The sequence below is a fragment of the Pungitius pungitius genome, chromosome 17 (genome assembly GCF_949316345.1).
Source record: "Pungitius pungitius chromosome 17, fPunPun2.1, whole genome shotgun sequence".
Classification (NCBI taxonomy): Eukaryota; Metazoa; Chordata; class Actinopteri; order Perciformes; family Gasterosteidae; genus Pungitius; species Pungitius pungitius.
In genome coordinates, this window is record NC_084916.1 from 15,417,049 (window position 1) to 15,654,372 (window position 237,324).

Below are 237,324 nucleotides of genomic sequence, written 5' to 3' on the forward strand. Positions count from 1 at the left end.
GTGACATGTTTCATACCAAGGTTACTACTTGCCATGTTGTATGTTCTGTTTGTACGGGGAGGACGGTGGACACACTTTAACAAACGACAGCTTTAACTGCATTTTGACACTAATATCAAGAGCTCGTTTTCTTTTTGCCTTTTCATCACTATTTCATTATCATTATTAACCTTCTATATTTTTTTTAACCCTGTCTTGCAACTCTGATGAACATGATGTCGTGGCGTGAAATGAAGTGTCTGTACTTTTGTCCCAAGGTGCCCTTCCTGTGCCCCCTGGAGGGCCACGTCTACCTCAAGATGCAGTGTGAGGTCGGCTCCAAAGTGGAGGAGAAGGGCTTCCTGGTGAGAGCAGGCCGATCAATTAACTAACGCGGGTATTGATTTCCTACGATGCGATTCATGTTGTAATTCGAACCCCCCCCCCCCCCCCTCTCCTCTCCTAGACGATGTTTGAAGATGTGAGCGGGTTTGGAGCCTGGCACAGGAGGTGGTGCGTCCTGTCGGGATACTGCATCTCTTACTGGACCTACCCGGACGATGAGAAGCGCAAGGTAGCCGTACTTATTGAGCTTCTCCATTTTGTCCTCGGGGCTCCTGTTTTATGAAAATTGCAAGACATTTGATGTATTCCACCCTCGTGTGTGTGTGTGTGTGTGCAGGAGGACTTGAGCAAAAAGACATGTAATCGAGGCACGAGGTGCCGCTTGCAGCTTTATAAATAAACATGTTGTATCCACCCAAACGGCATTATGGGATATGGGCAGTTTGTTTTCATGGGGCTGTGGAGAGTGTGTGTGTGTGGGTCTGTGCACTAGAGAAATGGTGGAAGAATTAAATTACACTAAAAAGAATTATACCAGCCACTAGTCATTACAATCTGTTATATTCTCCAGGTAGAATTGTAATGTTGGAGCATTTTGGGCCAAATAAAATGTCCAGGTGCTAGTTTCTACTGCTTCTTAAATGAGGTTCAAATCTATACCTTTTCGGAGGAGAAGCCCCTTCATGCTAGAAGGAGTTCCACCGTTGTCTGCCTTTTTTTTTTTAAACACCTTGTCTTCTTTTTATTCCTTTTGCTTTGTCAGAATCCCATCGGGCGCATCAACCTGGCGAACTGCACCAGCAGGAAGGTGGAACCGGCCAACCGGGAGTTTTGTGCCAGGCCCAACACGTTTGAGCTCATCACAGTCCGGCCCCAAAAAGAGGACGACAAAGAAACTCTAGTCAGCCAGTGCCAGAATACCATGTGTGTCACCAAGTAAGTGCTTCCCTTGCAAACACGGGCACTTTGTACGCATTATTCTTAAAGTGCACGTCAAGGTTTGACCGTATTGCTGACGGTTGGCGGTGATTCTGTGCAGAAACTGGCTGTGTGCAGACACCAAGGACGAGAGGAACCTGTGGATGAGAAAGCTGAACCAGATTGTGGTGGATCTGCGCATGTGGCAACCGGACGCCTGTTACGGGCCGCAGTGATCACACACACACACACACCGCCCTTCTGTCCTTTGGACCGTCTGTCGGTGACGCATGCAAATACAAAGTGCAATACACTAAGAATTAAAAAATATTATCAATAATCAGAGACGTATAAGTTAGAGGAGTAAATTTAAAAGAAAAGCCATTGAGACATTTCAGTATTTTCAGTTGGCACTGTATATTTTTAAATTCATTTCCATACTGGTTTGATATTCTCATGTTTTTGGGCTATGGTTGAGTTACCAGAATTTTATGTTGATGCTAATATTTAGTGTCCTTGACACACGATGCATGGGTTGAAATCATTTGGTCTCGATGCCAAAATCACTGTTTTATAAATGATAGATTGCAGAGGCACCACCGTTTCTACCATATTTTATCCTGCATGACAGAACAATACTGCAACTTCTTGTACTTTTATATATTTGCTTTCATGACGTTTGGCTGTTTTTTTTTTTAACATGTTTCTTTCTCCAGTGTCAGACCCCGACTTTCAATGTAGTCGTAATGTTAGTGACGCGTCTTTGCTTCGGTGTGGAAGGTGGTCTGTTACATGGTCCACGCTAGACTACGACCAATATTTATTCCATGCAAACCGTTCACTAACCTTGTGTTACGGCTGTAAATGGCTCGTCCACACATCCGTACGCTATTTTATTCAGTAGCAGCAGAGTTTCATTTTTGGTGTATGTGTTAAATTTCTTAATTGCTGCAAACAGTGCTTTGAAAACAATACAGAGGGTGTGTGTACCGTGCACTTTTAGTCAGACTTTGGATATATTTATTTTAAGAGGTGGACTCGTCTAAAGCCGATGGAGCGATCACAGATTTATGCAACAGACCTGACGGAACCTTCAACTGTTCTTAGATGCGATTCCAGTGTTTTCCATCATGTTGTGGTCATGGATGGGCCGGTCAGTCTGTTTTGCTCCTGCGTACCTTTTTCATCATGAAGAATATGGGAAGCAGCTTCCAGTGGCTTCTTTGACTGACTTCAGTTCTTTTGTTAGGTTGGTTGCAGGTCTTTGTGGTTGAGAGACTTCAATAAAGGCCTGACCAATGCATGAGGTTTTTATTGTCATTTTATTTAAATGTATTAAATAGAGAAATGTCTTATGTTCTGAGATTTTGGTATTATTGTCTCTTTAAAATAAAGACTGCTATTTTTGATTCTTTAAAACCTTCATAGTATGTCAAAGTAAATGCCATATTTTTAAACTGATGTCAAAGAGTTTACTGTTAAAATTAGGGCCGGGACTTTAGCGCGTTAATTACAATTAATTAATTACAATGTGAAGTAAGATTAATTAATTACACAAAAAATAACACATTAAACATTTTTACGCATTCTTACTTATTTTTTGCACCGCGGAACGTTTCTCACTGGATGAGTTTCCGAGGACCGATAATACTGGAGCACAGCGTTCATGACTTCAGTCAACAACAAACCACAGTATTGGTCTACTTAAAAAAAAAAAAACTAGTTTACAGAAGGTCTACTTACCTATAGGCTACCTGAATTTCTGAAAGTACTATATTTCTAAATATGCTATTTCTACACTTGTCTGCTGGAATTGGTTGAACAAAAATACTTCTCACTGTTCTCAGGTCAAATATTTATGCAATTGCAATGCGATTAATTTTGATTAAGTACAAAGCCTCGAGATTAATATTTTTAATCGAGTCCCGGCCCTAATAATATATACATTATATATCTATATATACATATATATTGACCTTACATATATTTTTTAATCATTTTTTACCTATTTAAAAAAAATCTTTTCTGTGACATTTTTTGACCCTACATATTTTGACTTTTTTCACAATATTTTTTTCCCATGACATGACTGGAATGATCTTAGATGGAGCAACCTACACGTCCCTGTCAATAAAACCAAATGCCCCAAATTTCTGTACTTTAAACCTTATCTGGGTTCAACCCTCAAGGGACATGGTGGCTCTTCCTAAATCCTTTTTTAGTTTTGGGTAACTGACATAAAAAATCATAATGGGATATTGCCCCAGAGATGGATTGGTGCATCTTGGAGGATCAACCATGCTATTCATCCTTCCTGCATTGGTAAAGGCACAAGTGAGTTGAATTTGAATGTAACAGAGAATTGGAGGGTGGATGCACTAAAAAGGGTAAACAAATCTAGGTTGTCCACAGGATGCCCTGAAGTAGACAAACATGTGATTATCTTGAAAAATGCCCTCAGAGGCTGTAATAAGTTTCATGTCAGTGTGACCACTGAATGAGACACATCTGCTCATCTTTACTGACTCATCCGGGCCTTCTCTCCCGTCAAAAAGGTGGAACCTATAGGCTACGTAGCATGGCTAATAAGTGCTAAAAGCTAAAGCAATTAACATCAAATTTAGTCAATTTATCATCATTCGAAAGATTCTTCATCATTCTCGACAATGCCATCATAACCCAAGTGACCGCGCCTTGTGTTTCTGCATAACCCCCAGGGTTCACTTCTCTGAAACAACCAGTGGGGACAATGCCCCCACAACTACCTCCACAGTAGTGCGCTCAAGACTTGGCAGGAGCAGGATTTGAACCCACTGGCGGCACTTACAGAGGCTTTCGGCTCCGTCTTGCACCCCTACACTACCAGTCCTGGTCACATTTTAGCAACTTTGATTCTCCTATTTAACCTTGAGCATGTGAGTTAAACCTCAAAACTCTTTTTAAATGCTATTTCCACATCTGGGCTTGAACCCACAACCTTCAAGTGCAGTGCAGGGGCTTATGTCAGCAGCTCTTCCGATGTCCTACTTCACCACACACTAACCAACCCTTTGTTTGTTGTATTTAACCTTGAGATTGCTACTCAAACCTGAAGTATTTAACCTTGAGATTGCTACTCAAACCTGAAGTAAAGCCAAAGGCTCAAACCCAAGACTGGGCTTGAACCCACAACCTTCAAATGCAGTGCAGGCTTGTGGCAGCAGATCTTCCGCTGTGCTAATTCGCCACACACTAACCAATCCTTTGTTTGTTGTATTTAACCTTGAGATTGCTACTCAAACCTGAAGTAAAGCCAAAGGCTCAAACCCAAGACTGGGCTTGAACCCACAACTGCCAAATGCAGTGCAGGCTTGTGGCAGCAGCTCTTCCGCTGTGCTAATTTACCACACACTAACCAACCCTTTGTTTGTTGTATTTAACCTTGAGATTGCTACTCAAACCTGAAGTAAAGCCAAAGGCTCAAACCCAAGACTGGGCTTGAACCCACAACCTACAGGGTAAGGACAGTAGCTCCTCAGCTCTTGTGCTGCACTACCTCACCATGCACAAATTCAATTTTTGTTTATCGTATTTAACCTTGAGACTGCTACTCAAACCTCAAAACTCTTTCAAAGCAGAAGGGATGTCTGCATGAAGGGGCATGAACCCACAACCTCAGACAGCAGGTTGGAGCCTGCAGCCCTTCAGTTGTTCCCTTGTGCTATTCAAGCACATGCCTCATTGTGTCCGTTTCTCATATTAGACCTTGGGATTGTTTACTAAACCTCAAAACTGTTTCAAAGTTTACAGTTTGAAGCCCTGACTGCAACCAAACCCTCCTTCTGAGAGAGCAGGTTTGAACTGAGGATCCTCCACACTTCAGCCTTCCTGCTATCTCCCTGCACTGTTCCACCACACACCTGTTGATGCTTTTGAATCCAACCTCAATTCTCATAGATTCTCAGGCTGGAATCCACAACACAACACACTTGTCTGCTGGAATTGGTTGAACAAAAATAAAAATCCATGTGAAAAAAAATACTTCTCACTGTTCTCAGGTCAAATATTTATGCAATTAAAATGCGAATTAATTACAAAGCCTCTAATTAATTAGATTAATATTTTTAATTGAGTCCCGGCCCTAGTTAAAATGCTAGTATTGTAAATAATAAATGCCATAAAGATTAAGAGGGTGCACTGAATGAGCAGTCTATTAGGAAGGTTGTGGTAAAGTACAAAAAAAAAAAGATTTAGAAGTGAAATAAAATTCCATTTCATAAAACCTTATAAATATTGAAGTTCATGTTGAAGATGCAACGTGATCCTCTGGTTCAAAAATGAGCCTCCAAAGCAGTCAATAATTTTGATTTGGTAGCTTAGAACCTAGGATTCTATCATCACGGTTGAAGTGTAGCTTTGGATAAAAGTCAGCTGAATGACATTAATGTAACTATGATCCTGCACAACTCATCATTTTGACTTTCCTTTATATCCAATCCTTTCTTTTGCGGCGGAAATGGGCTTCCACACCCATTGCACCCAAGAAATGTTATGATTGAGCATTTTTATGCATTTTAACACTAGAAGCACAAACTAATACCACACATCTAGGAGGAAAATTCAGAACACTACATGAATTAAAAGAATTTTATTTCAAATCGCTCCATCCAGAACACCTGTGGCACCTGTTTGGAGAAAGCAAACATTAGAAACCAGGATTAACACTAAAGAACAGCTGGATGTTAAAGTACCCGCCTGCTACAGGCCCGGAGGCGCTCTGAGCCTCATCCTTATGGCATTCGGATGAACCCTCTGCACCGGTGTGGGCCTGTTGGACGAGGAGTGCCGCTGGGGGGCCACGTACGCCTGCCGAGGCCTCCAGACGCCCACTTTCTTCCGGTGGGCAGGTTCTCTCAGCCGCCGGATGGCGAAGCCGCCGAATCGCTGAGGGATGTCGTGGGCTCCTGTCGGGGAGACGGCTCGACCGGAGGCCCGGAGGACACCAGCACTCACGCTCGCTTTGCTGGGGGCCTTTCTGGTCCTCTCCTCCCGAAGAGGGGACAAATAGGAAGGCAGAGAGGCTACGGGGCCACGACGCGAAGACACCCGGCGGGCGGCGCCGCTGGCGGACGTCTTAGTCCGCGCAGGGATGGCGTTGGGCCCAAAGCGGCCCGACTGGTGTTTGCCAGCAGGTGGCGTACCCCGCCGACCTGACCGAGGCACCTTGCTGTCGGGAGTTTCAGACTCGCTAATCAAACTACCAGCAGCAGCGGAAATGTCAGTTTGCGGCTTTTTCGGCATCTTTTTCGGCCCAGTCGGTTTCTGCGAGCTCGCCGTCGGCCGGTCGGGGTTCGACTCCGAGCGGCCGCGCACCAACCACGCTGAAGCATAGACGCGCTCGGCTGGCCGCGGTGCGGCTTCTCCGAGGCCACTACTGGGAAATCTCCAGCTAGAAGCACTCCCAACTGCAGCGTCTGTGCCCAGGCTGCTGCTGCTGCTCCTCCTCCGGGCCAAGCCCAGGTGACCAGAGGGCTGTACCAGGCCGTTCTGGGGATGGCTGCCACCGAACACACTACTTTGTTGGGAGAAGCCAACACGCGCGTTGCCGTTTTGTCTCGGAGCTGCAAGAGAAAGAGGGAGAAAACAAAAAAAAAAAACCTGCGTAAGGCCACAGCTGATGAATGACACCAAAATCAAGTGTGTTGCTCACCTTTTGTGGCCCACAAACAACACACATGCTCTGCTTGGACGAAGCAAATCAGCAAGATCCTGCACAGAAAACAAGTCAGAAACGGTACAAAAAAACTCAACAAATAGTTGACTACTATCAGCAAAACCTCACCCCAAATGAGCTCCACAAGCCATGTCTGTGTTCAAAGGTAAGCAGAAACCACCAACTGCCCTGAATCTGCATTGAGTGTGTGTGTGTGTGTGTGTGAGGGAGCATTTATTGCAACCTGCAGCCAATCAATGTGTCTCCTTGCATCCAATCAACCAATCAGCAGGCGTACGTGCACCCGCCCCCCCCCCCAGCGGCCCTCCTCACTCAACTAGCCGCCGGTGCAGAGGGTTCATCCGAATGCCACGAGGAGGAGGCTCAGAGCGCCTCCGGGCCCTTTAAACGTGGCTTCTGATGTTTGATCTTTCTCCAAAAAGGTGCAACAGGGATCAAGGGATGAATATTTGATGAAAGTTTTTGTGTCTTGGGGGGGGGGGTTTTAAATGTCCACCATGCGTTCACACGGTTTCTCTCTAAACCGGTTGTGACCTGCCACATGTGAGCAATCTGACTACCAGGGCTCAAAGTACTAGACTTTGATAAACCACGTCCAAATCAGGTTTCACCTTAGTACGCTTAATATTCCTGATCCGAAGAGAACCTTTGAGTAGCCTTCTTTCTTCGGTTTGCCAGGTTTAATTTTAGTGTTGACTAAACAGTTTCAACAGGAATTATAATGGCCCGTCACTCAACTGCAGAGAGAGAATTCAGACTATTTTTGGGGTGCACTAAAGCAGAGTCATTTGGTTTGTTCTATTTAGCCAAGACTTCCAGGCATTGGATTTACTTTGGAACTGAAAGTCTCAGCTACACTGAAGCCAGTTTTATTGTACTTTAGAGAACCTTGGAGTATAAAATCAGTCCATGTACACAAAACTGATACCCTTTTATAACTGAGTAGCTACCAAATACAAGCAGTCACTATTCTGTAGTGATGTACATTGTTAAGACTTAAGAGGAAACATGTCTTTTACACACACTAGATGGCACCAAGCCTACATAAATGTCCACATGGACATCCAGCAGCAAAAGGAGAAGCAAAGACAGGATTAAAAATTAAATAATTTTATTCTTTTTAAAATAGCAAATGTTCACAGGGCAACGGTTGAGAAGAAAAAAAAAAAACCATTTTATGCAAAAGATTATGAAGTACTAATTTTTCCCAGTCTGATCCTCTTCCACACGGTTTTGGGATGAACACGCTGGACCGCTGGCCTGTACGATGCCGATGGTTCCGGGGGGGCCACATAGGCCTCCTGCAGCGTTGAAGGACGCTGGGGGGCCACGTAGTCCTGCTGCAGCGTAGAAAAACGCTGGGGGGCCTGCTGCTGGGTCGAGGGACGCTGGGGGGCCACGTATCCCTGCTGCTGGGTCGAGGGACGCTGGGGGGCCTGTTGCTGGGTCAAGGGACGCTGGGGGGCCACGTAGCCCTGCTGCTGCGCTGATCGACGCCGGGGGGCCACGCAGTCCTGCTGCGGCGCCGAGGGCCACTGGGGGGCTACGTAGTCCTGCTGCTCGGTCAAGGGACGCTGGGGGGCCTGCTGCTGGGTCGAGGGACGCTGGGGGGCCTGCTGCTGGGTCGAGGGACGCTGGGGGGCCTGCTGCTGGGTCGAGGGACGCTGGGGGGCCACGTAGCCCTGCTGCTGGGTCGAGGGACGCTGGGGGGCCTGCTGCTGGGTCGAGGGACGCTGGGGGGCCTGCTGCTGGGTCGAGGGACGCTGGGGGGCCATGTAGTCCTGCTGCTGGGTCGAGGGACGCTGGGGGGCCACGTAGTCCTGCTGCGGCACAGGCAGGCGCCCGGGGGCCGCGCCGGTCGGCTCCCTGTGAATCGCTTTCTCCTGGTCACCGGGTTCCTGCGGCCGTATGATGGCGTGGCCCCCGGGGACGGGGATGGTTCTGGTTCTGGTTGAGGCGATGTACCGAGCAAAGGCCCCCGAGTCGCCGGCCCTGGATGCAGGGAGGTAACGAGCGCCCGGCGCCGGCGTCGTGCCGCTCCACGCCGTCTGACGGTAAATCTTGCCCGAGGCAGCAGGAGCCGTCGCTTCGTTGGGCGCCGTAGACTGGCTCCGACTCGGGGGGCTAAAGGTCGCGTGGGGCGCTGAAGCGGGCGCGTAGCTTTGTTGGGCTTGTCCCGCCTTCAAGTGGACCTCTGGGTGTCGGTTTCCGGCCTCCGGCCCACTCGAGGCGTTTCCACTCCTCTCATTTGTCGGGGACAGCAGGTGGGCCGGGTCAGGTGCGTCGGAGCCCCGGCGTGAAGACGCTCGCGTGGTCGTGCGAGCGGGGGGGCGCTGGGTTAGCCGAGCAGCCTCTACTTCGTCGGCGCCGTCGTCCAACAGGCTGGGCGGGTTGTTGCCGGTGCTCGGGGCGTCCGACCAGGTCTCCCTGCTAACGGGCGCTTGATGGCGCTCGTTAAATGAACCGCCACCAATCAGAGCGGTAGAAAAGCCAAATATTTGCAGTGGCATCTTTTGCGAAATTTCCTGATTCAAATCAGTCATTGGCCAGTTAGGCTTTGGCTCCGAGCGGCTCGGCCCCAACCGGGCTAAGGCGCCGCTTGGTCTCTGAACTGCAAGAGAAATATTTTAAAAAAATTAATTAATTAATAAAAGCATAAATCCACAGCTAAATAATCTCTGAAACCAAGTGCGTGTGTTGCTCACCTTTCGAATCCCACGAACTCACGCGCTCTACTTGAAGTAAGCAAATCAGCAAGAGTCTGCACAGAAAACAAGACGCGTAGTCAGAAACGGTTCAGCACCTCAACCACCTTTGCAAAGAAGCGTCCAAACTCACCCCAAATGAACTCCGCGGGCCATTTCCATGTTCTAACGCGAGCACGCCAGCCAGTACAGGGACTCGACTGTGCTGAAGCTGATCTGTGTGTGTGTGTGTGGGCGGCAGAAAGGAAGCATTTATTGCAACCTGCATTCAATTGCTTCCTAATTAGCAGGTGTCAGCTGTTCCAGTGCTGTTGATTATCTCATTTCCACCCCTTGTGTTTTCCAATCATGTGTTCGTAAAGAAAGAAGTTTGCTATGAAGAGCTTTTTCACACACACTTAACGTAATGAGAGTTAACATTTCTTGGCCACGTTGTTTCTCTGAGGTTTCTCCTGACCTTGAGAAACGCCGTATTAGTCTATTAGTTGTCAACCTTCTCGCTGATGACTTCTGATGCTGAATGGAACCAGGAAGCACCCTGCGGTGATGAAGCAGTCGACCCCAAGTGTGACAAACAGCACGTCAAGACCAGCGCGCTTCCACATTCTGTTTGCAGAATATAAATCGCATACTGAATAAAAATCGTCCCAATCTCCACATCTCATTTCTTTTGAATTGTGTTTGAAACAACCGTGAGGAATGACGAGCAGAATGCACAGTGAGTGTAATACCAGCAGCTTCCTGTACTGTGGCACGCTCCACATGAACACCCCCCCCCACCACACACACGCACACACTCCCTATGAGTCTGGCAGGTGTGAATCTTCTCCCCAGACTGTTCTCGTTCAATCTGTCACGCTGTCCTACTTTCTCCAAGAACGGCACCGCTGCCTCGACGCAGCTTTATTGAAAATGCCGCATGAATCGCATTTGTCCTCTTTTTGGGCACTTGAGCGTTCGGTATATGTTCTCGCGGACGTCCCGTGTGAGTCACCTCGCAAGTAACGCAACGAACAAGCCGTGACACAACATGCAGAACTCCATGTCTGCCTACCGGATTTTGGAGGATGGGGCTGATGGACACCCGCCTCTTTTTTGGCCTCTGCTCCGAAAATGGCACACCCGTGATAAAAAGTGTAGCAACTACTTTGTCTATTTGTACAACGGATGTGTGTGTGTGGGGGTAAAGGGGAACCCGTGTAAGTGCTACAACGTATAAAAATATATCAATATCATGGTACTGGTTCTGACCTGGTTCTGGCTTGTTTCTCATTTGGACTGGCACCCATTCTATATCAGTACCTTTATTACAGGACCTCCTGCAGTGACCCAGGAACGCACTCCGGCCTTTAGTCACACTTCTCAACACCTTCCCAGTGTCAGACCCTACGAGTCGATGGGCCGGTCCTCGGATGTCAGCCACAATGTATCTATTCCCATAAGAGATGGAACGGTGACTGAACTTTACAATGGTTTGTGAAGTTAAAAGACGGTCAGCAGGTGGTGTCTCTGATCGGACCCTTTGGCCTCTCGGACTCGGACCCTTTGGCCTCAGCTCCCCTGTCGGGTGTGTGCCGCCGGCCTCCCTCCCGCTCCGGCATCTGGTCCGGCACGAAGGCATTAATAATGAGCTTGTGTCTCTGCTCCACACCCCACCCCCCCCCTCCCCCGACCCCACCCCCCCCTGTTCCCCGGGAAGGCGAGAGGTCAAACTACCTGCGGAGAGTTCACACCCGACACGATGAGCAGCGTGAGGATCTGTCTCTTTGCACCTCAGTTCCTACCTTAAGTCTGCTCTGTTATTTCTGTTATTTCTGTTCCACTTGAAGGCAGAATAAGCAGCATTTTATATATCTTAGTGTTTAAAGCCTTGGCGTTTGTGTGTTTGTGGGTCAAAGTTGGCCTCCAACATGGACCGGAAATTTTAAAAAAGTTGACATATCACCGCATTTGCCATTATTATAAAAACAGTAAAAGTGACTTGAAGTCATGAAGTCTGTCATGAAACCTGTGACCTGTCAATCACTGGGTAGCCACGCCCTTAAAATATACGTCGCTTTGTTGTCTATTTTATGGACCATTATTTGTTAATTAAAGAAGAATTGAAGCTAGCTATGTTTACAATGTTTAAATCAATGGAGAAGTAGAACCGTGGCTTTAAAATGTCCATTTAATGTCTTTCACTGGACTAAACTAACTAGACTAAATAGTGGAGGAAAACCATAATCCCGCCATGAAAGAAGTCATTGCATACTAACTATTGAAGGGGCTTTCTGTTTAAAAGCACTTCATGTAAAATCCAAGTTTGACATCGACACACACTCATTGTATTTGTCTCGCTCACTGCCGAACCACAAAAGCCAACTCATTGATCCCCTGAGAAGATGATGGAGTGAGCCGAGTGTGATTCTTTAAAACAGATCAAGGTCATTTGTAATCAACCTATTGCTTTTCTCCGAGATGAACACATGAGGGGCTCATTAATAAATCCCCTTCCTCGCCACGACCAATCGATGCGCGCGTCCGCTGTCCATGGCTGCAATTCATCTTTACGCTTTGCTCCGGAGATCGTAAAGCATCGTGACCTTTTCTTTCCAGCTGGGCGAACGAGGAGGCGGTGGAGGGGGGGGGGGCGGGGGTGGGTTAGGGGTCACGGGGGGGGGGGGGGGGGGGTCACAAGCGTCTCTCCAATCGAAGCCAACAAAACAAAAACCTCCCCAAGGGCCGCGCGGACGCAGAGACGCGGAGCTCACCGAGGCGTCAGGGAGGCCGCAAGAGGGGGGAGGTCAGGGAGGGGGGGGGGGGGGGGGGGGGGGGGGTCGGGTCGGGGGGTGTAATGCCTGGCAGAGCCGTGCTGTTGCTGTGTTTACAGTTGCAGTCAGATGGGAGATCAATGGAGGAGCGGTGCTGGAGACCTCGGGGGGGGGGGGGGGGGGGGTGGTGGGGGGGCGCTTTGTTGCACACGAGCTCTTCATTCAGAAGAGACTCTGTGGAGAGCATTTGTTTCCCATTTAGGCAGCGAGAGATTGTACAATGAGATGAAAATCAGTCCCATTTGCACTTTGAGTTTTTACCGAAATGCAATTTAAATTTGTCATCTTTTCTTCACCTGATTGAACTCTTTCGGGACATAATTGTGGTTAATTACTTAACATCTTTTTGGGGGGGGTATTACATTGAAAAGTGCTTAACTTTTCAGTTGATGTTTCAAACAAACACCTGGATCCAGGGTCCTTTGTGAGCTGCTGCCCTTCACGGAGGAGTTAAGGTCGGGGCCACTTGGTTTGGGTCAGAACGGAGAGTTGAGCCGGATGCACCAACTCCTCCTCGCCACCTTCCTCTTGGGGCGAACCCAATCAGTCACGCAGCAGCAGAACAATGGGCCGAACCCCCGCTGGAACCGAGCCGAACAGGGCCGAAAGGAATTCACCGAGCCCCAAAATGAGGATGAGAAAGACACGGGAGACTGGACTGTGGTTTACAGTAAAATCAGAACCTATCAGATGACTTCGTAGTGATGTATGAATGTGAATGATGACACGTGTCCTCAGTTCAGAGAGAGAGAGACAGAGGCGGGTTTGTCGTGTCGTGTCGTCATGCCGCTGACTGTTTGTGCTCTCTCTCTTTTTTTCTTTCAAGGTCTTCAATTCCTTACAGATGTGGTGGTTCACTTCTGAGGGATGTTCCCTAATCATGGCCATTAAAACCCATGCGTCGGTGCCAAGATGTTCCCGGAGGGACATGTTGAAGAATCCGAGTTTGGCCTCTTTGCGCCGGATGGACCCAGATGCTGCGGCAGCATTAAAGGCCTCCTCGAGAGAGAGAAACAGGATGTCACGAACAGAGGAAGGAAAGTCGAAAATAAAAGAGGCGACCATTTAATCTGATGTGTGAAACGCACAGTCTGAAGGAACGCTGTAATTGGAGCCACCTCTCTCTCTCTCTCTCTCTCTCTCTCTCTGTTTTTTAACAAGCGCCAGGGAGTAATGGAGAAGGTCTGGATGCATTTTGTTGGGTTCCTCTCTTTTTATTGCCCCCCCCCCCCCCCCCCCCCCCCCGCTGAGACGATCTACAGCAAACACACCATATATCTTTCAAACAGGCAGACTCATAAAAAGACAGGAAAGGCATTGGTCCCAATCCACACTTTAATGAGCCACAAATGGAAGTAATGACACCCAGGGAATAATCTTTCTTCCTCTCGCTGCTCCAACGGTTGGAACCAGTAACGCGGGGAGACGGGGTGGGGGGGTGGGGGGGCGGAGGGCTCGTCCCGGGACCTTCTCCCGCGGGCAATTACTGAGAATGATGCCGCTTGCTTTAACAATAGCTGGATGAGAGCGCTTCAGTTCGCCATCGCGCCCCGAGGCCCTATTATGCGGCGGCACGATGGCGGCCTGCGGCGGGAGGACGGGCATCACGAGGCACCGGGAAACAAAGCTCACTTGAGGCGTCTCGCCGGGAGGGGGGGGGGGGAACCTCGATTGTTTTCTCCTCAGCAAACGACCGGCTGGAATGACGAATGATTGAGTCAAGAGTCGAGGCTGAATGAGTGTCCAGGCATTTGGATTTCAGAGCTTTATTTTTGTCATCACACAGTGCAGTAAAAAAAAAAAACGGCTCGATGTTCTGAACATTTCTGGATCAGTTTGGGACGACAGGACGAAGACGCTGCCTGAACCTCTGGGAAGCTGGTGGAGGTTCCGGATACATCGGACACTTCAACTCTGTCTCACTTCATCATAAGGATCACATCATAAGGCCACATGTAGTCATTTAGAGACACATGTGGCATTTGCACAAGGAGGACTACATCGCTTTTTTTTCTCTCCAGAATTCATGCAGGTTATGATTTGATTGACTTTGAACATGCGTTTAAAATGTAAGTCTTAGATTGGACCAATAAATACATTCATTGAGCTACACCTCTGGATTTCAGTGAGGAATTGCTCCTAGAAAACAACTTTTAAACTTTTTTATTGGCGTAGCCCCCAAAAAGCATAAAAAGGTATAGAAGAAGAAAAAAAAGGTTACGAACATGGTCTCTGGTTTCATGAGGCGTCTCTGGTCAGAGTAGCTGCTGAAGGAAACAAAGTAGCTGGTGTTTCAGAATCATCGGTGGAAAAAAAAAGAAGAAAAAAAACCCTAAACAGAAAAACGTGGAGAGCCTTTTCTTTCAAAGAGCCTCGAGAGCGGCTGTTGTCTTTAAGGAGGGGGCGAGTGTGAGTGTGTGTGTGGGGGGGGTCTTTCAGTGGCCTCAGCACAAGACTGGTTCTCATCATTTTGACAATAAAACTCAAAAGCAGTTGAAACAAAGCAACGGTTCACAGGAAGAAAAAATAAATAAAAATAAATGAGGGGACTGGGAGATTTCCGCTGTTCTGCACCAAAATGCCCCCCCCCCCCTCCCCACCCCAACCAACCCCTTTAAATCCAACAGCCAAAAAGAGGAGCAGAGTGGTGGAGACTTAAAGCTTGGGGGGGGGGGGGGGGTTAACTCCTCTGTGGCCCCCCCGGGGGCCGAGGGCCGCCGCAGGGACCAAAGGCTTTGAAATAGTTCAAAGATGAATGAGTGATTGTGCTTTAGATTCCCAGAGGTTCGTCGGTGGAGTGTCGGGGGGGGTGGGGGGGGGGGGGGGGTTTATTGCAGCGTTTTGTTGCTTTCCTTTTCTCTCTTACGAGCTACACGAGCGACCAGGCTGGAAGACCACTAACGCTAGTGTGCGTGTACACATTCACAGACAAAAATCCGTACACTTTCTACACGCCTGCCACTGACGAACGCCTTAGAAAAAGAGTCGGGAGAAGGTGCCCCCGGAGGTCAGGCGTCGGCGCTGGAGGAGACCTGCGATAACCTCGGGTCGGAGTCGCCCTCGAAGCGGTAGTGGTACCCGTCCCACAGCTCCCGGCCGGCCTCCCGCATTTCGTTGACGCGCTTCTTGATGCCCTTGCGGTTGAGATAGAGCACGAAGAGGAAGACGAGCCCAATGAAGCCCAGGACCAGACCCAGGAAGACGTAGGAGGTCTGCAGAGCCAGGTCGGCGCCGGCACCCCACTGGCGGCACCCCAGGGTCAGCGAGCCCACGGCCAGCATGGACGTGTTCCTCATGGCGGCGGGGAAGGCGCACACGAGGCCGTCGGCGTCGCCGACGCGCCCCTGCGACCGGTTGAGCCACAGGGCGAAGGGTTCGATCCCGCAGGAACACGTGAAGGGGTTCTGCCCCAGCAGGAGGTCCGCGGCGCGCAGAGAGTCCAGCTCACGCAGACCCTCCTCGGGCACCGTCTTGAGGGCGTTGAGGGTCAGGTCGAGCTCCTCCAGGCGCTCCAGACCCGAGAAGGTGGAGTTGTGGATGGCCACGAGGGAGTTGTTGGAGAGCTGCAGGCGCCGCAGGCCCCCGAGGCGGGAGAAGATGCGCGAGGGCAGGAAGACGAGGCCGTTGTGAGAGAGGTCCAGTCCCGTCAGGCTCCCCAGGGAGCTCCAGCGGAGAGACGTGGCCAGGTCCGTCACCGACGAGTGGTTGTAGAGGGCCCGGCTCAGGTTCAGCTCCCGCAGGGACTGGTTGTGCGCGCTGAAGGCCTCGGGGTGGATGAGCGCCAGCTGGTTGTTGCTCAGGTCCAGGGAGCGGAGGGCGCGGAGGCCGGCGAAGGTGTTGGACTCCACCTCGGAGATTCTGGATTGGAGGAGAGCCACGAGACGCGCCGTTCACGGTTTCAGATCGGGTAGAGAAGCAAAGAGAATTAAAGAGTTTAAAAAGACACGACAAATGAAGCCAAAATGATGAAACTGCCCGAGCTGCTAAAATAAAACACACGCAATGAAACCAATGAAACCATCTCCCAGGAGCCCCGGTCAGAGTCTCGGTTACCTGTTGTTGCTCAGAGACAAGTTGGTCACATTGTCCAACCCTCTGAACGACTCCGGACCCACGCGACCGATCTGGTTCCCGGTTATGAAGAGGTTCCGCGTGTACCCGGGGATCCCGGTCGGGACGCTGCGCAGGTCCCTGGAGACGCACTTGACGGTGTGAGCCGCCTCGGAGCACTCGCAGCGCGGGGGGCACGGCGCGTAAACGGAGCCGAGCAGCGCGCACACAACGACGCGCCGCGCCAAATCCAGCATGTTGGGAGAGGGAGACGCGCGCGGGTCCGAGTGCGAAGATCGAGGGCGAAGGGGAGAAAACGAGTAAGTTGGGAGGGAGGGGAGGGGGGGGGGGGAAGTCGGGTAACTGAAAGAATCAGCTCCTCCGAGACAGAGCGATCCTGCGGTGTCCCGGCTGGGAATGCGGCTTCAACTCTGCATCTCTGCGGAAAGTGTGGCCGGGAGGCTGGGTGTGATCTCCGTGAGAACAAAGCCGGGGGGGCGGGGGTGGGGGGGCTGTTGGATTCCTTTTGCCGGAGCAAAGCGGGGCCGTCGCTTCTTCTCCAACAATGAAGTTAAAAGGACCATCGCCCGGTGCGATGATATGCGGGGAGGGGCTTCGCTTCCACCCCCCGCCCCCCCGCTCCCTCCTCCTCCTCCTCCTCCTCCTCCGTCCGGATCCACCTCTCAAGCCTCGACTGGGCCGAGACGCTGCGGCCAAAGTGGTTCTCGGCTCCACGTGACGCGACGATCTTTAGCACCATGGTTTGAAAAAAAAAAAAATCAAATAAAACGAGTCTGCTTCAATCATTTTGTTGTTGTTCTATTCATGTCCCTGGTGATTCCCACCTACCAGGTGGTATGCTAAATGGGGGGGGGGGGGGCACTGGTGTTTGGGGGCCAGACTGAAGCCTTTGATCTTCCTCTTTTTTTTAACGCTGTGATGCTCTGCAGGACAACAGCCGCTGAGGGGGGGAGTATCAGAGTATCAAAGCCGGGAAGGGTTCCCTTCCTCGATGTTTATTCTGACAGCTTATAATGATTAGTACAGGAATCACATTGGAGTTTATTTATAGAAACATCAGGAGGGGAGGGGGGGGGGGGTCCTTTTATGGCTCAGAGAACTTTGAAGCCCCAACAAGATCCCTCCTGACAGCCTCCATGAAACATTTAATAAACGGATATTCAAGTAAAAAAAGAAAAACAGCCACAAAGAAATCTCCACCTTTATTTGTATTATAGCTGTAAGTGCTAAACACATTCAAGATGAGCATTCCCAAAATTCCTGGTGGGCTGTGTGGTCTGCAGCATTAAAGAGGCCGGTGTACATATGGACGGTGGCGCTGATAATAGCGTCCCGGTGGTCTTTTGTCCACTCGATCCACAGGTCTCCACATTCCTGGAGCTGGCTCTTGGATACGAGGCTCCGCAGCAGGAAACATTTAAAACCATTCAAAATGATCTGAAACGTCATTTAGCCTTCATGCACTCCGTTAAGAGGGACCGCTATACATACTATTTGCATTTCTGCTCCTAAAATCTACACATTTTAGTATCCAATGCAGTAATAATGACAATGATTCATTCATTCATTCATTCCCTCTCATCGCTCAAACTGTAATGAACGAGCCGTTTCACTAAAGAAAACAAATCAAGCAGTTTGTCTCCCATTTCACAACATTTAGAGCAATTTGCAGAGAACCAGAAGGGGTTTTCATGTCTCCCTTTCTATTTTTTTTTTACACATCCACATTCTCCAAGTCTGGACAGAGACGCAAAGGGTCTTCGGGCATATTGAGCATTTTTATTTTAAACACATGCTGCTTTTAGTTCCATCACTCACAAGGCAGTCTGTTTGCCTCCATTTAATGTCTGACATCATAATTCACTGAGAGATCTTCGGGGAGGAAATATTTACAATAAAATTCGATTAGCACTTCAAAAGTTACTCGTTAAAGTTACCAGTGACTAGGCATTAAATATTTTGTATACAGAACGCACTGTTCTGTATCCTCCGTTTCTTTACCCATTTCCTGCATTAATTGCTCTGAGAAAACGACTCCGATTTTGTAGCTAAACTCAGAACATCAGTCATCAAATCAACTTTAACCGGCCCGTTACAGTGTGACGTATTATGTACGCTCGCGGAGTAAAGAGAACGACACCCTAAAATGATAAATCAGTAGATCGAGCCATCGAGTTTGAAACGTTTATGAAGAGCACCTGGTGTAATGCAGGAAAATGCACATCAGATATCTACAGGCAACATGGGTGAGACTCGCACAAGAGGCCGCAGAATAGCGGCTTTCAACAGAGGCCCGATGGAGGAGAGCAAAGTCTAGAAAAAACGGCAGCGGTTGCCCTGAAAGTCAAGAGCCTCCATGCAGAAAATAAAAAAAACAGTTTCATCTATGAAAACACACTTAAATGAAATCTAATGTGTCGGCCGCTATGTATCAAAAGCTATCAAAGAGCGCTGACAGACGACTCTGATCTGTAGATGAGGAGAACAGCAGGAGCCAAGCTGGAGGGGGGGGGGGGGGGGCGCTGAGGATATTCAACAAGGGGTTGGCGAGTGTGAAAAACCTGAGGATCCTGACTACCTGCTGCTCGGAACAAAAGGGGGGGGCTCAACACTTTCTGTTGGGACTCCAAACAACCGAAGGGATTGGAATCTGCTCACGGCAGCCATGGCAACGGATTGAGAGCAACAACAATCAGTGGGAATCAAAGTTGCTCTTAAATACGTGGCAAAAATGAAGGGACACGAGAGGGCTGCGTGAAAGGTGGTGTTTAGGCACTGAGTCTCCTTCCCTTAAAGTCTCTCTCTCTCTCGAGTTGATCGAACTGATCAGACCGGCTTTCATAACCCTGACATCAACCGGCCTTCAGGTCGCCCACCAATGAAGTTCTCCACATAAAAAGAAAAACTAAATTAGATGTACAAAGACACAGTTTGAGTTGGTCTCCCAAAAGTTGGGCGATTCTGTTCCTGTATTTTTCACAACATTCATTGAGGTGATCTGTAGTTAAAACATTTTCTGTAAACTTCTTAAAAGTAGTACCATGAGGTGATACGTGGAATGCATGTACAACAGACCTTTTAAGAAGGCTTTTAAGAACATGCACAGAAATACAAACAGCTGTGGCATGTTTAGCTTTAAGAGGCAGGACTGTAGAAGAGCCACAGCACTTCAAGCACGAAATGCAATAAACTCCCTAGAAAGGCATCCAATTGATTTAACATGTTTGTGCTCCCCAGTATAAAAATGGCATCCTTGAAGTAAAAGTAAAGTTTAAAAAAAAAAAAGGTCAGAAATATCTGAAAGCAAGGCATGAACACGTCCCCCTGTGAGACTTCGGCTACGCGCGTCCCTGCGCTCTACAATCAAAGCAGCGACACAACGTGCGCGTCTGAATGATCACAATCCATCAGGTGAGTCCCGGTAGTTGTGGGCAGTTGGGTCACGTCCCTCCACATCAACGATGCCCGCTTCCCACCAAGAAACCAGCGCCTGAAAGGTTCGAGCCCAACATCCGACTCCCGCTGTGCCCTTCACCCGGCTCCCGGGTCACCGCAGGTTGAGGGCCAGGGTCACTGTGAGGATGATGCCCATCAGCATCAGGAAAGGCAGCCAGGTCTTCAGGAAGCCTGCACAGCTGGATGAGTCCCGAGGACCCAGCACAGAGAAGAGAGAGAGAGAGACGGATGAAGGAAGGTGTGGAGAATAGACTAATCAATTATGGCTTTTTGCCGGTTACACTTGTTTTCTTCTTGTTTTCCCAGAGCACATTTTGTCTGTGGACCCTCTGGCGTATTAGAGACTACAGAAATGCAGAAATGTTTCAGCTTTGTGCCCACAGTCTACATCCGGTGAGCAAGACTCCTCCGGCCCAAACTCCAGTTTTCAGAGACCCGACATGTTCCCGTCTTACCTCACGTGTTTCCCATGGATCAGAGCAAGGAGGCAGAGGTTGACCATGTTCCACGACGTGCTGTTTTCATACCTCATCAGGTTCAGAGCCATGGCGACATGCGAGTGACAGTTGTCGCAGCAGAGGTTGTGCTTCGGGAAAGACAAGAGTAGAAATCATTCCTGGAGTTCTCCCCTTTCATTAAGTAAATAAATAAAAGACCTGCCCACAAGTGCCCTTGTTTACCATCCTGTGCTTGTACTCCTCTGAAGCATCGTGCACCGCTGTGTCCCAGGCATTGGAGCCGCTAGCGTGGACTTTGCTGACGTCGAGTATCCAGTACCTAAAGTCAGAGAGAGGGAACAAATATTAAAGAGTAAACAGTTGTTTCTGACCTTTTCTCTAAAGCCACATGTTCAATAAAAGACCAATTTAACTAAACCTTTCATATACTCACTTTGTTGGTTTTCCAAAAGCCATATTGTCCTCCTGCAAAAAGAGAGAAAGTGTTTGTCGTTTAGTTTAGTTAAGATGGTCTAATTGTATGCCCTTTTTATTACTATGATAAAAACATTAACTCCAGACCAGTGTTAATTATTTGCAGGTAAACATGTAGAGCAGCCGTTTGAAAGATATAACTCCAAGATACAAGTGGCGTTGATACATTTCATGACGTTAACATTGGAAGTGACTCTACAACTAACTTGCTTTGAGCTAAAGGGATGCATTAAATCATACATTTATTACTTGTTTAAAAGAATTTAAGCTGAAACCTGTGCATTATCTGACATTCATTGTGCTAAAGTAGCACTGTGCTCTAATATATATATATATATATATATATATGGTCAGATAGAGGCCATAATGTGCTGTAGCACCACGGTCATTACTCACAGAGACAAAGTAAGGTCCAGCAAAGTCCCGGATGACACCAGTGGAAGTGCAGATTCCCATGTGGCCAATGAAGGGCACCAGCCATCTGAAGACAGGTCATTACGCAACACAAGTCTTTAGCTCAAGGGGCAAGGCCCTCACAAGACATGAGTAAGACGTATACAGCACTCATTGAGCTCATGGTAAAACAAACTTTTTACCTTGTTCAAAAATTCTAACTGATCATTCTACAGTTTCATGTCCTCGCTTCTCTGCATCAATTATTCCTGAATTATTCCCGTTTTTAGACTTTCGTCATGTCAGCAGTAAGACATTAGAAAACAGACGATGGAAGGAAATGTGGCAAAACATTATTTCCTACACGAGGAAAAAACTGCCTTAATATCGACAGTTCACTTTTGACACTCTCTACACATGAAGTCACTTTGTGATGTTTTCTTCTGGCGTCTCGGTGTAACTTACATGCCACTAAATGACTTTGAATGAACGCGACTCTTGCTAGCAGCGGGAGGACGGTTGTTTACGTTAGCTCGCGCTAGCTGACGGCAGCTAACGTTGAGCTAACGGAGCCGTCACTTCGTCCCGGAGTGTTCCGGTGTCGCTTTCAAGACGGCGGTAACTCACGACAGCATGGGGATGGGTGTCCACACGACGCAGTAGGGAAAGCGACCGCTCTCCGGGTCAATCTTCTCGGACGCTATGCGGTAGTTCTTCATGGTGTCTTTTTCGACAACATCCGCCATCACCAACAGCGGGAAATGAAGCTCAACTTGTCTCATTGACAGCTTGGGTCAAGTCGCCAGAATTACAAAACCGGAAATTCGGAGAGGTTAGCCTCAAAATAAGATCCGAGTGGCGCTAAGTAGAGGGATACGTGCCTCTGTGCACTAATAAAATTAAATATTCAGAAGAGGCGTAACATTTGAGACGAATAATATGTTTAAAAAAGTAGATTATTTGGCAAATCAAATAATAATATAATACACCGAAGGCCAGTGTGTGCTTTACTTTGAAAGGTAGAGTCGCGGCTGCTTTGTTTTTCCTGTTTGTAGTCCATGGCAGCAGAAGCAACTTCCGGGATCTATGGAAGCCTTCACGAGGGATGTATCAGTGAAAGTCCTATAAAACCTTTGTCAAACAAGTAATTTGCTTCGATTAACACACAGAACAAAGCAAATACTTATTTCTCAGTTTTCAAAAGTTAATTTCACACACGTTTTAATGACCTTTCGTCAAAATAATTAATTAAAATCAATGAGTAAAAACACATTATTATGTTTAAAGTGCTGTGGTTTTAATTGAATTACTAATCTGAACATGATTTAAAAAATCAACTGAAAATATAGGCTTTACAACATCATCATATTTATTTGATGGATGAATGTTCGAGGAAAAACACAAGAACAACAAGTCACAGTTTAAGGTTCACAATTCCTTAAATATGAGGAATTTTTTTTTTTCAACTATTTGCAAAATGACTATCTTTAGGTCTTGGACTTTTGATAGGAACAGGGTCTTTGGGGAACTGTGATGGACATGTACCTCCTAATTCTGTGATTTTGTCAAACCTCCTACAACTCCCTTCCAAAAAAACCTGCAAATCAATCAAATTAATTAAATGAATTAAAATGTAATTAGTTGCAACCCCTGCTAACTAACCTCATTAACTGTGTGCGTCATGGGTCAATACCCAGAACAGAGGTCAGTGGTTTCAAAACAAGGTTCAACACATTTAGTCCATACCAGGGATGTGGTTAGTATACATTGATTAATATAAATGGATTATGAGACCCATCATGGCAATTTTGAAATACCAATAATGAACTTTTTACTGGCCTTTCAGTGCATATAACAACACATAAAGGGTGGTTATAGCTCTTTTTTTTATCTTCTAGCTTGGGCTATTATGGTTCTTCATCTTCAAAAATGACCGTTATATTTGTAACAATTCTAATTACAACGGGACTGCAATCAATTAATCAAATACTCTGACAAAAAAAAAAAAAAATCTGGTATCTGTGGATGTTCAAGTGGATGGCTGACCTGCCTGTCAACCCACCTGCTCGACATACACGCACTGACTGTGTGTCTTACATGTACGGGCAATATGGGCTAAATATACCTTATATCTATATCTAAATTAAAACAATCCCACTGCATTCAAACTGAAACAAACCTCCCTCAGTAACTGGGCCACGTGGTTTCACGTCCACTTGAAGCATGAATGGTTCATTGTTTGGACATATTTGAATGTATTGCTGTGGATCTGTTGTATACTGTAGTGTGGGGCAATTAAGTAACTTTGGGGACCGCTCAGTCGAATACTTTGTGAACAACAAAGCCCACTTTAGGGTTCAAATTGCATTGCGCAAGGCCTAACGTCGTCATCCAAATGGAATCCCACAAGCACTTTAATGGGACTTCTGTCCGGTTTATTGCGAAAGACCCTCTATTTGACTTCACTCCGGCAACAAAGGCAGCTCTTTCGGTGCGCAGGAGGTGGGAGGCTGCAGCTATCGAAGGAGTTACCCACGACAATGGCGGAGACAAAAAGGCGAGCCCGGGGGATCGGCTGCCGCCCCCCCGGGCTCCCCACTGGGTCCCATTAGATGTGACAGCTGATATATTGTACCACGGGGCGAAAACAAACCACTCAGCAGAAAGGGGCCGACGTTGATAAACGAAAAGGCTGGCCGGGTTCATCCCCGAGTGTTGGGGGGGGGGGGGGGGAGCGCAGGGAATTCTCCCGGCAAAATGCCAGCTCAATATCTGCCTGAGGCGTCCCAATTAGGCCAGAAGATGTGCTGCTTCAGGGACCCGTAGGCCGGCGACGCGCTATCCCCCTTTTCAGGGTTAGGGTGTGAAGAGTTAAATGTCAAGTCTCAATAAAATCCGGGTCTAACTTTCCACTTTTATAAACACGTTAGAGGATGAGAAGTTGTGAGAAAGGTTGTGCAGAAGATGTGGGGGCGGTGTTTACTTGTTGAGGCCCAGAATGAAGGACTGTCCAATCATTTAAAGATTGAAGAAGGTCTTCTGAAGTCCCGAGGACCTGGAGACGACCCTTCAGTTTGTCATTAACCACAACATAGAAGGACCGAGCAACATGCTTGTTTTAGTTTTATGCATGAAAATGTATTAAACCCAGTTCAAGTGTCTGATCCAAGAACTACAAACTAATCTAGTACAATCAGCACATCGCAGAGACTATATCACATATAAATATATATTTATCATATTGTCTAACCCATGCCTAATTTTTGTGTACCTTAATGCTTTTTAAAGTCTGATATGACATGATTTGACATGTGCTTAAGATCAACTTTAAAAATGTTGGTAAAAACTGTAACGGGGGAGTAAGTGATTTAAATTCAAAGTAAATTAAAAAGTGAACTTTCCTCAACATCTTTTTTTTTCTTTTCAGAGTATCAACAAAACATGATCACTGACCATTTTAAAGAAATAGCATAGAAATGAATCATATTTCAAAACCAGAGACAACCAAAAACACCCAAACTTCATTGTTCCTGTACCTGCCCTGCTGGGTATGCTGTAGCAGATTCATTTACATGATTAATTAATTTACCATAACAACAAATAAAACAAAACATGAATACTATTGCTATACTAAACAATGAATAAACTGTACAATTAACTCACAATAGAAAAAAAAGACAATCTAGAACACTCAGTCAAACAAAGCTGTCCATCATTGATAAATCCATTTGGTACATTTAATGTGAAAATACGTCACATTTGACGGAGTCTGAAGGAACAAGATGTTAACAAAAGGAAACATTGCCTCCCTGTGGACGCAATGCAGAGCTGTGTGTGTCTGTGTGTGTGTCTGTGTGGGTGTGTGTGGGTGTGTGTGTGTGGGAGGGGGGGGATTACAACACTGTGTTGTATTTCAACACTAAAGAGTCTCCTTACCGGTAAACAGGTGGAACAAGTGATCTCTCTACGCCTCACCGGAGGCGTCTGAGGTCAAGTGAAAAGAAAACACCCGAAAGCAGGTTTTGATCCACAGAGACTGGATTACACACCGTCGAGGCCTCCATGTAGCCCCCCCCCCCCCCCCCCCCCCCACCCCCCCTCCTCCACTCTCCCATTGTCTATTGTGTAGGTGCACACTGCAGACTACACACTGCAGTGTGTACACACACACAAAAAAAAAGCAAACCTGCCACTGGACTTTGTCTTTTATTGCAACTTCCCTCTTTTTGAGACTATTTACTCTCAACAAATGTCATCGTTCTGTGAGAAGCTGTTTATTAAATCAGTTACACAGACCATGAATAAAAAAACAAAGTACAAGTACATTAAAACAAGCATTTTGTCAAGTGTTAATGTTAGTATATCTATACATTCAGTGTCTCTGTTTCATTCTGCTCATACACTGAATATATTATATAGGTTTTTGGTCTTCATATCTCTGCAGCGAGATTTAAAAAACATCCAAGGTCCGATTCTAGAATTCCTGTCGAAGTTTTGACAAATTGAATCACATTAAAACGTTTCTTACTAAAAATTGTTATTCCTTTTCATTCGTACTTTCTTTAACCAAAATGTACAGTTTTATTTTTGAATCAACATGTAACACTTTTATGTTGATGTATTTATTTGTTATGTTTCCACAGCTGGAAGCCAACGGTCTCTCTTTTGGTAACTGGAATGAAAAAAAGTCAGATTGCTTCATTCCTTTAAATGATTGACAACGTTGTGAAGAATAAAAACTAAAATAACTTTCAATTTCAACTGAGGAAACATATTCTCCTGCCTCGTGTACTTAGATTGGCTAATTGGGCCTGAGCACTTATGCAACTTCCCCCGTAACATTGTTTAAATGATGAAATAACAGAAAACAATTTTCAACAGAGCAAAACTGAGCCATTTAAGGCCTTTATAGCCACAACTATGACTTGGTTCTATTCTGTGTTTTCAATTCAGTGAAATAGTGATGCAAATCAACACAATTGGTGTTACTTAGACACACCCACACACACCCACACACACACACACACACACAGGCCCTGGCTGTGCTCAAGGTGCAGGGGTGAAGAAAAAAAGCAGAAAAGTGTATGTTGGACTCAAAAAACTCGCTCAATCCATCAAACTGCAGCGGCGTAGAAGACTGATGTCGAATATTAAAAGAAAACAGCGTAGTCCTCAGACAGGAAATGAAATGATTGAGGAAGTGAGTGTGGTGAGCAACAGGAAGTGTGTAAATATAAGTTAAACTGATAACTGGAGGGAGAGAGGGAGTGTGAGTGTGTGTGTGTGTGTGTGTTTATGATAAGTTACAGATGTAATATCCAGACCTGTCAAGAGGAGGAAAGCTACTGCTGTAGTGACATCACCCCCCCCCTCAGATGTCCACAGGTTCCTCGTCCCCGGGACGCTTTCTGTCATCAACCAGGAGCCTAAATCTGCTGAGGGGAACAGGGACCATCGGGGGGGGGGGGGGGGGGGGGGGGAAGATGTTTCACATCTGTGGAGCTCCCCCTCCTCCCCCCCCTTCCTCGTCTTGTCCTCCTTTAAGTATACACACCCTCACAGAAAGTATACACACCCTCACAAAAATGCAAACAATGGTTCTGTCTGTGTTAAAGGTGCAGTGTGTGTGTTTGTGTTGGCTTGGTCTCCGTGGGGAGCGGGTTCTTCACGGAGGGCCTCTCAGGGAAAACACGGAATGCTTCCAAAGGCCTCGGAGCCGGGCGTCGGAAGTTTAAAACGGAGCAATCACAGACAAAAGGGAAGATGTCCAAAAACCCCGCATTGTTGGATTCTGGACGCGCTGTCGTCTTTAAAAGGTCGAACTGGGTCTACGTAGAAATGTGTAAACTGGAGGGTTTGTACTCAGAAGAAGTCAAACAACAGGCACCAGTCGGACTACTGCTCGCCTTTAGAATATTTTCCCAAACCCTTTAAAAACGGAGAGCTTAAACCCTTGAAGCAATATTTAAGGCGATAGAAATAAAAATAGTCACACTCACAAAGGCCAAAAAAACTGATAGGACTCAAATATTTGAGACAGGAGCAAAGGCATTATCAGTTTAAAGGTTTCACCTGCAAACAAAAGCCTTCGGCCAGACACGAACATCCGGGGGCACTCTTTCTTTTTTTTCCACTTTTTCTTCTTTTTGTCATTTAAAAAGTGCTTTGTTTTAAAGTTCTTTTTCTATTGCCGCCATTTCATTTGCCTCAAACAGCAGAAATGTTTTTTTTTCTTCACGAAAGCTTCAGACGTGTCCTCACATGCCTCCAGCGACACACCTGAATAAATGTGTAAAGTTTGATAAGTACTTTGATTGTTGGAGTACTTCAGATCAAAGTCCACGTGGACTTTTGCTGGACTGCATGATACCGTTTTATCAGGTTTGTGTGAAGCAGATTTATGGATAAAGAATGTTCCACACAGCCTGTATGCCTCTCTCTCGGAATTCTTTTTTTTTTTTTTTAGAAAGCACCTTCCTCTTGATTCAGCCAGTGACTGGAAAGTTACAAGCACGGCGTGATTTCCGTTACCAGTTTTCAGAATAAAACACCTCATATTTAATTACCAGTCATGCTCCACTTAATCAGACAAACCATCAAGTTAATACAGATTTGGTGTATAAACTATATTTTATTACTATTTATATTATTTGACATCTGGACCACTAATATATATTTACATATACTCGTATGCAGTAATATGTCACAATTAAAATTGTTGATATTCATTCTTTGTACTTTTTATTTGTATGCTTATATGAATAAATAAATAAAAAGTGGATCTTATTTGCAGATAAAGTCACTTTGAATTGGATTGATTACCCATAGACATCTACAACAAACAAAATCTGTATGCCAGCGCATGCAAATAGTGGATTGATTTGAAATATCTAATGTATTTAGAGTATTTCATTTTGTATTCATTCACAAGACTATTTAAAAACAATAAACTAAATCTGCTGTTTCATTGTTGTCATGACAGTCTGTAATTGCAATGCCCACGATTCCTTCTTAACGTTCCATTATTTGACCCATAATAACATTTTAATTTATTCCAGATCCGACAAGAATTTCAGAATCATTTTACTTGTACGTTTTCATCAGTCGACTTCCGGCGGTGTGTGACGGTCGTCAGCTTGATGCGACCCGCTCGCTTTCAGAACGTTTCAGTCCGTTGAAAGGTCTCTGCCGGGAGGAGGAGGAGGAGGACGACGAGGTCATTTCCACCACGGGGTCTCTGAAGGACACAAGGAATCACCACAAGGTGGGTGAATAGTCCGCAAATGGGTCACCTGGCGCAACGATGCGCGCGCTAGATCTAAAAAAAAAAAAAAGTTGCAGAACTTTAGTGAAGCGCTTCAGTCCCTTTCTCTCTCTCTTTTTTTTTCTTCTTCTTTTTCTTGCCGCGTTCACACGCTCTTCGGTTAATTAAACCCGACTCGGCTCAGTGAACTCACACGAAGTCCCTCTGATTGGGGGGGGGGGGGGGGGTGTTCTCTGTTGAAGGCTCAACTTCAACATTTAACCCGCTGCGTGTTTCAGCCGGAGAGGGGAGAGGCTGAGTCGCCGCGGGGTAAGGGAGCGCCTTCAGCCCGCTCCCTTCTCTCTCCCGAACCGGCACACTTTAACCATCGGGGGCTCCTCGTTACGCAATACCAGCCAGAGGATTGTGTTAAGGCTCCAAAGCATGACATGCACGTCCAAAATGTAGATTCAGTGAGGAGACTCAAGTCTGTATTAAAAACAGTGACAATTCTGCTCAGTACTCTAATGGTCTGTGACCCTCATTAACTTGAGTTAACGGTGTCTAACTTCCAGGATGTGAAACAAACAAACCACCACTAATGCATGCATGGCACGCATTCAACAACAACCAACAGTTCATTTTAGCGGGTTCTCCACTCCTTCAAATCTCTGCAGGAACCCAGCGGGCGTCTCCATGGCGACCATCGTGATGGAGAGCATCGGGCGGGTGTTCATCAGCCTGCAGCAGATCAGGGGGGTCCCCCGGATGCTGACCGAGGCCGCCCCCTCCATGCCCGGCACCGTGCGCGACACCGACGTGCCGTACTACTTCAGGGAGCGCTACGTGTGCGGCGGCTACCGACCGCTCCACCAAAACTGGCGCTACTACTTCCTGTCTCTGTTCCAGCGCCACAACGAGACCATCAACGTGTGGACCCACCTGCTGGCGTTCGTGGTCATCCTGGTGAAGCTGCGCCACCTCGCCGAGAGCGTGGACTTCGCCGGCGACCCCCACTCGTGGCCCCTGATGATCCTCGTCGTGTCCTCGCTGACCTACTCGGCGTTCAGCGCGGCGGCCCACCTGCTGGGGGGCAAGTCGGAGCTGTGCCACTACGTCTTCTACTTCCTGGACTACGTCGGCGTGGCGCAGTACCAGTACGGCAGCGCCATCGTTCACTTCTACTACGCCGTGGACGAGGGCTTGCACGGACACGTGCGCGGGGTCTTCATGCCGGCCGCCGCCGTCCTCAGCTGCCTGTCGTGCCTGGGATGCTGCTACGGCAAGTACTGCAACCACAGCCTGCCCCCGTGGGTGCGTAAAGTGTGCCAGGTGGTGCCCTCGGCGATCGCGTACGCGTGGGACAGCAGCCCCGTGGCCAAACGGATCGCGTGGTGGTGCGCGGCCGGCGGCGGCGGCGACGGCGACGACGACCCCGCCATCGCCTTCCACTTCGGCCAGTTCGGCTTCTTCCTCGGCTGCTCCGTCTTCTTCACCTTCCCCGTGCTGGAGCGCTGCTTCCCCGGGCGGTGCAACTTCGTGGGGCAGAGCCACCAGATGTTCCACGTGTTCCTGTCCTGCTGCACGCTGTGTCAGATCCACGCGTCCCACCTGGACTACGCGGCCCGCCGCGAGCTGTACTCGCGCCTGCACGGCAGCGGCGAAGCCGGCGTGTTCGCGGGCCTTTACGCGGCCACCCTGGCGTCGTGCGCGCTCATCGCCGCCCTCATGCTGAGGAGAGTGAAGCGCGTGCTCGACGCCGACGCCAAGTCCAAGTGACGCGTGAGAGATGTTGGAGGAGCCTCCATGTGCCTTAATTCTTTCTTCCAGAAGAGCTGCTTTGGTAGAAGAGGAACAAATTGCACAGTTGAATGCTGCTGTCTGGACTTTGGATGTAGATCACAGGGATTCAGGAGGTTAGAGTTTGTATTTTGGTACCAATTTGTGTAAGAATTTGTCCATGAATCAGCATATAACTTTTTCTAAAATAGAATTCATAAAATCTTGCGTATTACGTATCAGAATTTGCACATTCATATTGAAATATATTGGAATTTGGTTGTTCCTGTTGTTTTCATATTTCACCCAAACTATTGGGCTTATTTTGAAATCTATGATCAAAGAAGTGGCTTAAAAATAATGTGGCCTTCTCGATGGAACTTCAGACACTTTAATGTAGAAACAAAGATTTTCCCACTTTACAGTAAAACACGCATTTGGGGCCAAGTCAATTGTTTCCTTATTTTATGCAAAGTTTGGCCTAAAGTTGCTGCTGAGTATCTCCTTGTGATTGTAACGGTTCCCCTGAATGCCAACATTAATGGCATTTATTTAGCTTTAGAAGTTAAGTTGTGCATTTATATGTTAAAAAAAAAAGATGTTTTCACTGCCAGATTAAAAACTGTTTTTTTTTAACACTTCCTAATACTCGTAGATACACTGCCTTTAACAAAGCTGGATATTTTGTTATGAGGGATCTTATTTATAATGAAGGCTTAATAATGAACATGAGTACACCCGTGTAGACTGATTTGTATTGTTTATATTCAGATCTCAGTGATCACTGTATTATTGGGAATCGTCACAGTGTCTTTTTGCACCATGAGGGAAAAAGTAACGTAGATGATACATGAGCGTACTAAGACAAAGGTGTCGTGAGATACTAATAAATACTACTGACTAGGACGTAAACTCGTGGGATCTATCAAACATCTCTTGAGGACAGACCGTCAGAAATAACCTTATACATTTTTTTACAATTTCTCTTGAGTTTTTTGTGACAATCTTGCTCATCGAAGGACTGTGAGGTTCCAGATGGGGGGGGTGGGGGGGGGGTGGGGAAGGGGGACAATTGGGTGATGTTAATCAGGAGCGCATTGACCTTCCCGCACTGTGCCAGGAGCAACATGTACATGTTGACTTCATTGTTATCTTTAAAGCGTGACACGCAGCCTCCATGACGGAGCACGCTGCTGGTCACCAAACATCTTCTGACCCCAACAGTCAGAAAATACAAGTTAAATGTTGTTTATATTCAGAAGTCTCCATCACTGTGCAGGGTTTAATACAGACATCATTTTGTTAGCACATGGTCCCCGTTGTTTTACATTCACAGACATCCTGGCTCCTTCTGTCAACACGGTCCTTTATTATTATTAACGGGGCGATAAAGTCTTTGGCGTTCAGACTGTTCAGGGACATTTGTAGTTAAAGGGCGTCTCCCCCGAACAGCAACAAGATAAATCCCCCCCCCTCCCACCCCCCCAAAAAAAACATTTATCCAATCGCCAAGAACCTTCGGACCCTCTTTGTTGCCCACGCGATTTATTATTTCCATAAATCTGTGTGCTTGAACTGGCGCCACTAACATCCACGAGTCCTCAGCTCACGACGCGTAACCGCTGAACGTGTCAAAGCATGTGAATAAACGTCAAGTGTTCTACTCTTGCCTCATTTCTTGGTGTGTGATCCGTGACAACAGCCAAAACCAGAAAGCGGGGCCTTTCCAGTAACCGCGAGCCAATCAGAGCAGGGGACGCTCCTGGCTGCCATTCAATTTAAAGATAGAGACATATTTATATGGTTTGAAGGTGATGAGTTTGAATTTATGACTTTTTCTACATGTATAATTCTTTTCACTTATCTCAGCTTCTTGCTTCCAATGGGTCCGTGTAATGTTTTGCTTTATAGTGGTAGAGTGCACTTCTCCCATCAGCAGCGCCCTCTACTGTCTTTAAATTGACATTGTTCCCTGTGTGTGGTGCCACTCACGGTGCCTTCATACCAACGAGCGTATGTCTGATTCCCCCTTTCTGTGGTCGGGATAAATAGGGCGATTTTCAAAGGACAACAGAGTAACGCCATTCTTGCCGATATTAACGTTGGATACTAAAGTACAGATACAAAAAGCCTCCGGAGCCAAACGGTGTCTTTTTTCCATCGTGTCCCTCAATCTGCCCCGAGGGCCCTGAAGTGGCTCCAGATGTTTAGTAACTCCTCCATCGCAGAGGAGGCGACACATTTACACCGTATGTCACATTGTACATTGTACTATTGGACAACGTAGCCCTCAATTGAACTATTAGACGTGTGTTACCATCCAGTGCTCGAATCATGCCACGACCAGCTGTAATTATCAATAATTACAGCTTATATATATATATATATATTTAGGAGGCTGGATGCCACTGCAGAATCCAGTTTGGAATGACAGCACACCTGTATTAGGTGGGCAACTTGACTGTTGTCTATGAGAGTCATTTCCATGTTGGCAGGGAGAGAGGAGGCGGACAGATGCTCCAGCAGCTGGGAGCTTGATTGATTCTCTCCTCTGTAATTGAAAGCTGGTTTTAAAAGGGCAGCCATTTTTTTACGAAATACTTCACAGGTGGTGTTTGATGAACTAATCAAACAACCGGTGATTACAACAAGAGTGGCACAAGTTATTAGTGATACCTTTGTATTTGTTATGCTAAATCCACAATTCAAAAAGTATATGGTGTATTTAAAGGGAAGCCAGAGTGTAGCTGCATTGTAATTTGTCTTTGTCCAGGTTGATATTTGTGATCAGTGATCCTCTAAATCAGAATTTTTCCCCTAAATTGCTGAACCAGTTACTGACCACTTTGATGTCATCAAAGTTATTTAACCCATATGCTCATATTATCATACAAACATGTATTGATTAGTGCAGTTTTAACTTCTTGAAAGGAACCTATTTGTCTCTAATGGGTCTGAACTCTTACGGTTTAGTCCCCACTGTGTTCAGGAGGCTGTGACCTCGGTGGACATGTGGTTCTTCCCATCGACACATGGTGGTGCTTATGGGCTTTTGCTGCGGCGGAGTTTGGGAGAAACCTCTGAAGCACAAGGCTGGAGAGGTTTCTCACAGGGGAGTTAAACACGGAGATGAGTTAAAGAGCATTTCTCTGACATGCGGTCAAACACATTGAATCTGACTCTCCACCTCAACAATCATCAGAAATATAAAGTTTGATTTTAATTTCCAGGTTCTGTGCACATTTAACAAGGATTTTAATGTTTAAAATTAAGCTTTTTTTCACCTAGGACTGCCCCCTTTACATGTAATTGAAGCTGGCACCAAACGGCAAGGAGGCAACTGGAGGCAAGTGGCCCAATCTGCTCCACGTCTGCTCCCTGTGTGCACCACCTTTCTATCCCCGTCTGCACCAGGTCTGCTCCACATCTGCTCCATTTCTACTCCACGTCTGCTCCCTGTGTGCACCACGTTTCTATCCCCGTCTGCACCACGTCTGCTCCACATCTGCACCTCGTCTGCACCATTTCTGCTCCAGATCTGCTCCACATCTGCTCCATTTCTACTCCACGTCTGCTCCACATCTGCACCATATCTGCTCCATTTCTGCTCCACGTCTGCTCCCTGTCTGCACCTTGTCTGCACCTTGTCTGCTCCACATCTGCTCCACATCTGCTCCATTTCTACTCCACGTCTGCTCCACATCTGCTCCATATCTGCTCCATTTCTGCTCCACGTCTGCTCCCTGTCTGCACCTTGTCTGCTCCACATCTGCTCCACATCTGCTCCATTTCTACTCCACATCTGCTCCCCATCTGCTCCATTTCTACTCCACGTCTACTCCACGTCTGCTCCACGTCTGCTCCCCGTCTGCACCACGACGGCTCCACGTCTGCACCTCGTTTGCTCCATTTCTACTCCACGTCTGCACCTCGTCTGCACCATTTCTACTCCACGTCTGCTCCACTTCTGTTCCACGTCTGCTCCACGTCTGCACCACGTCAGCACCACGTCTGCTCCCCGTCTGCACCATTTCTACTCCACGTCTGCACCACGTCAGCACCACGTCTCTCCATTTCTGCTCCACGTCTGCTCCACGTCTGCACCACGTCTGCTCCACGTCTGCTCCACGTCTGCTCCACGTCTGCACCACGTCAGCACCACGTCTGCTCCCCGTCTGCACCATTTCTACTCCACGTCTGCACCACGTCAGCACCACGTCTCTCCATTTCTGCTCCACGTCTGCTCCACGTCTGCACCACGTCTGCTCCACGTCTGCTCCACGTCTGCATCATTTCTGCTCCACGTCTGCTCCACGTCTGTCAGTGCGCCTCCAGCTCATGTCTGCTGCTCCCAAGTGGCCAAATAATCAGTTAAAGCAACTTTAACCAAAGTCTTTCTCCCCCGTCGGCTTAATTTTTATATTGTTTTTTTTTTTAAGGTGGTTACAGTAAAAAGAAACGTGAGATCTTTTTTCGGCTTTCCTACTTATTCTACAGCCCCCCGGCTTATAGTGGGTATCTAACGGAGTTCCAGCGAGTCTTCAAACTTAACTGATTAACATGATGTCATGCTGCAGGAAACGAAGCCAAACTGCATTTTAACGAGCCTTGTTAGGCTCCGCTGAACGGCAGCAATCAAAAGCAATTTAAAGCCTGATTGGTTCAGCGTTTTATCAACTTCCAGACACCTTGTGTACCTCTCGGAAAACGCCTTCTCGTCAAGGGATCAAATGCAAAACGGGCTCGAATGTAATTGGCGCGGTTTAAATCACTAACTTTGATTGAGAAAAACATTTAGCTTCTAAATGAATCCCACAGTTTGCCTTAATGAGGAATCACTTTTCCGTGTGGGTGGGATTTACTCTCTCTCTCTCTCTCTCTCTCTCTCTCACCTTGATTGCTACTTATCTAGGCCGTCTCAGTGACTGATAATCACCGTCGGGTTGAGAGAGAGAGACTCGCAGTTATAGGGGACGAGGCCCGTATCTCACTCATCAAAGTGGAAAATCGGATCACTTCAAAGCACATCGTCACTCCTGCTTTAATTACCGTTGTTTGTTAAGAACCGGAATTAAATCAAGTCGTGTCAATTATTCAATATATGAAATGCGTGTTTTTCTTTTTAAAACACGCCCTCAAGTGCATCCAAAGGCCTCATAGTTGGAGATATAGAGGAGCAGCTTGTGTCTCGGCCTTTGTGCCCTCCAGTGAATCCGTGCTGCACGATCGATCTCCCTCATTGATTTCCCCAAAGAGCGAAGGCGTGTGATTTCTGACGGAGCACGTGGATCCATGACTGTGTGATTTTAGTTTGTGCTTACTGGATACGCAGAGGAAACGATGCAAAAATCCAATTGTAATTATCTGTGTTCTCCCTGAGCTTGTGCTGCTCCGTCTTTTAAAAAAAAAAGAAAAGAAAGTGACAGGCAGCAGATTTCTCTCAGCAGGCGTGCCAGCAACGTGCATCCTAATTACCCCATTTGATTACCCAAGACGAGCTAAAAAAAACACACACACACACACACACGCACGCACAGACAAAACAGATTCTCAAACACGAAGGAATTGTCTTGAACCCCCGAGACCTTCGGCGCTGCGTCGGGTCACATGTTCAATAACAGCAGAACACACAAAGAAGCTTGATCCATGACACCGGGTTGTGCCGGTTAATCTATGTTAGTGTTTCTTATAACACGACATAGCAATAAAGTGATTTTTTTTGTGTTATTGAAGCTGAACCCCCCCCCCCCCCCCCCTTTGTGTTTTTAATATTGCGGGGTAGCATAATATTATATATCGTTGATTTAGTTATATCTCACAAACAATATGGGAAATCCTCAAAAGCAGTCCCGACCTCCTCATCGTTAACGCATGCTCGCTTCATGCTCGAGTATTTCCCACCGCACCTGAAGGCAGCGTCGCTCCGCCGACCTCCACCCGTCCGCCTCGTCCTCCATCCTGACAATGTGCCTCTGTCTGTAAGTGGGAGGGTGTTGATGCAGAATAGGTGTGCTAAGGCCACTCTTCCTCAATGTGCTCTCATTCTGTCACCGCCTTTAGTGTCTCTGTGTGTGTGTGTGTGTCTGTGTGTGTGTGTGTGTGTGTGTGTTGAGTGGATAGCAGGTGGTCAGCACAACCACACCTGTTGTTGAGGTGATGGAGGGTCAAAAAGAGCGTAGCGTTTAGAGCGCAGTGACTCATAGATGCTGAATGGAACAGGCGGCTGAGTGTCTCCCATTGAGTTTGCTCACATCGCTGGTCTCTCAGTCAGTGTGTGTGTGTGTGTGTGTGTGTGTGTGTGTGTGTCTGTTATGGTTTGCTAAGGATGGGGTTTCCTTAATTTGAGTAAAATTGCTCAAGGGCCCCGTGCAAAACATCACGTATCACACTGAGCGAAGGACAAGCTGAACAAAGGAAAACGTCCCAAAGTTTAACGTGTCTCTCACTTGCAAAAAAAACAAGGAAACGCACACACACACACACACACACACACACACACACACACACAAACTGTCACGGGGTGCGGTGTGCTTGCGTGCCAGGAGCTCGGCTCAGTTCATCAATCTGGTGTTTGTTGTGGCATGGCGGAGTTAATTAGATTACAATGAGCGCACTTATTCAAGTCAAGCACGCATGGAGGCATATGGAATGTTTCAATGCAAACACACACACACACACGCACACACACACATCCACATATACACACACACACACACAGATGCAGGGGTTGCTGGGGATTAGGAGCCTTCGTTACCAGCGTTTTGGGAGAATTGATGTGACAATGAAACACAGATTAAAACCCATTTCCATGTGGTCAAAAAGGCGTCGGGTAGCAGTGGCTTGGGGAGGGGGGGGGGGGGGGGGGAAATGGGGTCACCGTGATGCGTGGCTCCTGGCGCCAGTCATCACCCCTCCGCTGTCTTTCCTGTCACTAAAAACAAACGTGGTACACTTCCGACTGTCGGTGGTCGACACTGAGACCTTGATCCTCTTCTCACCTAAAGAAGCTGAGACTTCTCAGATACCCTGAATAGCAGATATCTGCCAAACCTTATCGGCTCCGTACAGAAAAAAGGCTAAACAATAGGAAAACGTGTATCCAGCGGTTCAAGGACACATGTGGGAAAAGATATTGCTTGTTTTTGATCAAGTTATCTGCACAACACTGTAAACTCTGTACATACAACACCCACATAAGATCATGAAAAATCTGTACATCTAATATTATGGAACAAACAAAAAGGGAGACAAAAGTTGTCAGCATGGTAGCAAACCAGTTAAAGCTGCATTGATTGTATGCAGGATACTTGTATTTAATTAAATGCATTTCTATCAGGAGTTTCCTCCCGATTGTCAGCCATTATTTGGAATTTCTTCCAGCTGTGAGAAGTCCTCAGCTCTCCGTTCACGGGACGACTCTGATGCTTCCGAAATAGCACGAGACACACAGGTGTGTCTGATATCTGTGAATCAGACACACCTGAATGGAAACGAATACTCATAACACAGCTGTGCTATCTGTGCCGCGTCAACGTGTCTGCTCCACGCCGCTCGGCCACGGGCGGCGGCGCGCCGAGTGCACTGATGCCTTTGGTGTGTCCGTTCTCGCCACTTCCCCGCGTGTTCATATTCACACTCATCATCGAGCTCAGCACCTCAAAGGGCGGGATGCATTCGGTTAGAAACTGGGAAAAGTAGTCGATAAAAAAAATCAACATCACAACACACACACGGCACGGAAGGTTTAGCGGGTATTGATTGATTGACGTCACTTATCTGACAAAAAGCGTGTTTTTGAAAATCGTTCAGCAGTTCGGTGCGGAGCGGCACACGATGATATGGGCATCATCATCATCATCACCATCATCATCATTATTTCGCTGCCATTACGTCGGTTCGACAGTGAAAATGAATTTCTCACCAGGTCACCCCGCGGTGATTTTTTTTTCTTTTTTTTTCAGCTCGACACCAACTCTCAAAATCTCTCTCTTTCTTTATTCTCTTTTATTTGGGGGAGGGGGGTGGGGGACCCATTGAACGGACACGACTGCCCTGTGCGTCGTGCTCTCCCTTCATTTCCAAGGACCGAAGCTCAATAATAATAAGAAGCCATCCATCACTGATGAGTCCACTCATGTGCGTCCGTCTCTTACGCGTGATTTACAAAAAAAAAAACAGCAAACGCGTCTCGTCGCATTCTGTCAAAATGACAACGGGGCCGACGGGTTTGAATAAGATGGATTATGGCGAGCTCGGGGTGTCCTCGTTATAATCATCTGCCCTCGGGAGCGTCAATGCGCCTTCTCAGTCGCGTGTGCAGTCAGACCGGGGCAACACAACACAACACAAACGCTGTGGATGGACTCAGAATCACACCTGTGCTGCGTACCTGGAGGCGGGTACCCGGCATGTCCACCTGCCTTTTCGGTCCATGGGTGTTTTTTTTTCTGTATGAATGCCGGTCAGATATCCCGAAAGTCTCAGATGATGGATCCAAATGGCGAGGTGGCCATTTTTTACACTTCACCCAGCGTCGTATTCATAAACGTTTTATGTCTGTAGTCTTTCAAAATAAACCTCATCTTCAGTTTTGTAGCTTTTGCCGGCTTTACACTTTTTTTTTTTTTACATTCAAATGAATTCCCTCAAATGACGGAGCATTATTTCCTTCGGTAGGATTAGCTACGAGTGCTGGACGGGGCCGACGTGGAATTCAAGATGGCGCCTATTCGACCAATGGGAAAAAAATTGCGCCAAATCCCGCTCTTGTTAAACAGCCCGCCTCACCTTTCTTTGCAAACATTTGCACCTTAATGATAACTGTCGTGTTTTTATTCCTTATTTAAAAAAGACCATTCAAGCAGCATGTGTTTGAGGATGTACTGTAGGAGTGAATGGACAGCAACATTAAAGCAACAATCCCCTCAATGCTAATGTAAACCCTGGTTGGATAAGGATTCAAAATTGGATATGAAGATTAAATCTGATGCATAGCTTCAGTGTTAAAACTGATCAAATAATTGCTGTCTGTGGTTCTGGGCTGTGGCAATAATTTAGAAAAATAATAGCTTGCAGCAACGTATGGAAAAAAATAATTGAACTAGTTCATTTTAAAATTTGTGAACTGAACTTTGAACTAGTTCATGTAGAAAGTGAACTTTCCCAACACTGCCGACACACACACACACGCACACACACACACACTCATTTCCTTCCACGTAGTATTAAGCTCAGTTCTCCTTTCCTCCTCCCTCACTCTCTCTGTCTCTTCCTGACTTTGTTTCCTCCCCCCCCCCCCCCTGTTTCTGTGTGCATTTTCCTCGCCTCGTGGCCGGGCCGCTGGACGCCACTTCTCCCTCCACACGCTCCTCCTGGTCCACCGCAGCTCCTCTCCACTCCGTGACGCTCGCTCACTTTTCCCTCTCTCTGCTCTTCACACCCCGCTGACAAAACACACACACACACACACACAGTTCCTTTCCTTCCTCTCTTACGTAAAGTCGCCTTCTCTTTAGTCGGTGCCTTGCAAAAGAAGCACGGACACACACACACACACACACACCACAGCTTCGAGTCGTATTGCAGTTCCCTGCACATAATCTCACACATCCCCATTGTCACAATTGCACCCGCTCAGCACACACGCAGACACACACACACACACACACACACACACACATACAACTAGCCCTCACCACCACACATATTGGTACACACCCTCTCTCCTCTCGCTCTCTTTCCCTCCCTCCCATTTATACACATTCTCTCTCTCTCTCTCTCTCATTCCTCATCTGCACCTCAGCTGAGTAACATGTTGCCTTGTCTGACGTCCTCGGCTGCTGCCGCCGCCGCCGCCGCCGCTGACTGAGCAGACGAGAAGGACGAGCCAGAGGGAGGGAACCCAAGCGTCGTCTCTCGCCTTTCGATGTCCGACTACTTTCTCTGAGAGGAGGTGGAGGAGGAGGAGAGAGATCTGCTTCCACGCCGTCCTGACTCAGTTGGTCACCTGCGGCCGAAGAGGCAGCCGAGGCTGCGAGAGGGAGCCTGAAAAGTTGCCTCCCTTCCGCTCCGCTGCCCACCCATCCCCAACCGACCAAACTTTTTTCTTTTTTCTTCAAACCCATGTGGCAGGAGGCTCTGTGGACCCGCGGACGCTACCTGCTGGAGAAGAGCGATGGCGGCGAGGGCGGCGAGGGGCCCGAGGGCCCCGGGGACGGGTGTGCCCCGGGGTTCCAGGGTGAGGTGTGCGTGGAGGACGAGAAGCCCCAGGACTGGCTGTACGAGTCCTACTACAGGATGAGCCAGCAGCATCCGCTGATCGTGTTCCTGTTGCTGATCGTCATGGGAACCTGCCTGGCGCTGCTGGCGGTGTTCTTCGCGTCGGGACTGGTGAGCGAGCGAGTGTGAGTGTGTGTGTGCAAATGTGTGTGTGGGTCTAACCATCCAGAAAATAGAGGTGAGTGTACTCTGGTAAATAAATAAATGCAGCACGTCGGTGCCAAAAAAACAACAAAAAAATTGTTTTTTGCTGCATTTCATAAAAAAATCATCAAACATCCAATTTGCTGTGGATTCACTCAACAAACTCACAACCACCTGCACAATGGAACTGGATAATCTCTGAGATTATTAAATCACAAAGAAAAGTGTTTCTTTTAAAGGAACATCATCCCTTCACTTTGCAAGGCGTCATTGATCATCTGCTGAGTGCAAAATGTAGCGACTCTATTCGTATTTATTCATGAAATTGCTCCCCTCTCAGCATCTCTCAGGACCTTCTCCTGGCTTGCAGGCCTTTAGTGAGGACATGGGGGAAGAGGGAAATGAAACACGTCGAACACGAGGATGAAGTAGCACAAATCTCACCGTCTTTCAGGACTTTCGGCTCACTTGGAGGTTGTTGAGTATTTTTCCCCCACAAGTTTATAAACTCAATTTTAGTAAATTGGGTTGTTTTTTTATGAATATCCCACCACTCCCTCGGATCCGTATTTATTTGTTATTTTATTTACAGGGGACCTAGTAGCCTATTTTGCTGTAAAAATCACTTCATTTAAAAAAAAATAACCAGTAAATTTATTTGGCATTGACAGAATATTTGGGGAAAAAAATCCCATATTTGCTGTCCTCCATAGAGTTGGATAAAAAGATGGACGCCACTAACAAAGAGAGTGAAGTTAGGAGCCTTTTCGCTCTCTACTGGGTTTGCTTGCTTTTACTACCTTAGTTTTCACAACAACTTTGAGCTTGAGTTATTTGTGCTGAGTTAGAACCATGTGTTGGTGTTTTGATTCTCATGAGCCGGGTGCGTTCTCCCTTCGGTATTAACGCTAATGCGTGGTGAAAATACACATATTTTCAGTTTTATCACGTCCTCAACTTAGAGTAGACTCTTCCGATGTGTCGCTGTGTCGCTGTTAAAGTGTTAATCACAGAACTAATCATCAAACCCTTCCCAGTCGGGGCGGATTCTCCCACAGCTATTACCGCGGGCAGAACATTTTAAATGACACGCATTGCAAATACACCAAGGATTATGTACCTCGTGCCAGACACACGCCCGACCTGTCGCTAATCGACCGCGTTGCTTGGCGTGGACAGAAAGTTCAACGCACCCCCCCCCCGCGAAGCGCTACGGGAGCCTCTTCTGTGCACAGCGTTTGAGCACCAAGTCGCCGGGTCCCTTGTCTACGATGCGCCTCACGGGATCCCGGGGGCCTTCGATTTTTGGCCTGTGAAACACAACCTGCAAAATGCCCTTTGAGTTCAATCAGTGCAGAAACCAGAACGTAAACATGTGTCATTTTATTCGAGTTCCCTCTGCTTGCAGTCTTGATGCTTAGCTAATTGGATGTTCTCTGTAGATTCTTATTTATTTTACAGAAATTGGTATCTGAGAAGGATATTAAACCAGACTGCAAACATGATGCATTTAAAAAGGAGGTTTTCCGGACCACAGCAGATGCTGCACGGCTGCAATACGGGATTCTCATGCATCTGATTCACGTCGGCTCGGGCACGGGACCGAGCGGGAGGAAGCAGGCCGAAGTGCGCGCGCGTGTGAACGTTTGCGTCGACCCAGGCGGCCCGCGAAAGCGCCCCTTTCAAATTGCAGTGGCGCGTTTGCAGAGTGGATGAAGAGCGGGACGAGGGGTTTGCTCTCCGCCGCTGTGTAGGTGTCGGCGCTTTAGTCAGGCGAAGCCGCGTTGTTGTTTATTTTTTATTTTTTTCGGACGCCAAACACTCAACCCGCGAAGCGCGAGCTATTGTCTCCTCGAGTCCCGCTCTCGGGTTTTTTTTTTCTCACAAAAAGGAATCCCACTCAATGCTTTGAATGCGGTGTCAAAGTGAGTGTTTTCAGTGTGATCTGTGCACTCGTTCTTTTGTGGCTCTCCCCCCCCCCCCCCCCCGCATGTGCCGGTGCGTCATGTGCTAGCGACGCAGCGCCCGGAGGCCCGAGGGCGAGCTCCAAGCGGACGTCGAGCGGGGTCAGGAGCGGGGTCAGGAGTAGGTGGCGGCCTCCAAAATAGATTGTATTTCAGTCAGTTGCGCTGTTTGTACGTAACGCCGGTGGCGCTGTGGTTGTCGAGCTGACGCGGCTCGGGGGGGGGGGGTGCTGGGGTGTGCCGACAGGACGGGTGGAGTTGACCATCCGGAGGGTTCCTTGACTTCTGTCAAGGTGCCGGAGGCCCCTAATGGCCGTCACTAAAGCCCTGTTAACATTCAATTGAACTCGGTACAACAGGGTCGTTCCAGGGAGGACCTCCACCCGCCATCGATTCCTTTGCCTCTATTTAAGACACATCAATCAGAGCCCATTGCCCCAGATGGTCGATTTAACTCTCCATTCTCTTCCTCTGGAGGGGGGGGGGGGGGGTGTAGTGGTGCCCCGGGATCGTTTACCTCGTCATTCACAACGTCAATCCAAATAAAAATGAAAAAAACCAAAAAAAAATGGAGTCCAATTTGCTCCTGTTAAGTAGCAGACCGGCCTGAGCCGACAGAGTGGCTGGCGTGTGTGTGTGTGTGAAGGGGAATGTCAGGAATAAACGGAGGGCGGGGGGGGCGGCGGCGGGGACGGTGGCGGCGGCGGTGGAGCTGGTGGGCGGAGGCACGGGAGGATGTTGTTGTAAGAGTTCTGGCTTTATCAGCAGGTCGGCAGAAAGTGGAATGAGTGAATGTGGTCTTCATAAAGCCCCTCCACCCTTATTGTGCAGTGTGTGTGTGTGTGTGTGTGTGTGTGTGTTCATGCATCTTGGGTGTGTTTCTGAGGAAGTCTCTCATTTCCTTCTTGTTTGCTTATATTTTTTAGGGAAACTAATTGTTGTTCTTTTCTTGTCGTCTCGAAGTTGATTTTTTGGAATGTCTAGAAGTATTTCTGAGTGTGCATATTGGCACTTTTAATAGAGATTATTTATTTTCTGGTGATGAAACATAGAAGATCTATCAATGGTACAAAAAAAAGCATCTTTTATCGACTGCAAAGTTCCTTTTAGCTGAGTAACGAGTACCAGCTGCAGATTACATGCATTTCACTAACTATTTCATTTTCGTGAATCATTGCTTGCATGAAGCGCTTCAAAACCCCCTTCGATCCACTCAGCGGGCCCCTCCCACTGCCGCCGCCTCCGGCGTGGATGGTGAAATAACCATTTCATCACAGCGCTGTGATGGATGGATTTTTCGATCTGGAGATTTACGCAACAAAACCTCCCGAAGATCTCTGAGAGGAAACAAGTCCGTGCGTCGAAGTCGAGTCACGTTCCCAAAGGACTGCAGAGCTTTGAACTTTCATCCCCCGACGTTCTCTATCAAAATGATGAGGACTCCAGAAAAGATACATATATTCCTCAATTCTATAGTCAGGCACTCTGTGACCTTTGACCTCTATGCTGCAAATGGACCCTTGCAGTTAAGGGGTGTGGGTTACTGACTGATTTTAAGCCGAAAGATGGAACTAAAAGAAATCTGCCACGAGATGAATGAATACATGAATGAATACATAAATGAACACATGAATGTTCAACGAGCACCAGCACGTACGTCACGATTTCAAGCAACGCAAGCTTCCGCATCTGGCGTCATGTATTTTGTGTTATAATTAGGTTGCCACATTTTTCATTTGTCTCCCAAAATAAAATGAAATAATTGTTCTGGATGACAAGAAGTCCCTCCCCCCCCCCCTCTGTGCCGTGTCGAGGGATTTGGCTTCAAATGGTCCCCAAAAGGTTTTTTTTTTAATCAGGATTACATGAGCCGAAGGGGCTTGTTTGTGTGTGAGGATGCGGTGTGTGTGTGTGTGTGTGTGTGTGTAAAATATGTCTGGAGGGCCAAATGACTCCTCAGGTGTTTGGAGTTTGCGGTCTCACACACTTCATCGTGTAAGAAAAAAAACACGAGTCAGATTTCTCTCTTCCAACACATCTGGATGGACCGTTTTTCGTATCCACTGTAAAACGTGATGAAGTGAGTACGACAAAAGAGGCTGTCGAGGAAGAAGAGGCCGTTCCGGTTTGGAGTGAGAGAGTGAGTGAGAGTGTGTGTGTGTGTGTGTTGCCGGCTTCTAAATGCTGACTTTGACAGTGCGAGTGCAGAAGTGATGCTGTGGCACATTCCCTGGGCTCAGACAGTCTGTCTGCTCAACTCCATGCCGTCTGTTCATCAGTCTGTGCGTGTGTCTCACGTTGCACCTCACGAGTGCCACCAGGGAGAATTCGCCTGCAATGAGCGGCTTTTTTTTGTTTCCCATTTTGGCCCCCGTTTGGAGGTGGATCGAATCAGTACGACAGTGTGTGCAAACATTGTGCGTTTTACATTTCTTCAAACCACCGGGCGGTCATGTTGAACGTCATCGTTCTGGCATTTCTACAGCTTGTGGTGTACCTTTGTTGTGTAACGTTACGTAAGGAAAGTCGGCCTTTCATCGACTATGTTGTTACGCCAGTTTCATAGCAAACATGATCTATTTTGGAACCCCAAGCAGAAGTGCGATACGACGTTGATATGAAATGTCCACAGACGTTTTTTCCTCTCTCTCTCCTTCTCTCCAGAACACAGAAGACCACTTGACGTTCTTGATCACGGTCCCGGCTGCACTCTTCCTCTTCCTCTCCATCTTCATCCTGGTCTGCATCGAGTCGGTGTTCAAGCGGATGCTGCGGCTCTTCTCCCTCCTCATCTGGGCCTGTCTGGTCACCATGGGTTACCTGTTCATGTTCTCTGGAGGGATACTCAGCCCCTGGGACCAGGTAGATACACCTGCGTGACTGCGTGTTCCGTGCAGAGGTGCCATTCATCTGATTGGACAGGTCGCTGAGCTCCAACCTCCCGTCTCCTGGTAGTGAAACGGGTCTAGAATATTCTCTCGATGAGGTAATTTAGTGGCAGCCTGTCAAAAAAATCTCAGTAGAGCGTTTTTAATTGGAAACCAAAGAATATGGGGCATGAAATACTACTATCCACTGCCACCAGTCTGTGAAATAGTCAGCTGGACATGCTGTCGTTTGCATTTCACCCGAAGGGAGACAAAACACATTATTTGAATTCATGCCTTGCAGCTGTTGTATCTGGGCGTCACCATCTAAACGCTGGTCCATCGCTTTCAAATGCGAGCCCAGAGACGTCATTTAGAGAAACCCCCGAGATGAACAGGCCCGGCGTTCCTAATTAGGGTCGTGAAGCTTATTATCAGACAATCATGGTCGAGGGTCGGGGGGGGGGGGCCAAAGGGAAGAAAGTAAAGATCAGGTCCTTTTACACAACAGATGCATCGAACAAATGTGTGTGTGTGTGTGTGTGTGTGCGCGCGCCCGGTCGATAGCGCAGTATTAATTCCCCGTGTGACAGGTGTTAATGAAGCCTGATGAGAGCTGGGGGGGCGGGGGCAGGGGGAGGGGGGGGGGGGGGGGGGGGGGGGGGGGGGGGGGGGTGGGGGGGGCGAGCGGATCAGCAGACGGACACATTCGTTTTCAGTGGCAGGCTCCTTCTCGCTCCGTCTCAGGGATCCTATTTTCTCATCTAGCGCCCTGTCCCCCTTATCCATCACAGCCCATTTCTCTCCACACCTGCTTCCTCCCGTACTGTTCAGCCCCCCCCCCCACCCCTTACCCCTCCATCCTCCTGGTGGATTTATTTTTATCCTCAGCCTTCTGTGAGAGCATAATCATTCTGCATTATTAATATTCTATTCTGCTACCGTAACTCTCGACACTTAGACGTAGACGCACACCTCTCAATCTATCCGTCACTCTCCATCTATTTATCCATCCATCCATCAACCATCAATCTGTCTGTGTAAAACACATCTCCACACATACATCTAATGGGGATGTCGTCGGTAGAAGAAGCTGCTTTGTGCCACCTTTCAAGTCTTGAGTCAAACTAATTCTAACGCTAAGAAATCATACGACTAAATAAAAGAAAGGGGAAACGAAGGTGTACCAGCGGTGCACTGGCGGCCCGGCTCTCCGTGGGTCGGACTGATTGTGATCACACGGAGAACGGCACGTCTGGTGGAGCACACGGAGCTCTTAACAGGCCTGACCTCCAGCCCTCCACCATCACGAACGGCACCAAGCCCGCCTTCTTTCAGCACACGAAAGACCTCCCCCGAAGGGGGGGGGGCGAGGGTAAAGTCTCGGCTCTGTCCGGCACAGCGATTGAACGTGGCTGGAACACCTGGTTCCCGCGTAATCAAGTCACACTGAGTCACAAGTGCTGGCACTTACCTGCAGGACAGGTGGGCGCTCCCGGCCTGAAATAAATACCAATGCGCGGGGGGGGGGGTTTCAGCGTTCGGGGGTCGGAGTGCGAGTGAGACCCCGGGGTGTGGCTTGGGGTCTCGGCCCGGTCCGGATTTCCCCACAGCGAAGCCCCCCCCACCCCCCCCCCCCCCGCGCGGCGCTCCCCGCTGCCCTCTGCCCCCTCCTTCAGAGGGATATGAGTTCAGGGGAGAGGAGGTGAATCCACAGCATCCTGTCCCGTTGGTTACCGTGGCAACAGAAAGCAACGAAGCCTACTCATAACACCACCCCCCCCCCCTCCTCACCCCCACACCCCCTCGTTGCTCTCTGTGTTCCGTTCCTCTTTACTGAGACACTCGGTCAACGGTCACTTATATCCAAATGTTCTAGTCATGTTGGAATCATTTCCCACTTCACAGGTAATCTGTCATTGTGAGTAATGTTTATGATGACGTCATAAACTGTATCGAGAGCCTTTTCAACGTATATACCAGCGCGCTCGATGAGCCTTCGTGTAAAAGTACTAATACCACACTGCTAATTGTTTGATTTTGCTCGTTAATCCTCTGAAAATATGGAAAAATGCGGCAACAAACAAGGTTTTTCGATCCAATCCCTGAATTGAGCGGACACGCGGCGCTCGAGCAAATGTTCTTTCTTCTCTTTTTCTTTTTTTTTTTTCTTACCGAATCGGCTTCACGCTGAGCTGTCACTCAGCAGCAGATTCCTGTTTTTGGGGGACGAGCTCTCTGAACCTCAAAGGACTCGCTGAGATAAACAGACAGGCAGGAAGGTCGGAGTTGAGCCTGCGACCCGTAACAGGAAGGGGTGGACCGGCGGCAGGGGAAGTGGGCGGGGCCGAGGCACAGGGTCGGGCAGGGGGGGGGAAGAGTTGTTGATGAGCAGCGCGGGACGACACACACACACACACACACACACACACACATGTTTATGCGTACATAGAGTATGTATGTGTGTATGTAAGTCTCATATGGAAGGGACATCACTAATACACACACGTTATTTTTTACGAGAGAAAACACTTTATCCCCATGATGACCATTTGAATATCAACTACCTTGAACCCTTGAAGAAAAACTTCACACTTTGGTTGACAGTTTGCAAAGAGATATTTAGCTACAGCGCTGTGTATAAATGTTTGAACCTGTTTCGTTCCATTTATCAAGACTTTTACCGTCGTTTTGAACTCTTCGTGAGAAAAACAATGTGTTCTTCAAGGATTCAAAAGTAACGCGGGGTGAGGAGTCGGTATCCAAATGACTATTCAGTGGGTGCAGTGTTTCTCTAAGGTCAGCTTTTGTTTTGTTTTTAGCTGGCCGAGTGAGCAGCCCACACATCTTTTAATAATGTATCATGAGATCTCGGGCGTCGGCCTCTCGGTGAAGAAAGAGTTTCTGCACAAAGACAAAGAGGAGGCCGGACCTCTGATGGGATTCGACCTCAGCCACCTCCGTGCCCTACACAGAGGGTGTTGGCTGTGGTAACTTTTTTTTGGAAGTACTGCAGTACGATTCGCATTAAAGCCCGAAATTTGGGTCGACGTGCGATGCCTTCACCGTCCGCTTCAGCCCCCGTAGATCAGACAGAACGAAGCACGACGGTGCTGAAAGTGGTTTGTTGGCTGCACATTTCTCTCCGACTGGATGAATTATTTAACGCTCTCTTTATTTAGATTCACAGCCAGAGGAGACGCTACAAAGTGGAGACGCAAAATGTTGCCCAAAAAATCCCGAAGCTTAAAAGAGATCTGGTTTCCCCCCCCCGTTTCCAGGTGTCCTTCTTCCTGTTCATCGTGTTCGTTGTCTACACCATGCTGCCCTTCTCCATGAGAGGCGCCATCATCGCCAGCGCCGTCACCTGCTGCTCGCACACCGTCACCCTCAGCGTCTGTCTGGCCTCCACCGCCACGCAGCTGGAGCCGCTGGTCTGGCAGGTAAATCGCTCGCAATCGCCCCCCGCCCCCCCCCCCCCATCCCCAAACGCCAGTGTTGAAATTCACACGACTTCCCGCCTCAACGTGGTCAAGAGCGGGGTTAGTTATTCTGGAAACGGCGTTGGTCGTTGGACGCGTGAAACTAGGTTGTGAAGACAGTGAACCCTTTCTGCATCCTGATGATCCATCACGTTCAGCTAAACCCCCCAGAGTCACATCAGCTGACTCTGCTTTTGATAATAGTGAGAGAACGAGCTCACAGAACACTCAAACAAACGCACTGCTGATAGCAACAACACAAAAAACAACCCCAAAAAAAAAACCTCATCACGAAGCGGAAACCGTGTGACGGACAGATGGGGCAATTACGAAATATACCTTTGTGTTAATAAAATAGATGAAAAGAAACACTCAAAATAGATCTATTAAAAAAAAAAAACTTTGCTCCAGATGCACGTCTGATGGTGACGCACCTTCCAATCCACCATCACAGTAAACACACTGACACACACACACACACACACAATAAAACATGCTCAGAGGGCCGAGGACGACCGATTGATACGCAGGGCCAAACGCACAAGTGTGTGTCATCTGGCCTTCATGAGAGTTAGAAACAGGGGAAATGAAAAATGCGGACATATCTGTAACGTGCGTCACCTTCTGCCATTATTTTCATGCCGTACTCTGTGTGTGTGTGTGTGTGTGTGTGTGTGTGTGTGTGTGTGTGTGTGTGTGTGTGTGGCAGATCTTAGCTAACGTGATCATCTTCACCTGCGGTAACCTGGCCGGGGCGTACCACAAACACCTGATGGACCTGGCCCTCAAGCAGACCTACCAGGACACCTGCAACTGCATCAAGTCCCCCATCAAACTGGAGTTTGAGAAGCACCAGCAGGTACACACACACACACACACACACACACACACACAGACAAAGAAATGGATTGGATGTGGACATGTGATTTTAATCTCTCGTTTCTAGGCGCGCACGCTTTAATGCATGAATGGACAGCTTTCAAATTTGGAGAAATGGCCGCTACTCTCTTTAGAAAGTGAGAATGTGTCATCTTAGTGGGACTTAACCTGGTGTAATAGAGGTAAACAAATATGTGGAATGTTAGCACGCTAGCACACTGTTAGCACATCCTCACAGACCTGCTACTTCGGCTGTAGACTCCCTTCAGACACAAACTACACGAGAGCCACAAATTGATTTATTTTATTGACAAAATGCTCAAGGAGGCATTATGACGTGACATTTGCTTGACATTAGCATCTTTGGCCTGACATTAGCTCTCCTCTCCGACCAGGGAAATGACACACACGATTTAACATTAGCATGTGTCGGTCCACTCAGAGGGGAGAATCTATTTTAAGAACTTGGAAATACATCATTGATCATCAATATGTCCGTATTTAGGAGTATCACAAATACCTCATAATGTGCAAATATATAAGAAACTTTTGCTATTCATTTTTAACATTTTGTTGTCATTTATTCTGCAAATGAGCAGAAAAATACATACTTTATGTACATATAATATTTGCTTATTATTACCCCAAGTCATTTTTTGCTTGGATACAATTTCAATACAATTCACTTTGTGTGCGTGCGTGTGTGTATGTGTGTGTGCATGTGTGTGTGCGCGCAAAACTAAATGATTAATAATCTCCTTCAGAGGCTCACTTTAGTTATTTAATCAAACACATAATTAATAAACATCTCTTCCAGCCCCCTTCTGCATGCTCCCAGTAGAGGGTTCATATTGCTCCAGTGCTGCATGAGTAAATAATTGCGGGTGGAGTGGATTTCTATTTTTAGCACAACCCCCCCCTCGCCCCCCTCCCCCTCCCCCCCACTCCCCATCAGCCCAACCCCTCTCTCTACTTAATTTGCCGCTGTGTTTTAAGAAATGAGCCTGTGGTGGGTGAACAATGTAATGACCCTCTCTGCTGTGAGCCGCATTTATGAGTCACACCCCCTCAGGCTGCTATTCCCTATCTTACTATTATACACACACACACACACACACACACACACACACACACACACACCTGCACTCAAATTCTGACTTAACGAACCCTTCGTCCAGCGTGACTGATGCTTCAACAGTTGAGCTCCACAGTAAAGAATGTATCAACATCCTTAAAGATGTAACACGTAAAGCACGTATAAGAATATCTATTTAGGTTGTTAGATGTTAGCTGTGCAGACAGAGGTGCAGAGAAGACAACATAATTGAAATGTTTGGTTCTATTGTATGTAGTTAGGTTCCATTGTGTTTTAAGTTCTCGACTATGCACGATATGCTTAACATGTATAGCATGTGTACTCATCTTCAAACTATTGTCAGAATAAACAATAGACATTATGTAAGTATCTGATGCACTGAACTGTCCCACACTGCAAGACACATCACCATGGTAACCGAGCCCGTTTAGACCAAACAATGATTTGTGATGTCTGGACTTAAAAAAAAAAAAAAATGCGTTATTGACGTTGCCATCATTACCACATTGCATTGTGGGAGTTTGGGCATGGTGTTTAGTCATTCTAAAGGGTCTTGTTGTGTTGTAGCTTGTTTTTATTTTCAAGGATATAGATTGTCAGTCTGTAGTGTGTGCCTTACTAGAAAAAAATTAAACAATTAGAATTTTTATGTTTTATGAGTTGGAACCGAGGATTGTTTTATTTTTTCCAAATGACCTCTTAACTTGTACAACTCTACAACTCAGAATGTTAGAGAGCTCTGCTGTACAAATAATTATCACATGTTGCTTTGTTTTAGACAATCGACAACAGAAATGAATGTTTCCAACCACGTGAACTCATAAACCATAGATCCAAGTTTTTTTTACATTTTTTTATCACTACTATTATAAAAGAAACGGTCAAAACCCCCCCATAGTTGTTATTTCTTCCCGTGTTCTCCACACAGTTGCCTGACTCCGTCTCCGTGCCTCTGTCCTCAGGAGCGCCTGCTGCTGTCCTTGCTGCCGGCTCACATCGCCAGGGTGATGAAAGCCGAGATCATCCAGAGGCTGCAGGGGCCCAACTTCGGTCGAACGGAGAGCACCAACAACTTCCACAACCTCTACGTGCAGCGGCACACCAATGTCAGGTGAGTGTTGCTTCTCCCCTTTCAGAGCCTGCACCCCCTCCTCCTCCTCCTCAGCCTGCGCTCACATTTTGGATTGCTCCGATGCTTTGTTCTCCTACTCGTCCCGTTTCGGTTTTCCTCCACTCCCCGTCATCTCGACCGCATCCCATTGACTTATTACCTTTGATTGCTCTGGCCGAATCCAATCCGGAGTTGATCCGCCTCCGCCGCGCTCCGAGGTCACTCTGTTCTCTGTTCTTGGCGAATGTCCTGAGTTCTATTGTGGCGGCCGCCTTTGGAAATGAACCAAGGCTAAACCACAAGAGCATCTTCACACCATATCATCTAGTGATGTTTTCTGTCATGTTGGAACCAATATCACCCTTCAGCAGGCCTTAGATGTACTCTGTGTGTGTGTGTGTGTGTGTGTGCTCACGTCCGTCTTTTATCCTTCCATTAATTCCCACCTGCACAAGCTCACAGGTAAGAGGGTAAAGTCTGGAGAAGAGTGGACATGTGGCCGTATGAATCCACAGCAGACCTTTAGTGGGGACCCTCTGCCTCGTGAAAGCTCATTGAAAGGCTGTCCCTTCCTTTTCGTATTCCATTTATTCATATTCCAAAGCAGTACCTCAACCCTCGTCTTCACTCTGGACTAGATTATTTTTTAGAGATTGAACTTGAAGAAAACAGCATTTAAAGGACTGGCTCACCCTAAAAAAATCCTTTGTACATCAATCACTCACATCAAAAAACTGTGTCATTTGAAGTAAAAATGTGTATATTATATACAACTTTTTGTTTATTATTTTATGAAATATTGAAAAAAAAGTAAGAAGAAAGAAGTGAAATTCAGATGCATCCTCCACATAAGTCATCCATAAAGCGAACAAAGCGCACAAACGAATGAAATCCAGGGTGGTATTTTTTGTTGTTGTGTGATGCAGGGATGACGTTGTCTCTTCTCTCCTCTGCGCAGCATTCTGTACGCTGACATCGTGGGCTTCACCCAGCTGGCCACGGACTGCTCCCCGGGGGAACTCGTGCACATGCTGAACGAACTCTTCGGCAAGTTTGACCAGATCGCAAAGGTGACTCGCCCACGAGACAGGCCGGCCCATTTGTCCGCACCCCGCTGGTGAAGAGAGGGAGCGAACCCCTTTAGCTTCAAGAGCTTTAATTACGATTAAAGGCCTTTAAGATGCGCTTTGGTTCACAATTATGTGTTTGCGTCAATTGCAACTGTTGCATCCTATTCAAACAGTGTGCACTAAAACAGTTAATTGCGAAAACCACCGAGAAGAGCGGGGAGGATCCGTCTTCAACCAGCCTCGGGAATGGATTTTTTCTTTTTTTTCTTCTTTTTTTTTCTTCTGTCTCTCCGGCGGCTAGCGTCGGCCTCGGCGCCGCGCACCTTCCCACGGCGCCGTGCGCTGTTAACAGCCGCGGGGGGGGGGTCTGCAGCAGTGTGGGCTGGTCGGAGTGCATCTCGTGGTCTCACGGGTACTATTGTTATTCAGGTCCAAACGCTCACACAGGCTCTTCGGGCTCCTGTGTCGGGCAGCTGCGTCCTTCGACGCCGTTACATAAAACCCGCTCCAGAAGAGGAGCCGGCGCGCATCCCACATGTGGAAACCGGAGCTGATGTGCTATGTGTGTGTGGGTGTATGGTTATAGGCCTGATGGATGTGATTGCGTGTGTGTGTGTGTGTGTGTGTGTGTGTGTGGAGGTGAGCAAGTGCAACCAAAAAATGTCACCATCCCCCAAATGAAATATTGAACTGGTGATTTTAGAAAGATTATGGAGTCGGATGATGGATGTGCACCTCCTTACTATCTACCCCTCGTGTCTCTCTCTCTTTTATAAGGAAAATGAGTGTATGCGAATTAAGATCCTGGGAGATTGTTACTACTGTGTGTCGGGTCTGCCGGAGTCGCTGCCTCACCACGCCAGGAACTGCGTGAAGATGGGCCTGGATATGTGTGAGGCTATCAAGTAAAATACCAGATCTCTCCCTCTTTCTGTCTGTTTCTCTCTCTCTCTCTCTCTCGCACACACAGACGCACACACGCACACACACACGAGCATACAAACAAAAACACAAACAAACACGCCTGTCAAACAGATTGAGCAGAAATAATGCCAGACTTGATTTCAGCTTGGTTTGAACTCCAAAGTAAACACAATGAGAGCTCAATGTGATAAGCTTCACAACTGAGCAAACACAATTTCAAACAAATGAAAAACTATTCTCTTTGAGCCTCCCCCCCCCCCCCCTGCCCCCTCATGCATGAACTAGCACATTGTTTCTACAGAACAACACCTTTTTTGCCGGCGGGCACTGACCTTTATTCACAATCCGATTAGATGCCATTCGGTGACATGAAGCAGAGTCTGTGTTTCAATGCTGTTGGGGAGGATTTTCGATCCGGACTATAATTTAATTCTGCATTGTTAATAAAATGGCTAACTAAAAGGCTTTAGGTGAATGTGGTTAGTTACTAAAGACACTAGCTAATTATCTCACATCCAGGCCTGTAACCAAATGTTTTTTTATTTAACATTCAACACCTTTGTGTAGGTTTAAATTGAGATTTTAATGTCTGTATTCATATTAAAAAGTGCTTCCTCTTGCTTCCAGTCTTTATGCTAAGCTAAGCTAACAACGGCCCAACCTCTGCTCTGTACTCAACTTTGCCAATAATATGAATCTTCTTAATTTACTCTTATGAAGAAATCAAATTAGCACATGCTAAAACATAGCAAACCGCTCCTTTAAGGATGAATTCTGCTCTGGACTCTCCACAGGAAGGTCCGAGATGCCACTGGAGTCGAAATCAATATGCGCGTTGGTGTTCATTCTGGGAACGTCCTGTGCGGTGTGATTGGACTACGCAAGTGGCAATATGATGTGTGGTCACATGATGTAACACTAGCCAATCATATGGAGGCAGGAGGTGTGCCAGGGTAAGATATCTTTTTATTTATTTGTTATACAAATTTTGGCTTTTTTCTCATGAATTTTCTTTGACCTAATACTTTTTTATGTGCTTTTCAAATAATGTTTTTTTCAAATCAATTTTTTTCCCAAAATTTTTTTTTACATTATATTTTTTCACTTTTTAAAAAGTATATTTTCTCCAACATTGTGAATTTTTCCATGACATTTTTCCACATGACATTTTTTTCCAAAATATTTTGAACGTCATGTTTGGGGATTTTTCTTTTAATGAAATTTTTGACCCAATACTTTTTTACATTTTCAAATTAGGTTTACTATGTTTTCTTCCATCACATTTTTTGACCAAACATATTTTCTCATTTTTTTAACGATAATTTTTTTTAACTTTTTTTTCAAAATCTATTTTTTCAAATGTCTTTATTTTTCCTGTATTTTTCAACATAAAATTCTTTGACTTTATTTCAATGACATTTTTTGACCTAATATTTTCACCTGATTTTCAAATGATGTTTTTTTTCAAATGTCTTTTTTCTAAAACATTTTTTTACATTGTATTTTTCACTTTCTAAAAAGTATAGTTTGTCCAACATATATTGTGAATTTTTCCATGACAATTTTTGACGTAACATTTTTTTCCTTTTTTTTCAAATATTTTGAATATGTCATGTTTGGGGATTTTTCGTTTGAGATTTTTGACCCAATATTTTTTTACATGATTTTCAAATTATGTTTACTGTTTTCTTCCATCATGTTTTTTGACCAAACATATTTTCTCATTTATTTTGCCGATTATTTTTTCAGTTTTTTTTCAAAATCTTTTTCAAATGTCTTTATTTTTCCTATATTTTTCAACATAAAAGTCTTTGACTGTGTGTCAATGAAATTTTTTGACCTAATATTTTTTCACGTGATTTTCAAATTGTTTTTTTCTAATGTCTTTTTTTCTGAAAATATTTTTTTACATTATATTTTTTCACTTTCGAAAAACTATATTTTCTCCAACATATATTGTGAATTTTTCCATGAAATCTTTCAACATTACATTTTTTTATTTTTTTCAAATTTTTTTGTCATGTTTGTGGATTTTTCATTTAATGAGATTTTCAAATTATGTTTACTATGTTTTTTCCATCACATGTTTTGACCAAACATATTTTGACCAAACATATTTTCTCTTTTTTTCTGCCGAATATTTTTTCACGTGATTTTCAAATGATTTTTTCTATTTTTTTTCATTTTTTTTTAAAAAAATAATAATTTTAAAATTAATATATATTGTGAAGTTTCATGGCATTTTTTGACCTCACTTTTTAAAAACTTTTTTTACTTTTTTTTCATTTGAGATGAATTTGATATAAATGTGTCAGCCTAACTCAATTTAATCATATAGCAAGGATGTTCTAAGTTTGAGTTAGGTTTACTCATGTGTATTAGATGGAAATCCTCGCCACAATTGAATTAAGTTCATTTAATTACTTTTTTGTGTCAGAAAACCACGTATTCATGTTTTGCAGCACAGCTGAAACTATTAACATTCATTTGCTTAATATCAGAAAATGCTCATTTACAGATTGGCAGGGTACATGCAATATGTCTGCTATATTTCAACACCATTACCATTACACCATTTCATCAAATTACAGGTAATTTCACCAATCAACTGTACATTTGTTATGTGGACATCGGGTCCGCAGTGCCAATGACAAGCATGGGAAAATTGGCTGGTGGTTTCGCGTAAGCTACACAGAAAAAAAGCTCTCTCTGGTGCCACTACATTGTCTCACCGGGCTGCTAATGGCTGTGGCTCCTCTCATGTCTGCTGAAAGGTGTCTGGGAAATATGAAAACACATCTGCATCCCGCTCTGTTTGCAAACAAACAAAGCTGAAAAGGGCAGAATTGTAGGCTCTGGAAAGTAAATGCTGTGTTTGTGAGAGGTGCTAATGGCAGAAGCTCCTCTCATTATCCGTCCTCTCATCTGCTTCTGTCTCATCTTCAGAAGGGTCCACATCTCCTCTGTGACGTTGGAGCATTTGAAGGGCTCATACAAGGTGGAGCCTGGAGACGGACCGAGCCGAGACTCCTACCTGAAAGAAAATGGAGTGGTCACCTACCTGGTCGTCAACCCCAAGGTCAGATCCCATCAGCTATGTGAAGTCACAAAACCTCTGTTGAAGATAGACATAGCCATATAATATTTACATACCTTATATGTATGAGACATGAGTCGGCTTTTGATGTATTTCATAGCAGGAAAATAATGACCTAGAATGCAAAAATAAAGAGGCGGGGTCTCCTTTCAGCATCATGGACGGCGCCACTGCTCTACAAACATTACTTGTCATCCATCTCGAGTGCAAAGTCAAGTGTAGGGAAATCATAAGAGTGCACGATAGTTTTATACCCTTCAAAGAGGGACCCGTGTTGTTTCAGCACAAACCCCCAGGACAGAGGAATGCAAGGAAAAAGCGACGCTCCTGACCCTCCCTCAATGGCAATAAACGTTTGACAGATTTGACAGATAACGGAACAGGATAAGGATCGGTCAAGGCATCTATGGGTTCCATCTGCCGAGACAGGATGCCCTCGTGAACTAGGCTAGGTCACAAGTAGTTCCCGAGAGACAATATGCAGCTCAACAAATTCTCCCCCCCCCCCCAACAATGAGCGGGTTCAGTGAGACGCTGAGGGGAGATTACGCCGGAGGAGCTCGCCATGCAGCACCGTGACAAACCGGGGACATTTAATAGAGCTGCCTTTTTTTTCTGTTAACTTTCTGCTCAGAACATCTCTGAATAGCACATGTCACGTGGCATCCCGTCTGCGCTCAGTGTGCTTTGGCTCGGCCAACGGAACACGGCCCTCTGCCTTTTCTAATCCCCCTCACGACGTGGCTGAGACGTTTCTTGCAGCCAGGCCCTCATTTGGTCGCCTTGGGCAGCCCGGTATTCCAAGGACCTCGGGGTTCTGTGTTGCCTTTCCCCTTTTCAAGGATTAAGGCTTTCATGCTTTCTAGAGCAATCTTTTGAAAAAAAAAAGAAGAGGAAAAAAAAAATCGGTAGTATTCCCTTGAAGTCGTCACGTCAGAATATTCTAAATATCAGATATTCACTCATCTGAAACATGTGATTTCAACGTGCGTCCTACAGACACATTTTGACACACGTGTGTGTCCTCGTGTTGCCGTGACTCCGGCTGCTGTGGTTTGGTTTTAAAAAAAGACGCGGTTTTCGGCAGTCAATAAGCTATATCTCTTTTTTTACTTTTTCTTTGTTGTGTTCCATTTAATGATGCACTGCAGCACTTGCCGCACAGAGGAGAGACCCAAACTAGTCTCTGTTTTTGTATTTACTACAACTGAGAAAGCTCAGGTAAAGGAAAGAGGGCTCTGGGCGCATTTAAAGTGGCTCTTAAATGCGTCTCTCTCTCCGCGGTCTTTGTCATCGATTGTCGATGTCAGAACCCCCCCCCCCCCCCCCCCCATGTGTTGTTGTTGTTTTTTTTCCGACTTGTAATAGGCTTAGGGGCCGTGTCCGGGTCACTCACGCTACCTGGCTCTGGATTAATGGAACCAGGAGCATTACCTGACTAATCCTGCTTTGCGCTCCTCCCGTTTCGGGCGCCGTTCTCGGCTCTGCGGCGGTAAAGTGGTGTTTGTCAGAGAGGAGCGAGACAAGACCGACCAGACAGAAAAGGAAAAGGCGAGCTGCCGATTGTTTCGTGTAGCTCAGAAATCCAGACAGACGGGTCGCAGGTGTCAAGTCCACCAACTGTTCCCAAAGTACTTGCTGGGGTTCTTTCTACTTTCTACATCGGCTGCTGTTGCAATATTCCATTTTTTTTAAATTCTTTTAAATGAAATAAAAGGCTTGCGAGTGGGGCGTTTGCAGTGAGTTTTGTTCTACCGGATCAATGAGCTATAAATGTTAACTTTGTTTCCCTATCTCTCTGGATACATCATGACCTTTGGGGGGGGGGGGGTTACTACAAAGAACATCATTTTTAATGTTGCGGGGATTGAGTTTTTGGAAAACAATATTTTTTGGGAGATTGCAATACATTTTGAAAATAAAAAAAAAATAATCTGACGCTTCAATTCTCCAACATTTCATCACAATGAGGACTGTTTGCATGGCGCTGATTCACACAATCAAGACAAATCATTTCGGACATTTCAGTTTTGTTGTTGTTTTGTTACCACTAGAACGAGTTTTCATGCTTTTATGTTAAAGAACATACAAGAACAAGCTGTCTGATACACCTGTATTCCCCTGTATCTCTTTACAGCGGGCTACAAAACTGGATCAATCCCAAAAGATCCCAGTGTTAAAATATTCAACTGTAAAGCAGAAATTCACATGTTTACAGCCTTAAAAAACAACATTTCTGGTGTCTGTATCTGACACCCGCCATTCATAACAAACATAAGCATCCCTTCATGTTGATTTCTTCATATAACTCCCTTTTAAGTAAGCCACTGTTGGATGAAAAACAGCAAAGTATTACATATGTAATTGTTCCGTCTCCTTTTTGGGGGACTAGGTGGCGTGGGGGGGAAGAACGCAGGACAGTCAAAGAATACGTGAAAAGACAAAAGAGTAACGGTTTTGAATGAGATTTATTTACACAGTCTTAACAAAATACATATAAATACAAAGGTTCTATCAAGAGGGAGAGATTGGGACTGAAATGAAGATAACAAAACTAGGCTTGGATAACTACCTCTGGGATAGAAACAAACAAAATGGGTTCCTTTACTTCTCTATTCAACGTCTACCAAAAATACATAGGGAGCACCAACCAATAGCCTGATGTTTGTAGACACACGGTACCTCACCTGCTGCCCTCAACCTCTCCCCACAAACCCGCACCTGTGACCCTGTCAGTGCGTGATTGGCCGGCTCGCTTCGGGAACCCAGGTGCAGCCAGTCCGGCACCTGAAGGGAAAAACAGGGGGGGTGTGACAACATGGCCTTTGCTCAACTCACGGTGACCACTTGTTGTGCGGTCTCGCTTCCTCCCAGACGGAGCGGCACAGCCCCCTGCTGGGCCTGCGCTCCCGTCCCTCCCTGGACGGCGGCAAGATGAGGGCGTCGGTGAGAATGACCCGCTACCTGGAGTCCTGGGGCGCCGCCAAGCCCTTCGCCAACCTCCACCACCGCGAGAGCATGACCACGGACAACGGCAAGATCAACACAACGGTGAGTGATGCAGCGGGCGCGCGCACACACGCACACACGCACACACACACAGATTAAACGGCCCTATTTGTGTTTCAGGACGTTCCGATGGGGCAGTACCACTTCCAGAGACGAGAAAGGTGAGCTGGGACTCACCCTCGGTCCTCGTGACCTTTCCTCACACGCGGTGGAAGGCGTTGACTCTGTCACACCCCCCCCCCCCACCCGTGTCCCTCGAACCCAGGTCCAAATCGCAAAGGAGGAGGTTCGAGGAGGAGCTCAACGAGCGAATGATTCGCACCATCGACGGCATCAACTCGCAGAAGTGAGTATCGCGTGGTGGTGAGATGCTGAACCTTCATCCGGGAAACATAGCGCCGTTTACTTATACTTTGGTCTGAGATCACGACAAAACAATGGGGGGGGGGGGGGGGGGGGGAAACACTGATGCAAGGATAAATACACAGAGACAGAAAACACACACACACATAATACATGTGAAGTGCATGAGAAGTTATACTGGCGCCAGTGCAAAACAAGTAAGTCAAGTAAATGTACAATTAAAAGAAAATACAAACACCAGTGCTGAAAATAGGAATGACAATGGAGTTAAGACTAAATTGTGTGATATTGTCAATGACATTCAAAAGTAACAATACACGATATTGCACATGAGATTTATGTAGACACAATGGTGTGAGAAATTGTTGTTAACTAAAAAAAAATAAAACCTCCATAAAAAAGATATACGAAGTCAGATTCCTATTTTTTCTCTCTCAGGGCATCTGTGTCGTGTCGTTCCCTTTGTCACACAACACGGAATACAGCTGCAACCCATTGGCTGGAGGGAAAAAAAATAGAAAATCATTAATGGATCCCTGGCGTCTATATTTTTTTATTTACATCTGGAATAATTGTCAGAAAACCTCGGAATAAATGAAGACATGTACAGTTGCAACCCTGGAGGTTGGATCATTACAAAATCTGCCCGTTTCCATTGTCCCTCCAGACAGTGGCTGAAGTCTGAGGACATCCAGAGGATCTCATTGTTCTTCCACAACAAAGCTCTGGAGAAAGAGGTAGGCGAAGGCACGCGGAGCACCTGCCAGCCACAAAAATCACCAACCGGCGCTGTGTAGCTGTCAGTGAGGCAGAAGTGGTCGCGGACACACATTGTCTCCTTTATCATCTACACGCCTTTGTGCTCAAATCCCTTTTGTGCATTCATCGTGTTTACGTCCACGTGTGGGTCAGGTGTGTTGTCCATCTTCGTGTCGGCTCTGCTGCCTTTTTGACCCGGGTTCACTGCTGCCACACGTCTCTCCTCCTCCTCAACAACACGTGGCCCAATTTGTTTCCCTTTGCTTCTGCCTTCCCTCAACAGTACAGATCCACCACGTTACCGGCCTTCAAGTATTACGTCACCTGCGCCTGCCTCATATTCAGCTGTATATTCATAGTGCAGGTCCTCGTCCTGCCCAAGTAAGTCTGCGCCCCTTCTCTCTGGGGAGGGGGGGAGGGAGGGAGAGGGGAGGGGGGGGGAGGGGGGTGTAAGCTGCCTCTCCCCGAAAAACGAGAGCAGGCAAGGGAGCAAGAGGGCGGAATGTTAAAAAGCTGGAGATGAAAGGGCGCCGTGTCTCGATTGCAGATGAGTCGAACCAGAGGGTGTCGTCTCTTTAAGGGCGAGGAGAGAAAGTCACGGTCGGGCTAATTTACTCACTCTGGGCTCCAGAGGTGTGATTCCCGCCCCCCCCCCTCCCCTCCCCCATCTGAGAGGCTATTGATCGTCCACTTCAACCCTTCCTCTCACATAGCTCCGCACGTTCAGACGTGACATCATCTGCTTAATGGCGGAGGGGGGGGGTAGGGTGGGGACCCTTAAATCAGACGTAGCGTCTTCCTCCATAAAGAATGTGACACACAGTACTGGTTCTGCACACTCAGCGTAAATGCATTGCAGGTCTGAGGTAGAATACATTAGAGCCAAGGCTGGGGGTGGGGGGGTGGGGGGTACTGCAGAGGTCCGAGAGCAGCCAAGAGGGTTTTGAGTAATGTGTGTGTGTGTGTGTGTTGCAGAACTGCTGTGCTGGGGATCTCCTTCGGCCTGGCATTCCTCCTGCTGGCTTTGATCCTGCTCCTTTGCTTCGCTGGTCACATTCTGGTGGGTCTCCATGGATTCATCGTGCAGCATGAACTTGAATGAATGACTGTGCTTGTAACACTTTATATGGAAGTCCTGTCCACGTCGCATTACGAGCACGTTCATGAGAAATTATAAATGCAATTGTAAGGCTTAATAACACTTTATTTCTAAATGTTTATTAGAATGCACGGCAACATGGCAAATAAATTATTATAAGCTCAGCTTTCACAACACCTTCTGGTTGCAGATAAAGTTACAATAATATGTTTTAGCATTGTACTTTTTGTAGAATTAGATTCCAGCAGAGTTGTGATGGGGGCTAGAGTACACCAATCACCATCCTTCAAATGTAACGCCGTTATTTGTATAATATGAGAGGAAAAATAAATCTTTAAAAAAATAATAAAAACATTTTTTTTTTTAAAGAAAGAAAAATCTTTAAAAAAAAAGAGTCTGCACAGAGGATTGCGATTGCTTGCTGATATATATATATATATATATACTGTATATATACATATATACACTGGTACACTCTTCAAGCAAGGCATTGTTTAAGAAATCCGGTTGGAGCCAGCTGCAACTTGAACTTCTATTCTTCTCTAATTGTGGTATTACGATATTTTGTGCCTTGACCATAAAATATATGTTTTGACAAGCTCAGATGTTGTGAAACGGCTCCTCGGTGATGACGTGTGCAGCAGCGGGCCGACTGGTCCTTTTGTGTTTTTCTGGCCTTTCCAACATGGTTCATCCGCTCTCTGCCAGGTCGAGAGGTGCTGAGCTACCGTCTGTTCCCCTTCTTCCAATAGTTCATCCGTCCAGACGCTGGTGCTGCCCGGTGGAGGGATGGCTGTTATTAAGCTGCTGCACCTGTCACAAGTGCTTTATGGACAATCAATAAATGCTTTCTTCCTTAAGAGCCTATTTTTCTCCCCAGAGGCTATTGTCGCCCAGTAAAATGGTCATGTCTAATTAGTGGTGTGTTATCAATAACATTGGGTCGGCCCGGACTCGGATGTCCGCTTCGTACACTGCATCGATAGCAACTGTGTTGCCCGTTTCTTCTGTGAATCATTCTGCTGTTAATCATTTTCTAAACGAACATAAGAGTCAAGACTAATATTATCCGATTCATTTATTGTTGCTGTGCTTCTGATTCGGTCACTTGATGCTTTAAGAGTAATTAACTTCCATCCACTCGCCCCCCCCCCCCACACACGGAGGCGCCGACGCGTCAGAGATCACACATGAGTGCCTGCTCTAAATCCTTCCGCTGGTTCCTCTGCCACCTCAGCAGGGAAGGAAGGGGTCCTTCTGCTCTCCGTCCTGGTTCCCCACCTCCTCCCGCATCATCGTCACCAACAATCCCTGGCTGCGATTGGTCCTCACCATGACGACCACCGCTCTCATACTCGTGATGGCCGTCTTCAACATGGTGAGAGGCCGCTGGCGGGTCCAGATGTTGCTGATGCGTAACGTGGAGCACTTTCAGTTGAGCGAACCGGCCCCCTTTTTGTTTTCGTTTGTCAGTTCTTCGTGGAGGACCCCGAAGGATCCATTGAGGACACCCCGGCCACTGCTCCCCCAGTGAATGTGACCAACGACAGCCTACTGGGCTACCTGGAGGAAAGCAGCGGAGAAAACAAGTTTTACCTGCCGGTGAGTGCCAAGTGAAAGTCACCTTCTCTCCTCTCTCCTCTTCCCTCACTGTTAACTTAATCGAATCATGTTTAGTTTTACTTTGATTAATTTGGTTCAGTTTTAGTTTTAGTTTGTTATATATTTTCAGTTTATTCTCAGGGTTTACATTTGTTCCCCTAATTTCTCTCAATTATGTTGGACTTTCTGTTGCTTTTTTGCCCTGCTTTTGCTTTCTTTTGTCTGTCAAAGCCAATTTTAAACTGTTTTAAAAGATGCTACGTAAATGAGGTGACTATTCTATTATTACTATTATTATTATTATAAACTATTTCTCTCTGTCTCTTTGTCCCCAGTACTTCATCTACTGCTGTATACTGGGACTGGTATCGTGCTCAGTGTTCCTGAGGATCAACTACGAGCTGAAGATGGTGGTTATGCTGGTTGCCGTGGTGATCTACAACATCATCATCCTCCAGACGCACGCCACCCTGCTGGATGGATTCAGCAAAGCGCTGTACACCACCGACACACTTGATAGGTACCTGTGAGCTGCACACACCCACACACACACCCACACACACACCCACACACACACACACACACGTCTAATCTTGATAAAAGTCAAAAGCAGGGTAGGCAGCATATTTTTGGTATCATCAGACAAGAATTCAATAATACAGAGTATTCAGCTACAGAGGCCCATGTTGCCTCAAGACAGAGAGGAAAGCCAAATATGTGCAAATTCTAGCGTATTTATGTCAGAAAACGTACAATATGCTGAAAGGTTATTATTGACTTCATGTGCAATAATACCATTTCTGCTAGCATCAATTGAGCGAGCCTTATTCAAATATGAGAAATGAGGCCGGACCCCGGTCTAAAAGGAGCAAAGTGAGGTTCAAATATCCCACATGACTGTGGATCAAGTGTAGCCCCCCCCCCCCCCCCCCGGAGAGGAGGCTGATGAGAGGCGGAATGAGGCGCAGCGGTTAATGTGTACGGGGCTGAATAGATGCTGAATAGATGCTGACAGCTGGAGTCTCACCGCTGAAGATTCTTTTTTTGCCGGGAATGTTTTGAAGCAGCGGGAGACACGGCGAAGAAATACTTTTCTTTTCACTTTTCCCACCTTGGCTTCACCAGCGTGAACAGTGTTCTGCTGCTCGCCAAAGCAGTGGGGGATATAAATAGAATGGTTCCAAATAAAAAGCAAAGACCAGGACTGCCTGATTAATTCAATTTTGTGTCACAACAAGCAGCAATGCAGAGACATGCTGGCTTTGCATTATGTTGTCAAAGTATGACGTTTCATTTCATTTGGAATTCATTTATTTGTATTTTTAGACACGGGATGATTACAAAACAAAGAAAGATCCCGTTTTAATTAAAAGTTGGAGAAACTTTACTTTTAATTCAATTCATATTGTAATAGTTGATAATTACATTCTCTCACTTTGTGTAGACCAGGAGTTCTGAAGGATCTCAAGACGATGGGCTCTGTGTCTCTTTTCATCTTCTTCGTCACTCTTCTGGTGTTGGCCCGGCAGGTTGGTGGTTTTCTTCGGATCTTCTCTTCAATACAACAGTTCCCAGAATACTGGGTCCAGCCGAATGAACCTTTGTATTTGCTTAATAAATAAGTCAGTTAATAATTGTGCATTTTCGCCGTTCTGTGAGAACTGTGATCATTTCACCCCACAGCTCGCTGGGGCTTCTTCTTCTTCTTCTTCTTCTCCCGCCGCTTATCGCAACACTTCAAAGTCAGCGGCTGTCACGCCATGCGGAAAATGTATTTTTGATGAATGACAGCGGTCAGGGTCTCAATCTCAAACACGTTGCTTTTCCTGATGGTGCTTCACTTTAAAAAGCCAACCTGTCTTGCACCACTTAACGGGTGTGATGTGTCTGCAAAGCGAACCAGGGCAGCGACTCTTCCCCAATGCAGTCCAACCCAAAACCAGCGCCTCCCTCTCCCTCCACACACAGTGTGTCCCTCTCAATCCGCTGCTGTCACAGAATGTTACTGCGCTTAATATTTCCGCACGAGGAGACAATCTTTCACCAGATGGATTTAAATGGCCTCCACTGGTTGGTGCAGACGGTCCGCCAAACACCCCCCCCCCCCCCCCCCCCCCCCCCCGACCCCCTCCCCCTCAGCTGACACAAGTGCTGTGCAAGTTCTTTCTTATTTCGAGGGTACCATTGATCATCTCTGACCCAGAGACAGATGTTCTGGACAGAAAGAGCGTCCCCAGAGCTTCTGAACCCAGAACTGTGGCTCCTCTGAGTGCCTCGTTCCCGTTCTGGGTCACAGTCACCAGATGGGTTGGGGGGGAGAGGGGGGCCGGGGGGTTGTAAATTGGTGGAGTAAAATGATTTATCATTCATCCTCCAAATAATTCTGGAAACAGGTCAGAAGGTGTCAGAAGCGGCGTCCTAGGATGCCCTCTGCGCAGAAGTAAGTACATTAGTTTCCTGGGTGTGAGAAGGAATCCATTTTTAATGCGTTCACCTGCGATTAACTGATGGTGCGTTGGACGATCTCCGCCGTGCAGCCGCAGCGAGCCGCTCACTTTGGGCCCGTTTAGTCCGAGGGAGGGAAGCAGGTCGGGAGAGAGCGTAATTCATCCCTCAAGAACGGATGCGCGACGGAGCCGAGCTCATTTACAGGCTTGTTAGCTGCTTTTTTTTCCTTCTTCTTCTTCTTCTTCTTCTTCTTCTTCTAAACGGCCTACTTTCTCAACCCCCGGGAGGCGCGCACACACACACACACACACACACACACACGCCGGTTTCTGTATTCGTATTTCAAGCCCCGGGCCATCAAAGCCGAAGCGCAGGATCCCGGCGCCGAGCAGAACGAGCCCACATCTGTCCACATCCTTCTAAATTGGCACCACTTTGTCCTCGAGGGAGAAGCATTCAGGCCGCTAACTGCATCCATGCAACCCACCTGAATCCAACCCAAAAGATCCACCCCGTCCCTCAGACAGCTTTCAAATGTACACAGCATCATAATGAGGGTGTCTTCAGAGGGGGGAGGGGGGGGGGGGGCTTCTGAGCCGGATGGTTGGAAAAGTGCCTCAGGTATGAATAAACCAAACCCGAAAAAATAAAGATGTGGCGGTTAACTTTTATGCAAAGCAGTCTGAGTCATGGTCGCCTTTAGTGAGACGCTCCTTCGCCATGAATACCAAGCGAGCACTTTGGTTTGATTTTCTCTCGTACGGTATTGCATTTTGTGGGAAGTTATCAGAGCTTTTTAATGCAGAAGCTCTCACTCCTGTAGATGGAGGACGACTGAGTGGAAAAACCAAACAGAAATGACAGCTCCTCCTGTTTCTGTGTGTGCTGAAGCTTGGGAGCAGAGTGCTGTGTGTGTGTGAGAATGACACCGGTGTCTCTTTACTCTGTGTCCTCCTGTAACAGAATGAATATTACTGTAGGTTGGACTTCCTGTGGAGGGACAAGTTCAAGAGGGAGTGTGAGGAGATCGAAACCATGGAGAACCTCAACCGGGTCCTGCTGGAGAACGTTCTGCCCGCCCACGTCGCCGAACACTTCCTGGGACGCAACTGGAAGAATGAGGCGAGTCTGTTGCACTGCATTACTCGTGATTCACCTTCCAGTAAAAGGAACAAAAACATTGACATTCATTTTCGGATTTTCACGGCTTTTGTCAATGTAACACTTTTTTGAGTTAATTTGAACTCTTATATTTATAGTTATATACATATAGTTAATACTCATATTTAACAAGCTACAGGAGAGCAAAAAGGTATATTTCACAAACTGTTAATGCACGCATAAGCAAATACATCGAAAAGATCAGCATATTGATTGACATCGATATCACATACTGATGCTTTTATTTTCATCTACTTTCCCAGGATAATTTAATAAACTTTTTCTCTGTTTTTACTCCTCACGCTCTGCTGCTGTTGCATGCGGCCTCCTCCTTACTGCTGTAACTGGGTCTCCTTCCACTTAAATCTTAACTGGATCCAGTTCTGTCCATGTTGGGTTGGGTTCTCCCTACTACTGCGTTCTTACTCCCGTCCCTCCTTCAAAGCAACGCTGTTAGCATTTCGCAGCTTCCGGTGACCCTCTGAGATGATTACAGTTTTATTTGATCTATTTAAAGAGCTCACAGATCTTTCTCTTTCTGAAACACTGTTTGCCTTTAACTCCCGTCGGCGCTCGATCAATACAAGGCGCGTCTAGCTGAGGTCTCCCTCTCGCTCGTCCCCAGGACCTCTATCATCAGTCGTACGAGTCGGTGTGCGTGATGTTCGCCTCCATCCCAGACTTCAAGGAGTTCTACACCGAGTCCGACGTCAATAAGGAAGGGCTGGAGTGCCTGCGTCTCCTCAACGAGATCATAGCCGACTTTGATGAGGTAAACCCTCGCCCCTGCGCCGATCTTCATCCCGCTCCTCGCAGCGTTTGGCGCCACGTCCCGTACCTCCTTCTTGTGTCTCCAGCTGCTGTCCAAACCCAAGTTCAGCGGGGTGGAGAAGATCAAGACCATCGGTAGCACCTACATGGCTGCAACTGGGCTCAACGTGACGCCGGGACCAGAGTGCACACAGGCACGCTTCTACACACACACACACACACACACATCCCAGAAGAACTTTGACAGTGAAAGCGTGACACAGCGTGAAAGGCACGTTGAGTGCAGAGTGTTTTGCGGGTTTCCTCCAAACATTCGAGCACGATATTCGATACAAATCTGTTCAATGAACTAGTTTTTGATTTACTGTCACAAAGCTGGAAGAAGCTTCAGCCTCAGGGCCTTTTTTATTGCCGTGTGAATATATTTGTGTGGGTTGCACTTAATACGCGTTACACATCACCAATCAAGAGTCAGTGATTCACCAGTTCCTCCATTTACAAGCATCAGTGCAGTCAGTGGAAAGAAATGAGATTTGAACCCAAAAAGTTGTGCGCTAAAAGTTCACCCCCCCCCCCCCTAGTTACTGTTGCTATGCCTGTCGAGCTTTCCATAGGAAACAGTGGCAGATTTAAGTGTTGGGTTTTTGAGTTTTGTCGTATTTTTAGCTGTTAATTGCACACAGAAGCAGGTTTTCTCATTCCAGGCTAAAATGTCAGGAGTCATAGGCAAATGTATTAGATGGAGCTGACTAGCTCATTAATGCTAAATCAGGTTTATATAAAAAAAAAAAATGTACTGGGAATGGAAACACCGGTTAGATTTTTGCTTTTATCTTCATAATTCTAAAAAGCCATGTTTCACTTAAGCTTTTCATTAAGGGTCTTAAATTAGTTGATGATCCGACTCGTTGTCTATTATCCCGCACGTTACAAAAGCACTCACTGCAGCGATCAATCATTTGACACTCATCGCATCGACAGTTATTTCTGTTAATGTGACAATGACAGATCATTTAGCAGCTTTCACGCGTCGCCTCCCCCTCTTTGCAATCCCCCCCCAGGAACACGACAGACAGTACATGCACATCGGCACCATGGTGGAGTTCGCCTTCGCGCTGGTGGGGAAGCTCGACGTCATCAACAAACACTCCTTCAACGAATTCAGACTCAGAATCGGTGAGAACGCGATCTTCTCAGGCGTTACTTTTCTCTCTGAAAGAAGAATTTGCATTTTTTTTTTGTTGGGGGGGGGGTGTTTGTTGATAGGTATAAACCACGGGCCGGTGATAGCGGGAGTCATCGGGGCCCAGAAACCTCAGTATGACATCTGGGGAAACAGTGTGAACGTGGCCAGTAGGATGGAGACCACGGGGCTCCTGGGGAAAATACAGGTGGGAAGTCTCGCAAAAATTTGGGCGCGTGTCATCTGGCGAGGCTCGGGAACGCCCTCATCCAGTCCTGTCTCTCTCTCTCTCTCTCTCCCTCCCTCCCCCTCTGCGCTCAGGTGACGGAGGAGACGAGTCGCATCCTGTCCACGCTGGGCTACATGTGTTCCTGCCGCGGCATCATCAACGTGAAGGGCAAAGGAGAGCTGAAGACCTACTTTGTTCACACGGAGATGACCCGGTCTCTGTCGCAGGGGGCCGTGATGCCCTGAAGGGGACCCGCAAGTGACCGCACAGACTCCACAACGCGACCCGTCGCGCTCCGCAACAACAACAACAACAACAAAAAACTAAAACCCCATTACCAGCAGCGCGGCAGAACACCGGGTTCTGCCCTCGGCAACGCCGCCGCAGGGCCTTCGGCGCTGGGTGGGTTCCACACCTCGAGCGCGACCAGGACCTTTTGCCTCTTCACCGTCTAAAGGAGTGCCTGACCCAAGAGAGGGATGCCTCATGAGTGCAGCTCTCCAGCTACTGACCCATTCCAGTGTTTTGCAGTGATTCAAAGCCTTATACCTGAGCCGTGTTAATATATATATATATATATATATATATATACATACACGCATAAATGTATGTATATAATATAGGATATATACCTTTGCCTGGTTGGCACCGTTTTGTTTCAGATGGATGTTACAGTAGTTTCTTGTCTTTTAGAGCAGTTGACGCCAACAAAGAGTAGTTTGCCAAAAACCTGTGAATTGTATTTATCGCTTCGGTGCTGCGTTTGTGTCCCACTGAAGACACGTTGGACTCCAGATTCAAGAAGAAAGTAGACTTTTTTTTTCCTATTTAATTTTTTTATAATTCCATCTGGAACCGAACAAACAGAAATGCGTGTAACTGTCCACTGCTATCCTTTTGGTATTCATTAAACATTTGTACATAAATCGACGTCCTCTGTCTTTGTATGCTTTTTTTTCTGCTTGCTAGACAATCACAGGATGTGCTCACAATGCAAGTGCTTTATTTTGGCAACTTCATCCGTAGCCAGAACGCGTTATGCCAAGAGCTGTTTAGCTTAGCTTAGCTTAGCACAAATAGCTAGCCTGAAAGCGGCATATTTCCTTCTCTTTGTTTATTCTTTGTTTTTGTACAGATTGAACTAACATTAGATAACATGTTATGAAGTGTTTCAAGTGCTGCTTAGCAGATTTTCTTAAAAACAGAACCAGGCTAACAGTGTCCTGCCTTTATGCTAAACGAAGCCAATTTGCTGCCATCTACATCTTCACATTCCATGGCCAGATGTGAGAGTCATCGGCTCCACCATAAAAAGAATTCCTCAAAATGTCAAACTATTCCTTAAATACATGACCATTTGTAACTATCACATTCACCAATACACCCACTAGCATACACATACCAAATGTCACTATTTGTGCACATTTTTCCCATGATTACTATAGATTTTCTTTTCTTTTCTCAAATATGAAGCATACAATGATTTGTTTTGCCGACATGGAGTAATGATCAAAGGCTGTGCAGGTGAAACCCACTGTGATCATGCAATGAGCTGAATGTATTACAGGGCTGTGCAGAAATCTCTCAATCTGCTGATTGAGGTGTGAAACCATTCTTTTATTAAGGCTTTCATGACCACGCGCCAATTTAAGCAACATTTACATTTTAGCCTTTTTTTCCTCTACTCTTCCTCCTTTTGAAACCGACACCTTCTGTATTAGCTCCCAATCCTCTTAAATAAACACTGCAGTTCTAACACCAAACAGATTCAAATACTGTACTCATTTCCAAGAATAAATAGTCTATTTCTGCCACAGTACAAAGGCAGAAGAAAATGAGAGCTGTCTGTGCTCCTATTGTGTAGGAGGTTGGTCTCAGTCATGTGGGTTCAGGATTAATTGTGGAAAAAAATCCAAGAACTTGCAAATCAAAGAGGTTGGTGATGCTCAAAGGAACTGTATTTATGAAGAAAGGACCGAAAGCATGAGAGAAAATCTGGTGGAAATGCAATTTAAGGTGGGATGCTGTAGGCATGGGAATGATTGTGGGTCTGGTTGAAGCAATTTCTTGTCTAGTCTCTGAGAGTTAATCTTATCCCCTGCTTCGGTAGTGAAAGGTTTTCTCAAAAGAGAAATCCTGTCTGTTTTAGAAATCACATTATTCCTGTCAGCGAGAACATTCGGTCTCTTAATACAAGCAGCTATTAGAGTGGAGTCAGAAATTGGAAAACGTAGTCTGATCTTTGATATCGTGTGCAAAAGCAAAATGCAATAACTGGAATACATTTTTGGGAATTTATGGTGTGCCTGCACCATCTGAACTTTAAATTAGGCTCATAGTGATGGAGTGATTTCAGCCTCAAACTAGAATGTCCAGCATGGGCTACCTGGAAAAGGTCACGTCTTTGTATTTTCAGTCATTTGTTTGACGGATCACATTTTCCCTAAACTAGCATTTTTCCTTGCTTATAATCACCATACGATAGACAGTAGATCACATAAACCTAATCAAATGCTGGTTGAAATGTTCGAATGGACCCATTAACAAAACGTTAATCTAGTATAAACTATAACACTGGTTTATTATTAAGATCAAACGCCTCATGCTTTCAAGTCGGGGGCCACTGATCCGAATCCTTCTTCCACATTCCAGAGGATGCCGTTTTTCCTGAAGAATTCTGCGTTTATGTGAGCCACGCGTGCATACTGCCGGCCTGTTTGCCACAGCGCGGGAACGGGACGCCGGCCGTGTTCTGCAGAGGAGCACACCGGTACAGCTCTTGACTTCTCCTGTGGTTGAGAGAGATGGGATAAATATTCAAAACAGTTAAATTAAGGGGGGTGGGAGGGGAGGGAGGGCTTGTGATCAATAAAGCCATTAAAATGCCACAGCATGCTTGCTTTGCCTTTTGAATTACAATTTTAAAAAGTCCCACATATATTTATGTCCAATATCACTTTGGTTTAAATTGCAAATCTGCCTTTAATATTTTTAGTGCTGAAATGGGAGCCGGGTAAATGTGCAGTTAAAAATCAGTAAACGTGCTCATACAGTTGCCGCAATTATTCATTTTCCGCCCCCGGAAAACTAAGAGGTGTTGGTGTTGGTTCACTGAACAGCTTCAGGTGGTGTATTTCTATGAATTCACTGACCTCGCTTCTGTTCTGATGCATTTCACTGGTAAAAATTCTGGATACCGGCGTAATAAGGCATGATTTTTATGAAGCCATAATCAGTGCAGTTGAAGAGGACACACTTGCACTGAGGTGGGAAGATGGTTATCACTCCACCTAACCCTTCACTTTGCCTCTTTATTGCCAATAAGATGCGATATTGGCTGAAGCAAAAATGGCTTAAACAAATGAAGCTATTTAGCCTTAATGGCCTATAAAAACGGATGCGCGTGTTGCTCAGTTTGACCCAGAGAGCCTCAGTTTGATCATTTTCCCCACGTTCTTCAACAGTGGGCCTCTCTGACTTCCGGCAGGTCGGACTAACCATCTGCAGAACAGACAGTAAGTAATTTAGCGGGATCTGTCACGAGTGCACGGGAGCCAGCCACTCGACTCGCTGTAATTAAAAGCTCAGCAGTGCGTGTGTGTGACGGAAAGGAAAGCACAGGTCACGGTAGTTACCAGATGTTTTTGTGGCCCGCGGTTTTGAAGCCTTGACTTTTGGCATATTGGCCCGGCCCAGTTGTTGCCTTTCGATGCCTTTACCTCCCCAAAGCGAGGAGGAAAAGGCATCGATGGGCGTGGATAAGGCAGGGATAAGGTGAGACGTGACATGTGGCTGCAGAAGGACTCGGGGGAGTCTCGATGTAGATCTGTGTGTCGTCAGCATAACAGTGGGAGGACATTTTTCCATGTTTACTGATGACACGACCGAGGGGGAGCATGCAAATTACGAAGAGGACGGGGCCGAGGACCAACCCTTGCCTTCACGTACTCTTACATAGACTGCTGTCAAATCTGAATGTCTTGCCATCTGTGACAAGCTCACATTTTCATGAAAACATTCCAAAAGCCATATTGCCAATTTTCTGTTTGCATTAACAAGCTTCGGGAAACACCAGGAGTGTTATGAGCTGAGTAAATGCCGGTTTGTGTGCCAAGTGTGTAGGTGGTCAGTGCTATGAGGCGATGTTCCCGTACGTCATTGCTGAACTGTAATTTACGAGTTTAAAACTTCACCTAAGAAGTGGTTTAACATCATGTCTTACAGTTTCTATTTCTGCTATATTCCCAATTGCAAAATATAGCAGATTTTTCATTTTCTATATATAGAAATGTTTTATTGTATGCTATTAAGATAACTATTCAGTGCTATTTAGCATATTTTTTTAAGATTATAAATTAGATTTTTTTCCTTACAAATTGTAACCATTACTGTAATAAAATAAATAATATGAGAGTGAAACCAATTCATAATAAACTTCAGCTATGATGAAGAATTATTTTGCAGCAATAACGGTGGTTATAAAACCCAGGACCGAGTTTGAATGACCAAATAATCTATTTATTCATATAATGGCAGATCCATGATTTCTTGACAAACCAAATAAGCAAATATATATAGAAACTTCTATATTTCCCACAAAGTCTAATATCTTGCTGAGGCTCCTCTAAACACACTTGTCGGATTCATTTAACTCAAGTTTGACCTCATCCGAAAGCTGTGAGACTTTAAATGAGATGTTTAGGAACTAAAATAACAACTAAATTGTGTCCATTACCTCCTCGTTTATGTCCAGTCCTCTTCCCTTGAAGTGTCTCCTATCGTCTCGGTGCAGTCTCATATCGTAACCTTCCGCCTGGTGGAACACTCGGTCGTACGTGGAGACCTCTGGGACCTATAGACAGAGGGATGGAGGTCGAGGAGGAGGAGGGGGTTGTGCCACTTTGCAGGAAGAGCAGGAGGTGGTGATGAAACCGAAAGCACCGATAATAAAAAAAAAACAGTGCAACAAATTATATAATAATTATATTATTATCTTAATATTTTTTACTTCATTATATTTCCTAATAAAGCACCAAGATTAGTTATTCTTGTCTGGGTTCTAATGCAAGCGAAGAGAAGTTGTTAATGGGTTACATATTGATATTATTCTGTAGGTTCTGTGGATTTATCATGGAAGGTAAACGTATAGAGAGCATCCCCTGATCAGTGCTCGGCACCAACTTTTAAAAGTGGTTGCCAGGCAACCACGCAACAAGGCATTAGCTATCGATTGCTGAAACTGTAAATTTGGTTGGCAGTTTTCAGACCAAAACACTGCCGTAATACGTGAGAAAAAAAATACGCCGACTTTTTGTTGTTACATTTGAAATTTGTTTTTTTATTGGAGCTGTTTGTACCTATTGTTTGATTGATCGTATAACTGAAATTGTTAAAGTGACGTAACAGTGATTTGAGATATCTACCCTTCCCAAGATCCGTATATATAAATTAAAGTTAGCTCAACAGAAAATTTGTTATGATCCCTGTTAGGCAAAACTTTTTTTCTAAATATTTAAAAATGAACAAGCACAAAATCTAAAAAATAAATGGCTAGCTAAGCGCTAGCAGTGAGGTTAGCACGCGGGCCACATTACCGTTGGTTTTGTGTTGAAGTACGACATGTGTTTGGGGTCCTTCCGTCGCGGCGGGATGTAACTGAACGCGGACAAGGTGGAAAGCGGTTTGGTTTGAGCCTCGAGCGAAGCGTCCATCGTGTTCGGCTTGAAACTCCTCGCGAAAAGTAAAAGAAAAACTCAGAAACCGGAATCCTCAGCTTGACGACGCCGTTGTCTGTGGTTGCTAGGAGACTGACTTTGACGTGCTGCCTTCACGTGCTCTTTTTTTAAATCTGGAGTTTAGACTTTTAAAGTGTTAAATGTGAACTTCGTGAAACTAAGTTGTTATTTGTATGCTATATGTTTACGTCGTTATAAAGCTATGAAAGATGTTGTATCCTCTGATAACATTTCTGTAGGAGATTTTTCTGAGAATAATCTAATTAAAACGGGTTTATCTGAACGCCACGGACCTAATGGGAAACTTCCCTTTCATTGCAGGAAAGGGAAGTTCACAAAGTATCATTGAGTCAATTGTTGCACTAACTTCCCTTTCACCATCACTTATATATGAAGCTACTATTTTTTTCACTTTGTAAGATCATTTTTTCATTTTATATGTTCATAAACCAATTGCCTTACACCAAAAGTATATATTACTTAATATAAAGACAATCTGGCATTAGGAGGTGTACAGCTATTTAAGCAGATGTATCTACAGGTATGGACGTATGACCAAAGTTCTTGACCTGACCCAACCATTTCAGTTTTATAATATGTTTCCATGTCATTCTCTGTTAGCCAATACAGTTTGGAATCGTTGAGAGTCGACAATGGACTTAAATAAAGTCCTTTATGCTTCTAACCTTTGCCCATTCAAGGTCCTTCAAATGTTTCTCACAGAACCTGCTGGGTAAAGGCCATTAAACGCCATGCTTTTGTATCGAGTCTGGTTCTTTCGCAGCATGTAAAGTACTTAACTCCCCCAGCAGAATACATTTTATTAGACTTGATGGAATATCTAGCAGTGTGGAATATGTAATTCAGTTATGGCTGATGAAAAGTCCCATTTCCTCAGGATTTAGATAAACTATAAATGGGCTAACACGCCAGTGCCTCTGCAGAATGGAAAGATACCGATGGTGCACCTGAGGTTATTTCTAGTAAATTGAGAAAGTAGCTCCAAAACAACTTCTGTATAACCAGAACTTTCAATCAATAATGTTGCGGGGATCCTTGAATTTGACAGTTTTACATTTTAGAAAATGTTCTCATTTACTTTCTTCCTAGATGGGTGAATTTTAAATATAACAACTTACTGTTACCGTAGCTTGGTACAATGGAAGAAAAGTTTACCAGTCTGAAAGTCCCTTCTATTAGGAGTTATGTGCAGAACCTTTTTTCTGTGTGATCAAAATAATCCGTTTCTGATTGTAGCTTCATATCTAACAACAAGACACAAGGGTATAGTACGGTCTTCTCATCAATTTCTCTGGTGATTTCAATTATATTTTGGACTGTGTCTTTTGATAAAAATAAGATCATGAGATAAATAAAAAAGGGAAATAATTGTGTAATAGTTTTATTTCGTAAAACACCAAAAAACATTTGAATCCATCACTTCACAACGTGAGTGAGTGTGTGTTTATGACATAGAGGAACTTTGTTCACAAGGGGTCCCACTTGACCTCTTAGGGTACGCAAATGATATTCTTGTGTGTATGTGTGTGTGTGTGTGTGTCAGCAAGTCCCACCTGCTGTTATTGTTCTACCCTTCTACGTACTTATGAGACAGCGGCAAGAGGTGGCCGCGGAGAGGAGACCACTCACTGTGCCAGATCCGAAAACACACACACACAAACACACACAGAAAGAGCCACAAAAGAGTGCAAAGAAGCAGAGATGTTGATGAAACTGCTTCAGTAGTTCAAGAGGTTTTTCAACATCAGTGACGGGATCAGAAGGGATGTGATAGAGAGAGAGAGAGACACAGACAGAGTGAGGGAGATGTGACACGATGCCCACCTGCTTTCATTCATTTCAGAGGTGGTCTCGGAGCACAGGAGTAATTACTGCTGACATTTCAGAGGGAAATATTGCGATCTGGAATCACTGCGGTGATGAAACCACCTGAAGTTTTTCAACGATGCGGCGTTATTAAAGTAATGGAAGCAATGCTACGGACCCTCTTTCTCATCCAAATATATCTTCTTCCGCTGCCTCAGACAATGTTTCATTGAAGTGGAATTAAATGTCTTCTTCATAACATTCTTTATAGAACTGAATATTTTCAGAGCTAGACGTTTTCATTAGAATAAAGCCGAGCAGCTTCAACTCTACTTGTTTATCTGACGGCGACAGAGCCTGTTTATCAGTAGCTACAGAAACACAAAATGTAAGCATGCCGCATTTTGCACAAATTTTAGTTTACATCTGTGATATGAAACAAATATACAAAACCCACGTAATGAGGATCGCTCGTTCAAAGATCCGTGAACACAACCGAACCAGCTGACCCGGACAACATGATATTAAGATTATAACTTTTCAACAGGTGTCATTAAAGAGGACAATATTAAGGAGCAAGACATTATTGTGAAAAGGAACCAATTTGACCAATAAACTTCATCAAGGTGATGACAGGCCCCGAATATTCAATGGGTCAAAAAACTACTAAACGCTAATACATTGAGAGGAGAACCTCGCCCATGGGCCGAAGACATTCATCTCATTTATTCACGACCAAACACCACTGCGATTGTCCCTCTGAGGAGGACAGCCAGTCCATCACTGGTATCAGCCTCCCACCTGCTGGACATGACAGGAAACACATGAGCCACCACCACGAGGGAAAGAAAAGCCATATGAATAATTACCTCACATGTGCAAATATGCAACAACAATAACAAAAAACAGTAAGAATGATGATCAGACAAAAAAAATGGTGTAATTGCTTTCAATCTGAAATATGACTCATTCTTCCTTTTACACAATCTGAATTGATTAGCATTAAAACCCAGCGTTTCATTTCCAGAGGCATTGCAGCTTACTGTGGATAATGTCCCAAGAAAACATTTACTTGACAATTCAATTAATGGAAGTTATTTTACGGGCATGTTAATACAACTTTATTCCAATTTATTATTTTGTGTTACACTGACAATTTAATCTAATATTTAGTCCAACCCTCATTAAAGTGCAGCGCGTGAATGCAGCGTGAGCCCAATCCTGACTGTTCATCAACAAGATGACATCTTTTATAATAAGAGTGGAATTCAATAACATCTCATCTGACATTCAAACAGTTTTTGGAAGTTTTTTTTTTTACCTAAGCAGACGCATCAGTCCCATCGTGAACCAGCAGATGGCACCAGCGACACAGCCCAGGTGACCGAAGGCAGAGAGAAGAGGCCCATGACAGAAGCGGCTGACCTTTTTCTATCTGGATTGTACTTTAGGAGTCTCTCCCTGAAGCATGAGTAACGAGCAACGAGATTTCAGTAAGCCACATGAATCACAGTCTGTTGAAATACACTAAAAATTGTGTGTCTGCCCCCCAAACGGTGTGTAACACAATCATCACAACTGACACCCTGCAGGCGACTTATTCTCGTCCATGTGTGTGGGTTTTTCTGCACATGACCGCTGTCACACACGTTTCTCGGTGACCCGACGTCTGCTCGTTTCCGAAAGCTGACGGAGATCCACCGAGCGGTGACCCGGCCCCTCCCGCTACTACACCTCCACCCCCCACCCCCCTCCCACTCCCGCCCCCCTACGTCTCCTCCGCGCTACGGTTACGCTCCCCTCGGCTCCACTCCGAGGAGGAACCCGGTGCCCCCGGCTGATCGGTTCCAGTTACGTTACCCCCCCCCCTCCACCCCCCCAAGATGGATGTCCGCAGATGGCTCCGCTAGCGTCCACGAGTCACCGTAGCCGTCCGTGGGTCTTCAGCGACGTTTTCGTCGGGACGGAAGTGTTTTCCTGCCACCTTCTTGTCGTTTTTTTCGGGGGGGGATCTACTTGGGAGTAGCTGAGCTCCCGGGTTCGGGTTGTGGCAGCCATGAGCTCCGGGGAAGGAGCGGAGGAGACGACGAAGGACGCTGGCGACATAACGGCGTTCTTCAAAAGCGGTAAGCCGAATAATGAGCCGGGAGAGGTGGGGCCGGGCGCCGCGGAGAGCTGCTCCCCTTTAGGTCCAGACATTGTTCCCGAATGTGTTGACTGTTTTTTTTTTTTTTTTTTTTGGAGGGGGGGGGGGGGGCGCGTTTACATTGAATGATAGGGAGGTCTTCAGCTCACGGGCGACATAGGTGTTGTTATAAACAATGTGTACAACAATTAGAAAAGCCGAATACAGTCACGGACATATCTAAACATGGTTTATTCAACGTTAATAATGCGTTTCACCAAGTAAACGGTCGGATAGCCCAACCGGACTGTGTAGCCAGGCAACGTTAGCTAAGTCGCTATTAGCCCGAGTTCCATCGTCGGACACTCCGCTATATTTGTCACAACATGGTAGCTTTTGCTTTACTTTTCTCCAAAATACATTTCTATGGGTTTTTTTTTGTTACTGCTTCACGGCGCTACCGAAACACTCGCTTCTTGTTGTCCTGATGGTGTGAGGTGTAAGTTTGACCCAGTAACGTTAAACGTTTGGAGAAAACATGGCAAATGTATGTTTGTCGCTCCACCTAAAGCCTAAAGATTTGGAATCAGCGCAACTGTTTATGAAAGAAATAGACAACTAAGATTGTATGGATGATTGACCTTTGTTTAAATAAAGGGGAGAGACTGGGCTTTACTTGGATCAAAAGAAGAAGCAGGTCACGGTCTGTCCGATAATGCACTGGCGTTTCAACAAATAGTCCCAACATTAGCTTCGAGTGTTAGCCTGCTGGCTAGTGAATACTGAATTGGCTTTGGTGGATCCTGTCCTGGTTAGCTAAGAAATGCTAGCTAGTTTAGCGTCGCTAGCCTGCCAGTTGCCCAAGCTCGCGTCTGTCTAAACAACTTATTTGTGTGTGAATTACAAACACAGACAAAGTCTTGAATTCTTTTTTCCCGTTAGCTTATTATTCTTTTTGCTTTACGTTCTGTGCTGTCAAAATAGCGCGACCGTGGCAGCTATGTAAACAATACATGGCGTGGCACACATAGCCTGGGTGTGCACTGTGCAGGCTAAGCTAGCCGTGCAACATAGCTATCAAGGCCAAAAGGCTGCCTTTTATCAATAACCCGGTTTGCTGTTTGTGATTAGCCCGCAGAATGGGGTGGACACTGATTTTACACGTGGAATCTTGCTTTTGCACATCGTTACATGTCGCACACTCGCATGCACAGATTGCTAACATTAGCCCAGTAGGCTAATTAACCAGTAAGGACTGCTACGTGAAGTCCTGACAGAGGCCTACAGACATTTCCTGGGCTGCAACAATGGCTCATAAAATGTGAATTCCAGGGGTCCGAGCAGAGATTCAGAGGGTCTTAAAAATGTCTTGTTAATCCAGCCAGCTGTATGTGCATAATGAACACGTATGTACGGATGTCATATTTTCTATTCGTTTCTGTGCCCCGATTCAGTATAACAATCGAGACCGTCCGTGCAAAGATTGACAATATAACGTTATATGTTGTAATTGAAGTTTCCTGGGATACAGTTGAATGTAACGGGGATCCATGGGGTGAATGCCCGTTCATGAGCTCATGGATGAATGTGCCAGATAACCCTCTAGCCGTGTTCAGTGACTGCGAGTAGTAAATTAGATCAAGTGCCTGATGTCATTTCTGCCAGTGTCATCATCTAACTCCCGTCTAGCTTACCGTTTAAATCTATTATATATATTTTTTTTAAAAGTGTAGCGTATGAACGGTGGTGGTTGTTCCCTAGCAGTGAAATATCTGTAAGCCATTCTAAAACAGGAAATTGTGGCATATTAGATAAAATGACAAACGGAGAATGGTGGTGCACTGCGTGTACTGTTCATGTCCCAAATCACTGTCTTGTCTTAGGCGCTGTCATGTGTAGGACCTTTGTGGTGGAAGTGATGTTTTGTTCAGTTGGAGGGGTGTAAACAAGGGGGAGAAAGCAGAGTATTGACATTCAGCCTCTGGCTCCTGTGGTTTTGTGTTTAGCAAGATAATAAGCCCAAGAGGGACGTTCAGTATTTTTATTGAGCTGATTCGATGGCTTCCTTTTCAGGGTTGTAACTCACTTACAAACACACTTTGTATGTTTTGTTGATGGAGAACAGCTGCAGCCATTCGGTCTCATTTTTAATCAAATCTGTTGCTAATTAGTTGTAATTAAAATGTTTAGATATGCTGTGTTTCTTATAACTACAAGGCCATCTGCAGAAGTCTTGGATTGCAAGTTTAGAATAGTTGTTTTTTTAACCAAAAAATATACTATAAATCTCCGTTTAAGAGAATCATTGACATAAATAATGATTTGCCGTTGCACATACATTTCTGTCGTGTTAGTGGGGCTACGGCCAAAAACACATCTTTGTCTCTTTTTAACAAAAGCACATGAAGGATCATGAATGAACATTTCATGCTAATATCTGCCGCCGGCAAATAAATCATATGAATATTTGAACAATAATTGTCAAATAAGCGCCAGGCCAATCTGTGTGTGACACATCCTCTTGATCGCCATAGCGATGGGCAGAGATGGATGTCGTGCCTCAATTCACTCGAAGCACAACACGCTTCTTACCCTAAGTACGACACTCGCCTAACCGTGTGGATGGTTTTTTTGGATCCACATTTTTGTCAACTTTGTTAACTAATTTGTCTGTTTGAAAGATATGGAAGTCGATTCAGTGATGTTCTACTCCTCCGAGCGAGTCTGGCATCAGTAGCGTGCCTATGCCACTGAGTGCAATACGGACAGCGATTGACAAGACCCCCCCCCCCCCCACTAAAAGGCCCGAGTGTAGAAGGTTAACCGATGGTTCCCCACCACAAGCTGGATGGAGGGCGCGAGTGTCACGTGAGAAACTTTTCCCCTTGTATATCTGTGAATCTTGTTTTGACATGCACAGGTTTGAGTGTCTCGCCACAGGCAATGCCCCCCCCCCGCCCTCCGTCCTCCCCAGCTCCATTCTCCTCTTTTTCCAGCCATATGTATTTGGTCTCCTTTTCTTTACCATGTCCCCCCCCTTTGTTTTCTCCCCTACTCCCTGTCTGCTGTCTGTGTGTTCATTAGCCAACTCTTTCATTCTTGTTGCGTCGTGTTGGGCCTCATTGTTGGGCCTAATGCAAAATGACATCTAATAAAAAAAAATATCTTTTTAAATAGCGCTTCCCTCCGTCTCTCTCCCCTGTCTTCCAGACAGGAAATAATACCGAGGCCTCAGAGCTCTGAGACGGGGAGTTTTGTTGTGGCACGTTGTCAATCACCAGGTTTTTTTCCACACTAAACATATCTTTGACTCCAGCGGTGACTAAGAGGCAGATTTAGTGTTGATTTCATACCGTTGTTACTTGTCGGGCACTTGTTTGAAAAGGACACACTGCCGGGCCTTCATGAATGAACATTTAGAGGCTGCAACACGCCGTTCGTTCACAAGGTCGGTCTGTCCGTGCGTTTGAATGAGCATCGGTGTGTACGTGCGTTTGTGCAGGAAAGGGTAGTGATACAGGCGAGCAGTGGGGGGGGAAATCTGATCCAGAGCTTACATTTATGACTCAGGCCCATTCACCCAGGATGAGACACACACACACACACACTCAGAGGCTAATGGATATTGATCCAGGAGATGGAGACTGATTGAGGTCCCTCATTTAAGGTTTCCTCCAGGCTTAAAGCCGGCAAGTCAAACAGAGCCGAGGCGGAAGCCGGATGCTGTACAAAGCAGATTTCTCTCCTCTTCCCATGCTCCTGGGATGGAAGTAAACTACAGTGGTGCATCTTAAATCATTGCATACAAAACGTCTGAAGGTTGGGCGTGTTGTCACTTTTTTTCCTTTCTTGCCAACAGATTTGTTTTTTTTTGTTTTTTTTTGCTTGTTTACTGTGACAGGTTGTTCAGAACTTGTAATCACAGAGAAACAGCTGGTTCTACATCCTGACTTTCAGCGTTTAGTATAAACCACACCCCCAAAACACAGGATGCAACATTTCCCACAGTGCAACTTGACGGCACTCGATCGCGTCATCCGTTCTTGTTTGTTTCTGTCCCCTCAGATTCCGAGAAGATAGCTGCAGTACAAATCAGAGCAGTACCCTTTAACAGTAAATCACACCAAATCTTCTAGACCCCAGAAGTTTAATGATTTTGAATTTGGACTTGGCTGCTAAATATCTATGCGGGAGGCCATGTAACTATATATGTGTTGCGATGTAAATAGTCTCAAAATTCGGAGGAATTGAGGTATGAATTGCTGGAGAACCTGAAAAGTCAAATTACTTTAATCTCTAAAAATGTATCGAGCAGTTCTGCTTTCGCGATTGTCCACAATTTTTGGATACACCCAGATATATTCGACTGAGAGATATACGAGGATTCATCGATCTAATACTGCAAAGTGCTATTGGCTCAGGCGTTTTAGTTATCAGGCGGGTACCGAGAGGACCTCCATCGATAAATCCTCATTTCTTTTTTTGGCAACAGACGAGCAGAATTCACTTGCATAAAAGGTTCCCGCGCTCAGTAATCGGTGCATCAGAAAGACAAATTCTCGGGCTGAGTAATCAGGGTGACTGTTGTCGACAATCGGGCGTCATGTGGAGCGCCGTGCGAGTAGCTCTGTGCCAGGCAGCCGCCGTCGGGCCTGAATTTCCCTTTCACGTTTACCCACACGAGCGCTTCCTCTGATTCGCCTGTTTCCCGCTGTCTCCTCCACCTCGTCTTCTCCCTGTCTTTGTATTGTTAGGGTCACGGCATACTACATTTACACCCACAGCGAGCGACATTTGTACTTGCGCCCGCACACATACACACACACATGCTCGGCTGCAGCATATCGGGCACCTCACACACACACACACACACATCTATGCAACTGTACTTTTGTGCAATAGAGAAGAGTGAATACATTAAATGGAAGCCAGACGGAGGGAAAGATGATAGTTATGATGGTTTTTTTTAGCCTTTTATATAGCCAGGCAACTTCAATCAAGGGCAAATGGGTGGCTGGGTAAAAAGCTTTTGGAAAAAGGAGCTGGAGATTAAGCTAAAGCACGAGGATGAAAACACTACCAGAGCTGTCCCCTTTATTGTGGCATTAAAATGTGGTGTTTTAGTTCGAAAGGCATTCATCCATCAAACAAAGCACAAACACATGGTAACAAGATGAGCAGCGCAGCCTCGGCCACTTTCAGAACTTCTGTCATACCAGCAGAAATATGCTGAAATCATTGGCAGGTTGGTGAAGAATAAATAATTCAAACTGCTCTCATTTCCCATGAGTAGTTGTGTCAACACATAATCTTTCTCATCCGTAGTAACAGGTGCAGTTGCATTAATTTTTAAAGGCAGATTACCGCTAGCCGAGTTAAGCCCCGACCGCCAAAAAAATCCCCTGAGGTCAGTGCGAGTGGGAGGATCGTGTTCCTTCTCTTGTTCGAGTTATCATCTGTTGAAGGCCGCGGCAGTGCGATCAAAGTTGTTGTTAATCATTAGCATTCAAACACCGAGTTGCCGGTGTCTCTCGGTTCAATGAGAAGAGTGACACAGCAAGATCCGGATTGGTGCACGAAGCCCGTAGGACGCGCTTGATTCAAAACGACAGAAACCGCCCATTCGTAAAGCTTGGCGTCATTTTTGGAACCCGTCCTGCTCTCAGACCTCGACCAACGGCGCCATTCTCACACCGAGCATAGGGGAAACGAGGCAGCACCTATTTAAATCATTTCCCCTTTCACACAAGTGGCATCGTGGACATTCGTTTCTGACCCGAGCCTGAAGTCACGTTCACTCCTAGTGCCTGTGGTTCTGGCATCCATGACAGAAATACTGAAGATGCTTAATGCTCCGTGGAGACGAGGAGAGCGGCGGTCAGGTGATCGTTTTCTGTGGATTTAACACCACCTGTAATCCAGCTCAAACACAGCCACTCCCAATCCTCTGTAGCATGAAGGTATTGATGATGGCACTTTTAAATGCTACGCCATGCAGGACTTTTCTTGGAAAATATTTTGTTAGACAATTTCTGTGGTAAACTTGATGCAGAGCTGCTTTATTTTGCTTAACGCCTTTGTTGGTGATCTGCGTATCATTTCACAGGCTCGTGAGGACCGGTCATCCGGGCCAGGTTTACTTTGGCATTACGTTATATTTGTGTGTCCACAGTTTGGACTTCCCCCGCATACTTTTCATCATATTCTTTCTAAAGTTGTTGAATTGATGTAGTGCGGTGAGGCCAGAGGTGCATTTCTCATAGTCAAGCGGTAAAAGTGTCCTGAAACAACCCATCAGACAGCGTTTAAAGGAGGAGATATCACGACGTCTTAAAATGCAATGAACCCACCTGGAACGCAGACCCGCAGGCATCAGGAATGCCTCCATTCATCGATGCCTGGGAGAAATGGGGGATACAAATGCACGTTTTTAGGGACTGTCATGGTGGGTGATGTCAGCGTGGACTCGAGGGACAGAGCGACTGACCTTCACTTTACCCGGAGGTCAGATTCACTCAAATGGGAACATGAATGTTGCGTCTGAGAGTGAGTGAAGGTGTGTAGTTGTCAGCTCTAACGACATCAGGGGCAGGTTACGAGTGAGAGTTTATTGGATTACACATGCTGATGTAATCTCCTCGGCTGTGTTTATATTTGTAGGCGTTGAGGTAGAGCGCAAAAGAGAGAGGATTTTTACATATAACACACACACACACACAGGTCACAGCCTTTTGGAGCATTTGGGGGTTCAGTGAGACTCGGCCATCATATCATGCCCCTTTTGAACAAACTTTATGGGACTTCCATTGAGCTGGTTGGCATATTTTGGTACCTTTGCGCACTTAAAGTTAATCATCAATCCAAACACAATAAGAAAATAAGTAGACTTTTTGTGTGCGAGCTGCATTTTACATCCTGCTTTCATGTCCATCAAACAAGCCTGGGTTAGTAGTCGGTCACCACGGTAACCCAAGGTTGAACCTATTTTCACCAAAGCCCTTTGAGGTGAAACAGAGGTTTGATAATCAATGAAAGATTTCTTTGCTCTGCTTTTTTTTATTTCAAACTTTCAAACAAGAGGGAAGGATGGTTGTGGAATGAAATTGTGTGTTTTGTCTAAGTCTGTGCCGATTTATAATTTATTGCATGTGCACTTCAGCACGCATCACACAGCCAGCCTTTTGTCCCCGGGATCGAATTCTGATCCCAGCGTTTCTCACCAAAGACAAAATCCAGATGTTAGAGAGTGTTAGTGGATGTTTTTTTTTTTTTTTCCAGCGCTGAAAGGGGACTGGGGACGGGGGGTGGGGGGAGGGGGGGGCTCAATAAACCAGGTTAACAATCAGTGAGGCTTTATCGCTCACACAAACGGACACACACGATACGGACGAGATGAGACCAAAGGTCAGCCGATGGGCGCGAATGGGGACGACCCGCTTCCACCGCGTCTCTCCGTGGTGTTAACTTTCGTTAGTAATATTTTTTTGATGTGGGACAAGAGTTAATAATCTTAAGTTGTGGGCAATGAATAACATGATTCAGTACACACACAGTACGCACACGTACACACACACACACACACACACACCTCTGCATTTCTAAAAAGGAGCTTGTCCCACTTTTCCCTCTCGCTAATTTCTCTGCCGTGACAACTAATTGGCGTGAGCTCTGGGACGTTTCCCCCCCCCCCCCCCCCCCCTGCTTCTTACCTCTGTCTCCCCCGGAAACAAGCTGGAACGAGAGAGGGGGAAGAATCGAGGGGGAGTCTATTTAGCGCAGGTGGTGGAGAGAAACCCAATGTCAGAGGGAGAGACCTTTTTTAAAAAGCGAGAGGTGTAGATGTGTCGGGTCAGTACAACGATTGCATCAGCTTGCAATTGATTCGGATCAGCGTGAAAGATTTTTGCAAGACTGCACTGTGCTCCTATTTTGAGAGGAGCGAGAGAGAGAGAGCGAGGGAACCGACCAATCTAGGACGAGTCCTGAAAGACCATTGTGCTCCGTTTTCTTTGTGTCTCCGGTGCATTCAAAACTGCCAGCTCACCGCTGCCCTTCCCTTCACGCTCACTTTCTCTTTCGCTGCCCTCCACCGGCCGCTTTTCACCCACCGTCCCTCCCGCCCCGGTCACCGAGGGAAATGACCCGCTGTAAACACCCCAGTCGGGGAGGCGGGGAGGGGGGCTGGGGCGGGGGGGGCGGGGGGGGGGGGGGGGGGGCTTTGTGTGGCATTAAGCAAAAGGCTGCGCGCCGTGGAGGTCCTTCAGAGAGCGTTTATAGCTCTAAATCCTGAGCTTTGTCATCACTGCTGCACAATTCGACAGGGACACTCCTCTGAACCTGGGATCCCGGGTGCAGAGCACAAAACAACATGGCTGGGTGGAGACGTGTAAACGCACCATTTCATATTTTCATTGTTGGTTATGGATTTGTGATGCGTTATCTAACAACAACCAGCTGTGCATTTCCTGGTAGAAAGTACTTGGGTGCACACATAGTGATGTGTTTGATTTCATCATTGCAAGGTAGTTGACTTAAATGAATCCACTCGTGGTTACACGTTAAAGTTGCACCAATCGTTCATAAAGTAACCGGGAACCAAAATGCTGCCTTCTGTGATTGGTCACGCATGGTGGAAATGCACCCATTAGTGTCCATATTAAAATGGCCAGTTAGCATTATATATAATGGTTAATAGCGATGGGGAACTTAGATATTTTGCTCTTATCGGTTCTTTTTGAAAAACAGTTTTTCAGTCAACAGTCTTTCTTTAGCATCAATACGTAAACTTCCAAAATCTTTTAGATACAGTCGCAGCTAAACAATCAGCTAAGCGGTTAGCTTTCATTAATTAGACTACTCTCATTAACGATGGCATCGCTAGCGTTACTATCTCCGGAGATTTATGTTCTGCTGGTAAATCCTCCCTTACTTTTGAGGGTTTTATTGCATTTGAGACAGCGAGAGTTATGACCACCTACACAAGTAATACGCAGCCACACTTTTGATCTTTTTGTTCTCTCTGCCAGGATGTGTCGCGCAAAGACACACACACACACACACACACACACACACACACAGAGAGAGAGAGAGGCCTCACATGGAACAGTTTACTCCGAACCATATCAAAACGTTAGAACCGCGATCCTCGGTGCACTCACGCATCCCACATTTTTCAGAGGTTGTGACCATCCGATCACCTACTACACTGCTCTATATACCCCCCATCAGCTCCATGAGTGGACATCACACACACATTCCCACTATCACTATCTCAGCACCTGCGGTCCGATACCAGAACCAGATGAGCCGTCTCTTAGGTGCCCCCATGGCCCCATGACATTTAAATGCTAAACCCCCCCCCCTCCCACACCCAGCACTATCTACCTCTCCCAAGTCGCCTTTGACCGCAGGCTATTACTCATTGTTTTTGTGCCTCGCTCCTCGTTTGAGTCGGAGTGAGCCGGACAATAGGTATGTGTAAATGAAAGGGGGGGGGGGGGGGGTTTCCTTCCGTGCTCATGAGTCAACCGATGAGTGTTCCCGCCCGACAAGAGGGGAGAGGCGGGGGCCCCTCGGAGAGGGTGGTCTCGCGTTGACGTGGGCTCAGAGACAGAAGCGCCATGTCAGGACGAGAGGGAGCCGTGGTTTGAGGATACAGTCTGGCCAGTGTTCAACAGGGCTGAGGTCGAGGCGAGTTTACTGTATCTCCGTATAGCGTTTACATGTTTCGGTGTGACCGCGGGTTGGGGGATGGAGGGGGTGGAGGGGGTGGGGGGGGGGGCGCTTTGGAAGTTTTATGGGACTGTTGCATCTGTTTGCTTTTTCATATCCGCCGCAGCCGTTAGATGTGTGTCCGATCTGTTAACTCATTCCAGATAGCTTGGCTGGCGTTTCAGCGCTTGGCTTAACCTACTATGGTTGTAGCTCTCTCTCTGTGTGTGTGTGTGTGTATGTGTGTGTGTTGCATTAACACTGCTTCAACAGGCCACATCTCAGAGGAAAAGCCTCCCCTCAAAGCTGTCGATCTGTCTTTGCAACGTGTGTTGTGTCCTTTTTTGACTCCCAGCTCTGCCCCGGCGCCTCGTGTTTAGATTGTGATGGGACGGGGACGGGGAGGGGCCCGCTGCTGTAGACCACCGCTGTTAAAGCGCTGCACACTGCGGGAGAAGTGGACATCTTTGGCATTGCAAATATGTGGAGTATGTGGGTGTTTTGGTCTTTCTATTTCCTTCCTGGCTCCTCCGTTCCATTCCTTCTCTGTTTAGTTGTCTCTCAGGTACAAAGCTTTGGATTAAAATCCCTCAGACCTTAGTGCCGTGTACTATGTGTGCGTGAGCTTTGGCTCAGGAACACAGGACCCTGCAGCGACGTTGCTGACAGGTTTGTGTAGGGTGTAGTTTTATATGTTAGGTGCTGCTTTATGTTGCCACCAACTTAATATCCCTAAAACATAGCGGGTGATTACTATTATCACACAAGCGGCTATTAAGGAACGCAAGATGTCACAGAACAGAACTAACTTCCTCTCCCTGAAGAGCGAGGTCATGAAGGGCAAAGGTCATGGTCTGTTACATACTACCTCACAGGGCCCGGCCCGGCCCACACACACACACACACACCTCTGCTAGAGTTGAGTTTTGAGCAGGGCAGAACAGGTCTTAATTCGGAGCCTCTGTTTAATAATCCACCAGGTAAGCCCCGCCCTTCCTTGTGTCACTGCCTCAGCCTGAAGCCCCGCCCTAAAGACTTTCGATTGGTTCTGCTAAGCACCTTTTTTATTATTGGTTTAAAACCAGTTTTTCTAGCGAAACCATAGAGATTGTGTTGAGACAGGCTGGTGAGTCCATTGAGGTGGAAGACAGGATATTTCCTCTGTTGTGGAATTCAGTCTGAGTATTAAACATGGGCTTAAAATAGGTTTAAATTGTCAATTGAAGTAAATTAAAGCCAGATTGAATGCATATGGTGCTATTTCTTTTTAATTAAAAGGATTTTATCCCATCTATACATCTAATGTGAGCGAGATCCAACTGAAAACTAAGGAACAGGTTAGTTGCAATGTTGCTGAAACTAGAAATAATTATTTCAGTTCCTTGCACCTGGTTGAATAATAACTGGCTTACGATCGTGGTTCAGCGTTAATGGTGGAGGACTTCAACAACAGGAATGCAATCTCTCCGAAGAGTGTGCGGGGACGCTCTTGATCTGACTTGCTGGCATGTGGAGGACGCTAAATCGGTCACAACCGAGGCTCTGTGTTAGCGTCTGGAATGTCGTGTTTCACTTTGACCGTGTGCGTCGACCTGTGTCTCGGCGCACTTAAGGCGTGTGACGGGATATTTTGTGTTAAGAGGAAGGAAACGGCCCGAAATCTGTTTCCCCAAAGGAAGCACGTAATCCCTCATCACACGACCAGAATCGACCGTGTCATCGCAGTAGTGTTCTGCATTCTACACTTTAACACTCTCCGTGTTGTTAAATACTGTCGGGGTCGAACCCCCATCTACTCGCCGCCTGTGAGGCTAAAGGCGGAGGAGTCGAGCCTGAGTCAGAATGCGGTGTCACTGTGTCATCGTTTACACGCCGGCGCCACATGACCCCCCGATGCAGAGTCACGCATCCGGGCTAGTGGCCCGGATCAATGGGCCGACTGTCGGTGTCGGGCCGGGAGACGAGCAGGGCCTCGTGGTCACGAGATGTCTGGTAGACATGGTCCAGTGTTGGGAGGACATGGAGCAGATGGGTGGTTGGTGTAATAATGGTCGATGGAGACGGGCGGCAGCTCACTTTTCTCACGCCAGGGGAATTGAGTATGCTCATGTTTCTGAAAAAATAACTTTTGTTGGTTTGCTTCAGATGTCTCCGATGACTTTTTCTATAATGCAGAACAAACCCATGAGAGTTCTCTTTGTCCTCCAAAGCTTCCATTTTAGCTGTAAAGCCATTCGGTCTGTACAGCCTCTTCTCTTTAAAAGCCACAACAGCACTGACAGCGATGTCGACAGTGTGTGATGGTTTGTGGTTCGGAGTGAAATGCTACAACCATTGATTGATGGGTTGCCAAGACATTTGGTATAGACATTTATGCCCCCCCCCCCCCCAGGATGTAAAATAAGAACTTTGATGATCCCTGGACTGTTTATGTCATAAAATCAGCACACCAGAATTTTTCTTCTTCCAGATTGGTTAATGATGATGTGGTGTGATAGTGATTATAATACTCGCTAACTAATTATTAACTAATTAATGACATTTTTATCGCTCAGCCTGTTAAGCCGGACAAATTCTATCCCTGTAGCGCGGAAGTCATGCACGTTTTGGCATTTTAACAATGAAGTTGTACAAATGCAGCCTTTGTAAATATGAAGTCTTGTTCAAAAGTTGTGTCACAGAAATCCGGGAAAATGTTCTTATCAAATGACCATAATATGCTTGGTATTGGGGCTGCACGGTGTGGCCAAAAATCCATATCACAAAATTAAGAAATATTCTGACGGTATCTCGGTATATATTCATGTAGCAACAGAGTTACTTCTTGCTGTGAGCTGTACCCAGCATGCAGTTCGGCGGGGTCATTTTTATACTTTTTACAATTATTAGTGTTACAAGTTGTTTATGTGTCACAAGCTGTTGTGTTTTACCCTGTTAAAGAATGTTTGTTCAAGGTTATTCATTGTCGTTATAACCATGACTCAATCTCAACACACGACAAGGAGCTGCGACCGTTGCAGCTTCAGCGCAACACCGGTATGACCGATACGTGAAAAATTCATACCTTAGTTGGTATTACTGGAATTACCTCATAGCTGTCGTACTGACATAAAAACAATGAGATCACTTGCATTACTAAAGTAGAACACACAATGAAACCCACATGGCTGCTTCCCAACACCATGCTGGCATGCAGATATTAGCATTTAGCTCGAAGCACCACAGCGGTGGTGTGAGTGTCGAGTCATTTAGATGTAAAATACCCGTATTTTGGCCCGATGATACTTAAAGTCAGGCAACCGATTTCACGCCTGTTGAAAAGCTAAAATGTCATAACTGGTTTGTTGTGTGTTCTCTTCACTCCGCCGCTCCGTTTTTTGGTTAAATCGGCTCTACTTCTTTGTTGGTAATAAAAATTGTGTGTGTGTGTCCTACAGATGGCTCCCTCCCTAAAGAGCCCAAAGGAGACGTATCGAGCGAGATTGCAGGTAAAACCAACACGCACAAATCCAAAAACACAACACGCACTGATCCAACCCTTCACTGTGGATAGTTTTTGTGTGGATCGTTGATGAGTTTTTTTTCCCCATTACGGTAGAAATATGAAGACACGCACAAGATTAATGTTTCAGTGTTTCAGTGACACAGACAGGTCATTGTCAGTCATTTCTCACGTCGCCCCGGCTCTCTCCGTCTCCATTCCTCCCTCTCCCCCATCACACACCGGGTTTCCTGGCCTGTGATTGGCTGCCAGTGTCTTGCACCTCTGTCACTAGGTCTCTCCAGCAGGCTCCCCAGGAGGAGTTGAGATGGACGGTCTGTAGCTCTGTCTCTCCCCCCCCTCCCTCCCCCCCCCCCCCCTGACTTATTATTTTGTTATTTGGATTTTAGACCTCCAGTCGCTCCTCTATTATTGATTATTCCTTTGTTAGATTATTGACCTTTCTTTCCTCGGGTGCACTCGTTCTTCCCGTTGTGTTTACTTATGTAGGATTGACGGTCCAAAAGGTTCTAATGACAGTTCCCGCCTATAAGATCATATCTGCTTCTCAATATATTGTTTGCTGCTAATGTGACATTTTGAGGGGACACTTTCATGTCAGACATTATTACTCTCCTGTGCTTCAGTGGGAAGTTTTAATATTTTACAGTCTTTCTCATTTAAAATGGGGCACACTTTATCGGCTTTCAGTCGCTTTATTCTAAAACCCCCTCAGGTGTGTCAGGCTTTTAAAACAAAGGAGGGCAGTGAGTTGGCGGGTTGCTCCGGGGCCCGGGGCTTTCTTGGATCCATTGCTCCTGTCTGCGCGGCGCTGTGAGGGCGCCGTTCTGCTTAAGCTTCCCGGTCACTTCCTGGTTTTGGAGGGGGGGGGGGGGTTGGAGGGATAAAGCCATCTGTCCATCTGTTGGCCTCCTCAGCCACTGGTCTGACCGGGCCACTGACAAGTGGGTTCCGAGAGGAGGAAGGGGGAGGGAGCGGCGGTGCTGTTGCGTAATCATGTTAATGTCTTTGGACCTTGACAGATGTGCTGAAGCGGGCTTTGCGCCGAGGAACCGTGCATTTCGTCCCTGGCAGTTTGGTCCACATGCGGCACTTGCTATTGAATTGAGTTCGTGGGAACCTTCAGTAATCAATTTCATTCCACAGGCAGAAATGTAATCTTGCAACAGCCTCCACATGGCGTGTCCGTGCACATCGGGACAAGGCCTTGCTTTTGACAGTGAACTGCTGAGAACAAACCGACACTCTGCGTTGCACTGACCCAACAGAAGGGAGAGTGGAAAACTTTTAAAAAAAGAAAAACGGTTTTCCTGCTTCTATCACCGTAACACGAGATTTGCATTTACTGACCTCAGTTCGGTCTCATCACGGCTTGTCAGAATGACGTCGTGTGGCATCAAAAGCCCCGGACAAACGAGCTCTTGGCTCCAATAACAAGCCGTCTTTTCTCTCTCTCTCTCTCTCTCTCTCTCTCTCTTTACCCCCCCTATCCGCTCCTCCCCCGCTGCGTTTGGGGTCGCTGGGGTAACCCTGGCCTGTTTCTCACTCGTTTAGCCTACCCTGCTATTAGAGGTCTGGACGGGTGGAGGGAACTGACGGAGGCGGACGCAAAGGAAAGAGGGTGCGCTCTTTTGCCCAGGCCAGCGGTCGGATTTTTGGGGACAGAACGGGTAAAACGGGGAAGGACAAGACAACGTGCGGCGTGGAGGGGGACTGCTGAATCGCTCCCGCGTTCACTTCTGTGTGTCTAGATAATTATAGCTGGCTTTCATAGAGCGGCTTTTTAACGCAGCCTGGAATCCATACTTCCCTCAATACCTCTTCTACAAGAAGGACCCTCTTTGGTTCCCGCTGTCTGCCGTGGTTCAGACCAGACGGCTGGCCGGTCGAAGAGGCTGTGTGTTAAAGTGTCAAAATATGTCAGACTGACATCTCTAAACTGACTTAAGGACGTGTTTTAGTGCCTCACGAGGTACTGCAGTCTAAAGTTTCCCAAATTTCTATGCACGAGTCGCTGCAGATTGATAGTGACTCGGCACCAATGGCAGCCAGAAACATGGGTACATATTGCTCAATCCTCAGATAACAATAGGCCGTGACAAGGTGTTCTGACTGGTTGTGTGTCACACAGCCAGTGGCAGCTGGGTGAGACACGAGGTGCATTATAGCACAGCTGTGTTTGATCCCAACAGCCAATCAGATCACATCACCCCCCCCACCCCCTCTGGTCCCAGCGATGTCAACTTTTATTTGGCTGGCTTAACATTCCCGAAGGGTGCAGGAAAAGTCTCTTATTTTTTGCTCCCAGACAAATTTGCAGCTAGTTGTACTTTATTTCATCGGGCTTTTGTAAAACATCCAGTTTAGGGGTAATGGACATTTTGCTGAATGCCTCCACCCGGGCTGCGATTGTCCAGTCATGACGGAGTCACTTGGCTTGGGCTGCAGGGAGAGTCACTCTCAGCATTTAAAGAGTTTTAGATGGTTTATTCATTCCCTTACTCCAGGAGAAAAGAGAAGGGAACTTTATGTTTATGTGTGAGTCACAGTTTGATAACTGGATACTTACGGTAGCACCCAGCATTATTCCAAAGAGCACTTTATTTTATTTTGTGGGATATTCATAACCCACAAAAGAATGCATTATTTTTTACTCCCATGTGGACAGAGATATTGAAAATACCATATATTAAAGAAGAAGCTTAACATAGTTGGATATTAAATACATTACATTTTTCCTGCAGCTATAATGTGCATATTTAAGACCATTGTACACGGTTCTGTTTTAAAACCAGTCCGTTGGAACATTAAAAAGTGTTTCCCACAGAGACGATGCGACTAAACCAAACCAGAGTAGCATTATCTATATTTGCAATTACTTTTAAGCACATCTGGTGATCAGGATGTAAGTCAAGGTCGCGGACGCCCAAATTCCTGTCCCCTCCCTCGGCTTTAATGGGAATCCCCACCGTTCCCCCACATCCTTCGGCGTGGAATCCCTGGCGCGCCGTGAATGCGGCGAGTCCACATTGCGCCGGGATGCTCACGCACGCACGCACGCACGCACGCACGCACGCACACACACACACACACACACACACACACACGTGTGTGTCCGGTGTGGGTTTCTCTCCACCCGCGACAGCTGGTTTTCCAACCGAATGCGTCCCAAGTCAGCTGCCGCAGAGCCTCGGGAGATTACGCCCCCGTGCAGCCGCTCTTAAATCAGAAAGGGAAGACGCTCCGAGTGAGCCCTTATTATTATTATTTTTTTTTTGGTATGTCAGCAACTTTTCTCCCCCTCCCTGCGCTGACTGACCGTACCACCCGCTCCGTCTGTCCCGGTCCAGGCAGCTGTTGCATTCTGTGGACACACACACACACACACTCTCACCAGCTCCTCCCCGAGGTATTTGACACAATCTCCCCACGCCGGCTTGTAGTGGTGTTGTCGAGTAAACCCCTTTGTTGCCGTTTCATCACTGCCCACCACTACACACCTCACACGGGGCCGTGGACCTGGAATTATTGGAGCTGACGGTGGAATGGGAAAGCTTGATCTGGTTAATGGTGCGTTTTGTGTGGGATTGATGAACGTCTTCGCATGGAGATTAAATTCATCCTTTACTCTGAGTTAAGACGTCATGGATAAGGTAATAATAACCCCCCCATCACTCTTGAGGCTTCCACCTGATGCTAAGCAGCTTCCCAGGGTGCACAAATGCGGCGTGGGCGCTTTCTAACCACTGCTCCTCCTACGCATGGAGGATTACCTCGGGGGGGAAACCCGTCTTTCTGAAAACGGGGCAGATTAGGTGCTCACCTAATGCCGCGTGGGGGGGGGGGTTCCACAAGGTCTTTGCATCCACACGGTGCGCTGCGAGGTTTTGGTCGTCTGCTGGATTGGAATACCCCCCCCCCACCTCAGGAATGTGTGGATTATCCTCAGCAGCTGCGACAGGTTTCCTTCAGACAGGGATGAATTTCTGATGCGCCCACGCAGGCTCCGCCCTCTTCTGTTTGACAGGTACAATGCTGCGTGTGTGTGTGTGTGTGGCAGTTGATCACTGATCCATCATGACGTCATCGCCCTCCTCTCCGTTGCACAGCGGGGTGAAAAGTTTAGCCCAAACCCGTCCTATCACAGACGACCGTGCAGATTGATTCGGCTGAGAGCAAAGCAGGTGAAACTGAATGTGTGTGACCAGCGCGCTCTATATTTAGCTTCTGTGCTACTTCTCACTGCGACGTGTGCCTGAGTGGTAGAAGAAGACAAAACCCAGCCCTCAAAGTACGTATCCTATCGGGGGGAAGTAGCCAAGCTGCTTATAGAAATATGTCATCACCCAAGTTTTATATTTCACTCGTGTCAACGGGTCAAACCAAAACCTGTTTCTGGAGAGAAAATGAAAGAAAAAGTTTTGTCAAACCTTTAAATAATTTAGCTATTTGTCGGGTAATCCTAACATGCAGTAAGGATTGGATTTTATTTTAAAAAGACACAAAACAGATGTTACCCCACACACAGGGTTCTCATTGACCTTTGACCATCCCGCCGCCTGCTGGCATCCAACAAATCAGACAACGAGTTTGGGAGAAACGTCAAAGAATCTTTTTGACTACAGAAAAAAAATCACCTCTTACAAAAATGCGTGTGCTCGTTTCCTCTCGCGCTCCGTGTGCACGTCTCTCTGGAATTAAGCACGACGCGACGGGCATTTCCACTGGAACTAATGTGCTCTGATAATACAACGCCTCGTAAGCGGCTCCTGCTGAATGTGGAGGCCCGGCGGGGAAGGAGTGAAACGCCGAGTCACCGCTTTGTGTTCCTCCTGCTCCCTGGTGCACAATACAAAGAACGCGTGATGCAATACACAGCAGCACCGACCTCTCATCTTCTCGACTTCAAACCAGGTGCCGACATGTGGTGACAGGGCGACAATAGCAAAACATGAATGAGGGTATTTGGAGAAGTTTAAAAGCGTAATTTGTAGTTTAGTGTGTTGATGTCCGAAACGTCCCCCCGTCGTACAAAGGCCCATTTGTCTGGAATCCCGAAAATCTGTCAACCAATATCACATTGCTGATTATCCCGCAAAATGACGTGATCCCACCCTCCTGACGTCTTCATGAAGTTATGCAACGTGTTTATGATCGTTACAGGAGTCGATCCTTGGCTCCAATAACAAGCCCTAAAATAATTTGTATAGTCAAAACTTATTTGCATGTTCTCAAGTATCAGTATTTGTGTTACTTTCTGGCCTTCTCTTCACAACTTAAGGACATTGTAGTGACTAACGACAATGCAGCAAATAGTTAACACTGAATAGTTTGACCCTGCGTGCACCAGCCTCCTCTCATGCATCATCCGGAGACACGCTCTCTCTCCACAGGAGCACCCTGGGAAATGCAGTTGATTGCGGTAATTTGTTTTCGTTTGATTGATTGATTGATTTATTTTCCACCCTAAGGGAAGTCGTTAAGACAAACGAGACGAGGGCGCAGACGCGTCCTGAATCTCATCCGCCTCCTCTGGTGGTGGAAAGGAGGCATTCGGCGGCTCGTTAGCGTGCTGAGAGACTGGAGTACAATTTACTACCAGCCGCGCACCGCCCCACTGTCTGTTCCTACTCCCTCCACTGCGCTTTGATCGACTTCATACACACACACTACTGTGCATTTGTGCCCTGTGACCCCCCGAGAGGTTGTTTCACTTGAATTACTGTCAAACCTGCGAAGACGTTGCTCGGGAAAAGGAAACTCAGGCCGGAACCTCTCACACGGGTCGGCGATGGAAAAGAGGATAAGGTCCGAATGGGGGGGGAGGGAAGGAAAGCGACACTTCGTCCTTTTTTTAAAAGCGCATTACGACTCTTCTGCGTCCAGAGTCCCGCAGACCTCCGCTCGGTCTGAAGGACGAAATCCGGGCCGCGTTCCGTCCACCCGCGCGTGTGCGCGGATGTCGAGGTGAGAGTTTAATCGCTTGAGGGAGATTGTGCGTCTATACTTAGTTGTTTTTTAACAGGTTTTCAATTATTGGCCGTCCCCTGACCGCCTTCGTTTCACTTGTGACAGAACATCAGCAGCGCCGTGAGATTCAGCTCGACGGTTTTATGGTGACGAGTAAGAGTCTGCTTTATTGCTGTGCTTTTTTTTTTTTTTATCTTCCTGCATTAATTCCCATGTTAAATATTCAGCTCTACCTCCGTTTATTCCTGACAAACCGGTATCAGTAAACACATAAATCACATTCTCTTTTCTTTCAAGAAGCAGCCACATTTTGTTAGAAATTTGTCGAATCTTTTTACTGGAGCATCTCGAGGCTCAGACACTGATGTGTGATTCCTCACTGAATACGGATGAAGAGGAAGACATTGATTTATAGGGGAATGTCAAAGGTCAAGAGTCTCAACAGAAGAAAAGCCTGGTTAAAGTGGTTGGATGAACTATATTAAGATTCCCCTGACAGCCTTCTCTACTCGTTCCATTAAATAAAATAAAATAAAAGGTCCTGACTGCGGTTTGTAAAGGACATGGGGGGACATTTGGGAAGCAGAGAGCAAACCTGGTTACCGGGTAATACTTTGGACTCATTCTTTAGATTATCTCCTGTAAATATTTCATCGCAGATGAGTTTCCATTTAATTTTTGGTGTTTAACAATTATCCACAGTTATTCTATTTCATCCAGCGGGGAGACTCACCTGCCTGCCTCGGTCCAAATTAAATGTCGGGCAAGTAGAAGGCTAAAAAAAACCTTCATAAAAACCATCCTATTCGTTGCATTGTGGTTCCACCACTTTACAGCACTTTGCTCAACTTCTGCTCCCTTTGAACCGAGCTGAAGCAGAAGCTTTCCCATCAGTTTGAGTTTGACAGCTCGGCTACGACATCGACTCAAGTTGTCATTTCACAATTGATTTGTGTGGAGGCAAGGTTACAAAGTTCAAAACCACCCGCCTCGGACCCCCCTCCCTCCCCCGGTTGTGCTTTGACCCTCGTCGAAGGGGGCCGAAGCTGCCGATGGCGACGAATGTTGCTCCACCTCATTCTGCTTGTTTTGATTCGTCCGTCCAAACCACGTTGTTTCTCTTTCTCTCTCTGCAGGTTTTAAGAGGTATGAAGAGATGAGAGCAATGGAGGTGCTGCCCATCCTCAAAGAAAAAGTTGCCTTTTTGTCAGGTAAGATCTTGTGTGTGTGTGTGTGTGTGTGTGTGTGTGTGTGTGTGTGTGTAGTCCCACCCGTCGCGATCATACTGGTCTGGTATGGCTCATATTCTCCCACTACTTCTTCCGCTCATCTCTCATGATAACGAGCCCTGCCCAGGCACTTAACCTTTGACCCTTCTTGACACACAGACTACACATAACACACACATTCATTGTTTAGGCAGCATCAGCAGAACTACAGCATGGTAAGCTACAGCTGTGTCTTTGCCCCCCTGTAAGGGAAACTCAGCCGTGTGTGTGTCTCAAACATACTCAGACACACACACACACACACACACGCACTCTTGAGTCATGCCAGGGAAAACTCACAGGAGGCCGAGCCGGAGATACGGACTGCCAAGAACATCCAGCAGGATTATTTGTACAAAACACAAAAACATTTTCCAGCTGTGTGTGTGTGTGTGTCTCTTTTTGCGTATTGTCCTTTAAATGTATCCATGTGCGTACTAACGGGTAAACCCCTTTGTGTGTGTGTGTGTGTGTCCTTCGTGCACACTTCTCTTTGGTGCACAACGACATGGATAATGACTCGGATGAACACACTCAAGTCGAGAGAGGGAGCGAAAGGGCGGCGTTGCCATGGAGATGACTTACTCTCAGCTACCGCATCCCGTAGTAGTCGCTGGCGGGGTAATTGGCTTTGAAACGAGGGAGGGAGGGAGGTGTGGGGGAGAAGGAGCGGCCGCTAGCGTAAAAGCAGTGGGAACGAGCTAAGCCTATTACGGCCAATCTGGCTGCCTAATAATTCGCCACGTGAGCGTTTGGTTTTCTGCAGACGGGGTCGAGCCTGCGGGCGAAGCGGCGACCCGACTGAACCCGCTCATCTGTTTACGTGTTCCCACGTGAGCGGCTCTCAGCGAAACATTAGTGTGCCAGATGAGTTCATAATTATGTCTCATGACTCGGTACCTCGAACAGCGAAGTGTTACCAAAGCTACCAGGTACGGGTACAAAATAAATGAAAATGCAGGATCCAGGCTGGGAAAATGTTAAAGGGTGTTGCAATCTTAATACACTTCAAATACAGAAACCAGGCATTTAGATTGTAACTTCTTCATTTTTTATTATTATTAATTTCAGAATTGTAGCAATGAGTTGGAATGAAAGCGTCTAAAATATTTCAACACACATGTGATTGATTTCTAGAGGTGACACAGGTTGCAAGACACAAGACACAAGTTGCGTGTGTGCGTCTCCCCTCAGGTGGCAGAGACAGACGCGGCGGTCCGGTGTTGACGTTTCCTTCACGCAGCAACCACGATAGAATACGAACGGACGACCTGCGGCGACTGATTGCCTACTTAGCCGCCATCCCCAGGTAACGCATTCATTACCTTTGTTCTTTGTGTGTGTGTGTGTGTGTGTGTGTGTGTGCCGTCGTTTCCCCGGAGCGAGTGGACGAGGCTCTTTTAGAGCGCACACGTGAGCGATCCTGAGATGAGCGCGTGAGGGTCGGGCCTGGAGGGAGAAATGATTCAAGAGCAGCTCTGCTTGCTTCCGCTCGCTGCCAATAAAAATTCGTCCTCGAGACCCCGGAGAGACGCTGAGAGGGGGGAAAGCCCGGGCTGAGACGTGGGCGGATAACTGCAAACGAGTGATGGAGAGGCAGAGCGATCGCCAGAGAGAGAGAGCGAGCGAGAGAGAGAGAGAGAGAGAGAGAGCTAGAGGGGGGGATTAAAATGGAACGACAGTCGGAGAGCGCATGTGTGAGGAGGTGTGTGTGTGTGTGTGTGAAAGCAAAACAAAGTGTCGCAGTAGCCGAGGCGCAGCAGCAGCAGCAGCAGCAGCAGCAGCCGTAGTCACCGTGGACAGGTAGCTGCTCTCCTCGCAGGTACAGCAGCTCTCTGTTTACTCCTCGTCCTCTTTCATCTCCCGCCTCCCTCCTTCCGTCTCCATCCGTCCGTCCACTCGGATCTCCGTTCACCAGCTGTTGTTCCCTGCGTGCTTCAGACTGCAGCTGAATTTACTGTAAATGATGCGTTTTATTTTCTTATTCTTTATGTCCTTTTGGCCTTTGCCAAACCGTCATCACGTCATGTTGTGCATATTTTTGTGAGCTTTTTGCGTTGCTTCTGTTTTTTTTCGGCGACCAAAGGTGTTCTATTTTGGGAAAGGCAACATCTGCACACTAGCTGTCTGCTGACGGGCTGTTACAGCAGCAAAGGGAGAGGTTTTGGCAGTGTGAAAATTATAGGAACCAAGGAAGGGACGTTTGGTTTGGTCTGAATGCACAAAAATGACCAAAAGGATTAAGACGCGGTCCAGGTTTGCGCAACAAAGTAGCCATAGTAACGGGATGCAAATCGCAGAAAAGCCACAAAAATAGCAAAAGTCATTTTTTGTAAGATTTGCATTGGGTTCCAGGTGTATGGATGCCGTGTGTGTGTGTGTGTGTATGTGCGTGTGTGTTATGTGGTATTAATGTCCACCAGAACCGAGCGCCCCAGGGAGACGAGGTTTCTGCTGCACAAATGTGCTGATTTGTGTTATTTTTTTGTATTTCTTCTGACTCATTTGTCGCAGGTTCTCTGTGTGGGTGTGTTGATGTGCGTGGGTGTGTGGGATGTGCGTTCGCTGCGTAGGCTTCTCGCAGTATAGAAAATGCGTCATCGCGCTGTTTTGTTTTTATTCTCATTTGTTTTTCTTTCTCTTTTTTTTCTCCCCTTTTTCAATCGTTTCTCTTTTCTCTCCATCCCTTTCTCCACCTTTCCCACGCCTGTCATCTGTCTCCTCTCTCCCCCCCCCTCTCTCTCTCTCTCTCTCTCTCTCTCCCCCCCACTGGATTACACTCCCTCCAATCTCGCATTGCCCCTCCCTCCCTCTCCTCTCCTCTGTTTAATTCCTCCCACTCCGTCCGCCCCTCGCAGCGAGGAGGTGTGTAAACATGGCTTCACAGTCATCGTTGATATGCGCGGCTCCAAGTGGGACAGCATCAAGCCTCTGCTGAAGATCCTGCAGGAGTCGTTTCCGTCCTGCATCCACGTCGCCCTCATCATCAAACCGGACAACTTCTGGCAGAAGCAGAGGACCAACTTCGGCAGCTCCAAGTTTGAGTTTGAGGTACGATGGGAGAAAAAAAAAGGCCCGAATTCTTTACATACGTCATCTGCTCCCTGGCAAATCACTTTGTTTTCTGCCTTCATGTGCGGCTGCATAATGGTTCTTTTACTGTTCAATAGATAACCATCGGAACAACAATATAAATTTCCATGTGTTTTGTTGACACTTGTCATGTGACCATATGGATGTAAACTTGCACATCTATGTCATGGCTGGGCAATATATCAATATTATGAGAATGGATATCAAGTTTGATTTCGGATATCGGATGATTATGTTTAAATGTCTGGTTCTAATGAGCGCTAATGCTCAACATGTGATTACGATCCGGCTATCAAGATATTTGATCAGATTGTGATATTTTATTTGGAAAGTTTTAAGCAGTAGAGAATAAAGTGCTGCAGTTATGATATCCAGTCAACGCGCTCTCTCGCAACTCATGGCTACGATACTTTTATTATGTAATTATCTGGTGCTCCGGTGAGGATAGAATTGGCGCTAGCACATTTTAGCGTGCTGGAATGACTTTTGGAAGCCTCCAGATAGCGTGAAATCAAGTGCTACAAATCTATATTGGCCAATGCAAAGCAGAAAAATCCTCCGTTAATTGGCTGTCAGCTGAGTTGTCATAACAACCGCTGTAGCCAGCTGAGCGGCTCATTGTCAGCACAATCCATTATGTTCCTCTCCCCTGTGCTTTGGATGCGCTCATCACCAGCGAGCCGTCTACTCGAGAAGGAATTTCATCGCATCCGACCCCAAAACGGCTCCCAGCAGCAGAACACGAGTGGCTGTGATGCTGTGAACACATTTTGTTCCACAGCCTTTTCAAGGGTATCTTCACAAGAACAGGCTTATTTTTATGCCCTGACCTTTTCATAGCGCATGCTTTCCTCGCAAACACCGGTGCAGCCCTGGAACCTCGACGCTCTGCTTAAAAAACGCACTCTTGACGAGGACCAGATTGAGTTGAGCGAGATATATAGTGTAGGCAAGCAGTGGCGTTTTGATATGCGCTCGGCGTGTCTCTGACACGCCGCCTTCAGCCCCTCGCCATCATCGGCTGAGTGGAAGCACTTGGGTGGAAATAGCTCTTGATTTTTCAACATGCCGATACGCACGCACATGCACGCGGATGACACCGGATTGATTGTGCGAGAGGAATGATGGCCGAAGGGCAGGTTAGTTATCCACAGGCTGCCACACAGGCATTGATTGGACTCCCTGCGTTTCAAAACCAAACCACAATTTGTTTTTGACCATTTGTGTTTTTTTTTAATTTTTTAACCAAGTCTCACGCCGGACGGTTTCTAGGGGTTTCAGTTACAAAGAACCGCTCCAGCGGCTGTAGTAAGTGCGTGCGTGCCGACGGTCTCTCCCGGCTCGGCAGAAAGGACGCGTCTCTCCGTCTGTCCTCGCTTCCCCTTCGCTGTCGTCGAGTTGAGGCGGCAAAATGAAGGACGAGCCCGAAGCCGAGCTCCATTTTGATTGTTGATGAACTCCCCCCCCCCCCCCCCCCCCCCCCCCCCCCTCCCCCACCCCCGGGGGGGGCCTGTGGGAGAAAAAGGGTGCACCCGGCGGCCCTGACCCGGTTCTCCCGCTCCCCATTCAGCAGAGTACGAATCAATTAACTTCAACAACAATGACGGAACGTAACCGTTTCAGGATACACCACCCCCCCCCCCACCACCACCACCACCACCTTGTTAAGAGCCGCTGTGCTTATCCACCCAAGGACGGCAGTGTGTCTCTGCATTGTTCGGCTCACACAAAGCTATCGCGCTCCATCCATCCATCTCTGGCCATGTGTGTGGGGGCGTAGTGCGGAGGTGGCTGAGCAGAAACACAGAGTCACGGAAACCAAGCGGGAGGACGTTTCCTTTACCGTATCTCTGAAACTGATACTGTAATATGCATTTGAGACTTTTAATTTCATCCCAGTGTAAGACGAAGGGACAGAAATAGAGCGGCGCGGTGTTTAGAGCGTCGCACTGAGTTGAGAAGAAAGAAAGAGACAACGTGTCTCTAGTGTGTGAAAGGGATTTTTGTTCTGTGATCGACTGCTGAGGCATCGCGAAGCAGCGGTGTGTCAAACATCACAACGAAGAGGATACAATAAATAATTGATTTATTTTTTAAAAATCTGTCACATGGCTCCCTCTGGAAATCCCATCCCTGCAGCTCTACTGGCACCAACAAATAGTGTGTGGTTCAATTTACCAAAATGATTTAAAATAAAAAAAACCTGCATTTGCTCCACCGTTGTTCTCTAGACCACCATGGTGTCACTAGAGGGCCTGACGAAGGTCGTCGACCCCTCCCAGCTAACGGCGGACTTCGACGGCAGCCTGGACTACAACCACGAGGAGTGGATCGAGGTGAGGCCCAACGCACCCCGCCCGGCTGATCCAAAAAAATCAATCTCAAAATCCCTGAAACCCCCACAACGGCTTTTAAATCCAGCAGTAAATCCACTAGTGTTTACCCACAAGGTATCTTTTTTGATAAACTAACTTTCCCCCACTCGGGCCGCGGGTCTTCTGCTTGTTTTTATTCCATCAAGGTGCGTGTGGCGTTCGAGGAGTTCTCCGGTCACGCCACCCAGATGCTGTCTCGACTGGAGGAGATGCAAGAAACCGTGTCTCGCAAAGACTTCCCCCAAGACCTGGAAGGAGCCAGGCGGATGATCGAAGAACACGCCGCACTGAAGAAGAAAGTCATAAAGGCCCCGATAGAGGAGCTGGACACTGAGGGACAGAGGTCAGCACACACACTCAAGTTGTGATTTATGTACAGACAGCAGCGCAATAAAAGCAGGAAAGCATGGCGGACACTTCCTGTTGTGCTCTTATCTCAGTATAACATCAGAATTGTTTAGTCTTTTAGTTTGAACGTACCATAATCCAGTTCCACCGAAATGCGAAGCTTTGTTGTCAACAATTAAAGCCGATCACAAGCGCGAGAGCTGACCGGCATTGACTCCGCCTCCAGGTTGCTCCAGAGGATCCAGAGCAGCGAGTCGTTCTCTAACCGCAACGGCGGCGGCGGTGGGGGCGGCGGCGGCGGGGGCGGCAACGCCGACACGCAGGGCCTGGTGCCACGGATCAGCCAGCTGCTGGACAAACTGCACTCCACCCGGCAGCACCTCCACCAGGCCTGGCACGTCCGCAAGCTCCAGCTGGACCAGTGCTTCCAGCTGCGCCTGTTCGAACAGGACGCAGAGAAGGTCAATATCAAATATCAATTGATTAATTACACCCGCGCAGGGGCATCGATTTATTCTGTGTGCGATGACCTGGTGAATCCATGTTTTTAATGCTTAAACTTGACCTCACAAATACATTTAAAAAACACGGCAGTAAAAAAAACAGGGTTTTGGCATCAACCACTTCTCAGAGAGCGGTAGACCGAGGAGGCTTCATGCAGGTACAAAGACACCTGCTCTGGCGGCCACCCAGACGGCTCAGGTGACGAGAGCTGCGGCACGAAGTAGAAAGAGACAGGAGGAGAAAGCCCCGAGAGCCACGTTTTGAGTGAGAAGAATAAGATAGCAGGTTGCAGCAACAGAGAGAGCTACAGTCTTGGATTCGCTGCAGTCGTAGGAGCTTGTTGCTAGGACACCGTAGGCCACAAGTTTGTTCTCTAGGAGAGCCTGAGAGGATACTGTTAATAGAGGCAGTCCATTTCCCTGCATTCTGGCCTGGAAAGACGACGGCTACCTGCACACTGCAGCAAACCACAAACACACACTCGGGTCTGCCCACACGGCCAAGTGCCAGCGTTTTGTTGTTTTCACCTGCTTTTGATCTGCAAAAGTTCATTTTGAACCTCTGTGTGTGTGTGTGTGTGTGTGTGTGTGTGTGTGTGTGTGTGTGTGTGTGTGTGTGTGTGTGTGTGTGTGTGTGTGTGTGTGTGTGTGTGTGTGTGTGTGTGTGTGTGTGTGTGTGTGTGTGTGTGTTTTCATTTTTTTTGTTCTTTTTTGTCATTCCCTGTGCTGCAGATGTTTGACTGGATCATGCACAACAAGGGTTTGTTCCTGGCAGGCTACACAGAGATCGGCAACAACCACCCGCACGCCGTGGAGCTGCAGACGCAGCACAACCACTTTGCCATGAACTGCATGGTAAGACGCAAACACGCAGACATGCTCATTCGCTGCAGGGCGTACTTGGACTATCAATTCCACGCCCCACCACAATCGTATATTTATTGAGCTCCGTGTTTGACTGGAGCAGCTAGTGCTTGCGTGCTCTTCTGCGTGTCAGCGGCAGCACCAGCAGGTATTAAGTAATCCTATTCTGTATCCACGGTCGGCCTTACGTAACCGTTATGAAACAAGTGAGCGGAGGAATCAATCTAGCCCGCTACATTTGCTGTCCGTGTACGGCGACGCGTCCATCTCGCCTCTCCTCCTTTAGCCGCAGAGCTCGTTGGGCTCGTCTCCTCCCGTCAGGTGCTCACCTCACCCACGGCCTTCTGCTAAACCGTCTCCCTTCCTCTCTCTCTCTCTCTCTCTCTCTCTCTCCCTCCCTCTCTGGGCTGTGTGCAGAACGTGTACGTGAACATCAACCGCATCATGTCCGTGGGTAACCGGCTGCTGGAGTCGGGACACTACGCCTCGCAGCAGATCAAGCAGATCTCAGGCCAGCTGGAGCAAGAGTGGAAGGCCTTCGCCGCCGCGCTGGACGAGCGCAGCACGCTGTTGGAGATGTCGGCCAGCTTCCACCAGAAATGTGACCAGGCAAGTTGCATATGAACAGAAGTTGGTTTTAGTTAGTGATTCGTCTGGTGAATATTTAGTCTACAAAATGGCCCGGACCCCCAAGGTGATATTTTTGCTTGTTTGGTGCAAATAACCTTTTTCCAAACTCAAATATATTCAGTCACCCAGCCTCATTTTACTTAAATTACAATCAAAATGGTTACTGGTTTCTTCTTTTTTTGGTGGGGGGGGGGGGATACTTTGGTTGATTGCTTTTGCCTTAAATAGATGTTCAATCTCCACTGCCTTAAAGTTTGCACAAATTAATCAAGCACTTGATCAGCCGTTATCAGCACGTCTTCACCGCATTAGTTAATCACATGTTGTTTGTTTTAAAAAAAACTGTATTAACTGCAGGAAGTAGCCGTGAGAGAATAGTGCAAATCTAAGATAAGTGGCTGTAGCTTCGTATTTACTATTACAGCAGTATTAATATTTGCCCTTAAGAACCCAGATAAACATAATTCCCAGAATGCTTGAACTATTCCATTAAGTCGGACACAGTGGGAACTGAATTAATTAAATCTCACATTAAAGTTCCTTTGGAACCAGGCGAGGTGCTGACCTCCAGGGTCTTAACGGATGCCCATTGACACCTGTGCAAACACCTTCTGGGGGGTAAAATTCTCATTGGGCCTCATTAAATCTATAAGGCCAAACATCTGCATCTCATTAACATATATTTACATACACAAATGCAGAGTGTAAGTAAGGCTTTTTGTTTTCGGCTCTTATTTCTGTCTGCGCTCATTAGTCGAGCAACTGTGGAATGATTCATTGGCTGAAAAAAGAACACGAGAAAAATCCCAACTGGGGAACACGGGTGGTACGACTTTTCCGACCTGGAACATCGGGCGTCATCAGACCAGCCTTTGAATGCTGGTGAGCTGAAATAGAAACCGCTTCTTTTTCCTTTCTTTTTTTTTTTTTTTTTCCAGAGGTTTCACCCCAACCTTTATCCTCCACACGTAGCGAGAGGCACACTTTGTGTCTTTGTTCTACTTATGTACCCTCTTCTAATTACCCTGGGAGAAACATTTTAAAGGGAATAATTGCATCCCTTCCATGTGTGATATTTCTTTGAGGCCCGGCCTTGTTGATTGTTTTGTTTTGCTTACCTCCCTCTGGCGACTACTGAAACCTCTACAATCAGCACTATTCATAATTTTTCTGACTGAGATCATACGTGCGAAAGACATTTCTGGAACCTGAAGCTTTGTAATATCATCAAGGACACACGGATGCAAACACCTCAACCGCCTCCCGCCACGTCTCATGTAAAACGCTCGACCTAAGTGTGTGTGTGTGTGTGTGTGTGTGTGTGTGTGTGTGTGTGTGTGTGTGTGTGTGTGTTTCCTCCCCCCGCAGTACATGGGTAACGTGGACACATGGTGCAAGGCGTGCGGCGAGGTTGATCTGCCCTCCGAGCTGCAAGACCTCGAAGACGCCATCCACCACCACCAAGGCCTGTACGAACACATCACTGCTGCCTACTCTGAGGTAACAGCACCCCCCCGAAAACTAGCAGCTGGCAGGACTCCACGTGTTGGTTCCCTTTTAGTGAACAAGAGTCCCGAGGAGATGCATTGTGTTATTAGGACATAATTGGCAATTCAATGGAGGGTGAAACCAAAAGTCTACACAGTACTGCACTGTGCTTCAAATTGAATTTAGAAAAAATTACTTTGATACTATTTATTTTTGCGAACAACTTTTCAAAGTTCACGTTAATATATTTACTTTTCTTTTAACACAATATATGTACATAACATATAGGCATGCAGCTAATATAGATACAATAATAAACATGTATGTTATTATAAATTGACAGGTATGCACAAGCAGATACACGTGTTCACCTGCACATACATACAAAAGACTTAAATGTGAACACACATGCACCCACACACACCTACACACACTAATTAATGCCAACAGTAGGACGTTTTATAACTGTATTCAACCCCCTCATTAGCCTCCCTGGTGAGTGATCACACTGACACTATTAAAGGAATTGAAACTCTACAGTTTTTCTCGCTAATTTTGCTTTTGTGGCTCTTTCATTTATCACTTCCTTATCTGAGTTTGTAACTTCAAAGAAGTGAGCTCTGCACAACTGCTGGCTGTTGATGTTTAGATTATTTTTCTTTTTCTTGGTCAGGTCACATAAAAATATTTTTTAGGCTTTGGTCCTTCTAGAGTTCTATCTTTTATGCTGGTCTTGTTGTGAATAGAAGTTTAAAAAACAACGTATTTTTCTCATTTTTTTTTCTTTCTTTCTAACTCCTCATCAGGTGAGCCAAGATGGCAAGGCCCTGTTGGACAAGCTGCAGCGACCTTTGACCCCGGGGAGTGCCGACTCACTGACGGCATCAGCAAACTACTCCAAGGCTGTGCACCACGTCCTGGACATCATCCACGAGGTGCTGCATCACCAGAGACAGCTGGAAAACATCTGGCAACACCGCAAAGTGCGTCTGCACCAACGTCTGCAGCTCTGTGTCTTTCAACAGGACGTCCAACAGGTAAAACATTCAAACTGAATGCACGTTTTTGGTTTTTCAAGCATGCGCACCAATGTCCAAACGTTATAATTCCAGGAGCAAACGTAATGGCCAGTTTTTTTCAGTAAAACATTGTGAGGGTTAGACAGTAATTGGAAAATAGCTGGGTAGCCTTCTGGTTAAAAGGGTTTTACTCTTAATAGAGGGTTGGATCCCAGCAGCAGCCATGTTTCCTATCATAATGTCCTTGAAAAAGTTGCTGGAACGTTGTATCTTCCCTCATCATGCGGTTCAGTGGAAAGAAAAAATAAATAAATGCCTGAAATGTGTTTGCTGCAGAATAAAGGCTTGAAAAGGAGCATAGTGAGCCTGGCACTATCAAATAGTCCAATATGATTATACATATGCATTCTGCCCAAAAATAAATAAAAATTACGGACATTCCTGACTGTGTTGACATGGCAACTGCTGCCATGGCAACTGAATTGGGTCATATGTCCATGCAAATGCTGTGTTCATCTTTTAACCCTTTGAAGGACAGAGTGCGGGGAGGGGAGTGTGAAAGAGAGATGCTCAGAGCCTCGCAGAGCACCGATCTTAATTCTGTCTTTTGCTCCTCCCTCACGCACCCTTTGGATCATGCTCCACACCGGCGCCTTATGTACCGCCTTAGGGCGCCCCCTCCTGGTCGCCTGTTTCCCAAGTGGCTGTGTGTTGCTTTACGGTCGCGTGGTCTCTCTGCACAGGTGCTGGACTGGATAGAAAACCACGGCGAAGCCTTCCTCAGCAAACACACAGGCGTGGGGAAGTCCCTCCACCGAGCCCGAGCTCTGCAGAAACGTCACGAAGACTTTGAGGAAGTGGCACAGGTAGCCCCCCCCCCTCCCTCCGCCCACCACGTTTTTTTACTTCACCTTCACCCCGACTCTGTCTCCATTTCCTCTCACTAGTTCTATCTCTGCGTATCTCTGCTATCACACCGGCCATCAGGGGGCAGGTCTCCTCCGTATCCTGTTCTTTAAACTTCTCTCAGCCGCAGCTCTTCCTCTCTCTGCTCGTGTTCGAACATACGCTTTTTCTAGCATTGCATCTTTGTCTTCGGTTTAATCCATCTCTCTCCTTCTCGCGGTGTAGAATACGTACACCAATGCAGACAAGCTGCTGGAGGCGGCCGAGCAGCTGGCCCAGACGGGAGAGTGCGACCCGGAGGAGATCTACCAGGCCGCCCACCAGCTCGAGGACAGGATCCAAGACTTTGTTCGCCGCGTGGAGCAGCGCAAAGTCCTGCTGGACATGTCTGTCGCCTTCCACACGCACGTCAAAGAGGTAGGCAGGGAGGGGATTACGTAACGCTGAAGTGGATGGTGGGCTGTGTGTGTTTGTGTGGATGAGAGCTTTTTGCAGGGCTCTTTGAGCAAGAGGGAAGTAATTATCAGATCAAATGGAATATGCGTGTGATGTTTTGCTTCATGAGCGGTTAGTCACACAGAGGTGGACATTCCGCTGTCCTCCTCTCGTGAACGAGGATAGTTGGGGGTTGGAAATGGCAGTTAGCTGAAGGGGGAATATCGGGGGGGAGGCGTGAGGATCAGAATGGACCGAGCTGTCATCAAACAGCTTTTGTCATTGCAAAAAGCCACAACACACGTGTTCTGTGAGTGTGTGTGTGTGTGTGTGTGTGAGCTTCAGTGCGAGTACGTCAAACAACGCGTGTCCTCCGAAGTGTCAGAACTCTGCTGTGCCGTAAAAGCAGTACGCCTCACCCACCACCCCCTCCCCCCCCTGCATGTTCTCCTGCAGCTGTGGACGTGGCTGGAGGAGCTCCAGAAGGAGCTGCTGGACGACGTCTACGCCGAGTCGGTGGAGGCCGTCCAGGATCTGATCAAACGCTTCGGGCAGCAGCAGCAGACCACGCTGCAGGTCACCGTCAACGTCATCAAGGAGGGGGAGGATCTCATCCAGCAGCTCAGGTAGGGATGAACCAGTGCTGTGATGGTCTATGTGGCGAATGGACGTTGTTGTATTGAAGATGTCACTCGAGATGTGATTCAGTGCGACACACCGTCCGCTTGTTTTAAAACTCTCCTTCTGACAATGATACCTGCAAATATGCACAAAATAGAATCAGCTAAATCAAGCAAATAGAGAGTAAAATCAGCCCAATGTATTCCTCAAACCACTCGTATATTATGAGAGAACCAAGTACCAACATAACAGTGCACATGACACTGTATGCCCACATATGATGCAGGAACCCATCTGGTCCACACTGCAGGCAACACAATCAATTCTTCATCACGGCACTGCTATTTGCAAGGGATCAGATCACCAAACCACCTGCAGGGGTTGCTATGGTAACGGCGTAGGGGCCATCACGTAGCTACGATCGTGACGCAGCTTTCCAACGAGGAAACGGTCGCCCTCGAGAAAAGAAACTGCTGTCACTTCGAGGTCTCCCGTTGCAGCAGACGAACTCGGGCACGGAGGAGGCTGAACGTTTCGGGGGAGCGGCATCGAGCCAAAGGGCCAGCGGAAAGTTTATTTCGGCGTCCTTCCACGTCCGTCTCCTCTGTCGTCCTAGATAGATCTCTGCTAGTAGCAAATTCTGACCCCCAGTCGCCCTCACAGTTCAAATCCGCCTTGAGCAGCAAGAGAGGCTGGATTCAGCCACATCTGTAGACCTCTGGATACAATCTGGATTAAACCCCCCTCCCCCTCCCAAAAAAACTGATTTGGACTGGCAGTCAACTAGATCGACGAAAGAAATGTGAAAATAAACGATCAACTTACATAACTGTCCTCACTTTGTTCAGTGGAGCTTTGAAGCTTATTTTAGACACTTGGAATTGAAATGTGTGTGAAGTGAATATGAAAATGAAATGCAAAATATAGTCAGTGTCATTTCTAAAAAGACGGCAAGAAGATGCATAAACCCCCCCCCCCTAAAAAAGCTGAGACAATTGTAAGAGATGTTCAAGAGGGGGAGGCAGTTGACCCTCCTTCTCCTTCTCCTTCCCTCTTCTTCCTCCCTCTTCATCCTACCCCCCTCCCCTTCCCAAGCTCCCTGTTGAATTGGCTCCACAGGGAATTCTTACATAATTTGTTTTTTCTGTGCGTCTTAATTGTGTGACCGTCTCCCTGGGAGGAAAGTGTGTGTGTGTGTGTGTGTGTGTGTGTGTGTGTGTGTGTGTGTGTGTGTGTGTGTGTGTGTGTGTGTGTGTGTGTGTGTGTGTGTGTGTGTGTGTGTGTGTGTGTGTGTGTGTGTGTGTGTGTGTGACACACGTTCATGGACATGCACGTGAGTCTTCCACGCTGAATGATCAACCTGCAGCCAATCAGAATCTGTCTGACCGCCGCTGTCTTCTGCTGACTCATGTGTTGCCTCTCGTTAACTGACCGGCGTGTTCATGCATCATCACTCGCACACACACATCTGTGGGACCGTTGATTCAGTGTCTGTATGACCGGCGATGTCGTGTTATCAGACACCCACGAGACATGACTGACGTTACGCAGGTTCTCTTTTAGTATGAAGTAATTCTGGCAAAAGAAAATATTGGATAGAAGTTATTTTCATTATTAATTAATTGATAATGTACTTTACTTTTTTATGCATTTTGTCAAACTGAACTGTGTTTGATATAAAAAAAATAAAAAGGACAACAACGAATTAGAAGTCACTTCACAAAATTCACTTTTGAAATGAGTTCCCACAATTAAAAAAAAAAAAGCTTTTCACTTTCTTTGCCATGTTCCAGCTGACTAAAGCGGAACTGAAGCTCTGCAGCAGCTTGGCGTCGGCCCAACTGTGCCTTTTATTTATTTTTTTATTTTTTATTTTACAGCGCTGCCTCTCATTGCTGGATTGCTTGTGTCTCTTCCAGGGATTCGGCCATTTCAAGCAACAAAGCGCCTCACAACAGCTCCATCAACCACATTGAGAGCGTCCTGCAGCAGCTAGACGAGGCCCAGGGCCAGATGGAGGAGCTCTTCCAGGAGAGGAAGATCAAACTGGATCTTTTTCTGCAGCTACGCATCTTCGAGAGGGACGCCATCGACGTGAGTCTGATCGGGAGGGGGGGTGGTGTTTGGCTATTTGTAGAGAATCAGTCCGTGTTTGAGCAAAGCAAAGACATCTTTTAAGAACGGCGTCAAATCCAATGCCACAATAGGTCTTTGTGCATTGTAAAAACACTGGCGGTGTTTTCCTCAGATCATCACCGACCTGGAGTCGTGGAATGAAGAACTGACGGGTCAGATGACCGAATTTGACACGGAGGACCTGACGCTGGCCGAGCAAAGGCTGCAGCACCACGCCGACAAGGCCCTGACCATGAACAACCTCACCTTCGATGTCATCCACCAGGGCCAGGAGCTGCTGCAGTACGTCAACGAAGTCCAGGCCTCGGGTGAGAACACCGCCCTGACGCATCTCTGAAGGCATTATAGTCTGTTTAGTAATATTAGCTATCTCCTTTCTGCTTCTTATTTCCTTTTTATGTTGCATTATGTTTGAATACTGTTCCTTCGGTGCAGTTTAAAATGAGGTGCATTCTCTTAGAATTCATTGAAACCTCTTTAAAAGTCTTCTCAAATTCAGAAAACACTCTGCTTCATCCGAATCTGTCCCACTGTTGGAAGCTGTTAAATCTCAAGTGCTGTAAAGGAGAAGTGAAGAGATGTTTGACTGTCGCCCAGTTGCCACATCAGTCATCATGCAGCGGGGGGGGGGGTTAAAGTAGGACAGAGAGCCTGTTCACTGTTGCTGCATCAGATTTCTGTGTTGGCTACATTAGTATAATATTGATACTGTGTAGGTGTCTCGGGTCAGATTCGGCCCGCGTTTGTGATGAGAGGCACCCACTCACAAACCATAATAACTCACCTGTGATCTCGCATGCTAATAGGTGCTCTCTGGAACAGCACACAGAACGGTTACATCACGTGTATTATTGAAACGCACTGATTATATGGTGCTTTACCAAGATGAATACAAATTAGAGTAATAATTAAGACTGCCAGGGATAAAGAAGTTCGAAGTTGATTAAATCGCAGGCAGAACTGCGGGGCGTTTGGGGCCCGTTGTGATGCATCCCAACTCCAAAGTGTGACTTGCCTTCCAGGCGTGGAGCTGCTGTGTGACCGGGACGTGGACATGGCTACGCGGGTTCAGGACCTGCTGGAGTTCCTCCACGAGAAGCAGCAAGAACTGGACTTGGCGGCCGAGCAGCACCGCAGGCACCTGGAACAGTGTGTCCAGCTGAGACACCTGCAGGCGGAGGTCAAGCAGGTAGCACCCGCGGGCTCGACTCTGCGACCAGGCACCCTCTGCAGGCCGCCACTCGGCAACTACAGCGTACCAGGATATCTCCAAGGCCTTTGATGGCAGCCTTCTTTCTGTTTTTTTTCTTCAGGTCCTGGGTTGGATTCGTAATGGCGAGTCGATGCTGAACGCCGGTTTAATAACAGCCAGCTCCCTACAGGAAGCCGAACAACTGCAGAGGGAGCACGAGCAGTTTCAACACGCCATCGAGGTGCGCCGCTGTTTGTTTGTTCACCCGCCCGTTATGTATTCAGGCCGCACTCTGAAGGCAGCTCTGACATGTTCTGAGGTCATTCTAACCCCCGTCCTTTCGTCGCCTCGTCCCTCTGTGCAGAAAACTCACCAGAGTGCCCTGCAGGTTCAGCAGAAAGCCGAGGCTCTGCTTCAGGCGAACCACTACGACATGGACCTGATCAGAGACTGTGCAGAGAGCGTGGCCTCCCACTGGCAGCAGCTCATGCTGAAAATGGAGGACCGGCTCAAGCTGGTCAACGCCTCTGTGGCCTTTTACAAGACCTCTGAACAGGTAGGAGACCCCATGCAGGGTCCAGCGTTCATGAGAACTACTCAAGCGAAAAAGAGACATCGATGTTTTCCCCTCGACTAAGTGGGCGTGTCTCCACAGGTCTGCAGTGTGTTGGAGAGCCTGGAGCAGGAATACAAGAGAGAGGAGGACTGGTGCGGAGGAGCCGACAAACTGGGCCCCAACTGCGAAACGGACCACGTCAGTCCCATGATCACCAAACACCTGGAGCAGAAGGAGGCCTTCCTCAAGGTTAACACGCCGCACAATCCAAGCAAACCCTGAACTCGCGATCAAGTTACTTCCCTGAGCTCAGCCCGTGTGTTTCGTGATTTCTCCGCCAGGCGTGCACTCTGGCAAGAAGAAACGCCGACGTCTTCCTCAAGTACATGCACAGGAACAGCGTCAACATGCCCGGGATGCTGAGCCACGTCAAAGCCCCAGAGCAGCAGGTCAAAAGTAAGGAAATGAATGCTTAGTGGGTAAACCGGGTCGCTTCGTCAACTCGCCACAGAACAATGAAACCAAAAGGAACACTTGTCTGTCAAATATTGGTAGAAATGTTGGTTTAAGTGTGTTCAGTAACGACAGATCCTTCAGCTCAAGCTAGAATATTCAACGGTAGAAAAGCTCCCAATTAAAATTGGGTTCCCGTTATGCTGCCAATACGCAGAAGTGACTTAATGTGAGGAGTTACATTCAGTCTGTTGTTGGATGTCTGAGTTATTTTCTTCTTCTGTTGTGTTTAGACATCCTGAATGAGCTGCTGCAGAGAGAGAATCGAGTCCTCCACTTCTGGACCTTGAGGAAACGACGGCTGGACCAGTGTCAGCAATACGTGGTGTTTGAACGCAGCGCCAAACAGGTCAATGAAGCTCACTATTACTGCAGTCCCACACACACACACACACACACACACCCACACCTGCTGTGACCTGACGCTTCCCCGCCTGCTGCGTGTTCTCAGGCTCTGGAGTGGATTCACGACACTGGGGAGTTCTACCTGTCCACACACACCTCCACCGGCTCGAGCATCCACCACACGCAGGAGCTGCTGAAGGAGCATGAGGACTTCCACATCACCGCCAAGGTTGGCCTCTCACACACACACACACACACACACACACACAGGCATGGGAGTGTGTGTACTAGTGTAAGCGTGCGCATAACTCCTCACCCCCCCTCTACTGCCAGCAAACCAAGGAGCGTGTGAAGCTGCTGATCCAGCTGGCCGACGGCTTCTGCGAGAAAGGCCACAGTCACGCCGGGGAGATCAAGAAATGGGTGACGGCGGTGGACAAGCGTTACCGAGACTTCTCGCTGCGCATGGACAAGTACCGCTGCAGCCTGGAGAAAGCCCTGGGCATCTCCTCGGACTCCAACAAGGCCGTGCGTGCTCGCCTGTTTTTGATGGCGGGATTTTTTTTACTCTCTTTCCATCCCTTAAAATGACCTTCTTTCTCTCTTCCCTCCCTTTCCCTGCGCCAGAGTAAGGATCTCCAGTTGGACATCATCCCGCCCACGGCTCCCGGGTCAGAGGTCAAACTGCGGGACGCGGCTCACGAGCTGAACGAGGAGAAGCGCAAGTCGGCGCGCAGGAAGGAGTAAGCCACCGCTTCCTGGTTATGTCACAATTAGCGTCGCAATTAATCAGCTGGTCGCCCTGAGGTTGGTTTACGGCCAGAGGTTTTATGGAACTCAAACATCATTCATCAGTGTAGCCGGAGGAGGCAGAAAGAGGGCAATCGGCCTGGTGATCTGTCATTCTGCAGATGAGAGCAGTTTAACAATCGCTAATTGTGTGTCTCTCTCTCTCTCTGTGTGTGTGTGTGTGTGTGTGTGTGTGTGTGTGTGTGTGTGTGTGTGTGTGTGTGTGTGTGTGTGTGTGTGTGTGTGTGTGTGTGTGTGTGTGTGTGTGTGTGTGTGTGTGTGTGTGTGTGAAGGTTCATCATGGCAGAGCTGATTCAGACAGAAAAAACCTACGTGCGAGACCTGCGGGAGTGTATGGACGTGAGTTCACTTTCACAACCCACCTTTTTTTTGTGTTGCGTAACAACTTTTCAGGTTTTTAATATGTATCAGAAACACAAGTTAAGATGTAGTTTTGTTGCTGAATGTTCTTCTCCGTGTGCAGACCTACCTGTGGGAGATGACCAGTGGCGTCGAGGAGATTCCTCCAGGAATCATCAACAAGGAACACATCATCTTTGGGAACATGCAGGACCTCTTTGAATTCCACCATAAGTAAGAAACACGTTTGAGCACTTTTTTAACTAATAAGTATTTAATAGATCATGTAATGCTTTAGAGGGTTGTGGTGAATAGAGATTAAACGTTGTATTTCATTTTAAAATAACACTTTTTATTCATTTAAGCAGTCGTGTTTTTCCACTTTTTATACCAATTTAAATCTCTTTTTTTCTGCTCAGCATCTTTCTCAAAGAGTTGGAAAAATATGAGCAGCTACCAGAGGATGTGGGGCATTGCTTTGTCACATGGGTAGGTATCATTAGCAACCTGCTATTCATTTCGCATGTCGTTCTGAACCAGTACACATTTATACCCTGGAAGGCTTGAAGTGAACCTTGACCTTTCACTTCAGGTTGATTTGACTTTTCACTGGTGGTAACTTAAAGATTTTAAATCTTCTAAATCTTCCGGATTGCTACCTAAATGTTTTTTTTATAAAAACGATTGATTACTTCTTATTATCCTAATAATCGTTACGCCTTCCTCTTTTCTCGCCTAGGCTGACAAGTTCCAGATGTACGTGAACTACTGCAAGAACAAACCCGACTCCACCCAGCTCATCCTAGAGCATGCTGGGAACTACTTTGACGTGAGCATCGCCTGTGCTTGATGAAATTAGATGAAACGTGAGGTTAATGTAATGTAATTACACCGTCACGTTCTCCTCGTTGCAGGAAATTCAACAGAGGCACCGACTGGCCAACTCCATCTCCTCCTATCTGATCAAGCCCGTGCAGAGAATCACCAAGTACCAGCTCCTGTTGAAGGTAACCCACCAAACCCGCTCTCTCTCCGCCTCGGGGGCCACCTGCAGTAGGTGCTTGTTGTCATGGTTTTTGTGTGTGTGTGTGTGTGTGTGTGTGTGTGTAGGAGCTCCTCACATGCTGCGAAGAAGGCAAAGGAGAGATCAAAGACGGCCTGGAGGTGATGCTCAGTGTTCCCAAGAAAGCCAACGATGCGATGCACCTCTCTATGCTGGAAGGTGATTGACACACTGTGAGCCAGCCAGGCATCATGTTGCTGTTTGTTTGGTCGCTAATCTCCACCTTCCCCTCGCAGGTTTCGATGAAAACATCGAATCTCAGGGGGAGCTCATCCTGCAGGACTCCTTCCAGGTGTGGGATCCGAAGACCCTGATCCGCAAGGGTCGAGAACGCCACCTCTTCCTGTTCGAGATGTCCCTCGTGTTCAGCAAGGAGGTCAAGGATTCCAACGGCAGGAGCAAATACATCTACAAGAGCAAGCTGTTTGTGAGTGGATGAAACCCAGCGCTGGCTTTAGAGAAGCGGCTTCGTGTTCCTCTCATCGCACTCCGGAGTCGTCGCGGCCGGTCGCAATTTGCTGCTCAGATCCTACACGCCGATGTCTCCTCACCTCGTCCTTCTCTCTTCTCAGACGTCAGAGTTGGGGGTGACGGAGCACGTGGAGGGAGACCCCTGCAAGTTTGCTTTGTGGGTGGGACGTACCCCGACGTCCGACAACAAGATAGTGCTCAAGGTACATCCTTTCTTCCTCTCCTCCGTTCCTCCTGAAGCCTCCTTAAGGGTTCGACCGATACAGGTTTTCTAAAACTCATACTCATTAGAAATTTGTTTTTTGCATCTCAGAGGTGAATATTGGTATTATTAATGCTTTACCTTTATCTAACGGCTTTAGTTACTTTACGGATTACTTATTTTCATCCCTTTTCTGTCTAGTCCATTTGCAAATGTGCTGTTTTCAAATGTTTTGGCACACTGAAGGATGAACTTCTCATCCTACTTCTTAAGATGGATTAAGTATTTAAAAACCCTCCGGGGTTCCTTGAAAAAACACGGCTGTTTTTCTTTTTAGACACACAGATTTCTCACAGGACAGCGAGGCTATAAATCATTCCATGATCTAATAAAATAGGAAGTATTGCTTAAGATTAAACTACAGAACAGTGTATAAAGTAAATCATAAAAAAGCACTTATATGCACAGGAACATTAATCCAAAAACATCATTGACAGATTTATCTTAAGCCAATTTTCCTTATGAAACCTCTATATATATATATATATATACTAAAGTAAGGTTTTGAATGTAGTGTAGTACTTTTACAGTGTGGTATTAGTACTTTTCCTGGAGTATTGGATCCAAATACTTCTGTCGTAAATCAATCGAAGGTCCATCTCAGTGTGTTGGCTGTAACCGTCCAACACCTGGATGTTTTCTCTGGATGTTTCGTATCTTCTAATTCTCTCTGTGGTGCTGACCTGCTTCCACCTACGCCGCGGACACGCCCCCCCCCCCCTCCCATTATGGCTGTGGGCCGCTTTGTCACAGTGGCGTGTAGCCAGCTTTCTGCACCTGGAAAATACGCTTTTTAGTCACTTCAGTGCTGTTGTAGAAGCTGCAGTCATATGATGTTTGCCTTGTAAATGAATTGCGTCTCATTACTAACGTGCTCATGGGCGCACACACACACACACACACACACACACCATGCTTTACAATATGCAACACATCTAATTGGCCGACAGTTTGATGTTGTGCGTTTCTATCGTGTCAAAGCTTTTTGTCAACATTGAAATAAATGTCATGTTGATCTTCATAAACCAATCCAGTGAAAATCTCTATTTTATATTTTAAATTCACAGCTAAGTCAGGGATCCAAACACGGAGCGATGGTGAGTACAAACTATCCCACAACAACAACTCTGAGCCCCTTCTCACAAGTCTGAAACGCAAAGTCTTAGCACCTCTTATCCTCTTTCAACAAAAGAATGCTTCAACCCCAAATTATCTTTTGAATACTTACTCAAAGAGAAAAATCTCAAGCAAAAGTGGTTCAACAACCAGGCTTTCCTTACTATTACTGTACTTTTTTATTTAGCTTCCTTCACTTTAGTGCCATGCAAGAAGAATCCTCCGAGAACACACTAGATGGGGGGAAAAGGGTTTATTTGACTACAGATGACAAATAGGTTGAGAGAAAAATAAGACCTGATAAGAGATGACATGAGGAGGTTTCAGACTTGTTTGAAACACACAGAGTAAAACAAGAATTCCAGAGAGAGCTAATTTCCTGGCATCTCTAACCCTTTGTACTCGTTCCATTGCTCCCAGTCGTCGAGCATCGAGAACAAGCAGGACTGGATCAAGCACATCAGGGAGGTGATCCAGGAGCGCACCATTCACCTGAGAGGAGCGCTAAAGGAGCCCATTCACATTCCCAAAACAACTACAGCCAAGCCGCACAGGGGAAGGGGAAGGTAAAAGCACGCCACGCCGACCCCATACCGTGTTCTGAGGGAGGAGAATTCGTTTTAAAAAAATGCTCACGGCTTTCACTGAATTGTCTCTGCCAGGGACGGAGAGGACCTGGACAGTCAGGGTGAAGGCAGCAGCCAGCCAGACACCATCTCTCTGGCCTCCCGCACCTCCCAGAACACGCTGGACAGCGACAAAGTGAGCCAACACACACACACACACACACACACACACACACACGTACTGGACGTCAGTCAGAAGAACCGCCCCCCGAACCGAGCGGCTGTGCTTGTGCCCCCCCCCCCCCCGCAGCTGTCCGGTGGCTGCGAGCTGACCGTGGTGATCCACGACTTCATGGCGAGCAACAGCAACGAGCTGACGATGCGGCGCGGCCAGACGGTGGAGGTTCTGGAGCGCTGCCACGACAAGCCGGACTGGTGCCTGGTCAGGACCACGGACCGCTCCCCCGCCATGGAGGGCCTGGTGCCCTGCGCCATGCTCTGCATCGCCCACTCCCGCTCCTCCATGGAGATGGAGGGCATCTACAACCACAAAGGTGGGGCAGGCGGAGGATGTGGAGGAGCGTGTCTCGGCGGCGTGCGTTTCTAACTCTTTTTTTTCCGCAGACACCCTGTCGGTGTGCAGCAACGACTCCATCATGCCGGGGTCGTCCGCTACGCTGCAGCCCGGCCATGGCATCGGCTCGCACACCTCACCGGGGCCCAAGCGACCAGGTATGTTCACCACGACCTGCCTCCGACTGGCGCGAGTTCAAAGTGAGAAAAAAAAAAAAAAAACCTCTGAACTCGCCGGGTTCTGTTTCCAAGGCAACACGCTGCGTAAATGGCTCACCAGCCCGGTGCGTCGCCTGAGCAGCGGCAAGGCCGACGGCCACGTGAAGAAGCTCGCCCACAAGCACAAGAAGAGCCGCGACGTGCGCAAGAGCGGCGAGATGACCATGGGCTCCCAGAAGGACTCGGACGACAGCGCCGCCACGCCGCAGGACGAGACGGTGGAGGAGGTGGGTGGACGCGCCGGCTCCGCCGCTCGCTCTTCCCCGCCGCGATTTAACCCCCCCCCCCCCCCTGCTTTTTTCGCCCGCAGAGGGTCCGCAACGAGGGCCTGTCGAGCGGCACGCTGTCAAAGTCCAGCTCCTCGGGCATGCAGAGCTGCGGCGAGGAGGAGGGCGAGGAGGGCGCCGACTCGGTGCCTCTGCCCCCGCCCATGGCCATCCAGCAGCACAGCCTGCTGCAGCCGGACTCACAGGATGACAAGGTGAGGAGGGGAGGGGGGGACAGGAAAGAAAAGGGACTGAGGGGGGAGACGATGAGCGGGAGGAGGGATTGTGACCCGTTTTTAAACGTGACGCCTTCTTGTCACACAATCTTTTGTTCCTTTTTGGGATTTGGCCCGTGAGATGCTGCGAGTTCTGTCCCATCAACGTAAGAAGCCCTACTTATACTTAGTCCCTACTTTTTTTGGTTTTATCGTACTCAATCAGAAACATTTGTGCTCTGATGAATAAATACTCAACAGGGGAGACGGCTGGGTACAAATGAAGGGAAAGGAATCCATTTTTACAGATACCCTTTTTATTGCAGTTATGGTTTTTCATATTTTTGCTCATCTCCCTCGTTTCCCCCAAACGGGCTCAGTTTTTAAGTGACTCCTTAGAGTTTGTTATGCATAACATTTGATCTTTGCATGTTGCATCATATTCTCTTCTAAAGCAGAAATTAATGAAAAGTTTCAGGCACTCCAAGTCTCCTCGACTAAAGCGAAGGCTCCTCTGACACTAATTTCTGTTTCTCTTTTGTTTTGTTTCCTGGTTGTATCGTTTGCTGTTTGCCACACTGTAGCATTACCTTGATTTATGTCCTGTCTTTGCTTTGTCTCAGTTTCCATACCTCTCCATCTGAAATGCCCTGCTATTCCCCCCGTCTCTTCCCTCGGTCAAATCTTTAATTCTCTTCTTTTTTTTTCCCCCCCCCCACTCTTCAGCATTTAATGCTACTAAAGCTTTATTCTTTGATTGCTACAACGGTTTCTGCATTGAATGGAAATGAAGCTAGCAGCTTTGAGCCTTTCTTCTTTTTAAAATATGCCTTTCTCTATCCCCTTAAACGTTGCTCTTCTTAACTTTTGTATTTTTTCTGAACCCCTTAAAAAACATTCTTGAATTTCTTTAGTGTAGATTTCTTTCCTTCCATCGTTCTCTTAGTTTCATTGATTTAGACTTTTCCGCCCTGTTTCTACAACACACCACTGTAGATGAGCGTGGCCGTTTCGGGGGAAAATGTAAATAAAGAGAAGATGCGTGTAGCTCTTGTATAATGTACATGAATGACAACGTCGCGTTTCAGCACAGATCAGAGGGCTCCAAGGCCTCATCTGTGAAAGGACATTTCTAGTTTTATAATGGAGTCTGTTACGGTAACGCGGGGCCGCAGCTTCTCCTGCATTGTTTATGTCACTCGTCTGGCGGCTTAAAAGAACGTTTAGAGGTGAGAACTCAAAAGCCCCCCCCTCCCTCCCTCCCTCACTCCCCTCCCCCCCCCCCCCTTCACTTGTTCCCATCATCCTCCAACTCCTCACTTATCCCCCTCCCTCACCTGCCCCGCCCGCTCGTCCTCATCTCCCTTTTACCCCTCTGTGCGTTGACCTCATTACCCATGCGAGTAATTGGCGTCTCTAAACGCTGGCGAGGCCAGAAGGGCACGCGAGCCTCACCCAGAAAACCTAATTGGGGAAAGTCTTGAAGCACAGCACAGCAAGGGTGAGAGTCTCCTTAACTATATATATATAAATATATATACATATACATGCATACGTATGCCTCTTTCTTTCCCGCCCTGTCGGCATCCTTTCTTTTGTTTCAACAAGCTGTCCCATCATCACACGGAAGCCTCTTCTCCCCCCGACCTTCTCCCATCACCGTTTTCTGATATTTGACTTTATTTTCCCATATCTTTATTTCCTTTTACTATGATTTCAGACTCATGTTTTTACCTTCTTCTTTTTTTTTTTTTTTCATTATACTTTCACTTTGTTTGAAACTTCAGATACAATTCACTCGTGGAAACATCTTTTCAGATCTCTCGTCAGGCGACAGCATTGAACATTTAACAAACATTTTCCATGTTTCAAATAACAAAAAGAAAACAAAATTGATCTTCAGGGAGGAACGAATTGGAAAATATAGCGAGGCGTAACGTGAGGTGGACAAAGCTTAGGACCAGATCGGAGTTTTGAGAAGGAATCCTACTCATTGGGCCTTTAACCAGAACTTTAGAATTACCATCATACGATAAATGATAGCAAGCTACTTTTGGACTCTTCAGACTTACAAGTAGATGAAGAAGCTCCCCCCGCGGGTTCAGTAAGTTTTCCCATAAAGCACATCATGCATTTAATGTCTGTTTTGGAGATTTTTATATATATTATTAAATGACAAGTAAAACCTTTTAGGAGTAATAGATCAATCTGAGAGGCTTTAAACGCTGCTATATCCTCTGCAGGAAGAGCAAAAGAGCTGATCTAGTTTTTTTTAGTCGTCGAGCTCTAATCTCCTTTTTTCTTATCCTCCCTACTCTCATCCCTCTATCCTCTTCACCCAGACCTCCTCCCGCCTGTCGGTCCGTCCGTCCAGTTCGGAGACGCCCAGTGCTGCCGAGCTGGTGAGCGCCATCGAGGAGCTGGTGAAAAGCAAGATGGTAGGACAGTAAGAGTTCAGCGCCATCCGCGTCCCGAGCGGGTGCCACGCGCTCGCCCGCTTTGGTTCACCTTCTGCTATGCTCTCCAGGCTCTGGAGGACAGACCCAGCTCTCTGTCAGTCGAACCAGGAGACAGCAGCTCTCCCTCCTTCAACCCCTCGGACAACTCCCTCCTCTCCTCCTCCTCGCCCATCGAGGAGGTGGATGAGCGCCGGACCGGCGCCCTGAAGAAGCGGCAGTACGTTCACAGACACTCGGATGTGTTGCGTCTTTACAAACATCTTAAGAGGAAACCTTCCTTCTTCTTTTTTTTTTTTCTGCAGTTACGTTCTGCTGGAGTTGGTGGAGACGGAGAGAGATTATGTCAGAGACCTCAGCCTGGTGGTGGAGGTGAGCTCAGTACGAGTGTTTTTCGGGGATTCCTCTGTTTTTCTTACGAGTTGCACAGCCTGGTATCTTAATAAATGCGCTTCCTCACGTCTCCATCACCAGGGCTACATGAGCCGGATGAAGGAGGAGGGCGTCCCTGATGATATGAAGGGAAAAGACAAAATCGTGTTTGGCAACATCCACCAGATCTACGACTGGCACAAAGAGTGTGTGACACACACACACACACACACACACACACACACACACACACACTGATCCGGTCAGCTAGCACAGAAGCTAAAGTTCCTCTCTCCGCTCTCCGTGTTGTTCAGTTTCTATCTCGGGGAGTTGGAGAAATGCTTGGAGGACCCGGACCGACTCGGACCGCTCTTCCTCAAGCAGGTTCGTCCTCGGCGCTCTGCTCCACCTGCGCGCGTTTTTCGTCCACGTCGCCATGTGGTAACGGCGTGTGCTTTTCGTACCCAGGAACGGAGGCTCAACATGTATGTCGTGTACTGTCAAAACAAGCCCAAGTCGGAGCACATCGTCTCAGAGTACATGGACACCTACTTTGAGGTATGCGCCCCCCGTTCTGAAGATTTTGTCATGGGCCATTGCAACGCAATGCAATCAGCCTCTGACCTCTGACCCTCGGCCGCGTAGGACTTAAAGCAGCGGCTGGGACACAGGCTGCCGATCACAGACCTGCTCATCAAGCCCGTCAAGAGGATCATGAAGTACCAGCTGCTGCTGAAGGTTGGTCCGATACACGGAGGCAGAGGAGCTTTTCAACTTAAAAAGTTGAACCGTCGCAGATCTTTTTTTTTTTTTTTTTAACTTTGTTTTCTGTTTAAGGATTTCCTGAAACACTCTAAAAAGGCGGGGCTGGAGTCTGTGGAGTTGGAGGTAAGATAACAAGGTAGTGCTTCGTATGCAATTCAAGTCCAGCCAAGCGTGTTCTGTTGCATCAACCTTTTGGGCCCCTTTGTGACTCTCACAGAAAGCGGTGGAGGTCATGTGCATCGTGCCGAAGAAGTGCAACGATATAATGAATGTCGGCAGGCTTCAGGGATTTGATGTAAGAAATCACATTGAATGACTGACGTGAAAAGCAATGCTACTTTATTCACAGCACGTCTCATCTCTCCTCTCCCCCAAAACTCTTCTATTTTAATCTCCCTCTACAGGGAAAGATTGTGGCTCAGGGCCGCCTTTTGCTGCAGGACACGTTCATGGTGTCCGACCCCGAGGGCAGTTTGCTCGGCCGCATGGCGGAGAGGAGGGTCTTCCTCTTTGAGCAGGTGGTCATCTTTAGCGAGCTCCTCGATAAGAAGAAAGGTTTCTCCTCGCCGGGCTTCCTCTACAAGAACAGCATAAAGGTCAGAGCGTTGCCCACGCTGCATTAAATCAGTAAAGGGCCTGGAGCTCCCTCTAGTGGAGTAACTTGGCCATATGCAGAATAAGTGTTTACTACTAATACGTGCATTGAGGAAACGCCAAATACTACAAATATTCTAAAGTTAAAGTTTATCCTTATTTCCCTAACTTGGATATATTTATGTATTCATATCTAGGTGAGCTGTTTGGATATCGAGGAGAATGTGGAAAGCGAACCCTGTAAGTTCGTCCTCACGTCTCGGTCGACCAGCGGCACCGTGGAGTCCTTCGTGCTTCACTCCGCCCACGCGGGGGTGCGCGAGGTCTGGACCCTTCAGATCAGCCAGATCCTCGAGAGCCAACGCAACTTCCTCAATGGTGGGCTGACACACACACACACACAAACACACACACACGCCCCCTTGAATTCTCTGTAACTCACCCCAGCTCTGACCTCCCCAACAGAGTATCAGAGGAACCACGTGGGGGCGAGCGGAGGAGTTCCGGCCGGCGGCGGCGGCGTGTCCGGTGTGGCCCCCGGGGCCGGGGTCGGGGTCGGTGGCTCCCCGGCTGGCGCCGTCCCTTTAATGACCCCCGGTGGCTCTCGTCGGCCATCCAGGATCCCCCAGCCCTCCCGCCTGCCCCAGCCTCTGCGCCTTCACCCCGGTGCCGACCCCGACGGCCCAAACAAGATGTCAGGTACGACACGTCTTGGTTTGTGCATTTTTCGTTTTTTCGTGCCGGCACAATAAAAAGATTTGACTGAGGTGTGAGTTTTGCTCACTTACGATCCAGGTCCGTCCCCTTGTCCTGCCCCCCCTACCTTGCTTCCTCCGGGGGGCAGCCCACAGGGCAAGCGCCCCGGGCAGACCCCAGAGGACCCGGCTCAGGCCTCTGCCGGTGGTGTAGCCCCGGTCCCCCGCGCCACTGTCGGGCCTTTGCCCTCTACGCCCACTTCCAAACCACGGCCGGGAGCCGTGTCCCCAATGGCCTCCCCCCTGGCCACGCCGGCCTTCGGCAAGGACGGCCTGCCCCCTCCCCCTCCCAGCCCGGGTCCGAAGTCCGCATCTGGATTCTGGAGCTCCATGCCGGGCTCTCCAGCCAGCCGGCCTGGCTCGTTCACCTTCCCGGGGGAGGCGGGAGAGTCTCCGGGGCGTCAGAACTCTAACCCGATCCAGACGGGCTCCGGGTCTGGGGGCCAGAGCCACAGACAGTCCGCACACAGCAAGGAGGCCGACCGCATGAGCACGTGCTCCTCGGCCAGTGAGCAGTCCATCCAGTCCACCCAGAGCAATGGGGTAAGACTACTTCCTGCTGCCCGCTGCGGCGCCGACTAACACCCGGGCAGGGGGGAGGCCCGTCTCCTGGCGCGGCCAGTGCTACTAATCTGTCTCTTCGACATCGTCCTCTCCAGCTTTCTCTGAAGGAAGCCAAAGCTTCCGCCGTCCACGCGTTTCCTCTGACGGATCAATCTGGCTCTTCTAAGCCGCCTCTAGATTTTCTCAACTCTTAACAAAGCTCAAAACTAACACCTGACTTCCTCTCGGCCGCCCCTTCTACCTCCCCGCTGTCTTCGTGGTGTCTTGCTGAATCTGAACTGTTTTTACCCCGCAACTAACCTCCGGCGTTTGTGGGACGGCCCACAAACGTCCTCGACAGAGATCCTCTCATCGGGCCTGACGCCGCTCCTCCCCTCTTTGATGGAGATCTTCATCCCATTTCTGCCTTTCTTCCCTCAAATCTTTGTTTGTTTTTTTTTCCCGAAGAGGACAGTAACACACTGCTTTCTCTCTCCGAAGACTTTGAGTGGAAAGTAATCACGACTCTCTTTCCAGTGTTTGTCTGTTTCCTCAACACCTTCGGTTCCACCTACAACATAAAGTCCAACTCCTGGCCACGTTTTTTTTCCCCATCTCACTACGAGGAACGTGATTTTGCGCTGACCGTTGTCCCCCGTGTTGGTGTGTGTGTGTGTGTGTGTGTCTTCCCCCCCCCCCCCCAGAGTGAAAGTAGCAGCAGCAGTAGCGTATCCACCATGTTGGTGACCCAGGACTACATGGCCGTGAAGGAGGATGAGATCAGCGTCAGTCAGGGCGAGGTGGTCCAGATCTTGGCCAGCAACCAGCAGAACATGTTCCTGGTGTTCAGGGCGGCCACGGAGCAGGGCCCCGCCGCCGAGGGCTGGATCCCCGGCTTCGTGCTGGGACACACCTCGGCCATCGCCGCCGACTGCCCCGAGGGACCCATGAGGTGGGAGCTCTGGGAGAAATTTGGGCCTCTTTGGAAGTTTTGAGTAAATTGGATAACGTGTCTCTCTCTCTTTGATTTGCCCAGCAGGAAGCCGTCGTCCTGGCACACGTCCCTGCGCATCCGCAAAAAGTCCGAGAAGAAGGAGAAGGAGGCGAAGAAAGACGGCAAGCTGGAAAACGGCTACAGGAAGTCCAGAGAAGGCCTGGCCAATAAGGTTTCTGTAAAGGTCAGTTCACCCGAGGAGACCAGCCGAGTGGAGCTTCTGCTCTGCGGGGACCTTCTCACGCTGACGCCTCTTTGTTCTGTCTTTTTCAGCTTCTAAATCCAAACTACATCTATGATTGTAAGTGTTAAATCTACAAGACCAATGAGCACATTTTAATTTGACTATTTTTTTAGATTTTTGAATATATCATTTCAGCATTTGATCGATTCTTTTGCTCCTCCAGTTCCCCCAGAGTTCCTCGTCCCTCTGAGTGATGTCACGTGTGACGACGGGGACGGCGTCACGCTCCGCTGCAAAGTCTGCGGTCGGCCCCGGGCCGCCGTCACCTGGAAGGGCCCCGACCAGAGCCACCTCACCAGCAACGGACACTTCAGCATCGCCTACAGGTGAGAAAGGCCGGCCCCTCGCCACCTTTTCCTCATCCGGGACATTCTGCAGGAGGGTCGTCCCTCCGCTCCCTCACTTCCTGTCGGTGCCAGGCGTGGTTTTTTTTTTTTTAACGGCGATTTGAACCCGCTTTCAGTGACACCGGCGAAGCGACGCTGCGGATAAGCGGCGCGGCTTCGGAGGACGACGGCGTCTACACCTGCGTCGCCACCAACGAGCTGGGCAGCGTGACGTCATCGGCGAGCCTCAGGGTGCTGGGTAAGTAACGGCGGAGCGGCGCGGGCACGTTCCCTCCCCCCCCCCCGCGGGGTGCGGGCGTGGACTGACTGTCCCCGTTGTGTGTGTCTCTCTCTCTCAGCCGTGTCCACCTGTGGGATCAGAGTGAGCTGGAAGGACGACTTTGAGTCTCACTACACGGAGGTGGTTGAACTGGGCAGGTAATCTCGCACTCAACCCTCACGTTTCACCACGCTGTTAAACGTCCAGGTCTGACCTCTGACCTCTGATCGTCCGTCCTCCCTCGTCTCGCCAGGGGCCGTTTCTCTGTGGTCAAGCGCTGTGACCAGCAGGGCACCAAGCGCCTGGTGGCGGTCAAACAGGTGAACAAGAAGCTGATGCGGCGGGACCGGGTCACTCAGGAGCTCAACCTGCTGCAGAGGCTCCAACACCCGCACATAGTGAGCCTGATTGACACGTACGAAACCCCCAGCAGCTACGCCCTGGTCCTGGAGATGTGAGTACGGGGACGGAGCCGACCAGCTGGAGGGGGGGGGGGGGGGGGGGGGGACACTGCATGAGGCTTGACGGTTGGCTTTGGGTGTTTCAGGGCCGACCAAGGTCGCCTGCTGGACTACATCGTCAGCTGGGGGAACCTGACGGAGGGGAAGGTGGCCTGCTACCTGAAGGACGTTTTAGAAGCTTTACATTATCTGCATAACTGCAGGATAGTGCATTTGGACGTGAAAGTAAGTACGGCACACGTAGAGCTGCTTCCACGCGGGACAGAGCGAAGATGAAGCTTTAGACATAGATATTTTTGATAAATGCACACACCTCGGTGGGTTTCAGTGTTTTCAGGATCTGGATCTTAAGTTTCTCAACAGTTTCAAGCTCGCAAAGTGTATTTCCGGCTGTTGGATCTCCGTCTTGGTTCAATGGTGTCACCGTGCTCTCCTCCCGCAGCCTGAGAACCTGCTGGTCGCCAACGACGCCAGCGGCCAGCCGACGGTCAAACTCGCCGACTTCGGCGACGCCGTCCAGCTCGGCAGCCTCCACTACGTTCACCCTCTGCTCGGCAGCCCCGAGTTCGCCTCGCCCGAGTTGGTCCTCGGGGAGCCCGTCCAGCTGACCTCCGACCTGTGGAGCCTGGGCGTGGTGACCTACGTGCTGCTGAGCGGCGCCTCGCCCTTCCTCGACGAGAGCGCCGAGGAGACCTGCCTGAACATCTGCCGGCTGGACTTCAGCTTCCCCCGGGACTACTTCCAGGGCGTCGGCCAAGCGGCGCGGGACTTCATCTGCCTGCTCCTGAGGACCGACCCGGGCAGGAGGCCTCCGGCGGGCCTCTGCCTCCAGGAGGCGTGGCTGCAGGCCGGCCCGGGCGGGGCCGAGGGCTGCCTGGACACCTCCCGCCTCGTCTCCTTCATCGACCGGAGGAAGCACCAGACGGACGCCCGGGCCATCGGAGGCGTGCGCAGCTTCATCCAGGGTCGCCTCCAGCCCCGCGTCTAGAGGACGGAGGAGAAATGACGAATGCTGATCTCAACCTCGTTCACAGAATGTTGATTCACTTAAAGTCCTGTAGTCCTTTCACCAATTAAACTGAGACCCCACCAAGTCTTAAGCAGCCAATCAGAGCCCCGATCACGTAAATTAATGGATGCCCTTGTCTACTGCTGCTTGCTGGTTTCGACTCAAAAATTCATTTTGTAGTTAAGAAAAGAAAAAGACAAAAAAAAAAAACATTATGAAGTAATTTATTTTGCTCTGCAAGAGTCAAAGCTGATGAGAAGAGCCGATTGATCGAGCCGCAGAACTATTGGGAGGAAGTGACGGCGCTGGGAGCAAACTCCCCCCCCCTCCCCCCCAGCTTGTGTTGTGGGGGCGGCGGGACACAGACATCATGTGTTTTAGTTCTTTTTAGACTAAAACTGTGACTCAAAGACTTTTGAGAAGCAGCCCCTTTTTCTTACAGAAATAATGTGCACAAAGGAAAAGTCATTATAGGAAAAGAAAGCCGGAGGCGCGATCACAGCCCTCCGATGGCCGCGCTTATATAATGTACCTAATATCTAAAGATACCGCGGTGACCACGTCGCCAGTAAAAAAAAAAAAATACAAAATGTTTAAAAAAAAAAATGCTGCACTGTCCAATCTGAGAAGAAACAAACGTTTGCTTCTCCGAGAACAAACTTGTGCTGCGCGGATAAGAGATGTTTAAGCCTTACCTTGTACATAGACCTCGGCCTTCTTCCCCCCTCGCATTCACGGCGGCGTCCCGTCTCCCGGACGCGAGACACAACGCGAGACACAACGCGAGTCGGCGCCTCAGCGGCAGTGAATGTGGAGGTCGGACGAGGACAGATTTACTGTAAATGCACTCGTTGTATGTTTTGTTTGATTTATCATGTGCAATGTTGCGGCTTTAACATTATATGCAACTATTTATGAAGACATCTGTTGTATCTGTAATAAACCTTAGAGAAAAGCATGTACTTGGTACTGCGAGCACTGCTGGTAGTTTGTTTTTTTTTTTTTTTTTTTTTTTGACCTCTCGAGTGTTAAGGACTTCCAGGCCGCGTTAGAGGATCTACAATCACGAAGGCTCAATCAGAAACTATTTAACACGTTTTGGACTGTTTGTCTCTGTAGTATTGGTACACCAAAGTTGCTCTAGCTTTATAGTACTTAATAAAACCGTGTTTTATTGTGATGACGTTTTACTTTAGGTAATCTGTGACCATTTGGAACTGACTGTTTACTCGATTTTCAAACGCTGTCGGGGGGGGTGGGGGGGGGGGATACGATCGGTTCGTTTAGTCTGGTGCCTTCTTAAAAAGGTCGCGGATTAAAGAGATTTCCAGTTAACAGAGAAAAGAGCATTGCTGTTTGAAGAGTTGAATCTGAGGTTTTTGTACATCATTTGCTAAATAGTGTTCTAACTTTATGTACTTTGTTGCCAAAATACTTCCTTTACAAATCCTGTTCCTTATTATTTTATTTTTTTTAAAGAAAAAGTAAACTTACCCTTAAAACGGCGACTTAAACAATGTTTGTTTGATTAATTTTTTCCCCTTTGTAAAAACAAGGCGTTGGTAAAACCACAGAGCGAGAGACAAACAGCAGAGAGCCGCCCGTTATTTATTTTAAAGGCCGTTAACACGCAGACCGGACTGGACACCTCGGTTTCATTGTTGTCCCGTCTTTTTTTTTTTTTTTGTCACGTTTGTGTCCAGTTTCTGAAATGACATGTTTACTATGTGTTTTTTTTTTTGTTTTTTTTATCTTTGCATGTATATTTCCTTGTACAGATCATATACGTTTTCTCTTGTAAATATTCTCATTTTACCATCAGTTATTTGAAAATTAAACATAATGAACACATGTACCCTGTTTGACATTTTATTTAAGTATGGCATGTTTTTATTAGGGCCGGGACGTTAGCGCGTTAATTACGATTAATTAATTGCAATGTGAATTAAGATTAATTAATTACACAAAAAATAACACATTAAACTTTTTACGCATTTTTACACTTATTTTTTGCACCGCGGAACGTTTCTCACTGGATGAGTTTCGGAGGACCGATTATACTGGAGCACCAACTAGCGTTCATGACTTCAGACAACAACAAACCACAGTGAACATGAACGAAGAAGCTGACGAGACCGTGTCGGTTGGTCCCGTGAATGGGAAATCTTATTATAATAAACACACGGATGGAAGCGTCGATAAGAGTGTGGTTGTGTGCAAGCTGTGCAACAAGGAATTCACATCGAGCCTCAAGTATCACCTCAACGCACAACAATTAGCAGCTAGCGTGGACGTTACAAGGACCCACACCCAACCCACACTGCACCAGATGACTGGTTTAAGGACCAGTCTGCTGGAATTGGTTGAACAAAAATAAAAATCCATGTGAATTTTTTTTTGATTAATTTTGATTAATTAATTACAAAGCCTCTAATTAGATTAATATTTTTAATCGAGTCCCGGCCCTAATAATATATATTATATGTAACAGAGAATTGGAGGGTGGATGCACTAAAAAGGGTAAACAAATCTACACCCTGTGCCAGACTGTCAGTTAAAGGTTGTCCACAGGATGCCCTGAAGTAGACAAACATGTGATTGTCTTGAAAAATGCCCTCAGAGGCTGTAAACTAAATGAGACACATCTGCTCATCTTTACTGACTCATCCGGCCTTATCTCCCGTCAAAAAGGTGGAACCCTATAGGCTACGTAGCATGGCTAATAAGTGCTAAAAGCTAAAGCAATTAACATCAAATTTATTCAATTCATCATCCAAAAGATTCTTCATCATTCTTGACAATGCCATCATAACCCAAGTGAACGCGCCTTGTGTTTCTGCATAACCCCCAGGGTTCACTTCTCTGAAACAACCAGTGGGGACAATGCCCCCACAACTACCTCCGCGGGAGTGCGCTCAAGACTTGGCAGGAGCGGGATTTGAACCCACTGGCGGCGCTTACAGAGGCTTTCGGCTCCTTCTTGCACCCCTACACTACCAGTCCTGGTCACATTTTGGCAACTTTGATTCTCCTATTTAACCTTGAGCATGTGAGTTAAACCTCAAAACTCTTTTTAAATGCTATTTCCACATCTGGGCTTGAACCCACAACCTTCAAGTGCAGTGCAGGGGCTTATGTCAGCAGCTCCTCCGCTGTGCTACTTCACCACACACTAACCAACCCTTTGTTTGTTGTATTTAACCTTGAGATTGCTACTCAAACCTGAAGTAAAGCCAAAGGCTCAAACCCAAGACTGGGCTTGAACCCACAACCTACAGGGTAAGGACAGTAGCTCCTCTGCTCTTGTGCTGCACTACCTCACCATGCACAAATTAAATTTTTGTTTCTCATATTTAACCTTGAGACTGCTACTCAAACCACAAAACTCTTTCAAAGCAGAAGTGATGTCTGCATGAAGGGGCATGAACCCACAACCTCAGACAGCAGGTTGGAGCCTGCAGCCCTTCAGTTGTTCCCCTGTGCTATTCAAGCACATGCCTCATTGTGTCCGTTTCTCATATTAGACCTTGGGATTGTTTACTCAACCTCAAAACTCTTTCAAAGTTTACAGTTTGAAGCCCTGGCTGCAACCAAACCCTCCTTCTGAGAGAGCAGGTTTGAACTGAGGATCCTCCACACTTCAGCCTTCCTGCTATCTCCCTGCACTGTGCCACCACACACCTGTTGATGCTTTTGAATCCAACCTCAATTCTCATAGATTCTCAGGCTGGAATCCACAACACAACACACTTGTCTGCTGGAATTGGTTGAAAAAAATTACTTCTCACTGTTCTCAGGTCAAATATTTATGCAATTAAAATGCGAATTAATTACAAAGCCTCTAATTAATTAGATTAATATTTTTAATCGAGTCCCGGCCCTAGTTTTTATTTTATTGTTTAAACAGCCACATCTTATGCAGATTAGATTCAGACTAATCAGCTGCTCAATGAAACACCGTATTGTATTAATTGTATATTAAATTATATTAAGTAAAGTTAAAAACAGTTCTTTTGCAGCATAGTATGTTGAATCAAATACAAGTTATGCACGCTGAAAAAATATTAAAATGTCATAGAATAGTGGAACAGTCAAAAGTTTGGGTACACTTTCAGATTCGATTGGCTTTAATTATATTGTCAAAACAATATGTCTATGTCCAAAAAGGTCATGATGCAAGTTTGCATGTCGAAGTCTTATCAGTATTTCTTATTTTAAGGCATAAATAACACAGGACCAGGTAAGCCACGTTTGGTTTATAGCAATGTCGACTTTTATTCTAATTTCCAATAAACAGAGAATATATCAGTCCCTTATTTGTACAAAAATACCTGAACGGGATACAATGTGGATCCAGGAGCCGTGACGACAGCACGAAGCAAAGCACAGTGGGGTCATCTGAAAAATATAACCCTTTATTTGCTCTTTAATTCTTTCCCTGAAACGTCTATTTGACTTCAGCCGGTGATGACCTCAACCCCCCCCCCCCCCCCCAAAAAAAACAACCAGCACTAGGGGTGTGTGTGTGTGTGTGTGTGTGTGTGACTGGAAAGGAACGCAGCGAGAGGACGGATGGCAGCGAAGGACTTGATATGTTCACAAACAAGAGGCACCTGGTGCGGGAAGAGGCTCTGCTGACATGAGAGACACTGCCCCCCTGAGCTAAGGAGTGTAACTGCACTACTTGTGACGAAAGGTGTACAAAACCTGCTGAGAATCTCCCGAGGGGTTAAGCGCTGGTGTGTGTGCTCCTGGTGAAAAAACTGTGTTTGTGTGTGTGCGTGCGTGCAATGTTAAGTATGTATGTATGTATTTGAAAAAGGCCAAAATCCAGATTGATCTAAAAAAAAAAAAATGTAAAAAATGCTTAATTTAATACTGTAAATACTGTGGTATATTCTTAGTTTATATGTATATATTTAAAAGGTCATTTTGTGGCAAGCCAAAGAAAGCACAGAAAAATGTCAATATGCACACAATCAAATAATGGAAAAGAAGGACTACATGAATCATTCTTCATTTTACACAGAGTTATGAGCACAAACATAACATAGTGATCTGTGACCCAGGTACAGTGTAACATCTACGGCCTCCATAGCTTCACGTAACAAACTGTATACTGCTATCTATATTCATATACTTGGGCTTGTGTATGGGATTGCATTGTAGCACAGTGATTAATTAATGGAGGGAGCAGGGGGAGGAGGACGAGGGTCTTTGCGCCCCCGCCCCCCCCACCCGGCTCCTCTAAATCCACGGCTTAGCTCGACTTCAGCCGACCGACAAGCAACCTTCCTCTTTACCGTCTAAAAAAAGGCAAGTTATGATGATAAGCAGCAGACGAAGCAATCCTGAATAATGAATATAACAGTCTGGCCATCCACACACACACACACACACACACACATATATATATTCTCCACAGGGCCATAGCTTACAGGCTGGACACAGGTGGGGGAGGGGGGGGGGGAGGGGGCTGGAGATTCAAGCATTATCCAATCCCTGGAGCGAATCTGCACTGGCTGACTGAAAAAGGCCTGATTGGTGGAGCACAGAGAGCTGGTGAGTCATTCGAGCCACGCGATTGGTCGACTAACCGGTGGCAGTGGATCGGAGTCGGTGACGGTGCTTGGACAGAGCGCTCAGTTAGCCGGGGCGGGCGGGGGGACGGAGGGGCGGTGCAGGTGAGGCTGAGCAGGTGTTCTGGTCACATGACATGATCAGGAGAGGGCCTATTAATAAGGTTCTTTTCGGATTGGCCACGGGTCAATTGTGGGGCCGGGAATCAGTGCTTGATACTTTCAAAGAATTGACCCAAATATGCCAGTAAACAAACACCTCCGGTCCAGCGATACCCGCAATCGATTCTTTTTTGTGTCCAGATGTGGTCCATGGTTTCCCCAACCCCAAAATAATCATGGACAAACTGAGATCCCATGTCGAAGTCACTTTGTATGCCATTGTATACCCAGGTGGAACGAGTCCAACTACACAAAAGATGGCCCTCAAGGGATTTGTTTTGATTAAGTGTCACATTATTCTTTTTTACAAACCCACGTTGCCTCGTATACCTGCCTCGTCTCCTTTCACTTCCTCCCACATTACCTTCCTGCAACCATCAGACATGCGTATGACCACGCGGTTTTCAACAAAATATTCACCTATTGCTACACAAATGGAGCCAGCTGGCCTCATTAAGAATGCTGCCGGTTAGGCTCATGTTGATCGTTTTCAAATTTGATGCATTTTCTCACTTGATCCGTGAATTGTTTGTGGTCTCCAAAATGTCAGAAAGTTAAAAAAAGAAATGTGCATTATAATATTCGTAGATACCAAGGGGATTTTTTCTGACCAACTGCGATATTCAGTATACAAAAAACGTAAGCCGAGGAAAAGGCTCACGTGTGAGAAGCTGGAATCACAATTTTTTTTGGATTTGGATTTTGGATTTAAAAACATCAGCTCTAAAGTAATGAATGAACACCTGTGTGACCTCATCACCAACGATGGCTACGAGGCACGCTGGTCCAGTGGTGGATTATTGCGTAAGTGTTGTTCGATAAAGACGTCGTCGCTGTGCAGCTCCCCAGAAGAAAATAGGCCAGAAATGACAGTTTGCATTAACACTAAATATAGTTATTTGCCTTCTTGTAAAGATTTAGATAAGTAAATTGATACCAGTTTCTTGCCTTTAGTATATCTGAAACACTGAGAAAAATACTGTTAATACAAAGCAACTGTACTAGCTAATAGCTAGTTAGCTTATTTAAGGGAAGTGGCAACAATACAGCACATAACCACTGGTAAAACTTTAAATCTTCTTTTTTTTTAATACACAATGTGAAACTCTGTGATCTTCAGAGTCACTTTGATATGTCCGGAAAAGCCAAGTTAGCCATTTCCACTCGTTCCCTCTTTTCGCTAAGCTAAGCTAAGCTAAGCTAAGCTAAGCTAAGCTAAGCTAAGAATGGTATCGATCTTTATGTCTCTCGATCTTTAACTCTCCACAAGAAAGTAAAATAAAATATTTGCAAAAATGTTTAACCATCCATTTAACATAACCTTTTACACTGTTGATGTTCATCTTCTTGACACCTGATACATTTTACTGTATGTGCATTACGGTTTAGTTTGGATTTCATACAAAAGGCCCATTTTTTTTTTTTCACTTAAGGCGCGTGAATCTCATTCCAGGAGTTCAACTGAGTTCACATTTCAAGTCATTTGATCAATTCCACATTAAAAACAAACAAACAAACAAACAAAAAAGGTTACGGGAGTGCTTTTGTTGGTTTGTCTTTTTCTGGAAAGAGGGAACAGTGGTCAGAATCCAAAAATTACAGCTCCATCCCGTCAAAAATGTGCAAGTAGTGAGCTCATAACAGACTTAGGGGGGGGAAAAAAGGACATTCAGACAAATTCACCCAACAGATTTAACCCTTTCGATTAAAAAAAAAACAAAGAGCCTGGGGAGGGACACGCTTCTCAGGAGTCCATTCAAGTCTTCCTCCTCTTCCTCATTGTCTTCAGACGCACATTCTTTTTTTTTTTTTTTTTTCTTCAAGCATGTTCATGTTGGTTCTCGAGCCACACGGGAGGTGGTGGGGGGGTCAAAGACGTCTCACCCCGGACCTTCCCGAAAGGCACCGCGTAACCGAGCCACCGGCTCTCCGTGTGCTCCCCCACGGCACGCCGTAATCCAACCGCAAACCGGCGCACGCTCACGCGCATTCTCAGAAGGCAACGCGGGAGGAGGAGGGCGAACGGAGGAGCAGGCGGCTTCGTTTAGCTAAAAGAGAGAGAGAGAGAGGGGGAGGGAGAGGGAGGGAGAACAGCTGTCGTCTGTCCGCCCCGGAGTGCAAAACGAGTTCTGCAATGAATCAACAGTAATAAAACAGCATTAAAATGACATCAAGTAATCAACTGGACAAGAGCGGCTTGTTGCAGCCTTTTCCTGGTTAACATTCCTCCGTCCTTCCAGCAAACCCTCGCCGGGCTCCTCTCCCTCCCTTCCAGACTTTTTCTGCCGGATCAGGGGGGTTTTCATCTGGGGGGGGGGGGTGTCAGCTTATTGAGACTGGACTGCACAGGTTGAAACAACTCCTGGATCACGTTTGATGAGACCCAGAGAGGTTCCCGTCCATCCCTGATTATCGATGAGAGAGGTCAGAGGGTGGTGCTCCTCCGTCCTTCCCGGTGCATCAAGGGGAGGGTGGGTTTAGGGGGGGTCGGGCGGTCACCACAGCTTATCGGGCCCCGCAGGATGAGGGAGGGTTTTGAAGGCTGAGGGACTCTCCGTCAGAGAGACCCCCGAAGGGCTCCTTTTTTGAGCAGACTTTACTTGTCCGTCTAGTTAATGGTTCGTCTTCACGGGGGCCAAAACCAAATCATTTAGTCTCCATGACAACGTCGCAGGAGCTGGGACGCAGTTTGTTTCTCACATTCCAACAACCCATTGAATCAAGCCACCCGACGCGAGTTCACGTCCCCAAAACCCGACCTTTCTCCATCTCCTCACCCTCATTGCGTTGGTAAGGAAGGGGCTGATGAGGGTGGGGGGGGGGGGGGGGGGGTCTCAGGGTGAGACGTGTACATAAAAAATAAAAAAAAAGGGTCGGGGGGTGTTTGTAGGGGGGCGTGGAGTGTCACAAGGCCACAGCGGTGCACGGGTGTTTGAGCTTGCAGGGCAGCACTCCTCTGTTGAGCTGGTAAAACTCCACCAGGTGGATCAAGTCGGTGAACTTGGTGGCGCCGTCGTCGAGGCTGAAGAACACCTGACCGTCCTCCTCGCACTTCAGACCCAGTAGGCGGGGAAGGGGGGGGGGGGGGGGGGGGAGAGAAGACCGTTAAACATCACAATACTGCTGCATGGAGGCGGCCACGAGATACAGACGATACGGTGTCTCAGAGGATATTACAGGTGGTCATGTGACTCACCGGCAGGATCTGGAAGTGCTTGATCTTCTGGTGGTGGCACAAGGTGAGCACGAACGCCTTGGGATTACTCTGACTGTCCCGCAACAGGAATAATCTGACACCCAGAGGATAGAGAGAGAGAATATAGAGCCGCTACATGAAATGTTCATACAAAGACTTCCATCAGATTACGTCATGCGACACGCATCCCGAAAAAAGAGGTTTGCAAACTTTTTACCGCTAAAAACAAAACAAAAAAAGGGATCTTACCCGTCTATGGAAGTAAATCTGTGCCATCGGGGGTTGAAATAAAAAGTTGATTGAATTTCTAGCACTGAATATTTATGCATTGAAATTATGTACCTGAATGTTTTTCAACATTAAAACACCGCAAAAAAATTCAACCTAAAAAAAAAAAATGTTGAAATATTCGAAATGGAGGCTACAATATTCAACCGCAAAAAATTCAACCTTGGCACACCAATATGCGGAGGCTACAATATTCAACCCAAATAAATTCAACCTTGGCACACCAACATCCGGGACACTAAGGAGGAGCAATCGATTCTAGATTCAAGATCAGTAGCGTGCGTCAAGCTAAAGGAGCGAGCACCCAAAACACCTTGGGCTTCGGATTGTATCCATGTCCAATAATAACGGGACTTTAACTCTTCTTCATGCCATCAGTGTGGCAACGTATGAAGAAATACATAAAAGAACATATAATGTTCACCCTAAACCAAAACGTTTGCTTGCCACTGACGATATACAACTATTAAAATATACAAATCAACTGAAATCGATTAAGCTCGGTTGGCCGAGTGGGTAGCACAGCCGCTCTGTGGCATTACGTTATTTTGCGCGACACGGTTCGAATCCCGGTTGTGGCGGACTTTTAATAAATGTTCTTTTATGTATTTCTTCATACGTGGCAGTGACGTAGTGCTCACTTATACAATCGTAATCGCTGCAATGGATATGGGATGCATTTTTGAACATTTTCAGAACAATATGTTTGCAAATGTGTGACGACTCAAGTGACGGAGGCAGACAACACCTGCCTGCCGGGGGGAAACAAACACGCAAACACGCACCCGTAGCCAAACCAGTAGGTTCAAAAACCAGTAGGCACGTAACACCGTCACTGAAAAATGGGTTCTCGTTTCAGACTTTACGAGCAAATACAGGATCCCTTTGAGATAAATTCTAAAGCCTCGCATTAAGACGTACATCCCTTTATGTAAGACTCTGCGCTACTTGCAGGTCGCTGTGTTGTGCCAGATCCTCAATAAAGTTTACCCATGGTCATGAAGACTCATTTAACGTTACGTGGACTTTGAATGTCGCTTAATACCCAACTGAGATCGGCTTGTGCCGCTGTGAAAAAGGATCCTTCCACCGACGCTACTGCGGTTATTCCTGCATGTCCTGTCGGGTTTATGCGTCTGCGCGCTCCGTTAAAGCCGCTGCCCCCCCCCCCACTACGATACAGCGGCTCATCTGCCTCTTCAAGCGCGTTCCTGGTTTTCAAAACTCCGCCAATCACTCCTAACAGCTTGTCCAAGGATCTCAGCATCATTAAATGAATTCAAAACTAGAAGAAGAGGCGTATTGTGAGCGGCTGTACGCTCTCGTTTAACTTCCGCTTAGTTCATGTCCAACACAGTCTGTTAATGTACAAATGTCAGCTGTCTATTACGGAATCTTACAGACACAAACCACACTGATGACATGAAGAAGAGTTAAAGTCCCGTTATTATTGGACATGGATACAATCCGAAGCCCAAGGTGTTTTGGGTGCTCGCTCCTTTAGCTTGACGCACGCTACTGATCTTGAATCTAGAATCGATTGCTCCTCCTTAGTGTCCCGGATGTTGGTGTGCCAAGGTTGAATTTATTTGGGTTGAATATTGTAGCCTCCGCATATTGGTGTGCCAAGGTTGAATTTTTTGCGGTTGAATATTGTAGCCTCCATTTCGAATATTTCAACATTTTTTTTTTTTAGGTTGAATTTTTTTGCGGTGTTTTAATGTTGAAAAACATTCAGGTACATAATTTCAATGCATAAATATTCAGTGCTAGAAATTCAATCAACTTTTTATTTCAACCCCCGATGGCACAGATTTACTTCCATACCCGTCTACTTGGCCTTGTTGGATGATCATCTTGTGGGCTTCCTCCCTCATGATGCGACCATGGAACCATATCTGTGTCCTGTGGATCACTGAAAGAAAAACCTCTTTTTACTTGGCATGTTCATGTGGCCCAGTCCATATGCCGGCCATGCGGAAGGGAAACTAAACTAAAGGAAAACATGAGTCCAAAAAGGTAAAAGGTTGTCTGAAGTGAGGGTACCTGTGCTCAGAGAGGACGGGTGTAGAGGGCTGGGACTCCCCAGGACATTCATACGCTGGCTCCGTTTCTATGTGGAGGAGAGAGCACATTTGCCACCAGTTAAAAAAAAAGAAATAAAAACCCTTCAAATGAGCCTTTTTTTTTTGTGCAGTGGGAGTGAGCTGCTGCTTTAGCGTCGTCAGAGCTGAGATCACAGGAACAGATAAAGTGAACCCCCCCCATCCCCCCCCCCATTTTTTTTTACCCTCCAGCTCTGTCCCTCCTCCAGGGCGGCGCTCTGGGCCTCGAGGGGGTTTTCGATGACGCGGCCGGTCCGCCCGGAGAAGTCCATGGCGACCAGGGAGTTCTCCGACACGCTGCGCTGTGAGGAGGAGCGGCAGGTCGAGGAGTTGGGGGGGGGAGGGAGGAGAACAAGGGTCAGAGGTCAAACACACCAGACACACTCACTGGGGCGTGACAAATCCTGTCTGCACACAGACCCACTTCGGTCAACCTACAAACGACACTGAGGCACAAGGCTCTGCAGCTCAAAGTATTTCAGATTCATATCTAATTATCTTCTTAAATGTTAAATAATAATTCAAAACGACTATGCTTAGTTCTGAGCTATGTTATCACATTTTTGCATGGTTGATAAACTTAGAATTCCATTTAAAAAGGCTCAAGTATAAACTACTTTATGAATCACACCATCATCGACAGCGATACTCACCACCGGGGCGGAGAAAGGCGAGAGGTTGGACTTCCTCTGCTGGGGGACGTTGTAGCTCTGATAGAGAAGTATCCCGTACTGCGACGACACAAGAGCAGAGAGCGCCACCGACTGTCAAACAGCTGAACCATCGACCGTTAGCCGCAATGCGGCTACACGAGGCAACCGGCTTGGATTAAAACCACGACGAGTGGAACTAAAGGAAGTACTTTGAGGAGCCTGAAGGCCGTCATCCAGCAGGTCCTGCTCTGCTCGTCCTCGGCACACAGCATCTTCAGCTCCTTGCCGTCACTCGTCACTTTGCTGGGCTGCAGACCAAAACAGATGGGAATGGATGAGACATGAACAAGAGAGGCCTCTTTTGTCATTTCAGCCACAAGTATGGAGAGATAGTAAAAGCTGTGGTACGGTATACAGGCTAATGTTGTCACGTACCAGATGACACCATTAAAACTCAGTAAGTATAAAGATAAACAGCATTAAAGTCCTCCCGGCATCACAGCACCGACTCCCGTTAAGACACACGGCTCCTCTGATGAAAACCCCACCGGTAAATTAATTCATGTCACCATAGCAACAATGCAACCGACCCCGGCAGCCAAGTAAAATCCCTCAACCAATCCTGCACAGTCACACACCCCCCCCCCCCCGCTGACAGCATCTGACACACCGGTTGTCTGGTCTGTGTGTGTGTGTGTGTGTAAGAGGGAGGTTGAGGGGGTTAGGCAGGCCAGATTCCCTGTACCATCTGAGCTTATCCCAGTGGGCTTATCCCAGATCAGCAGGTGACCCACCACCGATTACTCCTGGAGTGGGACACATTGGGCTGAGTGTGTGTTCGAAGCCCCGCTGTGCGGTTTTACCCTTTGTGCCCTCTGACAGACACACACACACACACACACACACACGATACAACACATGTAGAAGGGAAGCAGGTGCACCTGTTAAGAAGCAATCTCAAAAGATCACGTAACAGCACGAAACAATCGATCGGAACAAACCGGACGGTGAACGTTTGTTCCTTTTGAAACTTCACATTTTAAACTTACCATCTAACAGCTTTAAGAATTGATTCCTGATATTTCGTGTGCTCATTTCCTCATACTCATTTTTACTGGAATAATCACCCAGCAGTGGATTGAGCGAGTTGCATCATTCGCTGGGTGAGTTACCTTGATGCAGAAGTGGAAATCTGTCGGAGCGTTGTGGAGTTTTCGGCCCGTGATGACGGTGAAGACGTTGCTGTCCTCCAGATCCGACAGCAGCTGCAGGTGACGCGGCTCCTGCGCAGTTGTGGGGAAGCGAGCGGTAATAAATGTCAGGTTGAGGGGTTTTTTTTCCCCCCCAACATCAAGACTAATGTTGCAACCGCAGCTTCAACTAGTTGCAAAAGCAAAAGGTTTTATTAAAACCCATTGTGGACCGGCGGCTGTGACCCGTCACCTTGGACGTTCCTTTAGTGGAGAAGTAGAGGCCGGAGCGCCGCAGGAACATGTAGAGCTTCTTCCAGGACCTGCGTCCGGGCTCCTTCACGTACAGATGGCCCTGGATCTCCGGACAGCTGCTGGAGTTCAGAAAGTTCTACAAGAGAGACACACAGGATGTGAACAAATGTTTGTGCTTCATCTGGGGAAAATAACGCGTGTTCCGACGCGTTTGTGTTTTTTGTTGAATGCGTTCAGCAGATTGCAGAGAAAGTTGCGCGCGTTTCTGACGACCAGATGTCCTCACAAAGACAAAACTCCAGAGCATTTAGGAATTCATTTGGAGTTCATGTCTTGAATCGTGGCCTCACACGTTCGCCATTCGAGACCTGTGTGTCCCCCCCGACACCGAGTCGCCCCCCCTCACCTGCAAGAGCTGCGACTGAGGGATCGAGCCGTCAGACTCCTGACACCAAGCCACCATCTGCTCTGGAAAAAAGTTCTGGACGGAAAAAACACACAGAGGCTGACAATGAGTGCGAGAGAAAGCAAGAGAGGGAGGCACTAGAAACCACTTAGTGAATTTGCAAGCGAGTGGGGTAGTGTTTCTTTATGCAGAATATGTCTCTCTGTGTGTGTGTGTGTGCGTCTCTCCGATGAGCACAGAGACTCAGAGGCAAAGTGGTGGGGGCGAGAGAGGTAGATAAATGGAGAGAGAGCAAGAGAGACAGCGGGCGCTCCAGCCTGAGAGTAGATGCAGTATGATCTCACCCGCTGATGTAATCCCCTTTAGCCAGCAGCGCTACTCTTAGCTTGATTGACAGGCCGCGGACAGCACTCTGGTGTTTCACTGTGCTCATTACCACAGGGCTGAGGTCACCTGCTGGCTCAGACACTCTCCTAAATCACCACGGCGATCGCGTCACCGTACGCCCGGACGAAGCGCGCAGCGGCAGAGCCCCGTGCCGAGGGGGATGCCAGGAGGCCGGCCCGCCTGGGGGTCAGAGGCCGGCCCGCGTCCTCACAGCGCTCCGCATTTTACACGTTTAGGTCTGCGCGGTTATCCAAACAGACCTCGGAGCGTTGACATCACCGTGCATGAATGTCCTCGCAGGACGAAACAAATATAAGGGATTGTGCGTTGAGTTACACTGACCTGGGATATTATTTAATTGTAGGATTGTGGAGAGTATAGAGTAACATGAAATTTTGTCTCTCAGTGACAATTAGTTCAGCCTGTCATCAGATAACATTTTTTTTTAATTTTTCAAATCCCTCGATTGCTTGCAAGGCTTTGTACATCAACCTAAACATCAGCCTTCTAAACATTAGCATGCTAAACATTAGCATGTTAAACCTTAGCCTGCTAACGTCAGCATGCTAAACATTAGCATGTTAAACCTTAGCCTGCTAACATCAGCATGCTAAACATCAACTCTCTAAACCATAGCATGCTAAACATTAGCATGTTAAACCATAGCCTGCTAACATCAACCTTCTAAACATTAGCATGCTAAACATTAGCATGTTAAACCTTAACCAAATTAGTTACTTGCGGTTGTTTGGCTTGCGAGTTAAAAGCAGCCTAAAAAGAATAGTGACAATAGTTTGAAACTAGTTTCAGAATGTCCAGGAGATACATTCAGGATGTGAACAATGGAGTCCAATATCTACTATATGTTTTTTTCATTTCATCATCTGTATTTGAGTGACAGGTACAAAAAAAAAAAATGTATTATTGTGCTCGAAGCAACAAAACCTCAGCATGACTCTTAACGTCATCCTCAGATCCAGAAATATCAAGGCGAGAAAATAGCCCAAACCCCAGCTGCGCGTGTGGGTGTGTGATAAACACCCCCCCCCCCCCCGTACCCCCCCCCGCCCCGACGAGCAGTCAACTAGTCGCCTGTTTTGGTCTCCGTCTAGCAGGACTACCACTGCCGTGTTGTCAAGTTGTCCTCTGTCATTCTAAATAACTGAATTCCCACCAAACCACGGAGCGTGTGGGAGACTCACCAGGGGGTTCCTGAAGAATTCATATTTGGCATAGTTCTTCCTGAAGAGGAATTTACTGTCGCTGCTCATGGAGGCTTGAACCTGAACCACCAGCTCGTGGTCCTCCAGACATCTCTCTGTGCGAGGACACAGACAGACAGCGTTAGTCACCGGGCCCGGGGACATGTTGTCCTCTGGGGATGCAACAGGAGCAGATTTTAAAAATCTGTGTACACTGCTCAAGTTTATCTAAAAAAAAAATATATATATATATATAATGAAGTGAAATTGTAAACTCAGGTTTCTCTGTTCATAGTTCTTTTCTTCTCTTTGGATCCGCTGCGTAATAAGCAGCTCTTTGGCATTCATTTCCTGTCTCTTCGTGTTTCTCTTTAACGCTGAAAGCCTCATTCGGAGACGACCTTGTTGACTGTAAACTGTCTTGAACGCTGTCCTCCAGCTGCAGACGCACAGCAACCTTCGCATGTGCTAAAACAATGGAATATGAGTCCATCTCACTTCATCCGGTACTTTTTAAAGGAAGACGGTAAAAGCTGGATGTAGAAAATAAAGTTCACCACCTTTTCCAAAACTAAACCTCCATGATGGGAATTCACATCATCCTCATGGCCAGCAGTGCTCACTTTTTATAAACGGCATGTTTTTTGATCATTCACATCAGCGGTTAGTCTGTTATCCTGTTCAGTGACACAGCGAGAAAAATAATCTCCTGTTACTAGGAGACGAGCGAGGGAGTAAGAGGTTAACCGAGGAGGGGCAGTGAAAAGAAGGAGCAGTGTGAGGCAGGGAGGAGGGGGAGGCGGAGAGGAGTGAGATGCAGGGGAAGGGGGGGGGGGGGGGGGTGAGGTGTCGAGGGCATTGCAGGAAGATGATGTCATGTATTTAGGCTGATTGCTCAGAGCAGCGAAGCCATAAGCAAAGCAGAAGCCACAGACAAACATTAAGAGGCCTGACCTGCTCACCGTGCACCACAGACGCACAATTACCTCCTCAGTGTGTGTGTGTGTGTGTGTGTGTGTCCTCCTCTTTCTTAAGAGTTGAAGGCATATGATCTCAGAAAGAGGCCGCTTAAAAATAGATTTTGACAGGATGTTCAGCGTGGACTCACACACACACACACACACACACACACACTTACACTCACCGGCCACTTTATTAGGTACCCCATGCTAGTAACGGGTTGGACCCCCTTTTGCCTTCAGAACTGCCTCAATTCTTCGTGGCATAGATTCAACAAGGTTCTGGAAGCATTCCTCAGGGAGTTTGGTCCATATTGACATGATGGCATCACACAGTTGCCGCAGATTTGTCGGCTGCACATCCATGATGCGAATCTCCCGTTCCACCACATCCCAAAGATGCTCTATTGGATTGAGATCTGGTGATTGTGGAGGCCATTTGAGTACAGCGAACTCATTGTCATGTTCAAGAAACCAGTCTGAGATGATTCCAGCTTTATGACATGGCGCATTATCCTGCTGAAAGTAGCCATCAGAAGTTGGGTACATTGTGGTCATAAAGGGATGGACATGGTCAGCAACAATACTCAGGTAGGCTGTGGCGTTGCAACGATGCTCAATTGGTACCAAGGGGCCCAAAGAGTGCCAAGAAAATATTCCCGCCACCATGACACCACCACCACCAGCCTGAACCGTTGATACAAGGCAGGATGGATCCATGCTTTCATGTTGTAGACGCCAAATTCTGACCCTACCATCCGAATGTCACAGCAGAAATCGAGACTCATCAGACCAGGCAACGTTTTTCCAATCTTCTATTGTCCAATTTCGATGAGCTTGTGCAAATTGTAGCCTCAGTTTCCTGTTCTTAGCTGAAAGGAGTGGCACCCGGTGTGGTCTTCTGCTGCTGTAGCCCATCTGCCTCAAAGTTGGACGTACTGTGCGTTCAGAGATGCTCTTATGCCCACCTTGGTTGTAACGGGTGGTTATTTGAGTCACTGTTGCCCTTCTATCAGCTCGAACCAGTCTGGCCATTCTCCTCTGACCTCTGGCATCAACAAGGCATTTCCGCCCACAGAACTGCCGCTCACTGGATGTTTTTTCTTTTTCGGACCATTCTCTGTAAACCCTAGAGATGGTTGTGCGTGAAAATCCCAGTAGATTAGCAGTTTCTGAAATACTCAGACCAGCCCTTCTGGCACCAACAATCATGCCACGTTCAAAGTCACTCAAATCACCTTTCTTCCCCATACTGATGCTCGGTTTGAACTGCAGGAGATTGTCTTGACAATGTCTACATGCCTAAATGCACTGAGTTGCCGCCATGTGATTGGCTGCTTAGAAATTAAGTGTTAACGAGCAGTTGGACAGGTGTACCTAATAAAGTGGCCGGTGAGTGTATATGTTCTGGTATAACTTTCGACAGTTTACTTGCTAAGTATCCTGACTGTAAAGCTGGGGGGTGGGAGGGTCGGATATATTTTTGAGAGAGAGCGTGTGCACGTCTGCGTGCATGTGCATGTGTGTGTGTGTGTGCGCGCGCGCGCAGGCTGCAAAGCGGCGGAATTTCCTGTGGAGGGTTAAGGAGCGACTGATTGGCTGTGAAGGCTAGAGGCTCGTCCGACGGAGACACGCGATTGGTTCCTTGCATCTCCGGTATGACGTTTAGTCCGGCCTCCCCCCACTCAACCTCTCCCCCTCTCTCATTCTCTCTCCCTTCATCTCGCTCTCTTTTTCCCTCTCTCCGCCTCTCTCCCCTCACCTCACATTCCACCTCTCCAGTGCACTTTTTTTTTTTTTTTTCCAGAAACGCAGATCAAGCAGCAAAGCACAAAGCGATCCTTTGACTCTAAAAATACGACTCGGGAGTAGGAAAGCCTCACCGGGAACAAAGAGAGGCCGAGAGAAAAAAAGAATAAAGCCTCTAACTGAGACACTGCAAAAGTAAAGAAGCAAAAGCATGAGTCGAGGGCTTTTTTTCCCTCAAAATATTGCGAGGAAAAAGGCACGTGAGCAGGAAAATGAACATGGAAAATGTTTAATTCCACGAGCACCACGCCTCCCTCCCCGAGCCGTGTACAAGGCACACACGCACTTGTGCCATGCTCAAGTGAGCACACACACACACACACACACAAGAGTATCCCCAACCACGCAGGACCCACAAAAGGGGTTTCAGACACACACACACACACACACACACACACACACACACGTATAGATCTATACGCACATTTCTCTATGTCCATAGATATATTTACACACACTAGCTAAAAATACATTTTAAAACATCACCTTTTCTTTTAACCGCTGCGTCACTGCATGTAGCCGACGAAAAGGAAGCAGCGTCGAGGCTAGACGGGAGTGTGTGTGCGTGCGTGCGTGCACGAATGCACCCTTACCGAGGCCCAGGATGTGGTGGTGCTCCACCAGGGTCCAGGCGTTGTCGTCCACACAGTGGCTCTTGTAGACCAGCAGCTGACACAGGTCTCTGGCCGTCATGTCAGCCGGGATCTCCACAACTTTACCGGCGCCATCCTCGCTCCACACTTTCACTATCTGGAAACACACGGGGGGGGGGGCGGTGAGAATACGTGGCGCAGCGAGGGTCAGGCTGGAGGAAGTCTAATAAACACTCAGAAGGCCGAGAGACGCGTCCCGGAGGCACTTTTTTGGGATCCGCAGAGGAAAAAAAAAAAAAAAAAGGAAGAAAAAAGAAGGGAGAAATGAATAGATGCGATGCTTCATTTACCTCCATAACCAGGTGCTTTGCCAAGTCCACTCTCAAAAAGTCCTGTTCACATTATTCTAGCGCTCCGACGGGAGAACCGCTTCAACCAGGAAAAAAGAAAAAAGAAAATAGAAAAGAAAAAAGGAGCATGACGTCCAGGAAAGGTCGTCCGCCCCCCCCCCCCCCCCCGTGCTTTCACTTCGACCATTTTGTCCACGGCTCAAACGAACTTACTCGTGCGCACACGTTCACCAACACGCAACCTGCTCGCACGCCCGGCCGCGGCGAAAACCTCTTGGGTCACATGCACATAAAGGGACACACAAAAGGGCACGTGTCCGCACTCGGACAGACGAAAAAAGCCTCCAGTTTGTATTCACACCCCGTTTTTTTTTTTTTTACTATTTCGTCCTTAAAAATGTCCCCGCTGGGAGCGGTAAACGGGTCCGGGGAGGGGGGGGGGGTGTGGGGGGGGGGGGGGTCACAGGCGCAGCTTACCTCCCCCCCCCCCCCCCCCCCCCCCCCCCGTCGTTGCGCCATTTTGAACCGTCGCGGCCTGGTGCCAAAAGCGACATTTAAAACCAGCGTCATTTTCTCCCTCCTCGGAGTCGGTTGCTGCACAGATGAGCGCCGACCCGCTTCATCACGGCGCCGGAACGGGCCGAGCCGGGAGCACCACGACGCCGGTCATCTTTCCAGATATCAGAGAGGAGGAATCGTGCGTGCGCGTGTTTGTTTGAGTGTGCGTCCTCACACACACACACACATCTTCCGTATCACAGCGGGGGGGGGGGGGGTGCTCTGCCGTCCCCCCCGCACGTCACACAAAGCCGACGACTGCTGGAAAATGACGTGAGAACAAGACACGAAGCTAGTGAGAGGCAAGGGCCGGAGGGTTTGGGGAAGGAGGGAGGTGTGGGGGGGGGGGGGGGGGGAAGAGGGGGGGGTTTGGTACGGAAAATTAAGTCGAACAACGGAACTGCAAAAGTGAAAACACACAACAAAAAAACAACGGAACAACGGCGGCCCACGAATGACACAAAACACCAGCGAGCCGTCGCGAAGGGAGACTCAGGAACAACGTCACAGCGCTCCCTGCCCCTGCAGAGCCACAAGACCCCCCACCCCCTTCTCTCTCTCTCCCCTCACGCCCCCCCAAAGGAAGAAGAAAAAAAAAAAGTGATTTCATGACGCAGGAGTTTTGTCCGAGAAAAGTTTCTGAAACATTGAGAGGGAGGGAAAAAAAAATTCCCCCGAAAAGGTCCACATCGCTGCAAACTGATAAGCCGCACACATACTTGCACACACACACGCAGACACACACACAGCTGCCGAAGGCGCACGCACACACACACACACACACTCTCTTACCTCCACAGCCTGAAAGAGGCAACAGTCAGGAGAGCAGGATGGCATTTTCACACCGAGACGCTCTCCAGTGATACAGAGGGACAGAGGGAGAGAGGAAGAGGAGGAGGAGGAGGAGGAGGGAAGGAAGTCAGGAAGAGAGGAAGGGAGGGACAGCTTGGCAGGGAGAATGCAAGCGAGGTAAGCGGGAGGAGGGAGGAAGTGACAGAGGAAGGACGAGAGAGAGAGAGAGAGAGAGAGAGAGAGCGAGCGATAGAGAGACAGCCCCTTCCTCTGGTGCTGGGCGGCATGAAGGCTGAGCGACGAGGAGTTGTATGAGCCACCCGTTCCTCTCCCCTTTCTCTCTCGCTCCCTCTCTCTCTCCCTCTCTCTCTCCTCCCTCCTTCCTCCCTCCCTCCCTCCTCCCCCCCCACGCTGGATTAACCCAGTGTGGGATTTTTCAAACGGTGAGCTGCTACCTGTCACGTCCTCGACGCGCTTATGTTCAGGGCTGCGTTCAAATCCCCTCATCCCCTTCCGAAAAAAGACCTCCGTCAGCTCCTTTTACCAATGGCGCCGCACCGAAAGAACCCCCCCCCCAAACAACCCCACCCCCACACACACACGGATGGAGGGAAACCAGCTCAAACTACTCAGCCAATCGCTGAACACGCACACCAACACATCACTTATTCTTATGCATCTACTGACATTTAATCTGAGCTGCCTGACGGTTTTAATTTCAACCCCCTCCCTCTCCTCCTCCTCCTCCTCCTCCTCCTCCTCCCCCCCCCCCTCGGTATGTGAAATACCATGCCGGAGTGTTGGGACCGGAGCAACATGTGTAACACACACTGACTGCTTCGAGGTCCAGGAGGAAGGCACTTGAAAGAAAGCGCTGGGGTGATTCGAGTAGGGGATGGTTGCTCAGCAAATCTACCTGGCCGAGGGAGAGAGAGAGGGGGGGGGGGGGGGAGAGAAAGAGAGAGAGAGAGAGAGAGAGAGAGAGAGAGCGAAGGGAGGGCAGGAGGGAGAGGAACAGAGAAAGGGCTATGGAGGAATGTAAGTAATGCAATACTGAGTCATAATAAGGCTCATGTGTAGGGCACAGGCCAACCCAGCTGGCCCCTAATACAGTGTGCATGGGAACCGTGAGGCAAACACACACACACACACACACACACACACTCTCAAAAGACAAAGACAAAATGTGAACTATGAAACCAGCCCGGGCAGTATTTTTTCTTTGACTTCACTGCTCGGCTATTTGGTCCCGTCTCACGCTGAGGTTCGGCCTCCTGGGGGAGCGGCGCGAGGCAGAGGTCCGGCCTCCCTTTTCCTCTCTTTACGCTCCCTTTTTCGTCCTTAATCGCATTAACTTCAAGATACCGTTTCCATCTACAAAGTTATTCACGTCGTCGGACATAATCCTTTTTTTTTTTTTAACCCGTGTTTTATCTTTACAAGATGAAATTTAACTCACCTTGGCTCGGTCCTCCCCCTTCGGCTTTACCCTCCCCCACATCCGCCTTTTTCTCTCCACCAGAGGCGTGTGAGGGGGGGTTATGTACGAGGTTATTGGTCCCCTATGCTGCTTAAAACACACACACACACGCAGATGTAAGGCGGGGCTTGTGGTCACGGTATATTGGATTGAAGGGTCATGGACAGACACCTGCATGGCTGTTAACAAAGACACACACACACACACACACACACACACACACACCCACACACACACACACACACACACACACACACACACACACACACACACAGAGTATATAAGGGGTGAGAGGTCGAACACAATAATCTGCACCAGGGTCAGGCCCACTTGACCAATAGGTTTATGGGCCCCTAAACCTATCAGGCTGTGCACAAACACACAACGAGTGCACACACTCATACACTTAACTACCTTAAGTCTGCCAGGAAAGTTTATGCTGTGAAAGACGCCACGAGGCCTCCGACGCCCGGTCGGAAAACTGCTATTTTGAAACCATATTTGTTGTCGATTATATACTAGTTATGCACTTTGTTGTAGCGTGAACAAAAACACACACACACACACAATACTTCCTACGGAAATCCACAGTCACACAAAATTACATGTTTTGATGTAGCTCTATTGTCAAATAGCATGTACAAATAAGACACAGTTATAATACATTGTATTATATATCTTTTAAATATATTATGGCAGTATTTCGACTCGATATTTCCGGGTTTTGACTCTTGCAGTACAAAAGCAGATTTCTTGTATATGAAAAAGCTATTTATTAATAAACCCTATTGTGATTCTTTAGGGGGGAGACTTGCGTTACGGCGTCATTTGTCTCTCACGTCTGCCAGCGGTCGGGTTTCAAGCCCGGCGCAGCTGATTAGCTCTGCAGACAGCGCAAACTCAATTTCACCTCATCGGAGCGCCACCACAAAGACTCACCGAGCGGCTCACCTCCCCGCCTCGCTACGACACGCACACGCACGCACACGCGCATACACGCACAAATTTAGAAAAACAAAGTAAATCTGGCATCCTGAATGGGGAAAAACGACCATAAGACAAGATGGCACCTGAGGTTCCTCATACAGTCCGCTCTCGTATGGTTTCCATGGCAATAAGTGAATGTAGCACCAAGTCGTAGTTTGCCAGTAATGACGCATGTAGTCCTCAGACAAGCTCACATGTGTTTGTGTGTTAGCGCATAGTCAAAATTTTGAGTCATCACCTCGGCATATCGAACATATACTGCATGAAAGGAACTCAGAGGTCTTCATAACACAAACACACACACACACACACACACGTGTACGTGCACCTGATCTGATTGCAGTGGGTCAGCAGACCATTGCGTGCAGAGGTTCATCAGCTGACCACAGACAGAGGGGGAGGTAGGAGTCCTAAACAGAGTGTGTGTGTGACTCAGAGCTTTGGTGTAGAATTACTTTTCATGACACAGCTACAGCACATGCACGCACACGCGTATATATATATATATATATATAAGAAGATACAGTTTACAGAATTACTCTGTAGTTTTGAATAGCATAAACAGAGGAGTAAATTATTGCTCCTCCTCTGGGGACCATGAAAGGCTTTGAAGAATCTCATGTCGTTTGGCCAACAGCTGTTGAGGTACTTCAAAGCGATGGACCGACCAAATCGACCCTCGATGCCAATACCCAGGCGCTGCTGGCAAGGCTAAAAACACAATTTCGCAAACACCAAATATTTAAATAATCAGAAAACAATAAAAAAAAAAGAAACCATGGGAAACTGACCCCCATCAAAACGGTTTTTCCTCTTGCCTTTTTCCACAGGGGAGGTCAGGGGTCAGCGTCCGTCTATGAGCACCGAACCCTGAGCTGGAGGACATCCCGCGCCTTGCTCAAAGCAGAGCGGGTGCTTGCCAGCACAGAGGGGGGGGGGGGGGCCGAGGGGGGGGGGGGGGGGGCGAACCCAGAGTTCTCCGCTCGATCAGTGGGGCTCGTTAACCGCTGGGCCTCCCAGATGTTGGTAACGCCGCGTCTCTGGCCGCGCGGATAAAAGCAGGGGTTGCGTTACGCCCGCCGCCGCGATGCCAAGTCAGACCATGACCGAATTCTTGTGCAAGCCGAGGGGAGATGACTAAACCGCGTGGTGTAATACGCCATAACTTTGCGTGGGAACCGGCGGTAAGCCTCGCCTGTAATCAGACTACCGACGCTATGGCATGTGTTCACGGCACCCTGAGGACGAACCCTCGCAACTACCCAGCACCCATTTCAAGCCGTAAAGCTTCCATGTGACGCACAAGATGTGCAGGCCTACGCTTTATTTAAAAAAAAATAAAAAAAAAGAAAGGTCGAAGCTTAGTGAAGAATTCTTAGATTCCAACTGTACAGCTGGAGGGAGAGAAATCCTACGATAAAGAAACAAGCCAACAGCAAATACAACGTTGGATCAGTGACGGTGCCGTCAGCCGAAGACCAGCCCGCGGCATCGGAAAGGGTCGAAGTACGCGAAGGTTTTAACACGCGCCAAAACCAAAGGAGGCCACTGAGGCCCCGGGGCTGCTTTCAGAAGAATTAACACAGTCACGGCGTACGCTAGACACGGCTAAAAGGCCGCAGCTAATCGGCCGCAGCTAGCGGCGAGCTAACAGCAGCATGCTAACGACGGCACGCTAAACATGCTCAAAGAGGCCGACGTGCTGATGCCCAGCAGGTGATAAGCACCACGAGGTGTGAATGACAGCATCGAAATATGGTGACACCGCGGCTCAAACCGGACCTACTTTAAAAGACAGGTGGAAAGAAGTGTCCGGGCTTCAAATATTGATCGTGAAATGATGAAATTATGAAATGATGAAAGCGTCTATCGTTTCCCACGATCCCCCTCACGTCACCCTCCTTTGCTTTTCGGGTTTTTTCTCTCTAGCCGACGATGATAAACACCATGGAATGTTGGAGGTGATTTTTCCGTGTGCTTTTTACTCCTTCCAGCACAAGCTGCCGGAGCTGCAGGAAGAAACACAATCTTCCTGTTTTTGTGACAAGGTGAGGCATTCTTGGGGAATTTCCTGCCCACTCGGACCTGGTGACATGTCATGATGCAGTGCGAACTCAAGCACAGCACCATTAGGTACAAAACACCAAACTGCCTTAAAAAAAACAAAACAGGATTCAGATGGTTCAGATTCACGAAAAGAGTTCAGTGAGTAAAACTGAACGAAATGAGGCCCGATGCAACATCTGTTCAGCTGAAACACGTACAAAAGGTCCTTTGTGCACCCGGCAAACTGGCTCTCTCACTCCAGACCTTGTGAGACGATGCTTGGCCTTATCAAATGCGCATGTGTGTGTGTGTGTGTGAGAGAGTGTCTCGTTGAGTGTGTGAGAGTTTGTGTGCGCACGAAAGTGGGAGCATCTAAATTAACCTTTATTGTTCAGGGTGGGCATCCTGCAAAACGTCTTTGGAGAGGGATGGAAAATTCGTGAGACAGGACGCTCCACCGGGGGGGGGGGGGGGGGGGGGGAAGGAAGGGCAAGGCTAATGACACACACACTCCCCGCGCACACACACACACGGACACCCGCGCAGTGACGTTAGGAGCCGAGGTTGAAGCGTGTGAACCGGAAATGGGCGCCCGTCTTGCGGATTTCGGGAGGTTCAGAAAGCGCCGACATGCAGACGTTCCCAGACGCTTTTCCCAGCTCTGCTACGGAAGTCTGCGCCGTGTCCCGCAGCAGCATCCTGGAGACATCGCTCACCTCCGTCCGCAGCAACAAAAAAACACGTCTGTCACTGTGTGTGTGTGTGTGTGATTGATAATGACGCTTCCACAATAACACACACGCTCAGATAACCCAGGGTGAGCCGCGTTGCGTAATGGAAGGAAAAGGGGGCGTCCGCGGCCAAAGTCAACACAACTGGAACATAACAGGCCGGTCAGCTGGTTTCAAGAACACACACACACACACACACACACACACACACACGCACAAATCCTCCCTTGTGATTGTGGTCAAGCAAAAGGACATCGACCACAACCGCAGCGGCCACCAGTGACAACAAAAGCCTACATGAAAGGGGCGGAGGAAAGGTGGCGCTTGGGGGCGGGGCTTACGTGGTTGTTGGAGGTCTGCAGGGGGCAGAGGACGGGGGAGCCGGCCGGGCTGCAGAGCTCAGGGAAAGGGTTGGGGATGGCAGGCAGGGAGGCCGGACGCAGCAGGTGCTCTTCCTGCAGACACCTGCAGAGGGAGACACACACACACACACACACACGATGAGAGGAATGACAATAACGAACCAGACAGAGAAACATCTTTGTACCTGCGTTGATGAACGCAACATTTTGAGTCTCTGATTGAACGAGCAAAGAGTGACTTCGATAACAATGTACATGGCGTTCTTAAATATTCACGGAATTAGAAAAGCAAGTAAAAGCTGAAATGGATCAGCTGCAGAGTGATTGCTGATGACGTAAAACAACTTGTAACTAACTGAGCCGTGACATAAACAAAACAACATTAACACATTTGCTGGCGAGTAAAAGCTAAAAAAAACAAAATGCCATTCAAAGCTTCTGATGCAAACAAAGTTTAAAAAAAAAAGAAAGAAGAAGAATTCATGTGGCGGTTTGCGTGCGTCTACCTGACGGCGTGGATGTGCATCGGCTGAGACTGCAGCAGCCTCTCCCTGGGGGGGCAGGAAGGCAGCAGAGGCGGGGTGTGGCGGCGGTGGTGGGCCTGGCCGTGTCCCTGCTGCTGGCGAGGAGCGGCCACGCCGCCGCCGCCGCGGTTCAGGAGCCGCGCCGTGTCGGCCTGCGCGGGGCCCACGCTCTCCGTGGAGGAGTTCATGTCGTTCACCAGCTGCTCCAGATCCACATCGTCCTCTGCGGGAGGTTTTTTTATTTTATTTTTTCGACGGGATGCGGAGAGGCGGAGACGGGAAGTGAGAAGGAAAGGGGGGGGGGGGGGGGGGGGAAGGGAAGGAAGGAGAAGGTGAGTGACACGCTGTGGGCGTCCATCTAATGGATCTGTTCGGTTGGACCGTCTGAGAGATGTTTCCTCTCGGTAGTCCGTGGGAAAGAACTTAAAATACAGCGTGAGCTCCGGTGATTGAAAAGTGTCCCGTGTCGTGTTTCTGCATCACGAGACACAGGGGAGACGACTTCAAACGCCAAACACTTCTATGAAATGCTTTCTTGTCGGGGTGAGCGAAGGGTTAACGGTTCAAACAGACAGGCTCAGCATTTTTGACATTACGTCCCACTCCTGCATGCAGAGTCAATGCATTCTGGCAGGCACCTTTAATTAGGGGTAATTTAACACGACCGACAGTCAAAATATTGCCAGGAGCAATAGTTCCCGAACCGTGGAGGCAACGCGGAGTCTCGTTTTAAGGTTTCACTCCTCCTTGTGTTGGATTTCACTTTGGAGCTCTTCCAATGACTGAGCCACACACACACACACACACACACACACACACACAGGATCACGGGGCCGAGCAGTTTATCAAGCGCTGGGAGTTGGAACCAAAGTCCCCGATGGACGGAAACCACACAGCGGTCCAAGTGAAAGGACGCAGTCAACAAGGCCCTTTGCGGGCAGGGCCGCTGTCTTCACCTGACCTGTAACTAATTAACTGAAGTCCATCCAGGATCAACACTTAAATCAATCACCCCACGGGGAGCGATGGAGTAGAACATCCAGACTGCAGACTCCTTAGCATTTCTCACGCGCGCGTGGAAGCTAATGCGGGTGCTACCTGGAGGTAAAAAGTCTCCCGGTAAAGCCTTTTTTTTTAGGTTAAAGAGAGTACTTTACCAGCAGATTGGTCGAATAAAGTGTTTAAGTAACTGCTCACCACGTGCATTTTGTACGAGGAAGACCTTTTGTTTTGGGAATCTGTGAGACTACGACTAGATGGAAATAACACTGCAAGTGCATTTTGTGTCTTTGCGAACAAAAAATGATCATTTGGGGGGGGGGGGGGGGGGGATTGTCCATTTAAGGCCTTGTACGTGTTTCTTTATGTTTGTGTCCTGTGCGTTCCAGCCACTCACCCCACACATTCCTGAAATTCCAGGAAGACGAAATTACAGCACTTCTTACAGCCTGCACGTGGTGGCCAAATGATCAGGACTAAGTAGGGCTCCAAAACACACACACAGACTGAAGAGTCTAGGACATCCTGTACGATACCCAGCGTCGATGATCTTGTGCATGTAATTACACAGGAGAGAAAGCACACATTGTGCTGCACACAAACACGCACGGCGGGGCCGAAGAGGAGGAACAGCAGGAGTCGGCCGGTCTGATCTCAGACCGCAGGAAGGGGCTTGCATGACATACTTAAAACACAAGCACAGGACAGACTGGGGGACACGAGGTCATGTGACGCTGGGGTTCATGAGTGGGACATGGGTTTGGGGGGGGGGGGGGGGGGGAATCACACGCAGATTAGAGAAGACAGTTCACAGGTGATTATTAAGTAAAGCCGTAACCTCCTTCTTACTTAACCCCAGACATTTTGACAGGTCATAGTATGTTAATTTGCACTTTACTGCTTTAATCTTTATTTTGTGAAAGTATGAAACGGTAAATCTTCTGTGATTAATCTATTCGTTGACTACTTTTTGGGAGTGGTTGAAGTTCAGCAGTCGTGAATGAGGAATAACTAAAGTTCTGTTGTCATTGGAAAGATCAGTTTTCTGAACAGACTAAAAAAGTTTCCAATTTATGGCTTTTCAATCAAGGCCAAAAATCCACCCAGGTCATATTTATCTGGGGTTTGGAGGGCGTTCTCCTCCGTAAAAGCATCACTTTTTTCTTTCTTTTGTTTGAGGCTGATAAGCCGGCCGCAGCTTTAAGAGGATGATGATGGTGTCATCCCCCCCCCCCCCCCCCCCCGGGTGGCACGGCTGGCCCCAGTGAGGGAAGCCAGAGGACGTATAGCATTAAAAAAACACCTCCTTCCTCCCTTCCACGAACTGCAGATGAACTGCTGAACACTGACGGCCAGTTCGCTCCGGTCACATCCCAGAATACACTGAATGAGCGCTCTCGGTCCCTCGCCATGACAACCTGCAATCAGCCTAGGAGTCAGAGAGAGGAGATGGATGCTCAAGCTACTTCATATGCAATAAAAATACTGCAGTCATATTTAACATCTTAAACTTAAAGTACATGTTAGAGAAGTGGTCAACAAATACTTCATAAACTTGTATTGTACGTGTTTTCACAGTATCGTCGGTTTCCGCGGACTACCTGAAACATTCGTCATCTTAACATCTGGCAACATCTGATGTAAAAACGCTTCTCAGAGAGGCAGCTTCGACGCGTTTGGACTCTCGATGGGAAATTCTTCGTTCGTACAGAAAGCCTTCACCTCATTGGTTAACTGGAGTCTGCGCTTCGTTCAAACGCTCGTAACGCCGCTGCCAGACGATGGCAGAAAGGAGCGGTGCTATTGGTCGATGCGTGAGACGGTAATATTTGGGTCTCCATGACTTAAAGGCATAACTCTCCACTGCTCTAAAGCAGTTAATACAATCGAGGCGGTTTAATGAAGTCTATGAATTATTTATGATGCCAATTGTAGTTTACTTTTTTATTTTTCCTCTCAACCTGACTCATCACCTTCAGTTAGTGCTTTTTCATTCTCAACATTTCCATGTGGAGGTGAAATCCAAGCTTTTCCACGATGCCTGAAGGGATTTCTGGGAAAATATTAAGAGAAGGGGGGGGGGGAGGTGGTAGATAAAAATGGGGGGAGGGAGAGGGTGGCCATTTTAACACTGAGCAGCAGAGCCGGCAGTGATGAAGGGTAGACAATGTCCTGGATGCAGATGAAGATAGTGGGGGGATTTATAGGAACAGAGGAGGAACATTCAGTCGGCCAGCAAATGTGCCGTCGAGATCCAATAAAGAAAAGCTGTGGAAAGTAAAACGTGGAAAGTGTAAAATATGGAAAGAACTGTGTCATCTTTTACGACATCGGGAGTAGAAAAAGACATAAAAACAGCCATATTTCATGGTTTCATATTTGCATCCCCGCCAAACAGATCTGACGTGGTTGGACGAGGAGTGGACGGTTACCATGGTGATGTGGCAGGTTTTGATTGGCCGAGCGCTGAAAGCCTGGAACAATCAGCTCCTCGGGCCGGCGGGAGGAAGAGCGGTCCATGCTTTCCTGTCAAAGAGGGCAAAGGACAAGAAGAAAGTGGATTAAAAACAAAAAGGCAAAGACAGTGTTGTAAAATCCAAGCAGTCACACACGTCAGTGAAGGCCACGCGAGTTCAGAGGGTCACGCAGACGGTGGAACATCACGCCTCGAGTTCAGAAGTCAGTGAAACTTAAAGCCTGGACGGTGACTTTCTGAACCCTGCTCTGTCTCTCTCACACACACACACACACACACACACACACACACACACACACACACACACACACACACACACACACACACACACACACACACACACACACACACACACACACACACACACACACACACACACACAAAACCGCCACATGTGAAACTGATTGTGTCCGATTCAAAAAGACAACAGATCGGTCCATTTTAAGAGCAAACACATACCAGCTCAGGAACACTTATGCAATCTCACAAGTCTCACACACACACACAAGCGCGCGCTTATACACTGCCAAGTTCCTCACACGTTGTCTAATTTGAAGCAGCCTGAGGGCGAGAGAGCTGCAGTGGAGAAGGGGAGTGAAGAAAGCCAAACAAATTTTTCAACCTTCCCTTTTCTAGGAAAAAGAAAAGCGAGGAAGAGATGCTTCCAGGAAACCGCTCGTGGCCTTGGTTCATGCTGTGCACGGACGCACACACACACACACACACACGCACAGAAAGTTATACTCACAGCTCCACTCCATTAATGCCCCGAGTGAGATTTACAGCTCTGAGAAGCAGCAGCCAAAAGCTTTCCAAGGAAGGCAACTTGGCTGCAGGGCCTTTGAGCTGAAAGGGAAAGTCTGCAGCTACAACAACTCTCTCCCAAACCCCCCCCTCGGATACATTTACTCATTAACATACCACATATGGCAGGCGCTGTTATGGTAATTATACAAAATTATGCAATGACATATTTCTACTAGATGCACTAAAGCTGGATAAATAAAACTAGAGCAGTAATCACATCACTGCAGACCCAGTGGATGAATGAAATGTGCGGACACATCCAGAGCGGAAGGCGTTGCATTTGTTACACAGGTGTGTCTGTCCCACTCAGCGATAGTGTGGGATTACCTATTTGTGGACACACTGTGTACACAGTGTGTAGTTGGAGGCCGGAAGGGGACCTCGATCTAGCGACAGATAGCAATACTCGCAGCAGTGTTATAAGTCCAAGGGAAAGTCCGGTCTCTGTTCCATGATTACACAGAGCGACGGTTCATCACATCATGGTTCTGAAAACATTCGCGGGGAGGAATTTAAGCAACGCAGTGACGTCGTGTTTATGTGTATAACGTTGTGACTCATGCATCACCCCCAGGATCTGGTGTCTGAGCGGGATGCTATTACTACACAAACGATATACAGATCAAATCGTCCCTTCACGATCCCCTCGGTTTGTCAGTGAGGTTTTTCTCGTCTTCAAGAAATCTGTTTGGGCCGGGCTTTTCTCTTTTCTTCATGCAGTCAGAAAAGATCTTTGGCCTGAAGCTTCGAAGCTTCAGGTTTTTCTGGATAGTCTCGACACCAGCAAACGTCTCCACAGCGTCACTCCGCAGCCCCGCAGCGCCAACGTCTCGGAGAATCGACGCCGCGGCCGAGCGCGCCCGTCGCCCTGCGTGGAGCCGCCGACCTCCGACCTCTTGACAAAACGCGGATTCCTTCTCGCAGGACTCTGCATGAACAGATAAGCGCTAGAATGCAAGGGGATCTGCCGGCTGCTTCCTATGAGACACTTTCTGGAGGAGCTCTAAAGTTCTCACTAACGATGCATGCGTACACACACACACACACACACACACACACCATATACACAGGCCTGAAACGATGCCCAGTTATGTGTAGCGTTATGCAAGTATGCAGAAACAAGGGCTCATTTGCTCTTCACACACTAAACCTACAGTGACTGCTTACAGATGGGGTAATGTGTGTGTGTGTGTGTGTTGATGTGATACAGCATGACACACACACACACACACACACACATACACAATGTTGTAACCCACTTTTTTGCTTCCTCTGACTATTAAAACCGTGGGTTTTTTTTCTCTCTCCGCTGGATGCAGTGTGCAGGAATGTTGTTTTCTTTGGGGATTCGATTCACTGCAGCCTCACTGGTGCAAAGCGCCTTCCTGGAAACTAACGCGAACCCATCCAGCTCCAACCCGGCTCCAACCCGGCTGCAACCCGGCTCCACGTCAGCTCCACCGGGGCTCGGCGGGTCCCACGGTCCGGTTCGGCAGGGGGAGCTGCGTTCTTCCACCTCCGCTAAGCCGAGGCTACGTCACCTCCGCCGCCGCCGAGACCCAGCGAGACGTCGTGCCGTCGATCCCGAGCCGCCTGGGGAGGGGGAGGGGGGGTGGGGGGGGGGGGGGGGGGGGGGAGTGTGGGGAGCCCACAGCTCGTTGTTGTTTGTTTAGCGCTCTATTTATAGACCCACACGGTGCGCTTTAGCCAAATTCTTTAGGTGACGGGCGGGTTGCGCTGGAGAAAATCCCAGCGCGGCAACAAAGGGCTCATTTTGCCGGAGTTCCACAGAGGATGTGAGTCCGCCGAAGCTGCACGGACGCCATGCTTCACCCAACTGGGCCAGGAGTCACTCGCTGTGAAGCCAGCGGACTCACACGGACACTACTCAAAACCCACGGAAATTAACAATATTTAGGATTAGTCACTCATTATTCTCTTTACCCGGACCTTTACAGTTCAGCCACTATGTAAAAATAGCTTCAAACGCCTGTGTTCTTAATTTGGGGTTTGATTTGATTGATTTACACCCGACTTGGTTCAGACTCAACTTGACCAAATTTAAAAAGACTTGAACTTGAAAATTATTATTATTAAGGACAATGTTAACTGCATAATTGAACTTTCCAATGGTCAATTAGACCATTGCAGAATGCAAAATGTGCAGGTAGAAAGTGCAGGGAGAGATGGCGAGATGCATTCGGCGAAGAGCGCATCACAACTCTTTGAGGACCGAACAATCACAGTTTATGACTTGGGTCCAGATTTGGACCTGAGGTTTCCTTGCACATCAATGACTCGGCCCCAGCTGTCACAGAGGTTTTGAGGGCGGAATTAAACACAGACGCCGTCCTCAACAGCTCAAATAGTAGCACATTTCCACTTGGTTTGGGTTCCTAATGTTATGGGCTTAAGACCCTTTGCATGAATCTTCCAGTCGACGAGCCCAAGTCCCTCCTCTTTGATCCAGGTGGATTTTTAGAAAGTCTGGAGAACGAAAAATGCAAATCTGCAAAGAACTTTTGGACGTTTTTTAAAATGCGATAAGAAGCGGATTAATTCTTCACAACCCAAAACGTGACGTTTTCCTAAACCTCGCCCAGTACGTTATCGGTGCCTAAACCCAAAACGGAGCCCCCCCCCCAAGGAGCTCCCGACTGACGCGCTGCCACCACGCACGCGGCCGACCCACAAAGCAATTCACCTGGTAGTTTGAGTGATGGAGGAAGTAGTCGGGGCATCCCGCTAAGGCCATGGTGTTCTCTCAGTGGGGGGGGGGGGGGTGGCGCCCTGGGGTCCCGCCAGCGCCCTGCTCCTGAAGGACTGGACACAGCACAGGACATCAATCAAAAATCCACACAAGCCGGAGATCACAGCGTTCACTGAATGAGAGGGTGAAAATAAACGTCAACCTATGAAAAGGATGGTAGTTAACAATGTCACGACATCATCAGCGGGTGTGAATTCAACAACATTCTTTAAAACAGGCGTCTATTTGAGACAAGGGACAAAAAAAAAAACTAGATACATCCGTCTCTGCTGAAGAGAAAACAAATGAATGTGCGAGCGCACCGGATCCAGTGCAAAGACGGCCATTGTGTGCACACACACACACACACACACACAAGGCTGCACCTAAACAAAGCCTGGGGGGGTTCTAAGACTAAATAAGAAACCCTCTCCACACAAGACCACTTGCCACCTGCAGAATGAAGGGGGAGGGTAGAGGGGAGGGAGGGGGGAGAGACTCTCTCTCACACACACACACACACACACACACACACACACAGCAATAAGTCGAGCTGTTGAGCAGCATTTAGTCCTCATTATTTGGATGTTCAATTGAACATCAATTGAAGAATAATGTGCTCCTAAAAAAGGAAGAAACGACTTTTTTAGCAGCTCTGAAACGACAACGGACACTGTTTTCCAACAAAGGTTCGGCAAACTAAATCTACACAAACACACACACACTTTTCTCTCACTATATAGCTCCACTCACTCTTTGACTCTCTTGGTCTCTCTTCCCTTTCTCTCAGCGCGTCTCCATTCTAAAGATTATTATACAACAGATATCAGATGGTTCGAACAATGTCTCCCTCCCTCTCTTTTTTCACCCCACCAATTACTGTCTCCACTGGGGCTCCGCTATCTTTAGGTCGCTCTGCTGACTGAGAATCTGTGTCTCTCTCACACACACACACACACACACACACACACACACACACTGAAGAGACAACCTCTCCATTGCTCACTATCTTCTTTTTTTTATATACCACAGTTTTATATCTCACACGTTCTTGCATGGGCTTGCGTGCGTGTTCACACCAATCCAACAGCTGGCCAAAAGGACAAACTGTGCTGATCATGTGTGTGTTTGTGAGTTTAGAGGGGGGGGGGGGCTGACTGCAAGTGATTGACATTTGCTGATATTTTTGGTCCCTCCTGCACAGAAAGTATTTCAGCATCATGAGAGGAGATCTAGAGTGTTAAATTGAGCATGAGCCGTGTTTTACTAGTGGGTTTTACAGATTAACTGTATTTTCTGAACCCCCAAAAAATGCAAGTAGTATTTAATGACGTTCCAGCCACGCGCACACACACAGTAGTTCGATTCTACCACTCAGAGCCTCTTAAAGGCCTTAATGATGCCTGATATTTAACAGACCCAAAGTCTCTTTTGTGCACCAAGAAGGAAGGAAGGAAGGAAGGAAGGAGGGAGGAAGCAGGACGTTTAGCAGCATGCAGAGATTAGCCTACATTGGGTCACAGCTAATGGAGCTTTTTCTCTCTCTCACACACACACACACACACACACACACACACACACACACACACACACACACACTCACTGTATCCTCCTGGCTGCAGCCGTTCTTGTGTGTATGCATGTGGGTCCTTACGAAGCAGCAATTAGTGGAGGAAACCAAAGTGCAGCTACAGCGACCAGGTGAAGCAGCCACTGCAAGTTGTTGTTGTTGTTGTTGTTGTTGTTTATACGCATGCAATGAGACAAAAAGTAGTGCGCGAAAGTAGAACGCCAGCCGGTGTCCTTTCACAATGTCGACGAGGTTTAAATGTCCGCCCGTGCACGCCGTCGTTTACCGTTTGGAGAGAGTCCGACGGCGCGCGTCAGTTAAAAGTCGCCGCGTAGACGCACGAGCGTGAACAAACAGCGCATTCCTCCTCCTCCCCCCCCCACCCCCGTAGGTCGCGAGAAAAGGAGCGAGGCGCTTACGGTAAACCGAAGGGCAGCTCGCGCGGATCAGTCACCGTGTCCCGGGACGCGCTGCGACCGTCCTCGTCCGGATCTGCGCGCACACTGTTTCCTCCAATAGGAACTCCGTGCGCTGTTCTGTTGTCTGCAGCTCGCCCCGCCCACTCCCCCCTGACCCCTCCCTGCCCCCCCCACCACACCTCTTCTGAGTGGGATTTTTTTTTCTTCTTTTTTTGCGTACACACGTTCACACACGCACAAGCAAACACGCGCCGTTCTCCAAATGTCCTTTTCGACCAGCTGATTCTTCCTCACGGACACAAACACGCGCACCGAAGGAACCGCCCCCCCCTATCCCCCCTCCTGCCTCGCCCCGCCCCGTCCACTGCAGCACGCTGCAAAGATTACACCCTTTTTTTTCTTGGGGTTCGTCGGAGTAAGAGAAGGTTTGAGATTTAACTTAAGTCAAAAATTCAAATTCAAGCCACCGCGATGAAGGGAGAAACCGGGGCATTACAATAATTTACTGTTTAAAATAAATAAATAATAACAATAAATGTCTCACAATGATGTATTTTTTTTAATGCGCTACTAATCTTCTGAAGTTTTCATTTAATGTTTCACCACTTTCTTGGATATTTAAAATAACTGTGAAGGCTGACGTTTTTTGCAGTGTGTTCAACACCTGACTTTAATGCTTCAATAAGGGGGGGGGGGGGGGTCGGTGTCCCCTCTGTGACACCCTACTGAGAGTCATCCATCCATCTGGTCGCAGATCTTCAGTGTGCGCATTACTGCGGGCCTGCAGCATATGTTCCATTCCCATCAAGTGAGTGGAACCATTCAGAGAATATGACGCATTGGTGTTTGTTTCTCTGTTTTTTTTTTATTGTCAGTGACAGCTTCGACCTCCCTTTCGACCCCTGTGAATGTTGATGCCGGGGTTTCCGCTCCCGCAGCAGAAAAGGTGAAGGCCCGTGAGAAGGTGATCCAGCCGGGACGGAGACGACACTTCCGGACTTTTCAGATGAGCGCACCGCTCCCGCGGCTTACACACAAAGTGCAAGCTTGCTAAAACCCAGCATGTTGAGGCCCAAAGGCCGCGCGCGGGGTTTTGAAGCTTCTACCGGTTTCTCCGTCCCTCTAAATAGGTCAAAGGTACGGCCTATTTCCAGAGTCAGTGCTCCGCGTGGGCCTTTGTTGCCAAAACCAACAGCGGGGGGGGGGGAAGTGCGGCAGGAAAACAAACGCCGTATCAAGCCCTCGGCCCATCACGTGGGAGTGTTTACACTCACTCACGGAGCTTCCGTGAGCGCTTCAGTGGGTATTCGTACTCGTTTAAGTACGGACTGTGACCACCTATCAGATTGAGCGTTTAAATCGCCGTCTGGTGGTCTAACAGGAAGCAGCTCTCGGGCTTTACGCAGCGTTCCCCTTCCTCTCACTCCCTTTAAATCAATGCTGAGGTCTTTTTTCTGAGGTCTTCTTGAGGGTCATGGACTCCAACGCGAGGCCTCGTCAGCTTTAAGGAGGTCAGGTGCGGTCTGATGACCCCGTGAGCCCCGCCACTCTGTGGGTTCGTGCATTCACAGGTTTTGGAAGGAGTTACGCAATGCACAACAGGAACAGCTTGGCGCTTCCCACCGGGTTCAGACGCACAAAAACACACACACACACATACCCAGAAGCGTGACTGCTGCATTCAAACGGGAAACTGTTGGCGCAGATGTGTAGGAGTCTGGGTCTCCCCAAGGTCACGGGAGGTCAACTCAGACACACAACACACACGCAACCCCCCCCCCCCAGAGGCTAAATTGTCTCCAGTTGCAAATACAGCGTCTGGTTTGCTGACATTGGACGCACACAACAGGCTAAGGAGGGACATCAAAGCGCCCCCGGCCCGAGTGTGCGTTTTGATGCGTAACAAAGTGTGTAAAACACCACAAAGCGGGTTGCGTCCCGAGCTCACTGTGTCGAGACCGTTTTTAGAACTCGGAGAAAACAACGACTCCGGGTCACCGCGACCGTGCGCGGGGGGGGGGGGGGGTTTGTGCGTGTGATCCGGAGTGGGCTCCCGATGTCTCCATGTCCAGTAACCATGGCACCGACGAATGTCTCCACTGTGGACTTGTGGGGAATTTAGGTAATCCTTTGAGTGGACTTAAATCCACACTACGACCGGGATGCTCCATGTGTGGCAGTGTGTGTGTGTGCCAAAAAGCACCTGTGGAACCACAAGTTAATGTTGTGCTGGAAAAAAAAATCCTGTTTCGACTATTTTCATTACAATTCAGTGCTTTTGTGGACAACATCCTGTGCACTTTTACTGCTGGCTGCAGAACTTTGTTCAACATGGTTGTTGTTGTGTTTTCAATGAATTCATTAATTCATCAATAATCGTCAAATCTGAATTAGCGACAAAATAATTTGTTTGGTCTTTTGCCTCAACGTGGGATTGGGGTATAATAAGGCATCTACATTACAAACTGAAATCTTATTAAAAGCTCGGAAAATAGTGTTATGATTCAGAGATTTTTGTTCTTTTGGTCCCGATAAGCCCTGAATTACAAAAACACACACACACACACACTCACAAAAGTACCTTTTAATTGCTTTTATTTTGACACTAAATCTATATTAAATTTCAACGTAAAAAAAAAGAAAGTATTTTGACTTGATCTGGAAATACTTAATTTTGTGTGTGTGTGTGTGTGTGCGTGTGTGTGCGTGTGTGTGTGTGTGTGTGTGTGCGTGAAGGCCGGCCCTCCCATGTGGCTCAGAGCGAGTGAGGAGATCAAAGTCGAAGCTGCAGATTAATCCACATAACAGGAGCTTTTCCACTAATAACAGCACATTCCTCCTCCTGGTGGCTGCCTGGTACGTCGGAGCCACCGAGCCTCTGCAGCCGCTCACACGGACCCCCAAGTATACTCTCACGAGTATTACATTCAAAAATATTTCCCCCTACGGTTAAGGAGCTTGTCCTCTGAATACAGCTGCTTCCGATGATGATGATGATGATGATGATGATTCGCCCATCCTCTGGTTTATGACCTGTTTCAGGTGGATCCACGCTGACCACTGCTCTTTTCTTCTCTCCTTACTTCACGCAACCCAAGCTCCTTCTTGGACCCACTTCCGACCCCCAACATCCCCCCCCCCCCCCCCCCCGCGGTGCGTCGCAGCTCTTCCCGATCAAACAGAGCGGGCCCCGTGCTCCGTCCCAGCGAGGAGGCCTCGGGCCGTTGCCAGGCAGATGTTTGGGTTGGAGCGGGGGCGTGCGGTGGGACGCCGCACCCTCCCATCTGGCTCGGGCTCCGTCGGGCGACGGGAATAGAGTACCGAGAAAGCAGGGAACACAACTCCCCCCCCCCGCCCCCATCCCCACACCCCCACCCCGCGCCCTTTTCAGTAACGACAGCACGATCGAGGAAAGTTCTTCTTTACAAGAAGAAGAGAGAAAAAAAAGAGAGACTTGTGCAATCAATTTTGAGGGACTTGGCTAAAGCACCAGGAGTGCTCGCATCGTGCCTCACGGGGGGGGGGGGGACCTGCCGAGTGAAAACAACAAACAGTCTGTGAGGATGGTAAATGAGATTTTAGGGTGCGATAAACCATGACTATGTTTGTACCTGTCATCGAGAGGTCACATTCTTGGGCAAGGGGACATCGATCCGAATTACAGCCGGGATTGCAATCGCATCTCGAATGCCAGGAACGCCGGACTCACGACTGCCAAATGATCACTGGCAACGGATCCGAATCAACACTTGGGCAGAGTGTACGCAGGACCGGAGCAACGAGAAGAAACCTCAACTCCAACGTGGCTCAAGGAAAGGGCCGCTGGAAAGGCTGCTGTGTGATTGCAGAATGCTGATATATTAAAGCTGCTGACTGTGAAACGCTCCCTCCCTCCCACCCCCCCCCCTCTTTAAATATCAACTGTCCGCTGCCAAAAGACTGACGGGATATTAATAGCAACACTCCCAGAACCTAAAACCGCCATTTGTTTAGGTCAAGGCCGAGCTCAGCGTCCATTAAACGGAGGGACTCAAGAGAAGGAGAGCGAGAGATGAACCAAACATGATATTCGATGTTCTAACTGCGTCTGATGGAGAAGTCGATTGAGGAGGTAAATTATCTGAGGAGCAAAACCAACGACCACTTCACGAGTGACACGTATCTTTTTGTACAACAGATATTTCTGTATAACAGATATGGCAGATATTTCCCCTTAGGGGCCTAGGGGGCGTCGCCGGGGGGGTACTCTCAGTAAACGTCACATTATGTGGACGTGAACAAACTAAATCACCCACTGATGCTTTTATTTGACACACACACACCTCTGTGATTTTGCTGCCATGGTGGAAATTGGGATCTTTGAGCTGGGGGGGGTGGGGGGGGGGGGGGGGCACACTGCCACTTAAACGAGCCCCTAAATATAGCCGTAGCACAGTGTTATTATCACAGCAGGGGTAGAGCACTGTGATCTCTCACCCTTCTCTCACCCCATTGTTTTACTGCTCCAGCAGATGACAGCTTCACACGTGGCTCTGGTACCATGAGACCTGCACCGATGCCGGGTCGGTTCCCATCAGAGAGGGAGTCCCTCCACCCAGTCAGCGCTACAATCCAGACTCGTGTCTCACATGGTTCTTGCTTATTCGTGTTTATCGAGCCCCCCGAAGGGGTGGGGCCGAGTGATGCGTGAGAATTTAAAAAAAACAACAAAAACAACAACTCCGTCACTCTGCGGAATGAGCGTGTGAAAAGGCACGCACCGGGTCGTGGAAATAGAAGCACATTGAGCGCGGGGGAAAAAACGGATCGCACTCCATTAGAGGCCATTAGAGACAGCTGGTCACTGATTGGTGGGGAAGGCCCGGCTTCTTCACACACAGACACACACACACACACACACACAGGAGCATTGTGTTGCTTCCCTTTCTTTGTTGCAAAGCAGCGACGTGAAAATGCCGATCGAGGTCTCGCCGAGTCGCGCCGTACAGACGTGGCCGTACTGAGCAGCGTGATGGGGAAGTCCGGGCCCCCCCCCCCCCCGCTGCTCTGCTGCCTGGCATTCTGGATCAGTGGCTGCAGACAGACGCACCAACGTGACCCACACACACACACACAAGTATTCATCCACAGGAGCTATTGTTAGCCCCCCTGGACGTGGTTACCAAGCGCTAGCAAAATAACCAAAAACGTACCACAAAACACATGCTGGTTATTCAGTGGTCAATAACGGGGAGGAGAGGGCCTTTGAAGCCATCCCAAATATTCTCTTGTTATCTTAGCTTAGCATTACTGGAAACCCTCAGCTGTGCAAAATCTGTCGACCGGAACTTCTAACGATTAAAATGTTCATAGCTCATCGTGACCTGGAAGGTGCCATTTCGCGCAAACAGCAGAGACACCAACGCAATCCAATCTAATCCAATGGCCGCAATGTATTCAAATGATGTAAATCTACAACAAAAGATGCAAACATAGTGGCTAATGAAGCTGCCCTTAGTTCTTTATCTTTATCTTATGCCGTCTTGTCAGCGCGTGCATTGCTAAAAGTGAACCGTTTCAGTTGCAAAGCTTCTGTAGATCATGTGTGTGTTGCATGCAATGCGTAGGAAATCTGGTAAATGCATCCTCCAGCTGAAGGCACCCGGTGCAGTGATACAGTGTTAGTCACTGATGCGTGTGCTTTGTGAATGATTGTACAAACAGTTAGTTACAGAGTGACGGGGCATGTTAATCATACAAGCAAAGCGCACTCACTGATGACTGTGCGTGTTAATTATTGGAGCATCTGTTTCACTTCCAAAAAGGGCTTTAAAGCCTTTTAGAGTGATTAAACAAAGCCAAACGTGACATCAGAGACGATCTGTCAAACGACCATGACTCAAGAACTTACAGACGCAAAACAGCGAGGTGCAAAATTTTGTGGCCACACAAATATGCAGCTGGAAGCAAGCAGGTCACTGGAGGGAGGCCAGACAAAGTGTCTGTGACCACTTCTTATGCAGAAATGGAAAGTATCAAAACACAAGTACAGGCCGGCGACGAGGACACAGCTCGGCGATATCGACAAGATATTTAGGGGTAAGGTCAAAGGCCCGTTGTTGTTGTTTGGATCTGCGGCCTTTGGGTAGGTGCCTTGCTCAGAAGCCAGAGGGCGAATCAGCCTCACACTGATAGAAGACCTGATGACGGATATGAGAGTGAGTTATTTGCTCCTCCTGCTGCACTCTGATTCCCTTCTTTCCTCTGAGCGATGGGAAGTGACTTTGTGCGTCCTGTCTTTGTTGTTGTCTTTCAGTCTGTGGGCTGCCAGAGATGAAGGTGGTAGAAGAAGCTCCCTATGACGTGGATGACTTGTTTCACCGATGAGAAAGGTTGGTGCTGCCACCTGGTGGTGCGTCTGTGCCTCTAAGACCACAAAACAAATACTCATTAAAACTCATCACTAGTTTACTCAGTTCATCATAAAGGAGGCGTATAAACAGTTTGATATGTTTGTATTTGTATCAGATACTGTCCATTATTGTACTGTCTGCTGTCATGCACCAACCACCAATTAGAATTCCAAGTATGTCTGACATATTATGGCAATAAACGATTCCTGATTCCTGAAAGCGTGTCTGATTTTAAATGCAGAATACATACAGAATGTTCTTATCCAGCTCACCACTGACTCCAATGATCCATTTTACTAACAGTGTTGTTCCTTGAACTGTTTTTCCTGTATTTGTAGCCTTTGGATTAACTCTATGACATATTATAGGATGTCTTTGGCCTGGAATCAACACCACTCAGTCAGACAGGAAGTGAGCTTTTAGGAGCCGTTTCCCAGTCAGGAAGCTTCTAGAAGCTACGCAGCAGGATAAAGAAACACATTCTGAATTCATACTCTGACTAAAAAACAGATCGTTGTCTCGATATATTAAAGCACACTGGTTCATACTGGTTCATATAAACATAAGTATGTTTATACTTGCTCACAAAAGCGACAAAATAAGAGTTTACTCAAACCAGACGTGTGGGTTTAGAAGATCAAAGGTTTATGCTAATCATCATTCCCAATGTGGTAGAAAATATTTTAACGTTAGTTAACGTAATATTGCATAACATTATAGGTATGTGCAGGCTAAAGATGCAATTCACAGTAATCTACTTTTTTGTGATTTAACAAATAAGGGATAGTTCTACTATCTACTTACTGTAATGTGAGGAATTTGTGTCTCAAAAAAAATGTATGACCCCTTATTTTAATTCAGGGTGAGTTCATTTTATTCATTTTTACGTCCTGTCCTGACGGTTGTTGCACAGGACGTTCTCTGTGGTTTCCACTCTGTGCCATTGTGTTGCAAGTGTACTGTTACGGTTGGTTGTTTTTCTTTGCGCTTCCATTCCCCAGTTCACATGTTTGCCTTATATGGCATATCATTACAAACCCAGCGTTATTTCCTGCATTGTCACCACATTTGTTCTATTAGAAAAAGAATGTTAAGAAAAACACAGACAGGAACATACATCTCACAATCCCCCCTTGTGATCTCTATAAAAGAGATCACAACCCCCACTGTCCCTATCATTGGGCATCCGTCCCCTCTACATAGTTGAAAGTACATTCGGGTGCCACTCCTTAGTTTCTTTCCATGATGCAAAAGGGAGGGAGGGGTTTAATGTGCCGCGCAGCGATAAACTGCCACCAAAGTGAACATTGCTACCCAGCCTGCGATGTTCACAGGACCGCGGTGAGGACACACAACAGGACGTGGATGAAAACAGGCACATTTGATCCAAAATAATGCATTGTGTTAAGTTTTGTTGCTTCTGAGTATTGGGTCATAAGGTATATATATATATATATATATATACTGAATTGTTTGAATATGGTGTCCTTATGTTAAACTGTAAAAGTAATGAAACTGAAAGAACCGAATAAATGTTAAATATTTAACTGCTAAGTAATAATGCGTGTTGCATACCTTTTTTTTTTGCATAGATTACTGGGATATTTACTAAAACTGACTGGCTGGCCATACCAAAAATAAAATTATATATATATATATATATATATATATATATATATATATATATATATATATATATATAATCTTTTTGTGGTTTTCTGGATCTCTCTTTTCCAAGTGAAGTTCTCAAAAAATCAACTTCCTCATACGACAGTTTGCATTTCACAAAAAAAAAAAAAAATCTTCTGCAGTTGAAGGATTTGGAAAATATTTTAATTGGTAAACAACAAAAAGGTAATTTGAGACAAGAAAGGTCATCACAACACAATGTATATTTGATTTTGTTTAATCATACCACAGTTACATTGCAGAATCCTCAGATATTGGTGTGTTTATACATCAGACACCAGACCAATAAAAAGGGATCATTTGCATGCTCCTGGAGAAAAGATTGGAAATGCGAGAAGAGAAAGAAAAGAAACATGTTAGATGGCTCAATAGCAAATCATTATGACATGAACATATCAACTGAAGATGGAAACAAGTGATCAGACCAATAGGGGCGGAGCTGAGGAAGAGTTGACTTAATAGGCTGATAACTGGCCACAGGTTTGTTTTTCTACTCTAGACATTGTTCATGAGTGATGAGTGATGTACGAGTGGATTGATGCGAGATATTAATACACGCAGAACAGAACAACTACAATCTTAATCTTTACTCTGCAGCACAGACAAAAATACCTGTTTTGATGGATCGGAGATTCTTCAGGAATTCTGACTTATTTGCTGTCACCAGTTTGAGATGCTCTTCGTCCAATCTTTTCCCAACTTCGCCCTTCCGCACTTCATCCCAGTCCTTGTCGGGTTACACACAAAAGACAATGTTAAAACATGATCACACGCACAAGTGACCAACCATCAGGGTGCAGAATCACACATTTGTTTGTAGCACATCAACTGCAACGTCTCACCGTGTCTGGGAAGGCTTCTCCATTGTAGTACGACTTGTCTGCTGGATACTGGAATCCCTCGTCAAGTAGCTGCTTCAGGCTTGAAGCCACCAAATGCAGCTCCTCTCCATCGTAGGCGTACACCTTCTGGTCCTCACAGGTCATCAGAACCAGATGGTCCTCTGGGCACGAAGTTCCCTTCACCACACCAAAGACCTGCATGCTTACGATATCTGGAAGGTAGAATTTGTTCCACCCATTCAGCACGTCCTCCTTCCCTCTGTAGATGGTTTCATCGAGGTCTCCAATCGTCAAAATGGCACCAGCTGGGTTCTTCAAGATGACCGTCTCATCTCTGTGGTCCAACACATAATTCAACATCGATTTCAGGTAGTCTGGATCTGCAACACAAGCCAAAGGGATTTTGATTTGATTTGGAAAATACTCATCATAGTAAGATCCAACGTGTGAATCAAAGGTGTGTGTGTGTGTGTGTGTGTGTGTGGTCTACCTTTGTGTCCTGTCTGTTCTTTGCCGTGCTGGCTCCCAAGACCAAGAAGCGAGTGAGGTCCACTCCTGTAAGTTAGAAAAAAAGCGTAGGTACTCACGACAGTATTTACTGGACCACATTGAGAAGAACATTTTGTAGTAAAAATGGACAGAATATAGAAGAAAAAGTGGGATAGTGGTTGTCCTGGTTACAGGGCGCAGTAGTTGAGGGATCCCCAAGTGAGATCAACACAATGCCAAAGTTGAGTGCTTTAATTTGAAAATAACTGAAAAGAATGAGAAATAACCAATGGATTAAAATGAGCCATAGAAAAAGAAGAACTTACTGTGGAATAGACGCCATTCCTCCTCACCTAGAAAACGAATAATTCATCTTAAATGTCAGTTCGGTGTGAACGTAACGTAAGAAAAACAAAAGACGGAGTTCTTTTTTCTTCATTTGATGACATGCAAAAAGTACAGATTATATTATTAAAATCGTATTATTTCTGGATTCAGAAACAGATGATTCAGCAAGAAAATATCCGCCCTTTGCTTAAAGTCGTTTTTAGTCTTATATCTAAAACCTTTCCGATCTGAAAAGTACACACAGATGTCAGTTACATTTCATCTGGAGACAAGAAAACAGAAAGCAACCGTTTTGTTCTCTTATGTCCGATCATGTTAAGGAGTGGTTTTAACAGACCGGAAGGACATTATATAGATAGATCAAATTGGTGAGAAGAATCCTTTAAGACTAAACATTGATTACAATTTCAAGAAATATAATGAAATAGTCCGGGTACCTGGCTTGAAAACGGGATTTTGTCCTTCGTCCCGAAAGAAGAATCAACATCCGCTGTTCCGACTCCGCCCTTAAACCCCTGTGCTGCGTTCAAGTGCGCATCAAATGACGGTTTTACAAAAACCTAACGGGGAAAATGACTTTTTGTTGTTCCAATCAATGGTATATTTCCCTTTAATACGGAAGATGTCAAAGCCTTCGACGTTCCAGCCATTTAAATACACTTATTTAGCCCGTAAATCACTCTCCATTATGTTCTGTCACTTGTGTAGACCGTACACACTACTTATACTTTGTTGTTGCTGTGTGTACACTTCCATCTGCCACGGTATCGTGTAATAAATAAAACACTCAAAAATGTACTAAAATGACATTTGGGTGCCCTAAGCACAAATGCTTGGTGGTGCCCCCCCCCCCAACCAACGAATCAACCAACCAATGGTTACCAGATTGTAACCATTCAGAATGTCTTAGTTAGGTTCTCTTTTATCCCCAAATAACTTCTAAACATAAATAATTTACATAAACAAACATTAAAAGAAATAAATTAAATTATATATACGATAAAATTATAAATACCAAATACCACCACAATTACTAAAAACACAGATTTGGAACTGAACATTGTAAACGCATAAAGTATTTAAGTATATAACGGTGTAAGTAATAATGTGCACATTTCTTCACTAAATAATATACATAAGTACAAATAATAATAATAATAATAAAGTGCAAATTTTAAAGTGCAAATAACCATACATAAGTACAAACTGCACAGTAGAATTTACTTTACCATCTCTATAAAAGAGACCATTCTGCTATCCGATAGAACTATATTACAAACATTTTCACTACCATCAGTTGTCAAAGGCCCTACAGAGGCACACGCCTGCATTTCCTAGCTTCAAAATCAGCTATCAGGTCATATGACAGTTTCTGAGCCTCGTCCCCATTGATGCTGATGACAGCCCGACCACTTAAACGTTCCCCAATCACATCACGTTCAGTCGAAGGGTTTTTCCAAAGATAACCTTACCAAGAGCAGTTTCCCACTCATCATTTCATTACGTTGTGAAAGTGTCACTTGTAGCTAGGCTACTTTTTCACTACACAATAAGATTGTGAGAACATAATTGATAACAAACGCAAAAAAAGCGTCATGAAGTGCAAAGCAAAGTAGGCTAAAAGACTAACGTTACCTGACTATATCTCTGATGGCTAAAAGAAATAGCAGGCCCAATTTAAGCATAATCAGAAATACCATTGCTAGCTAGCTAGCAACCTATGGAATGATTGCTAGTCTTATTGCTAACGGTAACATCAATGATAACAAAAACGTAAATGATAACATAAAAAACAAATAACAAAAACGGTAACGGTAACAGTAACTTCGGGCGCACAGGAGGTTCCCCTTTTTCTCGACTAATTTGGTCTAGGCCTATTACTTTTGTATTCCTTTTGCATATCAACATGCTTTAGACATTATTTATTTGTTATTTATACTAGTAGCCTACTGTGATCATTTTTCACATCCCAGATTTTTTGATGCCCCCCCAGGCACTTGGTGCCCTACGCGCAGTGCCTGATGTGCGTCTGTGGAGCGCCGGCGCTGCTGATGGAAGAGTTAAATATATATTATTATATATATTTGAAATAGAAGGGAAACGCGTTAGATGGCCCCAAACCAAATAAATATGACTTATTAACGTATTAACTACAGAGTGATCGGATACACAGGGGCGCTTACTGCGAGAACGGACGTGCATTATTGGGAAAATGGACTCGAGAGTCTAAACTTACGGGTAAAGAAAAGGGGAACAGCTGTCATGTGCAATTAGAACAGCAGCTGACTTGATGTCACAACGTCAGCTGGTCTTGCTACATTTTAACAAAGTTCTTCACTGTTAAGTAAAAGCAAGCTTTTTCATTTTCATCTAAAGTGAAATTATATATATGATTGAGTACCTGAGTAAACTGTGAAACATGGAATATACCCAGTAATATTTGTAAATTAAGATATCTGTGGGCGGGTCTAAGAAGCATTTTAGCCAATCACCGATGAAGATAATAAGTGACATTATAATCACTTATTATAATCATTTTAGCGTCCTGAATTACATGAAGCACTTGTCGGAAGAAAAAGAAAACTATAGAGAACACCAGGACACTAGTGGTGTGACCTTCGTGAACCACTCGTTCATTTTCAGACTCGGGAGTAACGAGTCCTCAAAGAGAAAATGCTTGTTTTTCCTCGTGGCCTCGCATCGGGACTGTTGCAGAGGCTCAATCAGGGAAACAGCAATGATTTGTTCATTTCCAGACTGCGTCTTTGTCCGAGTCTTTGGATCCGTTTTTCACTGTACTTGCATTGGTTTACTAGAGGAGGTTTCGTAGGGAATTGATTCACCTCATTCACTTTTGCGTGACTAGGTTTAGTAAGATGTTACATTACATGTCATTTAGCTGTGATGTAGATGTGACTGATATTCATAAACATTGTACATGTTGGAAATGTTGTTGCATGTATTTACATAATTTTGTAATTCTTGACATATGAATATTTTTTTTATTCATATGATGATGCTAAATGTACGAAAACTGCTTTTTTGTAGATTTTAGAACGTGCAACATTTTCCAAACGGCGCCCCATGGTTTCATCGATGAGAAAGGTTGGTGCTGCCATCTGGTGGTGCGTCTGTGCCTCTAAGACCACAAAGCAATACACGTGATGATGGAATCCCACGTTAAAACTCCTCACTAGTTTACTTAGTTCATCATAAAGGAGGCGTATAAACAGTTTGATTTGTTTGTATTTGTATCAGATACTGAAAGCGTGTCTCTGATTTTAAATGCAGAATAGATACAGAATGTTCTTATCCAGCTCACCACTGACTCCAATGATCCATTTTGGTAACAGTGTTGTTCCTTGAACTGTTTTTACTGTATTTGTAGCCTTTGGATTAACTCTATGACATATTATAGGATGTCTGTGGCCTGAAATCAACAGCACTCAGTCAGACAGGAAGTGAGCTTTTAGGAGCCGTTTCCCAGTCAGGAAGCTTCTAGAAGCTACGCAGCAGGATAAAGAAACACATTCTGAATTCATACTCTGACTAAAAGACAGATCGTTGTCTCGATATATTAAAGCACACTGGTTCATACTATTTGAAGACAGATTTTTATGTTTATACTTGCTCACAAAAGCAAAGAAATAAGAGTTTACTCAAACCAAACCATTCCTGTCAACTAAATTAACCAGATTTTAAATGGCTAAGAACAGAAAACCGGAAATCTGCTGTTATGCTTTTAATGTGAAGTAACGTATGTAACTGTGTACACAGCATCCGTAAAGCTGAATATGTTCTTCTGCTGATCTTAACGGTCCCCAAAAGGCAGCTGTCACCGGCTACATGCTGCGTTCAATGGCAAAGAATCACTTCTTCTGATGAAGTTGCAGTAAATGAAACCAAAACAAATCATCAATCTTTATGATTTTATTGTGACTGACATGATCAATGCATCAACTCTTTATATCTTCTGCCTGCTTTGCATTCAGACAGCTGGCAGCCATGAATCATATTTTTATCATTAATAAGTAGCTGGTTCCTTAACAACAAGCGTTTAAACCACCTGCTCCCCGGTAACTGTAGATAATTACAGGGAGATAACTTTCACCATAAAAGTAATCATCATAATAAAGAAGCACAGGAATTGCCTACACTATCAATAGGGTATACCTCCGTATCCCCATTCTAAGAGGGGATGTAAAAATCACCCTCCTTCCAGGTAAATTTTTTGTCCTTCAGGCAATTCTTGAGATATTTACTTATGTTCTTTCTACATGTGTCCCTCTTCTCATCTGAGTACTTGGCAGATGTTGGTCGTGCTCGCTCTTTGATTTCAGGTTCATTTCTGAACAAGTTGCTCAAACTTTCAGCCTCGGCACAGTTGCCGTAGACCGACACATCCTCAGAGTTACTTCTCAAACCAAACAAATTCCTACACGACTTGCACGCAGGAGTCTCTCTGTTCTCTTTGAGGCTAAACGCCTGGCACCTGACCCCCTGTGGAAGCTGGATGGTTCCATCATAATCTGGTTTCATTTTATTGTCTGGATAGTAGGTCAGCACTGCACCAGCTACACACTCGTCCCAGTAGTAGAGACAGGACGCAGAGATGACGCAGCGCCGAGGATTGAACTTTCCGGAAGTAGCAGCAGTTGGAGCGGCGATGGAGACTCCGTAGAACTTGTCTGGATCTGTGATGTACGAGACACAGATGGTGGAGGAGATCAGCTCCCTTGAGTCACCGAGGTCCAGCCCAATGATGAGGTTCCGCAGGCCACTGAGTATTTCTTCTTCATTTGATGGTCCATTCAGGTGGACAATCTACAAGCAGTCACAAATTTACTGAGTCATGCTTTATTTGTGAAATGCAACAATGTACATTCATTATAGTACCGTAACATATACTATGCATCTTTAAAAATAAGAATCATTCTTTTGAAAAACAGTGATCGTACCATGTCCAGCACACATGAAAATGGACTCCGTCTGGGTAGGTGAGAGGAGAAGAGTTCAAAGGCCCGAGGGAACAAATCCCTCAACCTCCTTAACAAGTCTTTATCCATCAGGATGCTTTCTGGAGAAAACGTCGGCTCGTTGACTTTCCCCACAAAGAAAATGCTGTGAAGCATCTGTAGAGTCCAAGTACATTCAAAGAGGTGTAATTTTGTATCTTGACACACAATATGTATGTGAATAAAGCAGAGCATTTCAAAAGGAGTCATTCAATATACCTCATCCAGTAAATGTGTGGTGTCACCAGGAGCTTCGTTAATCAGCTCAATCATTTTAGAGATGAGCTTAAAAGCATTCGTTCTGAAAGGATCCTGAGTTTCCAGAAAGTCCTCTTGTCTAAAAAGATAAATATTTAAGGGTTTAGAAGATTAAAAAGCAGAATCCAACAATGAGGATGTACTTGAAAAACTGTTCATTTAAAAAAAAGTTGGTACCCACACATCATTTTTTAAATCAACATCTAATTTAAAAGAAAACTAAACATTTTCAATTTGGTTAGCAACAGATTTTCCAACAATCTCAAATTACCCAATTAAATTCCAAAACTAATTTCCGTATTTTTGCGACTATAAGGTGCACTTAAAATCTTTTTTTCCCTCAAAAAACGACTGGATCAATTGGTTGATCCATACTGGTTAGCGAGGATCCATTGGAGGGAAAGTCTGGTGCCAGCAGCCGCGGTGTTTCCAGCTCCAACAGCGTGTATCAAAGCTGCTGTAGTTAAAAAGCTCGTAGTTGGATGTCGGGATCGAGCTGTCCCAGCGCTGCCTCTCGGTGCACGGAAGCATTTGCCAAGAATGTTTTCATTAATCAAGAACGAAAGTTGGAAGTTCAGAGATATTGTTAATATCCACATTAACGTTTGAACAACGTTACCATGGGAGTGAAGAGTTTTCAGAACGCTTAATAACGTTTGATTTAGCACAGCCCGATCTAGTGGATGCATAACGCAGCCCCAGTCAAACGTTTTACTGCAGTATCTTCTATTCTATGCGCCTTAGTCGCGAAAATACGGTTATTGCTTACATAAGATTTCCCTTTTTTTTTTTTACTCCAACTAAGCAGAAACTGTTTGGTTTCACATGATCACATGACTTCATGAATCAGGATACTCACCTTTCTCTTTGCACTCGAGAAGCCTGGAATACCACACAACACAATACAACAGTTACACATCTCAGCGAGAACAGAGCAGTTCAATCATATGGATTTTAAATATCTACATGGGTAAGCCCTTCAGAGCAGCTACTCACCATGGCTGAGTCCTTTGAAAATGAAACAGAAAGCAAGAAGTGCAGCTCGGCTGCCACTCCTTAAGTTTCCTTCCATCATGTAAAGAGATCGAGGAGGGTTTAATGCGCCTGGAATGCATTGGAATGACGTCCTTACTGGTTCGCTGAAAACTGGACGATTCTCTCTTCTTCCTTACGTTTAACTCTTGGACGTTTCTGTCCATGGGATCATTCCACAGCGCCAGAGAACTTGCAGAACTAAAAATAAATAAATAATTAAACGCTGGTCTCGTAGCAACTTATCACACCATCAGAGTATCTGGTTTGAACTTTGAGTTCTGCTTTACCGTGTTTAATGACTGTAAATCAGCATGTTGGCTTAGACTTCCTCGAGAAACATGTTTTTATATTTAATGTAGATGAGACGACCAATGAACGCTTCTTCTGCCATTTAAAGGAGTTTGTTGGACCCTTGTTGACGTATTTTTTTATCTGTTTGTGGCTTTCTGGATGTTTTCCATTTGAAGTTCTGTTGTGTAATAAAGCTGCTCACAGAATTCTACTTCCTCATACGTTGTGGTTTGTCCGTTTGCATTTCAGACACCAGAAAAATAAATAAAACCGTTGGGAGATTCAGAATATATTTTAATTGGTAAAAGAAGGCAAAAAAATACAATTCAAGACAATGTACAATCATACAACAGTTAAATTGCAGAATCCTCAGATATTTGTGTATTTATACATTTACATATTAAGCACCAAACCAAAGGGATCATTTGCATGCTCCTGGAGAAAAGACTGGAAATGCGAGAAGAGAGAAAACAAACATGTTAGATGGCTCAATAGCAAATAAATATGACATGAACATATCAACTAAAGATGGAAACAAGTGATCAGAGAAACAGGCGGTGACGCGTTACCGCGGCGACCGACCAAAAGGGGCGGAGCTGAGGGGACATCGACTGACGTGGGGGCGTTGACTTATAAGGCTGATAGGTTTGTGTTTCTACTCTAGACATTGTTCATGCGTGATGTACGAGTGGATTGATGCGAGATATTAATACACGCAGAAAAAATACAATCTTAATCTTTACTCTGCAGCACAGACAAAAATACCTGTTTCGATGGATCGGAGATTCTTCAGTAATTTTGACATTTTTGAGGTCACCAGTTTGAGATGCTCTTGGTCCAATCTTCTCCCCACTTCGCCCTTCCTCACTTCATCCCAGTCCTTGTCGGGTTACACACAAAAGACAATGTTAAAACATGATCACACACACACACACACACACACACACACACACACACACAGATGACCAACCATCAGGGTGCAGAATCACACATTTGTTTGTAGCACATCAACTATAACGTCTCACAGTGTCTTTGAAGGCTTCTCCTTTGTAGTACGACTTGTCTGCTGGATACTGGAATCCCTCGCCAAGTAGCTGCTCCCAGCTTGAAGCCACCAAATGCAGCTCCTCTCCATCATAGGCGTACACCTTCTGGTCCTCACAGGTCATCAGAACCAGATGGTCCTCTGGGCACGAAGTTCCCTTCACCACGCCCAAGACCTTCATGCTTACGATATCTGGAAGGTAGAATTTGTTCCACCCATTCACCACAATCTTTTTATCTCTGTAGATGGTATCATTGAGGTCTCCAATCGTCAAAATGGCACCAGCTGGGTTCTTCAAGATGACCGTCTCATCTCTGTGTTCCAACACATAATTCAACATCGATTTCAGGTAGTCTGGATCTGCAACACAAGCCAAAGGGATTTCGATTTGGAAAATACTCATCATAGTAAGATCCAACGTGTGAATCAAAGGTGTGTGTGTGTGTGTGTGTGTGTGTGTGTTCTACCTTTGTGTCCTGTCTGTTCTTTGCCGTGCTGGCTCCCAAGACCAAGAAGCGAGTGAGGTCCACTCCTGTAAGTTAGAAAAAAAGCGTAGGTACTCACGACAGTATTTACTGGACCACATTGAGAGGAACATTTTGTAGTAAAAATGGACAGAATATAGAAGAAGAAAAAGTGGGATAGTGGTTGTCCTGGTTACAGGGCGCAGTAGTTGAGGGATCCCCAAGTGAGATCAACACAATGCCAAAGTTGAGTGCTTTAATTTGAAAATAACGGGAAAAAATGAGAAATAACCGATGGATTAAAATGAGCCATAGAAAAAGAAGAACTTAATGTGTGCTTAGTGGAAGAGCCGCCATTCCTCCTCACCTAGAAAACGAATAATTCATGTTAGAAGGCGCGTCGAGTTCGGTGTGAACGTAAGAAAAACAAAATACGGAGTTCTTTTTTCTTCATTTGATGACATGCAAAAAGTCCTTTGCCCTTTGCTTAAGGTCGTTTTTATTATTATTATATCTAAAACCTTTCCGATCTGAAAAGTACACACAGATGTCAGTTACATTTCATCTGGAGACAAGAAAACAGAAAGCAACCGTTTTGTTCTATTATGGCCGATCATGTTAAGGAGTGGTTTTAACAGACCGGAAGGAAATTATATAGATAGATCAAATTGGTGAGAAGAATCCTTTAAGACTAAACATTGATTACAATTTCAAGAAATATAATGAAATAGTCCGGGTACCTGGCTTGAAAACGGGATTTTGTCCTTCGTCCCGAAAGAAGAATCAACATCCGCTTCTTCTTCTTCTTCTCTTATTTAATGGCGGACTGCAACCAACGTTTAGGTGCATTCCGCCACCTACTGTACTGGAGTGTGTATAGTCATGTCATTTAAATTCTACTCCATATCCCTGAGTCTTTTAAGAAGGTAATTAGAGCCTTCCTTGTATTTCTTATTACTTCTCCTTCTGATCCCAGTATCCCTACCAGGCTCCACTCCCTCCCTGCCTCCTGAACCTTATCTTTAAGCACCTGCCTTTCCACTTCATTCAATTTACAGTTCATTATTACATGTTCAGCATTTTCTTTAACCCCACAGTTTCCACAGTTCTCACTGTTCCTTTTCCCCATAAAAAATAATGTGCCATTCAGCCCTGTGTGATCCACTCTCAGTCTTGTCATTGCAATGTCTTCACGCCTGGTATTTTCCATGAAGTTCTTTATACTGACACTTTTTTGTATTTTATAGTATCTCCCAGAGGTGTGGACTCGAGTCATGTGACTTGTACTCGAGTCAGACTCGAGTCATGAATTTGATGACTGCAGACTCGACTCGACAAAACGTACAAAGACTTGCAACTCGACTTGGACTTTAACATCGATGACTCGTGACTTGACTTGGACTCGAGCCTTTTGACTCGAGAAGACTTGCTACTTACCATGAAAACTAGGGGAAAACATTTTCACACGGCCGCGCCGCTCTGTTTATCTGCATCTGTCAAAAAAATGTGCGCCACCTGTATGCAGAGAGCGCTGCCTGCACGACATCCAATCACTGCAGTCCCACCTGGTTCTGATTCGACAGCACCTAAACAGGCACATTGCAAGACAACCATTGAAGTGCAACAACGCGCCAGTTGGAAAAATGATACCGAAGATAGTTTCGTTTGGCTATAAAAATGACGAGGTAGTCAACAAAAAACGAGTTGCTATATGCAAAACATGCGGGTCGAAGATTACAGACGGAGCTGCCACAACGTCCAACTTTGTTCGACACCTGAAGTTGCACAAAGAAAGGTAAGTTTTGAACGAATGCTGAGCACCTTGTCGGATGTACCGTAACTCACGAGCATTTTACCGTATCAACGAGACAGCTCGTTCATGCTTACAGAAATCGGGATTTTTGAACCCGGATTCAGACTCCGATGGAAATCCTCGCCAACATTATGTCAACGTCCGTTTTAAAGTACTACAACACAGTCACAGTCGATCCACCATTACCCTTCCCTTCCCTTCGTAGTCTAGGTCTGTGAGGCAGGTTCCCCGTCCCCACTTTGCTTTAAAGCATATGACTTCGGTTTCTTGAGGGAAGGGCTTTTGAAGCAGTGAAAATATTCTTAATATTGCATAAACGGAAATGTATTATCGTATACCTTAGTGTACAATAGACAATGAATATTAACACAACATTGATATGAGTAAAGAGTAGTTTCAAATAAAACATTTTCTGTAATAAGAGGACTCGAAATGACTCGAAACTAAAATGGAAAGACTTTGGACTCGACTTGGGACTTGCCTCATCTTTGACTCGACTTGACTCGGGACTCGAGGGCAACGACTTGAGACTTACTTGTGACTTGCATAACAATGACTTTGTCCCACCTCTGCATACTGGTTTGCTGACAACTGGACAATTCTCTCTTCTTCCTTATGTTTAACTCTTGGACGTTTCTGTCTCTGGGATCATTCCACAGCGGCAGAGAACTTGCAGAACTAAAACAATAAAAAAAAATAAAACGCAACTTATCACACCATCAGAGTATCTGGTTTGAACTTTGAGTTCTGCTTTACCGTGTTTAATGACTGTAAATCAGCATGTTGGCTTAGACTTCCTCGAGAAACATGTTTTTATATTTAATGTAGATGAGACGACCAATGAACGCTTCTTCTGCCATTTAAAGGAGTTTGTTGGACCCTTGTTGACGTATTTTTTTATCTGTTTGTGGCTTCCTGGATGTTTTCCATGTGAAGTTCTGTTGTGTAATAAAGCTGCTCACAGAATTCTACTTCCTCATACGTTGTGGTTTGTCCGTTTGCATTTCAGACACCAGAAAAATAAATAAAACCGTTGGGAGATTCAGAATATATTTTAATTGGTAAAAGAAGGCAAAGAAATACAATTCAAGACAATGTACAATCATACAATAGTTAAATTGCAGAATCCTCAGATATTTGTGTATTTATACATTTACATATTAAGCACCAAACCAAAGGGATCATTTGCATGCTCCTGGAGAAAAGACTGGAAATGCGAGAAGAGAGAAAACAAACATGTTAGATGGCTCAATAGCAAATAAATATGACATGAACATATCAACTAAAGATGGAAACAAGTGATCAGAGAAACAGGCGGTGACGCGTTACCGCGGCGACCGACCAAAAGGGGCGGAGCTGAGGGGACATCGACTGACGTGGAGGCGTTGACTTATAAGGCTGATAACTGGCCACAGGTTTGTGATTCTACTCTAGACCTTGTTCTCTACTCTAGACATTGTTCATGCGTGATGTACGAGTGGATTGATGCGAGATATTAATACACGCAGAAAAAATACAATCTTAATCTTTACTCTGCAGCACAGACAAAAATACCTGTTTCGATGGATCGGAGATTCTTCAGTAATTTTGACATTTTTGAGGTCACCAGTTTGAGATGCTCTTGATCCAATCTTCTCCCCACTTCGCCCTTCCTCACTTCATCCCAGTCCTTGTCGGGTTACACACAAAAGACAATGTTAAAACATGATCACACACACACACACACACACACACACACACACACACACACACACAGATGACCAACCATCAGGGTGCAGAATCACACATTTGTTTGTAGCACATCAACTGCAACGTCTCACCGTGTCTGGGAAGGCTTCTCCATTGTAGTACGACTTGTCTGCTGGATACTGGAATCCCTCGTCAAGAAGCTGCTTCAGGCTTGAAGCCACCAAATGCAGCACCTCTCCATCGTAGGCGTACACCTTCTGGTCCTCACAGGTCATCAGAACCAGATGGTCCTCTGGGCACGAAGTTCCCTTCACCACGCCAAAGACCTGCATGCTTACGATATCTTTAAGGTAGAATTTGTTCCACCCATTCACCACGATCTTTTTATCTCTGTAGATGGTATCATTGAGGTCTCCAATCGTCAAAATGGCACCAGCTGGGTTCTTCAAGATGACCGTCTCATCTCTGTGGTCCAACACATAATTCAACATCGATTTCAGGTAGCGTGGATCTGCAACACAAGCCAAAGGGATTTCGATTTGGAAAATACTCATCATAGTAAGATCCAACACGTGAATCAAAGGTGTGTGTGTGTGTTCTACCTTTGTGTCCTGCCTGTTCTTTGCCGTGCTGGCTCCCAAGACCAAGAAGCGAGTGAGGTCCACTCCTGTAAGTTAGAAAAAAAGCGTAGGAAAAAGTGAGATAGTGGTTGTCCTGGTTACAGGGCGCAGTAGTTGAGGGATCCCCAAGTGAGATCAACACAATGCCAAAGTTGAGTGCTTTAATTTGAAAATAACTGAAAATAATTAGAAATAACTGATAGATTCAAATGAGCCATTGAAAAAGAAGAACTTACTGTGTGCTTAGTGGAAGAGTCGCCATTCCTCCTCACCTAGAAAACGGATAATTCATGTTAGAAGGCGCGTCGCGTTCGGTGTGAACGTAACGTAAGAAAAACAAAATACGGAGTTCTTTTTTTCTTCATTTGAAGACACAAACAAATGTAACTATTCGGCCATTTGATTTCGCAGATTAAATTATTAAAATCGTATTTCTGGATTCAGTTTAAGTTACGTTAGTTAAGTAGAATAACTCTAAGGCTTTGTGTGATCACAACAGATGATTCAGCAAGAAAATATCCGCCCTTTGCTTAAGGTCGTTTTTATTATTATTATTATATCTAAAACCTTTCCGATCTGAAAAGTACACACAGATGTCAGTTATTTTTCATCTGGAGACAAGAAAACATAAAGTAACCATTTTGTTCTCTTATGGCCGATCATGTTAAGGAGTGGTTTAAATAGACCGGAAAGAAATTATATAGATAGATCAAAATGGTGAGAAGAATCCTTTAAGACTAAACATTGATTACATTTCTTGAAATAAGAATAGTCCGGGTACCTGGCTTGAAGATGGGATTTTGTCCTTCGCCTCGAAGAAGAATCAACATCCGCTGTTCCGACTCCGCCTTTTAACCCCTGTGCTGCGTTCAAGTGCGCCTCAAATGACGGCTTCACAAAAGCGTACCGGGGAAAATTACTAACCAGAACTATGTCGTTCCAATCGTATATTTCCCTTTATTACGGAAGATGTCAAAGCCTTCGACGTTCCAGCCATTTAAATACACTTATTTAGCCCGTAAATCACTCTCCATTATGTTCTGTCACTTACGGACTTACTTACTAAGTCACTACTTGTACTTTGTTGTTGCTGTGTGTACACTTCCATCTGCCACGGTATCATGTAATAAATAAAACACTCAAAAATGCACTAAAATGACTGATGGAAGAGTTAAAAATATATTATTATTATATATATTTGATAGAAATTAAATATATGATTGAGCAACTGAGTAAACTGTGAAACATGGAATATACCCAGTAATATTTGTAAGTTAAGATATCTGTGCATGTAAGAGCCATTTTTGTTATTGTTTGTCTGTTAGCCCCACCCCCTAGGGAGGTGAGAGGAGGCGTTTCAGTTAGGCCGCAATGGCTATATAATCAGAAGGGTTACTGGGCACAGGTGTTGGGTGTTGGAAGGGAAATAGTTTTTCGACCGTGAAGCGTCAAGCGTAAAGGTAAACGTGAAACGTGAAACGTGAAGCGTCAAGCGTAAAGGTAAACGTGAAGCGTGAAGCGTGAAACGTAAAGGTAAACGTGAACGATTGGGAATGGTATGTATATACAAAGAAGAACAAAATAAAGGACAGCAAAAAGACTGGTTGACTCATGAACTTTGTCACGCGTCAAAAACAATCCACACGAAACCCCAACCAAGAGGAACTCAATGTGCGAGGCAAAGGACCTCTACATTTAAGTCGAAAAACTCGCTTCGTGGGATAGGAGCGGCAGCAGTTTGGTGCTGTAAAAGGAGCAGCTGTGGAGCCGCGATTGGAGCGGCGAACCCAGCGGCAGTTTGGATTCGCGATTGGAGCGGCGAACCCAGCGGCAGTTTGGAGCCGCGATTGGAGCGGCGAACCCAGCGGCAGTTTGGAGCAGCGATTGGAGCGGCGAACCCAGCGGCAGTTTGGAGCAGTGATTGGAGCGGCGAACCCAGCGGCAGTTTGGAGCAGCGATTGGAGCGGCGAACCCAGCGGCAGTTTGGAGCCGCGATTGGAGCGGCGGACACCGCGGAAGTTTGGATTAGCGATTGGAGCGGCGAACCCAGCGGCAGTTTGGAGCAGCGATTGGAGCGGCGGACACCGCGGCAGTTTGGAGCAGTGATTGGAGCGGCGAACCCAGCGGCGGTTTGGAGCAGTGACTGGCGACGCAGTCTGAGCGGTGGCTGTTTGGTGCAGCGGACAGGAGCGGCAGCAGTCGTAGTTGTGCGGTACGGAACTTCACTCACGGAGGTAGAGACCGAGCGTCAGCGCACCTGCATGCAAGTGTCAAGGTATGTGTAACGCTACATACAGGGTGAACATTGTTCTAATTGCGTGCAAACATGTACGCAACTTTACGTGTAAAAGCCACGGCATTTGTGACTGAAAGGAACTGAGCAAGTATTCACAAAAACGAACGTGCATCTTGGACAATGGAAGAAGCACACGCTGCTGATCCTGAACTCTTACCTGAGACAGAGTCTCAAGTTGAGTCAGGTAAAATGGACTACTCTGTAAAACGACGGACTGTTAAATTGACAGAAAAGGCACTTATGGAAAAAATTGTACGCCTGCAAAAGGAGAGAAAGGTAAAATTTCAAAGGGCACATAATCTCAAGGAGATAATTGTTGATTTGATGGGTGATAAAAGCTATGTCACAGAGGTAAAAGGTACATTTGAAAAGTTTAAAGTTCTTTGTGGTGAAGCAAAAGAAAACCATGATGCATTGATGAAGTTGGTACCTAAAGAAGAGGTGGAAAATCATGAAATGTGGTATAAATTAAAAATGCTTAGCGTCAAGGTCTTTATTGATGATATAGACAAATGGTTAGTCTGCAATGAAAGTTGCCCCAATACTAAAATTGTCGATATTCATAATGATGTGGTTAATGTGGAGCCTCAAGACAGCATTTCAAATGTTGGATCCAATGCTTCCAACATATTCTCAGAGCGAACCAGTAATGTGTCTAGGGTCAGCAAGGGTTCAACGTCCTCCACAAGGCGTCAAACTGAGGCAGAAAGGGCTGCACTCATGGCACGTTCTGCAGCGCTACAGATGAAACATGTTCTGGAGGAGCAGGTTGATCAATTAAGGAGAAAACAGGAACAACTTGAAATTGACACAGAATTAGCAGCATCTACAGCAAAGTTGGCAGTGTTGAATACCTCAAAGCATGGCAGTGTTTTAACTACACGGTCAGATGGCATGGATTCATACTTCATAAAGGGAACCAAACTTAATCCTTATGCTGAACAATACAAACTAGTGCAAAAGGAAAAACTTACGCAAAATTACTCAATGCCTGCGAGCGCTCAGTTAAAAGTGGAAAACCCAATTGAAGCAGGCAAGTACGACAAAGCAGCAGCTATTGAGAAAAAGGACAAGTGGCAAGAATTTGATCGAATAAAGCTTCAATCAGATTCCAAATCTGGTGATCCGCAACCAGCATCATTGCAAGGCAATCCTCAAGTAAATGGAGATCTCTACAGTCTGTTACAAAGACAAAATGAAGTTACAGCACTTCTTGTACAGTCACAGAACTCTCAATTCTTACCACGCAGAGAAATTCCCATTTTTGATGGTGACCCTTTAGAATTCAGATCATTCATTAGAGCTTTTCAACATTGTGTCGAAGCTAAAACAAACCAAGGAGACTGTTTGTATTATCTCGAGCAGTTTACTAGGGGGCAGCCTAGAGATCTGGTGCGTAGTTGCCAGCATATGGCTCCAGAAAAAGGTTATGCTATGGCCAAAGAACTTCTCGGAAGGCATTTTGGAAATGAAGTAAAGGTCACAGCTGCCTATGTGGACAAAATCATTGGATGGCCCGCCGTTAAGGCAGAAGACGTTAAAGGGCTACAAGCATATGCATTGTGTTTACGAGAATGCTGCAATGCTATGGAGGAGTTGCAATATTTGGATGAACTCAATATGCCAGCCAACATGAAAGCAATCATGCAGAAACTTCCATATAAGCTCAGAGAAAAGTGGAGAGCAGCTGCATGTGAAATCTCAGAAAAAGAAGATCGCAGATCTGGTTTTAGAGACTTTATAAAGTTCATTGAGTATCAAGTCAAAATCATTTCTGATCCTATCTTTGGCAACATCCAGGACATTCACGATGGTGTAAATAAAGGAAGCAGCAAGACAAAACTAAGTCAAAGATTTCAGTCTAAAAGAAATAGCTTTGCAACTGCTGTCTTTATGTCTACTGAACCAGCCGTAAGTGTAAACAAGAAAAGCGTTGAAACTCAAACTCAAATTAGTGCACCTACAGCACCAAATGTTTCCTGTTTGTACTGTACATGTGGACACGCATTGGAGAACTGTCCACAATTGAGGAAAAGAAGCCATCGCGAAAAGTTGGACTTTATGAAAGAAAAGGGAGTTTGCTTTGGTTGCTTGCACCTAGGACATATGAGCAAGAGTTGCAGTAAACGCTTATCTTGCAATGTTTGCCACCAGAGTCATCCCAGTGTGCTTCACATTGATAGAAAGGAAAGGAGCAAAGGCGAAGAGCAGCCAAAGGAACGGCCGGGGAGTGGCACAACTGTCTCTACTTGTGGTCATACGGGGGCCGGAGGCAGTAACGGCATCCTTTCAATCCTACCTGTTAATGTTAAGTGTACGAAAGGAAACCAAATCATACAAACTTACGCATTCCTGGACCCAGGAAGTACAGACACTTTCTGTTCTGAAAGTCTAATGGAGAGACTGAACATTAAAGGAAGAAAAACAAGGATTAATCTACATACAATGGGTCACAGTAGTACTGTTCCAAGTTGTATTGTCGAAGGCTTGGCGATCTCAGAATTTGCTCGCAATCAATTCTTTGAGCTTCCAAGTGTGTTTACTCAAAAGGTAATGCCAGTGTCGACACAAAATATCATATCCGAAGAACAGTTGTCAAAGTGGACTTACTTGAAAGAGGTAAATATTCCCCGTATTAACGCAGATGTTGATTTGTTGATTGGCACAAACGCCTCAAAGTTAATGGAGCCATGGGAAGTAGTCAATAGTCAAGGAGAGGGACCATATGCAGTAAGAACTCTATTGGGCTGGGTGGTTAATGGACCTCTCAATGGGAACTGTGCAAAGCAGGGTGAGAGTGGCCACCCTACGGTTAGTGTAAATAGGATTGGTGTTGACAGATTGGAAGAACTATTGATGAAGCAGTACAACCAAGATTTCAGTGAAAATTTCTCTAATGACAAAGAGGAGATGTCAGTAGACGAAAGGAAGTTCATGGAAATAGTGAAGGGTTCAGTGCAGCTTAAAAAAGGACAGTACAACATAAGGTTGCCTTTTAAAGCACCTCATGTAACTATGCCAAACAACTTTTCCGTTGCTAAACAACGCATCAGCTCACTGAAAAGAAAACTTCTAAAAAATCAAGGTTTTCACAAAGAATATGCAACCTTCCTTACTGATGTCATCAATAAAGGATATGCGGAAAAGGTTCCAGAGCATCAGTTGGAACGGACAGATGGGAAAGTGTGGTTTCTCCCTCACCATGGAGTATACCATCCACAGAAAGGAAGCTTGCGCGTTGTGTTCGACTGCGGTGCAGAATTTAAAGGTGTCTCACTGAACAGTCAGCTCCTACAAGGACCAAACCTGACAAGCTCATTGTTAGGAGTGTTAACACGGTTTAGGCAAGAACCTGTAGCAATTATGGCTGATGTGCAATCAATGTTTTATCAAGTTAAAGTTGCAGAGGAACACTCTGACTTTTTAAGGTTCTTGTGGTGGCCAGAAGGGAACCTGGAGCAAGAGCTTGTACAGTACCGTATGACAGTTCATTTATTTGGAGCGGTATCTTCACCTAGTTGTGCATGTTATGCTTTAAAGAAGATTGCCGAGGATAATCAAACTCACTTCTCAGAAGAAGTAATAGACACGGTAGCAAGAAGTTTTTATGTGGATGATCTTTTAAAAAGTTTGCCTTCTGAAGAAGATGCTATCCAAATGGTAAAAAACATTACAGCTATCTGCAAGTTAGGGGGTTTTAATCTCACAAAGTGGATCAGCAATAGCCGTGAGGTGCTATTAGAGATTTCCGAAGAACAAAGATCCAAGAACTTCAAGGAGTTGGATCTAGACAGGGATAAATTGCCAGTTGAACGGGCCCTTGGACTACATTGGTGCATCGAGACGGACGCCTTCAAATTTAAATTTAACATCCGAGAACAACCACATACAAGACGTGGGATGTTATCCATGATCAGTTCTGTCTACGATCCTTTAGGTTTCTTAGCACCTTTCACAATCCCAGCTAAGATAATTCTGCAGGACTTGTGTCGCTTGAAGTGTGGTTGGGATGATTCAGTACCCCAAAGCGTTCAACAGAAATGGAACAAATGGATGGAAGATCTCGAGAGTGTGGGAAGTTTCAAGGTCAGCAGGTGCTTAAAACCTAAAGACTTTGGCCATGTCATATCTGCTCAGTTGCATCACTTCTCTGATGCCAGTGAAAGTGCATACGGAACGGTTACATATATCCGGTTGCAAAACAGTAAAAACCAGGTCCATATTGCATTCGTACTTGGAAAGGCAAGGGTTGCCCCACTGAAACAAGTGACCATCCCTCGTTTGGAGCTCACAGCTGCTACTGTAGCTGTTAAGGTGGACAAGATGCTGAGTTCAGAGCTGCAGCTTCCTTTGGAAGAGCCACAATTCTGGACCGACAGTACATCTGTACTAAAGTATATAAAAAATGAGGACAAAAGATTTCAAACATTTGTTGCCAATAGAATATCAGTTATTAGAGAGGCGTCACAAGTGTCACAATGGAGATACATTCCCTCAGCTCAAAATCCAGCGGATGATGCTTCAAGGGGATTAAAGTTTGAACATTTAGTTCAAAAGAGATGGCTCCAAAGCCCAAGTTTTCTGTGGAAACCAGAAGAGGAATGGCCAACCCACAGCTTGGATTTGGACATTAGTGATGACCCAGAAGTTAAAAGAAATCTGGCAGTGAATGCAACGACCACTGAAGACAATTTTAGCCCCACCCATAAACTGATCAATTACTTTTCCAGTTGGAAAAGGTTGAAAACAGCAGTAGGGTGGATGCTACTTCTGAAGATGATCTTGCTTTCTTTAAGTAAGAAAAGGAAACTGCTGACAAACGACGGTCGTCAACTGAAAGATATCAGTTTGGAGATGCAAAGATTTAAAGGCACCTTAGGAGGACAAAGGTTGTCTGTAGATAGTCTTTTTGAAGCAGAAATATCCATTATTCGCTTCAGCCAATGGGAAAGATTTCGCAACGAGATTGATGCACTGGCATCTGGGAAATCTAAGGTGAAAAAACAGAGCACCATCTACAAGCTGAGCCCAATTTACAAAGAAGAGCTTTTGAGAGTTGGAGGAAGATTAAATAAATCTTCCATGCCTGAAGAGAGCAAACATCCGCTCATTCTGGCCAAGGATCAACACGTCTCGACGCTCATACTCCGGCATATTCACGAACAACTGGGCCATGGTGGCAGAAATCATGTACTCTCCAAGCTAAGGAAGAGGTACTGGATTACTAACGCCAATTCAGCAGTAAGGAAGGTACTAACAAAATGCTACTTCTGTAGGCGTCACAGAGGAAAGGTGGGGGAGCAACAAATGGCAGATTTACCAGCCGAAAGACTTGTTCCAGATCTCCCCCCATTCACAAATGTGGGTGTGGATTACTTTGGTCCTATTGATGTAAAGAAAGGTCGTAGCATTGTAAAGCGCTATGGAGTGATTTTTACTTGCATGGCAAGTAGAGCAGTCCATCTGGAAGTTGCTTACTCCCTCGATACAGACTCGTGTGTCAATGCGTTGAGAAGATTCAGCTGCAGGAGAGGACAAATTTCTGTGATGCGATCAGATAATGGAACTAACTTTGTGGGAGCTGAAAGAGAGCTCAGAGAAGCGTTAGCTTCATTAGACCACCATAAAGTACAAAAAACGATGGCACAGAATGGAATCAAATGGATTTTCAACCCCCCTGCCGGATCCCATCATGGTGGCATTTGGGAGCGCATCATACGTATGGTTAGGAGGATTCTAAGTACTGTGCTTCATCAGCAATGTCTGGAGGATGAAGGATTTCACACTTTGCTATGCGAAGTGGAATGCATACTCAATGGTCGTCCCATTACACAATTGTCTGATGATCCTAATGACCTCGAGCCATTAACACCAAACCACATTCTGTTGATGAAAGGAAACCCAGTCTATCCACCTGGGCTATTCGAGAAAGGTGATATGTACATTAAAAGAAGATGGAGACAAACTCAGTATTTGGCTGACTTGTTTTGGAAACGATGGACACAAGAGTATATACCGTTGCTGCAGGAAAGGCAAAAGTGGAATGAGGAAAAAAAAGGATTTTTCCCTGGAGACATAGTTGTCGTTGTTGATTCAACAGCACCTCGTGGATCGTGGATACTTGGAAAGATACTACAAACATTTCCTGATAGGAAAGGACTTGTGCGCTCTGTTCGTCTCCAAACCAAAAGTAGTGTAATCGAGAGACCAGTGACAAAGATTTGTCTTCTTTGCGAAGCAGCAGATATGTAAAAAATAATATTGAACTAGCATGATGTTTATACTGTAAAGTGTATATAGATAAGTGAATTGAAACTGATTACTTTAAAATGTTTTTTTTGTTTCAAATGTAATGGCTCCTTATGTTATAGAATTATGTGAAATTGTCTTGTCTGTCGCCAGAACCAATTAGGGGCCGGTGTGTAAGAGCCATTTTTGTTATTGTTTGTCTGTTAGCCCCACCCCCTAGGGAGGTGAGAGGAGGCGTTTCAGTTAGGCCGCAATGGCTATATAATCAGAAGGGTTACTGGGCACAGGTGTTGGGTGTTGGAAGGGAAATAGTTTTTCGACCGTGAAGCGTCAAGCGTAAAGGTAAACGTGAAGCGTCAAGCGTCAAGCGTAAAGCGTAAAGGTAAACGTGAAGCGTGAAACGTAAAGGTAAACGTGAACGATTGGGAATGGTATGTATATACAAAGAAGAACAAAATAAAGGACAGCAAAAAGACTGGTTGACTCATGAACTTTGTCACGCGTCAAAAACAATCCACACGAAACCCCAACCAAGAGGAACTCAATGTGCGAGGCAAAGGACCTCTACAGTGCAAAATAATATATGTTTTTCCTCCACGTCCTCTCCGCTTGTCTGCATGTCTGAGCTCGGGCCGGGTCCCAAAGGGGCGGGTCTAAGAAGCATTTTAGCCAATCACCGATGAAGACAATGAGTGACATTATAATATCATTTTAGCGTCCTGAATTACATGAAGCACTTGTCGGAAGAAAAAGAAAACTATAGAGAACACCAGGGCACTAGTGGTGTGACCTTCGTGAACCACTCGTTCATTTTCAGACTCGGGAGTAACGAGTCCTCAAAGAGAAAATGCTTGTTTTTCCTCGTGGCCTCGCATCGGGACTGTTGCAGAGGCTCAATCAGGGAAACAGCAATGATTTGTTCATTTCCAGACTGCGTCTTTGTCCGAGTCTTTGGATCCGTTTTTCACTGTACTTGCATTGGTTTACTAGAGGAGGTTTCGTAGGGAATTGATTCACCTCATTCACTTTTGCGTGACTAGGTTTAGTAAGATGTTACATTACATGTCATTTAGCTGTGATGTAGATGTGACTGATATTCATAAACATTGTACATGTTGGAAATGTTGTTGCATGTATTTACATGATTTTGTCTCTAAATGTTTGAAAAAGTGACATATGAATATTTTCCTACTTTTTTTATTTATATGATGATGCTAAATGTACGAAAACTGTTTTTTTTTAGATTTTAGAACGTGCAACATTTTCCAAACGGCGCCCCATGGTTTCATCGATGAGAAAGGTTGGTGCTGCCATCTGGTGGTGCGTCTGTGCCTCTAAGACCACAAAGCAATACACATGATGATGGAATCCCACGTTAAAACTCGTCACTAGTTTACTTAGTTCATCATAAAGGAGGCGTATAAACAGTTTGATTTGTTTGTATTTGTATCAGATACTGAAAGCGTGTCTCTGATTTTAAATGCAGAATACATACAGAATGTCCTTATCCAGCTCACCACTGACTCCAATGATCCATTTTGGTAACAGTGTTGTTCCTTGAACTGTTTTTACTGTATTTGTAGCCTTTGGATTAACTCTATGACATATTATAGGATGTCTGTGGCCTGAAATCAACAGCACTCAGTCAGACAGGAAGTGAGCTTTTAGGAGCCGTTTCCCAGTCCGGAAGCTTCTAGAAGCTACGCAGCAGGATGAAGAAACACATTCTGAATTCATACTCTGACTAAAAGACAAATCGTTGTCTCGATATACACTCACCGGCCACTTTATTAGGTACCCCATGCTAGTAACGGGTTGGACCCCCTTTTGCCTTCAGAACTGCCTCAATTCTTCGTGGCATAGATTCAACAAGGTGCTGGAAGCATTCCTCAGGGAGTTTGGTCCATATTGACATGATGGCATCACACAGTTGCCGCAGATTTGTCGGCTGCACATCCATGATGCGAATCTCCCGTTCCACCACATCCCAAAGATGCTCTATTGGATTGAGATCTGGTGATTGTGGAGGCCATTTGAGTACAGCGAACTCATTGTCATGTTCAAGAAACCAGTCTGAGATGATTCCAGCTTTATGACATGGCGCATTATCCTGCTGAAAGTAGCCATCAGAAGTTGGGTACATTGTGGTCATAAAGGGATGGACATGGTCAGCAACAATACTCAGGTAGGCTGTGGCGTTGCAACGATGCTCAATTGGTACCAAGGGGCCCAAAGAGTGCCAAGAAAATGACACCATGACACCACCACCACCAGCCTGAACCGTTGATACAAGGCAGGATGGATCCATGCTTTCATGTTGTAGACGCCAAATTCTGACCCTACCATCCGAATGTCGCAGCAGAAATCGAGACTCATCAGACCAGGCAACGTTTTTCCAATCTTCTATTGTCCAATTTCGATGAGCTTGTGCAAATTGTAGCCTCAGTTTCCTGTTCTTAGCTGAAAGGAGTGGCACCCGGTGTGGTCTTCTGCTGCTGTAGCCCATCTGCCTCAAAGTTCGACGTACTGTGCGTTCAGAGATGCTCTTATGCCCACCTTGGTTGTAACGGGTGATTATTTGAGTCACTGTTGCCCTTCTATCAGCTGGAACCAGTCTGGCCATTCTCCTCTGACCTCTGGCATCAACAAGGCATTTCCGCCCACAGAACTGCCGCTCACTGGATGTTTTTTCTTTTTCGGACCATTCTCTGTAAACCCTAGAGATGGTTGTGCGTGAAAATCCCAGTAGATTAGCAGTTTCTGAAATACTCAGACCAGCCCTTCTGGCACCAACAATCATGCCACGTTCAAAGTCACTCAAATCACCTTTCTTCCCCATACTGATGCTCGGTTTGAACTGCAGGAGATTGTCTTGACAATGTCTACATGCCTAAATGCACTGAGTTGCCGCCATGTGATTGGCTGCTTAGAAATTAAGTGTTAACGAGCAGTTGGACAGGTGTACCTAATAAAGTGGCCGGTGAGTGTATATTAAAGCACACTGGTTCATACTATTTGAAGGCAGATTTTTATGTTTATACTTGCTCACAAAAGCAAAGAAATAAGAGTTTACTCAAACCAAACCATTCCTGTCAATTAAATTAACCAGATTTTAAACGGCTAAGAACAGAAAAACGGAAATCTGCTGTTATGCTTTTAATGTGAAGTAACGTATGTAACTGTGTACACAGCATCCGTAAAGCTGAATATGTTCTTCTGCTGATCTTCATGGTCCCCAAAAGGCAGCTGTCACCGGCTACATGCTGCGTTCAATGGCAAAGAATCACTTCTTCTGATGAAGTTGCAGTAAATGAAACCAAAACAAATCATCAATCTTTATGATTTTATTGTGACTGACATGATCAATGCATCAACTCTTTATATCTTCTGCCTGCTTTGCATTCAGACAGCTGGCAGCCATGAATCATATCTTTATCATTAGTAAGTAGCTGAATCACTAACAACAAGCGTTTAAACCACCAGCTCCCAAGTAAATGATTACATCATCGTATCTCCCTGTAATCATAACCAAGAAGCAAGGAATTGTCAGCCTACTCATCAATACGATCTTCAGCCTTCATTTTTCTGAATGGGTAGAAAGCGCAGTCACAGTCCTTCTCTATTAGGAAATCAAAAAGTCTTTTCCTCGTTTTCTTTTCATATTTAACCCTGCCGTCTAAGTTATTGCCAGATTTGAGTTGTACTTGCTTTTTGATTTCAGGGTCATTTTTGAACAATTTGCTCAAACTTTCAGCCTCTGCACAGTTGCCGTAGAGCTTCCCCTCTTCAGAGTCACTTGTCAAACCAAACAAATCCCTACATAACTTGCACGGAGGAGTTTCTTCTTCCTTGCTGAGGCTAAACGCCTGGCACCTGACCCCCTGTGGAAGCTGGATGGTTCCATCATAATCTGGTTTCATTTTATTGTCTGGATAGTAGGTCAGCACTGCACCAGCTACACACTCGTCCCAGTAGTAGAGACAGGACGCAGAGATGATGCGTTGCCGAGGACTACGACCAGGAACGGCCATGGAGACTCCGTAGTACTTGACAGGATCTTCGATGTCGGTTCTGTGCGAGACACAGATGGTGGAGGAGATCAGATCCCTTGAGTCACCGAGGTTCAGGTCAATGATGAGACTTCGTAGGGCACGGAGTATTTCTCTTTCATTTTTTGGTCCATTCAGGTGGACAATCTGCAAGCATAAATCATGCAAGTCATGTTTTGGGAACTGCAACAATGTAAATTCATTATAGACTGTAACATATTCTATGCATCTTTAAAAAGAAGAATTTAAATCATCTTTTTGAAAAACTATGATCGTACCGTGTCCAGCACACATGAAAATGGACTCCGTCTGGGTAGGTGAGAGGAGAAGAGTTCAAAGGCCCGAGGGAACTTCTCGCTCAACTCCCTCAACAAGTCTTTATCCATCAGGATGCTTTCTGGAGAAAACTTCGGCTCGTTGACTTTCCCCACAAAGAAAATGCTGTGAAGCATCTGTAGAGTCCAAGTACATTCAAAGAGGTGTAATTGTTGTATCTTGACACACAAAATGTATGTGAATAAAGCAGAGCATTTCAAAAGGAGTCATTCAACATACCTCGTCCAGTAAATGTGTGGTATAACCAGGAGCTTCTTTAATCAGCTCAATCATTTTAGAGATGAGCTTAAGAGCATTCTGTCTGAAACGATCCTGAGCTATCAGAAAGTCCTCTTCTCTAAAAAGATAAATATTTGGGGGTTCCGGTGACGTCATGATGGAAAGAGCAGGTTAGAGACGAGGCTCCGTCAGGAAAAAGTTAGAAAACAGTGACAACTGCAGATATATAAAGCCTTCAGGGTGGAAAATAACTCATGAACAAGATGACTACCACATCCAAAACGAGAGGACAAGGAAAGTCAGGATATTTGAAAGAAACTGACAATAAACAACCGAGCACAAACAGCGCTAGCTTAGATGCTACTAGCGGTAGCCGCGAAGAGCAGGTAACACGTGAGGGCGAAATGTCCTTAATACAAGAAATGAGAAGATTCCGCGACGAAAACAGCCAGGGACATAAACAAACAACAAAGACCCTTGAACGTTTGGAAAAAACTATGACAGTTATTAAGGAGCAACTCGGTGACCACCAGCAGAGGATCGGTGAGCTGGAGGGGAGGGTGAGCGCTGTGGAAGATGCGGGGGCAGGGCAGCACCGTGTGATAAGGTACCTGTTACAACGCGAAAAACAGCTCTCAGCTGTTTGTGACGATATGCAGAACAGGCTGAGAAGAAATAACCTTCGAATATTTCAAATACCAGAGGAGAGTGAACATGGAGACGTGGTCGCGTTTGTGAAAGCCTTGCTTCCCAAAGTACTGACGTTACCGCCTAACCTGAACATTCAAATTGAAAGAGCGCACCGCTCACTTCAGTCCAAACCGACAGATCCAGCGGCCCCCCCCAGATCAATCATTGTGAGATTCCTCGACGCGGGGGTGAAAGATATTGTTCTGCAGCAAGCATGGAGCCAAGGAAATGCGGTGTTTCAAGACAGAAGGATTTTCTTCGATCAAGACTATTCTCCTGAGCTGCAAAAGAAATGAGCGAAGATTCACGCAGTCGTCAAGCAGCTAAAGCAGAGGGGCATTCAGGCAAAGTGCCTGTATCCAGCTCGACTGAAGGTCAAGATGGACTCTGGAGAGAAGACTTTTTCCTCGCTGACAGACGCCGCGGATACTTTGAGAGAGATGGGTGTAGAGGTGCAGTGCGGAGAGAGAGAGCGCATCGAGGAGAAACTAACTGGAGGATGGAACATCAGCGCGAAGAGGAGGAGAACCAACATGCTGGCGTTAGCTGACCTGAGGGCTATGGTTCAGGAAGAAGATAAAGATGAGTAGTCTGTGGTATATAACACTTACAACCAGTTTCAGGTACACAAGGTTAAGTGTGTATGAACAATATATAGACTGAAAGCAATAATAGCACAATACAAAATAAAAAAACGCAAAGTTGTCACAAAGGTTTAAAAATAAGAAAGAGATCTGACGGACTCTTGAGGTATACATGAGTGGTCCACACTCGCTAAGACCTTTCTTACATGTTAGTGTAATTTGGGTCACTATTGCACACTGGGTGCATTTCTCCACAGAGGGATTAGGTCACCACTCTCTGTCCCATTATCACCGGGGGTCAGGCATGGTTGTAGTTTATTCGCTATGTCTGACCGGAAAATTGGAAGTTCTGTTCTGTGTTCATGCTGTTAGTGTTGTGTTCTATCTGAGGCAAGGTGCAATTTGTTTTTTGTTTAACTTTGTACATTTGCAGTTAAATTATTTTATTTGCTTTTATTTAACAGATCTTCATGAGAGGTTTGGGCTGTGTTACATGATTCAGTACAAATACAAGGATGGCATTACTTAATTTAATTACCTACAATATAAAAGGAATAAACAACCCAATTAAAAGAAAAAAGATACTAGGACAGCTGAAGAAAATGCAGTGCTCTATAGCCTTACTTCAAGAAACTCACCTCACAGAAACAACATCAAAAATTAAAAAGGGAATGGGTGGATCAGGTGTACAGTAGCTCTTATGGGAAACGTAAAAAGAGAGGTGTAGCTATACTATTCGGTAAGTCTGTGTACTTTCATTGTGAAAATGTTTTCCAGGATAAGGAGGGTCGCTACGTTATGGTCATAGGGAGGATGGCTGGTTTTAAATTAACTCTTTTGAATGCCTATGCACCAAATGAAGATTGTCCAAATTTTTTCAAAAAGCTTGCACATTTGGTAGCAGATCATGGGGAGGGTCTTCTGTTAATGGGTGGGGACTTAAATTGCGTACTGAATAATAGAATAGATAAATTACCATCATCCTCAAAACCTCAAAGCAGAATGTCAAAAAGTCTAATGAATATGATGAAGGAATTGGGGTTGATAGATGCTTGGCGACATCTTCATCCAAAAGAGAGAGACTTCACCTTTATGTCACAAGTGCATGGAAGCTATTCACGGTTGGATCATTTTTTGGTGTCCAAAAAGGACACATACAGAGTTAAAAGCTGTGTTATTGAGCCGATAACCATCTCAGATCATAGCCCTGTACAGATTACACTTGATTTGGGGTTGGAGCCAAATATGAAGTATTGGAGAATAAACGTTTCATTATTGACAGATGTTAATACAAGAGAGGAAATAAGGTCGGCAATAGTGGAATATTTTGCTTTAAACGACAATGGAATGGTCACACCTACGGTTTTATGGGAAGCAGGAAAAGCCACAATAAGGGGGAAAATAATATCTATAGGATCAAAGTTAAAGAAGGACAGACTTAAAAAACAAATAGATTTAGAAACTGAGATCAAGAAATTAGAAAACGAACATAAACAAAGTGGAAAACAAGAAGTATTTAATAAACTCAAAGAGAATAGAGCCAAGTTAGATGAGATTCTGACATACAAGGCAGAGGGTGCCCTTAGGTTTGTTGACAGAAAATACTATGAATTGGGAAACAAGGCTAGCAGGTTATTATCATTCCAACTACGAAAGGCACAAGCTAGTCGAACAATTCCTAAAATAAAACAACCTTATTCTAACGATGTCGAAACTAGCCCAAAAGCAGTAGCAAATGCCTTTGCCAAATATTACGAACAGTTATATAAGGGTCAACATCAGGAATTAAAAGAAGAAAAAATGCACGATTTCTTTAAAAACCTGAAATTAGACAAACTGACGGAGGATGAAGCCTCTGCGTTAGTAGAGCCAATTAGAGAAAAGGAGGTGAAAGAAACGATTATTAAATTAAAAAATAACAAAACGCCAGGAATAGACGGGTTCGCAGGAGAATATTATAAAGTGTATGCTGATGACCTCACTCCAGCACTATGCAAGTTGTATAATTATGTGTTAAATTCAGGAGACCCTCCAGAGTCATGGTCTGAGGCTATCATCACAGTCCTGCATAAGGAAGGAAAAGACCCATTGCAGTGTTCTAGTTATCGACCTATTAGCCTCCTATGTGTGGATTATAAAATATTAACATCTATTTTAGCAACTAGAGTACAAAAATACATTAGGAAAATAGTAAAATCAGATCAAACAGGGTTCATTTCAGGTCGCCAAGGGACAAACAATATAAGGAGAGCTTTAAACGTGCAGTCGCTCATGGCAAAGGGTAATCAAACGTCAATGCTTTCTCGGCTTAGATGCCGAGAAAGCATTTGATCGGGTAGATTGGCGGTTTTTAGAACAAACATTAATTGAGATGGGCTTCAGTGAAAAATTTACCTTTTGGTTCCGGCTGTTGTACAAGAATCCCAAATCAAGAATTAGAGTTAACGGACAATGCTCTGACTTCTTTGATATAGGGAGGGGCGTAAGACAGGGTGATTCTCTCTCTCCCATTCTTTTTGCTCTCAGTATCGAGCCTCTGGCGGAGGCAATTCGTCGGGATGTCCAGATTGAGGGGGTGGAGGATGGTGGGGGGAGAGTTCACAAAGTCTCCCTTTTTGCTGACGACATCCTTCTCTTTATAAAACATCCCCTTACTTCAATACCTCGACTAATGCAATGCCTAAAAGACTATGGAGACATTTCTGGATACAAAATAAATCAAAATAAATCAGAGGCAATGATGATATCAGGAATAAGGCCTAAACAACTAAACGAGATGGTGTCATTTCATTGGTCTAAACATGGATTTAGATACTTGGGGATTATTATCACACCTGCAACTGCAAGACTTTTTGAAGCAAACTACAATAAGCTAATTAATCAAATAAGGAGTGACCTAGTTCGTTGGGAGGTTCTTCCTCTATCTCTGCTCGGCAGAGTTGAGACTGTAAGGATGAACCTGACCCCACGTCTTTTATTTCTGTTTCAATCGTTGCCCATAAGAGTTCCAGGTTCCACGTTTAATATGTTAAACAAATTAATTTCTAAATTTATATGGCAACACAAAAGACCGAGAATTAAACTTAAAACACTTCATCTGGCTAAAGATAAAGGAGGCTTGGCCTTGCCAAATATAAAATTGTATTATTGGGCAGCTCAATTAGCAGCAATTGGGACTTGGATCAGTGGAGATGAAGAAGCAAAGTGGACCCAAATAGAGCAAGGGGAAGTTAGGGGTGCACAACTGTCTGTCCTACCCTTTATGGATCTAAAACACGTCAATAAAATGAAGATTGAAAATGAATGGATAAAACATACAATCAAAGTATGGGTGGAAGTAAAGAAAATGCTTAAAGATGTTGGAACAATTTCTCGAGCTACGCCCATAGTGGGCAATGTAGATTTTCCACCTTCAATGTGGGACCATGGTTTTAGGAGATGGGCGGCTAAGGGCCTCTTTGTTTTTAACCAGCTCTTTGAAGAAACTCACTTAAAGTCTTTCATACAACTCCAGGAACAATTCGATCTTCCCTCAAGTGATTTTTATAGATATTTGCAAATTAGACATTACATTACGAACCATAAGGAGAGGGAAAGAATCGGCAAAATCCCAAACGGCATTGAACAATACTTTATCTCAGTTTCAGAAAGACGCCTCCCTGTTGGCAAACGGGTTTCTCATCTTTATAAAAGACTGATATTAGAAACAGCTGGAAACACGTACAACATTAAGGAAAAATGGGAAATAGAAGCTAATACAGTAATAGAGGAAGAGTTATGGGATAAACTCTGCTACAGATGTCATAAGGGAATTAATAGCCAACAATGGAAGGAATTTGACTGGAAAGTTAAAATACGCTATTTTCATACTCCTTTGGCTATTTCAAATTTTGTAAAAGACCCATCTGTAGCTTTATGTTGGAGACAATGTGGTAAAATAGGGGACCATACACACATATTTTGGGACTGTCCAATAACCCTTACGTACTGGAAAAATATCAAAGAGGAGATGGAGAAAATTGTAAAAAGAGAAGTACCATCGAATGTACAGTTCTTCTTATTGGGTGTTATATCAGTGGATGTTTTCAATGCTGACCAAAGATACATTTTACGTGTACTACTGTTAATTGCGCAAAAAAACGTTACTGTTAATTGGAGGTCTGTGAAATCACCAACCGTTACTGAATGGAAACAGAGACTGAAGCAGATTTATTTGATGGAAAAAATGACTGCATCATTACAACTGAAAACTGACCTCTTTATCCGGAGATGGCACATGGTTAAAGAATATTTAAATTTATAAATGATATGGCTGTACTTTGTGGTATTGTGTCTGTTGAGATATAGAGATTCATATTAGATGCAGCAAGATATGCATGTATGTACACAGTATATATCTTTTTTTTTTTTCCCCAAGCCCTAGTCTCAGATAATGTTTTTGTTTTTGTCCTGTGAAAAAATATAAATAAAAAGTTCAAAAAAAATAAATAATGTCCGTGGGATCATTCGAAAGCGGCAGAGAATTTGCAGAAGTAAAACAATTTATTTTTAAACACTGATGTCGTAACAAGGGAGGAGGGTCCCACCTTAATCCACGGCCACCCATGGACTCCCACTAGAGCAACACCTTTTGTAACCAGAACATGAGTAACACGGTCGATACAAGAAGAAAAGTCCACCAGCAGCTACATCCGACCGAGGAGGAAGAAGGGCCCGAACGGACCGTACACCCCGTGGTCTGCACTGAAGGGGACAAAGGAACAACTGAGCTGACTTTCTCTCATTTCAAACTGTACAGTAAAGTTTTATGGAAATATACATGGGCATAGAGGAAAGGGAAATTACGAATATGTCATTCTTACTGATTTCACCTTTACTTTTCTCAAAAACTACACAGTAATATTTGATGGAAATGTACATGGTTATAGAGAAAAGACGAATATAATGGCTAGACGGTTGTTGCACAGGACGTTCTCTGTGGTTTCCACTCTGTGCCATTGTGTTGCAAGTGTACTGTTACGGTTGGTTGTTTTTCTTTGCGCTTCCATTCCCCAGTTCACATGTTTGCCTTATATGGCATATCATTACAAACCCAGCGTTATTTCCTGCATTGTCACCACATTTGTTCTACTAGAAAAAGAATGTTAAGAAAAACACAGACAGGAACATACATCTCACAATCCCCCCTTGTGATCTCTATAAAAGAGATCACAACCCCCACTGTCCCTATCATTGGGCATCCGTCCCCTCTACATAGTTGAAAGTACATTCGGGTGCCACTCCTTAGTTTCTTTCCATGATGCAAAAGGGAGGGAGGGGTTTAATGTGCCGCGCAGCGATAAACTGCCACCAAAGTGAACATCGCTACCCAGCCTGCGATGTTCACAGGACTGCGGTGAGGACACACAACAGGACGTGGATGAAAACAGGCACATTTGATCCAAAATAATGCATTGTGTTAAGTTTTGTTGCTTCTGAGTATTGGGTCATAAGGTATATATATATATATATATACACTGAATTGTTTGAATATGGTGTCCTTATGTTAAACTGTAAAAGTAATGAAACTGAAAGAACCGAATAAATGTTAAATATTTAACTGCTAAGTAATAATGCGTGTTGCATACCTTTTTTTTTTGCATAGATTACTGGGATATTTACTAAAACTGACTGGCTGGCCATACCAAAAATAAAAATATTATATATATATATATATATATATATATATATATATATATTTTCTTTTTGTGGTTTTCTGGATCTCTCTTTTCCAAGTGAAGTTCTCAAAAAATCAACTTCCTCATACGACAGTTTGCATTTCACAAAAAAAAAAAAAAATCTTCTGCAGTTGAAGGATTTGGAAAATATTTTAATTGGTAAACAACAAAAAGGTAATTTGAGACAAGAAAGGTCATCACAACACAATGTATATTTGATTTTGTTTAATCATACCACAGTTACATTGCAGAATCCTCAGATATTGGTGTGTTTATACATCAGACACCAGACCAATAAAAAGGGATCATTTGCATGCTCCTGGAGAAAAGATTGGAAATGCGAGAAGAGAAAGAAAAGAAACATGTTAGATGGCTCAATAGCAAATCATTATGACATGAACATATCAACTGAAGATGGAAACAAGTGATCAGACCAATAGGGGCGGAGCTGAGGAAGAGTTGACTTAATAGGCTGATAACTGGCCACAGGTTTGTTTTTCTACTCTAGACATTGTTCATGAGTGATGTACGAGTGGATTGATGCGAGATATTAATACACGCAGAACAGAACAACTACAATCTTAATCTTTACTCTGCAGCACAGACAAAAATACCTGTTTTGATGGATCGGAGATTCTTCAGGAATTCTGACTTATTTGCTGTCACCAGTTTGAGATGCTCTTCGTCCAATCTTTTCCCAACTTCGCCCTTCCGCACTTCATCCCAGTCCTTGTTGGGTTACACACAAAAGACAATGTTAAAACATGATCACACGCACAAGTGACCAACCATCAGGGTGCAGAATCACACATTTGTTTGTAGCACATCAACTATAACGTCTCACCGTGTCTGGGAAGGCTTCTCCATTGTAGTACGACTTGTCTGCTGGATACTGGAATCCCTCGTCAAGTAGCTGCTTCAGGCTTGAAGCCACCAAATGCAGCTCCTCTCCATCGTAGGCGTACACCTTCTGGTCCTCACAGGTCATCAGAACCAGATGGTCCTCTGGGCACGAAGTTCCCTTCACCACACCAAAGACCTGCATGCTTACGATATCTGGAAGGTAGAATTTGTTCCACCCATTCAGCACGTCCTCCTTCCCTCTGTAGATGGTTTCATCGAGGTCTCCAATCGTCAAAATGGCACCAGCTGGGTTCTTCAAGATGACCGTCTCATCTCTGTGTTCCAACACATAATTCAACTTCGATGTCATGTAGTCTGTATCTGCAACACAAGCCAAAGGGATTTTGATATGATTTGGAAAATACTCATCATATGAAGATTGTACAAGGTGTGAATCAAAGGTGTGTGTGTGTGGTCTACCTTTCTTTCCTGTCTGTTCTTTTAGGTGCTCACTCCCAAAAGCAGGAAGCGGCTGAGCTGCAGACCTGTAAGTCAGAAAAGTGAAGAATAGAACTAAAATAAGCGTTGGTTCTCACGATAGTATTTACTGGACCATATTGATGATATTGTAGTAAAAATGGAGAGGATAGAGAAGTGGGTTTATGGTGTCCTGGTTGTCCTGATTACAGAGCATAATAGCTGAGGAAACCTCCTAGTGACAACACAATGGCAAAGTTGAGTGCTTTAAATTTAACCCCATTTTGTTATTTATTTTTATGGCGGCCACAGTCCTCCTGTAACTATATTAGTATCAAGAGGAATTTGTGGATAGGGTAAAAATAATTATAAATAAATAAATTTATATTTGTTTTTATTTTCATACATTTCCACAGAAGGAATTTGAACATTGTCTTGTTGCTTGGAGTCTTCTTAGATCCACACATTTACACTTAGAAGCTTCTCATTTCATTCCTGTGGTATGTCATCATAAGCTTGATATTTATTAAGGATTGCACAATACACATAAACAATAAACTTCTTACCGGGAGCTTACTGAAACAGCCGCCATTCCTCTTCACCTAGAAAATGAAATAATACGGTAAAAGATCAGCACAGGGGGAAATGGGAAGTTGGCTAAATACTATAATACATCCCAACGAAGAAAACATACAAGTCAATAGAAAAATCAACAAAATACAGACTCGTTTTTTTCTTCATATGACGTCATGCAAAAAGTACAAACAAATGTAACTATTTGTCCATATCATTTAGCAGATATGATTATTAAAAACGTAATATAAGTAGAATAACAGCTTCCCCCTTTCTAAGGCTTTGTATGATCACAACAACAGATGTTTTAGCAGGAAAATATTCGCCCTTCTCTTAAGGTTCCATATATATACCATTTTGTTTATGGTTGTAACAGACAGGAAGAAAACAAAAAAATTCATCAAAAGCATGAGAAAAATAATTTAGACCTTTATCACATTTCCTAAAATAAGAATAGGCTGGTACCTGGCTTGAAGAGCAGATTATGTCCCTCGCTGTTTGCCTGGAAAGAAGAACTGATCACACACACATTTGAATTCGGCCTTCCATTCTTGTGCATTAATATTCTTTTGCATGAATTTTGCATTAAACGCAAAAGAGCAGGCAAATAAACTCAAAGGAAGGGCTACTTTTCCAGTAGTGCTGTGGCAGTGGACCCACCTCCTCTTCCTCATAAATTCTATGTAAATTAGTCACGACTATGGGTTTGTCCTAAATGTTTTTTCTAACATTATTGAGACATTATTATCACTCTTTGCCCTATACCATAATAACAGGGGGGCGCGGCACACCTGAAAAAATTGAGTAGTGTGTGTGAGTGCCTCATTAGTGTGTGTGAGAGTGTTGAGTGTCCCAGTAGTTCAATTCATTTTTTTCATTTTATTTTGTATAGCCCAAAATCGCAAATTACAAATTTGCCTCAGAGGGCTTTACAGTCTGTACACATGCAACATCCTCTGTCCCGAAACCCTCACATCGGCACAGGAAAAACTCCCCAAAATATGAAAAAAACCCTTAATGGGGAAAAAAACGGAGGAAACCTTCGGGAGAACGTCAGAGGAGGGATCCCTCTCCCGGGATGGACAGACTGCAATGGATGTCATGTGTACAGAATCAACAATGTAAAAGATGTACAATACATTCAATTTCTCTAACTGAAATGATACAAGTAATTGCAAGTAGCAGAACAGGTGTATCGTCAGGACCACTGCAGGGACGACCACCATCAGATAGAACCACCATCCACAGAGGCTTCTGTGGGGAGGGAGAGCAGAAAGATGTTGGTTTATGATGACAGTAATTTGAATCATATTTAAAGTAATGATGATGGCAGCAGCAGGTGTCAGCAGAGCCATGCCAGGAGTCAGAACCGGGGTCCGCACGAAACTATGATCCATGGAGACCTGCTAGGCGAGAAAGCACAAAGAACTCCCGGAAAGAAGCTTAATTAGTGATGTACATTAATAAAACATGGATGATTGTGGAAGGAGAGAGTGAGAGTGTGAGAGTGAAAGAGGGGCTCGGTGTGTCCTAAGAAGTCCCCCGGCAGTCTAAGACTAGAGCAGCTTAACTAAGGGCTGGTCCAGGCTAACCTGAGCCAGCCCTAACTATAAGCAATATCAAAGAGGAACGTTTTAAGCTTTATCTTAAATGAACTGACCGAGTCTGCCCCCCGGACTGAAAGTGGAAGCTGGTTCCACAAAAGAGAAGCTTGATAACTGAAGGCTCTGGCCCCCATCCTACTTATTAAAACTCTAGGAACCACAAGTAGTCCAGCATCTACGGAGCGCAGATGCCTTGTAGGGCAATACAGTGTAACAAGCTCTTTAAGATAAGACGGTGCCTCACCAGCAAGTGCCTTGTAGGTGAGGAGAAGTACCTTAAATTCTATTCTTGATTTAACAGGAAGCCAGTGCAGAGAAGTTAATACAGGAGTTATATGATCCCATTTCTTAGTTCTTGTTAATACACGTGCTGCAGCATTCTGAATCAGTTGGAGAGGTTTAAGTGATTTACAAGAGCAGCCTGATAACAAAGAATTACAGTAATCCAGTCTAGAAGTAACAAATGCATGAACTAGTTTTTCTGCATCACTTTGAGACAGGAAGTTCCTGATTTTCGATATATTACGTAGATGAAAAAAGGCAGTCCTTGAAGACTTCTTTATATGAGAGTTGAAGGACATATCCTGGTCGAAGAGAACTCCAAGATTTCTGACAGTGCTGTTGGATACCAGAGCAATTCCATCCATAGAGACTGTATCACGTGACAGCTGACTTCGATCATCATGATAACTTCCGTTTTTTCCGAGTTTAACATCAGGAAGTTGCAGGTCATCCAAGTTTTGATGTCTCCAAGACAATCCTGAAGTCTAACAAGTTGATTGGTGTCTTCTGGCTTGATCGATAGATACAGTTGAGTATCGTCTGCATAACAATGGAAGTTCATGCGGTGTTTTCTGATAACGTCGCCCAAAGGAAGCATGTACAGGGTAAATAGAATCGGTCCAAGCACAGAACCTTGTGGAACTCCGTGACCAACATTGGTGGTTCTTGATGATTCACCGTTCACAAACACAAACTGGGATCGATCCGATAAATAAGATTTAAACCAGCTGAGTGCAGTTCCTTTGATGCCAATCAAGTGTTCCAGTCTCTGCAGCAGGATACGGTGATCGATGGTGTCAAATGCAGCACTGAGGTCCAGCAATACAAGAAAAGAGACAACACCAACGCCAACACCTCTGGAACTAGAGTAGGTTTCTTAAGAAGAGGTTTAGTGTGTGAGAGTGTCTCATTAGTGTGTGAGTGTCTCATTAGTGTGTGAGAGTGTCTCAGTAGTGTGTGAGAGTGTCTCAGTAGTGTGTGTGAGTGTCTCAGTAGTGTGTGTGAGTGTCTCAGTAGTGTGTGTGAGAGTGTCTCAGTAGTGTGTGAGAGTGTCCCAGTAGTGTGTGTGTGTGATTGTTGAGTGTCTCAGTAGTGTGTGAGAGTGTCTCAGTAGTGTGTGTGAGTGTCTCAGTAGTGTGTGTGAGTGTCTCAGTAGTGTGTGTGAGAGTGTCTCAGTAGTGTGTGAGAGTGTCCCAGTAGTGTGTGTGAGTATTGAGTGTCTCAGTAGTGTGTGTGAGTGTTGAGTGTCTCATAAGTGTGTGTGAGAGTGTCTCAGTAGTGTGTGTGAGAGTGTCTCAGTAGTGTGTGAGAGTGTCTCAGTAGTGTGTGAGAGTGTCCCAGTAGTGTGTGTGTGTGATTGTTGAGTGTCTCAGTAGTGTGTGTGAGTGTCCCAGTAGTGTGTGTGAGTGTTGAGTGTCTCAGTAGTGTGTGTGAGTGTCTCAGTAGTGTGTGTGAGTGTCTCAGTAGTGTGTGTGAGAGTGTATCAGTAGTGTGTGAGTGTCTCAGTAGTGTGTGAGAGTGTCTCAGTAGTGTGTGTGAGTGTTGAGTGTCTCAGTAGTGTGTGTGAGTGTCTCAGTAGTGTGTGTGAGTGTCTCAGTAGTGTGTGTGAGAGTGTCTCAGTAGTGTGTGAGAGTGTCCCAGTAGTGTGTGTGAGTGTTGAGTGTCTCAGTAGTGTGTGTGTGAGTGTCTCAGTAGTGTGTGTGAGAGTGTCTCAGTAGTGTGTGAGAGTGTCCCAGTAGTGTGTGTGAGTGTTGAGTGTCTCAGTAGTGTGTGTGAGTGTTGAGTGTCTCAGTAGTGTGTGTGAGAGTGTCTCAGTAGTGTGTGTGAGAGTGTCTCAGTAGTGTGTGTGAGAGTGTCTCAGTAGTGTGTGAGAGTGTCTCAGTAGTGTGTGTGAGTGTTGAGTGTCTCAGTAGTGTGTGTGAGTGTTGAGTGTCTCAATAGTGTGTGTGAGTGTTGAGTGTCTCAGTAGTGTGTGTGAGAGTGTCTCAGTAGTGTGTGTGAGAGTGTCTCAGTAGTGTGTGTGAGAGTGTCTCAGTAGTGTGTGAGAGTGTCTCAGTAGTGTGTGTGAGTGTTGAGTGTCTCAGTAGTGTGTGTGAGTGTTGAGTGTCTCAGTAGTGTGTGTGAGAGTGTCTCAGTAGTGTGTGAGAGTGTCTCAGTAGTGTGTGAGAGTGTCCCAGTAGTGTGTGTGTGTGATTGTTGAGTGTCTCAGTAGTGTGTGTGAGTGTTGAGTGTCTCAGTAGTGTGTGTGAGAGTGTCTCAGTAGTGTGTGTGAGAGTGTCTCAGTAGTGTGTGTGAGTGTCTCAGTAGTGTGTGAGAGTGTCTCAGTAGTGTGTGTGAGTGTCTCAGTAGTGTGTGTGAGAGTGTCTCAGTAGTGTGTGAGAGTGTCCCAGTAGTGTGTGTGAGTGTTGAGTGTCTCAGTAGTGTGTGTGAGAGTGTCTCAGTAGTGTGTGTGAGAGTGTCTCAGTAGTGTGTGTGAGTGTCTCAGTAGTGTGTGTGAGTCTCTCAGTAGTGTGTGTGAGTGTCTCAGTAGTGTGTGTGAGAGTGTCTCAGTAGTGTGTGAGAGTGTCCCAGTAGTGTGTGTGAGTGTTGAGTGTCTCAGTAGTGTGTGTGAGTGTTGAGTGTCTCATAAGTGTGTGTGAGAGTGTCTCAGTAGTGTGTGTGAGAGTGTCTCAGTAGTTAAGTCCTGAACTGTCCCTGCATGGACAGACTACAATGGATAACAATGGTAAAATTCCTATGACCTCAAATATTCAAATATACACGTTATGGTCTTGGACTCCTCATCCGCGTTCATGTTGAGTGGAAACCAAAGACTGTCTTTATTTGAGTTCACTCTCTTTGCACCATGGAAATACCAAATGCAAATGTGTGTGCAAAAGTGCCGCTTGTGAAACTGAAAGTTTAAGTTTTGTTGTTGAACATTGAAAAATACAACACTGTATTCAAAATAAAAACAAGTGGATGAAAAATATTTTCGGGTAGAATATAGTTTGGACTCAATTATACATATTCTTTTAATAGAATACTTTTTTTCATTCTTCACTAGTATATATTTATTTTTTGATATTCACTGTATTACATTTTTTGGTTGCAGATTTTATATTTTCAGAAAAAAACCTCCCAGAAAACCCTCTTTGGGAATAAAATTTGGAAAAATCCTTAAAGGACGGCAGCATCCGTCCCCAGCTCTTAACTTTATATTAATGTTAATGTGTACAGTAATTAAATGACTTGTGTTTGTAAAAAACAACAAACTGGTACTTACTGAGAGCTTACTTGAACATTCCTCCTCAAAGAAATATTGTAGTATTTCTGCGCTGTTTTGTTAAACAAAACACTAACAAAACAGCGCAGGGGGAAAAAACGGGAAATTGGCCTTAGAAGTGCTTAATAATGTTACTCATCCCTTCAGTCTGTGGGCTGCCAGAGATGAAGGTGGTAGAAGAAGCTCCCTAGAGGTGGATGACTTGTTTCATTGATGAGAAAGGTTGGTGCTGCCATCTGGTGGTGCGTCTGTGCCTCTAAGACCACAAAGCAATACACGTGATGATGGAATCCCACGTTAAAACTCATCACTAATTTACATTCATTATAAAGGAGGCGTTTAAACAGATTGATTTGTTTGTATTTGTATCAGATACTGAAAGCGTGTCTCTGATTTTAAATGCAGAATAGATACAGAATGTTCTTATCCAGCTCACCACTGACTCCAATGATCCATTTTGGTAACAGTGTTGTTCCTTGAACTGTTTTTCCTGTATTTGTAGCCTTTGGATTACCTCTATGACATATTATAGGATGTCTGTGGCCTGAAATCAACAGCACTCAGTCAGACAGGAAGTGAGCTTTTAGGAGCCGTTTCCCGGTCAGGAAGCTTCTAGAAGCTACGCAGCAGGATAAAGAAACACATTCTGAATTCATACTCTGACTAAAAGACAGATCGTTGTCTCGATATATTAAAGCACACTGGTTCATACTATTTGAAGGCAGATTTTTATGTTCATACTTGCTCACAAAAGCAAAGAAATAAGAGTTTACTCAAACCAAACCATTCCTGTCAATTAAATTAACCAGATTTTAAATGGCTAAGAACAGAAAAAAGGAAATCTGCTGTTATGCTTTTAATGTGAAGTAACGTATGTAACTGTGTACACAGCATCCGTAAAGCTGAATATGTTTTTCTGCTGATCTTAATGGTCCCCAAAAGGCAGCTGTCACCGGCTACATGCTGCGTTCAATGGCAAAGAATCACTTCTTCTGATGAAGTTGCAGTAAATGAAACCAAAACAAATCATCAATCTTTATGATTTTATTGTGACTGACATGATCAATACATCAGAGAGCTGGCAGCCATGAATCATATCTTTATCATTAGTAAGTAGCTGGTTCATTAACAACAAGCGTTTAAACCACCTGCTCCCCGGTAACTGTAGATAATTACAGGGAGATAACTTTCACCATAAAAGTAATCATCATAATAAAGAAGCACAGGAATTGCCTACACTATTAATAGGGTATACCTCCGTATCCCCATTCTAAGAGGGGATGTAAAAATCACCCTCCTTCCAGGTAATTTTTTTTTCCTTCAGGCAATTCTTGAGATCTTTACTCATGTTCTTTCTACATGTGTCCCTCTTCTCATCTGAGTACTTGGCAGATGTTGGTCGTGCTCGCTCTTTGATTTCAGGTTCATTTTTGAACAAGTTGCTCAAACTTTCAGCCTCGGCACAGTTGCCGTAGACCCACACAGCCTTAGAGTTACTTCTCAAACCAAACAAATTCCTACATGACTTGCACGCAGGAGTCTCTCTGTCCTCTTTGAGGCTAAACGCCCTGCACCTGACCTCCTGTGGAAGCTGGATGGTTCCATCATAATCTTGTTTCTCTTCTTTGTCTGGATAGTAGGTCAGCACTGCACCAGCTACACACTCGTCCCAGTAGTTGAGACAGGACGCAGAGATGACGCAGCACTGAGGACTATTACCAAGAGCGGCCATGGAGACGCCGTAGAATTTGTCTGGATCTTTGATGTCGATTCTGTGCGAGACACAGATGGTGGAGGAGATCAGATCCTTTGAGTCACCGAGGTCCAGGTCAATGATGAGATTTCGTAGGCCACTGAGTATTTCCTCTTCATTTGATGGTCCTTTCAGGTGGACAATCTGCAAGCATAAATCATGCAAGTCATGTTTTGTGAACTGCAACAATGTAAATTCATTATAGACTGTAACTTATTCTATGCATCTTTAAAAAGAAGAATTAAATCATCTTTTTGAAAACTATGATCGTACCATGTCCAGCACACATGAAAATGGACTCCGTCTGGGTAGGTGAGAGGAGAAGAGTTCAAAGGCCCGAGGGAACTTCCCCAACAACTCCTCTAACATCTTGTCCTCCATCAGGATGCTTTCTGGAGAAAACGTCGGCTTGTTGACTTTCCCCAAAAAAAAAATGCTGTGAAGCATCTGTGGAGTCCAAACACATTCAAAGAGGTGTCATTTTGTATCTTGACACACAAAATGTATGTGAATAAAGCAGAGTATTTCAAAAGGAGTCATTCAATATACCTCATCCAGTAAATGTGTGGTATCACCAGGAGCTTCTTTATTCAGCTTATTCATTTTAGAGATGAGCTTAAAAGCATTCCCTCTGAAAAGATCCTGAACTTTCAGAAAGTCCTCTTCTCTAAAAAAGATAAATATTTTAAAAGTGTTTAGAAGATTAAAAAGCAGAATCCAACAATGAGAATGTACTTGAAAAACCAATAAATAAAAAAAGTTGTATTATAACTACACATCATTTTTTAAACGTCTAGTTTTTAAGAAAACATTTTCAATTTGGTTAGCAACAGTTTTTCCAACCATCTCAAATTACCCAATTATATTAAAAAACTAATTTATTGCTTAAACAAGATTTCCCTCTTTTTAAAACTCAAACTAAGCAGAAACTGTTTTATTTCACATGATCTCATGACTTCATGAATCAGGTTACTCACCTTTCTCTTTGCACGTGAGGATCCTGGAATAACACACAACACGATACAACAGTTACACATTTCACCAAAAACACAACGGATAATTAACACAGTACAGTTCAATCATATGGATATTAAATATCTACAAGGGTAAGCCCTTCAGAGCAGCTTCTCACCATGGCTGAGTCCTCAGTAAATGAAACACAAAGCAAGAAGTGAAGCTCCACATTTGCAATGGGCAGCCACTCCTTACTCTATTTCCATGATGTAAAGCAGTGGTTCTCAACTGGTGGGTCGCGACCCACCCAGCATCCCCCCGTCGACTAAGCTAGCACCCACCCCGTCGACGTCGACACCACTACCACCCCCCCCCCCCCCCCCGCCCGTTGACTGATCGATTTGGGTCGCTTGTCATTAAGGGGTGATGGTGGGTCCCGGAGCCAGACCAGTTGAGAACCGCTGATGTAAAGAGATCAGGGAGGGGTTTAACATACTGTGTGTTTGTTCTACTGGAAAGGCATGGTTACTTTTTGTCCACAACTGGACAATTGTCTCTTCTTCTTTTTGTGTAACTCTGCCCAAAAACATATAAAAAACAAAAGATGATATTTCCCCAGTGACAGGACGTCTGTGTCGTTGGGATCATTGGACAGCGGCACAGAATTCCCAGAACTAAAAGTAAAAAAAGGAAACTCTGCTGATGGAACAACTTATCAAACCATAGAATGATTGAGTAGGAACTTTGAGTTCTGCTTTACCGGCTTTACCTGCTTTTATTGACTGTACATTCCTTACTTCCTCAGGCAACATGTTTTTGTATTTCTTGTAGATGTGACGACCAACGAACGCATTTAAATGTGTTTGTTGGACCCTGTTGACGTGTTTATTTGTGGTTTTCTGGATATTTTCCATATGATGTTCCGTTGTGTAATAAAGCTGCTCACAGAATTCTACTTCCTCGTACGTTGTGGTTTGTCAGTTTGCATTTCAGCCTCACGCAACAAAAAAACATTTTCTGCAGTTGAAAGGGTTAGAAAATATTTATTTGGTAAAAGAAGACAAATGTCAATCGTTTGCATGCTCCTGGAGATAATATTGGAAAAGAGAAAGACATGAAACAGGTCACCAAGGTGGGACAAGCTAGTCTTCCTGGGGTCCAAAAAAGAACATCACTTAATGATCAACTAAAAGCAATAAAACATTAAACATTATAAACAGTCCTAAATATTTACAAATATATTATTACATTAATAATAATTGTCATTTATACAGTAAATATGTCCATTCCCTACTCATTGAATGATTTCCACAGGTTTGTGATTCCAACAACTCTAGACATTGTTCATGCGTGATGTATGAGTGGATTGATGCGAGATATCAATACACTGTTTTGTTTCACATGGTCTCATGACGTAATGAATCAGTTTACTCACCTTTCTATTTGCACTCAAGAAGACACATATTCCCGAGAACAGAAGGAAAATAAGTAAAGTACAGTTCAAGCCCTTTAGAGAAGCTTCCCACCATGGCTAAGTTGTTAGTAAATTATAGAGAATTCAATTCAATTCATTTTATTTAGTATAGCCCAAAATTGTAAATTACAAATTTGCCTCAGAGGGCTTTACAGTCTGTACACATGCAACATCCTTTGTCCCGAAACGCCGGGCTCCCAGTCGATGCACCAATAGAAACTCCTGGTTTATTCAGTGGCGTAAGCCCCGCCCACCACAGACAAAATCCGAGGGAACATTTTTTTGATCAGGAATTAGGAAACGTTTATTGCCATTATATGTTAGACATACATGGAATTTGACTTGGTGGTTGGTGCATGACAGCAGACAGTACGGCAATGGACAACAAACAACGTAGTGCAGGAATAAGATAAAAATATAATAATATACAGTATATGCTATGGGTTAGTAAGTCAAAAAAAGAAAGATAAAGTCCACCAAAGTGACAAGTGAACGCGACAAAGCGTATGTGCATGTAGAGAGTGAGAGTCAGTCAGTGGGAGACCCGGGAAGGGATAAAAAACGGGAGGTCTTCGTCTTGATGGACCTCAGCCCCCTGCTGGATGAAAGGGACACAAACAGGGTGAGAGGGGTCAGCTACAATCTATCTGGCCCGCTTCAAGGACCTGAAAACAAACAAGTCCTGGAGAGACGGCAGATTGCAGCCAATCACATGTTATAAAATACATATTTTCTCCTGGAGAAAAGAGATAATAATTATGACACAAAACTGACATGAACAACTAAAGATGGAAGTGAAGGGGGCAGAGCCGGAGGGACAAAGACTAACGTGGAAGAGTTGATTTATTAGGCTGATAACTGGCCACAGGTTTGTGATTCCTACAACTCTAAACATTGTTTATGTGTGATTGTGGTGGCGGGCGTGGTTTCGGCTCGGCTGCAGGGGGGAAGAGCGGGGCAGTGGCTCTGGGAACGGGGCCAGGTGGAGGCAATGAGCCTCAGCTGGGGGAAATAATTATTAATTGTGTCCCCATATTAGATCCAGGGAGGCAGCGAGCGAGGCTGGACGAGCAAGCGGGACGCCTCACGAGTGGAAGCACGAGCATCCTGACAATAATCAATAAAATATATATTGAACCTGCACTTTCCGCTGCCTCCTTCTGGAGCCCCTTACACCCACAGCGTTACAGTGATGTACGAGTGGATTGATGCGAGAAGCAGAACAGAACAAACACGATATTATTTTTTACTTACTTCTTCTCAGGAACCATCTTTTTTGAGTTTGATGGATCGGAGATTCTTCAGGAATTCTGACTTATTTGCGGTCACCAGTTTGAGATGCTCTTGGTCCAATCTTCTCCCCACTTCGCCCTTCCTCACTTCATCCCAGTCCTTGTCGGGTTACACACAAAAGACAATGTTAAAACATGATCACACGCACACACACACAGGTAACCAACCATCAGGGTGCAGAATCACACATTTGTTTGTAGCACATCAACTATAACGTCTCACCGTGTCTTTGAAGGCTTCTCCTTTGTAGTACGACGTCTCTGCTGGATACTGGATTCCCTCGTCAAGTAGCTGCTCCCAGCTTGAAGCCACCAAATGCAGCACCTCTCCATCGTAGGCGTACACCTTCTGGTCCTCACAGGTCATCAGAACCAGATGGTCCTCTGGGCACGAAGTTCCCATCACCACGCCAAAGACCTGCATGCTTACGATATCTTTAAGGTAGAATTTGTTCCACCCATTCACCACCTTCTTTTTATCTCTGTAGATGGTTTCATCGAGGTCTCCAATCGTCAAAATGGCACCAGCTGGGTTCTTCAAGATGACCGTCTCATCTCTGTGTTCCAACACATAATTCAACTTCGATGTCATGTAGTCTGTATCTGCAACACAAGCCAAAGGGATTTTGATATGATTTGGAAAATACTCATCATATGAAGATTGTACAAGGTGTGAATCAAAGGTGTGTGTGTGTGGTCTACCTTTCTGTCCTGTCTGTTCTTTTAGGTGCTCACTCCCAAAAGCAGGAAGCGGCTGAGCTGCAGACCTGTAAGTCAGAAAAGTGAAGAATAGAACTAAAATAAGCGTTGGTTCTCACGATAGTATTTACTGGACCATATTGATGATATTGTAGTAAAAATGGAGAGGATAGAGAAGTGGGTTTATGGTGTCCTGGTTGTCCTGATTACAGAGCATAATAGCTGAGGAAACCTCCTAGTGACAACACAATGGCAAAGTTGAGTGCTTTAAATTTAACCCCATTTTGTTATTTATTTTTATGGCGGCCACAGTCCTCCTGTAACTATATTAGTATCAAGAGGAATTTGTGGATAGGGTAAAAATAATTATAAATAAATAAATTCATATTTGTTTTTATTTTCATACATTTCCACAGAAGGAATTTGAACATTGTCTTGTTGCTTGGAGTCTTCTTAGATCCACACATTTACACTTAGAAGCTTCTCATTTCATTCCTGTGGTATGTCATCATAAGCTTGATATTTATTAAGGATTGCACAATACACATAAACAATAAACTTCTTACCGGGAGCTTACTGAAACAGCCGCCATTCCTCTTCACCTAGAAAATGAAATAATACGGTAAAAGATCAGCACAGGGGGAAATGGGAAGTTGGCTAAATACTATAATACATCCCAACGAAGAAAACATACAAGTCAATAGAAAAATCAACAAAATACAGACTCGTTTTTTTCTTCATATGACGTCATGCAAAAAGTACAAACAAATGTAACTATTTGTCCATATCATTTAGCAGATACGATTATTAAAAACGTAATATAAGTAGAATAACAGCTTCCCCCTTTCTAAGGCTTTGTATGATCACAACAACAGATGTTTTAGCAGGAAAATATTCGCCCTTCTCTTAAGGTTCCATATATATACCATTTTGTTTATGGTTGTAACAGACAGGAAGAAAACAAAAAAATTCATCAAAAGCATGAGAAAAATAATTTAGACCTTTATCACATTTCCTAAAATAAGAAGAGGCTGGTACCTGGCTTGAAGAGCAGATTATGTCCCTCGCTGTTTGCCTGGAAAGAAGAACTGATCACACACACATTTGAATTCGGCCTTCCATTCTTGTGCATTAATATTCTTTTGCATGAATTTTGCATTAAACGCAAAAGAGCAGGCAAATAAACTCAAAGGAAGGGCTACTTTTCCAGTAGTGCTGTGGCAGTGGACCCACCTCCTCTTCCTCATAAATTCTATGTAAATTAGTCACGACTATGGGTTTGTCCTAAATGTTTTTTCTAACATTATTGAGACATTATTATCACTCTTTGCCCTATACCATAATAACAGGGGGGCGCGGCACACCTGAAAAAATTGAGTAGTGTGTGTGAGTGCCTCATTAGTGTGTGTGAGAGTGTTGAGTGTCCCAGTAGTTCAATTCATTTTTTTCATTTTATTTTGTATAGCCCAAAATCGCAAATTACAAATTTGCCTCAGAGGGCTTTACAGTCTGTACACATGCAACATCCTCTGTCCCGAAACCCTCACATCGGCACAGGAAAAACTCCCCAAAATATGAAAAAACCCCTTAATGGGGAAAAAAACGGAGGAAACCTTCGGGAGAACATCAGAGGAGGGATCCCTCTCCCGGGATGGACAGACTGCAATGGATGTCATGTGTACAGAATCAACAATGTAAAAGATGTACAATACATTCAATTTCTCTAACTGAAATGATACAAGTAATTGCAAGTAGCAGAACAGGTGTATCGTCAGGACCACTGCAGGGACGACCACCATCAGATAGAACCACCATCCACAGAGGCTTCTGTGGGGAGGGAGAGCAGAAAGATGTTGGTTTATGATGACAGTAATTTGAATCATATTTAAAGTAATGATGATGGCAGCAGCAGGTGTCAGCAGAGCCATGCCAGGAGTCAGAACCGGGGTCCGCACGAAACTATGATCCATGGAGACCTGCTAGGCGAGAAAGCACAAAGAACTCCCGGAAAGAAGCTTAATTAGTGATGTACATTAATAAAACATGGATGATTGTGGAAGGAGAGAGTGAGAGTGTGAGAGTGAAAGAGGGGCTCGGTGTGTCCTAAGAAGTCCCCCGGCAGTCTAAGACTAGAGCAGCTTAACTAAGGGCTGGTCCAGGCTAACCTGAGCCAGCCCTAACTATAAGCAATATCAAAGAGGAACGTTTTAAGCTTTATCTTAAATGAACTGACCGAGTCTGCCCCCCGGACTGAAAGTGGAAGCTGGTTCCACAAAAGAGAAGCTTGATAACTGAAGGCTCTGGCCCCCATCCTACTTTTTAAAACTCTAGGAACCACAAGTAGTCCAGCATCTACGGAGCGCAGATGCCTTGTAGGGCAATACAGTGTAACAAGCTCTTTAAGATAAGACGGTGCCTCACCAGCAAGTGCCTTGTAGGTGAGGAGAAGTACCTTAAATTCTATTCTTGATTTAACAGGAAGCCAGTGCAGAGAAGTTAATACAGGAGTTATATGATCCCATTTCTTAGTTCTTGTTAATACACGTGCTGCAGCATTCTGAATCAGTTGGAGAGGTTTAAGTGATTTACAAGAGCAGCCTGATAACAAAGAATTACAGTAATCCAGTCTAGAAGTAACAAATGCATGAACTAGTTTTTCTGCATCACTTTGAGACAGGAAGTTCCTGATTTTCGATATATTACGTAGATGAAAAAAGGCAGTCCTTGAAGTCTTCTTTATATGAGAGTTGAAGGACATATCCTGGTCGAAGAGAACTCCAAGATTTCTGACAGTGCTGTTGGATACCAGAGCAATTCCATCCATAGAGACTGTATCACGTGACAGCTGACTTCGATCATCATGATAACTTCCGTTTTTTCCGAGTTTAACATCAGGAAGTTGCAGGTCATCCAAGTTTTGATGTCTCCAAGACAATCCTGAAGTCTAACAAGTTGATTGGTGTCTTCTGGCTTGATCGATAGATACAGTTGAGTATCGTCTGCATAACAATGGAAGTTCATGCGGTGTTTTCTGATAACGTCGCCCAAAGGAAGCATGTACAGGGTAAATAGAATCGGTCCAAGCACAGAACCTTGTGGAACTCCGTGACCAACATTGGTGGTTCTTGATGATTCACCGTTCACAAACACAAACTGGGATCGATCCGATAAATAAGATTTAAACCAGCTGAGTGCAGTTCCTTTGATGCCAATCAAGTGTTCCAGTCTCTGCAGCAGGATACGGTGATCGATGGTGTCAAATGCAGCACTGAGGTCCAGCAATACAAGAAAAGAGACAACACCAACGCCAACACCTCTGGAACTAGAGTAGGTTTCTTAAGAAGAGGTTTAGTGTGTGAGAGTGTCTCATTAGTGTGTGAGTGTCTCATTAGTGTGTGAGAGTGTCTCAGTAGTGTGTGAGAGTGTCTCAGTAGTGTGTGTGAGTGTCTCAGTAGTGTGTGTGAGTGTCTCAGTAGTGTGTGTGAGAGTGTCTCAGTAGTGTGTGAGAGTGTCCCAGTAGTGTGTGTGTGTGATTGTTGAGTGTCTCAGTAGTGTGTGTGAGTGTCTCAGTAGTGTGTGAGAGTGTCTCAGTAGTGTGTGTGAGTGTCTCAGTAGTGTGTGTGAGTGTCTCAGTAGTGTGTGTGAGAGTGTCTCAGTAGTGTGTGAGAGTGTCCCAGTAGTGTGTGTGAGTGTTGAGTGTCTCAGTAGTGTGTGTGAGTGTTGAGTGTCTCATAAGTGTGTGTGAGAGTGTCTCAGTAGTGTGTGTGAGAGTGTCTCAGTAGTGTGTGAGAGTGTCTCAGTAGTGTGTGAGAGTGTCCCAGTAGTGTGTGTGTGTGATTGTTGAGTGTCTCAGTAGTGTGTGTGAGTGTCCCAGTAGTGTGTGTGAGTGTTGAGTGTCTCAGTAGTGTGTGTGAGTGTCTCAGTAGTGTGTGTGAGAGTGTATCAGTAGTGTGTGAGTGTCTCAGTAGTGTGTGAGAGTGTCTCAGTAGTGTGTGTGAGTGTTGAGTGTCTCAGTAGTGTGTGTGAGTGTCTCAGTAGTGTGTGTGAGTGTCTCAGTAGTGTGTGTGAGAGTGTCTCAGTAGTGTGTGAGAGTGTCCCAGTAGTGTGTGTGAGTGTTGAGTGTCTCAGTAGTGTGTGTGAGTGTTGAGTGTCTCAGTAGTGTGTGTGTGAGTGTCTCAGTAGTGTGTGTGAGAGTGTCTCAGTAGTGTGTGTGAGTGTCTCAGTAGTGTGTGTGAGTGTCTCAGTAGTGTGTGTGAGAGTGTCTCAGTAGTGTGTGAGAGTGTCCCAGTAGTGTGTGTGAGTGTTGAGTGTCTCAGTAGTGTGTGTGAGTGTTGAGTGTCTCATAAGTGTGTGTGAGAGTGTCTCAGTAGTGTGTGTGAGAGTGTCTCAGTAGTGTGTGAGAGTGTCTCAGTAGTGTGTGAGAGTGTCCCAGTAGTGTGTGTGTGTGATTGTTGAGTGTCTCAGTAGTGTGTGTGAGTGTCCCAGTAGTGTGTGTGAGTGTCTCAGTAGTGTGTGTGAGAGTGTATCAGTAGTGTGTGAGTGTCTCAGTAGTGTGTGAGAGTGTCTCAGTAGTGTGTGTGAGTGTTGAGTGTCTCAGTAGTGTGTGTGAGTGCCTCAGTAGTGTGTGTGAGTGTCTCAGTAGTGTGTGTGAGAGTGTCTCAGTAGTGTGTGAGAGTGTCCCAGTAGTGTGTGTGAGTGTTGAGTGTCTCAGTAGTGTGTGTGAGTGTTGAGTGTCTCAGTAGTGTGTGTGTGAGTGTCTCAGTAGTGTGTGTGAGAGTGTCTCAGTAGTGTGTGAGAGTGTCCCAGTAGTGTGTGTGAGTGTTGAGTGTCTCAGTAGTGTGTGTGAGTGTTGAGTGTCTCAGTAGTGTGTGTGAGAGTGTCTCAGTAGTGTGTGTGAGAGTGTCTCAGTAGTGTGTGTGAGAGTGTCTCAGTAGTGTGTGAGAGTGTCTCAGTAGTGTGTGTGAGTGTTGAGTGTCTCAGTAGTGTGTGTGAGTGTTGAGTGTCTCAATAGTGTGTGTGAGTGTTGAGTGTCTCAGTAGTGTGTGTGAGAGTGTCTCAGTAGTGTGTGTGAGAGTGTCTCAGTAGTGTGTGTGAGAGTGTCTCAGTAGTGTGTGAGAGTGTCTCAGTAGTGTGTGTGAGTGTTGAGTGTCTCAGTAGTGTGTGTGAGTGTTGAGTGTCTCAGTAGTGTGTGTGAGAGTGTCTCAGTAGTGTGTGAGAGTGTCTCAGTAGTGTGTGAGAGTGTCCCAGTAGTGTGTGTGTGTGATTGTTGAGTGTCTCAGTAGTGTGTGTGAGTGTTGAGTGTCTCAGTAGTGTGTGTGAGAGTGTCTCAGTAGTGTGTGTGAGAGTGTCTCAGTAGTGTGTGTGAGTGTCTCAGTAGTGTGTGAGAGTGTCTCAGTAGTGTGTGTGAGTGTCTCAGTAGTGTGTGTGAGAGTGTCTCAGTAGTGTGTGAGAGTGTCCCAGTAGTGTGTGTGAGTGTTGAGTGTCTCAGTAGTGTGTGTGAGAGTGTCTCAGTAGTGTGTGTGAGAGTGTCTCAGTAGTGTGTGTGAGTGTCTCAGTAGTGTGTGTGAGTCTCTCAGTAGTGTGTGTGAGTGTCTCAGTAGTGTGTGTGAGAGTGTCTCAGTAGTGTGTGAGAGTGTCCCAGTAGTGTGTGTGAGTGTTGAGTGTCTCAGTAGTGTGTGTGAGTGTTGAGTGTCTCATAAGTGTGTGTGAGAGTGTCTCAGTAGTGTGTGTGAGAGTGTCTCAGTAGTTAAGTCCTGAACTGTCCCTGCATGGACAGACTACAATGGATAACAATGGTAAAATTCCTATGACCTCAAATATTCAAATATACACGTTATGGTCTTGGACTCCTCATCCGCGTTCATGTTGAGTGGAAACCAAAGACTGTCTTTATTTGAGTTCACTCTCTTTGCACCATGGAAATACCAAATGCAAATGTGTGTGCAAAAGTGCCGCTTGTGAAACTGAAAGTTTAAGTTTTGTTGTTGAACATTGAAAAATACAACACTGTATTCAAAATAAAAACAAGTGGATGAAAAATATTTTCGGGTAGAATATAGTTTGGACTCAATTATACATATTCTTTTAATAGAATACTTTTTTTCATTCTTCACTAGTATATATTTATTTTTTGATATTCACTGTATTACATTTTTTGGTTGCAGATTTTATATTTTCAGAAAAAAACCTCCCAGAAAACCCTCTTTGGGAATAAAATTTGGAAAAATCCTTAAAGGACGGCAGCATCCGTCCCCAGCTCTTAACTTTATATTAATGTTAATGTGTACAGTAATTAAATGACTTGTGTTTGTAAAAAACAACAAACTGGTACTTACTGAGAGCTTACTTGAACATTCCTCCTCAAAGAAATATTGTAGTATTTCTGCGCTGTTTTGTTAAACAAAACACTAACAAAACAGCGCAGGGGGAAAAAACGGGAAATTGGCCTTAGAAGTGCTTAATAATGTTACTCATCCCTTCAGTCTGTGGGCTGCCAGAGATGAAGGTGGTAGAAGAAGCTCCCTAGAGGTGGATGACTTGTTTCATTGATGAGAAAGGTTGGTGCTGCCATCTGGTGGTGCGTCTGTGCCTCTAAGACCACAAAGCAATACACGTGATGATGGAATCCCACGTTAAAACTCATCACTAATTTACATTCATTATAAAGGAGGCGTTTAAACAGATTGATTTGTTTGTATTTGTATCAGATACTGAAAGCGTGTCTCTGATTTTAAATGCAGAATAGATACAGAATGTTCTTATCCAGCTCACCACTGACTCCAATGATCCATTTTGGTAACAGTGTTGTTCCTTGAACTGTTTTTCCTGTATTTGTAGCCTTTGGATTACCTCTATGACATATTATAGGATGTCTGTGGCCTGAAATCAACAGCACTCAGTCAGACAGGAAGTGAGCTTTTAGGAGCCGTTTCCCGGTCAGGAAGCTTCTAGAAGCTACGCAGCAGGATAAAGAAACACATTCTGAATTCATACTCTGACTAAAAGACAGATCGTTGTCTCGATATATTAAAGCACACTGGTTCATACTATTTGAAGGCAGATTTTTATGTTCATACTTGCTCACAAAAGCAAAGAAATAAGAGTTTACTCAAACCAAACCATTCCTGTCAATTAAATTAACCAGATTTTAAATGGCTAAGAACAGAAAAACGGAAATCTGCTGTTATGCTTTTAATGTGAAGTAACGTATGTAACTGTGTACACAGCATCCGTAAAGCTGAATATGTTTTTCTGCTGATCTTAATGGTCCCCAAAAGGCAGCTGTCACCGGCTACATGCTGCGTTCAATGGCAAAGAATCACTTCTTCTGATGAAGTTGCAGTAAATGAAACCAAAACAAATCATCAATCTTTATGATTTTATTGTGACTGACATGATCAATACATCAGAGAGCTGGCAGCCATGAATCATATCTTTATCATTAGTAAGTAGCTGGTTTATTAACAACAAGCGTTTAAACCACCTGCTCCCCGGTAACTGTAGATAATTACAGGGAGATAACTTTCACCATAAAAGTAATCATCATAATAAAGAAGCACAGGAATTGCCTACACTATTAATAGGGTATACCTCCGTATCCCCATTCTAAGAGGGGATGTAAAAATCACCCTCCTTCCAGGTAATTTTTTTTTCCTTCAGGCAATTCTTGAGATCTTTACTCATGTTCTTTCTACGTGTGTCCCTCTTCTCATCTGAGTACTTGGCAGATGTTGGTCGTGCTCGCTCTTTGATTTCAGGTTCATTTTTGAACAAGTTGCTCAAACTTTCAGCCTCGGCACAGTTGCCGTAGACCCACACAGCCTTAGAGTTACTTCTCAAACCAAACAAATTCCTACATGACTTGCACGCAGGAGTCTCTCTGTCCTCTTTGAGGCTAAACGCCCTGCACCTGACCTCCTGTGGAAGCTGGATGGTTCCATCATAATCTTGTTTCTCTTCTTTGTCTGGATAGTAGGTCAGCACTGCACCAGCTACACACTCGTCCCAGTAGTTGAGACAGGACGCAGAGATGACGCAGCACTGAGGACTATTACCAAGAGCGGCCATGGAGACGCCGTAGAATTTGTCTGGATCTTTGATGTCGATTCTGTGCGAGACACAGATGGTGGAGGAGATCAGATCCTTTGAGTCACCGAGGTCCAGGTCAATGATGAGATTTCGTAGGCCACTGAGTATTTCCTCTTCATTTGATGGTCCTTTCAGGTGGACAATCTGCAAGCATAAATCATGCAAGTCATGTTTTGTGAACTGCAACAATGTAAATTCATTATAGACTGTAACTTATTCTATGCATCTTTAAAAAGAAGAATTAAATCATCTTTTTGAAAACTATGATCGTACCATGTCCAGCACACATGAAAATGGACTCCGTCTGGGTAGGTGAGAGGAGAAGAGTTCAAAGGCCCGAGGGAACTTCCCCAACAACTCCTCTAACATCTTGTCCTCCATCAGGATGCTTTCTGGAGAAAACGTCGGCTTGTTGACTTTCCCCAAAAAAAAAATGCTGTGAAGCATCTGTGGAGTCCAAACACATTCAAAGAGGTGTCATTTTGTATCTTGACACACAAAATGTATGTGAATAAAGCAGAGTATTTCAAAAGGAGTCATTCAATATACCTCATCCAGTAAATGTGTGGTATCACCAGGAGCTTCTTTATTCAGCTTATTCATTTTAGAGATGAGCTTAAAAGCATTCCCTCTGAAAAGATCCTGAACTTTCAGAAAGTCCTCTTCTCTAAAAAAGATAAATATTTTAAAAGTGTTTAGAAGATTAAAAAGCAGAATCCAACAATGAGAATGTACTTGAAAAACCAATAAATAAAAAAAGTTGTATTATAACTACACATCATTTTTTAAACGTCTAGTTTTTAAGAAAACATTTTCAATTTGGTTAGCAACAGTTTTTCCAACCATCTCAAATTACCCAATTATATTAAAAAACTAATTTATTGCTTAAACAAGATTTCCCTCTTTTTAAAACTCAAACTAAGCAGAAACTGTTTTATTTCACATGATCTCATGACTTCATGAATCAGGTTACTCACCTTTCTCTTTGCACGTGAGGATCCTGGAATAACACACAACACGATACAACAGTTACACATTTCACCAAAAACACAACGGATAATTAACACAGTACAGTTCAATCATATGGATATTAAATATCTACAAGGGTAAGCCCTTCAGAGCAGCTTCTCACCATGGCTGAGTCCTCAGTAAATGAAACACAAAGCAAGAAGTGAAGCTCCACATTTGCAATGGGCAGCCACTCCTTACTCTATTTCCATGATGTAAAGCAGTGGTTCTCAACTGGTGGGTCGCGACCCACCCAGCATCCCCCCGTCGACTAAGCTAGCACCCACCCCGTCGACGTCGACACCACTACCACCCCCCCCCCCCCCCCCGCCCGTTGACTGATCGATTTGGGTCGCTTGTCATTAAGGGGTGATGGTGGGTCCCGGAGTTTAGAGTAAAGAGATCAGGGAGGGGTTTAACGTACTGTGTGTTTGTTCTACTGGAAAGGCATGGTTACTTTTTGTCCACAACTGGACAATTGTCTCTTCTTCTTTTTGTGTAACTCTGCCCAAAAACATATAAAAAACAAAAGATGATATTTCCCCAGTGACAGGACGTCTGTGTCGTTGGGATCATTGGACAGCGGCACAGAATTCCCAGAACTAAAAGTAAAAAAAGGAAACTCTGCTGATGGAACAACTTATCAAACCATAGAATGATTGAGTAGGAACTTTGAGTTCTGCTTTACCGGCTTTACCTGCTTTTATTGACTGTACATTCCTTACTTCCTCAGGCAACATGTTTTTGTATTTCTTGTAGATGTGACGACCAACGAACGCATTTAAATGTGTTTGTTGGACCCTGTTGACGTGTTTATTTGTGGTTTTCTGGATATTTTCCATATGATGTTCCGTTGTGTAATAAAGCTGCTCACAGAATTCTACTTCCTCGTACGTTGTGGTTTGTCAGTTTGCATTTCAGCCTCACGCAACAAAAAAACATTTTCTGCAGTTGAAAGGGTTAGAAAATATTTATTTGGTAAAAGAAGACAAATGTCAATCGTTTGCATGCTCCTGGAGATAATATTGGAAAAGAGAAAGACATGAAACAGGTCACCAAGGTGGGACAAGCTAGTCTTCCTGGGGTCCAAAAAAGAACATCACTTAATGATCAACTAAAAGCAATAAAACATTAAACATTATAAACAGTCCTAAATATTTACAAATATATTATTACATTAATAATAATTGTCATTTATACAGTAAATATGTCCATTCCCTACTCATTGAATGATTTCCACAGGTTTGTGATTCCAACAACTCTAGACATTGTTCATGCGTGATGTATGAGTGGATTGATGCGAGATATCAATACACTGTTTTGTTTCACATGGTCTCATGACGTAATGAATCAGTTTACTCACCTTTCTATTTGCACTCAAGAAGACACATATTCCCGAGAACAGAAGGAAAATAAGTAAAGTACAGTTCAAGCCCTTTAGAGAAGCTTCCCACCATGGCTAAGTTGTTAGTAAATTATAGAGAATTCAATTCAATTCATTTTATTTAGTATAGCCCAAAATTGTAAATTACAAATTTGCCTCAGAGGGCTTTACAGTCTGTACACATGCAACATCCTTTGTCCCGAAACGCCGGGCTCCCAGTCGATGCACCAATAGAAACTCCTGGTTTATTCAGTGGCGTAAGCCCCGCCCACCACAGACAAAATCCGAGGGAACATTTTTTTGATCAGGAATTAGGAAACGTTTATTGCCATTATATGTTAGACATACATGGAATTTGACTTGGTGGTTGGTGCATGACAGCAGACAGTACGGCAATGGACAACAAACAACGTAGTGCAGGAATAAGATAAAAATATAATAATATACAGTATATGCTATGGGTTAGTAAGTCAAAAAAAGAAAGATAAAGTCCACCAAAGTGACAAGTGAACGCGACAAAGCGTATGTGCATGTAGAGAGTGAGAGTCAGTCAGTGGGAGACCCGGGAAGGGATAAAAAACGGGAGGTCTTCGTCTTGATGGACCTCAGCCCCCTGCTGGATGAAAGGGACACAAACAGGGTGAGAGGGGTCAGCTACAATCTATCTGGCCCGCTTCAAGGACCTGAAAACAAACAAGTCCTGGAGAGACGGCAGATTGCAGCCAATCACATGTTATAAAATACATATTTTCTCCTGGAGAAAAGAGATAATAATTATGACACAAAACTGACATGAACAACTAAAGATGGAAGTGAAGGGGGCAGAGCCGGAGGGACAAAGACTAACGTGGAAGAGTTGATTTATTAGGCTGATAACTGGCCACAGGTTTGTGATTCCTACAACTCTAAACATTGTTTATGTGTGATTGTGGTGGCGGGCGTGGTTTCGGCTCGGCTGCAGGGGGGAAGAGCGGGGCAGTGGCTCTGGGAACGGGGCCAGGTGGAGGCAATGAGCCTCAGCTGGGGGAAATAATTATTAATTGTGTCCCCATATTAGATCCAGGGAGGCAGCGAGCGAGGCTGGACGAGCAAGCGGGACGCCTCACGAGTGGAAGCACGAGCATCCTGACAATAATCAATAAAATATATATTGAACCTGCACTTTCCGCTGCCTCCTTCTGGAGCCCCTTACACCCACAGCGTTACAGTGATGTACGAGTGGATTGATGCGAGAAGCAGAACAGAACAAACACGATATTATTTTTTACTTACTTCTTCTCAGGAACCATCTTTTTTGAGTTTGATGGATCGGAGATTCTTCAGGAATTCTGACTTATTTGCGGTCACCAGTTTGAGATGCTCTTGGTCCAATCTTCTCCCCACTTCGCCCTTCCTCACTTCATCCCAGTCCTTGTCGGGTTACACACAAAAGACAATGTTAAAACATGATCACACACACACACACACAGGTAACCAATTATCAGGGTGCAGAATCACACATTTGTTTGTAGCACATCAACTGTAACGTCTCACCGTGTCTGGGAAGGCTTCTCCTTTGTAGTACGACTTGTCTGCTGGATACTGGATTCCCTCGTCAAATAGCTGCTCCCAGCTTGAAGCCACCAAATGCAGCTCCTCTCCATCGTAGGCGTACACCTTCTGGTCCTCACAGGTCATCAGAACCAGATGGTCCTCTGGGCACGAAGTTCCCATCACCACGCCCAAGAACTGCATGCTTACGATATCTGGAAGGTAGAATTTGTTCCACCCATTCACCACGTTCTTCTTCCCTTTGTAGATGGTTTCATCGAGGTCTCCAATTGTCAAAATGGCACCAGCTGGGTTCTTCAAGATGACCGTCTCATCTCTGTGTTTCAACACATCAACATCTCTTTCAGGTTGCCTGGATCTGCAACACAAGCCAAAGGGATTTTGATATGATTTGGAAAATACTCATCATATGAAGATTGTACAACGTGTGAAGCAAAGGTGTGTGTGTGTGGTCTACCTTTCTGTCCTGTCTGTTCTTTTAGGTGCTCACTCTCAAAAGCAGCAAACACTTCGCTAACACATGTACGTTAACCCCTAGGGATTTTTCTTCTGTGTTTCCCGCAGTGAGGAGACCGAGTGCTGGACAGTCGAGCGGGACCGAGGAACCTGATCCCTCAAAAGAGGAAGAACTTGCTTTTGCCCTTTTCCCTTTTTTCTTTTGTTTGGATGTTTAAGAATAAATCATACCTTTTTTGTGCAACCACTCGTGACTCCAAGCGGAATCTTTTTGCCCACACCCGTGGATTGCCACATATGGTGGAGAATGCGAGCTCTTCTTTAGTTCCACCGCCGTAACCCCAAAAGCAATAGACTGTGGGGGAAGCAATGGAGGCCGCGATGGCCAGGCTTCTCCAAGCCCAGGCGCAGCAGGTGCAGAGCATGGAAGCCCTTCAGGGGACATTCGTCAGGCTGGCTGAGAACTTAACCCCAAGGGCCCCTCACGTATCCCCAACAGCTCTACTCACAAAACAGACCCCCGGAGACGATGTGGAGGCCTTCCTTGAGGTCTTTGAACGAACGGCAGAACGTGAAGGCTGGCCGGAAGACAGGTGGGCACACATTCTGGCGCCTTTTCTGACAGGGGACGCCCAGAGGGCTTACCAAGACCTCGGGACAAGGGAGGCTACAGACTCCCCAACGGTGAAGGGGGCCATCCTGGCCCACTATGGGCACAATTTAGCCGGCCGCGCCCAGCGGGTCCACGATTGGGTGTACGACCCCCAGGGTCCCGTGCGGAGCCAGGTGGTGCGCCTGGGGAGGCTTACCCGCAGCTGGTTGGTGACCGGGGAGGGTCCAGCTGCCATCGACCGTGTCGTTATGGACCGCTGCATCTGGGCCCTGCCTCTCGACGCCAAGCGATGGGCAGCCCAGAACCACCCAGTGTCGGTGGACGGGCTGATTAACCTACTGGAGAACCATCGGGTCAGCCAGCAGATGATGGCGGGGACAAGCCCTGCTCCCCGAGGACTTGATGGACGGGCTCCGGTCCGGCCACCGGCAACCCTTCTTCGCCCGGCTCCGAGAACCACTCCACGCCCAACACCCGACAGGTCTGAGTGGAGATGTTTTTCGTGCGGCCAGTTAGGACATATCGCCCGGCAGTGCCCTGCGGGCAATGTACCCATGCCCTCCGCCAGCACTGAGGAACAGCACCGCCCAGGGAGGTGCCTCATGACTACCTATTGAACCCCCCCGATACCCGGCGCAGCAACCGTGCCGGTTCGGGTGGGGAACCAGGACACCTCAGCCCTGATAGACTCGGGTAGTGTGGTTACCCTGATCCGCCCTGAGTGGGCGGAAGGAGAAGAGGGGCCACGCATCGAGGTGACCTGCGTCCATGGGGACCTCAAGGCATATCCAACGAGATGTTTCCCCCCCCCCCGGGGATCTTTTTCCATGCGGGCTGGGCTAGTTCCCGACCGCCCGGTCCCCATGATCATTGGACGCGACTGTCCCATTTTTGAGAGATTTTGGGGGCTGCAACCGAGGGGAGCGCCCAATAGGGCCTCCCAGCCAAGACCCATCCGAAGCGGGGGACCCAGAGCTGCATGTGCGGCCCACGCTCTTTCGGGTTCGTCCGACGAGGGCTCCGCCGAAGAGGGAAGACCCCTTCCCCCCTCGCCTTCGACTGCGCCAGGAGGCACCAACCGGGCAGGTGGCCGAACCCCTGACACGGACACCGCTACGGAGGGATCCCAAATCCCCGGAAGAGGGGAGGGCGGGAGCCTTACGGAGTTCTCAGAATTCCCCTTAGTTGAGGACGGGATGGGGAACAGAGAGGGCCAGTTTGCTACAGCCCAGAAAGAAGACGACACCCTGAAACACGCCTGGGCTCGGGTGCTCGCCCACGACAGACAGCCCATCGACCCGGTGAGTGCCTTGTCTTACCCCTTCTTTGTTACAAAAAATACATTACTGTATAGGATGTGCCAGGGAGAAGGGCAGATAGCCTCACGGCAAACCCAAAGAAGTGCCGGCTGGGCCTAGAGGAGGCTTCTTACCTGGGCTACCGCATAGGACGGGGCAACGTGCGACCCCAGGATGCCAACGTACAGGCCATTCTTAGCTG

At 46.0% G+C, this 237,324-nt stretch overlaps 16 protein-coding genes and 1 long non-coding RNA gene across 26 annotated transcripts in view; 5 read left to right on the forward strand and 12 right to left on the reverse strand.

Moving 5' to 3' along the window:
- The window catches only part of anln (anillin, actin binding protein), a 10,681-nt gene extending 7,921 nt beyond the window's left edge, over positions 1-2,760 (forward strand). The window contains exons 21-25 of the mRNA XM_062558594.1: positions 1-20; positions 258-344; positions 446-553; positions 1,088-1,260; positions 1,364-2,760. The exon at positions 1-20 is cut by the window's left edge and continues 34 nt beyond it. Coding sequence (XP_062414578.1) covers positions 1-20; positions 258-344; positions 446-553; positions 1,088-1,260; positions 1,364-1,478 — 503 coding nt within the window. The 3' untranslated portion in view covers positions 1,479-2,760. The remainder of the gene's footprint in view (positions 21-257; positions 345-445; positions 554-1,087; positions 1,261-1,363) is intronic.
- A 2,878-nt stretch (positions 2,761-5,638) lies between these two features.
- On the reverse strand, positions 5,639-7,147 carry LOC119219425 (uncharacterized). The gene is made up of 4 exons (XM_037474627.2): positions 7,064-7,147; positions 6,932-6,990; positions 5,977-6,842; positions 5,639-5,906 (listed from the first exon to the last, which is right to left on the reverse strand). The coding sequence occupies exons 1-3, from the start codon at positions 7,084-7,086 to the stop codon at positions 5,980-5,982; spliced, it is 945 nt and encodes a 314-aa protein (XP_037330524.2). The 5' UTR covers positions 7,087-7,147; the 3' UTR covers positions 5,639-5,906; positions 5,977-5,979.
- A 995-nt stretch (positions 7,148-8,142) lies between these two features.
- On the reverse strand, positions 8,143-9,890 carry LOC119219554 (DNA translocase FtsK-like). Its single transcript, XM_062558646.1, has 3 exons — positions 9,794-9,890; positions 9,661-9,716; positions 8,143-9,566 (listed from the first exon to the last, which is right to left on the reverse strand). The coding sequence occupies exons 1-3, from the start codon at positions 9,820-9,822 to the stop codon at positions 8,143-8,145; spliced, it is 1,509 nt and encodes a 502-aa protein (XP_062414630.1). The 5' UTR covers positions 9,823-9,890.
- A 5,469-nt stretch (positions 9,891-15,359) lies between these two features.
- On the reverse strand, positions 15,360-16,842 carry tpbga (trophoblast glycoprotein a). The gene is made up of 2 exons (XM_037474599.2): positions 16,527-16,842; positions 15,360-16,331 (listed from the first exon to the last, which is right to left on the reverse strand). Exons 1-2 carry the CDS (start codon positions 16,778-16,780, stop codon positions 15,482-15,484), a joined length of 1,104 nt encoding a protein of 367 aa, XP_037330496.2. The 5' UTR covers positions 16,781-16,842; the 3' UTR covers positions 15,360-15,481.
- Positions 16,843-18,244: 1,402 nt separating this feature from the next.
- On the reverse strand, positions 18,245-22,132 carry tmem222b (transmembrane protein 222b). Its single transcript, XM_037474727.2, has 6 exons — positions 21,953-22,132; positions 21,329-21,413; positions 20,892-20,923; positions 20,681-20,777; positions 20,456-20,586; positions 18,245-20,179 (listed from the first exon to the last, which is right to left on the reverse strand). Exons 1-6 carry the CDS (start codon positions 22,105-22,107, stop codon positions 20,092-20,094), a joined length of 588 nt encoding a protein of 195 aa, XP_037330624.2. The 5' UTR covers positions 22,108-22,132; the 3' UTR covers positions 18,245-20,091.
- Positions 22,133-27,759: 5,627 nt separating this feature from the next.
- Positions 27,760-32,015, forward strand: paqr7a (progestin and adipoQ receptor family member VII, a). The gene is made up of 2 exons (XM_037474722.2): positions 27,760-28,589; positions 29,246-32,015. Exon 2 carries the CDS (start codon positions 29,265-29,267, stop codon positions 30,345-30,347), a length of 1,083 nt encoding a protein of 360 aa, XP_037330619.1. The 5' UTR covers positions 27,760-28,589; positions 29,246-29,264; the 3' UTR covers positions 30,348-32,015.
- A 7,692-nt stretch (positions 32,016-39,707) lies between these two features.
- On the forward strand, positions 39,708-71,369 carry LOC119219461 (adenylate cyclase type 2-like). 2 transcript variants are annotated; one of them, XM_037474693.2, is made up of 25 exons: positions 39,708-40,736; positions 45,398-45,595; positions 48,882-49,043; positions 49,792-49,941; positions 52,020-52,168; positions 53,127-53,238; positions 54,016-54,143; positions 54,957-55,115; positions 57,109-57,241; positions 60,134-60,310; positions 60,389-60,429; positions 60,534-60,614; positions 61,299-61,368; positions 61,674-61,771; positions 62,366-62,450; positions 63,727-63,867; positions 63,963-64,091; positions 64,427-64,611; positions 65,536-65,620; positions 67,503-67,661; positions 68,326-68,472; positions 68,558-68,665; positions 69,533-69,647; positions 69,738-69,862; positions 69,976-71,369. In XM_037474693.2, exons 1-25 carry the CDS (start codon positions 40,470-40,472, stop codon positions 70,126-70,128), a joined length of 3,357 nt encoding a protein of 1,118 aa, XP_037330590.2. In that variant the 5' UTR covers positions 39,708-40,469; the 3' UTR covers positions 70,129-71,369. The 2 variants fall into 2 exon arrangements, with proteins under 2 accessions (XP_037330590.2, XP_037330591.2); XM_037474694.2 differs by having other exon boundaries at positions 63,730-63,867.
- A 1,069-nt stretch (positions 71,370-72,438) lies between these two features.
- On the reverse strand, positions 72,439-75,709 carry cfap90 (cilia and flagella associated protein 90). The gene is made up of 3 exons (XM_037474729.2): positions 75,478-75,709; positions 74,619-74,735; positions 72,439-72,672 (listed from the first exon to the last, which is right to left on the reverse strand). Exons 1-3 carry the CDS (start codon positions 75,592-75,594, stop codon positions 72,484-72,486), a joined length of 423 nt encoding a protein of 140 aa, XP_037330626.2. The 5' UTR covers positions 75,595-75,709; the 3' UTR covers positions 72,439-72,483.
- A 3,616-nt stretch (positions 75,710-79,325) lies between these two features.
- Positions 79,326-132,357, forward strand: trioa (trio Rho guanine nucleotide exchange factor a). Of its 4 annotated transcripts, none has more exons than XM_037474686.2 (63): positions 79,327-79,571; positions 92,719-92,769; positions 99,890-99,964; positions 101,216-101,330; positions 102,880-103,072; positions 105,346-105,450; positions 105,636-105,832; positions 106,064-106,298; positions 107,073-107,195; positions 107,622-107,813; positions 109,203-109,334; positions 110,129-110,359; positions 111,085-111,207; positions 111,473-111,664; positions 112,139-112,308; positions 114,223-114,397; positions 114,552-114,747; positions 115,462-115,628; positions 115,753-115,872; positions 115,996-116,187; positions 116,287-116,436; positions 116,529-116,643; positions 116,934-117,049; positions 117,152-117,274; positions 117,379-117,573; positions 117,673-117,788; positions 118,128-118,194; positions 118,319-118,428; positions 118,614-118,683; positions 118,934-119,023; positions 119,109-119,201; positions 119,305-119,416; positions 119,494-119,684; positions 119,830-119,931; positions 121,058-121,087; positions 121,527-121,672; positions 121,769-121,868; positions 121,983-122,226; positions 122,297-122,404; positions 122,498-122,691; positions 122,775-122,945; positions 125,288-125,383; positions 125,473-125,621; positions 125,707-125,773; positions 125,876-125,979; positions 126,088-126,157; positions 126,242-126,331; positions 126,419-126,511; positions 126,611-126,661; positions 126,756-126,833; positions 126,943-127,134; positions 127,330-127,510; positions 127,598-127,831; positions 127,928-128,430; positions 129,135-129,382; positions 129,467-129,608; positions 129,698-129,725; positions 129,832-129,994; positions 130,132-130,253; positions 130,354-130,432; positions 130,528-130,728; positions 130,822-130,960; positions 131,178-132,357. In XM_037474686.2, the coding sequence occupies exons 1-63, from the start codon at positions 79,502-79,504 to the stop codon at positions 131,721-131,723; spliced, it is 9,273 nt and encodes a 3,090-aa protein (XP_037330583.2). In that variant the 5' UTR covers positions 79,327-79,501; the 3' UTR covers positions 131,724-132,357. The 4 variants fall into 4 exon arrangements, with proteins under 4 accessions (XP_037330586.2, XP_037330583.2, XP_037330584.2 ...); XM_037474687.2 differs by having other exon boundaries at positions 129,470-129,608; XM_037474688.2 differs by lacking the exons at positions 127,928-128,430; positions 129,467-129,608; positions 129,698-129,725; ... (4 more) ...; positions 130,822-130,960; positions 131,178-132,357 and having other exon boundaries at positions 129,135-129,271.
- Positions 132,358-136,605: 4,248 nt separating this feature from the next.
- Positions 136,606-167,504, reverse strand: LOC119219466 (growth factor receptor-bound protein 10-like). Of its 5 annotated transcripts, none has more exons than XM_037474704.2 (17): positions 167,379-167,504; positions 165,345-165,463; positions 161,790-161,883; positions 158,341-158,581; positions 157,814-157,937; positions 150,529-150,685; positions 147,168-147,283; positions 145,579-145,653; positions 145,171-145,308; positions 144,900-145,010; positions 143,937-144,035; positions 143,728-143,805; positions 143,260-143,376; positions 143,016-143,082; positions 142,797-142,884; positions 140,682-140,775; positions 136,606-140,536 (listed from the first exon to the last, which is right to left on the reverse strand). In XM_037474704.2, the coding sequence occupies exons 2-17, from the start codon at positions 165,393-165,395 to the stop codon at positions 140,390-140,392; spliced, it is 1,797 nt and encodes a 598-aa protein (XP_037330601.2). In that variant the 5' UTR covers positions 165,396-165,463; positions 167,379-167,504; the 3' UTR covers positions 136,606-140,389. The 5 variants fall into 5 exon arrangements, with proteins under 5 accessions (XP_037330601.2, XP_037330602.2, XP_037330603.2 ...); XM_037474705.2 differs by lacking the exon at positions 167,379-167,504 and adding an exon at positions 166,993-167,305; XM_037474706.2 differs by lacking the exons at positions 165,345-165,463; positions 167,379-167,504 and adding an exon at positions 162,582-164,206.
- Positions 167,505-181,053: 13,549 nt separating this feature from the next.
- On the reverse strand, positions 181,054-183,840 carry LOC119219476 (uncharacterized). Its single transcript, XM_062558478.1, has 5 exons — positions 183,408-183,840; positions 183,271-183,293; positions 182,373-182,490; positions 182,097-182,270; positions 181,054-181,962 (listed from the first exon to the last, which is right to left on the reverse strand). The coding sequence occupies exons 1-5, from the start codon at positions 183,408-183,410 to the stop codon at positions 181,327-181,329; spliced, it is 954 nt and encodes a 317-aa protein (XP_062414462.1). The 5' UTR covers positions 183,411-183,840; the 3' UTR covers positions 181,054-181,326.
- A 170-nt stretch (positions 183,841-184,010) lies between these two features.
- Positions 184,011-186,119, reverse strand: LOC134107073 (uncharacterized). 2 transcript variants are annotated; one of them, XM_062558362.1, is made up of 6 exons: positions 185,987-186,119; positions 185,578-185,613; positions 185,250-185,314; positions 184,763-185,142; positions 184,503-184,617; positions 184,011-184,184 (listed from the first exon to the last, which is right to left on the reverse strand). In XM_062558362.1, the coding sequence occupies exons 2-6, from the start codon at positions 185,601-185,603 to the stop codon at positions 184,159-184,161; spliced, it is 612 nt and encodes a 203-aa protein (XP_062414346.1). In that variant the 5' UTR covers positions 185,604-185,613; positions 185,987-186,119; the 3' UTR covers positions 184,011-184,158. The 2 variants fall into 2 exon arrangements, with proteins under 2 accessions (XP_062414346.1, XP_062414345.1); XM_062558361.1 differs by lacking the exon at positions 185,578-185,613 and having other exon boundaries at positions 185,987-186,066.
- Positions 186,120-188,106: 1,987 nt separating this feature from the next.
- On the reverse strand, positions 188,107-190,224 carry LOC134107075 (uncharacterized). The gene is made up of 6 exons (XM_062558366.1): positions 190,150-190,224; positions 189,605-189,640; positions 189,351-189,415; positions 188,880-189,259; positions 188,614-188,728; positions 188,107-188,266 (listed from the first exon to the last, which is right to left on the reverse strand). The coding sequence occupies exons 2-6, from the start codon at positions 189,628-189,630 to the stop codon at positions 188,241-188,243; spliced, it is 612 nt and encodes a 203-aa protein (XP_062414350.1). The 5' UTR covers positions 189,631-189,640; positions 190,150-190,224; the 3' UTR covers positions 188,107-188,240.
- A 5,097-nt stretch (positions 190,225-195,321) lies between these two features.
- On the forward strand, positions 195,322-198,742 carry LOC134107160 (uncharacterized). Its single transcript, XM_062558647.1, has 2 exons — positions 195,322-196,212; positions 198,731-198,742. Exons 1-2 carry the CDS (start codon positions 195,322-195,324, stop codon positions 198,740-198,742), a joined length of 903 nt encoding a protein of 300 aa, XP_062414631.1.
- A 2,449-nt stretch (positions 198,743-201,191) lies between these two features.
- Positions 201,192-202,633, reverse strand: LOC134107154 (uncharacterized). The gene is made up of 3 exons (XM_062558632.1): positions 202,518-202,633; positions 202,241-202,414; positions 201,192-202,109 (listed from the first exon to the last, which is right to left on the reverse strand). Exons 1-3 carry the CDS (start codon positions 202,569-202,571, stop codon positions 201,465-201,467), a joined length of 873 nt encoding a protein of 290 aa, XP_062414616.1. The 5' UTR covers positions 202,572-202,633; the 3' UTR covers positions 201,192-201,464.
- An 18,566-nt stretch (positions 202,634-221,199) lies between these two features.
- LOC119219553 (uncharacterized) lies at positions 221,200-223,326 on the reverse strand. The gene is made up of 5 exons (XM_062558489.1): positions 223,291-223,326; positions 222,728-222,792; positions 222,249-222,628; positions 221,988-222,125; positions 221,200-221,331 (listed from the first exon to the last, which is right to left on the reverse strand). Exons 1-4 carry the CDS (start codon positions 223,314-223,316, stop codon positions 221,994-221,996), a joined length of 603 nt encoding a protein of 200 aa, XP_062414473.1. The 5' UTR covers positions 223,317-223,326; the 3' UTR covers positions 221,200-221,331; positions 221,988-221,993.
- A 10,246-nt stretch (positions 223,327-233,572) lies between these two features.
- Positions 233,573-235,062, reverse strand: LOC134107078 (uncharacterized). Its single transcript, XR_009942596.1, has 3 exons — positions 234,738-235,062; positions 234,477-234,614; positions 233,573-233,820 (listed from the first exon to the last, which is right to left on the reverse strand). It is a non-coding gene; the product is annotated as an uncharacterized LOC134107078 (long non-coding RNA).
- Positions 235,063-237,324: the final 2,262 nt, after the last annotated feature.

Coding starts and splice junctions, on each gene's coding strand:
- LOC119219425 (XM_037474627.2), bottom strand. CDS start 7,086: ATGGCTTGTGGAGCTCATTTGGG. Junction 6,991..7,063: donor GCTTGTGGAGCTCATTTGGG/GTGAGGTTTTGC, acceptor TTTTCTGTGCAG/GATCTTGCTGATTTGCTTCG. Junction 6,843..6,931: donor TTGTTTGTGGGCCACAAAAG/GTGAGCAACACA, acceptor TTTCTCTTGCAG/CTCCGAGACAAAACGGCAAC.
- LOC119219554 (XM_062558646.1), bottom strand. CDS start 9,822: ATGGAAATGGCCCGCGGAGTTCATTTGGG. Junction 9,717..9,793: donor GCCCGCGGAGTTCATTTGGG/GTGAGTTTGGAC, acceptor TTTTCTGTGCAG/ACTCTTGCTGATTTGCTTAC. Junction 9,567..9,660: donor GAGTTCGTGGGATTCGAAAG/GTGAGCAACACA, acceptor TTTCTCTTGCAG/TTCAGAGACCAAGCGGCGCC.
- tpbga (XM_037474599.2), bottom strand. CDS start 16,780: ATGCTGGATTTGGCGCGGCGCGTCGTTGTGTGCGCGCTGCTCGGCTCC. Junction 16,332..16,526: donor TTGTCTCTGAGCAACAACAG/GTAACCGAGACT, acceptor CCTCCAATCCAG/AATCTCCGAGGTGGAGTCCA.
- tmem222b (XM_037474727.2), bottom strand. CDS start 22,107: ATGAGACAAGTTGAGCTTCATTTCCCGCTGTTGGTGATGGCGGATGTT. Junction 21,414..21,952: donor ACACCCATCCCCATGCTGTC/GTGAGTTACCGC, acceptor ACCTGTCTTCAG/ATGGCTGGTGCCCTTCATTG. Junction 20,924..21,328: donor CTGGACCTTACTTTGTCTCT/GTGAGTAATGAC, acceptor CTCTTTTTGCAG/GAGGACAATATGGCTTTTGG.
- paqr7a (XM_037474722.2), top strand. CDS start 29,265: ATGGCGACCATCGTGATGGAGAGCATCGGGCGGGTGTTCATCAGCCTG.
- LOC119219461 (XM_037474693.2), top strand. CDS start 40,470: ATGTGGCAGGAGGCTCTGTGGACCCGCGGACGCTACCTGCTGGAGAAG. Junction 60,615..61,298: donor GACGGCATCAACTCGCAGAA/GTGAGTATCGCG, acceptor TTGTCCCTCCAG/ACAGTGGCTGAAGTCTGAGG. Junction 69,863..69,975: donor GGCTCCTGGGGAAAATACAG/GTGGGAAGTCTC, acceptor CTCTGCGCTCAG/GTGACGGAGGAGACGAGTCG.
- cfap90 (XM_037474729.2), bottom strand. CDS start 75,594: ATGGACGCTTCGCTCGAGGCTCAAACCAAACCGCTTTCCACCTTGTCC. Junction 74,736..75,477: donor ACTTCAACACAAAACCAACG/GTAATGTGGCCC, acceptor CTCTGTCTATAG/GTCCCAGAGGTCTCCACGTA. Junction 72,673..74,618: donor GACTGGACATAAACGAGGAG/GTAATGGACACA, acceptor TCTCAACCACAG/GAGAAGTCAAGAGCTGTACC.
- trioa (XM_037474686.2), top strand. CDS start 79,502: ATGAGCTCCGGGGAAGGAGCGGAGGAGACGACGAAGGACGCTGGCGAC. Junction 114,748..115,461: donor CAACGAAGTCCAGGCCTCGG/GTGAGAACACCG, acceptor CTTGCCTTCCAG/GCGTGGAGCTGCTGTGTGAC. Junction 125,980..126,087: donor ATCTACGACTGGCACAAAGA/GTGTGTGACACA, acceptor CGTGTTGTTCAG/TTTCTATCTCGGGGAGTTGG.
- LOC119219466 (XM_037474704.2), bottom strand. CDS start 165,395: ATGGCCTTAGCGGGATGCCCCGACTACTTCCTCCATCACTCAAACTAC. Junction 145,309..145,578: donor CTCAGTCGCAGCTCTTGCAG/GTGAGGGGGGGC, acceptor TCTCTCTTGTAG/AACTTTCTGAACTCCAGCAG. Junction 143,806..143,936: donor CGGCCTTCAGGCTCCTCAAA/GTACTTCCTTTA, acceptor GTGTCGTCGCAG/TACGGGATACTTCTCTATCA.
- LOC119219476 (XM_062558478.1), bottom strand. Junction 182,491..183,270: donor TCTCGAGTGCAAAGAGAAAG/GTGAGTATCCTG, acceptor TTATCTTTTTAG/ACAAGAGGACTTTCTGGAAA. Junction 182,271..182,372: donor CCACACATTTACTGGATGAG/GTATATTGAATG, acceptor TGGACTCTACAG/ATGCTTCACAGCATTTTCTT.
- LOC134107073 (XM_062558361.1), bottom strand. CDS start 186,036: ATGTTGATTCTTCTTTCGGGACGAAGGACAAAATCCCGTTTTCAAGCC. Junction 184,618..184,762: donor GAGAAGCCTTCAAAGACACT/GTGAGACGTTAT, acceptor TAACCCGACAAG/GACTGGGATGAAGTGAGGAA. Junction 184,185..184,502: donor TCTCCGATCCATCGAAACAG/GTATTTTTGTCT, acceptor TCGCATTTCCAG/TCTTTTCTCCAGGAGCATGC.
- LOC134107075 (XM_062558366.1), bottom strand. CDS start 189,630: ATGGCGACTCTTCCACTAAGCACACA. Junction 189,416..189,604: donor ACTCTTCCACTAAGCACACA/GTAAGTTCTTCT, acceptor TCTAACTTACAG/GAGTGGACCTCACTCGCTTC. Junction 188,267..188,613: donor TCTCCGATCCATCGAAACAG/GTATTTTTGTCT, acceptor TCGCATTTCCAG/TCTTTTCTCCAGGAGCATGC.
- LOC134107160 (XM_062558647.1), top strand. CDS start 195,322: ATGGTAAAAAACATTACAGCTATCTGCAAGTTAGGGGGTTTTAATCTC.
- LOC134107154 (XM_062558632.1), bottom strand. CDS start 202,571: ATGATTGAGCTGATTAAAGAAGCTCCTGGTTATACCACACATTTACTG. Junction 202,415..202,517: donor CCACACATTTACTGGACGAG/GTATGTTGAATG, acceptor TGGACTCTACAG/ATGCTTCACAGCATTTTCTT. Junction 202,110..202,240: donor TTTCATGTGTGCTGGACACG/GTACGATCATAG, acceptor TTATGCTTGCAG/ATTGTCCACCTGAATGGACC.
- LOC119219553 (XM_062558489.1), bottom strand. CDS start 223,316: ATGGCGGCTGTTTCAGTAAGCTCCCG. Junction 222,793..223,290: donor GCTGTTTCAGTAAGCTCCCG/GTAAGAAGTTTA, acceptor TCTGACTTACAG/GTCTGCAGCTCAGCCGCTTC. Junction 222,126..222,248: donor GAGAAGCCTTCAAAGACACG/GTGAGACGTTAT, acceptor TAACCCGACAAG/GACTGGGATGAAGTGAGGAA.